Below are 233,911 nucleotides of genomic sequence, written 5' to 3' on the forward strand. Positions count from 1 at the left end.
TAGAGATCAAGCCTTGCTGGAGTAGCAAAAATATAAAAAGAAATATAAGCATACCCACCAGCCCCTGAATGTTTTCCTTCCTCAACTCTTTTCCATCTACACTCAAGGGCTAGCTGTTAATCCCCATGGGAGAATGTTGGAAAAAGAGCAGAGCCTACAGTATAAGTAAAGAATAACTCTCAGCCAAGCTCAAGTCCAAGGATGTTCCCAACCACTATTGCAGCCCTAGTTGTCGTGCCTCTCCCTTTGTGTCACACACACACACACACACACACACACACACACACACACACAGACACACTCCCACAAGACACTCTGTATAGGACAAATATAAAAGGTGGAAGGGAGACTCCAAATGTTTCAGAGAACAAAATGAACAAAACAGAAAAAGTCATACTCTGGAAGATGAAGTGTGGTAATTTTCATAGATGGTATCAAAAATGATGAGGAAATGAAACATATAAGTGAAATATATATTTGGAAAATAAAAGTAGAGTTTCCAACATTTGTGGAAATCCTTCCAGAAGAAAAATATTGAGAGATGGAAATATTTGTATAAGTGATGACTAGGATGTCTCAGAAATAAAGATCAATTAAACATCTCAGACTGAAATGCCCTAGAGAATTCCAAAGCAGAACACAAACTAAGAAACCTACTAAAAAATTCCGGAGAGAAAGAGAAAATCTACTAATGAAGAATAATCAAACTGACATTGGATTTTTCACCAGCATGTCTCAATGCAAGAAAATGACGCAGTAATGTTTTTAAAGTTTTGGAAAAAAACGAAGTTCAAACAAATATTAGCTATTCATCTATCATTTAAATGTAAAAGTGACATTACAGATATTCTTTGCTGTAAGTCCTTAAAGAGTTTACTATCCAAAGGCCGTCTTTTATATCATTCTTAGAGGAAGTACACAAATAAACCCTAGAAAATGAATTCAAGGATATAGAATATGACATTGACAATAACATTGAGTGAATGACTGAAAAGATGATCTTTGTCCACAAAGATAGGGATTAAATGCATCTTATTTATATGTTGATAAATCTGTCTATCCCTTCTTGGCACAACTTGAGTAGAAATGACATATTCACAAACTTTGACATCCACAGCCTTATAAAACCTCACATCTGTCCCATTCCCACAGTGTCTTACTAGATGACTAGATGACAGATACGAATAATAATCATATCCTAGAAGGAAACCACATACTAGAATAAGTGAACTTGTACATTTGTGACTAAATAAGTCTACATGAAATACAATTCTTTAGCATTGTTTCCAATGTATCCACACACATAAATCATTAGAAAAACTCAACAGTATTAAAAAAAATTATTTGTACTGGAGGAATGAAATATTCTGTGGATTTAATTATGGGTTTTCTCTAATCAGGTTTTTCATATTAGTAATAAAATATACACCCACTGTCTTTTTTTTAGAACTCTCCTGTGGTGGTAGAATTATGTTATAAATACTAATGTGAATAAACTTTGGCTTTATACCATAAAATATAGAGTTTCTGCATTAAATATTGATGAAAAAAGGATAATTTTTAGGTATGCATTTTTCAAAGGACAATTGTAACTTTCAATTTGACATTTATTCTCATGTACTAATATCTTTATTGTGAAACAGAACAAGACACCAGATGTCTTAGATTAAGTGTCCTTTTTTTGGGAAAGCAATATTTAATAAAGAACCAGAGCTCTCATTTTCCTGACATTAGAGGGAAAATGACAGGTGTAAACCTATGCCAGAAGGAAAATCTCCCCTATATTCTGTGTGTGCTAAATAAAAAATTCAAGTATGTTGTTGTTAAAAATGGAAGTGCTCTCAAAAGCAAACTTTAAAAGACTTTATGTTTTGAAAGTTCAACTTTAGAAAACTCTTTCCCTTTATGTGAACGACTGAGTTAATTACAAAAAAAATCTATTGCTCTTTAAGATACTAGCTTTAACTTAAAAGATAGTTGAGAGGTAGTTTGAAAGTAATATTGAATGCACACTGTGATATTATATTTGAATCTCTGATAAATTCCATCAAAAAGAAAAGGGAAAAAATTTAAATTATTCCAAAATGTGTGTTATATTTTTATTAAATAAAATAGGTTTTATTTACATAAATTTGAATAGAATGAATAAACTTTGGTATGTTAATGTTGAAAGATCAGAGAGATGAATGACTATTGTTTGCAAATTTTGTTGAGTATGTGGTGGCTTTAGTTCAGAGAATGGTAAGAATATTTATGGATTGCTTACTATTTTACAGGCACTCTTCAATGTGCTTTGATTATATCAGTGAACAAAACAGATAGACTTTCCTTCATGAAGCTGATGCTCTAGATTACTTAAATCTTTTAAAACTTTAATAACTTTAATAAAATGTAAATAAAACTTTCAATATAACTTAAAAATAAATTTTAAAATCTCAAATTGGCTATATTAAAAGCTCAATAAAAATCAACAACTACTTGATCTCCCAAAATGCTGATGTGTGCCTTACAATTAATTGACAAAACAACCAAAATGGCAGTTAATGTTCTAAACTGTTCAGGCAAAGAATATAACATAAAGCTAATATGAAATCTTTAAAGACTATAGTCTAGACCTGTTTTCACTTTAAGTAGATTTATAATGTTGGAGCATAAGTGAATAAAAGTTAGATCTTTTTTATTTCATGACTTAGTGATGAGATTTTTTAGTTGCAAATTACTCTTGTTTTTCTTCTTTTTCCTTAAATCCTTCTCTGGATTGGACACTATGGAAACATACAGTAATAGTAAAGAAGGAAATCTCTCCAAAAAAATAGTTGATGATACAACTCACAAGCAAATTTATTTTATAACCTTGGGGACAATATGCCATACTTGGCATGAGCAGTCTCTTTTCAACGGTATGAGTTCTCAAAAATAAATGAATATTTTAGCTATTAAGTTATTTAAACTTCACAGGATTTGGGGGCTGTTAAATTCTGTATATGAAAATGTATGAAGATGCATTTGTCTTTAAGGTGGACATAAATAATTTTATTTCTATGGCCAATCCAAATTGCAGTGAAAAACTTTGGATAATAATGAAAGATCACTTATGTTGTATGACTTATATGAAGCTTCATAAAAAAATTAAGGAATCTTGACTACTGAAATAATACGGTATAAAAACATAATATGCTTATTTTCTAAAAACTCTTTATCTCAAGTGATACAGATCGTTTAATGACTCAGAATGTCAACATTGTGAACCTTACATGTGAGCTCCATTTTTACAAACAGAACATAAAGGATATTTTTTATGTGGCCGTTCAGATGAGGTAATTGGGCACAAAATACTCCTGTTGAAAAGTTTAATTAGGCACGAATGGGGCTATGTATATATAGATAAAAAGACCTGACTTTGGGGCATTTTTATTTAAATCATCAAACCCATTACCATTCACGTGAGAAATAAGCCTACCGACCCAATCAAAATCAACATTCTTGCAAGAACAGGCATCTGATGGACAGGCACACTTGGGGTAGTTACCACAGACAATTTCTCTCCTAGTGTGCAAGTCCCTCTCCTGATTCCTCATTGGCTGAGTACTACAGAGGTTACAGCCTTATCTGGACTATGACCAAGTAAGGCAAAAAGTAGTCTAATTGGAACAAATGTACATTACCGGAGGAGAGGCAGAGACTTTCAGTCCCTCCTTTGTTCCTTGGCACATGCTCATTGCAAAACCAGGGAAATAAGGCCATGAAACAGAGAGGGGAAGAAAAACAAGGAAGTGAAGTATCTAAGGGTTTGGGACACCATTATAGGGGGGTGAAGGGGTAGCGGGGTTCATATTTCCAAAAGGTTGTAAATCTGTTATTAACTAGACAGCACAGTTTTTATTTGGTATTTCTGAAAATGAATCATTTCCCTTACTCCTCACATTTCAGTCACAGCATTTACATGTTTCTCTCTCTCTCTCTCTCTCTCTCTCTCTCTCTCTCTCTCTCTGTGTGTGTGTGTGTGTGTGTGTGTGTGTGTTTCTATCTCTCTCATATTTGGCCATAGGATTAAGGCTATTAGTAAAATAGTACAATGTTTATTGTTTAGAAGAATTAAAAACAAGTCATTTTCTTCTTCAATATATTTCATTGTCTAACTATTATTAAGTGAATAGCTGTGTTCCACAAATAGAATAAAGCTAAGATGATTTGCTTGAAATTTCCAGAAGAAAGAGTAAGAAAAGGAGACTAAGAAAATTTTTGCTGGTCTCAGTTGTTTTTTGATTGGATCTGAGTTTATTTCATCCTAGCTTGCCAACTTGTTAGATTTCTTAAAGGCTACCAGCCCAGAAGAAAATATCCCTTAAAATATTGTGATACTGTGTTCTCTGAAAAACCACTTTTTTTAAAACATTTTTTGATTCAACATCAATCTAAGTAATATATTCCATCCTTGGTTGCAGAAATCAATTAATTACTTTGGTGTTGGTTTCTCTATTCCTCATGTTTCTTGTAAACTACAGCATGGCATTTTTCCCCCCTCAGGAGAAGATCTGGATTATCTATATGCTAATTATTCCAAGTAGATTAAAATTATTTTCTGAGTTGCACAATTAGGGTAATGGTTTTTATGATAGTCCTTTACTTATTTTATCCTTGTTTTCTAATTAAAACATTCTGCCTGAGAACTTAGAGCTTGTAGGTTCAAAGATGAAAAAATTGATAACTAGGGTGATTATCATTGCTAATTTGAATAGGGTGCTTCTATCAAACCTTTATCTATGTTTCATGATGCACGGCTTCTGCCTGTAGATGCTGCAGCCTAGCATAAAAACTATAGATGTGGACAGATAGAGCGTACATCAGTTTCCTAAATTATAACCCACTCAGCTCATTAACTTAAAAACCACCATCTCTTAATTTCTTACTTGCTCGGTGAGAGACTAAGAGAAAAATTACCAGGTGTACTCACAACTGCAAAGAAAAGCCCCCCCCCCCCCCCCCCCCCCACCGTTCCCGAAACCAGCCAGGGCGTGCCCGGTTGTAGTCTGACATAAAGGCGGGAACCAATCAAGTTCTGCTGAGCGTTCAAATTTAAATGTCAACCAACAACAGCTCTGTAACCTCTAAAAAATATCCCCAACTTGTTTGTGCCTGTCTATAAAAGAAGCTGTAAGATCCTTACTCGGGGCCTCTTAGCGTCACTGGCAACGAGTGCGCGGAGGACCGGGTTCCAACCTGCAATAAACGACCCTTGCCGCTTGGCTTTGATTCTGGACTCTGGTGGTTTGTTTTCGGGGGGTCTCTCGAATCGGGGCATATCACTCGGAAAGAAAAAATAATGATGAGAAAATTGAGTAACTTTCTAGAAGTATATATAATTTTTCTTTTTAGGAAAACAAGCTATTTTCTCACATTTGGGAAGTATCTTTAAACATACATACATAGGTAGTCATAACTGACATTATTTTAAGGAAAACAGCTCAAATTTGACAACTACAAGTTATATTGGGTTGAATGATATGAGTTTAAAACTTTATGCATCAGAAAATTCAGATTTCTCTCTTTTTCAGATAGGTCTTCACCATCTTTTTAGTACTCAGTACTAATATGGAAGGTTTTATAACAAATAATTTAGGTTATTATTAGTAGAAATTACTTGGGGAGCCTGGGTGGCTCAGTAGGTTAAGCATCCAACTCCAGCCCAGGTTGATCTCATGGTTCGTAGGTGCTTCAGAGTCTGTGTCTCCCTCTCTCTGACCCTCCCCCACTTGCTCACACATGCACTCTCTCTCTCTCTCTCAAATAATAAACATTAAAAAAAATCTAACTAAGCAAGTCCTATGTATTAATGTGCCTTTGTTTATTGCCAATTGTGAGCCAAACACTGCAACATGCTTCTGCTTATCACTTAGGAAAGTGCTCTCATATACATTGTCCTGTATGATTCCTCAGCCTCACAAAAGGCGAAATAACTTACCCTAGCACTGAGGTCTTTTGCTTCCAGAGTCTCAAAACTTTCCCTTAGACTATAGGAGAGTGAGCAGAGGTAATTCTGAATATAACTAGTAATACTAATTACTTCCAAAGTCCTCATTCAAATTCCTGCTGCCCAGGGATCCCTTTCTGGCACATCTTGAATAGAAATGACATGTTCACAAACTTTGACATCCACAGCCTTATAAAACCTCACATCTGTCCCATTCCCACAGTGTCTTACTAGATGACTGCCCAAGTCATTGCATTTCAAGGGATTTTTAAATAGATAATAGATTAATTTGCCTCCCTCTCAAAGGGTGTTTAAATAATTATCAGCAACCTCCAATGCCTTAACTCAAGGGAATGAATAATGTGGTAATTTCCAGCTCTCTGACAGGGTTGGTAGGAGAAATGTTTTTGAACCTTGGGGTGTGGGAGTAGCAAGAATTAGGCTTGACATAAGCTGAATCACCCAGTGTAGGCAACTCTGTTCACAATACCCACACAACCGCTTAGCATTCTTTCTGAGTAGTCAACCTAAACTTACAGGTATGTAGAGGATCAAGACTCAACTTCAAAAAATGAAAAATGTCAACACTTTTAGAACCATTGAAAACCAATTGCATTTACACATATATTGCTTATGTTACATATGTTATTTATACAACATACTGCTATGTAACTTAATTATATCCAAGAAGTATTATAAAAGCGTGTCAACGTGTTTTACTCGGTACTATGTACTCACATCACATGAAAAGAATTAGGTCAACTAATCATATCAGCTAAAGTCATAATTTTGAGTTTCTATTTTTTCTTTTTTTTTTTAATTTTTTTTTTCAACGTTTATTTATTTTTGGGACAGAGAGAGACAGAGCATGAACGGGGGAGGGGCAGAGAGAGAGGGAGACACAGAATCGGAAACAGGCTCCAGGCTCTGAGCCATCAGCCCAGAGCCTGACGCGCGGCTTGAACTCCCGGACCGCGAGATCGTGACCTGGCTGAAGTCAGACGCTTAACCGACTGCGCCACCCAGGCGCCCCGAGTTTCTATTTTTTCAAAAAGTTCTTACCATAGCCTAAAATGCCCCTAAGTAATCTATGCCCCAGCTCATTCCCCACATTTCTTTCTTTTTTTTTTCTTTTTTTTTTTTTTTGCTCAGCTCCAGCCCCATTGGCTCCTTGCTGTTCCCTGATCGCATCAATAACACGTTGGCATTTCTGTCCTCTCAACCTGAAATACCCGTGTCCCAGATTTCTTCCAGTGCCAGACCTTCCATCAATACTCTATATACATGGTACCCAGACCATCCTCTCCCTATCTCCACATCCCTATTTATGTTGTACCCATTATCACCATCTGGTATACAACAGACAGAATTTATTCATGTATTTTCTGTCTTTCCCTATTAGAATCTAAGTTCCATGAGACCAAAGACTTTGGTTTATTGAACCACTGTGCCTAGGCAAAAGATTGGAGATTCAATAATTACTTGTTAATGAATAAACCCAAAGAGAATTTAACGGTGTTTATCATAGCATTATTCACAATAAGCATTCACAAATGCCCATCAACAGATGAATGGATAAAAAAGATGTGGTTTATGTACACAATGGGATATGATTTAGCCATGGGAAAAGAGGACATCCTGCCATTTGCAACAGCATGGATGGACCCTGAGCACATTCTGCTAAGTGAGGTAAGTCAGTCAGAGAAAGACATGAGAAGTATGATATCACTTATTTGTGGAATCTAAAAAAGTCAATCCTTAAAAAAAAAAATACATAGAGTAAAACAGTGTTTACCAGAGGATGGGGAAGAGTGGATAAGATTGATGGTGTTTAATGGTACAAACTTATACTAAGTACTAAATAAGTCATAGAGATCTAGTGTATGAGATATTGAATATAGACAATAATATTGTACATCAAGAATATAATTTGATAAATATCATCACAACAAAACCATATTACAATATATGAATGTATCAAAGTAACACACTGTATATCTCAAATTTACATAATGTTACATGTCAAATTTATCCAGTTTAAAAAAAAAAAAACAAAAAAGAACTTCAGAGATCCTAGACACTGCAAAAGTTTGGGAAGATATGAAATAAAAATGAATTCTAATCCATAAAATAAAAAAAATTTTAAAGAAAACTTAAGTGCATGTTGCAGTAAGAATCATATAATTCTGAAGTAATGCCATATCAAAGAAACCAGTGTAGTGTTTCTGCAAATGCTTTAAAGTGAATAATTTATACAAAATAAAAGACATTATGAAATTTTGTCTGGCTTTTGACACTTTGTATAATTCCTAATTACTGCTTTTAATAATCAAATGAAAATGGAGGTTTTAATCATCTGAATCTTGTTTAGTTGAAAATATTTGGAGCTAAAAGCATACCAATAAAATCAACAAACATTTAAGTACCTATATGCAAGTTTTTAGGGATTTCTTTATTTCTGCATTACCAGTGGAAAGATCAGTAATTGGGTATGCTTTGAGACTGAGATTTTAACTTATCAGAATCATTTCTAATAGTGATAAAGCTTGATGGCAGATTTAGTTTAATTCTATCACATAAATCAGGCACAAGAAATATTATATAACTCTATCAGGTTAAATCTATCTCCATGCCTTTGTTACTGTGGCAAAAAAATTCAACTATAGTCATTATTGAGGAATTTCTTCCTCTTTGTCTCTAAGATTCAATGAAGATCGGTGAGTTTTATGCTGTCCAGAAAATGAAGCATCCCTGGTCTTTCATTCTCACTAATGGTTGAAGGCATGCTTATATTTCAAGTTGGCATTTCTCTTGGGGAAAGTAACACTGCCGAGTGCAACAGAAGCTATGGGCTGCCTGACTCATCCTCCACTTGAACCTATCCTTTTTTGCCTTCCTTGAACGTAAGAAACCACAAGCACCAATGACTCAATTTACCAAGCTCTATGGCAGCTTGGAAGCCTTGGTGTACTATCTGAGAAATGAACTAAAAGCAGAAGCTCATTGAATTGCTTTTTGCCATGGCTACTTCCCCATTCTGCTTCCTGAATCAATGACATGAGGCTGCCAGTACAGATGCCATATGAAAAGCAAAAGGATAAGAGCCAACATACTGAAGTTGGCAGGATAGGGAGACAGCAAGAGCCTAATGACATTGCTGAACAGCTGAGATAATGCCAAGAACCAACTACCTATGAATTAAATTTTACCTCTAAAGAATACACACTGTCTTAAGATCTGTAAAATTTTTCTTTCTGGTAGTTGAAAACATCTCTACTTGAAATGGAAACTTTGGTGCAAAGAGTCACTGTCTATCACAGTAGCCATGCAGCCTAGCATCCCACATCTCTAGGTATATCAGTTTCCACAGTTGGTGCTGTCGCTCCAGGCTATTGTAAGAAAGTGGATACAGTTAGCTGTTATTTTGGTAACACTTCAGAAGGCTGCCTCCTTCTCATTCTTATGGAATTTTACCTTTCCCCAGAGTGGGCAGTTCCAGTCTTTTCCCTACTAGCACTGTATGTATTTTCCTTTTCTTTAGAAAGATCAAGTATATTCACTGAGAATGGAACTTTACACCCATATATTAAGAGCTCTTCTTAAAGGTGAAATAGAGGAAGGAATTGAATAGGGAAAGAAGATACTGATGCCAGATAGTTTTTTTCCTATTAATTTTCCCAGTTACACTATTATAACCTACTATCTCTTGGGGTGTACATACTTAATTTAGTAATGCAAAAGATCACTTTTTAAAAAGTTTATTTATTTTGTGTGTGATAGAGATAGTGAGAAAGAGTGAGCACGCCAGCAGGGGAGGAGCACAGAGAGAAGGAGAGAGAAAATCCCAAGCAGGCTCTGCACTGTCAGCTCAGAGCCCAATGAGGGGCCCAAACCCACAAACCATGAGATCATGATGTGAGCCGAAATCAAGAGTCACTCAACCGACTGAGCCACCCAGATGCCTCCAAAGATTGCTTTTAAATTCCAGGGTTTGTCTCAGCTACCAATAATCAATCAACTGCATGATGGACATACCCAATACATTGTTGGTTAAGATACCAAAGAACAGACTTCCACATCTCAGTCTTAAGCGCTCCTATGAAAAACAGTTAAAAACACAACCAGAGTTTAACTTGAAAGCAGATTTTGTTACTAGGAATAAAAGAAAATAAAACTCCCATTTCAGCTCTTTCTTAGCCACCTAAAATCACCTTCAATCCAGAACCCATGTGTTAAGTTCGTGTAAAGTACTATTTAAATACATTTGTCCTTGTCTAGAAATAAGCAGAACTTGTTGGCAAAATAGTTAAAAGTATTGCCTTATTTTTTTCTGGTTATAAAGAAATATGCTGTTATTCCTTCCATCTTAGGAAAAAAAATCATTCAACTCCACTTTTCCCATCTGCGGTTGCCCTATATCTTTGTTCCTTTTTGCAACAAATCTCCTCAAAAGAGTTTCTACATACATTTGCTATCTCCAGTTCTTCTCCTCCATAACCTTAAACCTATTCTAATCAGGTTTTTACCTCCACAGCATCAACAAAGCTGATGCCATCAAGATTGCCAATGGCCTTGTGGTTAAATCCAACAGTCAGTTCTCACAGTTGATTATCCGCTTCTCCATCATGCTCTTTATTTCTAAGATTTCTCTTAGTTTTCCTTCTAACTCACTGTTTTCTCATTCTCAATATCCTTTGTTGGTCCTGACAATCTCTCCTTACCTATTAATGTGGAAGTGTCCTAAGAATCAGTCCTTAGATCTCTTCTCTGTTCTTCTCCGCTCACCCATTACAATGGCTTTAAATGCTGTTTTTTTATACTAACAACTTTATACCAACAACTCCCAAATATAAATCTCTAGCCCAGACCTCTTACCTAATCACCAGTCTTATATATCCACCTGCCAACTTGAAATATCCCCTTGGGTGTTCAATGGAAATCTTGTATTTAACATACATAGAACTAAAGAAATTAAAATTTCTTTTGGCCTAGGAATAAAAAAGAGTGTGCCAATTTATTTTCTAAGAAAGAAAACTACAAATACATAAATATAATATCTCTTTTTTGTGACTGATCAGCTTTTTCAATAATTTAATCTTTCACAGATTAATATACAGATTTTAGAAACAATTTCATAAATCATCCGAATGTAATTTCTGAACTAGGAAATAATGCCTTTCAGAAGCAGCAAATAAGGTTTTCTCTTTTCCCAACTCTATTCTCGTCAATTCAAAGAAAAATATGCCTAGTTATTCCCTAAAGAAGAGTTATCCTATCTTTGTTCATTTTTATCTCAAAAAAGAGCAGTCCCAAAGTGTCATGTTACTCCTATTGTTAACATTAATGATGACTGCATCCTCCTTGTCATGCTAAAGGCAGCCATGTTTCCCATTTTCATAAGATTGTGAGAACAGGTAAGCAAACAATCATGTGATCATAACCACTATTTTTTACCAGTTTAGAGTAGAATCTACTCCTAATGTGAAAGAACTAGATGAGGCACTTTTGTGATTTGGTAATTTTCTGAAGAATCCTCAATAGACAAGGGATATGCCAATACTACACCGAAGATTGTGCTTAATGTTGGGTAATAGTAATGTGACCCTGGGGTAATCTGGGAATCTGTTTAGCCTATTCTGCAGGATAGAATAGAAATAATCTACATTATGTTTTTATATACTTCAGGAGTTTTGTTAAAAATTTACAGTCATATTGAACCTTTATATTACCAAAGATAGTCTGATAATTTCTATTTGTTGTTATAAAATGTAAATACCTTGATCTCTGGAGACAGTCTGTAAATAAGAAAATCCTTTGAAAGTCTGTTTGTGTTGATGCTAGGATAAATATGAAAGGAAGATTTCATTACCTTTAAAGGCAATTGGAAATGGGTTTAGAAACTGTTGCCAACATTTTGTGCAATAAGATCTACTACAAAGAAAATCAATACTAAAGAACAAAAATCACAAGTTGCTGTACTCTTTGTAAAAAACAAAAATCAATGAAAATATAGTAATAATTATAATCATAATGGCAGTTCATATTTACCCAGGAGAATCTTTGTACACAATACTGTACTAAGCATATTTCATACACCTTCTCATTCTGAACTCATGACAAAATTATGATGTAGATGTTATTTTTCTCAGCAGTTGACAAGTTTCTATAAAACTTAGTGTTTAAAGTACTTGCTGGAAAACATATAGCTAGAAAAGGATAAGAATAAGATTCCAACTCAAATTGACTTTGAGTCAATTATTTTCTTTACCATAGGTCAAGTAGATCTACCTTAACTAGGTTTATCATAGCACAATAGGACCTAATTACTTGTGCTAATTATGGGAATGGGGTCCCAGAGGAGATCTGTAAAGTGAATTTCTAGTCCTGGGAATTAAGTCTGGCATTTGCTGTTGAAAAAGTTTAAACAAATGTATATGGGGTTCAAAATACTGTAACTACAGTGTCTGTGGCAAGTTGAAGTTTTAACTAGACTGGTATCGGTGTCCGAGAAGGTCCAGTCCAATGGGTGAGGCAGGGTAGCAAGGGATCCAGGGACAGTGATAAATATGGTGTCCACTATATCCCAGATACCTTATGAGGCCCTGGAGATACTGAACAAAGGAACCAAATAAAAAGAATGAATAGTTGACCCTAAACAGGTAAAAGGAGCCAAATGACAAAATGTCTTGGATGGCAAGCTTAAAATTTTGTATTTTATTCTGACACTGATAGATAAACAACTGGGGGAAACACAGTAAGATATGGATTTCAGAAAAATCAGTCTAAGTAACAGTTCGATTTTAAAAAAAATGTGTTAAAATTCTGTAAGTCCGGTAATGTGCTTGGCAGTAGAAATAAGGTGATGAATGCCTGCTGGAGGACCCTAAGGGTCAATTTCCAGAAAAAGAGCAGGCCTAGCTAACTCATTTTATTATGTTCCTTGACCATAAAATGAGAAGAGATGAATGGCAGCAACTTATCAGCTTACTTACAGTCCCCTGTCAATTTAACCATCCAAGAAAGAGGGGACTTAACTGCTTCAAAAAAGGAAAGCAAGCACTTGAGTTTTAATAATTTTAAAATAATATTTATAATATTATGAATAGCTTCTTAAGATCTACTTCAAAATTAAAGTAAGTTACAGAGTGGTTGGAATTCCTCCCCACCCCTACTCATTCCTTGTAAGTCCTCAAAGTTGTTTTATTGCGGTGTTTTATTGATTCACAATTTGTGATACCTATTAAGGAAACGTCAAAAACAAATTGCATCATACCGGTTAAACAGACAAGGAAGACTAAGATTACTGCAATAGGACTTAAGACTGCAATAGGGAAGGGAGATTGAACTCAACTCTGCTAAAACAAAAGCAGCAGAGCTTTTAAACACTGGGGTGAGTGAGAGGAAAAGTACTGGAAGACATTTGGGAAGATGTTGGTTAGTGTGGTTGGGCCATCTGTGTTTGCTAACTGGCATTTTAGGCTCCTATCCTCCCACAGGCACTGGTGAGTAGGGGCACTTTCATAATTATTATATTTTAAAGGAATGGCTCCCAGACCCTTGAGAAAGACACTCTTGGGTTGTAACTGGCAAGAGCTGGGAGAAAAATTATATTTCCAAGGGATGGAGAAAGAATATGCAACATCAAGTTTTCTAAAGTAAATGCTCTAAGAAAACGGAGGTCAGGGTCCTCGAGTCAAGGAAAAATAAATCTAAAGTTTAGTCAAATGAGGAGAATATTAAGATATCTTGTCATAATTACCAGTTGGTAATTCAATGCTTTATTTTTAAGTAATATGTAACCTGATATTTAACATATGAGAAACAATCTCATATTTAAGGTGGTATGCTTGCATAAAGGATTTTTTGATGGTGTGAGGCAACAGAAATGTCTGCTTCTGGCTCTCTAGTGGACTACATATGTCAGAGAATGCTAAGTATTAATTCTGTGTCATTTTTCCATGGGTCTAACAAACCACATGTCAATACGTGGATATTTGGGACCAAGAAAAGCTGTTGCTAAAGGCAAACAGTCTTCTTCCACATTAATAGTTTGACACTTAACATTACGATTTTTCATCATAGAGTTATCGGTTCTAAAAAACATATGTAGATCTACATCTCAACAATTTTAATTTTGGAAAATAAACCTTGTAATGATAGTTGCCTTAGGAATCTCATTTGTGTCGTTAAGAAGTTGCACATTAAAAAGCAACCTGTTCTCAGTAGTATTTTGTCATTATATTTTGCTCTTGTAATAAATCAGACCAAAAGCTTGTGCAAAGACCTTTTATACAAATAAAAACAAAAGAAAGCCAGTAATATTTTATATTTTGACAGTCATTAGTTGATTCTGAAAGCATTTAACCTTAATATTAAAGAATTATTATTATTATTTGGTCAACACTGAAAGAAGAAAATAAAAACAAGGAATCTAAAAGAAAGTTGCTAACTTCATTCTTTGCTAGGGAATGTGAACATTGGTGATCTCTTCTCCTGACTCCTTGTTATGCGATGCAAACCTTTCAAGGTCTCCAGTGAAAAGAATGTCTGGCTCTTTTGTGCAGAACTTACCCAACATGGTTTATGAAGATGAATTATTGAATTTTTTCTTTATCTTTGGCTTGTCTTTTTGCTTATTTCACACTAAATGCCCTTGCTTCAGTCAATATTCAGTATTTGCTACTTTACCTTATGCCTTTTCTTTGTCTCTATATATCCAGCTGTGTGTATGAGTATGTTTTTTAATCATTATTATCTTAGATTCTGGATATTTCTACCAACCATCCCTCCAGAATTCCTATAATTTTTTAATGCTTCTCACCAGCAGCCAAGGTGAGAAGGTGCAGTAACTGCAACAGGAGGGAATACCATGTAGAGCATTTAAATTAATCCCTTTTGTTTCCAGAGAAACCAAGTTACTGGCAAGTGTGAGCTCTGGAGGAAAAAAAAATACATACAGTAATTCCTTGGGTACTAACTTCATCCTTAATCCTTTGCAATGAGGTTACAGGTTTTGTTTTTGGTTTGGGTTGGTTTTGGTTGGCAAATTAAGCATGTCTTAATACAGCTTCTTTAGACCATTAAGAAATAATTGATTAAACATATCTTTTTAGTTATGTAACACTGAGACCATTTATTCATTCAAGAAAGATTTCAAGAACTGCCACATTCAAATTATGTGAAGAATCCTTTCCATATGGTGGCATTTTTAGCCATTTCATGTCATTATTTAGTACTCTTAATAGAAATTAAATTTCACTTAATGCCAAAGTATTTAAATAATTTTGCTGTAATAATTTTGCTTTTCCTGGCTTATAAGAAAATTTATTCCCCCCCTAAAATAGTTACTTGATACTGAGTTATATGGAATGCCCTTATCTCATTTTTTTACTATGAGAAATATACTGAAAAATGAAAATATAAGTTCTATGGGTCTACAATACGTGCACACTATTTTACAAACAATAATACATCATATTTGATTCCAAATTTGAAATTTGGCTCCAAAATGAAAAAAAGAATTTCCAGAGAAAAGATATGTGGCTGGTGTGCTAATAAATGAGTAGCTAAACTATAAGGTAAGTGGACACATGACATTTATAAAATCTAAAATGATTTGATTCATGTTAGTGTAATCATTTACAGAAAATAACTCTAAGCAAAAGAATATTTTTTCACATTGTAATGCAGCTAAGAAAATTGTCCTGATAATGTCAATTTGATTTGTTGCTGATGAAATATAACATTATATGACTATGGGGAAGTAGTTTTTAAGGTATGCTCATAAAATTTTTCATACTCTTTAAGCCAATAATTCCATTTGGGGAATATTTTTTAAAATATATTAAGGTTTATTTATTCTTTTTTTAAATTTTTTAACATTTATTTGTTATTAAAAGACAGAGAGAGACAGAACATGAGCAGGTGAGAGGCAGAGAGAGAGGGAGACACAGAATCTGAAGCAGGCTCCAGGCTCTGAGCTGACAGCACAGAGCCCAATATGGGGCTCAAACTCACAAACCATGAGATCATGACCTCAGCTGAAGCCGGATGCTTAACCAACTGAGCCACCCAGGCGCCCCTAAGGTTTATTTATTCTTAAGAAAAAGACAGAGAGAGAGTGAGTGGTGGAGAGGCAGAGAGAAGGAGACACAGAATCCAAAGAAGGCTCCAGACTCCAAGTTGTCAGCACAGAGCCCAAAGCTGGGTTCAAACCCACAAACTGTGAGATCATGACCTGAGCTGAAGTCAGATGCTTAAACTACTGAGCCACCCAGTCACCCTGGGGAATAACCTTCAAGAAAAAAGAAAAAACCTCCTTGCCACAAAATAAAATATACAAAAATATACAAAGAGCATTGACAAAATGGTCAATGCTTTGTGATTTATAATAGAAAACAGGAAAAAGAAATAGAAATCGTGAATAGCTGAGGGCAATGAATATATATAGAACATTAACCTAATGGGATATTATGCATCCTTTTTACATTTTAATTGCTAAAACAATACACCTATGTGCAAAATGTTTAGAAAAAATGCTATTCTATTAAGTTCAAGTATCTATCTTACATTAGGCCATGTTAGACAGGAGAAAGACCTGTGGGGTGTTTGTTCTTTGTTTTATTTAATAATACATACACATGAGACTTTACTTTTTAAAGCTAATATATATGTCCAGGCCTCATCCTAAGAGATCATTTCAAAAGATTTAGAGCTGAGCACAGAGGTGTGTGTGTGTGTGTGTGTGTGTGTGTGTGTGTGTGTGTGTGTGTTTATTTAGTTAGTTATTTTAAATTGTTAATGTTTATTTTTTATTGTATCTTTGAGAGAGAGAGCATGAGCAGGGGAAGGAAGAGCAGAGAGAGGGAGACACAGAATCTGAAGCAGGTTCCAGGCTCTGAGCTGTCAGCCCAGAGCCCAATGAGGGGCTCGAACTCACCAACTGCTAGATCATAACCTAAGCCGAACTGGGACGCTTAGCTGACTGAGACACTCAGGCACCCCACAGGCATGTGTATTTTTAAAGGGCCCCAACAATTTTTTCTGATGCAGAGCCAGAAAAGGACCAACATACTAGATGGACTTCTTCCATGGCAGGGATGATGTGATCATTGTGTGGCCCTGCAGTGCTTCCCTGAGACCGCACAGAGTGGGAATACAGTGCCTGAGCAAGAATGAACTGAGGCTAGAGGGGTAAAAGGCCAAACTGAAGCATGACTGAAATGAAAGGTAAAATACACACACATACCCACACTCACACATTTTATTAATATTACAAAATGAGAATAACAAAAGGAAAAAAGGCAAACCAACAAAATGAAACCATTTGGTTTGTGGAGTAGAACATTATGGAATTATATTTAACTTTATTTTTGTAGAAGCTTTGCTTATATTTTGTAAAAAAAAAAGCTATTTTTAAGGAGAAAGAATCTGCTGGTAGATAATCAACTAATCTATTTACTTCTTGAAATGAAACAGCAGATTTATCAATAATTTGTGTGTAGTCCACATTATTGGCATTGAGAAAATGAAGAGAACCAAATTTTAAAAATGAGTGTAAACTAACATACTCAGCATATTACCCAGCAATTGTGCTCTTGGTATTTAGCCAATGGATCACAACCTTGTATCTACGCAAAAACCTAATACAGATGTTTACAGCAGCTTTATTCATGATTGTCAAAATTTGGAGACAACCAAGATGTCTTTCAGTAGGTGACTGGATAAACTGGGATACATTCAAAAACTGGAATATTATTCAGCACTAAAAGGGAATGAGCTATCAGGCCATGAAAAGGCAAGAAGAAATTTTAAATGCATATTCCTAGATGAAACAAGTCAATCTGAAAAGACTACATACTGTATGAGCCCAAGTATATGACATTCTGGAAAAGCAAAACTATGGAGACAGTAAAAATATCAGTGGGTGCCAAGGGTTAAGGGGAAAGAAGGGACGAGCACAGAGGATTTTTAGGGCAGTGAAACTATTCCGTATGATATTACAATTGTGGACACATGTCATTACACACTTAACAAAATCCATAGAATGTACAACACCAAGAGTGAACCCTTATGTAAACTATGGGCTTTGGGTGATAATGATATGTCTTTATAGGTCCATAGAGTGTGACAAATATATGACCATGGTGTGGGACGCAGACAGTAGGAAGATTGTGCATGTGTCGGGTGGGGGTAAATGGGAACTCTCTCTACTTTCTGTTCAATTTTGTATAGACCTAATACTGCTCTAAAAAATAGTCTATTTAAAAAAATAGCATTAGGTTATGTGGGATTCTAACTGGAAATCACCAAAGTCTTTGAAGATCTTGCTGTTCAAAATGCATATTCAGCGGTCCTTCACTTTGCCATGACAATATGATAAAGAAAAATATCAAGATGCATAGGGGCACTTGTACCCCAAAGTTTATAGCAGCACTCTCAACAATAGCCAAATTGTGGAAAAAGCCTAAATGTCCATCAGCTGATGAATGGATAAAGAAATTGTGGTTTATATACACAATGGAGTACTACATGGCAATGAGAAAGAATGAAATATGGCCCTTTGTAGCAACGTGGTTGGAACTGGAGTGTGATGCTAAGTGAAATAAGCCATACAGAGAAAAACAGATACCATATGTTTTCACTCTTATGTGGATCCTGAGAAACTTAACAGAAACCCATGGGGGAGGGGAAGGAAAAAAAAAGAAAAAAAAGAGGTTAGAGTGGGAGAGAGAGCCAAAGTATAAGAGACTCTTAAAAACTGAGAACAAACTTAGGATTGATGGGGAGTGGGAGGGAGCGGAGGGTAGGTGATGGGCATTGAAGAGGGTATCTTTTGGGATGAGCACTGGGTGTTGTATGGAAACTAATTTGACAATAAATTTCATATAATAAAACATAAAAAAATTAAAGAAAAACATCAAGAAATACTAATTCAATACAATTATTTAATTTTTAGACAATGATGAAAAATATCATATCTTTGAAGTAGAGTTAGTTTAGGGGAGAACAGGAAATTATTAAATTTAGTATCAATATGAATGATACTGAATCCATGTTAGAGAAAATTAATATATATCTATAATTTAATAATATTCAAGAATTTAAACAATTAACTGAATTTTGGCAGGGGAAATTGGAAGAGAGACAATTTTTGTCAGTAAGAAAAAATTTTAAGCTGCATATTTTAATCATCATAAACTGCTCGGGATTTCAATATTTTAATAGATTCATTTAGCTCTAAATGTCTTCAAGCATGGTATAAATCCTCCAGAGTCCCTGCTTTGTAACATAGCCTTTTAACATATTCATTGTCTCTTTCCAAGAAAGTTCACTATTGCTATTCCATTAGTCTGTTTTGTGATTTATTTCAAAGATAAAATGAATATCTTCACTTTTCATTCATGACTATTTAATCTTGATTTTTTAATAAAAATTTGATGGTAATTATCATCTATTAAAACACATTCTTTCCCTCTTCTTGTGAATTTTTCCTCTTTACAGTAAATCCTACATTCTGACACCACAGTTAAAAACATTTTATCAGTAATTACATCTAGACATATTCCTTTTATGAACTCAGTCTTAATAGACTCTTAATCAACTCGGAACATTTTTAGACATGGCAAAGATTCTATTGATGCATAATAGGAGAGTGTTGGATTTGCCAACCTCGTTTCCCTTTTTCACTTTACCCTTCCCTTAATCCCGATAGCTTCATAGCTTTTATAGGGTAAACTTACACAAAACCTCACCATATACTGGAATGTTAGCTATGTGTGGTGTGCTGTCAAAACAGAAGTCCATTACCCATAAGTGAGACAGAAGCCATCCTTAGATGGAGGAGGCATTCACAAGAGGTTCAGTAAATATTAGAAGATAAGGCATTTACAAGAGGCTCAGTAAATATTAAAACCATGAGAAACTATGGCAGAGAAGATCATCTGCAGCAAAAATAAAAGTAAACTGTTCTGCCTCTCTGATCCTTAACTTTACCATCATCAAAATGAAAACAAAATATATTTACCTCCAGAATCGCTGTGATGATTAAGTCAGAACATATAAATGAAAATTCAGTACTAGTCATAAAATGCCATATAAATATTGGGTAGTATCACAATTAATAATAATTCCATCTCAGAATTATAAGAAACTTAGGCAGGCAAAGCATTTAGAAGAGGAAAACACAGGCTACATGCCCAAGACTTGAATGAAAGTGAGAGTTCTGTATGTTCATAAATCCCTGCATCCCAAATTCCTTGTATTATGTGTGAGCGTCTGCTGTGGTACCATGAAGCATAAAAATAGTAAAGCCTGTTGAAAATTCCAAAACAAAGAGAGGAGCCAAGAAAAGAATATGAATAATTTAATCAGATAGGATTCAAGTTTATCCCCAGCTTATTTGCCTTTTATTCTTCATTTCAGTTAGTTACATATCCATCAGTTATCACCAAGGTTGTGCATGCACCTTGAAATGTTCACAAAAGGTCCACAATACAGGGGTTCATAATTAGGTTATATGTTATATTCAGAATCCCAGGGGAACTAATCGATTCTGGAAATATTGATTAAGCAAGATGAAGAATTCTTACACAGTTTCAACTACAACAATTTTAAACAAGTACAAGCTTCGGTTGCCACAAAACTCACAAAAAGTAATTGATTGAAGAATATCTCTTTTATGCAAAATATACATTTTAGGATATAATTTGATTAATACTCTACTATATACTGACATTACTCCTTGATAATTTAATAAAAAAATACTCTCGTTGCCAGAATTTTATTTTCTGTAATATTTATAATTGAGGTAACAATGACAAAACACTTAAACCATGAATAACATTGGTGAGTTTTTTTTTAAAGTCATAATGATTCTCCAGAACTAAACAAATATGTGACTAAACACAGGTTAGTTTTGATAAATAGGCACTGAAAATTTCACAAAAAGACAAGCAGATAACATAAATGGTTTATAAAAAAATGATACCATCGATGTTCATGGATTCAAACAACAAAGAAGAAATAAGGGAAATTAAGACACATCTATACTACGCCATTATCACTGCCTTGTATGATTCACAGCACAATCTACTGCAGGCCCAAGAGGGGCAATTCACAGAGGTATGGGCCTTACTTGAAGCTTCAGAGATATTGATCATGAATTTGGCTTCCTTGGGTGTGAGATGGCTGAAGCTGTTGACCCATGCACACGTGTTGGTATTTACAATTGTCTCATGGATCCCGGCAGGTCCACAAGCAGACCACTCATATGGGGAGCACCAAATGAGTTCCAGCCACAGTTCTTTTCTAAGCTTTAGATGCCTCATGAAGACGCAGGGACTTCTTCCGAGTGCGACCTGGTCACATCAGGGCACATTCAGCAGCAGAAGTCTGTTTCCAGTACAGTCCTTGGCATGGCTAAATTCCATTGTCCCTTTTTCAGCAGTCAAAAATCCATGATAAATTCTGTACAACACTGCAGTCAATAACAGCAGCACCAGACAGTATATTAATTCCTTTACCATAAAGCTATATGGAATTATAACTTTCTAAGGGTGGTGTTATTAAAAGGATCACAGAATCTCTAAATATCAGATGTGTACGTCTGGGTAAATACATTGCCGTACAAAATCTCAGACATGCAGTTCATGCTTTAGGACTTAGAGAATAATAGACGTTATGTGATCAATAATAAAAATGACATTTGTTTCCTCACAAAAAATAAACATGAGAATTAAGGATTAATCAACAGTCTCAAGGATCCTGAATGCCTTAGAAATAATAATGTTTATCCCTCAATTTATAGTATGGCATTTTTCCTCCCTCACATGCCCAATACACTGGACACACTATTGCTATTGCATTCATCGGGACGCTGTAAACAGAATTTCTTCCACTTGGGCTGAATAAAACTCCCTAGGGGTTTTGCTGGAGTGTAGTGATGAATGCTGGTTGCTAGGTAGTAGACACTGACACTGCAGCCAGCAACCAAATGTAATGGTGATACTGCTGCTTAAATCCTGCTTATCAAAAAGGTTCACAGTACTGATTAACGTAGGTAGTCTACAGGGCATCATCCATTTACACACAAAGCAGAGAGGCTGTTCCAAATAGCAGAGAAGGCGGGGGGCAGGGGAGAGGACCCGGTACTAAAATCATGAACATCTTATCAAGGCATTTCTGTGCTTCATGAAGACAGATGGCATATACATTGAAGACAGGGAGCTAAGACAGACAGACAAAACGCCATACAGGACAAAGCACCTGATTCAACACTGCCTGAAAATCTGATTAATCCCGTGAGTCAGAAATTTAAGGCTGGTCAAGAAAGCCTCCAGTGAAAACAATCATCTTTGATGTTTGCACAAAAATCAATAAATAAAAATAAAGGAAGGGGATAAAAAAAGACACGAGAGCTTTGGGTGATATTTGGCACTTTGCCTCTGAAAATGATGACAAATCCTGGGATTGGAAAAATATATATATGACTCTAATACCAAGCAGCAATTCCTGGCTAAACAATGCAAGCCTGGCTGGCAGTTACCTTTCTCTCATGTTTTGTGCCTTCCCCAAGTCATTAAGTAAGAGCTCTGGCCTCAGCTCGCGTGTAACCAGTAATGACAACCTCTTTGCAGTTATCTGTGTGCAAACAACCAGAGACATTCAGAACTCCAATACAGCATTTTTGAAGAAAAGTAAATCAACCAAGAAATTAAACTGTTTAAAACAAATATTTCTTTCAAAGAATAAGGAAAAAAAATGTCAAGGAGAAACTCGCCCTCCCTGCCCCACAATTCAACATGCAGAACAGTCAACCAGTGCTTTCATATCAGCAGGTACACATATCCTGAGCCATCCACGGTCCCCGAACTCTGCGACATTGCTTTCAGGTGATAGAGACAAGATGGTCCATGCAAATGAGCTGACCAAAGTCATGTTGTGTGCAATCAAGATAGGATCCCAAACATCTTCAAAATGGTTTAGAGTCACGAGAAATGAAGGTCCAATGAAGTGACCGGTGTTTGGAAGCACACTGTTTTAATTATATCTCCCTGAAGATATGTTTACGTATTAGCATACTGGCCAATATCTGACACTACCTGTCATTTTATTGCAAAAGGAGAGCAGGGTAATTAATATGGAGAAGTAGCACTACTTTAGATAATCTTTAAAGCCAGGAGAAGATTTGTGAGCTACCCAAGTAGCATTTCTGACTTCAAAAAGTAGTATCATGCAGGATTGAAACTGTATTTAATGGAACCTGGAGTAACTCTACATTTACTTATTTCCATTTTGGGGTAAACAGTACTCGAATTCATACAATTTAGCCGACTGATGCAGTTTGGTTTACAAAATAGATGGGATGGGAGATCGAGGGCGCCTCAGAGGACAAGGAGAGTTGTAGGGTGATGTTACTGGAGACAGCCTCAGAGCATTGCCTGCCAAGCCCGCTATGTTGTTTAAGCTTCGGGATTTTTCATATCCTTTTATGAAAAAATGCACAGACATCAGTTGAATTCAACCAGAAAATAGACACAGACAAATAATACCATGCAGGATAATCAAAAGTGCTATTTTGAGTTCAAGGGAAAAAAAATTTTTTTACAAAGAATTCAATATTGAGACCATTTATAACTTAAAAAAATAAAGCTCACTATAGCTGTCATTCCCAAGAAATTAAATCAATCAAAACTTATAGTTGTAATGCTTCAAAATTCATTCTTTCCCACTGTAATATGTATTGATGTAATTTTGGTATATAAAATACTACAGATCTTTTAAGAGTTAGGCAAAGCAACTTAAGTAAGATATAAACTTGGCTAATATTTTTAAATTTCAGAATCTGTTTCTAAAAAAAAAAAAAACCAAATGGGCTATTTTTTCTTTTCATTTTGTATTGTTTACTAATCTAATAAGCATGATCAACTTTAAGTGGGCAACTCTTTTTCCAGCATATTCAATTTTTCAGCTTTATAGTGTTAAAAGGATGATTCTTAAATAATGGCATTTGATGCCATTATCTAGGTGATGTAGAATGCCCATTTCTATATCTTTGGATAAAAAAAATATAAAGAAAAAAAGGAAGGAAATGAAATATAAATTGAGTCATAATTTCAGTGAATTACAGTCTGAACTTTATGATGTGATGTTTTCAGTTAGCTCTCCACTGCCAAGAACTGAGAACCATTTGATCATAATTCACTTTTTCTATTATCTTGCGTTCTAATCAACTGTACGTGATTATCATGGACTTACGGAATAAAAGATCCTCCTCACAAGCTTTAACCCAGTGGTTTTCCTTAGTCACTCAAGCAACATTCCCATCAAAGTCACCTTTGGGAAGATTCATATATTGTAGCATTATTTATTAGAAAAAGAGTAGAGGCAGTTCAATGGGGTGGTTAGCACCATGTAAAGTTAGAAGTGAACTGTCTTAAAAGCAGGACAACTATTGATTGAAAAAGTAGTCAAGAACCAAATGTAGGAGTCAGTCATAAGAAAAACTAGTCAGGAAATAAATGTTCTGACAAGTCCACTGAAAAAAAGTGTTGTCGAACAGGAAAATGAAATTCCCTCAGCCAAAGCTGAGCAAGTGGATACAACTTCACTAAACTTCATGGATTCCTTAGTCTCAGGACATATTCCTTGGGCTCTGATTAGCCCTCGGTGTGCATGATTAGTATATGAGAAAGAAAATGGGCCTTTTGTGTTTCCCTGTGTTCCTCTCAGGTACTTTTTTAAATTTTCATGGAACTTCTGGGGAAGAAGCTAATACTATCTCTCCTCCTTTCACTAGAAAAGAAGAAACATTTTCAGTGAGTTAGTGATTATTTGATTTTCAAGCAGCCAGTACAAGAATGGACACAGACTGTAATAACTGCTCTACTGTGGGAGAAGCTGGACTGGACAGAAACGTCCTTCCCCATACACACACACAGAAACTTTCAGCGGTCTTCCTTGAGATTTTGTAGATGGAAATTTATGCCATCCATAACCTATTGTAAAATTCTCTAGGACATCCTTTCTGCTAATGAGAGGATTATATGCCAATAAGCTTTGTTAGCATTTAGAGATGTAAAACATGGGAGGCAACATGTATTTCATTCTATTCCAGAGGATGATGGAATACTTAATAAGAGGATGTCTTAAATAATTAAAAAAGAATTGCAGATAATTTATCCTTACACAGGGACCTCCATGCTCCTGAAGAGCTAGTCATTACTGCTCTTCTGTAAAGACATTGGAAGTATAACTTTGGGAATTATATGAAGAATAATTTATCCTAGTTGACCATGTAATCTCCCTACAGGACCTCCAAAAAGGTAAAAATTTACTTGATCGTTTTATGTTAATCACCCTAGTTATATGTAAATCTTGGTTCCCATTCTTAATGATCAATTATTATTCTGAATTACAGTTTTTAACATAAATATTATCTATTCTAAGTCCTTTTACTTCAATAACTATAATTTCAGTGTTAATTTGAAAAGACTTCCCTTCTAATTTAATAACAAGTATTTAGTAAAATTATACGTTATTCATTGAATATATATATTTTTTATTCTGCAGGTTCATTTCTGATACAAAATTTGATAAGGTTTTGCTTAAGCAAACTTTTTATTGAGTGGAATGGTTAAAAATATAATTCATGAGAATAAACAATATTGAACCTACTTGGAATTGGCATCTAAATACAAGGTGTGCCTATTATATGGTCCTTTTTTTTTTAGTTTTTTTATTTTTTTAACATTTATTTACTTTTGAGACAGAGAGAGACAGAGCATGAACAGAGGAGGGTCAGAGAGAGAGGGAGACACAGAATCTGAAACAGGCTCCAGGCTCTGAGCTGTCAGCACAGAGCCTGACGTGGGGCTCGAACTCAGGGACTGCAACATCATGACCTGAGCCGAAGTCGGACGCTTAACCGACTGAACCACCCAGGCGTCCCAATTATATGGTTGTCAAAAGCATGTGCTTATATGGGGAAATATTGAAACTGCCTAGCAATGTACTATAAATGGGTATGTTTTTGTGTATGTAATATGATTTCCTAAAAACTACTGAATAAATAAAAACACAGGTTCTAAGTATTGGGAGTTCATTCTTACAGGGAATCCATAAATTTTCTTAATGTATGTCCAACTATATTCATACTTGTTGGTAGAAAAAGAATTCAGTGGGAATCTGGTAATTTCTTTTCATCTGTACAGGGGAGAATTTTCAGCACACTAAAATCAAATCAGTTGAAAGACCAACTTGAAAGATAAAAAAGGGATCATTTAGGAAATAAATGCCTGAATAAGAGTAATAGCAGAATTCTATAATCTACATAAAAGGAAACAAGAGAAGAATAGATTCCTGATAAACATGACAAGACAACACACTAAAAAAATAAGCAAAGTTAGCCAAAATGTTACAAGGACTGGGAGGAAAAACACAGTAGTGTAAAAAAAACCAAGCAAGAATGAAAAAAGAAGTTGATTATGATGAGAAATGACAAAGAATAAAAGCCCATAGATGAATTTTCAAAGATGTGCTCATTGATAAAGAGAATTTTGTATTTGTGAAATAGAATTTTATGTATAATTTTTCCATACAAACTAAATATCTTATTAATTGCTTTGCTCATGAAACTTTGCAATTTTACAGAAAAATTCTATATTTGCATAATGTTTTATAATTTGCAAAGTATTTTTTCATATGTGATCTCCTTTGATAGTTTAAAATTCAAATATTGTCTGACAGTGGAAGGAAAAAAATTTAGCTAAGTTCTTAACCATGTAACCTTAGTATAAGCATTGGATGTGATACTTTATTATGTGATGTTCAAAAATGTATAAAAATATAGCCACACATTACATATAAATACATATATACATATATATACATATATACATATATATATACACATATATAGTGGGTTAAGATATGTAATGTACTTAAAATATAATGTTCTATACAATAAGTTATTATACGTTATTATCATCAGTTAATGTATGTATACATATTTTGCTTAAGTACAATGATAGGATATTAACTATCATAAAATATTTAAAAAATTGTTCTAGCACTTAATATTTAAATGTAAATTAGCAAACAATCAAATAAACATATTCAAATAATTGAAATATATTTTGGTATAAAGAATAGATGCAGAGGAATGGAAGTAGCTGAAATGAAGAAGTATTTGAAATATTACATACTAAAGAAATAAAAGAAGAGTCTGACTTCTCTTTTGAGATCAAAGGCATGGAGACAGGACAATAAAAAGTGTTCAGAAGCAATGAAAGAGAAGTACAATATGGGTAATGAGACATTTCAAAGAAGACATCACAAAATAAATATTGAAGGCTTAAAAGGTTAAAGTATTCAATTGGGAGAAACTGCAATGAATAGCAAAAAGTGAAGTATTTTTAAAACACAGTTGCACTAATATGAAAGTTGTGGATTGGTTTTCATTCAAATTCAGTACATTGCATAAGAAATAATTATAGTTCTTTCTCTATTCTGTCAATAAACAGAAAAAGAGAACCATGGCAATAAAGCAAGCAGAATTATCAAAGTAGGAGTAATCAAAGAGCATATCAGCCCTTGGACCAGTGTAGGTAATGTCACAAAATTATTTCTTAAGGAGTGGGTAAAAGGGCCCAATTGTCCTGAGATCCATAAAGTTTACTCAAAACAAAAACAAAAAACAGCACCTAGGGAATGGTCAGAGACAGTGGAATAATCTAGAAAATTGGAAGCACATGGTGGAGTGGTGCTTCAATACTGTTATATTCCTTGACCAAGATGCCTAACCAACAAAATATACTCATTCAACAAGTGTTATTGAGTATCTTCTGTGTGCAAGTCACAGTTCAATGTGGGTTGAAAATAGTAATAAAATTATTAGTATTGCCTTGAAGAGAAATTCTGTATCATATTATATAAGTATACAAGTAGCCTTTTAAGTGATTGGATATACTGTTTTATATGGCCAGGGATGTTATATCTTTTTAACCTTGTGACATTCAGATAAATCATGGCAAAGACTGCCCAAATACTGGATAAGAGATTTAATTAGAGAATGTTTAAAGCTTTTCTTTGAAAAAAGCCTTATTGTTCTATCAATTACTTATCAAATATATGCATAGAGCCAATTACTGAGTTTTATTACTTGTAGTTTAAAAGATAACTTTTAAAGACTGCTGAGTATATTATATTAAGATAATTAGATGAGCAACTTAATTTTTAAATACCCCATTACAATTCTTCCCATAGACAAATGGAAAACCAAAAACAAGAATGAATGAATGAATGAAGACCGAAATGAATGAATGAAGAAAGAAAGACAGAAATGAATGAAGAAAGAAAGAAAGAAAGAAAGAAAGAAAGAAAGAAAGGAAGAAAAGAAAGACAAGAAAGAAAGAAAAAGAAAGATGAAATACCTTTCAGCTATGACAGTCAAGTGTACTGTTATGATATGTACTTTAAATGTTTATAATGAGAAAAGACATGATGAGAAATGTGAAACAACACTGTGTGCAGTTTTTCCTAGAAAATGATGAAAGAGCATTTATATCACTCCATATATTAGTAGCACTTAATTTCTAAGTCACCTGTTAGGATCTGATTAAATGCATGCCTACCTTTCCTGATCCCTCCATCAGAAGCACACGTGTAATCACCTGTTGTCAGTAGGAAACATGTTTCCCCTCTTCTGTTTTTGTCTCTGGTACTAGAGCGTCTGATGGGGAGCCTTTCTGGGGGTGATAATGGCGGCTCACTTCCTGTACTGTCGTCACCTGATAACACTGGTCACAGCACCATGCCCATTGACAGACAGTGATGGATGAGGAAATGAGACAGTACAAAGAGTTTACACTGAATGTCCATAGTACAGTCACTCCATATACAAAACACAGTAATCACATCACGATAAGAAAAAGGATTTTCATCACTCATTACAAAAATCTACATGGAGCAAAATGGAAATGTATTGAAAAGGAGAGAAATGTTCTTGGGAAATTTCAATTCCATTTTGGATCCCATTTAGTAGGAAACTGACTTTCACAGAACTAATATGAATTCAAAACAAGTGTGATAATGAACTAGCACACACATTAATATCTTAAGATTTTTGACATGCTTTCTAGTTACTGTGAAAAGGAATCTTTAAAAGTGGAGCCTACTTAAGGAAAAACTCCGAGGTACATATTTGTCTTTGGAGTTCTTTAAGACACAGGCTTTTAATATTTGCTGAAAGTAATTTCCCCCAAAATATTAATAAAATAAATCCAAAATCTCACTTTATGTCCAGGTTCTCCTTTTTGAAATGAAAAATATTTTTTGAGCATAACGAAGGAATAAGATTAACTTCTCCAAATGCCCTTGAAACAACTGTTTACTTCTATATGCTTGCCAAAGACATTTACATCCTATTGGCCTAGATGCTAGCTTGTTATAACAATATTTACCCAGGTTGAGAGTTTGTCCTCTTTTTCCATGCCCTTCATAAGGAATCTGCACAGGTATACTGAGAACAGTCTGATGAGACCAACATCAACTAAACTCCACTATTCATAAAGACATTCTTGGCCTAATAGTTTTTAGATATATTGACAGAATCTGCAGAACAATGTACTAAATGAACAAAAAGATCTTTATGAATAATATATTTAAGAAAGTATTTTAGTTCCAGCCACATTTTTTTCCCCACTTACTTCACAAAAACTTCTGGAAACTAATGAAGGGACCTATGGAAATGTTACTTGCCTTTTTTGTTTGTTTGCTTGCTTGCTCTGTGTAATTGGTGTCATTTCTGAATTATGCAAAAGTATTCACATAGGATTATCATAAATCTTTTTTTACAAGAAAAATATTAAATATATCTAAGTTACAGGGAATGCACATATCTTAAATTTTCATAGTGGGCTCAAAGCTAATTAAATTGTTTAATCTACAAAATATTTCATCTGTATCCATACACGATAGAGAGGACACTACTGCCTATAACTTTGGCAAAATGAACATCAATTATCAGTTGATGTTCTCTAGATTATTTATGGCAATGGAGAGGAGAAGGGATTCAGCAATATATCACCCAAAATTCATTTTGGGAGGGAACAGAGCACCCAATGCGTAGTGTAGAAAAAAGGAAATCCACAGGGAAATTCAACTTTGCCATTGATTAGACAAAGCAGATCATCTATCTCCAGAATAATGGTGAGTCTATTATATCACATAGCATTTTACCCAATCTAAAGGGATTATACTGAAGATCCTACCTAAGTTAACAATCATGAAAATTTAATCAACCCTCCAGAATATTACTAGCAACAACTTGTATTATCAAAAGGGCTATCTTCCATATCACCTTTTTGGTGTTCAGGCTTTTCAAATATAAGCATCCATTCTTTTTAAGTAACTGCTTCTTGTGAATTAGGTTGAGATGCATGGCCCCATGTGGCAGAGATAAAACTGAGACAAACACGCCAAGCCAAATGATATGGAAAGCAACATTTTGAGAATGAAAGATGGAAAATGGCCAATATCATACCATCACATCGTGCAGGGGAACAAAGAAACATTGGCACAAGAGCAACAAACAGGCAAAAGAAAATATTGGCACCATCAGCAGAGGGCATTCCCACTAAAGCAGGAAAACTCTATAGACCAGCTACGCAGGCTTCTACTTGGAATCTACTGAGAAAAGCTACAGGCTACAGTCTAGCTATCTACAAGCCTGATACAAACACATGTTTTGCGAAGGGGTAGAACTGAAAACTCATGAAAGTTTACAGAGAATGAAAATGGTTGCCTTCTACCTAAGGGACATACTGGTCTATAAAGTATTTAATGGCATGCATTTGAAATTGTGCCTTACCTGATCTGTTATGTTCCAGAAGCCGATTGTCTTTGCCCAGACACGTGTCACCCTGTGTGCTATTACAGGCCATATTTAATTCTGTCTTGCAAAAAGTAGGTGAGCTTGCCTGAGGGGCAGGAGGGATGTGCTTCTTTCTTTTCCTTGGAAGTTTCTGCTTCGCCATTGCCAAGGAGTAGTACATCCCAAAGTTGTTGACAATGACAGGCACTGGCATGGCTATTGTCAGCACTCCAGCCAGAGCACACAGGGCTCCCACCAGCATCCCTGACCATGTTTGGGGGTACATATCCCCATAGCCCAAGGTAGTCATGGTCACTACAGCCCACCAGAAGCCAATTGGAATGTTTTTAAACTGCGTGTGCTCACTAGCGGAAGGGTCGTTAGGTTGAGCTCCTACTCTCTCGGCATAGTAGATCATAGTAGCAAATATCAAAACTCCTAGAGCCAGGAAGATTATCAGCAGCAAAAATTCATTAGTGCTAGCTCGAAGAGTGTGTCCAAGCACCCTCAGACCTACAAAATGGCGGGTGAGCTTGAAGATTCTCAGGATCCTCACAAATCTTACCACCCTGAGGAAGCCAAGTACATCTTTAGCAGCTTTGGACGACAGCCCACTGAGTCCCACCTCTAAGTAGAAGGGTAGGATGGCCACAAAGTCAATGATATTCAAGAGATTTTTGATGAATTCAAGTTTATTAGGGGAAAAAATGATACGGACTAAAAATTCAAAAGTAAACCACACCACACACACTCCTTCTACATACGTCAAGGCAGGATCCGTTTCGATTTCATATTGCAGAACAACGCTTGTGCCATTGATGACTGGTTCTGTCTTGTTTTTAACAATATTGAAAGCTTCATGTGTCTCCAGGCAAAAGGTTGTGATCGAAACCAGGATGAAGAATAAAGAAGCAAAAGCAATAAACTGTAGGGGGCAGGGGGAGGGAAAGAAATAAAAAAAGAAACAAAGAGTGATCTGAACTATAATATACTTTGATCCAAATCTAAGAGCATTGATCCCCGCAGATGAAAAAGAGCAAAAGCATATTTGGAGATTTTGGAGGTTTTGCTTGGGATGTTATTTAAGTGAAAGAAGAGATGTGTAGGTATCATTAATTAGAGTTGCACATGTAATTTGTTTCAAGTTCTGTTTTCTGTTATACAGGCAAAAACTTTTGCTTATGTTGGAAAATAATTTCTTGACTCTTTTGTATAAGAAAATATACCTGTTAAGAAAGCATAAAAATCAATCCAAAACAACGTTAAAGGGCAACAGACTAAAGAAAAAAATGTAGACAGTGGCTCCAGATATTGGTTCTGATCCTAGAAACCTTCATGTATTAGATCAAGTTTTACATCTATAAATATAAGGTACAGTTCATACTGATGGAAATTTGGAAGCTACCCAAATTTTACTGTAGGTTTTTAGCTATAAATAAAATGCTCCAAGTTGTCGTAGGTATGGACATGGAAAAAAAAAAAAAAAAAACAACCTTTTGAGCTATGTTAAAGTTAAATTGTATCAGCTTAAGGTGGAGACTTGTCCAAAAGAACAAATCTAGGGAAGAGGAATAGTCAACAAGACTGAAGAGAGAGAAACAGTTAAGGAACAAATTAAAAGACAATTTTCTTTCTCACCTGAAAAAGAACTCCAAGTGTTATTAGAGTAGCATGCTATAAAATTGCAGGTTTTTTTTTTTGTAATTCAACTTTTTAGTTCATTTCATCAGTCCCCTATGTGAATACACACACCCGCTAATACAGAATAATAATAAAATCTCTCTTTATATAGTTCCTATTACTGCCAGACATTCATAAAAACAAATTATGTAATTAACTCATATCCATACTCATAACACTACTATTACCATATTTTACAGTTCTACAATATCAGCACAGAGTTTAAGCTACTTTTGCAAGATGTAAGATAACAAAAGGATAGACGAAACACCCTAACCTGATAAGTTTTGCTCCCAATTGTTCTGTTAACTACCAAATGCTCGCATGTTGAATACAAATATGTTAAACCATTTACTTATCTTGGGATCACATACATCTTAATATTCAAGCTCTGAAAACTTAACACCCAGTTGTCTAAGTGAATGGTACTGTGACAGTCAGTACCAGAGGCTTTCAAAGAAACCTGCAGAGTTCTAGTGCTCTCTGATAATGCCCTTAGACTTAGCATGTGTAGTGAGCACCAAGGGATTGCCCCTTGAATATCCAAATTAATTAATTATGTAAGAACAAGAGGTCATCAGTCAAGTGGAGGGTAGCCCTTACTTGGAAATATTAGGGTATATCCAAATCCCAAAACTGTCCCCTAATACCTGTTCTTCACCCATACCATTGAAAAGATCTAAGTTTCAAGAAAAGATTGAAACTACCTCCTTTTTTTCCTGGTTGAGTTTCAGTGTAAGAGAGATACAAAAGGACTAAAAGAAAACATCTTAGGATGGTAACTATCTGCCTTAAAGAACCACCTCAAATTCTGAAATTGTATCGCAGGGTAACAGTTGGTACACTGTTCATATAGAATTACAAAGCATGCCATTTTCATGGTTTTGCCTTACTCCCCCATGCATGTCTTCCAATCTCCCTTGGTTTTGACATTATGGTTTCACTATCTTTTCCCAGACATAATGCAAGACATTAACATGTTTTCACTCAGCTTTCCCTTTGTCCAAATAAATAGAGTTCATTTTTTAATAACTACTTGTTGTAACAGTATCACTAAGACCCTCTAGATGCTTTAGAAGATAGTATCTTCTAGAGGAAGAATCAATCATCCTTGATGCATGCATTACTTCTTAATGTAATCACAATTTTATCTATAGATTTGTTTCTGATTCCCCCTGAAATTTTTTGTCATCAGAGCCCTGCTGGTGGGTATATGTTGATGCCCCCACCAAGCCCCCCCACCCCCGCCACATGCTCCCCCATCCACATCCAGTCTCCAGCATTTCAGATGAAATGTCAAAAGTTTTAGTGCACACATTCTATCTACAAGGCAGGTAGACAATATAAGGCAGTTAAAGCAAACTGTAATTTTATTTTATGCGTCTAGTATTCCTCAGTCAGCATTTGTTCAGTTAACTTTGCCAAACTCTCTCCACCTACATTCAGGTGAATTGAATGGGACTTCCCAACACTGCTGTTTCAAAATCTGTCCTCACTTCCCAGCCTATCTCCCAAACAACAAAGACAGTTTTCTAGGGTACTTTGATGCTTGTAAATACGAAACACTGGGACCTTTTATGAGGGAACATTTTCTTACTCTTCATTCATTCATTCAAGTATGAATTAGGTGCCTCTCTGTGCCAGGCCACAGTGTTAGGGCTTCAGTTTAACAGTAGTTAACAAAACACAATCTCTGCATTTGAGGAATTCCCAATCCATTAGGGACACAGACATTAAATAATGAACCATGCAAAAATTATATAATTACAATTGTGATAAATGCAATGAAGGATAGAAAGGCTCAAAAACGGGGCTTTATTTAGACTGAGGGGTCACAGACACCTCTGACAAAATATCAATAGACTGGAATTTGAGGGATAAATGAAGGCTAACTGATGGAAACGGGAGACCCGTATATAACACAGTAGGAAATTTTAACAAAACGTCTGGACTTTTTCAATCTGGCTTTCTCAAGTGATGCCTTTACTGTAACACTGCAGGAGCAGAAGGTTTTCCAAGTCTGCCTCTTTTGCACAAATTACGATGATTAAAGCCCAAGCTAGCACAGAGGCTCTGACATTTTAAAGGTTAACCTCTTTTCCTAAAGAGCTTTAAGTAAACTAGAAATATTACCTAGGTTTTAAAATGAGGCTGTAAGGAGACTTTAAAGCAGTTTGATTGCTTATGGTCCTCCCTTGGACTTGCTGGCTTATTGGGAAAGCTTTAGAATTCACTTGTCTTAAATTATTGTAACAGCCCATTGTTTGGGATGAAGTAAAAACACAAGATATATAGGTTAAAGTGGTTTTTAACTTAAAGTCCTATGCAAATACTATAAATCATTATTATTTATACTTTAAAAATATATAATTATTACCTCAATAAGTACTACCAGAACCTGAGGCTTATGTTCATTAAATGAGTTATTATGTTGCCAGAAAAAGGTCAGCAGAGTCATAAGGTACTACACTTGGTGGCTGGAGTTTAAGTAACATGAATCATCTTGTTAAATTACCCATTTTAGGGGCGCCTGGGTGGCTCAGTCGGTTAAGCGCCGACTTCGGCTCAGGTCATGATCTCACGGTCCGTGGGTTCGAGCCCCGCGTCAGGCTCTGTGCTGACAGCTCAGAGCCTGGAGCCTGTTTCGGATTCTGTGTCTCCCTCTCTCTCACCCTCCCCCGTTCATGCTCTGTCTCTCTCTGTCTCAAAAATAAATAAATGTTAAAAAAAAATTTGAAAAAAATTACCCATTTTAATTATCCACCCACAGAAGACATGAATAGACAGACACTTTTCTAAAGAAGACATCCGGGTGGCTAAGAGACACACATAAACATGGTCAACGTCACTCATCATCAGGGAAATACAAATCAAAACCATGATGAGATACTGATCTCACACCTATCAGAATAGTTAAAATTAACACCACAAGAAACAACAGGTGTTGGCAAGGATGTGGAGACAGGGGAACCCTCTTGCACTGTTTGTGGGAATGTAGACTGGTGCAGCCATTCTGGAGAACCATATGAAGGGTCCTCAAAGAAGTAAAACTAGAACTACCTTATGACCCAACAATTGCAATAGTAGGTTATTTACCCAAAGGATACAAAAATACAGATTTTGGGGGGTTCATGCACCCCAATGTTTATAGCAGCATTACCAACAATAGCCAAACTATGGAGAGAGCCCAAATGTCCATCAACTGATGAATGTATAAGAAGATGTGCTATATATATATATATATATATATATATATATATATATATATAATGGAATATTACTCAGCCATCAAAAAGAATGAAATCTTGTCATTTGCAATGACATGGATGGAGCTAGAATATATTATGCTAAGAGAAATAAGCCAATTGGAGAAAGACAAATATCATATGATTTCACTCATATGTGGAATTTAAGAAACAAAACAGATGAACATATGGGAAGTGAGGGAAAGAGAAAAGAGGGAAACAAACTACAAGAGACTCTTAAAGATAGAGAACAAACTGAGGGTTGATGGAGGGAGGTGGGAGGAGGATGGGTTAGATGGGTGATAGCTATTAGGGAGGGCACTTGTTGGGGCACCTAAGTGGCTCAGTTGGCTAAGCGTCCAACTCTTGATTTTGGCTCAGGTCATGATCTCAAGATTTGGTGAGATCAAGCCCAATGTTGGACTCAGCACTGACAGTGCAGAGCCTGCTTGGGATTCTCTCTCTCTCCCACTCTTTCTTCCTCTCCCCCCTCAAAATGAATAAATAAATATTTTTAAAAAGGAGGGCACTTGTTCTGATGAGCACTGGGTGTTGTATGTAGGTGATGAATCACTGAATTCTACTCCTGAAACCAATATTGCACTGTACGTCAACTAACTAAAATATTAATTAATTAATTAATTAATTAATACTTGCCCATCCATATTCCTAGAAAAGAAATTTAGTCACATTCATTAGAATATACCTGGGGAGCTTACACAAATGTGAATTCCTTACCCTCCACATGACACATCAGACACAGATTCTCTTGTTTAGGGAAAGGGAATTTGCATTCAACAAGCTTTTGTAGTGATTGCTATGCATATCAAAGTTTGAAAAACACTGTTTCAGTGTATTTTCAACTTGATAATACAAAGTTGATAATTCATTACTAAATGAATTGGAGAAGTTTCTAAATTATAAGCATTTGTAGACTCTTAAAAGAATCTTCCTAAACCTGTGTGTGTGTGTGTGTGTGTGTGTGTGTGTCTTCGCATGTGAGTTGTGACATAATTCTGGCTTCTACACAAATATTGGTGAAGAAACAAAGCAAATGAACAGGCTCTAAATATACACAACTCTAAGACACAAAAACTTTGAAAGCCAAAAGTTGTCTGTGTTTTTACAAGTCGCTTGGAACTTGAATTTATCAATATTTTCATTAGCATTATTTAAAGAACCACGTGATTTTGTATTTTTATTATTCTTCATTGTAATTTTTATAGCTGTGTATATCTTTAGTTTTTAAGGACTTTGTAATTCTGCCAGAGTGTGATAATAGTATAATAGGGAAATAAAAAAGAGTATAAAAAAAGATACAAACTGTCATTATGGGAAAGAGACATTCATTCCAGAAGTAGATGACTGTTTTGCTTTAAAAAAACAAGCTAGATAGGCATTTTTTATTTATAAAGTCTAAAGACACTAGAAATGGTCTAGAATGGGAAGGTCATAACAGAGAACTAAAGTATTCTTCATAATAACATGGTAGAAAATTGAATGTTGTCTTCTGACAACTTAAAAGTGGGGAAGTTGGAAGGAAATTGAAATCCAGAGAGAAAGAAACGGGATAGTTCTTTGAGGATGAGGAAAGTCCCATAATGGGAAGGAGCAAGCAAATGAGAGATCCCTGAGCGGTACAGCAGCAGAACTTTGGGACACCAATGGGGAATACCAAACTTTAAGGTGCTGCTTGCTCTGCTATGCCTTCAGCAAAAGGTGGTTGTACAAAAGAACCTGGTGTTGATTGATGGTGCTTCGAGTGATGAAGGTATTGGGCCATGCAAAGACAAAAGGAGGGGAGCAGTCAACCATGGAGGCGAGATACAGTGAGGTTCAGAAACTTAGAAGAGTACTAAATAAGAGTAAAAGATAATCAGGAGAAATGTAGCCCTTGTGAGAGTATTAGAGTTATTGAGTTATTAAGAGAGAAAGATCTCCCCATAGAATGAAAAATAAGAGCTCAGTTTATTGGGAACTTAGTTTGAGTATCAGATGAAAAGGTGACCCCAGAAGCCTTGAAGACCTAGAATCATCTGGAGGCAACACTTGGAATCCATTATCAAGGAATTTGTACACTTCATTTGAACTTAATTTTAAGAGACTTGGATACAGAAAATATCTTGTTTTGTTTTGTTTTTCTGACTCTCTGAGTTAAGCCCAAATGGGTAAATATGAAGTTAGTTTGAATAATATTAAGTAAAAGAAATTAAAAAGGAAAGAAATGGTGGGAGGGAAGAGGTTTTATTTGTTTTTCTCCTTCACAAACTGGAAAGTGCTTAAGGACCAGAATGATTTCATATCCATTTTTGTAGCTCCTGCTTTTGGCACAGTGGTTAGTATTTAGGATGGCTGGCTGGCTGGATAGAAGGATGAAAGAATTAATGAAAGAATAAATAAATGAACAAAATAATAAGGTAGATCACATTCTAGTGAGAAGAAAAATGATGTGAGGAAAAGGAACTAACAGAAATGAAATAATAAAATATGCATATTGAAAAGAAAGAAAGAAAGAAAGAAAGAAAGAAAGAAAGAAAGAAAGAAAGAAAAGACAGAAAGAAAGAGCCAAATTTATAGCAGGAGCAAATTGAACTGGTCTGTAGGTCCAAACATTGCCCTCAGTAGCTTCCATTCATTCTGTTAATGGAATCTTATCAAGGAGTTGAGGAAGAAAATCACATTGTCATTTCTCTCTTCCTTTTCCCCTGTGATAAGACCACAAACTCTTACAGGCATTAAATGAAAATAAGATAAAGCATGCTAAATAATTAAAATTTTAGAAAGCTCTCTAGGTGTTATGTTGACTGAATTCACAGAACTCATGTATCATCTCAGGGACATTTAGAAGGGAGATGCCCTGCTACAATATTGACTTGTGGATGTAATAAGTAGCCAGTTTTTCTCCCTAAGCCCAGTGTCCATGAGTAGCTTGATGAGTGTCTAATACTCTGTTTTTGTTTTGTTTTGTTTTCTAATTAGCGACCATGAAGAGAAAGCCCTCAAAGTGCCGTTCTACATAGAAGATAGTATGTACCTACCTCAGTGCAAAAATTCAAGTAGATCTCTAAGTATGTATAATAGGCTGACAGAAAGAGGAGGAAAGAGGAGGAAAGCAGGCTATATTTTTGTTTCATCATTTTCTCTTTCCTGTTAGCATTAAAGTGAATAAAACTGAACTCTATAAGAACCTCAAAAGTGCCAAACATAATGAGGACCAGACTCATTAAATGGCCTTTTTCTGTGCTCCCCTAGCCCGGGATCACTGATGTAGCAATTTTCACACACTTTTGTTACTGATTCTACAAGTCCACAAATTGTTCAAAGAGAAGAACTTAATATCTATCTTTAGAGCCAAACACAGGCTTGACTGATGGCAAGAAGTAGGTGATCAGTTCTTGGGAAATTAGAAAAGGAAAGTGTTTTTGAAGTATGTTTAACTTGGTATGTAAAAATTCCACTGGCTCCAACACAGAATCTCCTTTAAAAGTCACCTTACCCATTAATTCACAATTAGAAACCTCAACCTATATTATAAACCTTTAAGGGGGAAAAGAACTTGAAGAAAAATTAAACTTACCTCTATTTGAAAATAAAAGTCAATGACATAATTTAATAGTTGGAAATTAACATTACAGGGAGATTTTTTAAGACAAATCCTAAAATATATACTTTGCCATGGCCCAAAAATTCCATTCCTTAAAGGAGATTCCCATTCATGGGCCATGGCAAAAAAAAAAAAGCCTGAAAGCTCTTCTTGACCTTGACAATCACCTTGAAAACAGACTCCTCGAATCAGGAAATTGAGGTCACTGGAGTTCATCAATTAAGGTTGTGAAAATAGTCATCAATTGGATGAGGAGTTTAGGAAGGAGGAGTTTTCTTTCCTCCTTGATTTCCTCTCACTTGTGAAAGATGATGAACCATCACTCTGCTTTGAGACGATTTCTCACTTGCTCTGGCATCTTGCAGGAACTTTATGTACTAAAACTGATTTCAGGGCGCCTGGGTGGCTCAGTTGGTTGGGCGTCCGACTTGGGCTCAGGTCATGTTCTCAGTCAGTGGTTGGAGCTCCGTGTCGGGCTCTGTGCTGACATGCTGACAGTTCAGAGCCTGGAGCCTGCTTCTGATTCCGTGCCTCCCTCTCTCTGGCCCTCCCCGCTCATGCTCTGTCTCACTCTCTCTCTCAAAAATAAATAAGCACTAAAAAAAAAAGAATTTTTAAACTGAATGATTTCTTGGGATTATGGTTGCAATACTTGGTCTGGGATCAGCTTTAAATATCCTTTGTATGTAAATACTGATAAAGTTGTCAGATGCTCAGGGTTGCCTGACCTTGTCAGTTTTGCTGCAAAAAAACATTAGGTACATTGTACTGGGGTTATTCATGGAAACAATTGGTTAGGATCTATTTTCTCTCATGGAGCTAATGCTCTGAAAAGGGATCCCACCACAACAGTTTTAATCAACGCTTGGGAGTACGATTTTATTTTTATATAACTGTTAAGATTGCTGGTGGACTGAGTTAGCCAAAAGGAAGACAGTTGCCTGCTTCAAGAAGAGGCGTCATATTTCAGGTTAAGATGTGAAAGCGTGAAGAATGTTACAGTAAACGCCGATTTCAGAACTCTTAGTGTAGTGTAGGAATTAAGATCCTTGGGAATTAAGTAACTATGGAGGAACATCCTAAATTGCAAAGATTTGCTACTGCCAGCTTTCAACCCAAGTCAATTAAGCCAACCTGCATTATCATAAAACTGCCAAAATGCTGCATCTGTTTAAATGGGAGTTGAGTTTGCTTTATTTGCCTTGTGTACCCTGCCCCTGCTCTATAATGTCTGTAATCATGAAGATGGAAAAAATTGTAACATTAGTTTCAAATATGTGTGTTTGTGTGTATGTGTGTATACTAAGGAATTTCAGTTTTTGCAATTCCACATGAGGTATATCTATTTTTAGTTTGCATTTTAAGGACATTATACATTTTCCAAACAGAAATGCTTCATTCTTATTATACACATTCTTCTTTTCACTCTTAAATAATTAAATAAAGACATGAGCAAGGACTTCCAACAATGAGGAATCAGAGCTCATAGTACTTCTTGATCCAAAATTTCCACTTTTAGAAATTTACTCTGGTAAAATGTGGATACAAAAGTACAAGGATATATGTGGAAGGACATTCACTGAAGCATTATTTGTCAAAAAAAAAAAGTGTAAGTCAATGGTATATAGCATTACAAAGAATGAGGCAGCTAAATATGGAATGATATCCAATGAAATCTATTAAACAAAAAGATGACTGTGGTACAACAATATGTAGAGTCTAATACAACTTCTATGTACAACTCTATGTACAATATCTATTTACAACTAATGCATGCTTATAAATAAATAGCAACATTACATTCTTAGCAATAGTTATAAGAGTGTCATCATGTGAATGTGTTGCTAATGGAGAATTGTAACTGATTCTATAAATATCTTCAAAGTTTATTTTTTTATAAAAAATTTAATCATGTATTATATATTTTATTTTAAAAGAAAATTCAAAGAAATTAATAACCAAGAGAGGATTAAGCTTGGATCTTCATTCTCAATGACCATTATGCTGATTTTATTATGCCACAGAAATTATACATTGGCAGATTGCCATTTGCCTTCTTTTGCCCAGCACCTTAAATTTAGCAGATGCTCTTAATTATGTATGTATTCAAGTCTCATATGCTAGCTTTGCCGTAATTAACAAGAATGTGGTGTTGTTCACAGAGCTGTGGTCTCTAGAGAAAGAAAATGGTCTCTTTCATTAGTAAGAATATCCTCAAGGGCCAACCACATAGGGACAACTACAGCCCTGCGTCTGCTGGTTCCATGCAGAGTTGACAATTACTTCAGCCTCTTTTGAGGCTGGTAAAATCAACTTCTCTTCATTCAAGTTTTACTGTTTAAAAGCAGTTCCACAAACTTTATTGGATTTATAACATTGAATTAGATCTTTCCTCAGTGGGGATGCCAAAAACATATATGATTACTAAATTCAGAAATTAGTAAAGAAGGCGAAGAAGATTAACCTACATGTAACTGTATATAATCATGTGAGTGTTTATAACACATATATGTTTTATATCAATGTATCAAATGTGTTTATATGTATAGATAGATATGTATACTATATACAGATATGATATGATATACAGATACAGGTATGAATATATTATGTAGATAGGTATAAAATTGATATAAAACAATATAAGATTTAGATTTCTCAAGTCAAGATACCCAAATATTTTTTGATCACTGAGACTTATGTGACTCCTGATAAAGATATTCCACCATGTTGATACCTTTATCCAATATAGATACACATCATTCTCTCTACATTTTTTTTCCTATGCAACAGGAATTTCACTGAAATTTTTACTTGGCTTATCCACTCACACCTGAGTGTAATTTTCTAGGATACAGGCAAGGGAGGCCTATACATGACATTAGTATTATCACAATGAATTATGGTGTTCAAAGTTTAACTACAATTAAAAGTCATCAAATATGGATACACAGGATCATTTTAGTTCTCTAAGTCTTATGATGAAATTTAAAGTGTTTGTAATTGATATATTGCATGAAAATAATTTTTATAATTGCTTTATTAGATAAGAATTTTACAATTTTTAGTCATAAGAATAACAGCTTATAGTCACTTCATAGCATAAACATGAATTGTAATTCTTAAATTCCAACTATTGAAAACTCCCTCCAAAACTTCCACATTCATTATATATTGTCTTAAATTCATTTTTAAATGATTTAGTTTGTCTTGTAATGATATGACCTACACCATCATGATCTAGGAATACCTAGGAGGTCACATTTTTAAACCCTATCTACTCTTAAGTCCTAGGATATCTTTCTTGAGGCCAACACTTTCCAAATTAAATTATGCAAGAATCCTGTTTAACTTAGTTGAAAGTGAGGGAGGTAAATAGAATGTTAGTGGAAGGCAAAGGGAGGTGACTAGCTTACAAATGCCTGCCAAAGATTTGTTGACTCTGATAAGTCTGTTTCTTTCAACACTCTATACACTTTCAACACATCTGTCTAGCCTACTAGAGCACCTCTGCTGGTCTAGTCCCTATACAACATAGGGAATCCCAAGCTTTAGTCTCAAATGTTAGCATTCTTTTTCCATACCTGCTTGCTCAGTAATCCTTTCTAAAACATAACCATATGCACAGATAGCCAAGTCCTGAGAGTCTCCCATGGTTTATGTGTGCATTCCTTTTTCTTCAAGATCTTTTGTTTGGTGGATATTTGTTCTTTCTTACTACTAAGCTGGGTCAGGACCCCTCCAATCCACCCTAGTCTACTTCAGCAAGTATGCCTACCTGGAGAAAGAATACTAGAGTCTCAGTTCCTGATCTGCCTGGAAATCTTGGATACTCTTGCAAATAGATGCAGATTCTTCCCAGGGGCAAATTTCCTATATGCCGCAAAACAAAAGCTCCTGGGTTAACTACTTTCAATACAAGAAGCAGAAAAGTCATATTTAAAATAGGGAGGAATTGATTGGCTATGTAATTGGAAATCCTATAAGGTGAACCTTAATGTTGTTTGCCTAAGCAATTTAACTATCAACAGCTGTCAGAATGTGGCCTGGAATTACTAGCAGTCCAGAGACCCTTTTCTTGGGTCTATAAAATCAAAATTAGTTTGAAATAATATTATAATACTTTTTGCTTTTTTCATTCTCATTGTCTTACCAGTTTATAGAGGAGTTTTCCAGGGGCAACATGATGTGGTATATTACAATGAATGTGCCAAGAAGATAGGAGAATCCAGCCACTTTCTATTAAGTCAGACATGAAACAGATCTACAAAAATGTAAAATAATGTCACCCTTCTCACTTTACTCTTCCTCTTTCAGAAATTTTATTCTTTTTAAAAAATTATTTTTCTAAGTCATGGAGATGTAATGTAGAGCATTGGGAATATAGTCAATACTACTGTAATAACATTATATGGTGACAGATGGCAACTAGACTTATTATGGGGATCATTTCATAACGTATAAAAATATCAAATCACTATGACGTACAGCTAAAACTAACAGGATATTGTATGCCAATTACACTTCAGTGTAATTTTTTTCATTAAAAATATGTTTGCTCACATCACTGGATTACATCCTAATCATGGAAAATAAGTATCTCCTAACCTTTCTATAAATATTAATATGGCCTACCAGTGACTCCATACAAGATCATAAAGTCTCCAAGGCAATGTTCAATACAATCAGCTCCTTTACTAGATTATAAAGTAAATAAAAAACATGCATTTGTTATGTTAACAATTTTAAAACTGTCATGAATGAAGTGAGAGCTAAACTAAGTAATTCTCTGGAGTCACAGAAATCTATCCACATCTGCTTAAATACCGGAATCTTTTGAAATTTAGTAATCTCTTCTACTTCCATGATTCCAAATGCCATCAATGCACCAGTGATAGCTCACATGTCAATCTTCAGCTTATACCTTTCTGTGTGCGATTTATCATAATTCGCCAAATCCACAAGGTTCTTCAGGCTCAATTAAATAACAAATGATATAATGGCAATCAAAATAATAACTCTACTAGTCTGGATTCTCCAGAGAAACAGAACCAATAGGATATACCTAAGTACATAGAAAGAGATTTATTATGAGGAATTGGCTTACATGATTACCAAGGTTAAGAAGTGTCACCATCTGCTGTCTACCAGATGAAGGCTTGGGAAAGCTGGTGGGGTAGTCCTGGTCCAAGTTTGAAGACCTCAGAACCAGGGTAACCAATGGTGTAAGTCCCAGTCTGAGTCTGGTGACCCAAGAACCAGGAGCTCCAATTTTCAAAGTCAGGAGAAGATGGAATCCCCACTGAAGCAGAGAGAGAAAATTCACCACCCTCTGCCTTTCTGTCCTATTTGGATCCTCAACATGTTGGATGATGCTCACCCACACTGGGGAGGGGTTCTTCTTCACTCAGTATACTGACTCAAATGCTAATGTCTTCTAGAAATATCCAGAAATGTTTACCAAATTGACACATAAAACTAACCATCACATTGACTATCATGCATTTTAATAGTGAAGGTTTAAAAGGAACTTCAAACTCTACTTGCCCAATATATTACTGAAATCTATTCTGCCTGTTCTATTCTGTTCTGTTCTATTCTATTCTATTCTATTCTATTCTATTCCATTCTATATATTTCTTTTATTCTGAACCATCATTTACCAATTAACTAATTTACTACTTAGATTTCTTTTTTTCTTCCCCAGCATCTTCATCTGTCATATTCCTAAATCCTGTAGATTCTCAGACTTGAAATATCTCTAGTATTTTTCTCCCTTCTCTACATTCCCAGTGCTAATGGCTTAGCTTTTAATTTGCCTTTAATTAGCTGTTTCTGGATTACTAGAAATAAGCACTCCTTCAAGGGAACAAATATGATTATGTCACTCATCCGCTTAAAATCATTTAATGGCTCCCATTATAGGATACACAATGTTCCTGATATATTATTCAAGGAATTTCTTTATGTGCACCTTACATACCTTTCTACTGTGAATATCACCATCTTGCCTAATATACCAGGAACTCCAATCCTCATGCCTTTGTACATAGAGTTCCTTTGTCCAATATGCTTTTTTGCTTTGAATGACTGGCAAAGAACTACCTAGTATTTAAGACTTGACTCAGAAATCCTTTGGTCTTTGAAATTCCTGAAATCTGAGGCAAAATTAAGCACTTTCTCATTAGTTTCTTGCTCATATCTCTACTATAGCACTTATCTCATTTCTGCAATATTTTATTTTCCGCTTCTTTCGTAAAACACAATCTTGTGACATAAGTACACATTTAAAAAAAAATTTTTTTCAGTGTTTACTTATTTTTGAGAGACAGAGAGAGACAGCGCATGAGTAGGGAAGGGGCAGAGAGATAGAGAGACACAGAATCCAAAGCAAGTAGCAGGCTCTGAGCTGTCAGCACAGCTGGCCTCGAACCCACAAACCATGACATCATGACCTGAGCCGAAGTCAGATGCTTAACTGACTGAACCACCGAGGGGCCCCCATAAGCAAGGATTTTTATTTGCATTTTATGTCAATGGCATTAAGCTAGAGCTTAATAAATATTGACAAGAAGTAATAAACACTATGGCCAGACCAAAAATAAAGTTTAACTCAACTTTGTTTCACTTATTTACACTCAACCACTTCTTCCAAATGGATTTTTAAGAAGGCCTAGGAAAACAACAAATAGAATAAGAAGAAAAGTATAAACTAAAACTAATAAGCGAATAGACTGTCAATTTGAGTGACAAGAGCAGGGCAATGTCAGAGATAAAAAAAGAAAGCAAGGCTTTAAGCAAGAAGGATTAACAATGTCAATTTCTGTAGCGTTCAAAGAAGATAAAAATGGAGAAAGGCCTTTTGGATGAGATAATTACACCAACATTAGTTTCCCTTGATGAAGCATTTTCAGTAAAGAAATAGGAAAGAATCCAGATTTCATGGGATTAACAGACCAGTTGGTGCTGAGAAGTATAAGTGGCAAGTAAACACACACACTCACACACACACACATACACACATTACTGCATTTTCAAGGGCTTAAGTCACTTTTGTTCACAGAGATCATTACAAATTAAAAAAAATTGTTCTGCTTTAAGAATAAGAAAAATGGGGGGCACCAGGGTGGCTCAGTTGGTTAAGCATTCAACTTTGGCTCGGGTCATGACCTCGTGTTTTCATGAGTTCAAGCCCTGCGTCGGGCTCTGTGCTGATAGCTCAGAGCCTGGAGCCTGCTTCAGATTCTGTGTCTCCTTCTCTCTCTGCTTCAGATTCTGTGGAGCCTGCTTCAGATTCTGTGTCTCCTTCTCTCTCTGCCCCTCTCCTGCTCAGACTCTGTCTCTGTCTCTCTCAAAAATAAATAAACATTAAAATTTTTTTAAGGGGCTAATTTTACAAAATATAAAAAGCTACTCAGCTAATACAGCACCAAACCATATTTTTGAAATTGTGAAGATGAGAGTTTAGCAAACAAACTAGTACCAAATGTTCTTGAATACTATTATCAAAATTATTTAAATTGTAGACATTTTTTAATCTATAACCAATGAACTATGTGATTATTTTGTATTGTTTTTAACTAACTTTACCCTCAAAATCTAACACAGTATCTGTTGTCCTAAGAGGCATCAGGAAAGTAAGAAATTCATGACCATGCCACTGATAACAGTTCCAAGGGAGTATTAAGTGATAATAAAAATTATCAATAGCTTTAAGATGACAGGGGAAATACTGCCTTTGTCATTCAAAAAGTAGCAACTATTTTGGGATGAGCACTGGGTGTTGTATGGAAACCAATTTGACAATAAATTTCATATATTGAAAAAAAAAAGTAGCAACTAAAAATAATAAAAATAAAAATAAAAATAATCTAAAAATAACCATAATAATATTAATAGGTAATGTTCAACAAGCATATCTGTCCTAAAAATATTAATTTTCATCTCATTTAATCCTGAAAACATTTTGCACAGTAGATTCTATTAACCCATTTTATAGAAAAGCAAATTGAGGTATAAAGACTAAGGTCAAAGCTCTCTGTTTTATGGCATATATTGCTCTCTAAATTCATTTTTTAACAAGAATCTTCAACTCTATTGAGCAGAAATATTAAGAAAATAATTATTACAATATTCCTATAAATAGTGTTTTATACACCTATATACATGCAAATATGCATACATGAATGCTAAACTTTGGTCATCAATAGTACAAAAGCAATAAAACTAGGAAAATAAAATTTCTGAGCTTTATTCCTGATATTTATATACAGTACTTTTTCAAGGTCCTTATAAAATAAATAGTATAATAACCGAACGCTGATTCTACATAGGCAAAGATAAGGCTAGAAAGCAATTGTGTGTTCATTTTTTTGGACAGTTAACTATACATGCTGGGCCTAAAGTATCTAAAAAAAATTCTGAAATTTGCATGAATGGACAAGTGTGAGCTGAGTCCTTTTTCCTCCTGTATATATTTTTTAATCTCCATTTTCTAGCCAAAGAAAGAAATGGTTGTTTTCATAGATTATTTAGCTCATTTCAGAGCTTTCAGAGCAAGGTTTACAGGACTTGTCCTTGATATAGAGACAACAGAAGGAAAGCTTCTGAATATTTAATAGAGCTAGAAAATACTACATTTAATATTCTCTTGAGCTTGCACAGTGCTGACTTAGAAGGAAACCTAAAAGAGAAGGTGTCTCTTTTCCACTTGCAGAATCTTAAAAATACAGTCAGGAAAGCAGTCTCTGAAATGACACCCACAACTTGAACAGTTCCATTCTTAAAGGTAAAACACGTCTTTTAAAATATGTGCTGAAAGCTCTTAGTTACCTGGTGGGGAAAAATAACTAAACTGTGCTTTATAGTTTCATGCATGTTCTATTTTTTATCATCTTGTTTCCTCTTTTTAAAATTTCAAGTATTTGGGAATAGCTAGATTTTTAAGCTTTGTTTTATTTTTCTTCTGCTTTGCCATTTTTGGGTTTTATTTATTTGTTTGAATAAAGCATAGATTTTAGGAATACTAAGCAAATCAGCCACCTAATACTATTTAAGAGTTTTTGCACGTCCAATATGCCTTGATTTTGATTTTACAAATACGAAAATTCCTTTAGATAGGGTAAAATTTTAAAGAACTAGTATTGGAAAAGGAACTTCCTTACCTCAAAGGTACTTTTAAAATGGCTATTATCCTTCACGGGACTTTTGAAAAATGCCCTAGAGTTTGGTTTCTTCTCTGTTCTGCAGTTTCTTTATACGTCGTTCAAGAGTCTAATTCAATTCAATAAATATTTATTGTCCAACTATTAAGTTGAAAGCCCTGTGGTGTGAAATTCTGGAGAAACCAAAACAAGTTCTTGTGTACAAGGAGCATCTATTCCATATTTCTGTAGGAAAATAAATGCCTCAAAAAAGGGTAAAATATAGTCCATTCAATAAGAAGGAAACAAAATGCTTAAAAGTCAGTGGTCAACCCACTCTGGTCAGTCTTCTATGCATATTTCTCCAGTAAGAGCAGCTAGCTCTTGGGGTGGTCATCATTTGCAAACCTGTTGTCCATTCCAATGGATACATTTATGTTCATGCTCTCAAAAAGCAGGAAACCCTGAAGGTTGCTAAAGGCTGTATCCCTTTGAGACACTCTCACTAAACCACTTCCAGAATACCATGTTCTTATTTTCTTCCCACTTGTCTGGCCAATGCTTTTTAGTTTTCTTTGCTAGGTCTTCTCTTCCACCTGACCTCCAAATGTTCGAGTGGCATATGACTTGACTTCAGTCCCTTTCTATTTCTAGGTGACCTGATATGGTCCAATTATTAAAAACCTACATGCATTTGCTTATGATTCCAAATTTGTATCTCCAGCCCTAACCTCACCGAATTCTTGATCATTTGTTTTCTTATATTTGTAACAGGACATGATGTCAAATAAGTTTACTTATTGTTTTTTATTTCTTTCCTTTCAAATCTGTTCTTTCTCTCAATTTCTTTACCTCAGTAAATACAAAAATTGTTACTCAAGTCAAAACTGAGAGGTCATCTTGGTGCTTCCCTCTCCCTCCTCACTTCTGTGTCTAATTCACAAACTCACCAGAAGCCAAGTAAGTATCATCTTCTTGAGAAACTGCCATAGTCTTCTAATTAATTTACTTGTCCCCATGCTTGTGGACATTGCTGGAGTTACCTATTGCTGTGTAAATACTACCTCAAAACTTAGGAACTTAAAACAACAAATGCTCATTATCCCAATTTCATACAGGGTGGATCTGGGTAGGCCTGGCTCAGGGCCTTTCATGAGATTTCAGTTCAGATTCTGGCCAGCAACTATGGTCACCACTGGGACTGGTGGATCTGCATTCAAGGTAACTCACTCACAGGCCATTGGTAGGAGACCTCAATTCTTTGGTGTCTGTTGAAAGAAGGCCTCAGTTTCTTACCTATGGGCCTCTCATCGGGCTCGGTGAGTGTTTTCACATCATAACATGTCAGTTGCCCTTCCTAGAGTGAGGGATTCAAGAAAGTGAGAGAGAACAAGGAGGAAAATGTCATGCCTTTTATGACATTAGTCTCAGAAGTTTATGTACTATCATTTTCTTCATATTCTATTTGTTAGAAACAAATCACTAAGGCCAGCCCACATTCAAAAGTGGGAAGTTAAACTTTCTTTTCTTTGCTGAGAAAGCAGGGACTTTACATAGAACAACTCCACGACCATTGTGACATGTGGTAAAGTGGAATGAAAGGATTGAACAAATGAGCAAATTCAAGAATTGTGAGTTTGTGTGGATATTGACAGAATAGCATCGAAAAGAAGTCTAGGTGACAAAATCTAATTAGAAAGATTGGAGGAGATTCCAAAATTCCATGAGTAATTCTTTCTTTCTTTTCTTTTTTGTTTTTGAAAGAAAGGGAGAGAGAAAACATGCAAATGGGGTAGGGGCAGAAGGAGAGGGAGAGAGAATCCCAAGCAGGATCCATGCCCAGCAAAGAGCCTGACATGGGGTTCGATCCCACAACCATGAGATCATGACCTGACCCCAAATCAAGAATTGGATGTTCACCCTACCGAGCCACCCAAGTGCCCCTGTGGGTAACTTCAATGAGAAGAAATGATCTAAGAGCACAGACGACAGAGACAAACTACTTCCAGTGGGGAAAGCTTCAGAACAGTGGTATGAACGTGGCAGCAGAGAGGAAAATGAAAAAGTACCTCTTTTCAAGAAATGGCAAAAGAAGGGGCGCCTGGGTGGCGCAGTCGGTTAAGCGTCCGACTTCAGCCAGGTCACGATCTCACGGTCCGTGAGTTCGAGCCCCGCGTCGGGCTCTGGGCTGATGGCTCAGAGCCTGGAGCCTGTTTCCGATTCTGTGTCTCCCTCTCTCTCTGCCCCTCCCCCGTTCATGCTCTGTCTCTCTCTCTGTCCCAAAAATAAATAAACGTTGAAAAAAAAAATTAAAAAAAAAAAAAAAAAGAAATGGCAAAAGAAGGTGCCGCAGATTGAAAGCAATCTCGAGAAAAGTTAGGTTTCACTTAGGCGAGGAGGTGGAGGAATGAAAGGAATCCAGACACAATCTGGTTGTGTTGGTCTGCTCAAACTGTTGTAACAGAGTATCAGAGGCTAGGTGACTTAAACAAAACAACACATTTATTTTCTCACAGTCCTGCAGGCTGGAAGTCCAAGAGCAAGGTGGCAGCAGGATTGCTTTCTGGTACAACCTGTCTTCCTGGCTTGCAAATGGCTTCCTTCCTTCCAGGATCTCACATGGCATTTCTTCTATGTGTGTTCATTCCTAATATTTCTCCCTCTTCTTAGAAGGACACCAATCCTATTGGATCAGGGAGAACCCACCATTATGGCTTTATTTAACCTTAATTACCTCCATGAAGGCTCTTTCTCCCAATGCAGTCACACTGGCAGTTAGGAACATCAATATGTGAATTTGGGAGGTGAAGGGGAGACACCATTCAGTCCATAGCACTGAATTAATTACTTCATAGTAAAAATGGACTGTGGGTTTCATGGCACCAGGTGAAAGAAGAGAAGAGCATCAGAGCCCAGGTTGTTGTAGGCAAAAGAAAGAGTTAGGATAGGTATTTGGAGGGTGGGAACACAGAGTAGGGAAGGAGATCTGAAAGGAAAGACACAGTGTCAGATTCAGAATGGAGTAGCTGAGGAATACTGCAGTCTTGGTCTATAAGCAAGAATGGGATCAGAGCTGAATAAGCAGTGGGTTGTCATTTCATGAACCAAATCACCTGAAATGCTTCATTCAATCATTGGGGTGCCTGGGTGGCTCAGTCAGTTAAGCATCTGACTCTTGGCTTCAGCTCAGGTCATGATTTCACGGTTCATGAGTTTGAGCCCTATATTGGGGGGCTCCTTGCTGATGGCACAGAGCAAGCATGGGATTCTCTCTCTCTTTCTCTCCCTGCCCCTCCCCTGTTTGTGCTCTCTCTCTCTCTCAAAATAAATAAATAAACTTACAAAAAAAATACATAATCATTGACAATGTTGGTGGTAAATTCAATAGAATGGTTCATATCTTTAAATTTCTTACTATACATTTTGGCAACAGAACATGCATATGAACCAGAGACAGGACGTATCCTTTCACAGCTTAGGATGAACATGTTTAGGCAGGTAGAAAGCAGATGAGAAAATAAAATGCAGAGGCAAGACCCATCAAGTATGCCTGTACTTCCTTAGCTTGCCAATGTGCTAATTATCACAATCAATTATTATTTTCCCCCAACAAATGATTCATGATGATTTGGATGAATGTTCAAACTTTACAACAAGAGATTAGATAATTTTCACTTTCTTGGTGCTACAAAAATGATTTTTTAAACTATGAATGCCTAAAATGGTAATAGAATTTAAAAAAACTTTCCATCCTGTTTGAAACTTGCATTGTTTCTAAAACTAGACTGTTCTCCAGATAGAAAAAATATTAATAAGCAAAACTGATACATATGTTGCTTAATCTCTATTAAATTCTATTTCAAAATACCATTCATTAACTCCTTTGTGCCTTTATTCCATTATTACACTACTGTAAGATGCTATAAAATGCAATATCTTATTAGATCTAAAAGATTCCAAAGCCAGAAAAAAGCCAAATGTTGGATGGACAACATTACCTCCCCATAATACCTTTTATCTTTCATGATGCAGCTTCATGTTATGGATATGACTATTTTAATAAGATATCCCAGGTTTTTTTTTTTTTTTTGAAATAATGGTAACTTTTCACTTCCAGGGGGAAAAAGCTGTAGTACACTAAATTCTGCTGCTAAAGACAAATTTAAAGGCACCTGGGTGGTTCAGTGGGTTGAGGATCCCACTCTTGATTTCAGCTCAAATTGAGTCCTGTATTGTGCTCTGCCTGACAGTGTGGAGTCCGCTTGGGATTCTCTCTCTCCCCTCTCTCTCTTTTTCTCTTTCTCTTCCCCCCACCTCCATCTCAAAATAAATAAACATCTGAAAAATGTATTTTAGTATTCCCCGTAATTGTAGGAAGACTGAATAAATTTTTCTCTAAGTCATATGTATTACAGAAATGATATAGAAATGACATTTTTTTGATTTTTCATTACTGCTGTTATTAGGAGATACTTTAAAATTTCTTCCCATTGAATTTTTGCTCTGCTATTGGAAGGAATGGCAATTGTTTTCAACAAGATGAATGTTTTCAAAAGTGGACTTTGGAATGACAAAAGAAATTATGCTCAAAGTGTCATTTTCAAGTTAATTCTTGTGACAGGGTATACTGCCTTTTAATTTTGAGTTTGATCAGAAAATGTTCTCTCTCTCTCTCTCTTTTTGAAGTTTCATGCTTGAATGTTGTGGACTTAACTCTCCATTAAAATATGTCACTTTACAAATTTACTCAAAGTGAAAATATTTTGTGTAATTTGGGTTGTGTATGCACTCTACTGAATATACATGGTATGTGGTGCAGCAACAACAAATACTACACAAAAATTATATAAAATTTATAAAACTGTGACTGTATTTGCCCAAATGACATAGACAAGTAGATAGGTGGAAAAGAGAAACCAATATCACTGAAATTCTTGATTATCTGAGCATCTAATAATCCTTATTTATTAATTTGGTTTTCATATATACTAACATTTAAATGACAAAAACAGAAATACAAAATTAAATGTAATTATTAGTCCCTGAAAAATAACTTCAATGGTAACAAAAGATTGAACCACAGGAATTCAATGACTCCCTAGTGGGATTCAAACAGTAACAGTCCACAGCCATTTGTCAGTTTTTTCAAAAGACCCCAACAGCAGTGAGAATGTAGTAATTCAACACATTGGGATACCTCAGGTGAAGTCCCAGTTTGATCTAATTCTAACATTTTTGAAATTTATGAACATGTGGTTTTAAATATTTATAGTGTTTTAATAACTATTATAATTATAATATAAATATTTATATTACCAATTATTAGTCTTCTGTAAAATTTTAATTTTTTAAATGCTCAAAGAAACGTTTGACATGATCAGGCTTTCCTTTACTTTCTTAAATAAAATTACATTTGTATTTTCAATTTGCTATAATCCCACTTTCACCAACAAAGAAAAATGTGACATATATCAAAATTTTATAAATACTTAATATCAAATATCTGTCTATTAAAAGTAAAACATTATTCTTCACTTATAGAAATATAAGAATAATTAAAAAGATGTAACTTTATGATAGTAATATTTTCATTTCAGCCTTCCTTATTATTTTTTATTTCTTCAACATTTGCACTATTTTTAATAATTAGCCAATGTATGAAAGGTCACAATAAAATTTCTTCTCTGCATCATTAGGTTCAGCTACAAATTTTGTTGCTATATAAATTCTAATACACTTAAGATTAATTATTTTCCTACAAAAACAACAAAGCTTGAACTAAAATGTGCTCCTAATGTCATTGGAAGTACTGGTAAGTGTTTTTTGTTTTGTTTTTTTCCAATGGAGCAAATCACATAAATTTGGATTATATGTATGTTACAACCTATGAATAAATTAGTTTCTTAGATAATTTAAGCCTTTGGGCTATAATTGCTACTCAGTTGAAACAGTTCATTTGCATTTAAAAATGAAAGATTTGGATAATAACCAAATCAAGTAATTCACTTCATTGCAATTAATTTTACTAAAATTAATAACACTTTATTACTATTAAAATGATATAGTTATAGTTATATTACATGGACCTGACTTTAAGCCATGTGTTCTTTCTCCTTACATAATCATTCATAATTTAATAAATAAATTAAAACATTAATTTTAATAAATCCAATATATTTTGAACCTGGAATTGTCTGTGTATTTCTGTTTTTACTAGTTAACTACAAATAGACAAAGATTTTCAAATTTAACAGGGTATGGTTAAAAGATATTGTTATCTTAAATATACCAAATAAATATATTCTAATTGTTCTTTTATCTATTACAAATTAATAGAAAAATAAGTTTAGACCTGGAAAAATCTTTAACATCATGTTGTCTAATATCTTCAATTTATGGGCGACAAAAATGCTTAACAAGTTGTATCACATATCTGTAGTCACCTAGATAGTTTGTGGCAAAGTCTCTAATCCACTATGGTATTTATATGCAGTTCTATTTAAACTTTTACAACAAGCAAGCAGATAAATTACAAAACATTATAATATATTAAATCCATACATTCAACAAACACTTATTGAACACCCACAATATGTAACACCCATGACAGACAGGCAAACATGACAGATATAAACAGAATCCTATGGGAATGGAGGGACAGAAAAGATGAATTCTTCCCAGAGGATATGGAGAGTCCTCACTGAGGAGGAGTTATTGACCTCAGCTTGTCCCTTTAGAAAGCCTCATATGACTCTCTTCTGCATGGCTAGTTGTGTTAGAAGAATCATATCCAAAACCTACTAAGGAAGCACTGAAAATAGATTCTACCCTTTAACTACGTGTTCTTAATATATAAAGATCTAAACAATCATCAATATGGAGAATGTGTTCAGGAGCAGTAGTTGCCCCCTTCCTGGATTCCCATACTATCTCACCAATTTGTCAGTGTCCCTCACATCCTCCGTGCCCCCACTTCTGGCAGACTGTAAGCTCTTTAACAGCAGAGAAAATAATTTATTCTTTATGCTCTCAGTCTTATGCATACAGAGGGCACTCAAACACTTCTACTGAACTAAAATAAACTGGATCTAATGGAATTATCATGGATTTACCTCTTTATTAATTATTTTATTTTATTTTATTTTATTTTATTTTATTTTATTTTATTTTATTTTATTTTATGTTAGAGAGCGTGTGCTAGTGGGGGAGGGGGCAGAGGACAAGAGAGAGGGAAAGAATATATCAAGCAGGCTCCATGCTTAGCATGGAGCCCCATGAGGAGCTCAATCCCATGACCCTGGGATCATGACCCAAACCAAAATCAAATGTCAGATGCTCAACTGACTGAGCCACCCAGGTGCCTCAGATTTACCTCTTCAGCAAAGGAAGTGGGAAAAAGACGTCCCAAGGAAGGAAAAAAAAGCACAAGGTTTTAAAAGACTGTAGTGAGTCCGGAGTAGAGTTTGGCAAAGCCTGCACACCTGGAGGGTAGACATGGTCATGGAAAGCAAGGGCATGTTGCTTATAGAGTAATTGATGGGTGATGAGTTGGATCTAAATTGAGAATGACTTCAGATGCCATAGTAATCATTGTGTCCTTCTCTGTTCACCACAGGTATCCCAGGGATGTTTTAAGCATGGTAATGACATAACTAGTCTTTATTTTTAAATTTTATTAAGTTTAATTAATGCAAAGGAAGAACTTTTGGGAGAAATAACTAAATAAGAATATATTCCAATCAAGAAAATGAAAGCATAGGTTAAAGCCATCAGAATGGAGAAAGGAAATACGTTCCAGATATGTTTCCAAGGTAAAACAGAATTTGTGGATATATTTTGTTAAGAATTATTTAATAAGGTTAATAATTTGTAGAAAAAGATTTGAGAAGTAGAGTGTGATTAACAGTTACAAAGGTCAGGGGGAAATAAAAAAGAACTTAAAATTGATGTTTGGACTTGGATAATGGGAAGTAATTGAAGACCAGAATGAGAATTCTTTCATGGGAGCGCTTACCTCAGAAGCAAACTCTAAGTTCAGGAGTGACTGGTAGAGGAAAGAAAGGCTAAAATGTTCTTCACACAATTCCCCATACCGTGAAAGAGATTTGAGGCAAAGCCTTAAAGGAGAGGACCAGTTAAAGGAAGGTCTATTTGTCTTTGCTTGGTTTTGCTCTTTTTTAGAAGATATTTTGAGTACGCTCACAGGCAAAAAGAAAGACATTAGTGAAAAGAAAGGGCTTGAATATACAGGAGGAAACATACTTACCTGGGAAAGTTTCTTAACAGAGAATTAAAATTAAAGAACTACTGAAACATGTCAAAAGAATTAAACATAGCTTCACTTTTATACAGCCTGTAAATCAAAATAATTGTCATCACACGCTTAGTATATATTTTTTCCATTGAATGACTCCAGTGACCTAAGATTTCATTACACAGTGTGGGTGTTGCACAGTGACTACTGTGCTCACACAGATCTTATTTCAGTTCTTCCAATCTAAGCATAACTGGGCTCAATTAATCATTCTTTATTACCAAATGCTTAAAAGAAGTCCCTCTACTGGGTATATCAAGAAAAGGAAAGCATTCCCTCCCACACCTCCAGCCTCTGGGTAGAAGCTTCTTGTAGATCTAAATTACAGACCTTGGGGATAAATACAACTTCAAGCCAATAAGGAGTTAATATCTCCTCTGTGCATCATCTACACTGTCTACACATTTCTTATTCAGAGAGACCAGAGAGCAAGGTTGAGTCTCAGGGGGTCAATTTCTGAAGCTGTAAAGTCAAGTTCAGTAGCCCCATCTTTACACCAAGAAGACGGTAAGCAAGATCTAACTGACTGCCTTGCAACAAAATTCATGAGACGTAGATTTCTCTCTCTGGCTCCTTCACTCATGCACAGAAATGTAGCTTTTAACAATCCTTAGCTAAACTGTATGAACTAACTTAAGAAAATACACTGAATCAATAAAACATAGGAATATTCTGCTTAGTGAAAAAATATTTTATGACATATTTTAGGCAAAAACGAATCACTTTTTAACTCTTATAATGTTAAAAATTGTAAAGGCAAATTCTTTCAAGGAGAATTAAATATTTTCAGAGGAAAATTCCCATAGTCTGAAACATACATTGCCATTTCATCTCAATCCTTAAGGTGAAACACTCACAAATAGACCTTTTAAAAGGATCTTTACATATTCTTAAGTACATCCTATAAAATGATAATATATCAATATGTAAATGCATTTATAATATGTTCAATTTACAGGCACCTTTATCAGAGTTATATGTATTAATTTAATTTAAAAAATAACTTTATAAATTGTAAATGGTGATTAAAATAGCATTTGTGGGAATATTTTGAAAAATTAATTTTTTCAGACAAAGGAGCTAAAATATACCCATAGGACATACACATGCAGAGGCAGAAAATTACATATTAAAAATACATGCTTTAAAATTAATTGTCCATTTTCTTAGCATATTTTTCACATTATTTCTTACATTTATTTTGCTAAGTTTTAAATATTCATCTTCCTCATTGTTTTCCTGTAGCTATTTACATTATCATGGTATAGTAGAAAGCAAATTTTACAGGACTAGAATTGAATCATTTCTTCACCATTTACTATCTTTGCGACTCCTGGCAATTTACTCGGGCTGTATTTGCGTCCCACCCTAATGATAGAGATAATAAAACTCTTTATGTAGTTACTATTTGATCCTCCAAATGATGTGACCTATGTAAAAGGCAGTGTATAATGCCAGCATCTCTTCTAGTGTAAGAGGTGTCTTAGAAGCAATTTAAATAGACATTTGCTCTGGGTAGACTAATTTATGAAAATGCTCCCATGCCTCACCAGGTGTCCTGGTTTAGGGAACTGAGAAAGGAGATTTAGACCCCTACTTCCTTCCACCTCATGACAGGAGGTAGAACCTGCAAAGCCTACATCCTGCAAAGCCTACATTACAGCCCTGCACACTTAATGAGAAGGAACTCAATAAGTATTATGTGATATCTCCCCTTCTTAGACATACCAGGCTTCTAAATAAAGAAGTCCCCTAGGCGCCTGGGTGGCTCAGTCAGTTAAGACTCCGACTCTTGATTTCGGTGCAGATCATCATCTCATGGTTCAGGGGGGTTGAGCCCCATGTCAGGCTCTGTGCTGACAGAGCCAAACTCGCCTGAGATACTTTCTCTCACCTTCTTCTCACCTTCTCTCACCTCCCCTGCTCATGCACACGCATGCACTTTCTCTCAAAATCAATAAACTTTTAAAAAAGTATCCTAACAATACTGGTAGACAATTTTTCATAATTTTTTTTTCCATATAAGAAGGAAACCCAACACATTTTTTTTGTCTTAAAAGGTTTGGTTCAGGGGTCCCTGGATGGTTCGGCTGGTTGGTTGTCCGACTTCGGCTTAGGTCATGATCTGGTTTGTGGGTTCGAGCCCCATGTCAGGCTCTGTGCTTACAGCTCAGAGCCTGGAGCCTGCTTCCGATTCTGTGTGTCCCTCTCTCTCTGCCCCTCCCCTGCTCATGCTCTCTCTCTCTCTCTCTCTCAAAAATAAATAAACATTAAAAATTTTTTTAAAAAAAGGTTTGGTTCCTCACTCATTCCTACTGAGAATTATCATATATATGTTATACATATTATTTAAGTTTTCAAAGAAGCAGAAAAAAAAATGAACTATCCTTAGTAAAACTGTGCCCTCCCCCCCCTCCAATACAACTCTTTTATGATTCAGCAAACACCTCAGAATAATTCCTCAGGGCTATCATCATGAAGAACAATTAACTCTCCAAACACATGTGAGTTAGTTAAGGTGTTGAATAATAGAACACCAAATACAGAGATTCTGTTTATATAAATGCCTTGATAGGAAAGTTCAAATAGCTGTATTCTTTAATACAATGTTAATTTGATATATGTAACTTTGCTGACATAGAATTAACAGATCATGGACCTTGTTGTGAACTTGCATACAGCTCTGTCTTTCTGTTGATGCCTTTGTTGCCTAGCTGTTCATAGCTGTTACTAAACATCATGTAATCAAAAGGGAGAAGAATTAAAGTGACCTTGACATTTGTGAGCACTGTTGCAAGACAAACTTGATATCTAATTTGATTCCATTTAAAATGTTTTGGATGATTCTAATCACTGATAAGTAGATCCACCATAGGTGATTCAAACTGATGTTTAAAGAATATAAAAAAAAAGATGGTAAAAGGAAAGAAATGTATTCTTTGTAATAAGATCCTTCAGGAATGTCTGTTATTTAAATATGTGCATTACAGATGCTTAATCTATCTATGTATCTCAAGTCTTGATGACAAATAACATCTGGAAAACTCAAAGGTATGAAACGTTAGGATATTTTGAAGGGAAAACCAATAAAAAAATCAATTCCTATATATAAAAAGTCCTTTTATAGTTAGCTTTGCAGGAATTCTTCCATAGATCTCAAAAATTTCTCTAGAATTTGCCTAGGAGTGCCTGGGAATGACAACCTTAACTTGCAATTGTCTTTCTCTTGTCAGTTTAAATCAGACCTTGAATACTATACCAGTTAGGTTTTTGAACTAAAGATCTTGAAATGGCTTTGATCTGACACAATTTTAAGACACAAGTCTGTCAAAATTGCCAAGTAAATATGACTTGCAGACTATTATGGGATTTCAGATCTCTCAATAAGACAGTTTCCAATGAAGTGCGCAGAACAATGCCCATTCAAAGGCATAGGAATACATCCCTCATTACAAAAATGTGTATTTATGTCATAGAAAAACGAATATCATATAAATTGTAGGAACTGAACTGAGAATTGTAAAGCTCATTCCCTGGCTTCATCATACTGCACAGGTTGTTTATCTGTGCAGACCTGATATTCTATCATCAAAAAAGAGCTACTGCCATTTCTTTGATTATTCAGTATAAACATATAATAAGTCTGCACGACTCTCTAAGCTTCTCTGAAACAAATGTTACCATGCAGCAATAACAACAATAATATTGTTATTTTAAAACCAAACATAATTCTAAAATAGGTTCTTGGCTAGCTAAATTCTGCTGACAAGAACTTTTGATTATAAGTAAGAAATACATTTAAAAAGCTGTTAAAGTCAAAGCAATATCTCTGTACCAATTTCTGCAACTCATTTTCTTTGTAATTTTGCATGACTTCTCACTTCTTTGGGTTGGTAAGGTTTTCAGAAAATTCAACTTAAGAAAGAACTCAACAGAGGGGCCTCAACATGTTTAGTAAAAACCTTCCCTTGGGGCACCTGGGTGGCTCAGTCAGTTAAGCATCTGACTCGGTTTCAGTTCAGGTCATGATCCTGGGTTCATGAGTTCAAGCCCCACATGGGGCTCTGCACTGTCAGTGCAGAGCCTGCTTGGGATTCTCTGTCTCCCTCTCTCCCTCTGCTCCTCACCTTATCATGGTCTTTCTCTCTCAAAATAAATAAATTAATTATAAAAAAAAAAAAAACAAAAAAAAAAAACAGGAGCGCCTGGGTGGCTCACTCGGTTAAACAACCTATTTCGGCTCAGGTCATGATCTCACAGTTTGTGGTTTAGAGCCCCACGACAGGCTCTGTGCTGACAGCTCAGAGCCTGGAGCCTGCTACTGATTCTGTGTCTTCCTCTCTCTCTGCTCCTCTCCCTGCTTACAGTCCGCCTCTCTCTCTCTCAAAAATAAACAAACATTTAAAAAAATTAAAAAACAAAAACAAAATTTTCTTTCAACACTTTCAATATTACATTTTTTCAGGTAGATACAGATGATCTAATTTTAAGTATTTTCTTTGTTTTCTTGCTTAAAATACTCTGCACAATTATAAAGCTGCACCTAAATTTGGACAGTGTGAATTATTCATCTAAACTATGTACAATTAAGATACAGTTTCGAAGAGAAAGGATATAAAACTCTCAAAGTATGGAGATAGCTGATTTTCTAACACCGTTATTGAATAAACCATGCAAATGATTTAAAATTCCAGAGAGCATATAAATTTATGGACTACCTAGATCTAGGTAGTAATTATTCTTAAGTTATTGTTATGTCTCTAAATTTATGATTTTTTAACTCAATGAATCCAAATAAACTAGATTTACTCAGCCTAGGTAAAGTTGTTGCTTTGTGCTGAAGTTCTTCTGAAATATTCTGGATAATCGATCTTTCCCTATGTCAGTTTCACATATAGTAGCAATATATCATCCATTCTCTGTTATAACTCTTCAGGTTGTCTATCTCTGAAATTGTAAGCATTTTGAAAGGGAAAGATTGTGTCAGAAAAAAATTGTCAACAAAAAACAGATTTAGAGTTTAAAATGATGGTTTGGCTTTATGATTATTGTAATATTCTATTGAAATAAGAAAGAAAATGATTCATTACAATATTAGTTATAAAAGAAATTAGGTAGGAAATCAGCAAGCTGGGGAAGAAAATCTAACCAAGGCTGATTCATTTGCTGTTTGAGTAAACTGCTGCTGTTGAAATTCTATAAAACTCATCAGTAGACTGTTTCCAAGGTAGAAAGTATAGAAGAGGGGCACCTGGGTGGCTCAGTCCGTTAAAGCATCCAACTCTTGATTTCGGCCCAGGACACGATCTCACAGTTCATGAGTTCATGAGTTTGAGTCCCATGTCATGTTCTGTACTGCTTGGGATTCTCTCTTCCTCTCTCTCTGCCCCTCCCCTGCTCTCTTTCTCTCTCACTCTCAAAATAAATGAATAAACTTAAAAAAATGAATAAACTTAAAAGAATCCCTAAGCAGTTTTGAAGCCAACACAGGGAAGAGAGGAGGCAATGAGGGTCTGCTATCCAAATCTTTATGAAGTCTCTGCTACTTGATCGATTCCACTTTCCTTGCCCTTCTGAAAATTTAGCATCAAATTAAGTTACCTCAAGGCACTAGTTTCAATAGTGACAGCCTTATTTACAATTCTGGTCTTGGTCTGTCACTGAAGTTGTAGTCTCTAGGGTCCTATGTAATTCTAGATTTGGCTACGATCTCGGATACCACTTTCAAGTTTAAAGGCAGAAGCCTGGCCTAAGAACTGAGCTCTGCTCTGTTTTTATTCATTTCATAAACATTAATTATATGCCTATTATGTTCCCAACATTAGGCATGACACACTGACACCACAAAGATGTATTGTATATATCCCCTGCCCGCAAAGAGATTGAAGTGCTAAATAATTGCTGAACAAGAGAGATGAGTAAATTAATACTTAGTATAATGGTGTAATAAGTGTTGTGTTAGAGAAACAGTGTGCCTTTGGAAGCACAGAAAGAGGCATATCCAACTCAGAAGGACAGTGAAGGTCTCAGTTGAATCAAAATCCAGATTACTAAAGGAAGGAAAGGCATTCCTGGATCAAAGTAAGGAAGAAATTAAATAGCAAAATGTGTTCTATTGCTGAATGAAAGTTTCACCTGGAAGAGTGGAAGCATGTGAGTCTAGAAAGATTAGACGAAAAGAAATCATTTAAGGAATCTGAATCTGAATGTCAATCTATGAACTTTGAACTTTAATCCCAAAGCAACATTGAAGATCCATGCAAGAGAAAAACAGACTCAGATCTATACTTTAGAACCCTATTAAAATATGATATAACCATATGTCATGATTTTTTTTGTGTGTGTTTTTAGTCTTGTTTTCTTCATTTATTCCAACATCCACCCCACTAAGCCAATGGTGGTGGTTAAACGTTGCCCCAGTCAAGAGATGTTATGATTCTTTATCCCATTATTCCTTCAAAAGAAAACACAACTTCACATCTGAATAATCTCCTTAATCTCTTTGGAGAAAAGTTGAATGTCTTCAAACACTAATCTACCTCCCAGGAGAGCAAAACACAGAAGTGCTACAGTATGTAAACTTTCTAATCTGAAAACTAAAAGGTATTAGGGGAAGACTCTGTAAAAGAAAATCATATAACCAGTCTTGAATCTGTTGGGGTTGCATGGAAGGCGGATGACAGCTATGAATGTTTTGTTAATTTTTACAATGTTAGAGTCTTTGACCTAAATGTTGAAATTTCTGACTTTAGTTTTAGAAAGTAAATGCAATTATACCTATATTCATGCTCCAAGTAAAAGAATATGCATACCAATATTCATGTTAGCTCCTCAATAAGGCAAGTATGAGATCTTTTTAAAATATCCTTCTAAAGCCTTTTTTCGAATGGACTTGAATTAATTACTTCCTATATAACAAACATAATTTTTCTATTTAACATTTGTAAATGACCTACTCTAACTATAAAAGCAAAGGAATTTTATAATGATCAAATTACTGCTTTAAAAAGCTTTTAGATGGACATGCTATTCTAAGACCTGATATGCAGTTAAACAATATAGCTCCTATGCACCTAGAACAGACTTAAGAATATGAAAATGTATAAACCAATGCCAGAATCTTTTCTTGATAGAAAGCTCTAGAATAGTGCCAAAGCCTCTTTATATGGTCAGAGTTTTCAATCAATTTATCCATCTGTATAATAAATAGTAATATTATTAGGCATTGTCAATAAGATGTTTTACTTATGATTAACCTCCAGAATGTGAGGCCCTTGATACTCATTTTAATAACCCCAAAATACATTAGTGTATTTTCAGCAGTGAAGTCGTTGACTTGCTTTATTTTACTATCTTATTTTCCAGTTAAAGGTACCTATTTGTCTCTACCAACAGAAATATCTTACAAGCATTATTAGTTGTTAATAAATCTTAAGAATAAGGATTTTGGGGCCGCCTAGGTGGCTCAGTTACGCATCTGACTCTTGATTTCAGTTGAGGTCATGAACTCACAGTTTGTGAGTTTGTCACAGAGCCTGCTTGGGATTCTTGTCTCCCTCTCTGTCTGTCTGTCTCTCTCTCTCTCAAAAATAAATAAATAAACTTTAAAAAAAAAAAAGGGTTTTTTTGTGGTTGGAAATATTTTCTAACTTACTATAGTCAATGGGAAGAGCACACATCAGTTTATAAAAAAATTTTAGTTTCACCAACCTTTAATAGATCAATAGATTTATTACATTGGGTCAATAGGTCATTGATTGTACATTGGGTACAATAGGTCAATAGATTTATTACATTGTTAATATACCATGTTATTGCCAGAGCTAGTTTCATTATTATTTACTGGGAAAAAATCACTTTTGGCATCATTCCTTAAATAACAATGTAACCATATATTTTCTATATGGTAAACCCTATTAAAATCAGTAATTTTCTAAGACTTATAAATGCTTGTTTTTATGGATATGAATGATTCATACAATAATTACTTTCCACACATGGTCATTTTGGTAATATCTTATCAGATCCACTCTGAGTAAATTTAAGTTTGTTTCCTAATGGGATATTCCATGGTTCCTAGTAACTATAATTGAGAAAACAAGGTAAGGTTTCTGATGCAAAGCAACTTCTTGGCATTACTCATTTATTCTTTTTTTGTTTAGTTCATGATAACTTTAAAGAACAAAAATTTCCTCTCTTCTAAAGGATTCCAAGATATACCTTAATATGTAACTATGCATCTGTCAACAGTCTTAGAAATAACCATTAGAATCTTAGAAGGGAGCTTATGTAATTTAGAACCCATTCAATGGGTAATGTCCTTTGTTAGGATATCTAAGTAATGACAGGATAAAACCACAAAAATACAAATAAAGCGGCAAATAAGCTGAACCCCTATTTCCTTTGGTAATCCTGATGGAAAAGGACAAGAGACAGTAGCACGTTTAGAAGTAGATGTACATAATATACACACATCCCAGTAGAAGACCGCTGTTGGAAATAGACTAAGCATTACATATTCAGTTACTATCTGAGTTGTAAGAGGAGAGCCTTAATTATAATTATTAGGATATCCCCCTTTCTACTTCAGGACTCAAGCTCTCTCTGCATTGTTTCTATTACTTGTTTTCATGCTGTGTGGTTACTCTTATACTTCCATTTTTTTGTGTGTGAATCGCTTTAATAAAAGGTAATACATTCAGCCCATCTTCGGTATCTTGTATATAGTATACATTAAGAAGACTGGTCAAGAGTAAGAAACCATTAACTATGAGTAAGTGTTGGATAAAGTGGTCTGAATGAAGACTGGAGAACGTTGAGTGTGTTCCTTTGAGGAGACAGAAGACCAGTAGTAATGGGAGACCAGCCCTGGTAGAAGGGCATTATAACGCAGGTTTTCAGGATACATCAGTATAAAGAAATTTAATTCCCGCCTTTGCTCAAACTTAAGTATTTGAACATTCAATTCAATATTTTCACATAAACCTATCTTCTGTAATTATAATGACTTTCAAAACAATGTCCTACCAGAGTAGAGAATACAGAAAGAGCTGTTGAATGGTAATAGCAATTTCCTTCAGTATCGTCATTCTTCACTATCAAAGAGTCAACACTCGGGGCGCCTGGGTGGCGCAGTCGGTTGAGCGTCCGACTTCAGCCAGGTCACGATCTCGCGGTCCGGGAGTTCGAGCCCCGCGTCGGGCTCTGGGCTGATGGCTCAGAGCCTGGAGCCTGTTTCCGATTCTGTGTCTCCCTCTCTCTCTGCCCCTCCCCCGTTCATGCTCTGTCTCGCTCGGTCCCAAAAATGAATAAACGTTGAAAAAAAAATTTAAAAAAAAAAAAAAAAAAAAAAGAGTCAACACTTAGACAATAAGGGGTAAGGCTGAGATTCCAATCCAGTCAGTCAGCTTCTCTACTAACCAGGAGTGATTATGGTAAGCAAAACGAATGACTTGAAGGTATTGTGAGGATACTTTTAACATAATTTATATTCTTTCCATAATAAAATTGCAATGTTCTTCACTTAAGATGGTCTTTGAACACCATAAGTAAATTAACATGGGTATGGCTAGAGAATACCTAAGTAATGGTAGGAAAAATGCCTCTGGATTCTTCTTATATCTGAGCTTAATGTAAGGGCTTCAGAATTTTCTTATTGTATTTTCCTACTTCACTGAGATAAAAATGTATGAAACCACAAGAGCTACATATTTTATCATAAGAAGTTGAAATTAGACTAGGAGGTCAGAGAAAATAGAATTACTTGTTTTAATATAGATCCTGTAATATAATGTCAAAAGGTGTTTGTAACTCAGAGAAATTTTTTGTGATGTTGTGAATAAAAGGACATGGGATTATGTTAAAACCATATTTACGGTTTTGCCTCTTCCACTGAGGAGAAATGATAAACATGAAGAAAGATCAAACCTTTGATATTTCATATGAACACATTACAGTGTCCACTTTTCCACTGTTCCCCAGGAATTCTCTAGCAACCTACCATGGGGATGAAATTCCATTCCTGAAGGGAGAGGCTATACATAAAATTTCAATTTCAAAAGAAAAAAAATCTAAGTTCTCATGACTTTAAGGATATTATTTTTATTGTAATTGGCACATAATATATACTAAGAAATACTTTAGTAACTAAATAAATGAGTAAAAGAATAAATGCATATTGAGCCCTTTTGCTATTATATTTGTGTGTTTAAAATATGTATATGTTTGTTTGTGTGTATATACTGCATATATATGTTTGATCATCATAAGCACTTGCAAGTTAAATCTTATAATACACTGTAAAAGAAAGAAGTCTCTACACAAGGCTGGAATTCTAACCAGAAGTAAAACAAAAACTGTTACCAGATACCAAATTTTTTGATAAATCTAAGCATCTAATTGGCTAGCTGGAGTTCATAGCTCTTAATTAGAGTTTCTCTATATAAAATAACCAAATAATCAAGAGTTAAGATAATTCTTTAAGATATATTTTTTAAACCCAAAAATGAACCCATAACCATATGGTCAATTAATCTCCAACAAAGCAGGAGAGAATATCCAATGGGAAAAAAGAATGACCCTTCAACAAATGGTGTTGGGAAAACTGGACAGCAATATTGAAAAGAATGAAACTGGGCCACTTTCTTACACCAAACACAAAAATAAATTCAAACTGGATTAGAGACATAAATGTGAGATCTGAAACCATAAAAGTTCTAGAGGAGAACACAGGCAGTAATCTCTTTGACATCAGCCATAGTTACTTATTTCTAGATATGTCTCCTGAGGCAAGGGAAACAAAAACAAAAACAAACTATCGGGACTACATCAAAATAAAACTTTGGAAGGGGAGAAGATATTTGTAAATGATATATCTGATAAAGGGTTAATATCCAAAATATATGAAGACCTTATAAAACTCAACACCCAAAAAATGAATAATCCAATTAAAAATGGGCAGAAGACATGAATAGACATTTTTCCAAAGAAGACAACAGACACATGAAAAGATGCTCAATATCACTGATCATCAGGGAAATGCAAATCAAAACTACAATGAGATATCACCTCACACCTGTCAGAATGGCTAAAATCAACAACACAAGAAACAACAGGTGTTGGTGAAGATATGGATAAAGGGTCTCTTGCACTGTTGGTCGGAATGCAAACTGGTGCAGCTATTCTGGAAAACAGCATGAAGTTTCCTCAAAAAACTAAAAATAGAACTACCCCATGATCCAGCAATTGCACTACTAGGTATTTACCCAAAGAATACAAAAATACTAATTCAAAGGGATACATGCACCCAAAGTTTATAGCAGCATTATCTACAACAGCCAAATTAAGGAAACAGCCCAAGTGACCATCAACTGATGAATGGATAAAGAAGATGTGGTTTATACATACAATGGAATATTATTCAGCTATAAAAAAGAAAGAAATCTTGCCATATACAATGACATGGTTGGACCTACAGACTGTAATGCTAAATGAAATAAGTCAGTAAGAGAAAGACAAATACCATATGATTTCTCTCATATGTGGAATTGAAAAAACAAAACAAACTAGCAAAGAGGAAAAAAAGAGAGACAAACCAAGAAACAGATTCTTAACTATAGAGAACAAACTGATGGTTACCCAGAGGGGAGGTGGGGGAGGATGGGTGAAATAGGTGATGGGGATTAAGGAGTGCAGTTGTGATGAGCACTGGGTGATGTATGGAACTGTTGAATCACTATGTTGTACACCTGAAAGTAATGTTACACTGTATGTTAACTAAATGAAATTTAAATAAAAACTTTTAAAAACAGATACTTTTTTTAGCATTTTAGAGATAGAAAGAGAAAAAATATATAGCATCTGTTTTTGGTACATACCATTCCTTTATGAATTCAATTCAAGAGGGTAGGTAGAGATAACGTGTTTCCTGTTCTTGTATCTGAAGCTTTCCACATTTCATCAGCAATGAGAATAAGGAAGAATAAAAGAGATCCTAGAATTGGCAGTGACTGCAGGATAAGGGGCCCAGATACATGATGGGACAGTCCTTCAGTGAAGATATTCTTCCACCTGGTTTAATTTTACAGGATTTTTTTTTTCTTTTTTAACTTTAAAATATGTTGTTTTTTCTTCCTATTTTCTTGCTCAGTCTCATGATCAGTTCTGTTGGCAATGAATTATTCTTCCAAAATAACCCAAGAATTTCATTGAAAATAAGTTTTGAAATCACAAATGCATTTTAAAAAATCATTAAATAACTAGCAAAGGCTGAAGCAGATGCACTGTGCAAACAATCCTTTCTCTGGTGCATTTGTACACTAAGAGTGAGGTTTAGAAACTGTTTTGTTTTGAATATGTGAAAGAGTGAATTGTATATTCACAATCATACATAAGCCCCATTTGGAGTGGTACTATAGAAGAAAAAACAAACCTAAGAAAGTATTCAAGTTGTCTTTTGGTATAAACCAACTAGCCATGCATAAAGAGAACACAGAATTCAATCTAACACTAGTGATTTAGCTTCACAACAAAAATAAGGCCTCCTTGAACATATGTGACATCTCTATCCTGGAAATATTGTCGCATCGTTCTGTATCTTCAAGCAGTGTACCAGTCACTTAGTGCTCCCTCCCACTCTGGTGCCCACTCACAGCACTGTTATGCCTATACCAGAATTTCATTCTTAGACAGTTGTTGCAGTTTTTATTTGACCACCCCATGATGGCATAACCCTCAGTACACAGCGGAGTGCTGAGCATAGATCAGAAATTATATATATTAATTGACAGAGATTGATGGATCTGACTATGGTTTCCTAATCTTTTCATGGCAAATTCCTTCTGGAAATAGTATACACTAGCTAGCATAAGGTAAAATTGGTGATTTTCTGAATGTCCTTCTATTTTCTGTAATTATAATCTATAGCCTCTACACATAGTGCAGAATGATGCAGGGCTCGATCTCATGAACTGAGATTATGAGCTGAATGGAAATTAAGAGTTGGACACTTAACTGAATCATCCAGGCACCCCAGAAGTATATCTTTGACAAGTTTTTCCCAGTAATCTTTAAACCTCTTGGAAGAAGATTCAAACCAAATGAAATCCCATCCTAGAGAATTTTTTTTTTTTAATATCAGGGCCCTGGTATATCAATACATTTTATCCATGCATTTTTTTCACATTCAATTCCTGGGCAATTTATATTTTGTTTTAATATCAATATGTTCCAGTTAAAATAATGAAGAAGCACAATCAAACACTGTCTATTCTTTTTTCTTTTCCAAACTGCTACTTTTTAAACATTCATTTTGACCTTAGAAGCACCTTTGGCTGAAGACTAGCTTTATACAGACAATAAAGTATAATAACAAGACCTAAGACTGACATGACCAACCTCAGAATACCTTTGTTCTACAGATTTACAGCTCCTTCTTAACATAATAGTTTGGTTGCTGGGGATAGTTTGCTAAATATTTTATCCACCAACAGGCTGATTCACTTCTGGTAATAAATTTTCCCAGCTACTCTGGAAAATGCTAGCAATAAAAATTTCCACTGCAGGTAATGGAGTCATGCCTAGATAATAGTTTGAAAATATAAGAAGAATATAATACCTATTCATACCTCAGAAAAGAGAAGCAAAAATGTTGCCATGAAAACACACAGAAACTGAAAATCATGATGCACACTTGCTGTGCTTAGAAAAGAAACATAACCCATATTATTAAACATTTTTTCACACAACTGATTGGTACCTAGAATCCTGTGCTTAACCCAAAGCCAATCCTATATGGACCTTTCTACTGATTTCTACTCATAACAAACATCTTCAGAATGATTGTGTTTTTAAAACTAAAAGAGGAGCGCCTGGGTGGCTCAGTCGGTTGAGCATCTGACTTTGGCTCAGGTCATGATCTCGCAGCTTGTGAGTTTGAGCCCCACGTCGGGCTCTGTGCTGACAGCTCAGAGCCTGGAGCCTGTTTCAGATTCTGTGTCTCCCTCTCTCTCTGTCCCAACCCACTCGCATTCTGTCTCTGTCTCTCTCAAAAACAAATAAACATTAAAAAATTTTTTAAAAATAAAATAAAATAAAATAAAATAAAATAAATAAAACTAAAAGATATTTCCTGTATCCTAGATGTGCACATTTTCATTGAATCTCTTGAGAACCACTTAGTTTCAGTTTAAGCTTGAACAAGTTGCTTTTCTGCTAAGTATTTTCAAAATGTGTAAAAGAGTCACAATGATATTATTTCTTACTATTACCTCACAGGAATGCTGTGAAGATCAATTAAAGCACTGTTTGCTGACAGCTTTGAAAAGTGCTATATAAACACAAGGTATTACAATTTTGCGGAATAAAGGTTATCTCAGGAAGTTTTAAATCTTGGAAATGAACGATGCATCAGAAGGCATTGGAATCATCTATAAAATCCATGTAATAATAATAATAATAATATATTTAAAATTATAAAATGGCAATGGAAGTGAGATTTCTAAACCTGATGCTGTTTCCTCCACCACCAACAACCTTTTGTAGTAAAAGGCAAATCTTTGGTAGATAACGACCACTAGAGTAATACACCAATGACAGTGCTTTTGATACACATATGAAGAAAGGGCAGGCAGCATTATTTATCAAGTGCTATACTGTATGCCAGATCCTTTGCCAGTTGGTTTTAGGCAATGATCTCATGTAAGTCTTACAACAATATTTTTGGTATATGGGTATAATTTTAACTATTGTAGAAGTGAGGAAACAGTGTCAGACATATTTAATAATGTGCTCAAACCAAACAATTGTTCACTACCAGAGCTAAGTTTTCCATTCTGGTCATCTGCTCTTTGCACTTCAACAGGTTGTAAATATTTATTTTAATGGTCATTGACCAAAATAGAATTCATATGTCTCCTATATAATGAGAATTTAAATTTCCTAAAATGAGAGAGATTGCTGTGTATAAGAGTAAATACTTCCCTGTGTGCAAGTGAATATTACCTTGTGTGCAGGTAGAATGTGTACACTGTCCAAGGTGTAGGTACATAACTGATATTTAGTTGTAAATGCCACTGTGCAGAAGGACAATTCAGAGTGTTAACACAACAAGTAAAATGAAAACAATCTTGGAAGAAAATGACATTTGCAATGTGTGTGACCTGAATTAGTATCCTTAGTATGTAAAGAATTCTATTTTTTAAAAAACAATTATATAATTTTTTTAAAGGTGAGATACAAGTCAAAGAAGACAAGCAGTGATTTTACAGAGAAGAAATACAAATGTCCATTATGTGTTTTTAACATTTAGTTTCCCTAGTAACAAAAAATTCAATTCCAAACAATAAGATATTTGTTGTCAATCAAATGCATATTTGAACCAGTGTTAATAAAATTAAGGGATGTTTATTTCTGGTTAGAGTGTAAATTGGTACAATATTCCAAAAGATGAAATTATAAATATGAACCCCAAATCTCGAAAATTTAAATTCCATTTGATCCAGAAATTCTTAAAGAAAATCACCTGAGGGAATTAAGCATCACTGTGTTAAGAATTTAGCAATGAGAGTGAATGTTCCTTGTAGTGCTGTTTTTCATGGTAAAAATATGGAAGTAAACTCAATAGCCATCTAATAAAGAATAGTTTTGGTAAATTTTAGTGCATTCATATACTGAACTGCTTTATAACTAATTAAAATAATATTGTGGAAAAATACATTATGATATTGAAAGATATTCACAAATTAACCAAAAAAATCAGATTACAAAAGAATACTGAGAATCATTATACTTTTGTTTATATACAGACAGCATGCATTTCATTTTTTCATCCAGGGAGGGAGATACGTATATAGAGAGATAGAAACAGATCTGTCCAGATAGCGATAGAACTAGAGACACGTTGCGAGAGACACAGACAGATCCCACAGAGATAGACTTGGAGATAAAAATAGAGATAGAGATATCTACATAGGGCAATAGAAATATATCTATAAATACAGAGTTACAGATTTGGATATATTCAGATATAAATATACATATACATATATATATACATACATACATATATATATACATATATATATATATATATATATATATACACACACATATATATCCAGCAAAAGTTTAGAAGTGGTTATCTCTAGGGAGTGAGGATTAGAGGTTTTCTATTTTGTTTATTTATATTATTTTGTTTAGAAATTTTCTAAGGTAAATATGTAATAATTTTTAAAAAGATAACCTGTAAAGACAAAAACTAACAAACAAAGGTCAACGCTGTCTTACCAAGAACAGTGTCACTGCTGTTTTCTGTCAGCTGTTTCAATTCATAGCAAGAAGAAAGAATCAAGACCCTTTTAGTCTTCTCCAATCATAATCTAATTTTGGTTTGTTAACTGTACTGGTAATTAATTGGCATCATATTTGAAATTTCCCAGGTTTAAAGAAAAATCCTTAGAGACAATCACCTTTGGTGCATTTTTCTGGTTGGAGTATAAATTGGTACACATTTCAGAAGATTAATTTACAAATATGAAAGTGTGGAGAATGTAGTTATTTAGTTAATTTGATAAAATCAGTGCAGGTACATGTTAAAGCCAAAAGAGGTTAATAAATTAGAAGTCATGAAAATAAGAGCTCCAATTCAAAATTCTGCTATTTACTAGGTATGAAACCTTGAAATGTTTCCAAAAACTTCTTCCATCTCATTTTTTTTCATTTATAAAATTGGGTTAAAAATATACCTGAACAGAGATATGTGAATACTGACTCTGATAATATGCATAAAATCTATAAAGATTTATATAAGAATTACAATCAGTGTGATTATTATTATTCTAAAAATAAATCAGGAAATTAACAAGTTGAGTTAATTATCATGTTTATATATCAGTACAAAATATTTAAACCTAACATTTTTAAGCCTTTAGGAAGGTATTTTACTATAGTAAACACAGATTTTTCCAATATTTTCCTACTCTTTCTTTAATAGACTAGAAACACTGCACTGTAATTAGTAAAACTTCAAAGATATCAAGTTATATAAAATAAAATGGCATTTAGTTAAACTCAAAGAATAAATATATTCATTTCTAAAGAGTAAATATATTCATTTCTATTCCCTGCATACTACATTCTTGAACCAAGCTGGATATGTGTAAGAAGTGAGGTTCCTAAATTGGATGCTTCTCTTTAATTAGAATCCTCTGTTTAATTTTTGATTTGAGAACCCCATACTTCTATTGAAGTATCCAAGAATTAAACCACTTCAAGTGTATTCACAAAGAAAATTGAAAAATGTGGATGTCAAGAGTATCTAAGGGGCATCTCCTCTACCACGGATAATATATAATGGAAACTGCTCTCAAGGGGCTCATAATCATGTTGATTATATGTATATACACATATATATAAAATATATATACATTATTATTTACATATAAAACATACATGTATAAATATATATGTGTATATATAATGCACACAGGTTAATATATATGTGTATATGTATATTATATATATAATGCAAAACAGTAAAAGATTTTTAAAAATGCCATAGGAATTTACAAACATAAGATGTCATCCCAATCCTACTATTTTTAAATGATTAAGTACCACTCTTAGGCTCCTAGAATTAGGAAGTGGCATATTCAAATCTCTGCCATTTGATTTCAGAGCCTATGCTCTTAACCACTACAGAAGGGCTAACATCTGAAAACTCCATGAACTCTCTTAGGTCATGTATATATCAGTATGCTTAAGTAGTCATTTCTCAAATGGTATAGAAGTATCCCCAGGGAGTTTGCTGGTCTGATGTAAGGTCTTTATCACCAGTCTCTCACAGTAGTACTCCCAATGACAGGTTCCACTTAACTGATTATGATCACTTATCTAGTAACTTTGCAAATAAAGATTCATGTCTCCAAATATAAAGAACAAGAAAATTAGAAAATTAAATATGACTTCTAGCTGTGTCATTAATGCAATGGTTGTGAGGAAAGAACATTACATTAAGATCCAAAACACCTGATTTCCCAACCTCTGAACATTCTCAGGGAAATTTCTTTCTGCTGAGGGTAGAAGCCTGGCCCAAGCCCATACCAGTTCTAAAATTAATAATTTTAATATAATTCAGCTCTTATAGATAAATATATACCCCACCCCCATAGTTTGGTCCATTTATATTCTAGGGAAGATTTAGGATCAGGAAGTATCGATAATGACTCTGAAATTTCTCTACCCCCAAACTGAAGAAGCCACCACTGTGCTTTAAAACCACTTGGGAAGACTTTTCTTGGTGTGTGTATTGGGTCGGATGGAGGGAAGACTGGAAAGGGCAATGGATGAGAAATCTGGCCATTAGAAGGCAAGACCTTTGTGCCAAATGTGTGGCTGTTGAGCCACCTGCCATCGCTGTCATATGTCAGTTGTGCAGTTTAGGTAAATTGGAAGAACATGTGTAACAAAATAATAATAAAAAGAATTTAGCTGAGATCAGAAATAAGATGCATTTTTCTACTTCAATTTGCTTGGTATATTTTACCTCCTTGGTGATCTCTTAAAGTACTAAAATGCATATGAGTAAGTGAGATCTCTCCAATTTGTTTTCAACCTACATTTGTTCGTATAGTAGAAAAGAAGCTCAGTGAGTCAGCACGAGTCTTCAGGGCCAAGAGGTATTTTTAGTTCACCTTGAAACAAGTAGAATATAGTCCCTTAAAAAGCAGATTCATTTAGCAAAATGATACAATTTAAGATAAATGACAAAGTTCAAGAAATGAAGGAAAAGTGAACATCTGAAATTTCTCACATTAGATATGGCATTAATATAGAAATCATCTACATTGCATTCTAAGTGGAGTGGGCTTATTTGGTGATTGGCTCAACTAGTAAATTGGAATTGAAAAACTATAAAATATTTTTACAAGGTTTTTTAATGTTAAAAAGCACTTGAACTCATTGTATTTCATTCATGTAGTCATTCAACAATACCAACAAAATTGTCAAAATGCTTTCTACGTACCAGGTACTTTGCTGTGTACTAGAGATGTGAAGATGAATAACCCTTTGTTAGTTCTTGTGCTTATGGAACTTGGAACTTCAGAAGGAAGACATATCACTCTACGAGTACACTTATGGCCCCATCCCTGCCTGAAGATATATGTTTACCAAGTATCCCCTCTATTAATTTCCAAAGCCGTCTCTGCAGGTTTTATTATCACTATTTTTGTGCGTTTTATTTACTACTGTAACTTAGTAACTCGGTTAAAATTTACAGGAACTGATTTAAATGCTATAGAATTACATATAATTTAACTAAAAATCTACATCAACGAATGCAAAATTGTATAGTATGTGTGAAAGAAAACTTTAAAAGAGAAGGAGGCTAGAATAGGAGAAGGGGTTAGAGAGATCTTGAAAATGTAAAAGTTGGGGCGCCTGGGTGGCTCAGTCGGTTAAGCGTCCGACTTCAGCCCGGGTCACGATCTCGCGGTCTGTGAGTTCGAGCCCCGCGTCGGGCTCTGGGCTGATGGCTCAGAGCCTGGAGCCTGCTTCTGATTCTGTGTCTCCCTCTCTCTCTGCCCCTCCCCCGTTCATGCTCTGTCTCTCTCTGTCTTAAAAATAAATAAACGTTAAAAAAAAAAATTTTTAAAAAAAAAGAAAGAAAATGTAAAAGTTTCTGTACACATTACTTCCCAAATTTAAGTTCTTGCTTTAATTCAGAAAAACCCAAAGCAAAAATTGTTGAGAAAGCAAAAATAAAATGTGAAATGTCAGTAGATGCGTACTCACATACATACACTACCGTTAAACCTCAAAGTAAGTAACCTTGCAAGGAAATAATTTGTCCAAGCCCCATCTGATAAACAACTATACTGAAGCACAAACCCAAACGTGTCTGTAACAGAACTCCTTGTTCTCAGTTACCACATAACAGGCTCCCCATACCCATAATGAAAAGATAATACGTAAAGGACAGATTAAACAAGAAAATATAATATCACCATTAGAATGTAAGCCCCAAAATCTTAATTGGTTAATTCCGGAAGACTGATTACAAAGTTTTGTAACAAAACAGCATCACAAATTAAAGTTAAATCACTACGCTCTATGTCAGCATTCCATTGATATATCAAATATTCATATATATATATGTATATATATATTTTAATTACTCAAGAAAACAGTGAACAGAAGTGGGGTACATCCTGATTTGTCTGTTAACATTCTACTGAAAATTAAGTGCCTATATAGTTCTGCTATAACACACTGAAGAAATATACTCTTTAGTCAGTCAATGCATAGGTTTTATGTTAAGTAAGAAACTGTCACACATTCTCAGCATTCACTATGTAATACTCTTAAATTGATACCGTCTGTTAGAATGCTGTGTAATATAACTATAAAACAGACTCCAGCTGGCTCCCTTGGCTCAGAGTTCTGGAAAGCATGTAGACTTTCGGGAGTAGGAAAGCTCTAGATTCAAATCCTTGTGTGACTTTGGGCAAGTTTCAGCTTCTGAGTCTGCAAAATAGGATTGATAAAACCTACCAGCAGAACTATTTTGAGGATAAAATTATATGACTAAATAAAATGCTAATATATAGGAGGTTATCAATAAAATAGACTCCAGTTCCATCAGTAATTGAGTTAGGCTCTTCTTTAGAAGATTATCTTAATTACAGTGAAACCAGGAAAATAAAAATCCAACCTAGTAAGATTTAAAATATGACCTATGAATTTTTAAATATTGAATGTGGTTTTTACCTGTGTTTCATTTATATCAATGGGAGATGTGAAGTAAAGAGAACATGCAACATTTAACAATTTTACACTTAATTGGACATTTACTTTCCACACTCTTTATCAGTGATGAAGTTGGTAGGATTATTACAAATGAAATTGTCATCTCCAAATGGTTAATAATGTTTTGGATTTCAGATTAAGATATCTAAACCTGTGCTATCTTGGTAGCCACTGGCTATATCTGATTATTTAATTTTAAAGTAATCAAAATTAAATAAAATTTAAAATTCAGTTCCTCAGTTTCACTAGCCACATTTCAAGTGCTTAATAAACACATGTGGCTAATTGCTACCATACTGGGTACTGCAAATATGGAACAGTTTCATCATTCCAGAATGTTCCATTGGACAACCCTGAAACAGGCTTTAATAGCAACTATTTTTAGCTTTGATTTTTTCCCCATACAAAATGGTCCAGTTTAAGACTTTCCAATAAGCTGAAATGGGATGTTTTTAAATAATATGTTACTATTATTATTAAACCAGTTGAGTCTTGGATGCCATCTTGTAAAGAGCGCCAATCACATTTCAACTGTCTAACATTTCTACCAGAAGTTTCTATATACGTTCAAACTCACTGCCTTTGGAATTACCTCTAAATTGTCACCATGCTGTTTCTTCTAATTCTTTTTTTGTCTTGTCCCTCTCTCCACTCTCACTGCCACTCTTATCAACCCTTTTCTCACTTCAATCTATCTTCCTAAGAAAAGCCATAGCAGCCTTCCAAAACACAGACAAGATGACACATCCAAGTACAAAATAAAGTGCAAACTCCTTAGCATAGCATTAAGAGACTTCATAAATCCTCACACATGCCACCAATGCCCTCATAATGCTTTGATAACTAACTACTCCTGAGTTTTTTTAAGGCTATTCCAAACACCTAAAAATAAGTTTGAGATCTTAATTTTCATGACCTTCAGTTCCTCCACTATAAAGGAAAAAATATTTACTTTCAGAGATAACTTAGAGATTAAAGTTAAAGCATGTAATAAACCACTGCTGTTAATAACATTATCATCACCTTCTTCAACATTATCATTAATTTGGCTCTAGCCTCAGTCTTTAGTTGCATTCTCAAAGTGTTCTGCACAGACAAATTGGTAAAGACCCTTAAATTTCATTTCACTAGTGAAGGAAAATGGGTCAGGCAAGGCACCATCCACTTGCCATGACAAATCATATCACTGAGGAGTAGCCGCAGGACACCAATGACTTTCTCATTACCACTAAAGGTTACTCAAAGGCTGTTGAGTCCAATGCTATAAATGACCGTAAATTGTTTTTATAAGATTTCTGAATTTAGTGGAAAGATTTTTATCATACCTCTTCTATCTCCTGATGCAACAGCTCCCATCTGTAGTCTGCATGACTTATTGCCCAGGCACACTACAATAACAAACTTATCCAGTTGGCAATGTTATTCTATTACCACTAAATGAAAATTACTGGTGTATTATTACTCTAAAACTTATCTCAGTTTTCATTCTCAACTTTCATTTAAGCTTTTTAATCCTTCAAATTCATTTTTTTTTCAGCTTTTCATGCAGCAACAATTTAGAAGCAGTCTTGAATGAAAATAGCTGCCTTTTGATAAAATAAAAGCACTTATTATTAGCAAACGCAAGGAATTTGCTGAATGACCGTAACAGGTTAATCTACTGGAATCTCAGCTTTCCTCACACATGGTTGTCTTTTGGGAAACAGTAAAATAATGCCAGAAAAACAATTTATAAAATGAAAGGTCTTAAAAAGTAGTGATTTTATACTCATGGAAAATAGGTAGAAAGTCAGGTACTAAGTTGCTCTAATTAGAAAATCCTCAGTTTATATGGGAGGAGCCAAGATGGCAGAACAGCATGGAAATTTTTTGTGTGTCTTACATCCATGAAATACAGCCAGACCAACACTAAACCATCCTACACACATAGAAAACTGATTAAAGCATTAACACAACAATCTGCACAACCTGAACCACAGAATTCAGCAGGTACGTGGCGCAGAGTGGTGAACTTGGGGAGAGAGAATCCAGCGGCAGGAGGGGAGCCGCCTTTGCAGGCAGAGAGGTCAGAGACTGGGGAAGGCAGGAGAATACGGGAAAAGCACCCCTCCCCAAAAGCAGCTGGAGAGAAAGTGGAAAAATTGGAAACAGCCGCAGGGCCTAAACTAAAAAAGGAGAAAGGAGAAAGGAAAGGGTTTAAATTCCATTAAGACTGTAAACAAGGGGAGCACAAAGGCTGCAACTCCACAGCTCAATACCTGGCGGTGCTCTGGTGGGAAGGGCGAATCCCCAGGAGCAGAGTGGGGTCCAGGAGGATCTCGGGCCACACGGGGAAAAGCGGTTCCACTGCTGGAAGGACATTTGGTAGAGACTGTTGAAGCCACCTAGTCCCAGCAGACCCCAGAAAACGGCCACATTCACTGCTGCTGGAACAAGGTCGTTAAGGGTGAAGCCTGGTGCCAGATGTGTGTTGTGATTTTCCATAATCCCTGAAAAGCTGCTGCTACACTATCTTGCGAACTTTTTCTGGGGTGGGCTGGCACCTAGCCTCAGTCTCAGGGCACCAGCAGCAGCAGGGTCCAGCAGGCGTTCCTGGTGCAGCTGGCATTTGGCTATTGCTCAGTGAGACCCTCCCGCAGAGGGGCGGAACGGGTCAAAGCTGCAGTCCTTCAGAAGTAAGGGGCCGGGGAAAACAGCTGCATCTGAGACAAAACTCCGGAAAGAGGTACTGCCTGGGGCTTGGTCATGGACAGTGAAGAAGCAGGGAGTGGACAAAAGCTGAAAACAATGGACGGGTGCGTGACAGCTGATCGGAGAGAACAAAGTTCCCTTACTAGAGACTGGATAGCTGGGTTACGCCATTTTCACCCCTCCGGTGCATGCGCATACACACCTACGAACGCTGCAACAATCTACCCCAGTAGGCAGGCAGTGCCATCTAGTGGAGAACAGAGCTGTTACACAGAGCCCCACCCAACTGGGCCATCCTCACTCTTTAAGAACACAAGTCTCACCGCCTACTTAGTTTATGGACTGTAAAGCACTACAGTCTGACTTCTAGGGGAAAATGAAGTAATTTCAGTCCTATTTCAATCTGTTAGCAGGTCCATCTATTCAATTTTCTTTCCTTTTTTCTTTTTTTTCTCTTTTATACTTTTCTTTTTCTTGAATACAGAAAGAAAAAATTCATTTTTTTTCAATTTTTATTAAAAATATTTTTCTTTAATTTTTTATTGTATTTTTTAATTTTGTGTAAGTTTTTTCAAATTCTATCTTACTTCCATCATTCTATTTTAGTCTACTTCAGTGTATTCACCTTTTCAAATTTTTGAATGATTTCCTGGTTTTCTTTTTTCTTTTTTTCTCTTTTTTTGCTTCTTTTCTTTTTCTTGAATGCAAAAAGTGAAAAACTTTATTTTTACTTTCAATTTATATTAAAAATATATTTCTTTAATTTTTTTACTATTCTTTTTGCTTTTATGTAAATTTTTTCAAATTCTATTTTACTTCCATCATTTTATTTTAGTCTACTACAGTGTATTCACTTTTTCACATTTTCAAATGATTTCTTTTTTTCTCTTTTTTCTCTTTTTCATTCCTTTTCTTTTTCTTGAATACAGAAAGAGAAAAAAATCATTTTTATTTTTAATTTTTATTGAAAATATTTTTCTTTAATTTACTTACTAATATTTTCTTTACTTTTGTGTAAATTTTTTTCAAATTCTATTTTACTCCCATCATCTCATTTTAGTCTACTTCAGTGATTTCATTTTTTCAAATTCTCAAACGATTTCCTTTCCCACCCCCCTTTTTTTTTCTCTAATCTGTCAAAACAATTTCAACACCCAGACCAAAAGATACCTAGGATCTGGCATCATTTATTAGATTTGTATGTGTGTTTTTAACTTTTTAATTTTAATATGTTTTTAATTTTAATTTTTTAATTTTAATTTTTCTACCTCATTAATTCTTTTTCTTCATTCCAAATTACAAAATGAAGGAATTCACCCCCAAAAAAAGAGCACGAAGAAATGACAGCCAGGGATTTAACCAACACAGATACAAGCGAGATGTCTGAACCAGAATTTAGAATCACGATAATAAGAATACTACTAGCTGGAGTCGAAAATAGATTAGAATCCCTTTCTGCAGAGATAAAAGAAGTAAAAACTAGAAAGAATGAAATTAATAATGCTATAACTGGGTTCCAATAACAGATGGATGCAGCGGTGGCAAGGATGGATGAGGCAGAACAGAGAATCAGCGATATAGAGGACAAACTTATAGAGAATAACAAAGCAGAAAAAAAAAGAGGGAGATTAAGGCAAATGAGCATGATTTAAGAATTAGAGAAATCAGTGACTCATTAAAAAGGAACAACATCAGAATCATAGGGGTCCCAGAAGAGGAAGAGAGAGAAATAGGGGGTAGAAGGGTTATGTGAGCAAATTGTAGCGGAAAACTTTCCTAACCTGGGGAAAGACACAGACATCAAAATCCAGGAAGCACAAAGGACCCCCATTAGATTCAACAAAAACCGACCAGCAACAAGGCATATCATAGTCAAATTCACAAAACACTCAGGCAGTGAGAGAATCATGAAAGCAGCAAGGGAAAAAAAGTCCCTAACATATAAGTGAAGACAGATCAGGTTTGCAACAGACCTATCCACAGAAACTTGGCAGGCCAGAAAGGAGTGGCAGGATATATTCAATGTGCTGAATCAGAAAAATATGCAGCCAACAATTCTTTAGCCAGCAAGGCTGTCATTCAAAATAGGAGAGGTAAAAAGGTTCCCAGACAAACAAAAATTAAAGGAGTTTATGACCACTAAACCAGCCCTGCAAGAAATTTTAAGGGGGGCTCTCTGTGGGGAGAAAAGATGAAAAAATACACACACACACACACACACACACACACACACACCAAAAGCAACAAAGATTAGAAAAGACCAGAGAACACCACCAGAAACTCCAACTCTACAAGCATCATAATGGCAATAAACTCATATCTTTCAGTACTCACTCTAAATGTCAATGGACTCAATGCTCCAATCAAAAGACATAGGGTAACAGAATGGATAACAAAACAAGATCGATCTATATGCTATTTACAAGAGACCCGCTTTAGACCTAAATACATCTTCAGATTGAAAATATGAGGATGGAGGAACATCTATCATGCTAATGAACAACAAAAGAAAGCCAGAGTAGCCATACTTATATCAGACAATCTAGACTTTAAAATAAAGACTGTTGGGGCGCCTGGGTGGCGCAGTTGGTTAAGCGTCTGACTTCAGCCAGGTCACGATCTCGCGGTCCGGGAGTTCGAGCCCTGCGTCGGGCTCTGGGCTGATGGCTCAGAGCCTAGAGCCTGGAGCCTGTTTCTGATTCTGTGTTTCCCTCTCTCTCTGCCCCTCCCCCGTTCATGCTCTGTCTCTCTCTGTCCCAAAAATAAATAAACGTTGAAAAAAAAATTTAAAATAAAGACTGTATCAAGAGATGCAGAAGGGCATTATATCATAATCAAGGGGTCTATCCACCAAGAAGACCTAACAATTGGAAACATTTATGCGCCAAATGTGAAAGCACCCAAATATATAAATCAATTAATCACAAACATAAAGAAACTCATCGATAGTAATACCATAATGGTAGGAGACTTCAACACCCCACTCACAACAATGGACAGCTCATCCCATCAAAAAATCAACAAGGAAACAATGGCTTTGAATGACACACTGGACCAGATTGACTTAACAGATATATTCAGAACATTTCATTCTAAAGCAGAATATACATTCTTCTCCAGTGCACATGGAACGTTCTCCAGAACAGACCATATACTGGGACACATATCAGCCCTAAGTAAGTACAAAAAGATTGAGATAATACCGTGCATATTTTCAGACCACAATGTTATAAAACACGAAATCAACCACAAGAAAAAATTTGGAAAGGTAACAAATACTTGGAGACTAAAGAACATCCTACTAAGGAATGAATGGGCTAACCAAGCAGTTAAGGAGGAAATTAAAAAATATATCGAAGTCAATGAAACTGATAACACCACAACCTAAAACCTCTGGGACGCAGCAAAGGCAGTCATAAGAGGAAAGTATATAGCAATCCAGGCCTTCCTAAAGAAGGAAGAAATATCTCAGATACACAACCTAACCTTGCACCTTAAGGAGCTGAAAAAAGAACAGCAAATAAAACCCAAAACTAGCAGAAGACAAGAAATAATAAAGATTAAAGCAGAAATTAACGCTATTGAAACCCAAAAAGACAGTAGAACAGGTCACTGAAACCAGAAGCTGGTTCTTTGAAAGAATTAACAAAATTGATAACCACTAGCCAGTTTGAAGAAAAAGGAAAGGACCCAAATACAATCAAGAATGAAAGAGGAGAGATAAAAACCAACACAGCAGAAATAAAAACAATAATAAGAGAATATTATGAACAATTATATGCCAATAAAACGGGCAATCTGGAACAAATGGACAAATTCCTAGAAACATATACACTACCAAAACTGAAACAGGAAGAAATAGAAAATTTGAACAGACCCATATTCAGTAAGGAAATCAAGTTAGTAACCAAAAATCTGCCAAAAAACAAGAGTCCAGGGCCAGATGACTTTCCAGGGGAATTCTACCAAACATTTAAGGAAGAGTTAACAATTATTCTCTTGAAGCTGTTCCAAAAAATAGAAATGGAAGGAAAACTGCTAAACTCTTTCTATGAAGCCAGCATTACCTTGATTCCAAAACCAGACAGAGGCCCCACAAAAAAGGAGAACTATAGACCAATTTCCCTGATGAACATGGATGCAAAAATCCTCAACAAGATATTAGCCGACCGGATCCAACAATACATTAAAAAAATTATTTACCACGACCAAGCAGGATTTATACCCGGGATGCAGGGCTGGTTCAATATCCGCAAAACAATTAACATAATTCATCACATCAATAAAAGAAAGGAAAAGAAGCATATGATCCTGACAACAGATGCAGAGAAAGCAGTTGACAAAATACAGCATCCTTTCTTGATAAAAACACTCAAGAAAGTCGGGATAGAAGGAGCATATCTCAAGATCATAAAAGCCATATACAAATGACCCAAAGCTAATATCATCCTCAATGTGGAAAAACTGAGAGCTTTCCCCCTAAAGTCAGAAACAAGACAGGGATGTCCACTCTCACCACTGTTATTCAACATAGTATTGGAAGTCTTAGTCTCTGCAATCAGACAACACAAAGAAATAAAAGGCATCCAAATCGGCCAGGAGGAGGTCAAATTTTCCTCTTCGCAGATGACATGATACTCTATATGGAAAACCCAAAAGAGTCCACCAAAAAACTGCTAGAATTGATTCATGAATTCAGCAAAGTTGCAGGATATAAAATCAACGCACAAAAATCAGTTGCATTCCTATACACCAACAATAAAGCAACAGAAAGAGAAATCAAGGAATCGATCCCATTTACAGTGGCACAAAAAAAAAAAAAACATAAAATACCTAGGAATAAATCTAACCAAAGAGGTGAAAAATCTATACACAGAAAACTATAGAAAGCTTATGAAAGAAATTGAAGAAGACACAAAAAAATGGAAAAAGATTCCATGCTCCTGGATAGGAAGAACAAGTATTGTTAAAATGTCAATACTACTCAAAGCAATCTACATATTCAATGCAATCCCTATCAAAATAACACCAGCATTCTTCAGAGAGCTAGAACAAATAATCCTAAAATTTGTATGGAACCAGAAAAGACCCCAAATAGCCAAAGCAATCTTGAAAAAGAAAACCAAAGCAGGAGGCATCACAATCCCATACTTCAAGCTATACTACAAAGCTGTAATCATCAAGATAGTATGGTACCGGCACAAGAACAGACACTCAGAACAAGGGAACAGAATAGAGAACCCAGAAATGGACCTACAAACATATGGCCAACTAATCTTTGACAAAGCAGGAAAGAATACCCAATGGAATAAAGACAGTCTCTTCAGCAAGTGGTGCTGGGAAAACTGGACAGCAACATGCAGAAGAATGAACCTGGACCACTTTCTTACACCATACACAAAAATAAACTCAAAATGGATGAAAGACCTCAATGTAAGACAGAAATCCATCAAAACCCTCAAGGAGAAAGCAGGCAACAACCTCTTTGATCTTGGCCGCAGCAACTTCTTACTCAACACGATTCTGGAGGCAAGGGAAACAAAAGCAAAAATGAACTACTGGGACCTCATCAAAATAAAATGCTTCTGCACAGTGAAGGAAATAATCAGAAAAACTAAAAGGCAACTGACAGAATGGGAGAAGATATTTCCAAACGACATATCAGATAAAGGGTTAGTGTCTAAAATCTATAAAGAACTTATCTAACTCAACATCCAAAAAACAAATAATCCAGTGAAGAAATGGGCAAAAGACATGAATAGACACTTCTCCAAGGAAGACATCCAGACGGCCAACCGACACATGAAAAAATGTTCAACATCACTCATAATCAGGGAAATACAAATCAAAACCACAATGAGATACCACCTTACACCTGTCAGAATGGCTAACATTAACAACTCAGGCAACAACAGATGTTGGCAGGGATGTGGAGAAAGAGGATCTCTTTTGCATTGTTGGTGGTAATGCAAGCTGGTACAGCCACTCTGGAAAAGAGTATGGAGGTTCCTCAAAAAACTAAAAATAGAACAACCCTACAACCCAGTAATTGCACTATAGGCATTTATCCACAGGATACAGGGGTGCTGTTTCAAAGGGACACATGCACCCCTATGTTTATAGCAGCACTAACAACAACAGCCAAAGTATGGAAAGAGCCCAAATGTCCAACAATGGATGAATGGATAAAGAAGATGTGATAAATATATACAATGGAGTATTACTTGGCAATCAAAAAGAATGAAATCTTGCCATTTGCAACTACGTGGATGGAACTGGAGGGTATTATGCTAAGTGAAATTAGTCAGAGAAAGACAAAAATCATATGAATTCACTCATATAAGGACTTTAATAGACAAAACAGATGAACATAAGGGAAAGGAAACAAAAATAATATAAAAACAGGAAGGGGGACAAAACAGAAGAGACTCATAAATATGGAGAACAAACTGAGGGTTACTGGAGGGTTGTGGGAGGGGGGATGGGCTAAATGGGTAAGGGGCACTAAGGAATCTACTCCTGAAATCATTGTTGCACTATATGCTAACTAATTTGGATATAAATTTAAAAAAATAAAAAATAAAACAAGTTAAAAAAAGAAAATCCTCAGTTTATATGATGCAAACTATGTTTCTGTTGTGTTTTATTATATTTTCTAAACATAGTTTAAATTTTTTTAATGTTTATTTTTGAGACAGAGACAGAGAGACAGAGAGACACAGCGTGAGCAGGGGAAGGGCAGAGAGAGAGGGAGACACAGAATACAAAGCAGGCCCCAGGCTCTGAGCTGTCAGCACAGAGCCAGACGCAGGGCTGGAACTCACAAACCAAACCGTGAGATCGTGACCTGAGCCGAAGTTGGACGCTTAATCGACTGGAGCCACCCAGGTGCCCCTCTAAACACAGTTTAGAAGTTGTTGGAATATGTGGATAACTCTCTCTCACTGGTGGAAAAAATATTTATGGTCCTTAAAAATAACCTACAAGTGAGTAGTTCCCTATATAGTGCTCAAATATAAAAAATATGTTGTATTCAGAAAACAGAATGCCATAAGGATTGCAAGCAAATTTAAAACTAGGTCTTTTAATATATATGCAAATCCTATCCATTTTGGTTGTAAGCCAGAATTTATAGGATCTCAGTTATTTTATCACTTATGGCAAATGTTCAACCACTCAACTGTGCTTACTGGTTGATTAAAAGGAATAGTATATATGCTGTATTTCTATACGATTTCCTTCAATTACTAGCATTCATTCTGTTACCATCATGTGTCTCAGAATGTGCTCCCTGGATCAACAGTATCACATCCACCTAAAAAGCTTGTTTGCCTGAAAAAATCTGAATTTTGGAGGTGGGGCCTGATCTGCATTTTAACAATCTCCCCAGATAAGTCAAATTTGAAAACACTGCACTATATTATTTAGAATTAAAGCAACTGAATGACAAAGCCAAAGGCAGATGAATGGCAAATGAATGTGGAACTTCATCTCTTTCCCCAATACTTATTTTAGATATAGAATGTAGTCAGTCTACATAATTACTCTTTAGAATAACAGACGTGGTTTTCAAATTTTCTTGACAAAGTTTCAGTAGTTTAAATAGTAAAATAGATTAATGCTTATATAGCCAACATAAATTTATTTGTAAAAATATCTTAATCAATGTAACAGTTCTCTGGGGGGGGGAGCTTATTTTTCATTGCCTTGCAAATATATTCAAATATATTTTACTCAAGTTTGCATTAAAATTCATTGATGACAAGTTATATAAATATCTTCAAGGCAAATTAAATAAAGACATCTATTCCTGAAGAATGGGATTTTTCCCTTGGGTAAGCTATGATTATGGTAATTTTATTGTATAAAACTCTAAACAACAATGATAAAAAAATTAAAATTTTATACTTAAGGAAAATACATGAATAATTGTCAATCTTCCCTTCCCCACCTCTTCATATTTGTCACAATCTCTAAATGAAACACACATTAAATATTACAATTTAGTCCTAAAAGAAACATTCTTTGAGTAAGAGGCACAAGTTAATAGCTTTGTTTGAAATTAAATCTAATATGGACATAGGCTTATTATATTCCAGTAGAAGTCATTCTTCTCTGTACAGTTCAATCAGTTCATCACCAATTTTTATCACAAGATATGCCTATGACTTTAAAAGGTCAGGAATCCTACTTGTGATTGTAATTTGACCTTCAGATTTTATTAAATTGGTTGAATAGCTATCTGTTTCTTCCTCTTCTATTTAAAACCTTTCAGGGAAATGAAAGTGGACACTGGAGAGAAACCAGTGCAGTAATTGAAATTGTACCTTTTTATCATTTCATTAATACATAGAACCAAAATACTCTGTCAACCATAAACATAACAAGAAGAGTGCATATTCAGATAGAATGGTAGCAATTCATAATGAAATAAAATTCAGGAAAGTCTTCTTTGAAATCTGTTCTCTTTTTTCACAATGTCAATTGTCTCAGCAGTGTTAATTCTGTATATTTTACAAGATTAGTTTATATCCATAAAAGGGAAAAAAATATGTCAAGACATGCTCCTACCCTCATGCGATTGTGGAAAATCAATCTCTGAGAGAAGCTAATGGCCCAGAGGCCTGATTTCTTCAGATGCAACATCCACTCCCATGGAAAATCAGACTGACTATTCACCACAGATTGTTCACTCGTGGATCAGCGGGATACGAAAAGACTTGAAGCCTTTTCCAGTTTATTCAGGGATAGAAGCACTCATTTCATCTAGAAGTATGGATAGCAACACATTACAAACTAAATTATTCTTAAACTGGAGACTGAATGAAGTTGTCAACAATGTTTACACTACAGCTGGGGCTGTTATTTGGGTAGGGAAATCCTAGCACAGCCCGACATTGACTAGAGCTTATTGCACTAATTTTGCTTCCACGCAAATGGCCAATGGCAACTAAAACCCATGGTTACCCACAAAATATTCAAGATTTTCAGAAAAAATTAAGTTTAGCATCCTTATTACCTCCAATAGTAAATATAGATCTACTGACCAGCAAGAAAACTGAAGTAATGTAAAAGATGAAAGAAAGAAAGAAAGAAAGAAAGAAAGAAAGAAAGAAAGAAAGAAAAATGAAGGAAGGAAAGAATGAAGGAAGGAAGGAGAAAACTGAGGTAATGTGAGACTGCTTTGCTAAAAGGTTCTACCTAAAGAGCTTCATTTAATGTATTTGGAGTTATAACAATGCATACGCTCAGTGTAGTGCTTTACTAGATATTTCTTTTAAATTTTTGATTATTTTCCAGTTACTGAAAAAAATACTCTTATCTCTCTTTTGGGTTCAGAATATCAGTGTTGCACATTTGGTTACTGTTCACAATTTGGGTGGGTACAGTTTTCTGTTTGTTAAAAGTAACATTAGGGATGCTTGAGTGTCGGCAGGGATGGTTGAGTGCTGGACTTTGGCTCAAGTCATGATCTTGTGGTTCCGGTTCCTGAGTTCCAGCTCCATGTCAGGCTCATTGCTGTCACCCCGGAGCCCCCTTTGGATCCTCTGTCCCTCTGTCCCCCTATCTCTGCCCCTCCCCAGCTCACACTCTCTCTCTCAAAAATAAACATTTTTTTAAAGTAACGTTAAATATGATTTCTTTTTCAAAGTTGTCTTTCAGTTTTTCAATTACACGAAATTTAAAAACATGAAGTACACATTAAAAATTAAAAGTTAGCTGCTCCTCCTACACCAATTGCAAGTAGTCCATCAACTATTATATAAATGGACCAGCATAAAACATTGCTCTACCAAGAAAATACACAGTTAATGAGTTGTTATGTTCAAGCAGAGCAAACTAATAGCCTGATTTGTTAAAGGTGTTATAGCAATATAGCAAAAAATACTCTGCTCTTGTACACTTATAAATAAATGCACTTATTCTCATACTCTCCTAGCTTAAAAATTGAACCTGAATAGCAAATTCTCCCCCAACCCTTCAAAATTATATGCAGTAGTATTTTGTCTTCTCATTTCTTCTTTTTTAAATGTTTATTTTGAGAGACAGAGAGAGCAGAGGAGGAGCAGAGAGGGGGACCAAGGGAGAGAATCCCAAGCAGGCTCGGCACTGTCCATAGGTGTTCAATCTCAGGAACCATGAGATCATGACCTGAGCTAAAATCAAGAGTATGACACTTAACTGGCTGAGCCACCCAGGCACTCCCTCTCTTTTTTTTTGAATCTCATTTCAATCAGTTGTAAACATAACCCCTCCCCAACTCAGGGAAATGTCTGGCTTACAAAGTCCTTCTTTTCATTTAACAAGAACTTTCACCTAACAGCAAGGTTTCCATAAGGACAATTCAAGAAGACATTGAGAAGTTTCCAGGAATTTTTGAACTGAATCAGAGCTGATAAGGATTAATTAGCTACATCTGTCCTCATGACAGTCCTGATTTGAGAACAATAACCAAATGAAAACTCTAGCAACAGAAATAGGCAGTGATAAAGACTTACTGCATCTCTCTCTTTCAAAGGTAAATCCCCACTGCAAAGACTCTAGAGAAACCAATGTTACAGTGGGATAGAGGATACATGACCCACTGTGCTTGGAAACACACCAATGAAGTCTAGGAACACCCAGCTCTTTTTAAACGTTTAACGATTGGTGGGGCGCTTGGGTAGCTCACTCAGGTGTAAGTGTCCCACTTCAGCTCAGGTCATGATTTCAAGGTGGTGGGTTGGAGCCAGGGTCGGGCTCTGTGCTGACAACCTGGAGCCTGCTCTGGATTCTGTGACTCCCTCTCTCACTCTGTTCTTCCCCCACTCATGCTCTCTCTCTCTCAAAAACTTAATAAACATTAAAAAAATCTTTTTTAAAGTTTAACAATAGGTAAAAACAGAAATTAACAACATCTCCTGTCCCCTTGATAGAAAAAAAAAAAAAGGCTTAAAGTCATCATGCTTTACATAGAGTGGACTATATATTGTCAGCTTTCCAGTACTGACAGAGGGTGACCTGTGTTTACTCATCTATATTTTACAGATAACAGAAGTATAACGATGGAAAAGTGTAAGAATGGGGAATGGTTTATAGCTAATCATCAGTCAAGAAAATTACACAATCATACTGACTGCTATCATTTCCAATTTATGATCTTAATCCTTAAGTGGCCCCTTAGTGTTGTCAGGCAATTCTATTATATAGCATTATAATATATATTATGTTCCTTAATCAGGTAAAGATGCATGAGTGTAGCCGCACAGGGCCCTCACTTAGAAGGTCCCATGCTTGGTGTAATGTTCAGCTGTCACTGTCTTGAATTTTTAACAATTTATTAACAAAACTCTCACATTTTGCATTTTTCTTCAGGCGCTGAAATTTATGTTGCCAGTGCTATTCCTAATCAAATCACTTTTATACTCTTCCACTCCCCCAAATGACTATTCCACACATTATTTTCTTTTATTTCTCCAGTGTTCTCTCCCTCTTTCTTGCTCTCAGTTTGATGGTTTGGGTGTCTTATTTTATTACGAAGAAGATGAAAACAATCAAAAGACAATTTTTACCTTTTCCTACAACAATGTTCGACAACCTACCTATATCTGTACCAATATAAACTTGGGTTTTCTCCTGTTAAATTGGGCAAATATTTCTTCCTTTTATCTAAAGCCACTTCTAACACCCAGGGAGCATGAGTTCTACCCAATCCAATGTTTGGTTTACTCCATCGTGTGACAGGCCAGTAAACCTGCCTAATTCTGGAAGACAGTATTAAGAAACCAATTTTGCCCTTACACCCGAACCACACTCTTCATTCCTACATTTATTAGTACTAAAGATAATATTTTTGGATCTCCATATATTCATTCTTTGTCTTATTTTTCAGAAAAAAAAATTGAGTTTTAGGAGTCTCTCAAAGATTTCAACAGAAATCTGTTAATAAATATTTGTTGAGTGAATGAACAAATGAATGAATGAGGTTAAGCATGTTTTTAAATATTTGATTACTTAATCTACCAAGTAACTTTATATTAAAAAATATAATCCTGAATTCCTTACATAATTATGATATTTTATTCTTATCCCATTAGACAGGAATATGGATGGGTACTTTTCCTGTGATTTCACCAACTGTAGGAATCCACTTCACATAAGACGGTGGTGGTCAAAGACTCAATTTACTTGAGAAAGTAATTTAGAATGAATGGCTTTCGGTAAAATGGTAAAGTCATGTATGACTCCATACAGCTTTACCCTCTCCCTCCCACAAGACATCTACTGCTTGAAGTCCCTAATTTTTTTCACAAATACCATGATGGATAAATCCCACAATTTGTACTTCCGTTACACCACTTTGAACCAAGTCAAATGCAAACAGCTCAGCTCAATCTTATTTCCCGTTAGAAATAAATATACAGTTCAAGTTCCCCATGCCTGTAGGAGATTCAATTTACACATGAAAACTGAGAAGAATAAACTAGATGAATACTTTCTAATAGTGTTGGTTTCATGATAATATTTTAGGAACAGTGTGGGCGAAGTGGGGAAAGTAGTAAGTAATCCCAGTGGATTACATTCTATCAGAACAAAACTGCATTTACTTTCCTTATCCATTGAGTTTTCTCATAACACTTGTTTAAGATATTCTTCTGCTAAAAATTATATAAGCTCCTTTACAGTTCTAAATGCTTAAAATATTTTTGTTGAGTATAGGAAAAATTATATGGCCAATTTGTTACTCAAAGGATCTATACCAGAGAAAGAAATGGTATTGTTCTTCAGAAGAGGGAGTAACAGCAAAAAACAAGTGATTATATGGAAGAACAAGAGCAAAGAAGTGACTAATGAACAATGGAAGGAGGGGAATGAGAGCATATATGGAACTCTCTACACTTTCTGCTAAATTTTTCTATTAACCTAAACTCCTCAAAAACAAACAAACAAAACCTCGGTTTGTCCAGGGCTCAAAAACAAAACAAAAGAAAACAAAAGAAGACAAAATGATACTAGCAAAGTAACTCTACCTTATTAAAAAAAATGCATTAGAAGCCATATAACATGATTTTTAACAAAGACTTTGAATACAGTAAGACTAGCCTTGCTCTTTACCATCTGCCTGACCTTGAAAATAAAATTTTTTAACTTCTCAAAACCTGTTTCATTATTTAAAAATAAAGACAAAAAAAAATAAAGACAATATTTGTACCTATGTCCTTGTGCTTGTTTTTCTTAATATGAAGTACTAAAAAATTAATGGTATCCTTCTATTTGTTCTTATAGAAATAAGAGCAGCATCAAGTTATGAAAGGGTTCCGTTTGAACCATGGTACAAATTTACTACCTTCTACCTACTAGAGTTCTGAAATAATTTTTATTTTATTATTTTCTTATTATGAGTATGTATAATTAAGAAGTTTTGCTCATTTTCAAGCCTTAAAGAGGTGGTGAATTAAGAGCAATGAGACTCCAACCTGAAGTTCGTAAGCAGATGCTGTTCTTATCTAGATAAGAGCAATTTAAGAATATGGTTTGCTTGCTGAATATTTTATGTTAAAACACATTACCAACATTTAATGAAGAGAAGTTTGCTTCTGCTCTTCCTAATGAGAAGCATGAGAAGCTCTTTTAGTACCTACAAGTTTCACTGGGCACTTATGTTACTGTGCAATCTGTTGCTATTTGTAAAATATTTATTTCACATTACTCTGGTTGGTTGATTCAGGTTTTATTTCCACTGAGAACTACAGAGAAGCTTCTCAAAGACATTCTAAACCTATCTAAAATCCCTCTTCTCTGTGGAATTCTTAAATTGTGTTGATCTGCTATGAGGAATTATTTCTCAGCAATCATACTGGAGGAATTCTGAAGTTATATGAAAGCATAAGCCAAGTGTGGTCTGAGAAAGGCTCACAAAGCTGCTGATACACGGAGTGGGGCTGTGACCTCAAGGAACTTAGGAAGGTTCTCTTCTCTCTGTCCAGCTGATTCACTGTTTGACCTTGCACAAGGACTCTTTCTTATTGGATATAGCAAATGAGCAAAAGATGTCAATATCTTCTACATTCTTTAATAACATCTTAGGAGTTGATAACCTTAAGATACAAATCTTAGAAAAGGAACTGCTGAAAAATGCAAAGCATCACTATTATTTATGCAAAGCAAGATGTGAAAACTGGAATGTATTAATTTGAAAAAAATGTGAGTAGTATCTACAAGGCTGGCACAAATGCAAGGTGCCATCTTTCTGAAATAAATTTACTTTCTATTTCTAAGGCTCAAATGAGAGAAGGAAATTAAATATTGCACATACAAAGCCACAACTGTACAAGGAATTCAGAGATTCTGGACTTCAATCTAGTTCACATTCAAATAAAGTTCAGTTGCTCACACAGTTTTGCTTTGTTTTGTCCCTGAAAGGCCCAGCAGCTTGCCCAGCTGTGTATTGGTCATTCTTGATCATAGCTTTATTAGAGGAATTCTGTACTCCTGATATTTCCTTTGGGACTAAAAATGGTTACACATTTATATTGCTTCTGATCCTATGAACATGAACATTACAAAGGAGACATTACTTAGAAATTCTTATAGAAACACATGGCATTTATAAGAATTCAACCTTGACTGAGTTATTATGGCTTCATTAGATAGCTGCTGAATGATTAACCATTTCAAGATAAAGGATTTAACTTTTGCTCAAGTACTAGATTACTATCACTCCCATCTCAATCTCAAGTCCCTATGGAATAACTTCAAATTAATAAACAAACAAAACATATCACAGGAAAAAAAACTTCCATATTTTGGACTTATAGCATTTGTCAGGATGAACAGAATAACTGTGAGCTGTGGGCTATTAGAGCAGTAGTCCAGAGTCAGAAGAGAGTTCTGACACCAATTGGTGGACTCACCTTGGGAAAATATCTGAGCTTCCATTTACACATAAAAATTGAAAGTGTTCGCTTCCCTTCCTGTTAGAACCACTTTGCACATAACTTTCTTATTCCTGAGGTTCATCAGAAGATTTAATTTAATAAAAATATTTCTTTTTCTACATACTGTAAATAATCATGCGATTTCTAATAGTCTTTTGCATAACTAAGAGCTAAAATAGGAAAAATTACCAGTGAATTGAAGATAAAACATGGTCAATCTGTTCCTCAAAGAGATCTACATCAGCAGCTTGCTCTTCCTTTGGTTTGTTTTTATCACTATTATATACTTATTTTACAAATTTCAGAGTGTTCATATAGCAAAACATACTCTAAGAGTCCAAACCAATTGACAAAGTCCATAAGAAAAAGTGAAAATATATAAGTAAATAAAGTTTCCTAAAGACATTACAAGTTGGATATATAATTTCACATATTGAATATGAAATCGAATTTGATGTGGAAATAATGTTTCTATAAAACAACACACATATTTTAGATGTCATTAAGTACTCATGGATCATATTGCTATTATCACGTCAGTGTTCTCCCTTCGTAACTGAATAGTGTTAACATACATTTAGAAAGTCTTAATGTAGTACAATGACAATGATTAGAACAAATCCAGAATTATAGCACATTTTTATACATTTTTTTGTCTTAAGAATAAACCTGAAAAATTTCAATATAAACACAATTTTTAGATTATAAATTATAAGCTCTGTTACTGATCAAAGGGAAATTTGAAACTTAGTAATCAGATATTAAAAGAAATATAACAGAGAAAATAGGGGGAATTATGAAGCAGTAAAGGTGTTTAAATAAAGCAGAATCCCAAATTTCATATACAAATATCAACTCAATTTGGATAATAGACCTGAATGTAAGAGCAAAGCTATACAACTTCTAGAAGAAATATGGGGGAAAAAAATCTTTGGGAAATTGGATAGACATTTTTTCTTATATAGGACACAAAACCCAGGAGTCACAAAAGCAATATATAATATATATATTATATATATTAGTATATATACTAATATATATAATTAGTGTATATATATATTATGTATGAGCATATATACTAATATATATGACATTATTTATAAACTAATTTATTTATATATCTGATAATGAATTTGTATCCACAATATGTAAAGAAATCATAACTCAATAGTATGAATCAACAACCCAATTTTAAAAAAGGACAAAATATTTAAACAGACAATTCATCTAATAAGAGATGATGATAATGAATAGGCACTAAAAATATTCAGTATTATTAGTCATTTGGAATATGCAAATTAAACCACAATGAGATATTACTATAAAACTACTAGAATGCCTAAAATTAAGGGAGGGAAAGCAGACAATAAAAACTGCTGACAAGGATGCATTGAAACTGGAACTCTTATACATTTCCTAATGAGAATGCAAAATGGTACAACTACTTTGGAAATGAGTTTGACAGTTTCTTACAAACTTATAAACATATCTACCATATGAACCAATAATTCTATTCACAGGGTAATTACCCAAGAGAATTGGAAATTTGGGTCAAAGGCCTATACACAAATTCTTCATTCACAATTTCCCAAAACTGGAAGCAACCCAAATGTCCATCAACAGATGAATAATTAAACAGATTGTGACAGATCCATACAGTAAAAACCTATACAGCAACAAAAAGCAACAACATTCATGAATCAGAAGCATCATCCTAATTGAAAGAAACTAGACACAAAAAGGTAGACATTGTATAATGCCATTTATATGACATCTGGAAGAGACAGATCAGTGATTTCTAAGGGCTGAGATGGATGGGCAGGGGCAAGGCTGAATATAATGGGGCATCACATTTTGGAATGATAGCAATCTTCTATCTTGAATCAGGTGTTGCTTCCAACTGTATACATTCATCAAAACTCACCAAATTCTGACCTAAAACGGGTTCTTTTTCTTTTTTGAAAGGAAAATTATACATCAATAAACATTTATTTTTAAAAAATAGGTCTATGGTTCAATCATAGAGGGCTAGTTTTTTAAAAAGTCATTGTAGAAAGATATGCATAGGTACAAAATTCCTGGAATAATTCAGTTAATCAGACCTTTTCAGTATTACTTTAGAGAACCATGTGTGACTTCGACTTGGGAAAACTTATAGGGAAAAAGAAAGAGAATATTGCCAAACAACAACCAAAAAAATCTGGTAGGGAAGACATGTAGAAACCATAAAACAAATGTTGGAACATAAAATGCATATTAAAAGAGAAATATGGCTTTAGACAGCATTAATTCTCAGGACTCTTATCTTGATTAACTCTAGGGTGTCTCTAACCACACTTCTCTTCCTGCTGCCCTTCCTGGTGGCTGAGAATCAGTTATCTTCTCATGGGAATTGTTAATCCCTCTCTCCCCACAGTTTTTAAGGATTGGCACAGGGGTCCTTCCAGGTCAGACCAGAATTTCAAGAATAAGCAATGAAAATTGGCCTGATTAGAAAGTCATAGATTTGGTGGACTGTTCCACAAATTTATGTGCTTATTTCCTTATTGGTTGACTTGGGGAGGGAGAGGCACATATCATACAGTTTGGTCCATAAAATTACTGCTGATATGGTGCTTTGAGAAGTCCTTGGAAAGACAGGATTGGGTGAAACATAATGAAAATCTTATGAAGAAGCTTCTATTCCTGCCCTTTGGTGCACAGTCCAAGATGCCTAGAGTGGCAAAAGAAATGTCTCCATTAAAAATATAAGAAAAAAAGGGGGGGGGGCATAGCTTTTCAGTTTCCCTTGGCATTAACTCACATATAAACATGATACTGTATTTTTTGGGTGGGATCATATGGACAATTTGATATTGGTCATGAAAATACATTCTTTCCAGATGACTTGAACAAAAGGGGAGTGTTTGTTCTAGAGGTTATGAATCAAGATCACTCTGAAACTGCAGGATCATACCCCCGTGTAACCACAAAAAGATCAATGCTTAAGTGGCAATTGACAAAGATTGGATTAATTGGATTTAACTCACATATCACATATTTGTCCATCTGCATTAAGAATTTTTTCTGAAGCTTTACATGTTTTAACACATTGCATCAAATTCCTATCCTTCTCCTTTTTATGAGATTTCTAACCTTGGGTCTGGTCACAAGTGAAAATTATATGGAAATATTGCTAAATGGGGGTCAGGAGACTTAAGTCCTTATCACCTCTGCAAATCTGAGCAAATCAATTAACCTCAATGGCACTCAGTTTCTTTTTAAGGGTTCTTTAAATGTTAAAATACCTAACTCTATTGGATGATAAATGAAAAGGAAGAAAATTTAGCTTTCTAAGCCTCTATGACATGACATTGAATTCAGATTATATTATTTATAAAATCTTAAAGTCATAAAAATCTTTAACTTTTCAAAGTAATTTCACCTACATTACTTCATTCTTAGTTCACAAAGTTATTGTTTTTATATATTTTGAAAAAATTGTTTTTGCTTTCAAATGTTAATCATTGTATTAGTGAGAACTAGTAAATATTATATAAATGATATAGAAATATTTAGAACTACATATATTTATTATATATAAAAATATATTTACCATATATTTATCAATATAACTTACTAGTGAGAACTCACTACCTAATAGCTTAGAGAAAAATAAACATATCCTGTATGTTGTCAATATAGCATCACTTATGATGATTCCTAATTCTTCTGGACAATAGTAGTTGTATCTCTGCGTTGGAAGAATATTAGCCAGTTTCACCGACATATATGCTACATATTTTTCTATGGTATTGAACAAGGAAGTCAGCCTTACCCTCCTGAGGAGAGCTGGCTGAAAGACATCCTCAATCACATTCTGGCATGTTAGTAAATTATAACACTGAATTATGTATGATAATTCTCTTTTAGGGAAAGAAACCACAAATAAAAGGAGAATGTTTCCTCTTCTCCATTACAAGACTATTGATAATTTTAAATCAATATTTTAACTGTGAATTGTTATTTTGGTGGCAGACTCATTTGGCATTTTGTACACGAGACTTTTCCACCTACTTTTAGGTCCTTTGTGTTGGGACTGCAAACCTTACACATACACAAAATTGGTAAGATAAGCTTTCTAATTAAGGAGATTTATAACCCATGTGCCATATACCTACTCAAAAATTCAATCCAACACAGATAGGAGGGCAGTTTTATCATGTTTTACTTGATAAAATATGGCTATTTTAATTACATTTTTCACTTTGATGAGATTGGTTAAATTTCAGGTCACACAGTGTGCACAGACTTACTATTTCATTCTGGGGCAGTATCACAGGTTGGAATTATTGTGGGAATACCTAAAGGAAGTTTTGATGTGATTTGCCAAGAAGCCGCATCTTGGTTCAGAGTTGGCCATTTGGTCTGTTACATCCTTTGAGAGTGCAGCTCTGAATTTAACAGAACAATAAATAAGAACTAGTTGATGCAGTGTGTGAGCCTAAAGAAACCGTGACCTCCACAAAAAGAACATCTCTAAAACAGAGGAAACTTAGCTAATCCCTAAGACAACCTTTTCTTCCTAAGAGCTAACTAATGTAAACATACTTCTTCCTTAGGAAACCAAAAAGACCCAAACTAAAGTTTCCTTGTTATCCACTTTAATACAAATTTTTCAAAGCTTTGGGTGTGCTACTGGTAATGCTATGGAGTTTTTCCTTATTCTCGGCACCAGGAGAAAACGATGAGAGTATGAGCAGAAAAGGAAAATAAAAATTGCATACATATTCCTCTGTGGCCAAATTTAACAAGCCTTGAAATTGCTAGAAAATGAGATTTCATTTAAGAGGAAGAGATGGCATTTAAAACACCAAATCATCAAGTTCAAACTGCTTATCCCAGCAATGCAAACTGACAGCATATGCACACACGTAATCAAATGGGAAATAATAATAGTACATCTCGATGGACTGCCCAGCACAAGAAAGTCAATGGCCCAAAAGATATGTCAAGAATAATTTCTTCACGTGCAGTGCTCTCATGCTGTGCTTTCACAGCATGATTTCATCAATGGAGAGTATATGAAACTCTTAGGCAATGAGACCGGATCTTTATTCTCACCCAGCCTCTTTATAAGGGAAGAAGAAATCAGGTTATTTTCCTAAAACAAGCAGCTCTTTTCTAAGAGGTAGTGGTGGCAGCTTTTTCTAAACAGCCATATTTCTGTGTATTCACACGAATCAAGAGTGAAGGAAAATAAGCTATTTTCCCAAAGAGAGTAGGGAAAAAAAGAGAGAATTATACAGTGGGGCAGATTTGACTCTTTTCTTTTCCAGAGGAAAATTCCATCACTTGGAATAGTTTTTCAAATATAATCATTACATGCTAATTAGATGACTAAGGTGACATCTGCACTAGTTACATACCTCTAATTTTGGAGAGCCCCAGTTGCTACCCCAGGAAGAAAACACGCCAGCGGCCAAAATGGCCTTTAGTAAAAACTATATGTTGCCTGGACATTTCCTCAGAACTACCCCCATAATATTTTTTGCTAGTGGCCAAAGAAAAGTAGGGTTTCTTTTTTTAGAACTACCTCCATAATATTTACTACCAGTGGCCAAAGAAAAGTAGGATTTCTAATTATAGATGCTTATGTATATGTACAAACACATTTCTAATTATATGTGTGTGTATGTGTGTGTGTGTGTGTGTGTGTGTGTATATATATATATATATATACACACACACACATACACATTCATTTTGTTTTTGTGTTTTGGGGGTTTTTTGTTTTTCTTTTAATTTTTAGAATCAAAGAGCTTATCTTAATGGAAGTAATTAGGGGTAGTGTAAAAAAAATTAAGTTCTCACCTACATGGTGAGTTTCAGAAGTTTTTAGAAAGTGCCCACTGCCTATGGAATACATCCCTTTCCTATACATGGTTACTGACAAATAGATTTTTTAACAGAGGGCAATGCCTTCAATTTTACAAGATAATTTGTTCCAAATAGCAATATATGAAAGGGAATGTTTTGGTTTGAACCTCACATATAATATAAAAAACTGTGACTAGTACTTTCCTCAAGGCAGGTCTTCATAGTTGGGAGAAGAGCACTGGGACATGAGATGCATCAGCGAGTGCCAGCAGGACAGTCAGGATGCCAGGACAGGAGATTGAGAATGTTGAAGACATGTTCCAGCTTTTCCTAAGAGGGTACTGAATTGCTTGAAAAATAATCTCCAAGGACAAATAGAGGCTCTCCAAATAAAGACAATCAAAAGGGTTAAATACAATTCCATGGAAAAGAAACAAGCCAATGAATGTTACTGGAAATTTCCAACTGTGAGTCAGAATGAATGTATGGACTCTATATCCACTATTATTGTTCCCAAATGTATGAGGTTTCTTTCTTTCCTTATTGTTATTGAGGTAGAATTGTTAAATAAAGGCTATGATTTGTCCTTATTCACTGTCTTGAAACCTGAAAATATAGCCATTCATAAAATTCCACCAGTTGAGCAACTTTCTGTAACATATTGAAGGAATAGTTATACGCTCTGGGGACTGATCCTTATACTTCACTGCCAGAGTTATTGAGTTCTTGATTTACTTAATATCAACAATCCTGCAGAGCACTCTATATCTGTTGTCTCATTTGCTTATTATACCAGAGCTTTACAATGCATAAATACTCCATTTTAAAATGAGGTGCATGAAGTTTAATGTTAGTAACCTAAAGCCACACAGCTAGTATGAGAACTAGGACCAAAAATCTGATTCCAAAACCCCACATTTATTGAACAATGTAACACTTATATGCAGGGATTGGTACAGTGTGTTCTCTTCCAAAACATGGCCTGAGAGAATCAACATTAATGGTTGAATATAATCAAACTATCAAAATATATGTAATATAATCGAATATAGCAATATTTAAAATGTAATCAAATATAACAATATATTTTATTTCTGAGCATAGTTTTGAAATGTCTAGTTCATATATGAATTTAGTAATAATAAACTTTTACTTTGGGTTTATATTACCAGGTCCTGTTTTAAATGCTCTCCAAATATCCAAATGCTTTCAAAATATCAGCTTGTTTATCTTTATAACAGCCCCGTGCAGTATATATACATAAAGAAATTGACATACAGAATAGGTAAATAACTTGCCCAAAGTGAAACAAAATAAAAGATAGAGACAGGTACAGCTAACCAAGAAGGTACAGCTCCAAACTCAAGAATCTTACCACTAGGTTGTATTGCCCTTTAAGTAATAAAAGCATGTTCTCAAAATTAATGACAATTATTACAATCAATTTATTCAACAAATATTTTTTGAGCACCTACTTTACATCAGGCCCTAATCTAGGTGCTTGAGATGAAGCTAGGATCAAAACATAATAGGGGCGCCTGGGTGGCGCAGTCGGTTAAGTGTCCGACTTCAGCCAGGTCACGATCTCGCAGTCCGTGAGTTCGAGCCCCGCGTCAGGCTCTGGGCTGATGGCTTGGAGCCTGGAGCCTGTTTCCGATTCTGTGTCTCCCTCTCTCTCTGCCCCTCCCCCGTTCATGCTCTGTCTCTCTCTGTCCCAAAAATAAATAAAAACGTTGAAAAAAATAATAATAACAAAGCCTGCCTAGGGAAGTTGTATTCTAGTGAGGAAGTCTGAAAACAGGCATTATCAACAAGTGAAATGTATAGTATGTTAGTCTTTGGAGAAAAAGAAAGGAAATCAGTGGAGTAGGAAAGTCTAGGTGTACAGGGAGTGAAGATTTACTATTTTAAATCTCCCTGCTGCAAAGATGACATTTAAAGAGAGGACTGAAGGAGGTGAGTGTGTGAAACATGCAGATATCTGGGGGAAGATCATTCTACCAAAGGGATCAGCAAGTGCAAGGACCCTGAAGCTAAAGAATGCTTAACCTCTATGAGTAGCATCAAGAAGACCAGCATGAGGGGCATCTGGTTGGCTCAGTCAGTTAAGCGTCTGACTTTAGCTCAGGCCATATCTCATGGCTCATGAGTTCGAGCCCTGCTGAGCTGTGCTGACAGCTCAGAGCCTGGAGCCTGCTTTGGATTCTACGTCTCCCACCCTCTCTGCCCATCTCCCACTGTCACTCTGTCTCTCTCTCTCAAAAAATAAATAAACATTTAAAAAAAACTTTTAAAAGAAGACCAGTGTAACAGAAGCAGAATAAACCAAGGGATAGATTAATAGAAGTGAAATCAGTGATAAATGGAAACCAAGGTCCATAGAGCCTTGGAAGGACTTGGCTTTTACTTTGAGAATAATGAGATGCCATTGTTGGATTTTGAGCTGAAGGGTATTCTGTTCAAGAATGGACCAGGAAGAAAGATGTCAAGGTGGGGAGGCCTGGTAGAAGGCTATTGTACAAATAAAAGTGAGATGATATTGACTTGGACTTGGGTAGTGGTGGTGGAGATAGAAGTAAGTATCAAATTCTAGATAAATTTTGAAGGTGCAGCAAATAGAATTTCCTAAAGAATAGGTTATAGGGAGTAAAAAGAGAGAGAGGATGGGGCATCTGGGTGGCTCAGTCGGTTAAGCGTCCGACTTCGGCTCAGGTCATGATCTTACGGTTCGTGGGTTTGAGTCCTGCGTTGGGCTCTATGATGACAGCTCAGAGCCTGGAACCTGTTTCATATCCTTTGTCTCCCTCTCTCTCTGCTCCTCTCCTGCTCATGCTTTCTCTCTCTCTCTCTCTCTCTCTCTCTCTCTCTCTCTCAGAAATAAATAAATATTTTTTAAAATATTAAGAGAGAGAGGGAGAGAGGCTAAACTTGACTCCAGTGTTTTTGGCCCACACAAATCACAGGATTAAGTTGCCATATTTTGAGATGGGGAAGACTTTTTAGAGAAGCAGGTGTAGAGATCACCAGAATTTCTTTTGGGGACATGTTAAGTCTGTCATGGAAGCTAAAAGGCAACTGGGAAGAGATGTCAATTAAAGCAATTGAATACAGGAATCTAGAGTTTAGAGACAAGGCCTATCTGCATCAGCCTATTGGTAGAATACAAATATCTTGGACTGGAAGAGATCACTACAGAGAGAAATAGAGTGACCTATTTGAGGACTGAGCTGCTAGAGAACTCAATCATTAGGACATTGGGCAGAAGAGAAACCAGCAGGAGAGACTGAAAAGAAGCAGGCAGAAGGTGGAAGGGAAACTAGATGACCTGTAGAACAAATGCTTTGAGCAGGATGGAATGATCAATTGTACCAAATGCTGTTGACAAATGTTGGTGTTGTCAGGGATTGATGACGTCACATTCGTTTTAGCAACGGGAGGTCATTAGTGACCTTAAAAATAGTAGTCTCTGTGAAACTGAGGGCTGAAAGCCTGAGAGTAGTAGGTTCAAGCAAGACTCGTAGGGTAGGGAAGATGAGAGGAAATAAGGACAGCTCTTAGGAAATGTTACTATAAAAGAGAGCAGAGAAATAAGGTTGTGGCTGAAACAAATTGTAGTATGTTTCATGCTGAAGAGAATATTCCAACTGTAAGAGACAAAACAGTGAGAGAAGAGAGCAAGAGAGAAAGGAAAATTGTTGGAGAGGTGTCACCAAGGAGATGAGATAAATGCATGTACTTAACACAAGGAGAGAATGTTATCAGATAGAAGGAAAATTCATTCTTAGGAATAGGAGGGAAAGCAAAGAATGAGGCTATGGGCACTCCAGGCAGATACATGTACACACAGGTTTCTTTCAGATGGTGCTATTTTCACAGTGAAAAAAAAGCAATTAAAAAAACATCACCACCACCACCACTAGTACTGATTGAGTATCAACTATGTAGTAGGAACAGGGCTGAGTCCATTATTTATGTCATGATCCTGACATTACTATGGAGAAAACTGATATCAGCAATAAAACAATTCATATATTCAATTTCAAAAATACATTTTTAATTCATCACATGTTAATATTTAGGGAAAGCCAATATATGCAAGCACCAGTACATAGTAATGAATAGTAGTTTTTAGAATCAAGTCCATTTTCTGTCCGCAAATTTTTTTCATTTATGTTAGCAAGATAAACCAAAAAAAGAATATAACACAAGGATATAATAAGAGTTGAAAGATTGGGGATAATTAAAAGAGCTTTTAATATGAAATTTATTATTAAGCCAAATACACATGGAAATAAAATATTTTCCATCTTTTACGTATTATACAAAGTATTTAGTCTATTTTACTAATCTGTCAGAAACAGAAAGGTTTCTCTAAAACTAATCTCTGATTAATGGCATGGCCAGTCAATCTTCTCAAATCTCTTTTAGATTTATGGTTTCAACTGAAGAGTGGAAGGAAAACAAAATGCATCTGTTTATTCAAATATGTTTGTCGCAAATAACTTCATGTAACATTTCTATAATTTTTAAGTGTAAAAATCAGAAGAGTAAAAGGAATATGATGATGGCAACCATAAAGAATAAAAATTTTTAAGTAAGCAGAAGAGCAAACAGAGAAAAATAGGCCGAAGTCATTGATTTCTAAAATATTCAGGAAAAGCTACAAGAGAATTACTTTTACCCAATGCATATTAAAACATAGAGCTTTCCAGACACTTTTATTTTCTGAAAGCAGCAAGCAGAATCCTGCATATGAACCTAATTTACTTTGAAATCATGTATTCACTTCAAAAAAGAAAAAAAAAGATAAAAAGAACAGAAAAAAGAAAGAAAACAATTGCAGAATAAAAAAAAATAAAGTCACTTGAACCGTCCTTCGGCCCATGACCTCTGCGAGCTGACACCTTATTTTAATCAATAGTAAGAATGTTCGCTGAATAAATTAATAAATAAATGTCAAGCAGATATCTGGTACAGTGTTTTGGGTTATTTTCCACCCACCTCTTTGTACAATGACCTCTCCACAGCTACCTGAATATATCCAAGAAAATTAATTTACAGTCTGGATTATGACTCAGAATTACTAGTGTTTAAAAAAGAAAAAAACAGATATGCAATAGACTGTGTGACCTTGGGCAAGCTACTTAACTTTTCTGATCTTTACTTTCCATATCTACTAAATAGGAAAAATCTGTTTTAAATTTAATGAATCACTATAGGATATCATAGGATAATAATAATATTACAGGATAACAAGATAATACAAACAAAGTATTTAGAAAGGGGTCTGGAACAACACAAAATGAGATATCTGCTGTCATGATCATACCATTGTTTGCCTCATCTTTCCTAACCTCATTGTAATGATGCATTTCTCTCTCCTGCTTCATAAGTTTTAATAAGCTCAGAAACAACCATGTCCATTCTTAAGCAATTCTACCTCCCCAACTACTTTGTTCCTTAATACCTTATATTATGGCAGTGATTTTGAGAGCAATTTTTAATGAAAAATCAGAGGAAGAAAGAATAGAGGGATTAAAATTGTTTCTGATTATAGCTATGTAAAATAATTATATTTTATAATTGTATTTGCATATTCGTGTTTACCCTGTCTTTTTCATGTTTATGAGCTGAAGACTGTTTAGGAGCAGGAAAAGGAGACCCTGCCATCGTTTGCCCTCCAAAGCCTCTAGAACAATTTCTCCAATATTGTTTAACCACTCATCTTACAAGCAATTATTTGAAAAATAAGCTCAGAATTGGGACTACTATTTACCGTGACTAAGCCCTTAACTCCACTTTCCATTCCAAAACAGATGCTGAATTTCACAAACCCAGCAATTACAACTTGCCCCCACAAGCCCTCACAGCTCTTATAAGTGGATTCTTGGCTTAAATCTATTCTAAACCAAATAGGAAGCAGTGTGTTCATGAATCCAATGAGACAGTTTCAAGGCTGAGATAGTTTTCTTGGGCATGAACATTCAAGCAGTTCAGGGGAAATTCAAACTATTAGATTTAGCCATTAAACTTGACAGTAAATATCACTCCAAAGTAATATTTTCATATATATGCTAGAAAGAAGAGATGGACTTTCACAATTTGTCTGCAATCAGGTTTAGGGTAACTTGGATAAAGAGTTATCTATCGGAAAGAGTACAAAGTTTAGAATCCAGACAAATTGGAGTTGAAATCTTAGGCACTTCCTAATGCAACTGTGGGCAAATAACTTATTTACTTATACCTCAGCTTCTTCCCTTAAAATGGAGCAATTATTATAGATAGATAGATAGAGATATTGATGTGAAGATTTAAAAGCAAACCTAACATAATAAACCTCATAAATGGTATTTACATTTTATGTATAACTAATCAGTCTTAAAGAAAGACCTCAGAGATTCTGGAGAGACAGCATCTCCTGAACTTAAACCTTAATTGCCACTATTCTGCTTGTGTTCTATGGTTCAAGACAACAGCCACTGAAGACAAATTGTTTACTCTCCTGTGTCTTATTGGAGTCCAGAAACCAATGGCCTCGTTCACCCAAAGATAACTTCTGAGAAGACCTGAGTTATTTTAGGGACGTCATGTTCATGTGGGGTCTGAGAACTTATAGGGGAGCCATAATTAAGGCCATGTTGCTGGCCATCTTTGACGTTAAGTGGGTATTAAGGCTTGCATTGCCTCCCAGCAGGTCTGGGAGCATCTGAGAAGATCCTTCATGGTGCTTCATCAGATTTCAAGTCCATGTCTATTCACTGAAGACCCAAAGGAACGAAAGTCTATTGGGCTTATATCCTTCCCTTGGTTGGCCAAGCACTTATGAGCCCTCATAACCTGACTTGATGGCCACCAACAGGCAATGAAACCTAAACACCTGTGGGAGGAATTTCAAGCAGGACATCCAAACTGAAAGCTTTTATTTTCAATAGTTCACTAAGAAGAATCTGATAATAACTTGAAGCTAATAAAAAGCAGTAAGACCATATACGGGTATTCCTTAGGTCTTAAAAAGTAATCTGGAATTTTTAAAAAAATCAGTATAGGAAACAAAAGTGAACATGACAACATTTAAGAATTGGCAAAGATGAATGAACAAGAATATCTCAAACAGAAAAAAAATACAAGAATATAAAACATCACGGGAGAAGAGTTAAGAGTCTGAAGGAAAAATACAGGAGATTTGATATGCAAATAATAAGAGTTTCAGATGAAAGAAAAGGAACAGATGGAAGAGAGAGAATAATCAAGCCAACAATAGACAAAATGTTTTTTGAGCTACAGACCGAAAAATTCACCACATCCCAGAAAGGACTAATGGAAAAGAAAAATCTTATTTTTATATGTATTCCTGTAAGTTATTCTGAATTTCTAAAATGAGGTAAACTCTTTTAAGTTTTCATACAAAGTAACTAACTTTTGCAATAAAAAAGCATCAGACTAGCCTTCGAACTTACCTGGCATCCCAAAAGGGAGAAGAAGCTAATACAGACCTGTGAGAAAAGGACTGTGATCAAGAACTCACCCAGACAAGACACCTATCACCTGGGAAAATAAAAATGTATCTCTGGATAGGCAGAGATGTCACCCATGTAATCCCATCTGAGGAAAATACATGCGAAGGTGCCAAAACTCAAGTGAGCAAGAACGGAGACTATGGGATAGGGGCAGAGGAGAGGAAAGAATGGAGAGCCATAGCCTTGTAAAGCACAAAGATAAATCTACATGGATGATCTCCTTGAAGAGGCTGACAATTAATATGCTATGTAATAAATATACCTTCCTTTTCTTAGATCTTTTAATATAGTGTGTTTACCTAAAAAATGTTACATGTATAAAAATAAAGCACAATAAGAAAACGAATACTCGTGAACCAACCACGTGACTGTCCCCACACCTTGACTAGGCTACAATTCCTTTGGCTGACTCTACCAGCAGTGACCACCATCACTTTCTTGCTCTTTCTAAATTTATGGTTTTTTTAAAACATAGGTATCTCTATGTGATATACTCTTTGCTTTTCTTGTTTTTTAAGATTTATAAAAACTAGTATTAGATTATATGCAATTTTCTGGAACTTATTTTGACGCAATAATATGCTCCTTAAATTCATGCATGTTTTTCTGTGGATGATCTGCTTTCACAGCAGGATAACAACCCATTGCATGAACCCACTGCAAAGTTTGTCCATTTTCTTTTTGGAGAATTCTGGTGGTTAGCAGTTACAAACTGTATTGCTATGAAAACTTTCATTCATACTTCCTGGTGTAATAGTTTCTCTAAGGAATATGTTTAGATAAGTATATCAATTTATTGTATATTAATAGATATTCTACCAGGTAATGCCAATTTTCATTGGGGCTTTCATTGGGGCAAATCTAGGGCTTTTAGCTCATTCTTTCTATTCTGCTGGTGCTTACTTTCCTATTTGCATTGTTACTTTTCAAATTCATATTTTGTGATTATTTTAAAAAAGAAACAAGTACAATGTTTCTTGGATTAAGTAGGACACTTGCCATGATGAGCACTGGGTGTTGTATGGAAGTGTTGAATCACTATACTGCACACCTGAAACTAATATTATACTCTGTGTTAACTAAGTGGGATTGAAAGAAAAAGCTTAAAAAAAAGAACTTCCTTACTTACTGACAATACCAAATTTTGACAACTTTCAAATAAAGCTTATATACTATTGCCGTCCAAGTATTAAATAGGCACAACATGTAATCATAAAAATCATAATTTACAAAGATCTTCTATAAGCTTTGCTTATATTTATATTTAGCTTATATTTATAAGTTAAATATAAAAAGTTAAATTTGATAAAAGTACCATAAGCCTTGATAATTCTACAACTACAGTATGAGAGGTTAATTTACGTCTTTCTGAGTAGGACAGAATACAGAGCAAAACGATTTTTTAAGGAATGAGGGGTCTGAAAAATACAACTAAAAAACTCAGTTATGTTAACCTATACTTTCTATCCATCTTTGAATCTATCTAATAATGTTTTATACTATTAGTACTGAATTTCTATTCATGTCTCAGGACCAAGTAATATTTATACAAATGCACCATGTACTTGGCAATAAAAAATTTACTATATATTTTAAATTTTTTAAATTAAGAAATTTTACAGGCTATCAACAAATAAGTTTAGAAATGATGAAAAGATAACTGACAAGCTTACTAAAAGGACATTTTCTAAATGTTTTTCTTAACCCCTGCCATAAAAACTAATCAAAACTAAATGTACAAAATGTTTTTTAAAAATAGAAAAAAGGGGCGCCTGGGTGGCACAGTCGGTTAAGCGTCCGACTTCAGCCAGGTCACGATCTCGCGGTCTGTGAGTTCGAGCCCCGCGTCAGGCTCTGGGCTGATGGCTCAGAGCCTGGAGCCTGTTTCCGATTCTGTGTCTCCCTCTCTCTCTGCCCCTCCCCCGTTCATGCTCTGTCTCTCTCTGTCCCAAAAATAAATAAACATTGAAAAAAAAATTTTTTTAATAAAAAAATTAAAAAAAATAAAAAATAAATAGAAAGAAAATGTATTTTAGAAATAATTGGAGATCTACTCAGAGGGAATCTTACAGATCTGAGTATCATAATTATTAATAAATAAGAACTGAAAAAACAGCTTGGTACTTGTCTTAAGAAAGAGGAAGATAAAAAAATAAACAAATAGACTAAGGAAGATGTAATTAATAAAGATAAATACTAAAATAAAAGAAGTACAAAATAAAAAGGGAACTTCTACTTTCCAAAATATCTTTTGATATTCTCTTCTAGCTGCCTTTATTTTCCAAGTGTCCATTAATTACATTTTATAATTAACAATGATAACACATTCATAATACTGAAGGGTTTTGAGTTTTTAGAAAGATGGTCATAATTAATTTATCATTGTTACTTTAGCTTATTACAGGTCACAAACTCAAATGTCTGAAGAGATCAGGTAAGGTACATAATTAGGTGCAGGAAGACAGGTGGAGGGTACATTAGGAAAGGCTGTGCACTCCCTATGTGGGGGAATATACTGGCTGATCTTAAAGGCTGCTGCCACCAGCATCAGGCAAACACTGCCACCTGGGAGTGTGGGCCCAAGACAGCCACAGCTTTCAACTTTTCAAAAGATGCCCACTAAGTCACTTTTGTTTTATTTTGTTTTGCTTTTACGTGAAATTACTTGGCAACTAAACTTAAAATTTTTTAAATAGAGTAAGACACTATACTGTATTACCTAAAACTCATGAGCCAAATAAAGCAAACCTACAGCTAAACTTGGTCCATGGGCAACTTATTTTCACTTTCTGCCTTTAAACCTAAAATTTAGTGCTCCAAAAAGTGTTATAACAAACAGAAAGAGCAAACGGTGATTTCATTTTTAAAGTTCCCTCAACAAGTTATCCCATACATTTTGTTTGGAAAATTAGACAACTTTTACACACTCCTGTTGTTTAAAAGAAAGTAGACTTTCTATAGATAAAATTAAAAAATTATGAAAATATTGAATATCCAAATCACATTAGATTTTGTATCTTTAAGTAATTTTTAGAAAGTTTTTCTATTAAAACAGAAAATGTTATAATTTCTTTTTGGTTAAATTTATCACTTTATGTAATGTGAAAAAAATTATCATAAAAGATACTAATATCTAATCTAATATTAGATTACTAATATCTAAGAGTATCTAATTCTACTCTATGTTTATGAAACATTATTCATAATTCACAAATTATTCTCCAATGACCAAATACTAAGAAAAGAAAAATATTTCAATTGAAGGAAAGTTCTCTGAATTAAGCATAAAGATAATTCCTCCTTGATAGCGAAGAAAATTACATTTAGTTTTAATAGGACTTCTAAGAACCAGAAGATTTTTTCAATATTAAATATTGAAAAATTGTTTTGTTTTGTTTTCTCAATCCTTTCTACAATTGCCCTGTCCCTGTCTGTGCTCTATTACTATCTCAAATTTGGTCATGTCTACTCTATCTCACCTAAAAATTCTATTATGTCCTTCCTTTCTTCATTTTCTCCTTTTTGTTTATCTTTGATCCAGTGTTCAGCATAAAGAAACCAAGAGTCTAATAGAAATCATAAGTACATTACTTTTGAATAACTGTAACCATATGAAGGACAAATACTGATAAAAGGCATCATACCAAAACTAACAATTTGAAAATGTCAGACATACTGTTAGCAAAGGTGACCTAGAGTACACAAATATCACACAAATATCAAGTCTTTTCTTGACAATCAGCATTGCCTTGATAGTCTAATGACAGAAATATCATATGATATTAGATACCATTCTTTTATAGAATTCCATAAAAGAATTCCCAAGTCTAAACAAAGCAGAATCAATGTAGTTTAACTAGAAAACCTGAATTCAATTTATCATTTATATTAAAGGATAAGCAATAAGCAACCAAGTGTAGTTCAGAAGACACCACAAGCAAGAAGCACTTTATATGATAGAAAATCATGCTTGTAATTATATATCTCCCAACATTTGAACATCTAGAGTGTTCAAGGTGAATATATACACATAATGGTGCACGATTTGACAAATTTAAATGCTTTAAAATTAATGCACTGACATTAATCACAATTTTCATACCAAGAAATTTGGACCGGTAAGGTAAATGTACTTAATTTTTATAATAAAAGAGATTAATCTCTTGAATGTTGAATTCCCAACCTCGATGTGTTTGTCATTTGGATATGCAGACTCTGACCATCCAGACATTAAAACCACTATTTCCCCTGTAGTTTTCCAAAGAAAAAAAAAGATGGAGAATTTAGTTCAGTGTAATCTCCCCAAATACGCTTGAATTTAGGGTTTGTACTTATAAAAGAATCACACCATCCTATGCCAGAAATCCTGGCCTGTTAACTTCCTCATGCCACCCCCTAACCTCTTTGCCTCCAGCTCCAAATGTCATACCCACCTTCTCTTCCAATGGAATTTAGCATAAGAAAGAGTACATGGGCTGCTCATTATTTATAAGAAACTGTCACCTAAATCTCAGAAACTTGTCTACGGCCATACCACCCTGAACGCACCCGATCTCGTCTAAATCTCAGAAACTTATTGTTGTACATTCACAATATAGTTGTATTTTGATCCTGAAGTTAGTCTTGTCCATGATTCAGCACATGGCATATGGTGCTTCTGTCTTGGGTCATAAGACATGGGGCATCTGGCCAGATGACTCCTGTAGTCAATATCTCCAGGAAAGAGATCTTTTCTTTTTTTAATCAACAGAATCCAACTTAATTATGGCTTATTAATTTATAAATCTACTTTGGCCTTACCCAAAGTAACTCCCCATAAACACACACACGCACACACGCACACACACACACACACACACACATACACACACACACACACACTTTATGAAAGTTTAATTCAATAGACCATGGCTTAAGATAAAAGAGAATTCAGAAAATTTAGTTAATCTAATTTACATTTGAAATTCACTCAACTTAGTTTTTAGTTCGAACCTGAATGAAAAACTCAAAATCTGATGGAGTAGTATATAAAATATTCAACCAAAATGATAGTTCTTTTGACATTTTGGCTTAGGGGCTCAAAACCAGTTACGGGTAGATATGTTTTAATAAAAGATAGTCCTAAACAAAAAAATTCAAAAGCAAAAAATAAAATTGTGGATGGTTGCCAAATTGACCCCTTCTTCTTTTTGTCAGCAAATATCATAGATTCTTATACCCAAATACTCTATCTTACAGGCATCATTCATTTATTCAAAGAATATACAGGGAATATTTAATAACTACCAGACACTGCTCTGGCAGCAGGAATATAGCAGGGAGCAAAATAGACTAAAACTCACCCTCTTGAGCCTGTGTTCTATAATGTACTGCTGTGTAAGTGCTTTCAGGAAAAGTAAATCAGGCCAAGGAAATGTTAGAAAACAAGATTTCAGTTAGGGGATTACATCCCAAAGAGGTAACATTTGATCAAAGCCTAAGTGATGTGAGGAACTAAGCCTGCTTCCAGTTTTGGGCAAAGGATCTGGATCTTCTAGTCTTGTGCAAAGGATCTGGAATCCTCTCTGTTCCAAGAGTTACTCACATCATATTACTTCCTTTATCTACACTTTTACTTGTATCATTCTGTCCCCCAAATGCCCTCTAATTTACTTCCGCCTTTTGGAATCCAATCAGTTCTTTTCATGCTTCCATGACCCCTTCTCTAAAAACCCTTGTCAACACTCCATTCCTGCCTTTCACTGCCACTTACTGTGATCTGTGCCAAATGTCATCATACTTAGAATCTAAAAGAGAAGAGAACTGATACTTATAGAATTTCTACTATGAACCACAATCTCTGCCAGAAGTCTTTTATATATTATCTCATTTAATATTTATGAGATTTCTATGAGGTTAGGTATTACTATTCAATTTCACAGGTGAGAGAACGGAGCTTCTGAGAAATTCTGACCACACAGCTAGTAAGTGGCAAAGACAAAATTCATACCCAGTTTCATATAACTTCATACATTTCATTCATTGTACTTATTCACTTATGCTTCTATATCAAAAACACAGTGTGTCTTATGTCTTTTTCCAAGTTTAGGATGTAGATGATTTTCAATGCTTTTGTCTGAAATTCTATTCACTTTCCCCTCTGCATATCAGATTTTCAGGGCCCAGCATGCTATAATGCTTTTCTAAATTAGTGAAAGCCACACTGATGTCTCTTCTCTAATGCCTGGTACACTTGGAATCCCAATTGAACAGATTGGCATCTATTGATTTCTCTATTTGTGTCATTCCTAATTTGTTTTCTACAAATAATTATTTATGAATCTAATGAGACCCCTAGATGGCCTCCCCAGAAAAATAATGAATATAATGACAATACTGTGCATTCCTGAAACTCATCCCTGGATCCAATTCTTTGAATACTTTTATTTAAACTACCCAAGAAAATTACGTGCTCCTTGAGAACAGAAACTATAATTTATTTTCTCTTGAGCTCCCTGCAGTGCCTGGCACAGTGCTGAACAAATATTAAGTGACTAGCTTGTCAAAGAACCTGTGCTTTAGATTATGCAAAGTGATAGGTTTTTATCATAAACCCATCTAATTCCATTTGCTGGAATAAAAACAGGTTGTTTGCATTTTGCAGAACCCAAAGGTTGGGGGATTATAACTTTAAAAAGGGAGCATAATATAGTTCAGTCCCACTGTCTTGGGGTTACTGAGCTGTGAATTCTGAAGCTGGCTAAAGAATCTGGATTCACATGTTTAAGAGGCATGTCTGAAAGGAACCATAGAAACAGTGGAGCTCAACTAGGACTTCATGCTCCCTGCCTGTTCTCTCAAAGAGAACATCCAAAGAATATTTTCTCCCAGTGATATTATTGGAATTTCTCATTATAAAATAATAATCGTAATCATGATTGTAAAGTGAAAGTAAATATTATTAGATTTTAAAAAGACTATAAAAGCAGCTACTAAAAATCACTGTGATGAATTCTTCCAACTCACGTAATATCATTTTTTAATTTAGATTCAAATAAAATGAATATTCTGAGAGAATTGGCTGAATATACACATTGCAATAGAGGAAAATCCTGTAAAAGCAAACCTACATTTTAAAACAACCAAATAGAAACAGTAGGAATTAAAGACGAAACACGATATTTCATCCTGAAATTTAGATCACTAGGTAACAAACAAACAAAAAAAGGAACAAAACAGTAATGTCGGAAGGGTTAGACTGCAAGATGCCCCATTCCTAACATTGTCTGTCCTGGAAATCTCATCCTGGACCCTCCCTCAGTGGATTCCACATGCAGGGTCCATGTACACACACCTGCAACTCATGGTTGGTACAACTTATTTCCTGAAGCCCACCCACCTCCAAAGAAACAGCCTTCCCTTAATTTTCTAAATCTAAAGGATGGCATCTCACTTGCTCTCGCTATAATTTCCAGCCCAGCATAAAAAAACTTTCCTCTACAATTGTCTCCCTAAGATTCCATTCACATAGCAACACATTTTTTCTTCTGTTTTGGATACAGTTACTCCCTGACTCTCATTATCACTGGTAATTGGGCTTTTTTTTTTTTTTTTTGTAGTTAAAAAGAAAAAAAGAAAGAAAGAAAGAAAGAAAGAAAGAAAGAAAGAAAGAAAGAAAGACAAAAAGAAAGAATATCCAGATTTAATTACACATTTGTCACCATACTTTAAGAACTTTCTGGGTTTAAAGGTTTAATGTTTCTTGCTCTTTTGATAGTTTGAGAATGTTTTGTTTTGAATTCATTTTGCCTGCTCCTTTCAAAATATACAAAGGAGGAAAAAATGGGGAAGATACAAGCTGCACTGTCAACAGGCTGGTCCTGCGTTGCTTTTATTATCTTGACTACAGCCACCAATAAAAAAACAGACAATGTACATAAATTACCTATAAACACTGTCCCAAAAAAGACTGCAATGTTGACTTTCTTGTTGACTTGTAATGTTGACTTGTCTTGGGAATTGTTAGGACCATGGGTAGTCTTGGAAACTCCAAATGACTTTTATAGCCAAATGTTATTTTTTGACATCTCCAGCCACTTTACTACAATTTTCATCATTGCTCCTTAACAATGGTAATACTGAAGAATATTCAAAGAATATAAAAAAGAAAAGGAAGAAATCAGAAATATATAAGAACAAACTAAAAATCAGAACTAGGTTTGGAAGGATTAAGATAGAGAGGGCAATGATTACAGTTCATATTCATAAAATACGCAAATAATAATAATAATAGCATATAGAGTAAAATATATAGGTATAATATATTCCATAGTATAATGAACTAAATATATGGAAATTATAGTATCTTTGTCATTTTTTATGAAGGGCATATGAATGAACTTTAGGGCAATGAAGTTTGTAGGCACTCCATACTACAAATTGAATGGCACCCTGGAAAGAAAGGTGCAACTCGGTGTTTCTGCATAGTAATTAGTGTGGGCCAGTTATTTCTCTATGTACTTGCCTACATCACTACACCGTAACTTCCTCACAACAGGACCTATTGTTATCTTTGTAACTTCAGTCCCAACACAAGGCTTTAAAATGTCAATACTAATATTTGTAGAGAGCTTCACAAAATCCCTGCGAATAAATGGAAGAGATGTTATTATCTACTTTAGACACATAAAGCAAAACAAATCTCAGGCAGTATAAGTGACTAGACCAAGAACTCTCAGTTAAATGATCATTGGTCATTTACTAACAACCATTACTGAATGACTAGTATGTACCAAACTCCAAGAGTACAACCAAGGACGAGGCATAATCGTTATTGTGGAGTGGCTAACAATCTAATGGGGAGAAAGACATAATGCCCATGTAAACAAATAAGTAAAATAACTTCAGATACTACTGATAAGCAAAATGAAAGCAACATGGTGGGACAGTAGGGTCTCAATTGCTTTAGGTGGCAGGCTTACAGAACGTACTTTGGGAAGGCCTCTCTGAAGAGATGACCTTTGAATGTCAACCTCAAAGCAGAGAAAGCTGCCTGTAAGAATCAGGAGAAAGAGCATCCCAAATAGAAGAAAATGAAAGATCAAGTCTTGAAACAAGCTGGTGAAGAGCAGAAGGACCAGAGTGGCTGAAATGCTATGAGTAAGCAGGAGCTTTTAAGTCAGAAGGAAAGGCTGGGCATTACAAGTAAAGAGGATAGGTTTTATACTGGCTACATCGGAAATTGGCCTTAAGCAGGGAAGCAGGGGGATATGGTTTAAACTTTAGAAAGCTTACTTTAGCCAATATGTAGAAAATAAGGTAAGAAAGGGGCAGAAGTTACATTCAGGGCCCAGTGCAATCATTCAGGAAGGAGACTGTGTTGTGCATTACATCCCTTTCAAACACTGTCAGAGAGAGAACATCTAACTGGAAGAAATGAATATGATCTCCCTGAATTTTATGCTTTAACAATGTCCAAGCACAGGAAAGAGCCCAGGAGAAGGGAATTAGCTTATAAGCCAAATTTAGTATTTGCACCTTACTTCTGATTAACTTTACTGTAAGTTACCAGGCCTGGTGAGAGTCCACCTAATCTTGGTGAGACACCAAAATTACAAAGAATAAAACAACATTGAAATGTTACATGGAACGTGTCTGCTTGACATCCCCTCTCACTGTATCCTTTCAGGCATTTCCTTTTCACTCAATGGCCCTGTTGAACAGATTAATATATTCAATGCACAACATGATAACTGCAATTCTGAGATATGAGGCTGCCCACAGTTGTTTCCAGGAATACAACAAAAATGCCATGGAGAGACTGCCAAAGAGCCATTTCACACGTAACTTCAAATTTTAAGTTTTCTTTGAAAAGTGGCTTTTGCCAAATGTAAGCACAGCAAGAAGGTGTGAGATATCTCTAGTGGAGATAAGGAAAAGAGTTTGGTTAAAAATAACTAGCATTATATATTATTTTATTATTTGTAAAGTACTTTCCTGTACAATGCCTCATATGATTCTCAAACTAACATTATGAAGTAGGATAAGAATAATAATAATCTCCAATATGGAGATGAATAAACAAGTTCAGGGAAGTTAGTGACTTAACCAAGAAAACTCAACCAGTAACTAGCCAACTGGGCCAGAACTTGAAACCAGTTCTTCTGACATTCAAGGTCATGCTGGTTCCATCACTCTCTACTGTTTGCATTGAGCGAAGGCTCTCTTGTCCAAGAAATCTGCATAGTACTCAAGTTAAGAGCATAAACTTTGAGGTCAGGAACAGCTCCATCAATTGATCTGTGCCCCAATTCTGCTACTTGATTGGCATCTCTCTGTGACACAACAAATTTCACCTCAGTCTTTTTTTGAGGATTAACACAATGTATGGAAAGAGTTCATCATGCTTTCTTAAGCAACAGCAATAACTCTATAAATGACAGTTTTAGAAATGGATGACCATCACAACTAAATGAAAAATATACTCTAATTGGCTTTAAAATACCACTGTAAAACCAAATTAGGGATCAGGTGACTCAGACAGGTACTACACCCTGCATAAAGCTTTCAAGGAAGATTTCCAGTCCATCCGCTATATCTCACTTATAATTAATAGAAGGCTGGGGATTTAAATGTAATGTATTAAATATAAAACAAGAAAAACAAAAAGTTAGGTCTCTTAGGAGCTTCAGTTTAATATTTCTATCCATCTGCATGTAAATGGGTGTTCAAAAAAACTCACTTCCAATTAATCCCAAATACTTTATCATTTCAATAGTTGCAGAGATTCCACAATATGGCAGCAGTGTCTCATTGATATTTAGGATTGATTTATGTTGGAGGACAGACCACAGATTCCTGGGCATCCTGGCAAAGAGGCTTGTCATACTCAGCATCCTGTCCTGGCTTTCCCCCAGGAGCTGTGGCCTCCCCCTGCTAGCATCCTTCAACCCCATATTCTAAATCAAGCAGGACATACAGCTGGGATTGCATGTAGCAGCACTTCTTTATGATGTCATTCCTTGAGCCCAGCCAGCTCTGCTTGCAGCTGTAACAAATCTGTATGCTATCTCCTAAGTCCTAGGGAATGGCACCCTTTTGAGGTTCTAAAGCTCTGCTTGGACTGAGGCCACAAATGAGGCCAAAGCCATCAAAGAATTGTTCTTAGCCCAACACAAAAGTGCTAAATTTGATGAAAGATTCTGGCAACAAAGAAAGTCTCTTACAAAGCATTTTTGGCACATGGCTATTAATTATCCTGCCAGGAAAAGCAGTTGCTGGTCCTGGGAAAGGATGTCTTTGAGAGACATGGGAATGACTAGAGGGCTCCACTGTTTTTCAGAGGCTCTGAGATTATGCTACTATTTCTTAGCTGCATATGTCTTTTCATTTGCTTTTAATCATTGCAACATTTTCTAAAAACTAGATCTAACTATGAATCCAAAAAAATACTTTATGTATTTTTTTAACAATAGGAGATGCTGGATTCTATTTCCTTCTACTCATCTCTGCAACTGATATAAGCAATTTCCCAACAGCAGCCTCTCTACAGAGTCTGCCTTCTATCTATTCTAGACATCTGTGTACATTTCTCTGTGAGCCACATGATCCACCATTCCAAGATTGGCCTTGATGCCTTCTGTTGTTCCAATCCTAGTCCTTACAATGTTTCTAGTTCTTAATTCATCTCACCCCTACTTCCCAAAACTATAGACCTCTATGACCAGTACTATTAACTTCCCTATTTGGCTCTTAAATATATATCTGATTTTGATGGATTTCCTATTCATTGCACTTGCTTTGTTTCCAAAATTCTCCATTTTGGGAGTCTTAGAGGAGCCAAGAATTGTCTCTACCAAGTCAGCTGATTTAGGAAAATTTGCTAACAACTCTCCTTTTTCATTCTGCAATTAGTTACTTAGCAGAGGGCCAGGCATAGGGAGAGATACTAAGGACATGGCGGTGAAAAAATAGACACGTTCCATACCCTTGGGAAGGAGCAGATGCTAAACAAGTAATCACACATATAACTAGAAAATGAAAGCTGTGATAAGTGCTAGGAAAAAAATATGGGGGTGGGAGGGAGTCAAGGAAGGTCCCTGAGGAAGCGATTGCCTTTGTCACAGGACCATAATCACTCTGTGTTTAATTGTGCTTTTTGATTAGTTATTGAAAGCAGAATGTTGTATTACTTTGGTTAATATTCAGCATGTGATCCAGATACTCTCTGCAGCTGTGCCCAGAGAGCTTGGTCTTATTTCTTTTGGAATTTCCTGTGGAGTAGAAGCATTCATTTCCCATGGCCATATTTGATGGATTAAAATAAGTGCTACTCATTTGTCAGCTCAGCTGTAATGTCAGAGGAAAATTCTCCATTCCATTTCTGGTATTCCCTGTGATCCTTGGCTATATCTACTTCATAGAGGAGAAAGGTGAGATCCTTTGTGTTTAAGTGATCTCACCCAAGGCCTCTGCAGGTTCATGATAGAGAAAGTTTCAGAAGACAGAGCTCGGGGTTATTAGTTCTTGAACACTGACTCAGTGTCTATAGTGAATGACCTGAATTCTCACATGCAGCCTGCTGACACTGGTAGAGGCTTATATCCTGCAGTGACCCATCCAAAGTACTTAAGAGGATGATGCATGAAAGAGAGAAACCATTTGGGGAAATCAAAAGCCAAGTTCCACCACCACCACTAAGGCAAGAACATTAGTCATTTCACCCAGAAGAATGAAGCCATTTCTGCCCTCCTAGACTCAGGGATAGAGTTCAATAAAGTTCACTGTTAGTGTGAAGGAAGAAGAGAAATAAGACCCATTTCATACAATCATGACCAGGGGCACCCTACAAGATTTGTCATCCAAATCTTACAACAATCCTATAGGACGGGCATAGGATCTTGCCATGATGCAGAATTGGAGTCCCAGAGCCATTTATATGGTGGAAAGAGATATGGCCCATTCTATAGTCCATCTAGGTGAGAACCCAAAGCCCTTAAGCTTCCCACTACACCTAACCATGTTGAAAAAAATAGAGTATGAATTAAGAGTTAAGTTTGTTGTAAGATATGTAACATTTTCCAGTAAATTTCCTTGATGAGTGTCTTTTTTATATATAATGATTTATCAACAGAAAGTTTTATTTTTAAAAAATCTGAATAATAGTTCAGAAAATATAATTCAGAGAATAGTTCAAAGTTGAGGGCTCTGAAGTCCAATATACTTGGGTTTTCATTCTGTTGCTTCTGTTCACTGGCTTTACTATCTTCTTGACTTTATCTCACCTGTAAAGTCAGGCTAATAACAGTACACTCTGGGGCACCTGGGTGATTCAATCAGTTTAACATCTGACACTTGATGTTAGTAAGATCTAGCCCCATGTTGGGCTCTGCACTGAGCATGGAGCCTATCTGAGATTTTCTCTCTCTCTCTCTCTCTCTCTCTCTCTCTCTCTCTCTCTCTCTCTCATTCTCTCCCTCTGCCCTGTCTGCCTCACAATAAATAAACTTAAAAAAAAAAAACATTACACCCCATTAGAAATTTTTCGAGTGTTGTATTGAATAATGCAGGCATATTGCTTAATGTCTGACACATACTCAAAAAATGGTAGCTATCTTTTTATAATCTATATTCACATGAATGAAATTGTTTCCTGAAGCTGTGTTAAGTGACTGAAAAAAATAAGCCAAATAAGCACACACCATTACATAATTTCAATAAAAGCTCAGATCTGCAGTACATATCCTATATTCCATTGTTTAAGTCTCAACCTTCTAGAAAACCTAGCTCACACATCTTTGAAGCAAAACATAGAATGACCATGTAATAAAAAGATCACAGAATTCATGATCCAAAGAGCAAGGTTCTAGTCCCAACTCCCCACCTGTGATTATATGATCTTAGACTTAATTCTTATGAACTGATGAATAATCCCATGTTTAACATAAAGAAAAGAGAATACCCCTCCTCTACATAGCTTCAGTATCAAAGTAGGTCATGTCAAAGCATATAAAAGTCTAGTAAGTATGTTTTTTTAGTAAGTAAAACAAAAATTCAAGAATTGTCTTAGTTGATCTGTTAGGACAAATAGGACTAATACAATTAAAAGACATCAAAGCAAGGCAGTAAGTACAAAATTTTTTTGTTCATCTATGGACTATTCATTATCATCCAATGTTTGCTTAGATTATATAATGAACCATCAGATACCAGTTGAAATCAGAAAGCTGGGAAAATATCAGGTAGTGTTGTAGGTCATAGCTTCGCCAAAAGAAATTTATTGTTGGGAACTTGGATTTATTTTAATCCGAGGATATTTTAATTCAGGTCTTAGGCCAATCTGCCTCGATAATTTATAAGTATATTTTATCAAGTAGTATATTTAAAAAATTGAGTGGTTAACAAATTCTAGATGCAAAAATGCCTAACAAGATCAATTATATTAAATTAAATAAATTCCTTCAAAGAGTAAATACAAATTTTGTAGAGAAATAATTGAAGTTTGGCATATAAACCTTGCTCATTATTTTAAAGGATAAATGTTTCTCTAACATCATTATATGAATTTAAGGTACTACTTAAGGACAACAGTGAAAGCAGTTTCATAAGATTTCAGCTTCAAATTTGGGTATAAAGAGACATGCATGACAAAACATTCAGTTTTTTAAGTCAATTTTTACTGAATGGATTAAAGCTAAACACTAAGATTATTTTAATTAACAGAATCAATGATATGCAAATCTTGGTAGACTATCACTTGAAACCAGTTCTATTCTTAATAGGACAAAAATAGATACAATGAAATACTTTTCTTCTAATTAAATGTTTTAAAAATACACTTAAGGAGAAGAGCAAAACAAACAGCTTAGTATCTATCCACCATCTTAAGCAAGTACCTTTCCCAAATGCCTCCTTTAGGGTTAAATAGGCAGTATGTTTGTAATCCTTAGTCCTGCCTAAAGTTCTCTTCCCAAACTCTTTATTCTGCAAAGGAAACCATTATAGCAGCATCCATCTTTCCTTTCATATGGGAAGATTCCAGTTACATTTGAGGACAAGCTTTAAGGTCTTGATTCTAGACCAATAGATTCCAGGGATAAATAGACCAATAGTGTCCAGCTGCCTGTCAGCCCAACACAGCCTGACTGTAGCTCTGTCTCTGGGATGTACTCCGCTCCACCTCCTTTCTCTCCTTCAGTTCTTTTCTACCCTGGCAGAACCCTTAGGGGTTTAATTCTCAGGGACCTTGGGGTCAATGAAAATCTCTCAAAATCACATAGAAATCAGGAGAAAGTTCAAAATCAGCCAGCAGTAGACACATTGGTTACAAAGTGGAGGTTCCAAAGGTTATTTGTCAAAACCCAAAATTGAAAACCACTTTTGGAACACAATGGAACCATTCTTCAATAAACACTACACTTTCTAAAGCCTTATATATTTCTCCTTTATCTAGTCTAGAAAATAAAATTTCACCTACAAATGCTAAAAAAAGATAATACAAAAAATTCCATAGAAGAGCCCAAACCTTTCAAATCTTGCCACGTGAAATTGGTTTTATGTATAGCAGGTTTAGTTCCATATGAACTTAAATCATGTTCATTCTCCCAAATCAGTTTTCACATTGTACATAAGGACAGAGAAAAAAACAATCTCTCCCCTATTGATCAATTATTATGCTTCAAAAACAACAACAACAAAACACACAAAAACCCCACAGATATGATTATTCCCACCTCACAAAACATATCTAGGGGATTTTTACACCCCAAAATGCCTTGACACCATATTTTTTAAGTTAAAAGGCTATGGGTTTTACTTGATCATAATCTTCAGCTTTACGAAGATTTATTTTATAGGAAGAAACCAGCTGTTTTATACCTTCACCGAGGCCTGATAAAGAATTCAGGTTGAGATGAGAGGAATTGTATGAGCTGTAAATACAAATTGTTGGTAGAGGGGGCTTTTAAGATACTTTAACAGATTATTAAGGATTAGCTGTCTGAGATGGTTTAAATATCTAATCATACACAGAGACAAAAAAATGAGCTTTGGGGATTGCTTGCAGACCTATGATTCTGTAGAAATAGGCCATGACACAGGTGTCTTTCAAGATAAATATGTCTTCTATGTATTGGAGAAGGATTTAAAATGTTGAATTTGCATATATTGTGATTAAATCTCTACCTCCTAGCAGGCTCATACAACTTTAAAAATATAAAATATTTTGTGTTCTCGTTAGTGATTACAATCTTCAGCAAAAATGTTTATAATCCTCTCACTGAAACTTACCATCTTTGATATCTTTATTATGATTCCTATTGAGTGGACCTTAATCAAAATGCATCAAAAGTTGTAGGCAAAAATGATAACCAAGCTGGCAAAGAACATCAAATATGTTCATGTGATTGGTGCATATTCCCCCACAATGGGGAATAATTATGCCAATTGTCAGACTCATGAGGCTACACTTTCCTGCAGCAATTTGTACCTAGAGTGGGTGATATGGATGAACAAAGCACACAAAAGTACACATCTAAATTGAGTATTCTGGAAAATAATCTCTGTGTTTGACTTGAGCCAAAATCAGACCAACTTACCTTAGCCAATGTACCAAGAACTTAGGGCCACATGATTATATTGTTATTCATCTAGATAGAAACTTTTTAATATGTTTATAATAAAATGTAAGCGACTGTGTTTCTGAACAGAAGAGTCAACCCAAGTGAAGAATCAAAGGAGCAGATGGGCTTCTTAACTGCACTATTTGCATATCCTTATGGAATGGCAGAATCTTTCATGTTTGGTTCTTTCTACTTTAGAAAGTGATCATTCTGAACATGAGTCACAGCTCTATGACTTCTATTTTAGTATTACCTTGTGTAAGGCACTTGGCCAAGACCATTAGAATGTTTGGGGTCAGTCATGGAGAGAATTGTGAAGTAGGTTTATGTCATTGCCATTTTATGTGTCAAATGCTCTTTTTGTATTCCTTTTACTCTTTTACAAGATGTGCTGCGATCAAACTCACACATACTCAGTCTACTGGCCTGAACCTTCAAACGAAATTCATTTCTTTTTCTCATTCCTTATCAGAATTCTGGGCTTTCCTGTTCCTAGACTCATCCATCAAGTTTTCAAACATAAATTTCATCTTGAATATTATTGAATATTATTATTTAGATATATAGAACAGCTAGATACATAGATACATAGATAGATGCATGGATAGATCTCATTTTACTCCTTAAAATAACCTCATAGATATTATTTTCTAAGTGATAAGGGAATTAAGGCCAAGATGGTTATCTAGTAGATTGTGGAGCCAAGAATAAAAGACAACTCCCTCTTGTCTCAACCTCATGGCCTTACTACTCTTATAAAGTAAAGCATCTTTATAGACTAGTCCAGTGCTACAGGAACTAGTTTTAAGTGGAAATTTACTGCACTGAAGGGTATAAAACTAATAGTGAGTTAATGTGTTATCTCACTTATAATATGCGCACTTACAATAATTTGGTAAATTAGACCTTTAAAACAAAGAAAAAAGAATCTCCAATTTTGAAATATCAAGCATTAATGTATACATTCATACATTCACTCAACAAACCTTCACTAAACACCTACAATGTGCCAGGCACTGTAGAAGGTACTAAAATTACACCCTGTATAAAGACGTTTCTACATCTCGAAAAATTTTGGTCAGGGGAGTTAGGCAATTAGACATCATTGATTACAGTGAAGTGGCAAATCATAAAAGACAGGTTTACACTGGCCACTAGGAACACAAAAGGAGTTTGGAAAAAACACTCTGTAAGGTTTCACATGTAATGTGACAAGTGGGTTGAGTTTTGTAGAATGAGGACGTTGATATTGCTGACTTTCAGGACTACGTGAAGAAATCCTATACGCATGAAGAAGTGTGAAACAACATGAGATGAGGCAAGAACTCATCTCATTGTCAGAATGGCCCTGGACAATGTGCAAGGCACAAAGAGAAGGCTGAAAATAAAGGGACATAAGCTGAGCTTAAGAGTCTGCCCTTTATCTTGAATCCTACAAGAAGCCATCAAAGGATTATTAGCAAAAAAGTTCAGGTTAAGATTTTTGTTAGCAAAAGTTTAGTCTAGCAGTAAGAAGAATTAGAAACAGGCCTTTGAAGAAGCACTCGGGGCAGGAAGGACTTGCCAGTGTTCCTACATCACATGGTAGAGGGCCAAGGCTTCCAAATGACCCTGACATATTAAAAGAAAAACTCATGTATAGTAACCAACCTTTTCAAAAAGTTTTCCATCATGTCTACTTAAACAGTGCTGTGTTAAGCATTTCCTACTCTAGTTAATGTACTGTATATTGTTTAAGGACTCTGCTTTCTAGTTTGTCTCAGTTAATGTTTTAGGTTTGGCACTTGTCTCAAAGGTTTATGAATGAGAACTTACTGTGGAAATTACGGAAAACAGGTAGTAACAATCTCTGTATTTTGGTGAAAGCCTCATTTTCACAAAGGGAGAATTAGTAGCTACATGACAGCACTAGTTGAAAATGTAGCTCAAATTAAATTCAAGCAATATTGAAAATTATAGGATCCCTCACTTGCTTTTAGAGAAAAAGGTCAGTTCTCCAACTGTTGACAGGAAGAGAGAAAGAAGCTTGATATTTAAGGAAAATTGCCTACAGCTTTAAGGAACTATGGAGAAAACGACAGTCTCAATGGTCTGTTTTATTTAATTCTAGCAACGGTTAGAAACTAATAGTTGAACATGTCTGTTGGAAAATATAAAGAAAAAAGATGGGAAAGAAGCTAATCCTTTACAAAGTAATCAAAACACATAAATTCTCATCCCCAAATTGGAAAGCATCAGAGGATGATGAGGCAAATAAACACATTGTCCTTAAAAATGAAAGTAACAGAAACTAGAAATGATGGAAAAGTAAAAAGGGGGGGGGGCACAAAGAGTATTTGTCTAAAAAGAGGAGGTAAGTGGAAAAATAGAATTTAACATTTAAAATAAAGATGATTATGTAAACATGTTTGGAAGACAAATGCAATGAGAAGATGACTGAACCCATTAAAAAAATCACAAGAAAATATTTCTATCTTACAATTCAATGTAGCTTTTCAAATAAGTTATAAATTATGGAATTGCTAATGGAATTCCCCTGTCATCTTTGAATAAAATGTTAAAGATTTTTCATAGTCTTTACCTGTAGAGGAACAGACTATAATCATAAAAATATATGGATATGACATTCTCCAAACTAAGAAGAAAACATATCAAGCCAAAACCATTAATAAAGGTCATAGTGATGAACATCCTTCTAATATTAAAGTGGGTTACAAGGAAAATTCTAGTAATGCAATAGGATGTCCCTGATTCAAACACCATATTGTAGAAGATTCTTATTACAGATTACCCTCTGCAATCTATTTTCTATTACTTTTTCTCCTAATTAGACTACTTTTCTTATTAAATATTTTTAACCTGAAAATATTTACAATATAGATTTTTTAATGAGCATTGGAATGCTAAAAGAAAATCTTTGGTATAATAATCACAAAATTAACTAATAAAGAAAGTAACTCAGAGTATGTTTCATTCTCTGTGGCCAACATTGGAAATCTTTTCCCTTTATTATACTCATTCTGAAGTAGGAATATATTTAACATAAAAAAGATATGCATGTAAGTTTCTAATAGCCTTATTTCTGCAGAACACTGTCAATGACTGAAGCAGTGTGAGGATTGAAAGGTGTAAATAAATTCTTACAACTTCATACTCAGTGTGCTTTAAAACATGTCAGGGGAAGGCAAGATTAGACTGGTGTATGTGGACCTCTTCAAGTTCCTCATAATTCCATGATTCCAACACCTAACTTACAAATTGAGTTAAAACAGCAAATCAACAAACTCCACTAGTAAATAGGTATTGTTAAAAACAACTGAATACTTAATGTAAGCTCCCTGTAGTTTTAAGTGTAGAAAGCTACTTTCCCCATTTGGAGACTCAGAGAAATAAACTGTTATGGAAAAAAGTAGCTCATATTTACATGTCAGGAATTCTAGACTTTTACATTTATGTATACCCAATATCAATCTCCTTTGTTCATAACAGGAAGAGAAAATCACATCTAGGATTTTGTCCATCAAGTCCTACAAGAAGAAAAAATAAAACAATATTCAAGCCTCAAGAGGATTTTCAGTGCCTGGTTATGTTATTCAAAAAGAAAGTTAAGCTTTAAAATCATTAATTTCATATAGGAGGTAGAGAAATGCATACAATCAGATGTTCACCAGTTGTGAGTCCCATTAGCTATTGATTCATGCTTTATTTATTTCCATGTTTTCTTGAGAGAAGATGCAATTAGCCTCTCACCTGCTAATCAGATTCATAGCTTCATACCCCTTAGCATTTCGATGGATATTGATTTATGAAACTCAGGTCAAATTGTCACCAAATATGAAAGTCTTCACTGACTTTTATAAGCCAAGTTATTTTCAAGTAAGAAAAGCAGGCTGAATAGTCATTTAAAGCATGGATCATACTAAGGTTGCCAAGGTACCAACTTAAAATATTCCTAAGCTATTTATGCTTGCTCTTTCCTATGGTTATATGCTTCATCCCAAAGTACTATCTTATAAAAGCAAGCCATGGGTCAATGGACATGGTGGAAGATCCTACTCCTGATTTTGGCTGAGGTCATGATCTCTCAGTTTGTGAGATCGAGGCCCGAGTTGGGCTCCATGCTGATAGCACGGAGCCTGCTTGGGATTCTCTCACTCCTTCTCTCTCTGTCCCTCCCCTGCTCTCTCGCTCTCTCTCTCTCTCTCTCTCTCTCTCTCTCAACATAAATAAATAAACTTAAAAAAATAAAAATAGGGACACCTGGGTGGCTCAGTGGGTTAAGCATCTCACTTCGACTCAGGTCATGATCTCGCAGTCCATGGGTTCGAGACCCACATCAGGCTCTGTGCTGACAGCTCAGAGCCTGGAGCCTGCTTTGGATGCTGTGTCTCCCTTTCTCTCTGCCCCTCCCCTGCTCTCATTCTCTCTCTCTCTCTGTCTCTCTCTCTGTGTCTGTCTCAAAAATAAATAAACATTAAAAAATTAAAAAAAATAAAAATAAAACCATATATGGTTTTTATATCTTATAAAAGATCCCATAGTAATAAAAGAACAATGCATATGCTCAGCATGGTAAAAGTAAGGCAGGATAGCCAGATAGGGAAGTTCGGATTTAGTCCACAGTAAAATCCATATCAGCTCACTGGAAATTCTGAATGAATGACCAACATCTACCATTCACAGATAAAATCAATCCCATCTGTTGTGCCTTCTGAGTTATAACTGTTTGGATGCACCAATGCAATGATGTGTAGAATACTCTTCAGCATATAACTGGAATACATATGTTGAGCAAAGACCTAATGAAGGCTTGAGAGTAGTTGTGGTACTTTGTATATGCTCCACCAAAATAAACAAGATGAGATCATTATAAATTTTCAGACATGTGATGGAACAAAGCCAGCTAGAATGCCTCAAATAAATACAAAATGACTCACAGGATAAAGAAAGGAATATTTCAAAGGAAAGATGACCACAATTTTTACTGATATCTTAATACGTTTGGCTTTCAAAATCTACCCAGAAATTGAAAGGTGAATATAAACTTTACAGTAATTTCTTATGGATCTTATCCTCAAATATTAATTATATTCTTTATGCTTTAGTATGTAGTAGCCTTAGTAAAGTATGTTTTTAAAAAACTGTTGGATGATCAAGAACCCTTTTTAAAAATAGAGGATTACTGGGATGACTGGGTGGCTCAGTCCTCTAAGCATCCATCTCTTAATTTCTGCTCAAGTCATGATCTTGTGATTCGTAAATTCAAGCCCCATGTCTGGCTCTGTGCTGTCCGATTCTCTCTCTCCCTCTCTGCCACTCCCCTTCTCTCTCTCTGTCTCTCTTAATTAATTAATTAATTAATTAAATCTCAAAATAAATAAATAAACTTAAAACAAATAAAATAGGGGTGCCTGGGTGGCTCAGTCAGTTGAGCATCCAGCTCTTGACTTTGGTTCAGGTCATGATCTTAGGGTTGGTGAGTTCAAGCCCTGCATTGGGCTCTCTGCTGACAGTGCAGAGCCTGCTTGGGATTCTCTCTCTCTCCTTCTCTCTGCCCCTCCTCTGCTCATGCTCTGTCTCTCTCAAAATCAATAAAATAAACATTTTTTAAAAATATTTAAAAAAAAATAAAACAGAGCACTACTGAAAGCAGTGGCATATTATTGTGGTTATAGTAGGCAGAATGACAACCCTCTCCCCGCAATGTCTTCAGACTTGTGCGTATGTTATGCTGCCTGGCAACAGGGGCTTTGCAAATGTAATTAAGTTTACTAAGCTTCAATTAGGGAAAATATCCTGCATTATCTTGCGAGTCTAATCTAATCACATGAGCCCTTACAGGCAAAGAGCTTTCTCTGGCTCAAGGTAAAGAGATGAAGCAGAAGAAAAAGTTAGATTCAAAGTGTGAGAGAAACACCTTCTCATTGTTAGAGTGGGGGTAGATGGCAAGCAGAGAAGGAAACCAGGCATCCTCTCAAAACAAAGATGGTCTCTGACTGATAGGAAAGTCAAGATCTCTGTTCTACAACCACATGGAATTGAATATAGCTAACTCCTGAGTGAGGCAGATTCTTCCACAGAACCTGTAGAAGAGTGCTCAGCCCAGATGATACTTTGATTTCCAGTCTTGTGACATCCTGAACAAAGGACCCAACTGAGCCATGCTCTGCATGGAGTTCTGACCCATGCATGGGGTCATGAGGTAATAAATTAATGCTGTTTCAAGTCACCAAAATTGTGATCATTTATTACAACAGCAATAGAAAACTAATTCAGAAGCTCTGGCTCTGGACTCAGACCCTCTACATTCAAATCCCAGCCCGACCACAAAGACATAATTTCAGAGAAAGTTTACTAATTGACCTGTACAAGTTTTCCAATCAGTTTTGCAAGTGATCAACCACTATAGCTAAGCGTAATCTTAAGAAAGTTATGTCTTCATTCCAAGGCTCTGTATTTTGACTTGGAAAGTTGATTTAATAAAAACAATACCTTCTGCATAACTTTGTTGGGGGATATCAGGCAGATACTGCAAGTAACATATTTAGCTTAGTGGTTGGTATATAGTATGGGCTCAACAAATATTAGCTATTGCTATTTAAATATCAAATACATTTGCTGACATATTTAGCTAGATGTGTATTTGTCTATAATTTACATTGAAATATATCAACAATAAGTGGACTGATGGATAGAGCGTTGGATAAATGGATAGATACATACATGACAGAGCATGTATAAAATGGAGTTGGTGGATATATGGATGCTCATAGTGAAATCCCTTTCAAGTTTTTGATAATTTTTATTATGAAAATATCGGAACAGGGGTTCCTGGGTGGCTCATTCTCTCTCTCCCTCTCTCTCTGCCCCTCCCCCCCACTCATGCACTCTCTTTCTCTCTCTCTCTCTCTCTCTCTCTCTCAAAATAAGTAAATAAACATTTAAAAAATATATTGGAAAAAAACAAAATTCGTGCCAGCAGGCTTTCACTAAGAAAACACCTTATGTTAGGGTAAAACAGTTATTATTAGCAAATTACAAATTTTGAAAATAAATCTTGCTTTTAGCCCTTGCTATTTCTCTCTGGCCTGTCACTGAGATGTTAAGGGAATCAAATTATATAAGGAATGAAAATTCTCAGTGCAAAATGAAACTATTATATGGTATATTTTTATTATACAATTAATAATTCTTCACAAAGTGGTACATTGGTATGTTTTAAAATAGACTCATTCAATCAAATTAAAGGATTCCACCACACTGCTGAAGAAATGTAACATAAATTTAATGACAGCTCCCTTGCTAATCCATGCTCCCTACCTGTCACTGCATTATCACTGCTGCTCAGTATTGCTTTCATTAATTCCTCGCTGACTCCCTCCTACATCCACATTGACATCCACATCCTCTAGTTGATTAATTAGCATATGAGGTTGCTTTGAATCTTGGATCACTGTAAATGCTGAATTATTAAAGAAAGATTAATACAGTTACTACACAGATTGACTTTAAACTTCACCAAATGTATTATATACCTCATTTTTATCCAGATACCAAAATGTTTAGTAATCCTTCTTTTAATAATTAGCTATTTGTAACCAAGGATTTTAATCTATACTTATTATAGATGGTTGAGTCAAGGATTCTGAATTTACAAATATCTTACCATGACCTCCACCCCTCAAGTCTAGAATACATGTAAAATTTCTATGATTTAGCAGTTGCATTTCATATGAGTATTCTTAGATAAACTGTCAAAATTTTACTTTCATATTTTACTAAATCTGAAGTAATTTTGAAATTTAGTACCTAAAAATTTGGAGTCTAGCTCTTATATGCAGGTTCAAAGCATACTAAAAATGGAAGTTAGGAAAATGTTTATAGGTCTTAATAATCAAATGATAATTACAAAATTCCATCTTTATAATGCATGTTCTGTATGCTATAAGAATTAATAAACAAATGAGTAGAATATCAAGACTGCACAAGCAAGTCAATATGAAGAGGTGTAAGCACTGGTTTTGATTTGCACCTGGTTCCCATCAATAACCCTTAGAATAATACTCAACAGACCTAGTTCTAGCAAGAAAAAAAGTCTGTGTACTCTTTTCAAACTACATGGGGAGAAAGCTAATTTAAATTGACATTTTTCTAACTCATTTATAATAAATTACTTGCTCTCCCAGATGAGTGGGAAAATGATATTTCTGGTGTTTATATTACAGTGATTATGACTGATTATTCATTAGATTTTCTTTAAAATATGCATTCCCACAATCAGCTAAAATGTAAAGAAAAAATTTTAACCCCAAGGACAATATATTTCATCATAATTAAAGAAGTGCTGAGGAAACCCATTGAATCTACAAGGTTCAAGTTGATCATAATGCACAGAAATAGCCTAGCTACTAAAACTGAATGTGGATGCTCCAAAATGTTTCAAATTGTTCCCAGTAACAACTACATTTCACTTGCACAGAGATCATTAAGACCAAGTCAGTAATCATTCTGTATGTTGAAAGATGGCACATACAAGCCAAGTGAATCAGCTGTATTTCCTGGCTCAGCAGTGCTAACTAGGTGAGTAGGAAATAAGTAAGGAGGGGAGGGGGCGAAGTAGAGTCCAAAGAGGGTATTGACCCCAGCAACACCTTTAGCCAGTGAGTTAGGAAAAGGCTCATGGAATAAACATACCAGTGACCTCTTGGACTCTTCAGTCACATTTTCACATGAACAATATCAAAATTAACATCAGAGCCAGATGTATTTGAATTTTAATTCATCTTTCTGCATTTGAACTAGATGATATCTTAATTCCTCTCTGTATCAGTGCAGTGGCCCAATCAAAATGGATAAATGAGGATCCTTTAATGAAGGAATGAGGGGCTATTTATAAAGGTGTGGGAAAAGTTAAGGAAATGCACAAGGGATGGTGAATCAACCCAGAGATGGCAATAGCAGAAAGTGTACCATCCCTAGTCGTGAAAAGACAAATGAAGGCACAGTATCAGGGAAAGCTGCCCCTTTAGGGGAGAAGCAGTTGGTGAAGAAGCACAGCTATTGCCAATTTAAGGTCCAGCAGGGAGGCAGGGACTTCTGGTCTTCTCCTTCTGGACTCGTGCTAGCTCCTCCAATTGACTGAACCCTACAGGAATACAGAGGGCAAGGAATGTAGCCCATTGAATACACCTCTAGAGCACAAAGAAGGTGGGGGGGAAGGATCTGGAAAGGCAAAGAATATCCTATATGTTCTACACAACCCAACACAATTCATTATTTTAAACAGTAGAAAAAAGAGAGATGAGCAAAACTAGTGAGCAGGAATAAAAACATGACAGAACTGTCTACAGCTCTCCACCAGTGGCTGAGTCAAGTGGCTCAATAATTCCACAAATGTAAACTAAGCCAAGTCAGCCCTCTTTCAAAGTGGTAAAATATTGAAGTGATAAAAGCTACTGTTCCTCATCTGAGTGGAAAGCACTCAGGTTTTTCCCATTAAGTGCGATACTAGCTATAAGATTTTCTTATAGGCACTTTAACTGATTGAGGGTATTCCTTTTGTTCCTAACTTGTTAAAACTTTTTATCATGAATTCTCATTCCTTTTTTTTTTTGCATCTGTTGAAAACATTAGATCATTTTCCTCTGTTAATGTATTGATATGGTGAGTTACATTGCTTTCTTTTCAAATAATAAACCCACCTTGCATTCCAGGGAAAAAAACAGTTGGTCAGGATATATTATCTTTTTTACATTTTGTTAAATTCTATTTGTCAATATTTGATAATGATTTTTTTAGTCTATACTCATGAAAGATATTGATCTATGGCTTTCTTATAATGTATTTTGTTTTGAATACATTCTTTGAATTTGCTTTGAATAATACTGGTCTCATACAGTGATTTGGGAAACATTCCATCCTCTTCTATTTTTCATTAGAATTTTTTGTAGAAGTGATATTATTTCTTCCCAAATGTTTTATAGCATCTACCAATGAAGGTATTTGGATCTGAAATTTTTTGATAGGAAGATTGTTTTAGATATAAGTTCAATTTCTTTAATAAATTGCAGGCTATTCATATTATCAATTTATTTTAATTCTTTTTAAAAAATCACATACAATTCACCATTTTGAAGTGTACAATTCAATAGTTTTTAGTATACTTACAGAATGTAAAATTGTACCTACTATTCTAATTTTAGGATGTTCTATCACACCAAAAAGTAATTCCATACAATAGCTGTCACTTCCTATTTCTCCTTCCCCTCAGTCCATGGCAACTGCTTATCTACTTTTGTCTCTATAGAATTACATATTCTGCACCTTTTTTTATAAATGGAATCATATAATATATGACCTTCTTGGGCTTGGCTTCTTTCAATTAGCATAATGTGTTCATGGTTTATTCACATTGTAGCATGTATCAGTATTTCATTTTTATTAACAAATCATATATTATATGGATATGCCACATTTAATTTATCCATGCATCAGTTGATGACCTTTTGAGTTGATTCCACTTTTTGCTTAATATAAATAATGCTGGGGCACCTGGGTAGCCCAGTCAGTTGGGCATCCAACTCTTGATTTGGGCTCAGGTCATGATCTGTTTGTAGGATTGAGTGCTGACAGCACAGAGTCTGCTTGGGATTCTCTCTCTCCCTCTCTCTCTCTCTGCCCCTCCCCTGCCTATGTGCACACACACACTCGCTATCTCTATCTCAAAATCAATAAACATTTTAAAAATATAATGCTGCTATGAACATTCGTGTACAAGTTTTTGTATGGACATATGTTTTCAAATCCTCTTGGGTATACAGCTAGGACTGGAATTGTTAGGTTATATGGTAACTCTGTGTTTAACCAGCTGAGGAAGTCCCACACTCTTTTCCAAAGTTGCTACATTTTATATTTTCACCCAGAACGAATGAGGGTTCTGATTTCTCCACATCCTTGTCAATACATGCTACTGTCCATCTTCTTTATTATAGCCATCCTTCTAGATGTTTGGTGATTATCTCACTGTGGTTTTGATTTGCATTTCCCTAATGACTAACAATGTTGAGCATCTTTTGATGTGCCTTATTGGCTACTTGCATGTCTTTTTTTGGAGAAATGTCTATTCAGATTCTTGGCCCATTTTTTAAATTGAGTTCCTTTTTATTATTGAGTTTACGAGTTCTTTATGTATCATGAATGAATACCAGTCCCTTATCAGATATACAATTTGAAAATATTTATTTCAATATGTAGGCTGTCCTTTCATCTTTCTTATTACTGTTATAACTTAGTTTTTACTATATTTATTTTATTTTGTGTCATTGATTTTTCTGCTTCTTTGCATGACTTTTGATGATTTGACTGAATTCCCTGAGTCTTAGGTCTTTCTACAGTTCCCTGTTGGAGCAGGAGCTATCCCCAGTTCTATATGACCTCTGGGATTATTTCACAATCCACTTTCCAGTAGTTCTTTCCCCACATATGCACAGTGTATTCGACCAAAAATTGAAAAATTCTAGTTTTCATATATCCAAAACAATATGGGAAGTTCCATCCTCTTTCATATTTTGCTCTGCAAATTACAGCATCCCTGGCCTCCCCACACACTAGACTCTTGTCTCCTCTAATAAAAGAGATTATTGGATTCTTTTAGATTTTCTCTCCCTGCCCACTAGCCTGGAAACTATCTCCAGGGAGTCATCTGGGACAGTGGCAGAACTCACCTTACTTGTTTTCCTTCTCTCAAGGACCATTACCCTGTGGCCTGGATATAGTTAAGATAAAAGAAAATCAAGAGTTTGGAAAATGAGTTTAGAAAGTCAGAAATCATAAATTCCCTTCTAAGGAATTTATCGCTGTTGTTTTTAAATTGTTTTTGTGCTGTTTTTTTTTCCAAAAAGGGATACAATCAGTTAGTTATGTAATTAAAAGAATCACCAAATAACAGTGTGAAAGAAGGTTTACAGGACAAAAATTATAATGGAGACCTGAAATGGGGTGGAAATTTTTGACAAGGTGGAAAACTGCATTTATAAATCACTCTAGAGGGGCGCCTGGGTGGCTCAGTCGGTTAAGCGTCTGACTTCGGCTCAGGTCACGATCTCACGCTCCGTGAGTTCGAGCCCCGCGTCAGGCTCTGGGCTGATGGCTCAGAGCCTAGAGCCTGCTTCCGATTCTGTGTCTCCCTCTCTCTCTGCCCCTCCCCCATTCATGCTCTGTCTCTCTCTGTCTCAAAAATAAATAAAAAACATTTTAAAAAAAATTTTTTTTAAAAATAAATCACTCTAGAAATAAATTGCTCTGATGGGTATACCATTAAATCTGAAGAATGGCACAAAGGAAAGATTCCATGATGATGTTAGATTTATAACCTAAGAAAGTCAGTGATAATGATTCTAGGGAAAAGATTAAAGAATGCAAAAGAAGAAGTTATTTTTTTTAATGGGGGAGGAAGCTAAATAGTTAAAATCTAGATTATATACATTACATGTGATATACAACTAAATGTATTAAGACCTCAAAATATTTCTCTTTCTTTTTAATGTTTAGAGAGAGAGAGGAGGTGTGTGTTCACATGAGTATGGGAGGGGCAGAGAGAGAGAGGGAGAGAGAGAATCCCAAGCAGGCTCCACTCTCAGCCCCTGGAGCCTGACGTTGGGCTTGATCTCACAATCACAAGATCACGACCAGAGCTGAAATCAAGAGTCAGTCACACAACTGACTGAGCCACCCAGGCGCCCCAAGACCTCAAAATATTTCTTGTTGATATTTGTAGGCATTATATTTTACTTGATAATCCTGTATTAATAAGTGGAAAGATATTAGAAATTGGTAAACAAGTGATTTTTTTCATCCTTTATAAACTTTATCCAAATCCTCATTCATTAGTAATTCCCTTATCATAATAATTACCCAATTTTTGGACATCCTGTCTAAATTGCAACACAATTCAACTTTGGATACAGCAAATGTCTGCTTTGAAACCAGTGTGGATGAACTTTGATCTACCTTGAGTTCATCTGTGAGGTTTTGGCAGAAGAGTCAAGATGCCTAAAGACAGTGTTAGAATCTTTAAACAAACTAAATTAAAAGATGACTCTCACTTAAGCATATATTTAGAGCAATGTTGAGACAATTTTAAAATAAAATCTTCTTTTCTGTACTTTTCAAAAGTACATCTTTTTCCAAAGATGTTTTGGACAAAAACAAAATAAGAAAAGAAAGAGCATGTGCTAGGGGATGGATAATTCCCCACACTGCAATATCTTTTTTTCTCCAAATGCAACTAGCATGGTAAGTTAGTTCCTGTTTCAGAAGAAGACTGTAATTCATCAAAATTGCCCTAATCTAAGTTTTTGTCCCTTATCAAAAGAAAGTGAGTTCAACTTACACTGAGACCAGAGTGCCAAAACTTTTTCCTAATTAATCAACTGCTCATTTCTGGCTGCAAGACTCCTTTAGAGATTTTTACCATGTCTAAGGCCCATGGAGGCATCATCTACAGATCATGATCTTTTAAACAAATGATAAGAATTTCAGCAACACTGCATTACAGACTTCCAACAGTGAATTTTCTATTTCACTGGATTTTATTCCCCCAAGAATTCCTACTAGCTGGTGAAATATGAACATTTGTTCAAAGTTATAAATGACTTCCTGACTTCATTCATTACTGTAGAAATATCTATCCAGATTTGCCTTCAGGAATAAAAATTATTAAATAGATATTTTCTGTTTTAAAATATGTATAAAATTCAATAACTTAAGATCAAATAACCTATACAAATTTATCTTTTGGTCTATTATCTTCCATGTTAAAAAAAAAACTTCAAGATCTGGCTATCAGGTATCATACAAATTAAGAAAAGTGTAATGGAATGATTTGTAAACCAGCATTTCATATTGATCGATCTTTGTTTAAGAAGGATTTGTAGCTAAACTCAGAGGTTCAAGTGTCCCTTAATTTTCAATTAGTTGAGATGACTAATAATATTATTTTCTCTGTGAAAGTTCTTCAACAATTGAATGTCAGTCACTAAGCACCACATGTAAATTTGGTTACCATTTTGGGCACTCTAATGGAAGGCTAAAAAGTATGAAATGGCCCAGTGGGGGAGGGGAGAAATGAGACCCACAAATAAAAGAAATAGATTCTGGTTCTGCTTCTAGACAGACATAAGCAAACATTTTAACTTCTTTGTAATTCATTTTTTGATAAAATGGGAATTCATTCATCCAACAATGTGCCTCGTGCAAGTAATTGGGCTAGACAGCCGTGACACAGTGATGAACCAATCAGACATAGTTCTTGCCTTAAACAGAATAGTAGGGATGAATAACTAAAGCAAACAATCATAATAAAATTTTTAAAACAGGAAGAAAATAAAAATGAAAAAAAAAGTGTCAGAGGTGAAAGGAGATGAGTATTACAAAAGTGTGAAACAGTGAGTATTGAGTCATATTTATCCTGCTTTTCTCAAAAGTGTGTTGTGATGTGCAATATGTTTAAACAAAACTCGTCATACAAATGGAAAGCTGCCTATTATTATCTCCAAAGGTGATTAAAATGTACCTGGGCAATTGTTAGAGTCACCTGACAGGTTTAGTCATTATCCACTTAAATTGATAAAATTAAAGCATAATGAATGGCCTGTAATAGATATTAAGTGATTACTTGTTGATAAAGTATTGTGATTTTCCAAAGATATAGTTATATTGTGTTTCTACTTATACCATGAAAGCACATGATTAATACAGACACACATATACAGGAAGGTACAATATCTGTGTTGTCTGAAACAAGAATAATACAGTTCTACTGAACATAAGTTATTTCAAATATGATGCTGGAATTCCAGAAAAATAGACATAAGGTTATCTTTGTGATGACCTGAGAGTGATCAAATGTCTAAGTTCAGTGTTGGAAGATGTCCTGATGTAACACTGCACATATTTACAATAATGTTGCCAGCCCTATTCTATTCATAGACCTAGCAAGGAAGAGAGAACATTGTTACTCTCCATTAATAGATCAATCAAACATATTGATGGAGTTATATATTATACACACTCAGTAGATTTTTCAAAGCACTAAGATTTTAAACTCTTTTAAAGCAGTATCAGTCTTTCTAGAAACATCTATTCACAGATAATTAATTGATATAATTATAATCATCTTACAATAGAGTAAGTTTCTCAATGCCTACTCTTAATATTAAATGTGATATGCATTTGTAAGTAATAAAAATCACATTTGCTTTAAATGTTCTACAATTCAGATTCGGGGCGCCTGGGTGGCTCAAGTCTCTAAAATGAAAACCTCTCAAGATGATTCTACTAAAACAGAGTTGGAAACATACAGACAACTCTACCTAGAAGAATTAAAAGCTAGAAAGTCATTGAGAAATAAGCTGAACAGGAGTAATGAGAGACTGTCAGAGAGCAATATTAAACTTCTGGTGGAGAGACAGCAGAACCAAACTTTTCTCAGCACTCTTACTATGAGGTCAGGCCTGGAATCACTTATGTTGGACATTTTGAAAATAATTTAGTGCTCAATAGAAATCTTACTCCAAGAGGAAACTTAGTGATTCCTACTTCAAACCCACGGCCTTCAAATGACTACAGGAAGACTTACTTGATGAAGCTGCTACTGAATTTGAATAAGGATCCTGTAGAACTCCTTTAGTATCTACTGATAATTCAATTCTAAATCAAGATCTAGTATGGAAAGCGTCATATTCCAGCACCTAAAATTCAGATTTGGGCCACCTGCGTGGCTCAGTTGGGTAAGCCTCCGACTTCAGCTCAGGTCATGATCTTACGGTTCGTGGGTTCAAGCCCCATGTCGGGCTCTGTGCTGACGGCTCAGAGCCTCAAGCCTGCTTCAGATTCTGTGCCTTCCTCTCTCTCTCTGCCCCTCCCCTGCTCACACTCTGTCAATCTCTCTCTTGAAAAATAAGTAAGCATTAAAAAAATGTTTTTAAATAAATAAATAAATAAATAAATAAATAAATAAATAAATAAAATTCAGTTTCATACTAGAGTTCTCCTCAGTCTGATCAACCAGGTTTCATGTGATTATCACATGAATCACAAAAAGGAATGACTTTTAGTAAACTCATTCATACCAATACCAATAAATACAAAATAAATACAAAATATTTTCCTTGAAATAAATACAAAATATTTTCCTATTCACAATCTTAAATGTTATATAGCCCAAGTCACTAAGCCAAGATTTTACTGATTCTTGTGACCTAGGGTTACAAATACCTGTTCTCCTTAGATTCCTTATCCACAGTTACAAAGCAAATGGGAATAAATCCAGGACCAAACAGATGGAGAATAGCTGGGTTCATTAGGCAAGACTCCAAGTGTTTGTTTCTGGCAAAAAATGTAAGATAAAAAAATATGCCACTGAATTTCTAACCATTATGCACTCACCACTATGTGTGAATGTGATAATGATGGTAGTTAAATTAATGTGTCCCTCTTTGCTATAGGGAAGGTCTGTGTTATTTCAATCATACATTCAAACATTTACTGTTTGTAGACTCAGTGTCTAACTTTCTTAATATTAATGTCCTACGTCCTTTCTAGGGAAAATAAGAGAGGTTTAAAAAATAGCTAGATAGGGGTGCATGGGTGGCTTAGCCAGTTAAGCGTCTTACTCTTGGTTTCAGCTCAGGTCATGATCTCACTGTTCATAAATTCAAACCCCACATGGGGCTCTGCACTGACAGTGCAGAGTCTGCTTGGGATTCTCTCTCTCTGCCTTTCTCTCCGCCCTTCCCCTGCTCACACTGTCTCTGTCTCTCTCAAAATAAATAAATAAACCTAAAAAAATAAATTAAATTTAAAAAATTAAAAATAGCTAGATAAAAATAAATGATAATTACATACATCATACATACATATACACAAACTTCAGACACTGTTTTGAAAATAAATATTTTTAGTCTAAGAAGGAATTTACAAGCTAGGATATAATACTGATGTTACAGAACAGTCTTGTAATTGCAGAACTCTACATTGGTTTTGTGACAAATGGCTTCCACACCTCATAGATTTATGGCTCTCACAGTGCACATGATCTCTGCCCACTCATTTCTTCATACCAGTGACTTATCTTAGCTCTTTGGAATGATGCAGGTTCCTTCTAAGTCCACCTTTTCTATCATTAATTGTGTCCTACAGATAATAGCACCCTACCAGCACCTGGAGCATGATGACATTCTAATTTAATATGGTTTCTTCCTCTGACAAGTCTGTAATCATTTGAGAAAGATGTAAGCATTTTTCATTATATACATTAAATTTACGTTCAACTCCTTTTCTCTACTCTCAGAGGAAAGGTGCCCTTCCAGTGAAAACTAATTTGTCAGTTTAAACACTCAGGTCTTGGGGCGCCTGGGTGGCGCAGTCGGTTAAGCGTCCGGCTTCAGCCAGGTCACGATCTTGTGGTCCGTGAGTTCGAGCCCCGCGTCAGGCTCTAGGCTGATGGCTCAGAGCCTGGAGGCTGTTTCCAATTCTGTGTCTCCCTCTCTCTCTGCCCCTCCCCCATTCATGCTCTGTCTCTCTCTGTCCCAAAAATAAATAAACGTTAAAAAAAAAAAATTTAAACACTCAGGTCTCTCCATAACAACCGGGCCTCAGTTTCATCTATTATCCTTTCTCTCCTTTGTATATGTGACCTTTCTCTTCACTATCACCTTCTCTGAAATACCTACAATGAACGTAAATTCCTCATACTCTTTAATAATAATTCTTATGCTTTCACTCAGTATGCTCCCACTACAACTCTCCCAATCCACTGCAATTTTCTCTCCTCTTCCCTCCTCAATCAAATTTGCAGTAATAGCCTACTCTAGCTGTCTTCCTTTTTGGTCGTTGTTGCGCATTTCATTGCATTCAGTTTCTTCTGCAAATGCCTTTGTGAAGGCCACCAGTGACCACCTAATTGCTAAATCTAACAGATACTTTTAAGGCTTTTCTTTTTTTAATTTTAAATATTTTTTAAATATTATTTATTTATTTTGAGGTGGGAGAGGCAAACAGAGAGAGACAGAGAGAGAGAGAGAGAGAGAAAGAGAAAGAGAAAGAGAGAGAGAGAGAGAGAGAGAGAGAGAGAGAGAGAGTTCCAAGTAGGTTCTGCGTTGATAGCAGACAGCTGCACACGGGGCTCAATCCCATGAACTGTGAGATCATGACCTGAGCAGAGATCAAGAGTCGGATGCTTAACTGACTGGCAAGGGCTTTTCTTTTCTTTTTTCTTTAGCCCTCAAGATGCTGTTTCACTTAGCTCTATCCTACTTCACTGACCATTCCTTTTAAGTTTCCAGCAGTAGGTGTTTTCCCTTTTTGTCTTATAAATACTAATTCCTCAAGGATTCTATCCTTGATTCTTTTTACATTCTGTGCACACCTACTGGGAAGTCTTATGTAATCTTCCAGTTTTATCTACCACCTATATAATAAATACTTTTTTACAACTGCATCTGTGTTCCTGGCTTCTTCCCCAAGTCCCAGGATCCTATGTGCAGCTACACATGATCTATAGAATATACTTTATTTGTCATAACCAAATTCTTCATCAGAAAAAGAAATATGGACTAATCATATTTCTGAAAAAAAAAGATGGCTTAAGAAATTATGTCATAATCACATCCATTAAAAATAGCAGGATTATAATTAATGTTTTGTCCCAATGCACTGTTTGCACATGCATCTCTACACTAAAACATTGCTGTACAGATCATTTCCATTTCTGAATGAAGAAAGCTTTACAGTCATTATGACCTTTGGGAGGAAAATAAGACATAAAGAAGACATAAAGCCAACTTAAATCCTCCTGCTCAGTTCACATTTCCATAAACAAATATTCATCACCATGGAATATTTTCAACTCCAGCCTAGCAAGGAGCAGGACACCAATACCTCTGATTTAACCTCGACATTAGCAGTTCACATTTATTTTAATAGCACCAAAATGAAAATACAGGGTTAAGTTCATTTCCTGAAGAGAAAAATCTAATTCATCAAGATTCTGAGCACTACTAGAAGCCCACTATGGATATGTAGTGGCTTCTTAGAATGTGTTGTCCTTAATCAACAGTCATCCATGCTATGCCCTCACAGGGACTTACTTATTACTGGTATGGACATAAACAGAATCCTGCTAATTCCATTTTCAAAAGCAATGTTTATTTTAGAAGGACTGCATATCTGGAATATTTCTTGACATGAGAGCACAGCAACCATTTGAATTCTTTGCTGTTGCATTTTGGCTTTGCCAAGGGAAATAATCCACTGTTCAATCATTTACCTGTCTTACAAAACACTGCAAAAACTCTACCACTGCTTATTCTCACTCTCATTATCATAAGTCTAAAATATCTCTTTATACATAAGTGCGAATTACCAATACCAATTGGAAGAAGAGGATGACAATATCTATACACATGAAGTTATGAAATTACATTTTAAGGGCACTTGTTTCAGAATTATTTGGGTGCCTGTTTAAAAACAAAACAAAATAAACAAACCAAAAACAGATTTCTGGACCCCCCAGAAAATCCACTGAATCAGATATTTTCAGTAGAGCAAGTTTAATAGACTTCCAACGTGATCCTTATAAACATTAAAACTTGACAACACACATTCTTATTGCTTTTACTGAGTTGACCAATACTTTGAACTTTGAACAAGAAATCAGAAACAGGGATTGAAAACAGAGGAGGTTGTCAAAGATACTTTTTTTTTAAAGGGGGGATCTTATTTAGAAAATGTTCAAGGAGATGCATGCCAGGGCTACTCACCTGAGAAAATGCCAAAGCAATGAAGGCATTCTAGCATGACGTTTTAGAGACCTCAGGGACCTAATAAATCACATTATTTACTGTCTACATCTTTAATATCAGCTTGACTACCTTTGCTCTCTTTAGAGTTAAAATAACCAACTCACTTCACTTATTTCTGCCATACAAAAAGCCGTCGCTCCAAGCATCCAAGTTGGCCCAGATATAATAATAAGGCCAAGCCTTGGAAAGGAAATGAAAAAGAATAAAACATGAACCAAAATTTTACCTCTTTCTCAAAGGAAACTGTGAATTATGGTTAGAAATAAGCTGATGAAACTGTAAGTGATGCTCTGCTTTAAAAACAGCAGCAAGCGAAATACAATTTGGCAACCAGGAGGAAGAACACAAAATTCTCTTAAAAAAGAGATCACGATTGAGGGTGAAATTGTCGTATGTGGACAAGAATTTTTGTGTGAATTTAGTTCAGCTCTAGCTGCTATTCCACATCCATAAATACTACCCTTATTCAGGCTTTCTATCTTTTTCTCTAAATGCGTTTTCTGGTAGCAGCTAATATAACTCTTCTCCAGCACCAAGGAGGAGATGTCTAAGCAGAAATATGGTAAAGCTATCTTTTAAACTATCAAAATGATTTTGACTTTGGAAATAGGACTATTTTGCCTTAGAATTTTTTTTGTAATTTCAGAAGAAACCCATGACTCTTCAGTTGTTAGGCTTTATTTTTCTTTTAAACCTGCTAAAGAATTAATAAAGTATCATAGAAGAAAAACTAATAGCAACCCATATTTGAGCCATAGGTTCCCCATAATGAAAACTAAGCCAATATCTTCCCTAACTACTTCACAGGGTTGACATCTCTGTATGTTCTGAATGGCAATATGTGTATCAGTTACCTACTGTTGTATAACAAGCCACCCTACTACAATTTAGTATCTAAACCAAAACCATTTTTAGCCTAGTATTCTGCCTCGACTGGGTTTAGCTGAGGGGTCTTCTAATGGTGTCTGGTACGGTCATTCTTGAGAAGGATATTTTGTACCTGGCTAGTTTACAATGGTCTCACTCACAGGCTGGTGTTTTGCTGAGACTTTTGTTCTGGGCACTTTTGTTCTTCCTATGTGACTTCTCCAGCATATCCCAAGAGAGTAAGGCACCATGTGCACGCATCTATCAAGCCTATGCCTGCATTACCCATAATAAACTGGGTTTATTAAAACCCAGTTGGCCAAAATAAGTCACATGGTCAAGCCTAGCATCACTGTGGGAGGACACTGAACAGGATGTAGATGCCAGGGACATGAATCATCAGGGACCATTATTATCACAATCTATCAAAAGTGTATTATAATTATTTTGTAAACTGTAAAGAATCATACAAATATAAAAACTATAATATTAAAAGCAGTGAAATAGTAAAATGGATAATAAAAATAGTAAAATTTAACTACACTAGTAAATTTAAAATAAGCCTATCAATGCCTTCCCCCCATCTTTGACCATTGACCTTGTTTGCTACCATTCAGTAAATGTGATTGATTTAAATTTCACTTTTAAAAAATGTCCTTTCAAGTACATGTCAGTGGAGATACATTTGGTATACACATCTGCTCAAGAGTAAATGGGACAACCAAAAGGCAGGCAGATAGAAAAGAATACCTGACACTTAGTTGGCAAAAAAAAAGGGGGGGGGGGTTAGACAAATGAATAATCATAAACTCAGTGAAATAAAGATTAGAAGTAGAGATATATAATTTACCATTTTTTAAATGATTGTCTTGGACTCAGAAAGATGGGGGGATGGGGGGTGGAATGAGAGATTGTCTGTCTCCTCCAGAACACTATTTAATGTCATTCCAAAAAATAAAAAACTATACTTATGCTTTAAAAGAAGTGAAAGGGAAAAAATAATTTGTTTCTTCTGTTAGCTCCCCTCAGTAGTTAGTAATTGTCACTGAGGGAAAGACCTTTCTTGTGTCTAACCTAGGCTTTTCATGCTAAAATTTGAGCTTATTACCTTTGTTTCTGTCCTTGGGCAACCTGCATGAATAACACCAGTTACCTCCTTTCCACAATCACATAACCTCTCTACACTTGAGGGCTGTTCTTATGGCCTCTCTTACTTTTCTCTTCCTTGCAGTTTTCTAAACTGTTTCTCAAAATGTTTTATTTTCAAGCCTTTGAACCATTTTCACTACACTTCGAGATCCTCTCAAAAATGTCAACACTCATCTCTAGGGAGTAAGGCTCCTTAATCTTAGGTTTTGATTAACCAGAGACAGCTATAATGCAGTTAAACTTTCCAACATTAGATTGTCTTGAGGATTTAAAAAGTTGATAAATTTACTTAGAATGAGCTTAAAATAACTAGTATAAAATATGGTTAGCAAGTACCACTTACAGTAGCAGTAACAGTAGTCATTAGGCACATTAGTTTTAAACATCCTCATGCACTGGCATTTTACTAACTGTTCTATACTCTTGACTAATGTTAGCTTCTCAGACATTATGACTACTAAATCTTCATCTTTACTCAAGCAGAGTCAATGATTTTCATTTAAGGATTCCATTTCTTAAAATTTATTCAACTTTCAAGGTTATTCAGACTTTGAATCTATCCTCTCACTTTCAAAGCAATGTTTCCATGTTTGGGTAAGGTTGTAACGAGTACTTATTTATTATAGTGGATTGAATGACCCGTGATGTCTTTAGAAGGGGCTGGAAGAAGGGCAATACTCCTTAGGGAGTATTACTAGGTACCAGAGTAGGAAATAGTTGTGTGCTTTCAAGGATTATCTGATGGAATTCCAAAAATAATAATAATAATTCACAAATAATGCTATCATGTATTAAATATTTACTATGTACCATACTGTGCAACATAATTTACGTGGATTATTTCTTTTATCCTCACGAAAATGTAATGCTGTAGTAGGTACTTATAACTGTTCTCATTTACAAATGAGGAAGTTCAGTCCTAGAGAGGCTGAGTGACTTGCTTTAGGCTGCACATCTTATAAGTGTCAATGTCTGAATTCAAATCCAGGTCAGACTGAAGAACCTAAATACCTAATCCTTAAAAAAACTTCCTGCACAACTGCTACAAAATAATCCTGTGGGAGTTACTGGCTATATTTTGTAGGTGAAGAAATTGAGGCAGGGAAGTTTAAGTAATTTGTCCAAGACTCCACCATAATTGGCATACCTAACATTTGAACCCAAACCAGTATGACTTCATGATAAAACAAACAAACAAAAAATTCATAAGACACTTGTGGCCCTGGAAAGTACGACTCTGCAAATGTGAATTTCTTGTTAAACTATTTAGATAGACTTCTCATTTCACAAAGGTTTCAGGTTTGTGAAAAGAAAAATAAGGGGCACATAGGTGGCCCAGTTGGTTAAGCCTCGAACTCTTGAACAGCTTGGGTAATGATCTCACAGTTTGTGAGTTTGAGCCCCGTGCTGGGCTCTGTGCTGTGAAATTCTTTCTCTCTCTGCCCCTCTCCTACTCATTCTCTCTCTCTCTCTCTCTCTCTCTCTCTCTCTCTCTCTCTCTCAAAAATAAATAAACTTTTTTTTTACATTTTTTAATTTTTTTTTATTTTTGAGAGACAGAGACAGAGTGCAAGTGAGGGAGGACAGAGACAGAGGGAGACACAGAATCTAAAGCAGGCTCCAGGCTCTGAACTGTCAGCACAGAGCCCTTTGCAGGGCTCAGACTCATGAACCGTGAGATCATGACCTGAGCTGAAGCTAAATACTTAACTGACTGAGCCACCCAGGTGCCCCAATAAATAAACATTTAAAAAAAGAAAAATGATAGAAACAGTGAAATCTGTACCATAAATCGTCTTTAAAGCTCTCTTGAATATATGATCTCAACTGATCACTACTACTCAAGCAAGCAAGGACACTGTACCTGACATGACAAACTACCCCACAACACCTAGTGTCTTAGAACCGTCATTTATTCTGCTCATGGATCTGCAGTTTTGAGATGAACAGGCTATTCCTGCCTCACATGAAATCATCTGTTGGAGGTTCAAATAAGGACTGGAGAGTCCGCTTTCAAGATGGTCATATAGATTGAAGATAGGTGCAGACTGTCAGCTGGACAGTCATGGATGTGAAGCCCCTCCATGGACTGCTTGGGCCTTTTCATGGTGTGGTAGCTTGATTCCAAAAGTGAGAAACCCAACAACTACACAGAAGCTTGGGAAGTCACAGAGTGACACTTCGCTGTAGGCACAAGTCAGCCCGCCCATATTCAAAGGAAGAGAACACAGACACCTATCCCTTTTTTAAAAAATTTTTTTGTATGTTTATTTATTTTTGAGAGAGAGGGAGAAACAGAGCATGAGCAGGGGAGGGGCAGAGAGAGAGGGAGACACAGAATCCAAAGCAGGCTCCAGGCTCTGAGCTGTCAGCACAGAGCCCGACGCAGGGATCGAACTCACGAACCATGAGATCATGACCTGAGCTGAAGCCGGACGCTCAGCTGACTGAGCCACCCAGGCACCCCGACAGACACCTATCTCTTGATGGGAGAAGTGGTGAAGCAATGAAGTCATTACACCCTTGCATTCCTTTTACTTTAAAAGCCACTCTCCTTTAGCCCATTAATAGCCTCATCCCACTCCCAGTTCTGAAATCAACTCTATTTCTAACAGAGAGGAGGTACAAATCCCTGTTCAAGCAGTTCAGTAGCTTCATGATGAGTCAGTCTTGCAAGGTCTAAAGAAATAATGATGTTGATCAAAGAACACTCCCTCTGGGGGTTATAGCTCAGTGGTAGAGCATCTGACTGCAAAGAACACACCCTCTGGAAGTTAGATCTAAGATCCAATTCCAGGAGGTTCTACCAACTAAGATATGTGTTTAGAGCCTGAACAGGCCTCAGTTCTCTCACCTGTAAACTGAGGGGGTTGGTCTAGATGACCTCCAAGGCCTCTGAAATTTATAATCAAAGCAACTCTTTACCCACTTATTTTCCCATAACTGCATCTCATAACTCATACACTAGTGCCCATCCAGATGCAGCATTTTTCTGTCTCTAAAAATCCACGCTGTGACAAAGCACCAAGGACCTGCTCCTACAACCTTCTCAGAGGACAATGAGCACCTATCACAAGCACCTCTGTCACTCAGCTGCCTCACTTGGCTAGGAAGATAGATGAGTTTGGTAAGTAATCTGGATGAAGTGCTAGTAACCTGTCCCTCTTTGGAAATTGACTTGTTAGATTTACCTACAGACTCAAGTTCTGCATACATTTTCCTAAAATAACAATCCCTGTCTTTGATCCCCTATTCTCCTTGACCTTCACCTGATCAAAAAGTTCTAGTAGACTCTCTGATTTTCTGGCTTAGAATCCCCACTGCCATCTGATCCTGGGTTCTCAAGTTTATTCTGCATGCCTTTCTCTTTCTATAACTGCCTTTAACAAAGCACACTGTGAGCTCTTATATATTTCACCTTGATCTTTGCTTCTTCCTGCAAAATAATAGCAAAACCTTTCTACAAAATCTTCTGTAAGTCAGCCTGAAAACTCCTATTATGTATGATATGTTTTGATGGGAGTGTTCATTACACATATAAAACTAATTTAAGTGTCAGCAATATTTGTTCTAATATGCATGTAGACATACTCTTCATCTGATAATAAAAATGACACACAGAAGGTAAAGAATTATTGCGTAGGAGTAAAGTTTGCCTAAGAAAATATCGCAATTCATGGTGAATACCCATTTTTATATGACTGACATTGTGTTAATAATTATAATAGTTTTACTTGTCACCAGAAGGGGAAAAAGGAGAATACTAGCTTTAGTGTAAAAAGATAGATTCATAAAATGTACTGTCTGATGAATTTAACCATGATTTCTTTTTTAATTATCATCTTTAAATTAGTTCTTTAAATTAGTAAGTCATAATATCCACAACATATTTTGAAATACAAGTTATTGAAAGACATAGATATTATCCTTAAATATCCTTAAAATGCAACATGGTAGGTGCATCATGCATTCATATGTGATAGAGCAGATATAATCAGTGAATTGGTAGAGTGTCCATTAGTATCTTAATGTTTTGTTTATTAGAACTTCTCTATGTTCTCTTTAGGATGTGCACACTTCCCAGTTTAAAAGGTCTGGGCAACGATTTCTAACATACTATGCATAGGCATAGATTCTATAATACACGTTAGCTACCGCTTATTTACGAAGTGGGTCCAAGCCAGTGGCACCAAGTACATAACCTATTTTCTTCACACATATAGAAAATCAAAATGACAAATATCTTTTTAAGAGTTGTATAAGATATTGACCACATCCTGTCTTTCCTAAATCATTAATCTTATGTCATATGACCAAATTAATATATAGTTTTAATATTTCCTTGATGAGCATATTTTTTAGTTGTGAAATGTGAGACCAAAATTGAATATAATGACTTAAAAAGATTTCATCACTGTCCAAGATAGTAGAAAAATAATTTTCAGAGTCCTGCTTACCATATATTTTATAAGTAGTGTAATATATGTGTTCTAAGTCTTTTTGTAACTGTAAAATATTTCAAAATATAAGAAAATACTGAATATAGTATAATGAACACTTACATGCCCACCCAGCATTAAAGTGTACTTATATCATATCATATTTGCTTCAGGTCTTTTGTTGTTGTTGCTTATTTTTATTTAGGAGATAAAATGTTTGGCCACAGCTAAAGTCCCACAACCTCATTCTTTTTTCCTTGCTCACCAGAATTAATTACTTTGGCATAGCCATTGCATTACCAAGACTCAGGAAACAGAGAATCCTGTAATGGCCTTTTTTCACGGGAAAGAAGACAATCCTTACTCTATCATTTAATCCTTAAGCTACCATTAATTCATTAATCTATCATTTCCATGCTGCTTGGATCTCTATCTAAATGGGGTCTTCATAAAATTTTACAATCTCTTCATCATATTCATGTGGAAGATGAAGGCCTTACACTAAATCAACCCATGATTCTAATTTATTTGAAGTCATTTGCACATGAAAATGAAATGATAACAATTAAAGAAGTGATCAGCTTTAAAAGAATAGTACAAAAAATGAAAGCAATGGTCATCCTAGGAAAGAACTTGCATCTAAAGTGGTCACAAAAGATGTTTATATTGATTAAAGTAGGGCCTAGAATTTGGATAAAATTTGAATGGATGAGAAAGGGGAAAAGAACCCTTCCTAAAAGGTGAAGTTGCCTGAATGCAGCACAGACATGATACTTGTCTTGGTGGCCAAGACCACAAACCTGGGACTTCAAGAAAAGGCAGGGATAGGGTCCATATTCCAGTTTCCAAGCTCCATCCTTGAAAAGACCAAAGCAACCTAGATTTCAGATAAGCAAGGTGCACAACAATTTGGGAAGTAAAAGGTCTTTCTGGGGCCAAAAGCCAAGGTTTACAGTTTAAGGGATAGAAACTAAATATGAAAAATATTTCGCCCAAACTATAAGAGCTCTTAAATACCATACTTAGGAATTTAAACTTCTAGCAAAATTTAGTGAAATTGTATCTGTTGCATAAAACTTCAGTAAAGAATGTAGCATCCTAATTGTAAATGAAAGCACAAAATGCTCCAAAGGATACAAATCTATGATTCGTTGTCACATGCACTTTTAATAAAATCCCAACTTTATCCTTTACTTGGCTATAAAAGAGTAAATGAGATAATCTCCATTGAAACTGACAAAATTTTATAGGTCTTCCATGACATCCCATCTGTAACAACTATTCATTGAAAATGAGTTCTTAGGAGACATTCCCACTTTGACTAGATTTTAAACTATGCGTGTTTAGCTCAGAAGGTCTACCTGGTCCTATTTATATAGATAAAATAGAGAAACCAGGGTTTTTATCTGTTTTTTGTTTTCTTCTAGATGTGTCCTCTTATCGCGAAAAACAACTTGTCATTTAATTAAAAAAAAACTAATTCGGTGACTATAACTGCAATATTTTCACTTGACAGATTAAAAGAAACAGACTTTTGGGGTGCCTAGGTGGCTCAGTTGGTTAAGCATCTGAATCCTGGTTTCAGCTCAGGTCATGATCTCATGGTTCATGGGTTCAAGCCCCACATCAGGCTCTGTGCTGATGGCACGGAGCCTGCTTGGGATTCTGTCTCCCTCTCTCTCTGCTTCTCCCCTGCTTTCACTTTGTCTCTCTCAAAAGTAAATAAATAAACATTTAAAAAAAATTTTTTTAAAGAATAAAAAGACTTCTTATGTTTATTTTATATTTTATTTTATAGGTGAAATAAAATTGTATCATTTAATTGCTTTTACCAAAAATATAATGCAAGATCATTGGCAAGCATTGCTGTGGATTTATAGTTTCTCACCAAATTTTGGACCAATTCTTCAAAGAATAGCAAAAAAAAAAAAAAATTGGCTCAATTCTCCCTTAATATCTATCTAGGGAACAAAGAATGAGTCAGCATTTCTAATTCAGGTTTTTGCCTCAATTCCAACTCAACAGTTTGAGGATTTTTCTTGTCTGCCAACACAAACATTTTTTAAGATGGTTTTATTTCTTACAACACTTTTTACATCATATTGCACTTCATGATGTAAATGAGTGTGAGTATCTTTTTGAGCACCAAAGTACTAAAAAAAAATCTTGGTTGAAAATTGAAAATTGATATCATCTTAATCACTGTCTACCAAAATATTAGAATGTGATATACACGTGATGAATGGCCAATTCCCAGTAACTCAATGAATCAAGTAAGCAATTTAAGGAAGCCTTTATCCATTCATTTAAAAATGCAGTGGTGTGGGAGCACCTGGGTGGCTCAGTTGCTTTAGCACCCAACTCTTGATTTCAGCTCAGGTTATGATCTCACGATTCCTGAGATCAAGCCCCATATCAGAGGGGTTTGTGTAGAGGAAGATCTCCGTGGAGATGAAACACAGGGCCTACCTACTTGGGATTTTTCTCACTCTCACACTGTTCCTCCCCTACCCTCTCAAAATAAATAAATATGTTTTTAAATGCAATGGTGTGGAAAAGTTGGAGGAACTGTGTGTGTGTTTGTGTGTGTGTGGGGGGGGGTAAAGTATGCATTTTATTTTATGGTTTTCCGCTTACTCTACTCCTTGTATTACTAATATTAATTTGAAAAATTAAGTGAGTCCTGGGTCCACAAATTTCCATTCACAAATTAAGACTGTGTATTATTTATTTTTCATTATCTTTTGGTCTTCTGAAGACCACATATTCACCTCTCCTTCAAAAAACATTCAGTAACATAGGGCAAGCCAAGAAAATGCACACCATTGAAAATGAGAATAGTTTCCAGTTCAACTGGAACCTTCATCAGCAGAAGACAGTTTTCTTTGCCAGTCTTCTAAGAAGCTATACTAATGAAATAAACAATCACTAGGTATGGCAAATATTTCCATATACATTCTAGTTCAAATCTCATATTAGGCAACTTATTCTTCATTAGTGCTTCATATTTATAAATTAAACAGCTAAATGTTTGTTTTCATTTAGGTTTTGACCTGTGTCCCAGAATTTAAAGTATTCATTGGAAGGCATTTTAATTATCTGCCTAGAAATAAGAAGTCTAGTATAATTATCTAATAATATAAAAAGGAGAATAATAAGTCAAAATATATATGTGATTATCAAAATTGGACAGAAAAAAACTCAACATCTTCTTGCTCAAATTTTGGGCATCTTAACTATAAGCTGTTACCAAGGATTACTGCAACAAATTCAGTAAGAATTCCTGTTTGATTCAACTAAAAGTTTTAGTGCTTTTAAAACACTAAATTTGGACACCTTTAGGTTGGGATAAACATTATAATTTGCCACAGTGCCCAACACTCCTTGGTATCTTAATATAAACCACTGTCTGTTACCTGTCTGACTCCTGAAGGCATTTGATTGCATACCTCAAATCTAAAGCAATATTCTGCACCTCTATCCAGAATCTACTAGAGATTGTTTCTGCTAAATATATATTGATATATTTAGGCTTTATGTTATTACGTATATTACTTCAAAATTTTCAGAAAACCACTCAACCTCATTAATTTGGGTGATTGAGAAAAATAAACAACTTTAATTACCTCTACTTAATAGTTTATTTTTCACTACACTCTCATCATTCACACTAACACACGCTATACTCACTAGTAATGGTGAGCTTATGGTTTTATGAAATATAACATACTGCCTTTACAATGTCTAGTCTCCAGGCTAGAACCATCATCACCACCATCTCCAATTTATTCATTTGGCAGATACCTACTAATATACAAATGTCAAAGCCACTTTTAAGAATGCTTTAACTCTCACAGGCAGACTGAGTTGATCTTTCCTCTAAGCACCATTAAAATACACATATCTTTTCATGGTTATAGTGTGATTATTTGATTGCATGGCCATCCACTTATTAAACTGTGACCTCCAGCAAGTGCCTTGGGCAATAGTTTAGACATAGTATTCATTAAATACTTTTCAAAAGAAAAAATAAATTGTTGCATAAATAATATCCTCAGTTTTCCAAGTCACTTAGAGAATCATTGTAATAATGCATTTAAGAAAATTGGATTCTAGGGAGACAAAGCATAAGAGACTCTTAAATACAGAGAACAAACTGAGGATTGCTGGCAGGGTGTTGGATTAGGGGAAGGGCTAAAGAGGTGAGGGGCATTAAGGAGGTAACTTGTTGGGATCAGCACTGGGTGTTATATGTAAGTGATAAATCACTAAATTCTGTTCCTGAAATTATTATTACACTATATGTTAACTAACTTGGATTTAAATTTAAAAAAATAAAGAAAAAAGAAAAAAAGAAAAAGAAATATATTTCTAAAAGAATGAAAGAAAATTGGATTATGTGGGTGCCCAGGTGGCTTAGTGGGTTAGGCGACCAACTCTTGATTTTGGCTCAGGTCATGATCTCATGGGTCATGAGTTTGAACCCTGCACTGGGTTCCACACTGACAGTGTGAAGCCTGCTTGGGATTCTTTCTCTCCCTCTCTCTCTGCCCCTCCCCCACTCATTCTCTCTCTCTCTCTCTCTCTCTCTCTCTCTCTCTCTCTCCCCCTCTCTCCCCCCCCTCAAAATATATAAATAAACTTAAAAACAAAGAAAAAAAGGAAGAAAAGAAAAAAAAGAAAAGAAAATTGGACTCTGAAACCAGACTGTCTGTGCGCTAATTCGGGCTTGGCTACCACTAGCTGTGTTAACATAGGTGAATTACATAGACTCTCTGACCTCATTTTCTTATCTGTAACACAGGTATAAAAAAGGTAACTTCTTTAGGGCACCTGCGTGGCTCGGCTGGTTAAGCATCTTACTCTTGATTTCAGTTCAGGTCATGATCTCAGGGTCATGGGATGGAGCCCCGCGTGGAGCCCCATATCCAGCTCCATGCTAAGCATGGAGCATGTGTAAGTTTCCCTCTCTCTCTCTCTCTCTCTCTCTCTCTCTCTCCTGCCCCCTCCCCAGCTTGCACTTTCACCCTTTCTCTCTCTTAAAATAAATAAATAAACACTTTTTAAAAAGCAATTTCTTTAAAGGATCATGATGAGAACTAATCTAGTAAATACATTTTGCAAACTTATAATAGCCCTAGCACATAAAAGTGCTAAAAAAATGTTAACTATTTTTATTACTGAATCTAAGCACAGAAATAATGACTTTTTATGGGCACCATAAACATCATTTATAAAGGAAAACAAAAGAAGTGTGTAATCCTCACAACTCTTTGGTTTTAAATGGAAGTTGTTGGGCTTTTTTAATCTTGGAAACGCTCACTGGCCAAGTGTATCTTTGCATATACATATGAAATACAGTCTCCAGGAAGAAAATGTTGTATCAGCACATTATTCTAATCAAGATTTTACAGTTGTGCTTAATATACATAAGACATCACCATTCTGTACATTCACTTTTAATAAATAATGCCCTCTTGAATATCAACAATGTTTCATTCACTAAATTTGTCTTTATGTGGCCACAAGAATTAAATGTATGTTAAAATGGAAACTGAGCTATGTAAAGCATAAGCTAAAAACCCCTACAGTAAAATGTAGAGGTAGATTCAGTCTTCTATGCACTTGCAGTTCTTAAATTAACACTCAGGATATTTTTTTCTATCAGTACATTGGATTATATACCCTGCATGTACCTTTTTGCTGAAGAATTAAAATTATTATATACATATACACATTACTTTGAACACATCGTTAATCTTATATGAAAAAGGAATCAAGAACTCTGGGAGGTGAACAATTACCAAAGATATTTTTACCTTGACAGTTTTGCCTAAAACCAGAAGACTTTGTCCATTTTGATAACTGGATAGAAGGACAAGATTGGTAAAACCCAAGATCCTCACAATGCAGGGACACTAATAGAAGATTAAATATAGAAGGAATAAACCCTTCTATCTCAAAGGAACATCAGACAAACATGACTATCTAGATCCTGGATGTGGGTGAAGAGAAAAAGAAATCTCCCCTGAGAAGCTATAACCATAGACTAGTTTTCACACAGGTTTGCAAATGGTATTCATTCCATATGTTCAGCCCCAACGTCCACAAATTGAGAATTTAAAGGTGTCCCAGATTGGTGAAATGCCAGATAGCTGGCAGAAACAAATGTAAACCCTCTCTGGAAGAGCTCAACTTCAAACTACACATCAAAGAATTCCCACAGATAAAATTCCAAGATAAATGAATATCTCACAGTCAAAATTCACAACCCATACGAAAGCTAAGCCACAATCAATAAGAACCAGCTGAGTGTAATACATAGGTAAGCAAATAACAGAGGAAGGAAAGGAGGAAGAGAGTGAATAAAGATAGATGATAGATAGATAGATCTATAGATAGATAGATAGATAGATAGATATAGATATCTATCTATAGATAGATGATAGAACAAAACTTAAAACAGACAACTGGCTCTGGCATTATTGTCTACTTATGTAACACATTTAAAGCAATTCAATCCTTAAGAAAGCAAGGTTTGATAACATGACCAGAAATCAAACAGATTTGGAAAACAGAACAAATAAGACATATAGACAGAAATGAAAAATATAATAATGAAATAAAACTTATTTGACAGATCATCAACTAAAGGCATTAGTTAAAGAGAAAGTTAGTGAATGGAAATAAATGTCAAGATGTTACCCAGAATATGGTGCAAACAGTCAAAGAGAAAGAAAATGAAAAAGAGAATACGACTTGAAGGTAATGGAAGAAAAGCTAATGTGGGTACAATGGTAGGTCAAAAAAAGCAGCCAATAAAAGGAAAGTGAGGTAACACTGAAGACAATTTTAAGACAATGGTTGAAAGACTCAATCCTCATATCCAGGAAGCTGTATGAATCCTAAACAGAAAAACGAAAAGAAATATACTCTTGAACACATCACAGTAAAATAAAAATTACCAAAATGAATGGGAGGATCTTAATATCTGCCAGGGAGAAAAACACAGATAATCTTCAAAAGAATGATTATTAAAATAATTGCCGGTTTCTGAACAATAATAGAAGCCAAAAAAGAATGGCTCCCCTAGGTTACTGAGAGCAAATAGTTGTCAACACAATTCTATTTCCAGTATTGTACATTTCAAGTCATTTTCAAACAAGCAATAATTGAGAAAATATATTGCCAAAAGACTCTCACTAAAGCCAATTTTCATTTATATCTTTTAGGCCAAGGAAAATTATTCCAGATGTAAGATTTGAGATGTAAAAAGAGAATGGTAAGATAACATACTGGTAAATATGTGAGCAAATCTGGATAAACTGATTGTATAAATTAGCAACAGAAACCTCTGATTGTATGCTTGTGCAGGGCCAGGGAATGAATAAGCTAGAGTTCTTAAAACACTGCACCATAATACAATAATACACAAGTATTATTACATAAAACATAATAATAATACATAAGTTGATGTAAGAGTGACCAAGTTAAGGAATTCTAAGGCATTTGATTTGTTGCAGAGAATAAAAACATAGCCTAATAATAGACTCCTCAAGTAAAGTATGCATGTTAAGTGTGCTGAGGTAATCACTAGAAAAAAATGGTCATAAAGCACATAGCTCCCTAAAATTATAGAAGAATATATATCATAAGAAAGAAACATTTGAAAATTCAATTTATCCCAAAAGACTGGAGAGAGAGAATGGGAAAAATAGCAACAATAAGTACAAATGAATTTCAAAATACTATGTTGAAATAAAGTAAAAAGTAAATAAATATAGTATGATTTCATACCTTTGAAGTCCACAAAAGGTCAACACTCAACCATTTGCTAGTTAGGGATGCATATAAAAGAACTATTATTTGGAATAATAGCTATTTGGTGGGTGAGGTGGTGACATGTGATGGGAAACATGGAAGTTTCCTAACAGACAAGTGATCTCCTTTTCTTAGTCTCAGTGAGGTAGCAATGATGTTTACTTTATCATTTTTCTTAAAGTATGCATGCAATGTTATGTACTCTCATATACATACTATGGTATAGCTCACTATAAAATTTTAATTTTACTATCAGGACTCTTTATAAAGGAAACTTACTTTAATTCCATTGAGTAGTCTCATGACAGAACTGGCTGGAGCATATTGGAAGTGGATGAGTCCCTGATATTTAATTATTTGGCAAACATACAACTACTACATTTGTTGTATCAGGAGAAATAACTTGTGGAAGATTTAGATAGGAGCATCTGAAAGACTGGCACCTCAGACAAGCCATATTCTTTAGACAAAACTGGCTATTAGAGAAGGAGCAGCTGAGATTTGGGACATCTTGGTTGAGATCTCCTTTCCAGGGATTGTCACACCTGTCCTCATCATCGTCTATTTCCAGACTCCCAGCCAGATGTTCTCATGAAGGGTCAGTGGTTTTCAATTTATGCAGCCTTTACACCTTGGCAAATGTGAGGCATGTAGGACTCTTCCTCTCTGGTGTGTGGAAGATAAGCTACAATAAATCAGACTGACTAAATTTCCTAAGCCCATCTGGTGCTGCTGCTGCATAGATAGATGCCATCGTGTTTTTAAAAAGAAATCCGACTGGCAATGGTGTGTCTTGAGTCATGAAATGTGTGAGCTGGTCACCCAAATAAGTAGGAGAGGAAAAATCACTTCAAGCTTCTATAATTCTGAGCTATTTTCATTTGATGTCATTTCATAAATCATATGGTACTGGTGCTATAAAACTAAATACACAGTATATAAATAGATAATGGAAATGCCTGTGGCTTTCTGCAATAGTTACAACATGGCAACTGCTCTATGAGATTTCTTTCACATTTTAAGCATTTTGAAAAACTAAAATTTGTTTCTGTCAGTTTTCCTGTCTTTATTGACTCTATCAAGAAGTACCTTTCAAGTTTCAACACACTTTTTTACTCATATACTGAGCTGTATGCTAAGTATAAAGAGAGTTCCATAACTACCACCAAACAGTGTGAAGCCCACACAAGTTCAGGAATATTGAAAGATGCTACTAGAGGGGCGCCTGGGTGGCGCAGTCGGTTAAGCGTCCGACTTCAGCCAGGTCACGATCTCGCGGTCCGTGAGTTCGAGCCCCGCGTCAGGCTCTGGGCTGATGGCTCAGAGCCTGGAGCCTGTTTCCGAGTCTGTGTCTCCCTCTCTCTCTGCCCCTCCCCCGTTCATGCTCTGTCTCTCTCTGTCCCAAAAATAAATAAACGTTGAAAAAAAAAAAAAAATTTAAAAAAAAAGAAAGATGCTACTAGATTCAATCCTGTCTTCTAACTCTCTGTCCCAAGAAAACTGCCCCTCTTCATGATGTCTGCAAAAATCTTTGGCTCAGATATTGTAGTAACAACTATCAATACAGAAATTGAATTAGAGCTTGATTATGTAAACTGAGGAAATTATGTTCTATGGTGCCTATAATGAAGTGAGTTTCTCTCAGGCATTCTACTATTTAACAGATGATTTGGAGGCAGTAGAACAAAATAGAAACATAGAAAACTAATAGTAGCAATATCCCCCCCCCCAAAAAAAAAGCTGGACTCGAATCTAGCTTTAAACAAATGTCAGGGACAAGTAACACAAAGAAGAGTAGACTCACAATCATTCAAGAGAATGAAGGTAGTACCATCATGATTGCACAAAGATGGAGTCCCAACCAATTATATGTAGATTTCCATCAAAGTCAGAGTTCGTGGCTGAGATAGGGCAAAATGAAGATGAATTGTCTTTATGATGGCAAGGCTTTATATAGCCCTGATGTGTGAGTTCATGTGCTATATATTTAGCCAAGGATGAGAGAAAATGAGAAGGCTTGTTAAGTCTTCCAGTGACTCTAACTTGAGAGGGTGCTTAGCTGGGGAAAGGATGAGAGAAGAATGACTGTTAGACATTGCCTGAGCAGTCAAAGAGAAGCAGAGCATGGTTCCATAATGATGACATTAGGGAGGTTCAAGTCACTGGGCTAAGTGCTTTAGATACAGTTTATCATTTTCTCTCACAATAAGGTTTTGAGGCAGGTATCATTTACAGATGAGGACAATGGGAAATCCCAAAGAAATGGGACCACTTACATCCAAAAAAGGAGAAGATGTTGTCATCAGGGAACATAAACAAGAAATAAGTACCTGCAATGCAGCACTATTTATTTAAAGGAGGCAGGGTTGGGCTTCAGTGTTTAGAAAGGATGTTCTAATAGTCTGATCTCAAGTCACCAAAGGAGATGGTTATATATTTCTTCCTTATAGTTGTGAGGATGGAGATATCACAGATATTGAAAATATCTGAAGTAATCAGATTTAGATAATGCACCAGGATCAAATGTGTTAAGGTTTAGAGCAGTGGTCAGCAAACTATGATCCATGGGCCAAATCTGACTCCTGCCCATTTTTTTGTGCAATCCATAAGCTAAGAATGATTTATACATTTTTAAATGGTTGAAAAATATGAAAAGAAAAATAATAATTCATACATACAAAAGTTATAGAAAGCCCAACTTTCAGTGTCCATAAATAAAGTTTTATTGGAACACAGCCACACTTATTCTTCTACATAATGCCCACGGCTGCTAACATGCTAAATGTTGAGTATGGTCACCACAGACTAAAATATTATCTGATCCTTTATAGAAAAGGTTTGCAATACTGCTCTAAAGTCAGCAAATCTTGATTCAAACCCTAATTTTTTGTAGCTATGTTATCTTAAGAAAGTCATTTAATTTCTTTAAACCTCAGTGTCCTCATCTTAAATGATACCAACCTTGAAAGTTTATTGTGAAACAAAATGATAACCTATCCAAACACTTAACCTAGTGTCTTGCACATAATAAAAACTCAAAAGAAATTATAGCTACAGATACTATGTCCAGGTAACTCTAACACCCTATTGAACTTTCCAGCTTACAATGTTTATATATCATGGGTTCCATAAGCCCATTTAGAATTTTTCAATATTATTATCACACCCAAATAGGTCCCTCATGTTTTCATTTTCCAGTAAAGTGGCTAATGTGTTTATGAGCCAGAGGGTGGCTTAGCCAAAACTAAAACTGTGTAAGTTATCAACTATGCCATATAAATCACCTTAGTTCAAGAAATACTTATTGAGAGTCCGCCATGGTCTAGGGACAATCATAGGTGCTGCCATGGTTCCTCCCTGTGCAGAACCTGATGGTTGTATCGTCCCTCTTCCTCACTGACAGAAGTTCAGTTTTGTTAGGAGTAGCATTGTGCCCAACTAAAAGAAAACACTACATTTTCCTACTTACCTTGAAGGTAGGAATGATAGTGATAATGAGAAGTAAGTGGGAGTCACTGGGTGACAGTCTTTCATTTTGGCTGGGTTGCCCCTCCCACTCTTTGTCCTTAGTCCATGCCCTTCCTCCTCTCTGAACTGTGTACATGATGGCTAGAGCTCTAACCGTCATTTTCTGGTTATGAGGGAAAGGCAAAAATTGCAGAAACCTATGCTTTAACATCTGGGAGCTGCTACACCAGCAACTATCTACTCCAAGACTTCTTGATAAATCAGAAAAATTAAGTCTTTAATTTGTCTCTTAGATTTTTCTGTTTCTTGTAGCCAAATCCAACCTTAACCAGTATATCCACCCTCAAGGAGTTCTTTGACCCATATCCAGTACTTCTTTGGTCTCAGGCACCCAAACATCAAGACTACAGTTTAGCGATCTTGTTCAGCTTCTTATCATTTGTGCCTGAGTGACATTATATAATCAACCAGCACCTTCAAAATGACAGCAAAAGAGAACTTTTCTAAAATGATAGAAAAAGAAGAAAGAAAGAAAGAAAGAAAGAAAGAAAGAAAGAAAGAAAGAAAAAGAAAAGAAGGCAGGAAGGCAGGCAGGCAGGCAGGAAGGAAGGAAGGAAGGAAGGAAGGAAGGAAGGAGGTGTGTCATTCCCTGGAGAAAAGGAATTTGAGCGGCTGAGCTCTGAATGAGATATCCTGCCTGCTGACTACTGACAGTGGTGGTATTGACAGCAGCTCTGACTTGAGAGCTTGAACTCTGTGCTGTGAATCAGCAATGCAATTACATTATCACTTAAAGACATTAAATGGAAACTTCAAACTTCATAGACCTGTGGTTCACCCACTCCTCTAGAAACTTTTTCTCTTACAAAGATTAGATTAAATGGCAGGGAGGCTTTAATAATGTCAGGACCATTTAAGTCATAACTTGCTCAGACAGGTCACTTATTTAAGTAGCATTTGTATTTGGCCAATCTTTGTCATTAACTGAATCCTCTGGACCTTATTTACACAGTTTACATTTGAAGTCAATAGAAGTCGGTAGGAGACTTATTGACATTTTCTCAGTGTTCAGTAATGGATTCATAAACTTTACCAATTTTTTAGTTTATTAATCTATCCTCTGAATAAGTCTGTCATCCACCAAACCTCAAGCTGTGAAATAGAACAGTTATAAAATCAATAATGCTGCTTTGTAAACCAAAAAATGCCATTCCAATTTTCCGAACTAACAGAATCTAACTTTGTCTTACTCGAAAATGGGAAAAAGTTATCTGAGCAACTTTACTGACCACCTTTGAAAAGAATGAAACCATACGTGTATTTGGAAATCATTCACTAAATCGCTGAAGATTAAGAGAGTCTCACGTGCTTTGCCGAAGATTACATATATGGTTTGAGTAAAGGGTTGGACTGAAGATTATATTTTTAGATATGAAAAAAAAAGTAGCCACACACTTTTAATTAATAGCAAAAACAAAGTATCAATCTATATCCCTTAACTTCACACTGGGTGTAATCTTGGTTTTTCCCTACCATGAAGGCCTGGTGCTTTGAAATCTAAAACAAGGTTTCTTCATGGTTATGACATTTCCCATGGCATTTACTCAAAAAAATCAATCTGGCTTCACAAGCACTGGAAACAGAGTCTTATGAAATGAGAAAACCATAACAAGGCATCAGCCAAAAAAGTTACTTTGATTTTTTTTTTCTGCCCAAAAACCTTCTGAGAAGCTTTATCTGAAAATGGATCTAGTAACACTTCAAAGGCAAAGGCCATAAGAAGCTTTTTTTTAACAGCAGGATTACCTTCTTCTACAGATTTAATTTCAGTCCCCTGAGACTTTGAATATAATCAAGATATAGAGTCAATACTGAGCAAAATTTAATTTGGTCTTGTCCTAATCAGACCCAAGGGATGCAACAGAAATGACAAAAGTTCCTGTTTAAAAGGCTTGGAGGTAAGGGGTGGAAATGTTATTTGTATAACTGAACTCTAAGTTGCAAAACAGTATGGGTCTTGCTTTGGTTTTTGTTTCTCTCCCAATAAAAAAATTCCTTAAATTCCAGTAAAGCATAAGAAATATTCCACTGATTGCTTTGGGAATATTAGCATGACAGGCAGTTGAATACAGAACCCTAATGGACTCAAGTCATGTGGTTTAAGATTATCTCATGAAATAATTCAAGATTTATTTGTATTGGGAAAATGCAGTGAGAAGAACCAGTCCAACCCCCTACTCAAACCGGATGTGTAATCTTAGGCAAAGCACGTGAGACTCTCTTAAGCTCAATTTCTAACCTCATTGAACAATTATTAGAACTAGAAGGCATAATGATCACAAAAGGGCTCAACCAACTACAAAGCAGCTTATCTATATAATTTCCATTTTCTATAGTGGCCCAAACCCTATATCTACCAGAGAGTTTTTTTCTAACTACATATTTAAAGCTCACTCCTGGAGATCCCCACATACTCAGGAATCTACATATTTAAAGTCCTTTGGGTTATTCTAATGCAGTCAAGTCTGCAAATCACTGTAACTATACTGTGAATTAACTGAAGGCAGAGAAAGTGTTAGACCACCTTTAATCTCCTGCACCTACCACAGGTGTCTGCCCCAGAATACATTCTTTATAAGTGAGGGCTAAATTAAAAATATATAAATGAATGAACACATGATAAAAAAAAAATTCTTAGTTACTGTTATGAGATGAATTGTTTCCCCCCATATACATAAATTCATATATTGAGGTCCTAACCCCCCAGCACTTCAGAAAGTGATGATATTTGGAGATAGAGCCCTTTTAAAAAGTAATATACCATTTAAGTTTAAATGGAATTGTTAGAGTGGGCTCTAGTCCAATATTACTGATGTCCATATAAGAAGAGGAAATTTGGACAGAGAGAGAGATACCAGGGGTGTGCCTGGTGTAAGGACACAACAAGAAAGTGGCTCTCGGGACACCTGAGTGGCTCAGTCTGTAAGCGTCTGACTTCTGTAAACTCAGGCCATGATCTCGCGGTTTATGAGTTTGAGCCCCATGTCAGGCTCTGTGCTGACAGCTCAGAGCTTGGAGCCTGCTTCACATTCTGTGTCTCCCTCTCTCTCTCTCTGCCCCTCCCCTCTTTGTGCTCTCTCTCTGTCTCAAAAATGAATAAACATTAAAATTAAAAAAAAAGAAGGAAAGAAAATACAAGCAAACCTGGGTTTATACTTTAGGATATCTAAGTGTTCATTAATCTCAAAAAAAGCCATGATGGCAACAATAATAAACATATGTACAACTATGTATTTTCAGAATTAAATAAGATTATTAAATCTAAAATATTTTTGTAAATATTTATGGATTTATTCTTACAAACACACTTTCAAAATATAAATAACATCTACTCAAGTATAAACTAATTTTACCCAAGCTACATGGGAAACTATTTTCAAATAGTGGTGCAGAAACAAAGAGTTTTCAAACACATGAAAATAGTCTGTCAAATGGAGGACCCTGATGACTGTTAAATGCAAAGTTCACTTCATCCAGAATCAGAGACTTTTACAGAATGAAGTTCTGCAAATTTTAACATCATGAAGTTGAGGTATCTCAATTTCTGCTTAGTAGAAAACTTGATTGCCATCTTCTCCTCCAGTGTTATAAAGAAAGAAAAATTATTACTCTGATCACCTTGGTAAAATGTATGGTTTGGCAAGTTTTATAATCTAGAACTGCCACATACAGTCACACAGATTGACCACTGCCCAATTCTAGAGAGTGTCATTTACATGAACTTGAATGTGACTTGCACTGTCTTGGAGTCATGCAATATTGTTTCTGAGTGGGGAATATATTTTTACTCTAAATTTTCTTACAAGAAAAAAACAGCCTTATTCCCCTATCCAGAGTATATTTCCATGGGGCAGGTGAAGCAGTAGCAATTAAGAAGCAATATGCAGGTAGAAATATGAAAAACCTGCTAAAGAGAGAGTTGATACATTAAAAGCACTGAAACGGTAACTTAAATTCCTTCAAAGTTATAAATTCTGTGCTTATAATATCCCCAACATGTACACCATTCATGCAATCAACAGTGATTGGACCCACCTTGAACAGAATGCTATATGAGGTACTATTTGGTATTATAAAAACAAACAAACACATTACAATCATGTTCTCACTCTCTACTACAGACTGAATGTCTGTGTTCCTGCAAAACTCATACAGTGAAACCTAATCCCCAACATAATGGTATTTAGAGGTATGGCCTTTGGGAAGTGCTTACATCATGAAGGTGGAACCATCATGGCTGGGAATAGCGTCCTTATAAAAGAAACCCCAGAGAGCTCCCTCACATGTGATGACACAGCAAGAAGATGGCCAGCTATGAACTGGGAAACAGGCTCTCCCCAGACACCTCTATCTGTCGGCACCTTAATCTTAGACTTACCAGCCTCCAGAGCTGAGAAATAAATTGCTGTCATTTGTAAGCCACCAAGTGTATGATATTTTTGTTATAGCAGCCTGAACAGACTAAAACATTCTCTCTCTCTCTCTCTCTCTCTCTGCCCATCTATTTATCTCTCTCTCATTTTTTCTCTTTCCATGACGGTGAGCCTTTCTGTATGGCTAAGTTTTCCATGTCTCAAAAATAAGCTTTTTTGTTAAAAAAAAATTAATGTCATATAAACCTCTTTCTAAGATGTATTAAATGCCCTTCTCATCTTTTTTGACAGAATACTTAACCTCAATTTCTTCATTTATAAAGCATTTGGCTATATGGAATCTGAGTTTTGCTAAATAATCGAGGTTATTGCTTTCAACCTAAATGGTGACTTTTTTTCATGACATACTGGGGCCATCAGCAAAGAGTCTGCTCAAATTTATGGAACTCTTTAAACACACAAAATGGCACTTAATGGCTATGGCTTTGGAATTATTGATTACTTATATATTTTTGTTCTTTTCCCTTGCTCTTACACTGTCAGAGGCTATGTCTTGCTATGATGAACATCATTGCATCCATTTGTTCTGACTGATTTTCCACCTTAAGTGACATCCTTAAAATCAGATAACCAAGACTGCTAAAACCCTATAGAAAGAGGCTTGCCTGTGAAATGTTAGATTTTGACTACAGAGAACAGACTTAATGACATCTGTGTTGCCTACTCATCATCAGAAAACCTCTCTTTCTCCTTTGTTTTGGATTCATTTTTTGGAAGAGGTCACTTCACCCCCTTTCCCTATTTGCAGATTAGCGTAAGGGAACATTTTCAGCTTCCTTGAGAAATCCCAATCTGGGACATTCACATGGGGGACATATTTTAGCAGAGATTAAAAAGGCTAAGGGCATGACTTACTTCCTCTTTATTTCCTGTACTGAAGAGTAGAAGGATCTTTCCTACTGTAATTTGTCCTCACAAAGCAGACTTATTTGACTGGTTGTAAAAGTGGGTCTACAGATCCAGACCCATCTTTCTTTCTTCATGCGGGTAAGCTTGAGCATGTGAATTACTGTTCAGTGAGAGGAGGGTGGCATGTTCCTTTTGCCCCAAAGCCCAAGACTGGCACGACAGCTTCTTGGAGAGGCCCATCAAGGGGAAAGAGACGAGAGAAGAAAAGTGGGTGTTGCTGTTTTCATGTGCTTTTCATCAATTAGTTATTAAAGCTGATGTTTTATTTCCTTTTGTCTGTTGTTCCTTTATATATATATAGCTCCCTTGACAAAACTTCAAAGGGAAAGGATTGATAGGTCATATCCAGAAAGATATTACTATAAAATTGTTATGGGGAATAAACAAAAGTTCTTGGGAGAAATCTATTTTTTCAAATGGGATTCCTAAGCTTAAAGTCAACCAGATGGTGAAAAAGAACACTTCTCATTTGGAACAAACACATTTAAGTTTCTGCAAATTAATAATTTGTTTTAATACCAGCCACTTACAGCTGGAGAATAAATGAGCAGTAAATATAGCATTTAAGTACACACATATTTCTATGGATGGTTAAACTTCAAAAATATGAGATAGATACATTGTCCATTTAAAAAATATCTATTGCTACTTACTCATTCCAACCATTTTTGTTCCGTTTGTTTTTAAAGAAGCTGGTTATGTCATCTTGAGTGCAATTTTGACAATCTCACCACCACACTTGGAGACTATAACTTCAACAACTTGAAAAACACAGATTAAATTATGTAAAGTGAAAGATGAGTTCTTTTGCTGAAACCTAAAAATTTAAAATGCTAAGTGTTTATTTTAAAACACTTATAATTTTGCTAGACTTTCTGTTAAGTAAGCTTTTCCGATGAGCCTATTTCAAAATTGCCAGGAGACTTGCTGTAAAGATTGTTGCTGCTACTGTGAGACAGGCCCCAGGTGGAGAAAAGGTAGTTTCTCTTTATTAGAATTTTTAAGAACAATATGAAACAAGAATAACAGAATGGTACCTGGATTCAGGAATTCTCAAAACTGCCTCTTTAAAGAGTTACCTTTTAGGACCGCCTGATGGCTCAGTTGCTTAAGTGTCCGACTTCAGCTCAGGTCATGATCTCCCGGCTCGTGAGTTCAAGCCCTGCGCCAGACTCTGCTGACAGCTCAGGGCCTGGAGCCTGCTTCAGATTCTGTGTCTCCGTCTCTCTCTGCACCTTCCCCACTCACACTCTGACTCTTTCTCTCTCAAAAATAAATAAACATTTAAAAATTTTTTATTATTTATTTTTTAGAGAATGAGAGCATGAGCAGTAGACAGAGGGAAGGAGACGGAGAGAGAGAAAGAGAGAATCTCAAGCAGGTTCCATGCCCAGCACAAAGCCTAACTCGGGGCTCAATCCCATGACCCTGACATCATGACCTGAGCAGAAATCAAGAGCCAGATGCTTAACTAACTGAGCCACCCAGGAGCCCTAAAGGGTTACCTTTAACACGTGACTTAAGCTCCCTGTTACATGGCTGGTTTCTCATTGGTCGCTTGCGAATACAGATTCAGCATCTGAACATTATTAGCCGGACATTTTGTTGTTGTTGTATTTTTCCCTATATATTTTCAGTGAGGAAATTGGTCTGGACTTATGTGATACTCAAGTATACGCATTGGCCCTGCCTAGGTATATTCAGCCCAGTCCCACACACTACCACCTAAAACTGAATTTGAGTCACTTCCCTTTGTTCACAATAAATCAGCATCCATTGTGAGGAGTACTCCGGTTATAGTATATAAGTATCTGAAGTATCACAGGCCAAATTTTACCCTAAGCCCCACACATATTTGAATATTTTTCACAGTGTGCACTAACTAGGAAATACCAGTTCCTAGAAACCATTTGGATTTCTGATCCTTTGCTTGTAGCCACCATCCCTGCAAGCTTTCACTAAATACATTTGGGCATAACTATTGATCCTTAACTGGAACGCATTCCTCTGGATTAAACTGCTGCCAGGGAGAATTTTGGTAACAGGCTCACTAAGTATCTGCAAGAAAGACATGAATGTTCTCTGAGTAAGTAGATTACAGTCCTTTAAACACTAGCCTATAGCAATGGCAGTTTTATTTCCCCTCAAAATCTATTCTTGATCTATGAAAATAGTCAATATTATGGTGCCTGGAGTTTTCTATGTATTACTCATAGGTCAAAAATGGTTGAAATAAAAATATACTCATTTGCATGCACTATTTAAAATAGAATTTATATTTGTTGGGTATTTATTAATACTTCAAAAGCTCATTTAACAAATTCTGTCAGTTTTTCAATTTTGTCCTTCCCTAAATTTACCACCAAAGGATCTACCAACCTACTGCAGTTATAACAATTGTACTTAGGCCAAGCCATGACTGCTATACATGTTTCCATTTCTATTTCATTTCTCAGTGATTCTAACTTGTTGAGATCAAGACAGTCATCTTAAGACAGTTCCGTAGTAATATTTCACAAATCCATGGGGCTTATTCACTAAAAATTCTAAGGAAAACTGATACAAGGAGGTCTATATTGTTATTTTTGAGTCTGACTAGAAGTATTTAGAATATCTATCCTTTAATGATTTTGTTTCTGTATGCTATCAATGGCCTGAGTAGAAAAATCTCAAAAACCTCTAACAAGTGAAGAGATTGAAGCAGTAATTTTTAAAACTATCTTCCCCCACCAAAAAAAACTCAACCTACATAGTTTCACAAGTGAATTCTACCAAGCATTTAAAGTATACCAATTCTTCACAAACTATCCAAAATAGAAGAAGAGGGAACAGTTTCCAATTCATTCTGTGAGACCATTATTACCCTGATACCAAAACCAGAAAGACATCACAAAAAATAATCTACAGAATATTCCTTATGAACACACACACACACACACACACACAAATCAACAAAATACTAGTAAACTAAATTGAACAAAATATAAAAAGGATTATATATCATGACTGAGAAGATTTAGCTCAGCAACAGAAGGCTAAATTAAATCTAAAAATTAATCATTGTAATATACTCTATAGAATATAGGACAAAAACCACATTATCATTTTAACTAATGCATAAAAGGCATTTGACAAAATCAAACATTCCTTCATAATAAAAACACTGAAATATCTAGGAATAGAAGGAAACTTTCTCATCTTGTTAAAGGGCATGTGCAAAAAACCCATAGCTAACATCATACTTAATGGCAGAAGCCTAAGATCAGGAACAAAGTCTAATCCCAGGAACAAGACAAGGATGTCCACTCTTGCCACTTCTATTCAACTGGAATTTCTAACCAGGAAAACTATGCAAGAAAAAGAAATAAAAAGCATCCAAATTAGAAAGGACGAAGTAAGGTATCTCTATTTGCAGATGACATGATCGTGATGATAAGGAATCCACTTCAAAACATTGTAACTCATAAACAAGTTTAGCAAGTTTGCAGGATACAAAATAAATATGCAACTATCAACTGTATTTCTATACACTAGCAATGAACAATTCAAAAATGAAATTAAAGAAATCATTCCATTTAAAATGGCATCTAAAATATTTAAGAATGAATTTATTAAAAGGAGAGCAAGATTTGTACATTGATAATTACAAATATTTTTAAGCTTAAACATCTCTAACTAAATAAATAAGTAAATCCATGTTCATGAATTAGAAGACTTAATATTAAGATGGCAATGCTTCCCAGTCGATTTACAGACTCAACATCGCTATCAAAATGCCAATTGACTTTTTTGCAAACATTGACAAGCTGATACTACAATTCACTTGGAAATTCAAGGGACCTAGGATAGCCAAAACAATTTTAAGAAAAAGCAAAGTTGGAGGATTCACACTTCTCAATGACAAAACTATAGTAATCAAGACAGTGTAGTAGTAGCATAAGAATAGATATGTCGATCACAATGAATAGGATTACGATTCCAGAAATAAACCCTAAAATTTATGGTCAGTTGATTCTGACAAGGGTGCTAAGACAATGCAGTGTAGGAAATAATTGTCTTTTTATGTGGTGCTGAGATAACCACATGCAAAAGAAGGATGTTGGTCCTTTAACTTGGGATATACGTATCACAATTGACTCCAAATGAATAATAGTCCCAAATGTAAGAGTTAAACTATAAAACTCTTAAAATAAAACAGGAGTAAATCTTTGTGATCTTGGGTTATGTAATGGCTTCTTAGCTGCTATACAAGTGCACAGAACAGGGCCATCTGGGTGGCTCAGTTAGTTAAGCATCCTACTCTTGATTTTGGCTCAGGTCATGATCTCATGGTTTCATGGGTTCAAGCCCCACATCAGGCTCTGAGTTGACAGTGCAGAGCCTGAGATTCTCTCTCTCTCCCTCACTCTCTGCCCCTCATTCACTCACTCTATCTCTTTCTCTCTCAAAATAAGGAAGTTTAAAAAAAAAGTACAGAGAACAATGCCTGGCATATAGTTAGGTCTTGTTTATTTTTGAAATCTAGTTAAATAATATTTTATTTTATTTTATTTTATTTATTTTATTTTATGTTTATTTATTTATTTTGAGAGAGAGAATGAGTGCCTGGGGGAGGGGCAGAGAGAGAGAGAGAATCCCAAGCAAGCTTCCCACTGTCATCACAGATCCCAACCTAGGGCTCGATCCCACAAACACTGAGATCATGACCTGATCTGAAATCAAGAGTTGGATGCTTAACTGACTGAGCCACCCAGGCCTCCCCAGTGAAATAATATTTTAATTTCAGTATATTTAGTTATATGAATAATGTGTCTATTGATATATTTTGTTTTATATTACCTTCTTGCTATTTTCTTTCTCTTTTTCTTATCACTTGTCTCTTAATTCTTTCCTGCCCACTTTTTGGATTAATCAAGTATTTTTTAAAATTAGTCTGTATGTAGTTATTAATGTTTTAGTTAGGCATCTTTGTATGTATTAATGGTAACCTTTGAGATTACACTATGCCTCAAGAGAACTTTTTAAAGTTCTCTTAAATTATTACTTTTGCCTCTTTGCAAATAATTCAAAAGTCTTAAATTGAATAGCACCATTTTCCTCCTTCTGCCCTTTGTAGTATCATTGTGTTATATTTTACTTTTACATAGGTTAGAGCCCTAAAATACATACATATTATTATGGCTTCAGTCAATATTCTTTTATATTTACCGATTTCCAGTTCTCATTCCTTCCTGCAGCTCAATGCTTTCTTTCTGGAATATAGTAAAACCTTTCTTTGGGAGCATAATTCGTTCCGAAGCATGCTTGCAATCGAGAGCACTTGTATATCAAAGCGAATTTCAAGAACCATTGGCTCAGCTGTGATCATATGACATTCAGTGTCATGTACTATTCATATTGCAAGACATCGCTCCTTTAGCAAGTTAAAATTTATCAGAAATGTTTGCTCCTCTTGTGGGACACTCCCAGAACAAGTTACTTGCAATCCAAGGTTTTATTGTATCTTCCTTCAGCATAGAGAACTTTCTTTAGTATGCTGATAGTGATGGGGCGCCTGGGGGGCTCAGTCCTTGAGCTTCCAACTTCAGTTCAGGTCGTGATCACAGGGTTCCTGAGTTCCAGCTCTGCATGGGACTCACTGCAGTCAGCACAGAGCCCACTTCGGATCCTCTGTCCCCCTCTCTCTGCCCCTCCCCTGCTTATGTTTTTGCTCTCAAACATTTTTAAAAAATAGTATGCTGATAGTGAATGTGTTCAGCTTTTGTTTACCTAGAAATGTATTTATTTCTTGTATTTTTGAAGAAAAGTTTCACTGAAAATGGAATCCTAAGTCAGTGGGTTTTTGTTTTCCATCATTCTCTGAAAATGCTATTTTATTGTGTTCTATCTTCCATAATCTGTTATAATATGAACAATTCCTGTTACTCCATCAAGGCAATGTCTCTTTTCCCTGGATGCTTTTAAGAGTTTCTCTTGTGTGCTTAGGTGTGTTTCATGTTCTCATCTAGGGTTCTCTAATCTTGAACCTGAATTTTATCAGTTATGGAAAATCCTCAACCACTATCATTTTAAATATTGTTTCATTCATTCCCCTCATTCTATTACTATAGCTTCCCAATATTTACATCATTTGATCATGCCATAAATATCTCAGGGTTTTTTCCTATTCATATTCTTTTTTTCCCCATGTGTTTTTTGTTTGTATTTTCTACTGATCTCTCATTTGATTTCACTAAATCTGTGTTCTGATACTTCTAGTCTACTGTTAATCCAACCTAACAAATTCTTAATTTAGCATTGAGTAGAGTATCCATTTGAATCTCTCTTATAGTTTGAGAGTCTATATGAAATTCTCCATGTTTTTTATTTATTAAATTCATATTTTCTTTATTAACTTTAATATATCAGTTGTAGTTAGTTCTTGTCTGCTAACACTACCATCTGGATTATCTGATCCAATTGTCTATTTTTCCCTTGATTTTCTTGTCTCCTCCCTAGTCTTTTAAGTTTTCATTTATATACCAAATATTGTATATTTAGAAAAAAAAAACATATAGACTGAATTTGAACATCTTTTCCCCAGAGCAGATTCATCCTTTCCACTGTTAGGTAGATAGTTTGAGAGGCTAATTACTTAATCCAATAAGGACATGAAATGGATCAGGGATACTTTGCATTTTCTGTATGATTCAATGCATCTGTAGATTTCAATGTCTAAGGGTAAGATTTGTAGAATGTGTTTTTAGGCTTCTTCCACTAGCAGGATTTTGCTGCATCAGAATGAGAGTGTATGAGATTTCACTCTGCTTTGACAGACCAAGATTAATCTTAACTTCACAAGTGTTACACTTTTTACCATTAATTCATTAAACTCTCACAGCAACCCTAAGATCACTACTATTATAATATGTGTTTTGCCTGTGAGGAAACCAAGCAATAGAGTGATTAAGAAACTTTCCCAAGATCATTCAATAATTAGTCACAGAGCTCACATTTAAACCAAGAAGTCTAGAGCTAGGAACCATGCTCTTAACCACTACACATTCATTATTGCCTTTCATAGATATTGTAAATGTTCAAAATGGGAATTGGTTGAATAAATGATGCAGCTGTCTATAGAATATAATGTAACCATTAAAATTACCACATAGATCTATATATATTCAGGCACATGAAATGACAGTATATGTATATTCTTAGGTAAAAAAGAGAGAGAGAGAGAAGAAAGGTGTATTATAACATGATTTCATTTTTGTGAAATAAAATAGTAAGGTATGCATTGCTGTAGACATATGGTAAAAATGTGCAAATGTGTGAAAAATATAAAACAATATACATCCACATAGTAGTGATGATTATCAGCCAGCATGGGGCTCTGAGTGAATTTTTACTCTATTTTCTGTATTTTTATTTTTCCCTTTTGTTTCCATTTAACAAGCATGGAATACTTCATTAATTTTTCCATTTATAAGATAAAAATTCATTTAGTAAATACTACAAAGAGTACACTTGAAGGATTAAAAATAATCTAGGGCCCCTAGCTGGCTCAGTCAGTAGAGCATGAGATCCTTGATCTTAGGGCTGTAAGTTCAAGCCCTATGATGAGTGTAGAGATTACTTAAAAATAAAATCTGTTTTAAAAATCTAGAATTTTTCCCCAAAATATAAAGTAAAAGCTCTTCATGGGTCACATTTTTCTCTTCAGAAATTGTGATAATTACAAGCTGAAAATCATTCATAAATGTAATGCATGTGAAGAAAATCATAGGTCAATAGTGGAATGACATAATGAGGAAACTGAACAAAGAAAATAACCTTGAGGTTAACATATGTAAAGATGCATGAAATTAAAAATAAATAAATAAAGGTTGACAATTAGACTTGTCTTAGCAGAGAGGTCTTTGACCAATCTGAGTTGTAACTGATAAATTGTGTTTATAGTTCTATGCTTTTGGCTCTTCTGTTTTCTCAAAAGTACCATTGAGAAAGATTGAGTTATTAAATCATACATTCTACTGGATAAATTTTTTATTATTTTCATTTTTAAAATCTTCTCCCTTTTCACACAATTCCTATTTTATAATAGAAGTTAATCATAGTTGTATATGTGATAGTATCCTAAGACTTTCTGACACCTTGATGGCCTTTAATCTATAATGCATAAAAAAGTTATGTTAAATCCTCAATCATAATTTCTAATTTTCCTTTAATCTCTGCATTTTATCTTCCGTATTCGAATGACAACTCTTTGTTAAAAATGTATGATATGAGATTGCCAAAGACCAAAATGAGCTCCATTTTGGAGGAGTCCCTCTCTCCAAAAACCTAATCTCTTCTTGCTATTCATCATTGACTCTCCCTTAACTGACAACATGACCGCTGGTCTCTTTTTTTTTTTTTTTTAAATGAATGATTTGAGAAAAAATGAAAGGCATGGCTATGCTGGGAAAACCAATCAACCATTTAAAAAACCTTATCATGACTTTTAGGTATCTTTTCTGAGTATCTAATATGTGTCAAACTAGTAGGTGTACATAGTAAATATATACTATAGATTAAAACAATAATGGATTATTTATTAAGCACTTGTCTACTGCTGAGTATTGTGTTTAGTCTTTTACTAAAGCAGAATAACAGCAAACATGTATAACCAGTCCTGTTTTGCAAAATAGAGAACTGAGTCAGAAAAGCTGATTGCCCAATGTCATAAAGGAGCTGAAAAGTGGGGGTGCCAGCTGCAGACCCAGAGACTTGGTCTAATTGCTGTGCTATATAATTATCGATTGCATAGCTTCCATACCCAGTAAGTTTCATATAAATTTACTAGGAAAATTATAATTAACTAAAAATCAAACAGAACACAATTGTTTTGAGACTCACAAATGAAAAATATAATGTTTTGATTTTCTTTTATTTTGACAACTGCATTTTCTGTTTCTGACTAAAACCAAATTGACAGAAGAAGGAAAATTGCTCAAATATATCATACACATACACACACACACACACACACACACACACACACACACACCCCTCATCCAACTAATCCCTAAATAATTTTGTAATCAGTCATTGTAAATAATGTATCAGTCTATAATTGGCTAGAATCTGCTCAAATGTATTTAATCAGCCAAAATAAATATTAAAAATATGTTTCAGTATTTTTGGAAGCCAAGTTTACACAATCTTCATTTAAAGTTTCTCTTATTTTGTTTAGGCCATAGCTGTAACTATCTGTAAAGTTTTCCTTCTAAATATAATCCAAATAATGACTAACAGAAAGACTTCCCTTTGCAGAAGTCAGGTCGATGTTGTTTTTAATCATCAATATTCCATCGAGAAAGATGCCAAAAGAGAAACAGCAAACATTTTTTGTCAAAGTCAGCTCTCCACCAGGCAATTAATTTACTACATGTAGCCTCCCTTTCTGAAACCTAGAACGCAATCCAATCATAAATAAATCATAATAATTAATCTCTTCCAAGCATAAAGCTGTTTAGGATTGTCTTGATCTGAGGCCCTGATGTTCTTTGCCAACAAATTTCTATTCTAGCACCCAGCACAGTACCTAGCACATAGTGAGCACAGATCAAAAGTATTTTTTTAAAAATGCATAAATCATTGACTAGCACAAAACAAATATAAAACTAAACGACTCTGAAAAACACTTGAATTAATAATAATGAACTAGTATAAATTATTTAAGATTTATAATGAGGGGCACCTTCAGTTGGTTAAGCGTTGGACTTCAGCTCAGGTCATGATCTGGAGATCCGTGGATTAGAGCCCCAGGGTGGTCTCCGTACTGACAGTTCAGAGCCTGCAGCCTGGACCCTGCTTTGGATTCTGTGTCTCCCTGTCTCTCTGTCCCTCCCCCGCTCCTGCTCTCTCTCTCAAAAATAAATACACATTAAAAAATATATTTACAAGATCTTCAATGATGTTTCATTTCTTTTTTTTTTTAATTTTTTTTAATGTGTATTTATTTTTGAGACAGAGAGAGACAGAGCATGAACAGGGGAGGGTCAGAGAGAGGGAGACACAGAATCTGAAACAGGCTCCAGGCTCTGAGCTGTCAGCACAGAGCCCGACGCGGGGCTCGAACTCACAGACCGCGAGATCACGACCTGAGCCGAAGTCGGCCGCTTAACCGACTGAGCCACCCAGGCGCCCCAATGATGTTTCATTTCTAGTGATAATGATGATCTCATTTAGAATGCAAAATAAAGGGGCGCCTGGGTGGCTCAGGCGGTTGGGTGTCTGACTTCAGCTCAGGTCATGATCTCAAAGTTTGTGAGTTCGAGCCCCACGTTGGGCTCCGTACGGACATCTCGGAGCCTGGAGCCTGCCTCAGATTCTGTCTCCCTCTTTCTCTGATCCTACCCCACTCATGCTCTGTCTCTGTCTCAAAAATAAATAAGCATTTTTAAAAAATTTTTTTAAAAGAATGCAAAATAAAAATTCTCTTTTAAAATTTATAAAATCAACGGGCTCTGGTCTGATGGCTCAGAGCCTGGAGCCTGTTTCCGATTCTGTGTCTCCCTCTCTCTCTGCCCCTCTCCCGTTCATGCTCTGTCTCTCTCTGTCCCAAAAATAAATAAACATTGACAAAAAAAATTTTTTTTAATTTATAAAATCAAAAGATACAGATATATAATTTTCTTAACTAACCAAACTTCATTTGTACTTTCTCTTCACTGAGCATTAAGGCAAAAAAGTTTGGAAGTAATTTTAACCAATATAATCAACTTCAGAGTACCTTCATTTCTTCATTTTCTGAGTTTCATTTCTTCAATCATTAGTATATATTTATTTCCTTCCTGATGATAACAATAGCAAAGTCATTTTTATTTTTTATTTTTTATTTGTTTTTTTAGAGAGAATGCAATCAGGGAAAGGGCAAAGGGAAAGAAAGAGACAATCTTCAAAAGGCTCCATACCTACCACAGAGCCCAACGAGAGGCTCAGTCTCACAAACCACGAGATCATGACCTGAGCCAAAATCAAGAGTCAGAGGCTTAATCGACTCAGCCACCCAGGTGCCCCCAAAATCATTTTACAGACAGTAATTTCTTTAATAAAATTTTTGATTGAGTTTGGATTGAATACTCTTCTTCCTCATAGTTCTAACATTTTTCCAAACTGGTCCTTTAATTTAATCAAGTTATTGAAACAATAGCAAACTTAAATATTCTAGATCATTAATTAAACTTGATCAGGATTCTTAAATATTATTAATACATGGCAAATTTTTCAAATGTTGCAGAATATAATAATTACAGAATAATAATCGTAAACACTTTCGATGCTATGCATGGATTCCCTAGTAAATAGAAAATGGCAAAAACATATCTTTTCTTGCCTCATTCTCACCAAAAGAGAGATGGAAACTTTGCAACACTGCTGTACAGTCTAAAATTGACACAAATAGATTTTCGTTGACATAGTACAGATCAGCGGTCCTAATCCATTCCTTTTACCATATAAAGGTGGTCATTCAAAGCCAGCCTTCAACTGAAGCTTGAATCCCTCAAATTCCTTCCATTCCCCACTTCTTGGCAGTTCTTAGAATGTGCCTTCTTGGTTGTTGAAAAATGAAGCCTATTCCTGGCAGGAACCCACCAAAATTTGATTATTTATTTCAAATAGATTCAAAAAGAAGTTTTCATTTGAGTAGTCAATATATTTCCCTGTATGAATTATCTACAGTTTTGTACACTTATCTGTATGAACATTTATTTTTCTGGTCTGGTTGGAAGGATGGCAGAGAAGAAGAAGTTTAAGAAAAAGAAATTAATGCCAGATTAACTCTTCTCAGCTAGCGGTGATAAAGAGGTCCAAAAAGCAAAGAAGTTATTCTGTCCAGGGGCAGAGGAATTTACTTTTTGCTTGCCATGCAGAACTTCCAGGAAAACAGCAAGAGGAAACAGTCAGACCAATGAGAAGAGAAGAACCTGTGTACCAATGATGAACACAACAATGGACGTCTCAGCTTAAGATGAAATCATACCTTCACACAGGGCTGGGACAAGAGTAAGGTAAATGAGGCACAGACCTTGAGCACAAAACACTAAGATCAATTTAACATACGTGTATTAAAGTTCTACTCTCTACCAATATAATTCTGGGATCTGCCTTTCATAAAATATCTTAGCTCAAAAGAATTAAATAAGTCAAAGATGGGTAAGCTGTAAGTTAAAATAAGTATCATTAGAGAATTACAAATAAATTCCCATCAGGTTCAACAAAAGGTAGCTTACACCTATGGGCAATTGTATCTAGGAATTACATCATGGCCGCTATGCTCTACATAACTCCATCCCTGCTCCTTTCCCAGGACTTAGTAGTTTCCTCTTTGGTTGAAAGGCCTAAGGGACTATTTCTGGCCAATGAGTTGCAAGTGGCAGTGGTGTTGGTTACTCCCAGCCCAGAGCATCTAATTTCTAATGTAAGGCTCTGCAGAGTTCTTTTTTTTTCCCTTCTGGCATTGTAAGGAACAACTTTGAAATGGTAGTCTCTGAAGAGCTACAATTAGTAGGATTTCCATGCTGCCCCATAAAGTACACGTAGCATGAGCAGGAAAAAAAGACTTTGCTGTCTAAAGTCTCTAAGACTTTGGAGTTCCATTTTACTGTGGAATAACACAACCTATCCTCATCAAAATGACATCTAACCTCAGTGTTCAAGAACAGTTTATGAATAGGTTTGCCAGATAAAATTCAGGGTGCCCAGCTGAATTTGAATTTCAATAAACAATGGAAAAAAATAGTATAACTATGTTCCATGCATTGTTTGGGACATACTTGTACTAAAAAAATTATTCATTGTTAATCTGAAATTCAAATATAATTGGACCTTCCATATTTTTACTTGCTCAATCTGACAACCTTATTTATGAAGGCAGTAGTACCTGAGATGGACTTTAAATAATTAATAGATTTTGACATATAGAAAAGATAAGCAAATGCTCAGGCAAGGGTCCAAAGGCCAAAAGTACAGAATGTTCCAAGATCAGGAAGTTTAATTTAACTGAAACACCGTGTACTTGGAATGGAAGACATCCTTACATGTTGTTATTTCCTAGGATTTCATCCATGACCCTACTCTCATTATTCTATGTTTGTCCTAAGCAGTATCATCCACTCCAGTCCTTCCTCTCATGAGCTGGAAGTGGACTAGATAGGCAGTCTGGGCTATAACTCACTTCTATAACCTCCCCCTGGTGACAGCCACCATCTCTTGCCTAGATTCTTACAATAGCCACCTAACCCTCATTCAGCCCTTGCTCCCACTCCTATATGTTTCAATATAGTGACCACAGTAATCATTTTAAAACAGAAGCCAGATCATGTCACTCTTCTACTCAAAATGTTTCAATGGCTTCCATTTGACTCAGAGTAAAAGTTGAAGTCCTTACAATTGGCCTACAGGCCCTATAAGATCTTGTGCTCTGCAAACTCTCTGACTTCATTTACTATTGTTCTTATCTTGCCCCACACCAGCCAAATGGCCTCCTCGATGTAGCTCAGAAGCAGCAGGCACACTCTCAGTATGGAACCTTTGCACTCCCTCTTGACTCTACTGGAAAACACTTTTCCCTTATTCTTTGGCACAGCTTGCTATCTTCCTTCCTTCAGGTCTCCGCTCTAATATTACCTTCCCAATGAAGCCTTTCCTTATGGCTAGGACATTGCAATCCTCATCTCTTATCAGATATTTTCTTTCATCACCATGTAATACACAATGTATTTAACCATTTATACTGTCTGCTCCCCCAATGAGATATAAACACCACAAGGATAAAGGCTTTTGTTTTATTCATTGTTGCGTCTCTAGTGCCTAAAAGAGCAACACGCACATAGAAAGTTTTCAATGAATATTTTTAAATGAATTGATGCATAAATATTGTGGAAGACAAGAAGAGTCTTTAATGGTTTGAAGTCAGTAAGCATATCATTTGAGTTCTTCTTTTTTTTTTTTAATATTTATTTTCAAGAGACAGAGTGCGAGTGGGGAAGGGGCAGAGAGAGAGGGAGACACAGAATCCGAAGCAGGCTCCAGGCTCTGAGCTGTTAGCACAGAGCCCAACGCAGGGCTCACACTCACCAGCTGTGAGATCATGACCCAAGCCAAAATCAGACACTTAACTAACTGAGCCACTCAGGAGCCCCATCTGAGTTCTACTTTAGCAAGATTACTTTAGCAACCAAGTGTAAAAGGAATTGTGATACTCTTAATTAAAAAAAAAAAAAGCTAAACCAAAACATCAATGTAGGGAAGCCCAATAAAGTTATGATTTTTTTCTAAAATGTCTCCATGTATTTTTGAATATCTAATACCAAACTTTTTAAGAAAATATATGCTCCTATTTTCCAATGCCATAATCTTCTCATGAATAATCCCATAAATAACACAGGAGAGATAAGAGTTCATTGAGGAAGCTATTTCTACAACAATAAAAGAGCAATAGTTGGGCAAATGGGAAAAACATGTATGTGAGAGATAATATAGTATGACAATTTTAGAGTTATGCAATCAATTGGATAAGGAAAAATGTAGAAATTTTTTCAAGATATCTCTGGAGTTCAAGACCCATGTGATAGTGCTGTAAATAGCAACAAAACATTTTACAGAGACTTGGAATTTAATCCTTATGGGTTATTCCTATATTATTTTAATCACCTTTTAAATTCTTTTATCTACTCTCTGTTAGCACACCATGTTTCCATCAGCTTTGCTCATCCCTATCCCATATCAATGTTTAGCAAACTATTTGCATTCTTTCAAGAATATAAGAGCAGTTGTAGTTTATCTTGAATTTTAATAACTAATAAAGCTCTTTCATGAAATAGATTTTCATTTTTTAATAGTTTAATTTTTCAATAGCTAGTGATTATAGGTTCATTTTAGGCACTACATTTTCTTACCCATAGTATTAAAAAGGAACCCATGTGATAGTTTATCATTAAAACAGATAAAAATACAATGCAAGTCTTAGAAGAAAATATAGGAGAAAAGCTTCATGATGTTGGATATGGCAATCGTTTCTTGGATATGATACCAAAAGCACAGAAAACAAAAGAAAACATAGATAGGTTGGACTTCATCAAAACAGAAAACCCCTATGCCTCAAAGGACACTGTCCACAGAGTAGAAAAGCAGCATACAGAATGAAATAAAGTATTTTCAAGTCATATATCTGATATGGACATGATATCAAGAATATATAAAGAGGGGCGCCTGGGTGGCGCAGTCGGTTAAGCGTCCGACTTCAGCCAGGTCACGATCTCGCGGCCCGTGAGTTCGAGCCCCGCGTCAGGCTCTGGGTTGATGGCTCGGAGCCTGGAGCCTGGTTCCGATTCTGTGTCTCCCTCTCTCTGCCCCTCCCCCGTTCATGCTCTGTCTCTCTCTGTCCCAAAAATAAATAAACGTTGAAAAAAAAAAAGAATATATAAAGAATTTTTACAAGTGAATGACAAAAAACACACACAACCTGACAAAAAAATCAGCAAGGGACTTGAACAGACATTTCTCCAAAGAAGATATACAATGACCAAGAAGCACATGGAAAGATGTTCAACATCACTAGTCATTAGAAAAATGCAAATCAGAACCACAATGAGATACTACTTCATACTCATTTTAAATTGTTATTATTAAAAAAAGAAATTAACAAGTTTTGGCAAAAATGTGGAGAAAATGGAAATCCTGTACATTGCTGGTGGGAATGTAAAATGATACAGCCACTGTGGAAAAATGTTAAGATGATTCCTCAAAAACTTAAACATAGAATTACCGTATGATCCAGAACTTCTACATCCAGGTACAGATCCAAAAAAAAAAAAAAAAGAAAGAAAGAAAGCAAGGACTTGAACAGATACTTGTATACACACATTCATAGCAGCATTATTCACAGTGGCCAATTATAGAAGTAATCCAAGGTCCCATCAACCAATGAATGGATAAACATGGGGCACCTGGGTGGCTCAGTAGGTTGAGCATCCAACACTTGATTTCTGCTCAGGTCACGATCTCAAAGTTTTTCTCCCTCTCTCTTTGCCCCTCCCCCACTTACACTCTCTGTCTTTCTCAAAATAAGTAAATAAAGTTAAAAAAAAAAGCCAGATGAATTGATAAACAAAATGTGGTACATACATGCAATGAACTATTATATTGCCTTTTTTAAAAAGGGAAGAAAACTTTTACATATGCTATAACATGAATGAAATTTCAGGATATTATGCTAAATGAAATAAGCCATTCATAAAAGGGCATATATTGAGATTTCTAGAATAGCCAAATTCATAGAGACAGAAAGTAGAATGGTGGTTTCCAGGGGCTGGAGAAAGAGGGGAAAGGGGGTTAGTATTTAATGGGTACAAATTTCCAACTGGGAAAGATTAAAATGCTCTGGAGATGGATGGTTGTGATGGTTGCACAACAATATGAATGTAGTTGATGCCATTGACTTTACATTTAAAAATTATTAAGATAGCAAATTCTATAGTATGTATATTTTACCACCAAAAACAAAAAAAAAGATAAATTGATTCACATTCTTGCAGCTTCCAATTAAAATCCCTTCATAAAAAGAACAATGAAGAAAAAGAATACAACATATCATGTTCCATGGCACTGTGCAATAGTTCTGATTCTGGTGAGAAAGATGAGAATCAAGATATTTGTCCAACTCTCCCCCTCCACCCCTGCCCACATGTCTGTTCATTGAGAAACCTCACCAAGCCCAGACAGTATTATAATAACTGTCTGACAATTTTTCTTCCTGATAAGTTCTCTTTTTCTCGGTAATTTAATATTAGTAAATATAATTTAATATGATATAATTTAATAATTTAGGTTAAATATAAGTTAATTTAATATGTTACAAGCTTTTACTATCCTCTCAAATGTCCTCTGCCACTTCTCGCCTCCTACTTTATCATAAAAATCAAGGCCTCAGACATGAACCAGTTCATCTCCTGGCCCATTTAGAATTTTATCTACATTAAACTTAATACTATTTAATTATCTTTATTCTCAGAGAATATATGATTCTTGAGCCATCCATTAATCCTTTCACCCATATCCATTTATTCATTCATTTAGGAAATATTAACTGAGCATCTGCTATGAATCATTTCATTGTCTACCTTTTCTATAACTCATTTCAAAAATTATTTATTTTCCTTTTTTTCTATTTCTTGATTTCTCCCGGCTCTGAGTACATTCAAGTCATATCCAAACTCAAACAATATCCTCTCTTGAATCCAAACGGACAGTTCTTTGAATCTGCAAGTCTTTCTTACTAAAACCCTTTCACTTTCCCTTAGGCAATTGCCTTGAAAGAGTATTTTAGACTAAAATTTTCTATTTTTCTCTCTTCACACTGATACTTCCGTTCACAGAAATACGGAATCTTCCCACATAGAAACTGCACATCCAAAAGTTATTGATCACTATGTTGATAAATTGAATAAGTACTTTTCAGGCCTTTTATTATTGGATTTCCAGACTATCTATGGCATGTTGGCCTTTGCTTGGATCCTTTATAAATGTTTTATACCCATAGGTTGATGATTGGCCATATCTTGTCTGACCATACCTTTTCTCCATGGCCATTATTTCTCAAGATACTTTGTGAATCCTCTTCTGCACACTCTTTATAGTTTGCCATGTCAGAGGGTTCTATACTTGGGGTATTAGTCTCATTACTCTACATACTTGCATTTAGGTTTTTTAATCCACTCCAGCCCTTCCTCTGATCTAAGCTTCAGGCATATAGTCAAATGACTGACAAATGCATGCATCTGAATGTCCCACAAACACCCCAACATTCCTACGTTGTATTTATCATCTTTGTCTTATAACCTTAATCTCAGTTAATGACACTAGTCACTCACCAAAACCTAGGAATCATTTGACTCTCTCACTTTCTACAAATAATTACTTCAACACTATGTTGCAATTACATCCCAAACACATTTCAAATACAGAAGAGTGCCTTTTCCATATTTACTAGCATTGCCTTAATTGAAATCATCATAGCCCCATAAATCACTGGCGGAGCTTCCTAACTCCCGACTGCTATTCGTGCCCAAATTTATATAAACCCATTCTCCTTGCTAGAGTAGGTATGATCTATCTGATTGAACTGTGCCTTCAGTTAACAATGAATCCTTAATACTTCAACTTTAGAAACAGAATGGTTCATTTCAAATGATACAGTAAATTTATACAATCTCTTTGAAGATAAATTTAGCAATTCTTATTAAAGGCCATTATAACATTTGTGACCTCTGAAACAGCAATCCAAGTCCTGAGACTGTGTCCAACAAAAAAGTTCAAAAGAAAAAATGTGTACTTGCAAATATATTCTTGTCACTAAGACCTCAATAATAATTTATAATAGCAAATAAAGAAATATATTGATTGAACATTGTGTCTCATTAAAAAGTGTGAAGAGGAAGACTGTAGCAACATGAATGTGTTAAGAAGTTAAGACAATGCTCCAAATTATTATACACTGTGCTTCAACTTTGTATATTAGAAAATAGAAAGAAATGAAAGCAATTGTTTTAGAGTGTATTAGTTTGCTAGGGCTGCCACAACAAAATGTCCAAGACTGGACGATTTAAACAGAAATTTATTGTCTCAGTTCTGGAGGCTAGAAGTCCAAGATCAAGATTACAGCAGATTTAGTTTTCCCTAAAGCCTCTCTCCTTGGCTTGTAGATGGCTGTCTTCTCCCTATTTTCACATGGTCACCCCTCATTCTGTGTTGTCTGTGTCCTAATCTCTTCATATAAGGACACCAATCATGTTGGTTGGTGAAGACCCACCCTAATGATCCTATTTTAACTTAATTAACTCTTCACTGGTCCTATCTCCAATACAATCACATTCTGAGGTGCTGGGCCTAGGTCTTCAATATATTAATTTAGGGATGATACAATTCAACTTATAGCATAGGGTAACAATTATAAGTGAAACTTTTTTTTATCATTTTATCAAGTCTTATTAATATTATAATAGAGCTTTAACATGAAAATTTAAAAATATAAGAGCTACTTTCCAAGCAAAGCTGCTATAAAATGAAGTGAGAATTAAAGGGAAGATTTAATAAACTTACATTAAGAAAGTGAATAAAGTCTGATCCATCCCCCCACTTCCTGGCAAAAAGAAAAGTGAAGAAACATCATGAAGAGGTAATGCTATTCCATGAATACACACAGGGTTCAGGAAATGTGCCTAGAACCCTATAACCTTATTGTTGAAATCTCAAATATTTTATATATATATATATATATATATATATATATATATATAATACATAATATAATTACATTATATAATACATATTTTTAAAGAATTGTTGAATTGAAAGGAAATTTGGGAATTATATAAATTAAGATGCTTTCAGTTGCAACCATCAAGGAATTAAGCTGACTAAAAATACAGGGAACTTAGATCTCAAATTTATGAAAACCAGAAAAAGGAGAGGCTTCAAGTTTGGCTGTCTCACCAGCTCAGCTAGGTCATCAAGTGGTCAGGTTCATTCAAATGGTCTGCTCTAACATCCTTTGTCATTGCATCCTTCGTCAAACAAAAGTTTTAGTCATCACATCCAGATATAATGTCATACAAAGAGAGAAAACTTAGTTCTCATCTTGAAATGCACTATTTGGAAGGAGGGTGCTCTCTGCAAATGTTTCCTTGGGAATGTGACCTAAAATTTCACTGCTTTGGTGAATTATTTACTTATAAAATGAGTAACATTGTTCTCAGGCCAGTCAGTCCCACCATTGTACCTAGGTTGGGGTCAGTATCATCAGAGACATACAGCTATCCACAGAGAATGGTGGCTGACTGAACAAAATTGGGATTCTCTTATGAGGAAAGGATGTGGGAGACAGAGGTAAATAATAATGTCATTGTCGTATATATTAACACTCTAAAGGTGAAAAGCAGACAGATTAAATACCTTGTCCAAGAATTGAGTGATGAGCCCTACCCTTGATGCTCATGTCTTTTTGAAACTGGAGTATCCAGTGAGAACACTGGTATTCCTCTCGCTTTTGTAATATAACTTATCCCCAAGAACACATTGAAGGCATGGCTCAAACACGAACTACCAAATGGACTCTTCCACTTTCATCACAATCTATATCTATGCATAATGATGTAGTTCTATGAACCACATGAATTAGCACAGATGCATACATAGGCCTACTACATGCCTGTAGAAACTAGGCCTTTTCAAAAAGAAATCAAATGGTAGGTAAGAATTACACCAGAATATTGATCTACAGAGATGGCAAAATGATTCTTGAAGTTCTTAATGTAATGGACATCAAATTTTTCAGCAGTCACTGTTGGTGAAGGCAGTGTGAAAAGTTTCCTTCTTGAAATTATGTTTTGTTGACTACCAAAAATCTTTTCAAAGACCTCATTGCAGAGTAAAAAGCATCCTAGATTTGGAGTAAAAAATCCCAAGTTTGGAATTAGCTTTGCAGCCTACAAACTTTGCAAACATGGAATTATTTACAGCCCTGTAACCTCAAATGGGAATTTAATCAAGTAAAACAAAAACAATAACAATAACACAAATACACCACCCTCAAAAAAACATCGCAGAACTGCAGTGAAGTAAAGTGAGATAATATATATGAAAGCATGTAGAATACAGCTTTGCACAAAGAAGACACTTCTGCCTTTGACACAGAAGGATCCAAACAGCCAGCATGAAGCAAGGAATACACATTAAGACTGCCATTTCGGGACACCTGGCTGGCTCAGTCGGTTAAGCATCCAACTTCAGCTCAGGTCATGATCTTATGGTTCATAATTTCGAGCCCCACATCAGGATATGTGTTGCCAACGTGGAGCCTGGGGTCTGCTTCAGATTCTGTGTCTCCCTCTCTCTCTGTCCCTCCCCTGCTCTCTGTCTCTTTCTCTCTCTCAAAAATAAATAAACGTTAAAAAAAATTTTAATAAAATAAAAATAAAAAGACTGTCATTTCATAACGGTACAAGCATTTCAGCCCTCTTTATTCAGATAAGAGAAAAAAAAACAAATCATGCATAGAAAACTTCTATGAGCAATGAGCTTGTAGATCAGGCAATGGCTACCCAGTACATTGCTATTCTATCTCAGGGTGTGAATGTTTCATCTCTATAGAAATCAAACAAGCCAGACAGAAATCTCACTTCACAATTAAGTATGAAAAACAGAAATATACTAAAGAAGACAATGAAGGAATAAGAATTAAATCTTATCATTCTAAAAAGTTTCATCCATATGTTCCAATAATATGTGATGTATATACTACTACATAATTAAACAGTCTGATTCTGAGGTTGAATCAGAGTACAATTAAAAATTAGGATTTCTGTTGGAAATGATACAATATTTTACTTGTCTATAAACATTCAGAGGACAAAAAATGTTTTTAATCTTTATTTATTTTGAGAGAGAGAGCATGAGGGGGGAGAGAGAATTGCAAGCAAGCTCTGCACTGTCAGCACAGAGCCCAATGTGAGGCTCGATCCAATAAGTGTATATTTGGTGACCTCATATACAGATTCAAACCCTTCTCAATGACTTTCCAGCTATGTGAACACGGACAAGTTATTTGACCTCATCAGATCTCAATTTCTTCATCTATCAAATGGGGATCATTGCGCGATATCACAGTTTTATCAAAATGATTAACAATAATAATTCTGTGAAAACATAGCTGAAGTCTCTTAAATCATTTAATCCCCATTACAAGTCTATTAAGGAAATGTTATTATCTGGATTTTCAGATAAGAAAATGGAGGTAAAAGGAGGAACAGGACCATACCCAAAGTCATACAGGTGGGTAAGTGACAGACTTGGAATTATAACTCAGGCAGCCTGCTTTCAAATTCCTGCTCTTTCCAGTGTGCCTGTAAGGCACGTGTTAACAACGTGGTGTGTGTAAATGCACAATGCCTGCCTGACTTCTGAGAAGTACTGAATGTGTGAAATTTTCTAAGATCTTCAGTCCCTTACTCCAAACCCTGAAGGCTGGATCTTTTTCAGAATTCCAAATTTTTTAGGTTTTAGAAAGACAATATGGTACCTTTAACACATGTTATGTGAAACTTTCAGCAGAGTCTGGGGCAGCGCCCCATAATCAAGCACATTAATATTTCTGCAGCAATCAGAACATTCACACTAAGTGGGATAAATAAACTATAAATAGTGTCACCCCACTTCAGGACAAGTTTTACTGCAAATCAGGTACTAAAAAATGTTCTGTTTCCAGAGATTGGGGAGTTGAGAATTGAGGGCAAGAAATTGTTGGCTATTTTATGCTTGGCACTCTACTGTATGCTAGGGACTCAAGATGTCTAACAGCACAGCAGTAGAGACAGAATTAATATATTATCATCCCAACCTTCTATCCCAAAATATATTGTTCTGTGATCTCTACTTCTAGACTCCTAATGATGGCATCGTGAGCAATCTGATTGTTAATTCATGTTACTGTTTGTGGCTGAGAAGAGCCCAAGGGTTACCCCTCTCAGGAAACATATTTACATGTTAACAGAGTCATTCAAAAATCACAGGGCATGAATTAAAAGGACTGACCCTACTACTGGAAGTTTTTTTTACATTATATAAAGTAACATGGTACAAAGAGTTTGGTGTCCCTCAACTCAAAATCGTCCACTAACAGACTACCTACAGAGACCTCAAGCCTCAATTTGACAAATCCTTTGTGCTAAACAAGTAGAAGCTTCCATAACTATGATCATTTCTAAAACAAATTCTAGTCTATTACAGGAGATACTCACCAGAATAAAAATATTAAGCTTTCTCAATGTCCAATCCAAAAAATGAAAAATACAAAAACCGCTGTGCCTAATGCATCAAAATTATCAGACATATTCCGAAATAAAATAATCAGTTACTGGAAAGACCTGGAAATAACAAGACCCCAGAGATAAGAGCAAAATACATTTGAATTTCTGTAAAGCTTTGATGTGCTTTGAAATATCATCTACATATGTTAGGAATTTTAACATAATCACTATGCTACTTTTCAAGTCCAACTGAATGAGATCTGTCTTTTCACCATAATGGGGATGTAAGAAAATGGAATGTCTGTCAGCTCCCCTTAGGGAAGCTTCACAACTTTAATAACAGAAATCTGTTTTACCCTGGAATTAGAAACTAAATTAAATAACATTTTTGTCTTAAAATATTTGATTGATCAAAGAAAAGTGAAGCTGTTACTATTTTTCCCAGTTAAAAAAAAAAATCTAGATTGTCCAGTAAAAATGTAAATACTTGTTTGGTTTTTTTTTAAGGAACCTGTAATTATTCGAGTTTGTATACATTTGTATGCAGGCAAAAACTGACAATCAGGTGTATGACAATAAGATGTTCAAACAGAAAAATCTTGCCTAGATTAGTGTAATGCTTCTTTAACCGGTAGCTCTCCTTCCATTCTTGATCTTCTCCTATCCATTCTCCAAATGGTAACAATGATATTTCTAAAATTTAAAATGGATTTCGCCACTCATCTTCCGATCAATTAATCCCTCACTAAATTCTCATCGCTCTTAGGATAAAGCCCAATATCCTTTACATGGCTTACCAGGCTCTCCAAAGTCCCCATCTGCCTCTGCATCTCTGTCCATCTCTCCCTCAGATGCTCAGAGTTCCAATCTTACTCAACTTCATTCTCTTCCTCATCACTGGTGCACCTGATACTCTTCATGCCACAGTTGACACACATCCTTGTTCATACCCACTTCTATCCACAATTTCGTTCAAGATTCTATATAAACTTCAATCCCTATAGGCTTTCTCTGATCACCTTGGCTTGGTTAGATCCACTTTCTAGATGTTTCCTATATATCCCCTATTAAAACACTTATCATATTTGATTGTAATGATTGGTTCTGGTTTTCCAGGCACAAATTCTATAAAGATTTGTGTGTTATTTCATTAATACTCATTAACAGAGTATTTCACTTTTGTAGACACACAAAGAATGAATAATTTTTAAAAATACATATGTCTTGTAGGATCTGGACATTTGTTGTTCTATTCAAGAACATATACCTATTATGTAGAGTCTTCATAGATGTTGATTGGCTAAGCTAAGGAAACCTGGATTAATAGCACTGAATTTAATCATTAATAATAACATCCACCATTGGATGAGTACCTTCTTCATGAAGGCAATTTACATATTTTTCTCACTTAACTCTTACTACATCTTTTTTTTTATTTTTTTTTTAATTGTTTTTTTCAACGTTTATTTATTTTTGGGACAGAGAGAGACAGAGCATGAATGGGGGAGGGGCAGAGAGAGAGGGAGACACAGAATGGGAAACAGGCTCCAGGCTCTGAGCCATCAGCCCAGAGCCTGACGTGGGGCTCGAAGTCACGGACCGCGAGATCGTGACCTGGCTGAAGTCGGACGCTTAACCGACTGCGCCACCCAGGCGCCCCTCTACATCTTAATATTCAGCAAAGAAAGGGAGGTAATTTCCTGGAAGTGAATAACTGAATTGGCAGAGCTGGAATGTGAGCCCCAGTCAAATTCCACCAGGCACTTCTTTTCACTACCTTACATTGTTTGATATTATGTGCTGCCACACAGTATCACAGTATTTCTTTCTTGAATTAAGGAAATGTAAGGGTCACCAGGCACAATGATCTCTTTTAATTATCTATAGCACATGGGAAAGATTATATTCAAAATATTCATCAAGTCCTGTATGATGCATTGATTGAAGAGCCACTCATGCACCTAAGTGCTTGCTTGTGAAATGATCTGTGAATCCACAGAGATAGAACAGAGTTGAAATGCTTGTGGTGGTTACATGCTCAGTTCTCACTATTTAGAACCACGGCTGAGCAATGGTTGAGACCGATGATATCCTCATGGGAAATTTTTAGTATGTAGGCATTCATAAATGGACAAGTGAATGCAGTGAAGGGAGCAGAGGTGTAGAGCTCGAAAGATGCAGAGAACAAATGTGGAGAGGTGAGAATAGATTCCACATCTGAAATGATTTAAAATCTTTTAAATTTTCTCACAGGAGTTATAGAATCAAGAGTTTCAAGAAGGACTTTATATTTAATTCTTTAAAGGAATGGTAACAGGGGTGCCTGGGTGGCTCAGTCAGTTGGGCGTCTGACTTCAGCTCAGGTCATGATCTCACACTCTGCAAGTTCGAGCCCGGCGTCAGGCTCCGTGCTGACAGCTCAGAGCTTGGAGCCTGCTTCGGATTCTGTGTCTCCCTCTCTCTCTGCCCCTCCCCTGCTCATGCTCTATGTCTCAAAAATAAATAAATAATAATAATAATAATAAGCATTAAAGGAATGGTAACAGATAACATATTCGATCAGATACTAAGGGATAGAATTATGAAAGACATCCTTGGGCACAATGGTAACATTTGCAATTACATGCAATTTATTAGTTCACACACTTACTCAATTTCTATATACTTCTGAAAAGAGAATAGTGTGAAATCTGTAGTCTACTAAATATAAGTATTATCACAGTCACCTATAAATGCTACTTTGGTTATTGATCCCAATGTCATTGTAATTCCAGTAAAGAAAATAGAGGTATACTTTCAGTGGAGTCTCACAGAACAAAGGAGTCTACAAATCCTGCATTTTCGGAAATTTTCTTTAGGTTTCTTTGAGTTCTAGAACACTCTAGTGCATAGTGCATTTTGAAGAAAAACATTGCACTCTCCCTCACCATTCCTTCTGTGCCTCTGCACACTACTCGAGCCAAAATGATTAACTTGTGGGGTGCCCTCAAACTCGAAGCATTCACAGTGTTGCTCCCTTTACTGGCAACATAGTTTTTCTTAGTCCTCTGCCTAAGTTGGTTCTGTCATTTAAGACTCAGCTCAGCTGTTGCCCTCCTCAAGGAAATCTATCCTGATTCCTAGGTGTGGTCTGGGTCAGTTGCTCGCTCCAAGGGTTCTTAAGACATTCTGTGTATGCCTCCCATGAATTTATCAAACTGTGTAATTGCCTGCTTACCCGTCTGCTGCACCCCCAAACCCCAGTTACACTGTATGTTCTTCAGGCTAGAGGCAAGTTCAGCACCAATAGCACTTAGTAGGCATGAAACTCAATAAATATCTAATCCGTGAATAATGAAAATTGATTTGGGTACTGAATTTTTCTGATAATTTCTCTCTGTGGTGTGCATTAGAGTTGATATTAGAGGTGATATTTTTTGTAAGTTCACTAAATCCTTTAAAGAAGAAAGACTATGGAATTCTCAACATGTTACATTTTCAGCGCCAGGAGCTCCATTTGCACACACTGCTGCATCTTAGGAACATGCTTTTTTAAAGCTGTTACATTCATATTTTTTATGAAATTCATAAATGACCAATGGAAACAAAATTAGAAATAAATAATATTTTAGGATGAAAAAATAAATGATGGGAACCAACAAGTGAAGGTAGAGTGCGACTCATTTCTCAAACAGAATTTGTTTTTTATGATGCAGCATCTCAAAGGACTTGTGTATTGAAGAACACACTTCTGTTTGGGAAGATTATGCCCTTAGTATGACATTGACATTGTTTAAAACATTTTTAGAAGTCCTCTGTTGGAACTGACTCAAGAGACAATTTACCAACACTAGAAAATCAGTCTTACTGAATAATAGTTATAGGATATGCTCTTTTGTTCCAACCTCCTTCTTTGTCCTTATTTTCTTAGCTGCTTTCCTTCACCTGTTTGTTCCTCGGTTACTGAATCATAGGGAGCTCACAGTGTGGCATGCTGGCACGGCTTACGAAGACAGCTATTTGCAGAAGAGACACAGTGAAGGCCAAAGGGAATGACTGTGGAACCAAATTGAAGGCAGAGACAAGAAACAGTCTTGCTCAGAGTATATCACGGAGCAGACTGCTTAATTTAAGTTTAATTATGCACTGACTGTTACCTGTCTGAAAATGCCACAAGCAATAACATAAATATAACAGTCTAAGGAATATAAATGAAAATTATGAGAAATCACATTATCAGAAGGTAAGAATTCATATACCCATATATTTAAAAACATGCCTATAGTAAAAACATGGATCTCTATATAGCACATTAACATTAACAGTTCCCCCTTTGTGTGCAATTCTTTAGTAATGATTAAAATCCCTATTTATTCAATAGTCAGACCTCTTTTGAGTAAAATGTATGGGAAGAGGCCATCAACAGGCAAATGGAAGTCATATAAAAGTCAACAATATGTAAAAAATACAGAGTCACTTAAAGTATGTTGGTTCAATACCATCTGAATGAAAGTTGACATTAAATTTTACCCTTCCTCCAGTTCTGGGACAGATACCACCTCTGGCAAGGACTCAACCATCTCTGCTGTTGTTCTGGCAGTAGTGTCACTGGATGGGTTGAGAAGTTATCTCTATTTGAGCACTGACTGCTTCAAAAATTAGAGCTAGAGATACAGCAGGCCCTGTACAGCACCGTGAAGATGTAGAGTCAGAAAATTTGGGTAGAGACTAATGCTAAAATAGTGAGAAACACCTCAAAATGAGAGAACCATGAGTCCCGCGTTGGGCTCTGTGCTGACCGCTCAGAGCCTGGAGCCTGTTTCGGATTCTGTGTCTCCCTCTCTCTCTGACCCTCCCCCGTTCATGCTCTGTCTCTCTCTGTCTCAAAAATAAATAAACGTTAAAAAAAAAAATGAGAGAACCAAAAATTTCATTCTAAATTCTCTTTAAAACACCATGGGAGTGAGGTGCCTGAGTGTCTCAATTGGTTAACTGTCCAACTCTTGACTTCGGCTCAGGTCAAGATCTCACAGTTTGTGAGACAGAGCCCCATGTTGGGCTCCGCACTGGGCATGGAGCCTGCTTAAGATTCTCTTCTCCCTCTCCCTCTGCCTCTCTCTCTCTCTTTCTCTCTGTCTCTCTCTCTGTCTCTCTATTTCTTGAAAAGGAAAGGAAAGGAAAGGAAAGGAAAGGAAAGGAAAGGAAAGGAAAGGAAAGGAAAACAAAGGAAAACAAAAGAAAACAAAAGAAAAGAAGCCACAGTGTAGGGTTGCCACTGTAAGGTAGCAAATCAACTACCTTTACACGTCAGATAAGAAACAAATATTTTTAGTATAAGAATGACCCATAATTTGGTACACATATTTATACTAAAAACACTTATTTATTGTTTATGTGTAGTTCAAAGCTAGCTAAATGTTGTATTTTATGGCAACACTATATCCATAAAGACATACTATAGCCCAGAAGGTTAAGAACAAAAATTAACAACATGCCAGAATCCAGGAAGAGTTTACACTAATAAAATACCTATTGATGAGAATAGTTAAGAATTAATGTTCATAGCAATATTGTGCAAACTTTTGAAGTGGGAGTTGAGAAGGAGTAAATGTTGACCGGGATTAGGGAAATCTGAAAAACCCCTTGAACTTAAAAGTTATAGTTGGTGCAGTTCTTATGTCTGACTAGGAAAACCACATCATACAAGAATCATTCCAAGAATAATCTTTCAAAGAATGGGAAGTACTTAATAAGAAGGAAGAACTCTACTTCTGCAACAATATTTTTCCTTAGTTGTTACTCTTTTGATTGCCCAACAAGTGGAGAGAGTTGCCAGTGTAGTCATGTTCTCCGATATCAGCAGTGTAACAATGAGCCATGGGAACTCCTGCTCCTTGTTCCTTATTGTCTAAAAACCATTTCAGGGAGCCACAGAGCTGAAGGAAGAAAGAGGCTTACAATTGTTTCCCTCAGAGATACATTTGCAGGTTGCCTTTGGAGTGCTGCATGCGGCGATATATATATTAAATAATCCACTTGTGAAATAATCAGTCAACCAGCCTGTCAGGAAACACTTCTTTGAGTACCTACTATGTACCAGTATATCCTAGGCATTGATAATTCATTAAACAAAAGTGATCTCAGTCTCCCCTGTGCCTCTTGATCATTCACTCCTTGTGCCTCATTCAAAGAAGCAGGCAATGGTATTAGGAATACTATCTTACTTTATTTCACAGTCCAAACCTAGTGCAATTATACTCAAGGCAATGATGGAAAGTTGTCAGCTTTGCTCCCCACAATCTATTAACAAAAATGCAAATATTCTTCAAAACTCTCTACCACAGCCTCTGGGATTTTCTACCTGTGATCCAATGGAAAAAAAGCTCTCCTGTCCCCTGATCTAGATATACAACAAGCACTTGAGAGATACCACCAATCATTAGACTAAAGATTTGCACATCAGCCTGCCCTTAAGCTTCATATAATAGTAATTACCATTTATAGAAGGCTTATATTATATTAGACATTCTGCTATACTTATTAAATGCATTATCTTATTTAGTTCTCATATCATTTAATCCCCATATACCCACTTCATGATTAGGTTCTTTCACAAATAATGAAACAGAAATTTAAAGAAGTTAATTTTTTTATCCAAGGTCATGCAACTAATGTGTCATACAACCATATCTAAATCCAGGCCTGCCTGATGCCAAGATCTATGCTCTTAGCCATCACAACACACTAGAACATACATGGATTATAAGGAAAGGGAGACTGTGCTAGAACATAAGTGGACTATGAGGAAATTCAGGACAATTCTGAGTCTTGGATGCATTCCAATGGTAGGTATAGAACCATCTCTATAGGTGGGATGGAGAAACTGAGGGGTGGGGCCGGGTGGTGTGGTGTGGTGTGTGTGAAAATACCAAGAGAACTGCAGGATAAGTGTAGAAGTACTAGAAGTGCAATCTGCAGCGAGAGATAAATGAAAAGCATCTTGATATTGGAAAGTGAAGTTGTCCCTGTAAAACTATCTGCTCCAAGTTCATGGTGAGACACAGTTATTGATTCAACAAAAACAAAAGCAAGGAGATTGAAAAAGAAAAATGAAAAAATGAGAACTGATCTAAATGAGAAAAGAACCAAGCAATCCAATAAAAAGAATGTACCAAGAATGAGAAATGTGTTAGAAAATTAAAGTTTCTGTTGATTACAGAAAAGAAGAAACCTGATATTGCAAAAAAGAATGAGATAATTAGAAATGTAGAAGACTATTTAGTAATTTTTGCAAGAACGCACAACAAGAAGGAAAAACACAACAGTGATAAAAGGTGACAAAGAAAATAGAAAAAAGAAGCGTGAACATATACAAATAGGTAGATTTGTTTTTAAAAATGATGTGAAAACAAGGGAGCTTCATATGGCTCATGAGGCCTCCGTGATTGTCCTCTGCCTTTCTTTCCCCTTGGCTCCTGACCCCCTAGTCACACCCACCTCCTTTCAGTTCTTCCATCCCACCCAACCCCCTTATGACTAGGCCTTCTATCCCGTTAGCTCCCATTTATTAAACACTTTTTTCCTTCCTAAGTCCCACTTGATGTTTTAGCTCATGTCCTGTTTGGGGCCAAGGTTTGTTTAGGGTTCCTGCCTGTGTTGACAACGTGTGGGAACTTCCCTGTCCTCTCTTTTGTGTACACTTTATTGTTTCTAAATCTCAGACAGAACCTACAGACTTAAGGAAACGGAATCCAAAACTTCTCTATTTAGTCAAGGTCAAGGTCACTTTTGTATGTGAATGCAAGTCATCCCTGAAAAATAAATTTGAAAGTATACGGTGGCGATATCACAAGAAGTATTTTCAAATTGACTCAAAAAGGAGGAAATAATGAGAAGAAAGCAGAAGTGGTAATTTGTTAAACACTTACAAATATGTCTGAAAATTATGGCTGAAAATATATAGTTACAAATTATATACCTATAACAATAATAAAAAGAGATAAAGTATAAGTTATAACTATTAAAACTCTTAAAATAAATTATCACTTACATACGTGGCACATACTTAAAATCAAAAGCAATGAACTGAAATACTATTTCAATCAATAAGGACTCAGTAAAAGACATATACCCATGATTAATATACTAAAAGTAGTAGCTTACTTACATGACATCAATAACTAGTTAAAATGTAATGGGGAGCAATATCATTCACAATACCAACTAAACATAAAATATATAGTAATAACATTGAAACAAACTTATAAGACATATATGAAATAATCAATGACAATCTTTTTTTGAGATCTAAAACCAGATTTGAATAAAATTAAAAAGGTACTGTGTTCCAGATAACAAAGGTTAAACTCTCTATAAGATTAAACTCTCTATACCCCAATGGTTAGAAAATAAAAATAAAATAATTATACTAAATCTATAATAGTCTTTAGTGGATAAGAGGGCTATTTGCTTCTTCAGTATATTCTATACTTCCCCAACTGTCTATAATAAGAACACATTACTTGCACATCATTCATCATCAGGGAAATACAAATCAAAACCACAATGAGATACCACCTCACACCTGTCAGAATAGCTAAAATTAACAACTCAGGAAACAACAGATGTTGGCGACGATGTGGAGAAAGGGGAGCCCTTTTGCACTGTTGGTAGGAATGCAAACTGGTACAGCCACTCTGGAAATAGTATGGAGGTTCCTCAAAAAATTAAAAATAGAGCTACTCTATAACCCAGAAATTGCACTACTAGCTATTTAGCCAAAAGAAACAAAAATGCTGATTTGAAGGGGCACATACACCCCAATGTTTATAGCAGCACTAGGGACAATAGCCAAATTATAGAAAGAGCCCAAATGTCCATCAAATGATGAATGTATATATATACAATGGAATATAACTTAGCAATCAAAAAGAATGAGATCTTGCCATTTGCAACACTGTGGATGGAACTAGAGGGTACTATGTTAAGTGAAATTAGTCAGTCAGAGAAAGACAAATACCATATCATCTCACTCATATGTGGAATTTAAGAAACAAAACAGAAGAACATAGGAGAAGGGAAGGAAAAATAAGTTAAAAACAAAGAGGGAGACAAACCATAAGAGACTCTTGAATAGAAAGAACAAACTGAGGGTCACTGGAGGGGTATTGGGTGGAGGGATGGGCTAAATGAGTGATGGTTATTAAGGAGGACACTTGTTGCGATGAGCACAGGGTGTTATATTTAAGTGATGAATCACTAAATTCTATTCCTGAAATCATTATTACACTATATGTTAACTAACTTGGATTTAAATTAAAAAATAAATAAAAACACTGGTGCAGCCACTCTAGAAAACAATATGGATGTTCCTCAAAAAGTTAAAAAAAAAAATGCCCTATGATCCAGCAACTGCATGACTAGATATTTTCCCAAAGGATACAAGAATACTGATTCAAAGGGATACATGCACTACAATGTTTATAGCAGCATTATAAACAATAGGCAAATTATGGAAAGAGCCCAAGGGTCTTTGATGAATGCATAAAGAAAATGTGTGTGTGTGTGTGTGTGTGTGTGTGTGTGTGTGTATGTGTATATATATATATATATATATATATACATATATATATATGTATATATATATACACACACACATATATATGTATATATATATCACATATATAATATATACATAGATAGATAGATAGATAGATAGATGGACAATGGAATATTACTAGCCATAAAAAAGAATGAAGTCTTGCCATTTGCAATGACATGGATAGAGCTAGAGAGTATTATGCTAAACAAAATTAGTCCAAGAAAGACAAATACCATATGATTTCACTTATATATGGAATTTAAGAAACAGAACAAATGAGCACAGGGGGCAAAAAAGAGAGAGAGGCAAAGCAAGAAACAGACTCTTAGCTATAGAGAACAAACTAATGGTTACCAGAGAGGAGGTGCATGGGGATGGGTTAAATAGGTGATGGGGATTAAGCAGGGCACTTATTGTGATGAGCACTGGGTGTTGTACTAAGTGTGGAAACACTAAATTCTATACATGAAATTAAAATTAGTTTAACATTGACTAACTAGTTTAAAATTAGTTAACTGTATGCTAACTAACTGGAATTTAAATAAAAACTTGAAAGGAAAAGAAAGGGAAAAATAGTAGTAAACAAACTGTAATGACCCTTAATCTTAAAAACATAAATTTGATTTAATATTGCTGTGTTTTGAATATTATCAATGTATAAGTTTTACTTTATTATCTCTCAATGGTTTTTCCTAAAAACAATACAGTTTTACCTTATCTCTATAATGTAGAGAGTATATTTGTATAAATGAAGGCTTTTCTATCCATTTGCATAACCATTAGTGTGCACATATGTTTCTTCAAATGTCTTTCTCAGTCCTTTTATTTGCCACAGCTCAGAGGAAATATCCAGACAAAATTAGGTTTTAATATAACGGTCTTCATTACTGCATTAGTTTGATAAAGTGTATTCTAGATACAATGGGGAAAATTCACCTTTGGATATTTCTATTTTATTAAATGAAATGAGATAACAGTACTGTGAAGAATAGGAATCTTTTTTTCTGCTCTCCTTGGCTAATTTCTTTGCTGCCACAACATCCATTCTTTAGTATCTTTTCTTAGGACACAGCATCCTTCAGTGAAGGCCCGATTTCCATGTAATTAGTGAGACAATCAGTGCCATCTATTATCATCAGTCAGATGCTTCTCTACATAATAGGGACTAGGCATTTGGTCCCACTGGCAACGGTTCTGTGTGAAAAATTAAAGTGCCCCAATATGTAAACATTATTTCAGCTTAATGCTATTACTTTATTTGGGGACTTTAAGTACCAAAAAACATCTGTTAAACTACCAAAGTTCACATTCTTACGAATGTATTCTCAAGGGGCAGATGACAAATTAAAGTTTCACTGTTCTCCAAGTGAGAATTTTCTAGGATTTTGTAATAATGGTAGTCTAATAATCTCCTTTACAGCAATACTAAAGTCATACACCACTGTTAGGCTTTGAATTCCTTCATTAGATTAAATATTTAGGTTCCACAAGAGATAAAAGTAGATATAGTAGGTGGGCTCAAAGAAAATAAGAAGAAACAATGACTTTGTAGGGAAGAATCAGAGAGAAGTGATCCTTGTAGAAACTTATGAATTATTTAAATGGTGGTAAAAACTCACTGAGAAAACTACCAGATGCTGTTTATAACTCAGGACAATGACACCAACAAGAAGAACAAATGGCACAAGTTCATAACAAGTATGGACCAGAAGCTTATACACATATCATTAAATTCTAGTGCAAGATAGTAAACTTCATCTCCTTGGCTAAGTTCTCATTTAAAATGATGAAAAAAAAATCACAGAGATGGAAAGCAGGAAACATTGCTATTCTTGAACCAGAAATACTATGACATAGAGCAAACAGCACTGGAATAATGGAAATGCAGGTTGAGGAGAAAAGCAGAATGGAATTCAATATAAATGCAAGAGAGAGCATTTCCTGGGATTGGTCCAATCCTTGACAAGGAAATCCAGAGGAAACCCAAACTCAAAGGCAAGAGGTACTAGGACAAGAAACTGGCTGTGGAGCAACCTGGAGGTCCCCCACTTCCTTTAGTGGCTGACTACAGATTTTTCCCTCAAAATATAGTCCACAAGAACAGCTCTCTAAATTAAGTCGAGAATCAACTGAGGGAAGACAGATCCTGATTAGGTGTGTTGATTTGATAGAGGAAAGTGAAGCAAATTTCTAAATGCCTCAGATTTCCTCAAAGTGCATGGAGAAAAACAGAAGGAAAGGTCACTCCACATTAACTGAAATACAGTAAAGTCCTGTCTCCAAATAGAGCATCCTTTCTTAGACCTTGAGAGGGTTCCTAGTTTGGCCACCCACTCTGAAGAAGGGAATCCTAGGTTTCTACCTGATCCTGCCTATATACCCACATAACACTATAATCAACCCCTACCCTCTTTCAAAGGGAAAGATATATGAAGAAAATCAGTGGCATAAAAAAGAAAACAAATTAAATAATAGAAAAAAATATCCATAGAAGAATCAGAGTTAATACCAGAAATGTAAGAGAACTTTAAAAAACTGTCTAACTAGTATCTTCAGAAAGATTCATAAAGATATTCTATATATAGTATCCATTAAATGAGAGCACACTGATATGGAAAAGGAGAAATCAGAAAATAAAAGATGTATTGAACAAAACAAATGTGTTGTCAAAATAGTGAAGTTCATGTACCAGTTTGAACAGTATCTCCCCAAAATTCATGTGCACCTCAAACCTCAAAACATGACCTTATTTTGAAATACCATCTTTGTAGAGATAATTAGCTAAGCTAAGATGTGGTAATATTGGATTATTATGGGCTATAATACAATAATTGGCATCTTTATAAGAACTAAATGAAACACAGAAATGCAAAGGGAAGACCAGCATGTGAAAACAGAAACAGAGATTGGAGTGATGCATCTACAAGCCTAGGAACTCCCAAATTACCAGCAACCACCAGAAGCTAGGAGAGAGCCATGGAACAGTATTTCCCTCAGAACCTCCAGAAGAAACCAATCCTGCTGAAACCTGAATTTCAGATTTCTACCCTCCAGAACTGTGAGAGAATAAATTTCTGTTGCTTCAAGACATCAAGCTTGTAGTAATTTGCTACCGTAGCTTTGGGAAAATAATCTAGTCAGTTAAGCGCTATAATACTGCATTTGCAAAGTGATATGGACATTCAGGAAGAAACTAACTACTTTTGAGAGAGTTTAGAAGGTATCAAGTAAGACTTGATAATTACACAGGATACTAAAAGATGATTGAGTAAACCTATTACAGCCAGGAGGAGAAAGTATTCCAAGCAGTAGAAAACTGTATGCAAATGCAGAGCAATGTGAACACATACCTGAAATTCAGAAATGGCAAAACATGTGGTCTGACTTCAGTCAGTATTTTACTGGTGGATTATGAGACGTATTATTAGAAACATAGGTAGTGGACAGATTCTGAAGAGTCAGGCAAAACAGAGTATGCCTCAATATGCCAGCCATAAAGGGATTTTAAACAAGAAAATGGCATGGTATATTTATGCTTTAGAAGGAATTACTCTGCCTTGGACCTGAGGTCACCATCTTCTTCCTTGCTTTCATTTTGTTTTGCTTCCTCACTACAATTGCTCCTTCCTGGACGTTTTTCTAAAGGAAATATTTATTTGAAGTAAGTTTCTAAGGAGAATTTAGAGCCACAGAATCTCATTAGAATTTTTTGGATCCTCAGTTCAGTGTAAGCTTCTAGCTTTGGAGTCTACATTAGATAGTCAACTTAGAAATTATGCAAAAGTTAATATTTTCTTGGGCCTCAAACCAAAATAATAACAATGCAAAGCTAACATTTCTTCTAGAGAGGACTTCTTAGTCCTCACCACCTTTTTATGGTGGGGAATTATTGTAACCAAAAATTTTAAGGGACATACTTGCATCTAATTTCACCACCATAAAATCTATGAAATGGCTGTCTATAATTGGGTAATTGGTATTGAAATATAAAATAAAACTTACAAAACATAATACAAAATATTATAGTGTTAAATCCCTTGAAAGAAGAACTACTGATAAACCAGACTCTTAAATCATGTAATCACAGAATCTTGGATTAGAAAAAAGTCGGAAGGTTTTGCTTGTCTCACTGTGCGACAAAAACTAGAAAGACATTCTTGATTTCTCTCTCTGCCTCATTCACTGCACCTAATCAATCAACAATTCCACTTTAACTATGTTCATTTTACTTCATCCGTCTGGCCACTGTCTTAATTCATGTCACCAGTATTTCTTACCTGGATTACTACTGCAATAACATGCTAAACTACAGTCCTCCTGACAAATTTGCACTCCTCGGCACCAGTCCAATCCCCTCTTCAGGTACAAAGGTTTCAGAACGATATTCCCAATTACAAATCTGTATGCCATTGCTCCATTAAAAATTCTTCAAGAGCTCCCCCATTACCACCAGAGGAAGACCAGACCCTCTCAACAGAGCTTACCAAAATTTTGATCCAATCTCAGCTTCTGTCTCCTGCTACATCTCACGATCCCTTACACAGTGCTGCAGCTGTCCTGAGTTACTTACAGTATCATGCACAGACCATGCCTTCTTTCCCTTTTAGAATTTCGTGCAGGCTTTCTCTCCATCTGAAAAGTCCAGCTACCTCCTCTCCATCCTCTGGTACCAAGAGAGACATTTCCTCCAGGAGGTTTTTTCCAAACTTACCAAGACTATGTTAACTTCCAAAATACACTACGCCTGCTTCTCCTGGAGATCTCATGTCATTGCACTGTCACTTCCCTTTTGTTTTTCTCTTCCAGGAGACCACGAACTTCTTAAAGGCAGGAAATATGCCTTCACCTTGCCAGTTGCAAAATGCCTAGCATATAATACATACATGTTAGATATTGTCCTAATTAATCACTACTTATTCTTGGGGGATAAAATTGAGTACCTACAATTTCCCAGACAGTTATCCAGTATCCACATGAGAAATCTCAGGAACAAACAACTTATATTTTCATGAACTTTCTAAATTCCAGAAAGCTTCCTCAAATTGTGCTATTGCAACCACACCATAATAAATGATGATGATGATGATGATGATGATGATGATGATAGAACTGACATTTACGGAAACAGGCACTATGCTGAATTCTTTTTTTTTTATGTTGGTTTTTTTTTTTTTTTTGAGACAGAGTGTGAGCGGGGTAGGTGCAGAAAGAGAGGGGGACAGAGGATCTGAAGTGGGCTCCAGCTGACAGCAGAGAGCCTGATGCTGGGCTCGAATTCATGAACTATGAGATCATGAACTGAGCCGAAGTCAGATCTCAACCAACTGAACCACCCAGCTGCCCAAAGGATTCTTAACGTGAATATACTCAGTCTACTTTCATAACAATCCTTTAAGTCAGATACTATTATTTCCAGTCCAGATGAAAAGTAAAAGGGTTAGAGAAGCAAATTTATGAAAGTTACACAGCAAGCAAATGGTGGAGTCAGGATTCAAACTCAGCCAACTGAGTCTAGCCCTTAGCATTAATTCACTCCCACCTCAAAACCAAATGTCGGAGAGCCCGTCTTTCAACTCTTTGGCCTTAAAAAGATCTGTAATAAAATAATAATAATAATAATAATAATAATAATAATAATAAATACAATTAAAAAATAAAAATCTAGTGAAATTTGTTTTAAACTGGCTTCCAAATTCATCTGTCAATGACACTCTTTTGAGGAACAACCCTTGTTAATATCCTGGAGAACTGCAGATCTATAAAATGCACTTTGGGAAATAATGGTCTAAGCATGATTATTGTCCTAATTCACTGTTAAATTGCGTTTGCTCTTGCAACGGTCACATCAGAGTACTGGCATGTACTGGGCTAGGAGCCAACTGCAGCCCCAAAGATGCTCACTTGATCTGAATCTTATCCAAATCTGACTACTGAATTTGAATCTCTGGAGTGAAACCCAAGGAACAAAATTCAGTCATCATCTTACATTATTTCTAGGCACATCTAAGATTCAGAACCACTGTTCTGGAATACACTGTGTTTTCCAAATAATAGTGTTCAGTCTTGCCCTGGACTGGGTATCTCACACCTTATCAGGAAATCTCCTTTCTAAGCCTTTCACTTCCAGATCCTTTCACTTCCAGTTTCAATCTTTCTTACCTCTCAAGCCTCTTCTCTGGCCCTCTGGTCTTTCTAGTACCATGGCATGGCATTCCTCCATGTTTGCACACTACTCAGTTGACCTTCCTCTTGATTGCTGGAAAACACTTATCTTTTGGAAGTTAACTAAAATGTCATCTCCTCTGTAAAGTGGGTCCCTCCTCAGTCTGTGTGTTCATACTATACTAATGTCTCTATTGTGGCGTTTAATGTATTGTATCGTAACTATGGATGTACAAGTCTTCTTTTTCAACAGAATACGAGTGTCTTAAAAGGAAATGTCAAACTTTAGCCCTTCTTGCTTACTCAATACAAACTAGTCCTGGCCAATAGTTGAAGCTCAATAATTGTCAGCTAAGAGATTCGAAAGCATGTTAAAGCTTTTGTCTTTGGTGCTTGGTTCTTGTCCAGTTTGTTTAGCTAGAGAGAAATGTAATAACACCCGATGACAACACGTTATTTCATAAGCCAATCAATACAAGCAAAGGGACAGGAAACACAAAAGGTTGTTGGTAAAGAAACCAAACGCTGAACTGAAAGTCAACTACTCAGAAATAATGTTACCAAGAAACTAAGATAGAGAAGTCAGATGAATTAAATCAATGATTGATAAATAAATAGAAGAATGAACAGATTTTGAAAACCAATACTCAGTACAGTAAAAAAAAAAAAAAAAAAACTAAAGAACTCAGACTGCACATTACAAATTGAATTGAACAGCACACTCAGTCACTCAGTTAAACAACCCTGTTTTTGCATTGAAACTAATCAATTTTGAATGTCGTTGAAGACTATTAGTGAATTAAAATATGCTTGATTTCATTAACTTTCTTGAATTTTATACCTCTGGCAGTGTACTCTAAATATCAAAGCACCATCAACACCTTATGAACCCGGAAATTAAGCATAAGCTCAAAATATTTCTCAATCATGATAAAGATATAATAGTCCTTCAACTTCTATATGACTGTGATAGGTTCACCAGGCCCAATCATAAAATTCCAATAGCTTAAAAAAAATACTTGCAGCTTACATTCTGTTTGCACAAAAAAAGGGCCAGCTAAGGCTCTATTCTCTCCACTTCCTACTCAATTTATATGAAAGAAATTTTATTAAAGATATTTTAGAAACCTTCATAATGGCCTTCTCATTGCTTACCTCAAGAGAGAAGCAAGGCAATTCAGATGATAAATCAAACTATAATAGTAAGGAAGTTTATTCTTGCTATGATTACTTTGTTATTGTTTCCAATACAATTATTACACAATATTCACTTTTAGCAAATAGCATTTTACCGTAAGTCAATAAACATAAAAATATCAAATTAAGTAACCCTATATTTGAATTTCTGTTGTATAATTTGCAAACACAGACACAAATTTTACATAAATTCTGAATAATTTCTGCTGTTTTCATTGAACCCAATCTCACAAACCACTCAACAAATAACTTTATTCTGGTTCAAACAGTTTTTGCTTAAACATGTTGTCTTAAATTTAGAATTAACAATATTATTTGGATATATCGACAAAATTACTTATAATCACTATTTTAAAAATGTATTTGTATTTTATCATTTAGTGAACAACTTAACAATTCTGGACAAAGTATTGGTGTAAAGTAAGACCAAAAGGTGGCTTATTTTCATCTCTGGAACTCTCCATAGAGACATCTCAAACGAGAGAACACCTTCCATTGCTGAGGCGAAATCACAGAACACCAGCCAAGAAAGGCTATATTGACCTTTGCTTCAATTTTCAAAGATGTCAGCAATGTTGTAAGATATGTAAAGAATAGCAAAACTCTAGGATCTGATAGCAAATCACCTGGGTCTTCAAACAGAAAGTAAAGAAGACATTATTGAGGCGTCTACATAGAATTTTCTTGATACATGGAACGCTAAGGAAATGTCAGATTACAAAGATGTCCTTAGTATTATGAACTTTCAAAGGAAAAGGTCAGTCAAGTGACTGCATAAATTATTTAGAGTGTCTTTTTCCCAATACCACCAGCGACACTTTGGCCCAACTTCTTCTGTTTTGGTTCCTGTAAAATTCATTCTCTCAAACACCCCCAAATTTTAATGCTGTTATACATTTCATCACAGTCTGGTAAGCACCACCTTTGACAAACTGTCCACTGAAGAAAGGCTAAAGGAAAAGTTTTTCTGCCCCTATTTACTGACCTGACAACAACATCCAATCTCATTTGCAGATCTTAACAAGAGCTCCAAACCTTTCACTTTCACTCCACTGACTCACCCGTTATCTTGTGTAAAACCACTATAATCTGGTTAATTACATGTGAGAACACAATGCTCTATAAAATATATTAACCATTACTAACAGAGTGAACTAGGTTCACACTGATAGATTCCCAAGGCAATAAATCAAGTAAGAGTAGAGAAACATATTATAAAAGGCACACACACACAATGGGATAAAGGGAAATAATAGGAGGTAAATGCATAAGCAGGTTAGTTTTGAGGCCTTAAAGGTAGTAGAGCAGTAAGATACAGAACTGGTAGAGAAGGCAGCAATGGAAGGCTGTACCTGGAGGGGAGTCTGGAAATAAAGTGAATACATAAAATAGTAACAATTTCCCCGCTATGACTAAGCAACAGAATAGGGAAAGGGCAGACCCTACCCATGCTATTCTTAACATGCTTGCTGCTTCCTAAGAGCTAAAGATTGCACATCTAATGTTAAACACAGTGCAGACTAAGCAACTGAGATTGAATGGGATAAATCAGAAGGTCTAAATTCTAGCCTTGCTACTGTCACAAGCTAGCCATAGCTATGAACAAGTGAGCTCCCTCTTCTATGAATTGAGGCAATTGTGCCAAGTGATCACCAGTGTCCTTCCAATTCTATGTCTAATGAACACCAGAAGTCTGTCATATATAACAGTAATCAATCTCACTTAAAAAGCATATATTTTGGATATATGTACATATAATACATACACACACGCACACACACACTAATATTCTCAAATCAAAACTTCAAGCCATATTCCTACAAAATTCTTTCATTGCTTAAACATATAAAAATTTTATAAACCTATCCCCTGAGTACGCATCTATGTTAACGACAATGAATGTATCCTCTTTTTATGTAAATATTTATATCTTTTTTTTTATTAAATTTTTTTTTCAACGTTTATTTATTTTTGGGACAGAGAGAGACAGAGCATGAACGGGGGAGGGGCAGAGAGAGAGGGAGACACAGAATCCGAAACAGGCTCCAGGCTCTGAGCCATCAGCCCAGAGCCTGACGCGGGGCTTGAACTCACGGACCACGAGATGGTGACCTGGCTGAAGTCGGACGCTTAACCGACTGCACCACCCAGGCGCCCCAACATGTATATCTTGAAATAGAAAAACTATTTCCCCAAAAGAGAAATATAGAACACAATATAATACATATATATTTACCTTTAAATATTCTTCATTAGTGGGTACATTAAAATATAAATTTATTTTAAGTATGTTAGACAGCATTCTATTCTCTGTTTATTCTAATAAAAGGAGTTATGAAAGATATTAGAACTCAATAATTTGACATTATTTTGTAAACACTTAAATGTGTGTTAGGCATATCTGTAAATCCTCAAGTGAATAAGACTTTTCCTTCCGTATAAGATACAGGAAAGGGAAAAGGATGGTGTCTTTGACAAGACACTTTTCAAATGGAAATAAAACGGAGATTATCTAATCAGTTATCCTTGTGGTGGATGGATATACACCTGCACTGAATCTCAGATTTAGGAAATGACGGAGCCAATCATCTTTATGGGTTTCATGACTGAGCCACAGCAAAATGATTTCCTGAGATCAATATGTGGTTGAGGGAAAGCTGTTTTCAATGGGAACAGGAAGCTAAGAGCTAACCTGTTTCTATGGTAACCAGAGCAGCAGCTACCCAACAGCTGTAGGGAAAAAAAAAGGGCAGAAAGTTATAAGTGTGAAAAAAACAAACAAGAAAAAAATCAATACTGGTTTACCTCATTAGTGTAATGGTCCTTAGAGTACAATCACAATGAGGGCAGACATTTTGTTTCTCCCCCACCCTCTCCCCAGGGTTTTTAGCAATCAGTACCTTATTTTTCCTCCAAACCTCAAAATCTAAAAGCTGGAAAGAAGTTTGGACACTAGCTAGCCCAATGTGTCATTTTCTTTTTTCCAGAATAAGTCAAAGGAAAGCAAGACTCAAGAAGATGAAGTAAATTCTCCAAGGTCACACCACTGATTGTGAAATCTAGTTTAGTGTGTGGGTCTCATATATCCCACCCAGGCAGTTTTCCAATATTGCTTCCATATATTCTCTCCTCCTGCTCTCTCCTCCACCTAAATACCCACATTTTAGTCACTTTCTGTGAAAACATTGACTATATGATATTAAAATTAATGACCACCCTTCAACCTATAAGTAAAAGCAGTGCTATCTATTCATATATATTTATATGAGAGAGATTGCTTTTTGAAAAAGAGTCTGAAATTATGTCCTTCATACTGAAAAAGAGTCCTTCATATTTCAAAAAGAAGTGGATTAAGTTTGTATAATATATTGATGGTTATTGTTTACACTACGTTGCCGCTACATATTTCCTTCTGGAGATCTGTGCTTCTCTTTCATCAGTCCTTTAGTGCCCTTTACTATTTCATTTAGACATGTTTTTAAAGGTTGCCATAATAAAAGGATATGACTCGGAAGTTCAAAAAATATGAGGCCTGAAAGTGCATTTTTTGTAGTAGTAAAAATAAATGATAATGATATACATTGTCAAATGGGAAAGGTTGACCTGCATGTTTCTATATAAGGCTACACATTCCTTGTGTTCAGCTGCTTTGAAAATAAGGCTCTCAATAGAGAAGAAGAATTTCTTTGACTTGCATTAGTTTTGTCAACTCAAGTCTACAAATGAGCTTTTAGCAAAATATCACAGAATAAAGTCATACCTAATCTTTCCAACTACATTCACCTTTGGCATGCCTAATACTCAGCAGTGAATTAAATCACCTAGTTTGTGATCAAATACACAACTGAATATATAATTTTCTATTGAACTTACTTGATTCTTTTTTTTTAATTCACATCCAGGTTAGTTAGCATATAGTGCAACAATGATTTCAAGAAGGAAGAACTTATTTGATTGTTTTAATGATGTATTGAATTAGTTACTCTCTGAACCTATCCAATACTCAGAATAGAAGTATAAAGTTAATTACTTTGTGAACTCTACAGTTAGCGGCCTGGAAAGAGTCAAAGGACACTTACATGTTTATATGGGCAAATGCAAAAACACCAGACATTACAGCACACTTTTTTCAGGGGTCTGAAGTTTGGATTAGTATTGTCATATAGTTGGCCATGACTTTTAATTAAAATGGAAAGGAGATGAGGACCCTAAATAATTTGGTTGTTTTGTATAAGTACAGCCTTCATCACACTGTCCAATAATATTACAAAGACAGAGCCTATAAATCATTGTAAAAACAGAAAAACCAAGATAACACTTTCATCATAAAATAAAGACTAACAATACCTTAACACCACCATTTCTAAATAGAATGTCTTCCTGAATGTGTCAGGCAACATTTCCACTTTTTTTTTGAAGAAAATTTATCTATAATATCCCTGGAATTTTTTTTGCATTTCTTAATTTAATAGATAATGTTTTTAGAAAATGTTTTATTATAAATAGAGTGGTGAGCTTATTGAGGGCAAAAGACTATATCTTCTCCATGTATTCTGATAACTGACATAGTTGAGTGACTGCATAACCAATACTCACTGATTAAATATTCTAAAAATTCTAATAATAGACAATAATTTTTTATGAACAAGCTATATTTGGCCAATAATACTTTAAACTTCAGCAATACTTACAAAAGAAATATTAATACTTTTTTCTTTAATCTTAATATGTGACTCAAATAGTCCATTCCTTATTATAATTTTTTAACTTAAGCGTTACACTCAAATCTGGCACACAGTTATTTAGATCACTTCTTTCCTATTTTATCTGTGGTTTGAGGAAGAGGAAAAAATAATCCACAAAAAGTAAATTAAATATGTACAATTCTGAATCCAATTCTACATATTGAAATTTAAATTTTAATAGTTTCAAGGAGTATATTTTAATAATTCTGTGGAAATAAACTAATTTAAAATTACTAATAAAATGAGTATTTTCAAAATCTAACAAATGATTGATTCCCTATCATAGCCCATGGATGATTCAGGATGATCTGCACATAATGATAGAGGCTGGAGAACACACATAAAATGATCTGGACCCAAAGACCAAAAAGCCAATATCTTAAATGTGGTTCCATGGCAGTTATTCTTTCTATGCTCTTTAAAGGTAAAAGAAAAACAAAATGCCCTCACCTAACCAAAGATAAACAAGTGACCGAGGAAGAGCGAGGAGAAACATAACTGCTTTCAGCTCCTTAATATTGGGAACAAATTACTTAAAATATTTTGATTCTGGTATGTTGACCTTATCTTATTTTTTTTTCACTTCTAAAAAATCCAGAAGTTCAATCAAAGAATTTCGGCCTGGTACCTGTCCACTTACCTACGATATAATGTTTTCAGAAGAAAGCACATACAACCTTCATTTCTCTTAAACTTAGATATTAAATTGGGAAATATACAATGCAAAACATTTTCACAAATACATCTATGCATCCTTGATTTTTGCTATTTGTAAATTTCACCCAATGGCATCAACAGAATAATTTCTCCTTTTATTTCCTGATCTCATTTTTTTTCAGAACAGGTTTCCATGACCACTTATATTTGATTTCTTATAAATTTCTATTTGGAATACTATTCTTACAAATTCATTTAAGTATAAAATATAAACTTTTTTACCAAGTTAACCTGAACAATTTTGACCTTTTGAATATGTATTTACATCATAAATTTAAAGCAATAGAGGAGGGAGAAATGCCAACCAAAACAAAAAGCAAGAATACAATGTTACAAAATTCAGCTAATTATCTATCCAGTTCCTATCACTGTGGTTTCATTCTGGCACTTTAGTTCATAAAAGTTAGAAATAAAACATATCTGTTATATAATTGAGCCAATCTCCTCAATATTGGGAAAAGATAAAGACATTGATGACAGGTATAACAAATTGAAATAGGAATTCAGCCAGTTAAAATTGTTCATCTCAAGTATATCAATAAAAGATGAACTAATGTAAAAAAAGTAAAGAGGGTTTATAAAAGTTAAATACTTAACTTCTACTAAGAATGAGACTTGTGGAAGTAAGACCACAGCTGAAGCAATCCACTTGATAATTGACTTATGTCTCCTAGAATCATGTCCATGCAAAATATTAATTTCATCCTGTTGACCTCCCAATGTAATATTATTTATCAAACTAGTCAGATAACATTAAGTCAGGCCATAATCTGAACTAAAAATGTTCATATAAAAATATTAAATCACATTTCAGTAAAATGGTGACTTCTGATTACTCTTTTTAGGCAACCCCCAATAACTTGAAAAGGGATTTCCCTGAAGACAAGCCCCACAAATGTTAGCCAATCTGAAAGATAGCAAAACATCACATATCAAACGGTCAATAAAAATGCGAAGTTCAAACAGGTTCAAGAAGTTAATTCAAATCCTGTATTTTGACTCTAATGGTGGGTGGTGCAGGGTAAAACCTCTACCAAAGACCTCTACCGAAGGTCATAGATGACCTTTCAAAGTTAGAATTCTAGTAAGCGTCTTATCCTGCATTAAATCTCAAGAGCAACATGATCTGCAGATTTCATTAACCAGTCAGTTATAATCAGTGGTTATGGTAAAAAGGGCCTGGGGAAGACGTCATGAGACCTCCAGCATAATTTTGGATCTGCTATTAACTTGCTGTATGACCTTGGCCATCACTTAGCATCTCCAGTCTTCATTTTCCTCATCTATAAAATAAAGGGTCTTCATGAAGTGACCTCAAGGAAACTTTCCAGATCTGTGATTCTCACCTGATTCTACTTCTAATGGCTCTTTGACCTTGTGTTAATCTCGAATACATCTGTGTTCTTTCCTCACCTAAAATGGCTACATGTCAAACCCTACTACTGTTAAAATGAAATCTTAGGAACATTTTTTTTAAAACTATTTTCAAGTTAATAGTCTACCCTTTGATCAATAATCAATAAAATCAATTTCCATAGCAATAATAAAAATGAAACACCATCTTAAAGTTTTTGCTATGTAATCTAGGCCACAATGAAATCTATTATATTATCATGAGGAAAGATAATAAGACATTCTGTCTTTTTTTATAGTGTGCAATCTGGAAAAAAAAAATCACATGATGAGCCTGAAAACAAATTCAGATTATCTTTTTAGCCACCAAGTGGAAAGAGTACTGTGGCACTCAGCTGGAATAAAAAACAAAAAAACAAAAAAAAAACAACAAAAAAACCCAACCACAGATGTAATGGTCATGAGTCTTTGATTTAATTTAAGTAAATATGCACTTGTTTTTGTTTTTGTTTTGAAATCCAACTCTTGTTGAATTTATAGAATGGTCTTAACAGGAAGAGCTCAGAGTTGACGTTATTAATTCCATATTCAAACACTAAAATTTATGTATGCATTTAAATGCCAGATCCAACAGAGGAGCAATGCTTAAAATTGTCTCATTCATATTCTATTTCAAACTGAAAACAAAACATATCCTCAGACTTCTACAGTGGTATCAGAAGCACATCTTCTGACAAGTTATCAGATAGACAGCTGCACAATATCTCAGATGCAGAGACTTCTGACATACAGAAAAAGACAATAATGAGGATGGAGCCATAGTGAAGCTGCCTTGGGGGTATTTTTTCCCAGTGTCAGAAGCAAACCAGACACACGCAGTTGCAAAGATTTAACTAAATACAGTACTCTGTGCTCATGTATAATTAAAAAACATTCACATACTGTATAATTTTTTGGTTATTTATATTTCTTTTATTCCCTTTAAACTGGAGAAACCAGTATTGGTTACTTTTATAGTCCCTTCATGGGATTCTGAAAAATTAATTGGGAGTCTCAAGGACTAAATTTAAACTGTCATTCAAGCTAGAAACTGAAAAGAAAAAAATTGAAGATGGACTCACAATCTGAAGAGTAAAATAAAGTTTGCCACAATCTAAATTACCCAGATTTAGACCATCGGACTAACCTAGCTTCACCAAGTGACCAATTCAGAGTCAACCTGTAAGAAACACAGATACAGCCCAAGGGGAAAACGACCAGCTCCCAATTTCAACGTGCAGGTGGGGTCCCTGCTCAACTCACTGGGACAAACAATTCAGCTTTCTTCCCCCTTGGAAGGAGACAGGCCCAAATAGCACTCAGGAGAGTCTCTTCACAAAGTGACCCCGCTGGCCCACCCTCTCCCCACCCAGCCACACAGGTATATTCCATTTTCCCTTCTCTGTCTTCAGATTAGATCCCTAATTGGAGCCACTGCTCTGAGTGGGTCAGATGTGGAGTGTCAGGCCTTCCTTACTGAAAATGTCAAATCGTGATGACCAGAAGGCCTAAAGAAACATCCAAACTAACGAAAAAGTTGGAGCAAAAGAGTCAGGAAAAACAAAACAAAACAAAAAAACCCTCAAGGTGAAGCGCGACACCAGTTTCAGGACAAGGTTCCGGACAGACTTGCACCGAGAGGTCGACCTTTGCCCTTCAGTTCCCATCTGCTAGAGTAAATCTGTTTGAGTTGAGGACAGGTGGAGGATGGAGGGGGCGGGGAGGATGGCGGGCAGGGTCCCGGAGTTTACCTTGCACCAGACGGGCTGCTAATCTCATCCTTAGGGAGCCCAGGTTCCCTTCTCCCTCCCACCCCCTCCCGCACCCCAGAGGCCCTTGGTGGAAGAGAACCGAGAGTTGGGAAGGAGCTGGAGCAGAGGGAAGGGGGCGGTTCTGGCCTTACCCTGGCGGCTCTGGACGAGTAGGGGTCCTCGAAAAGGGCCCACATGCGGGGCTGCAGCCTCCTCCAGCGGCCAGACTTGCCGTCGGGGCCCCCCAGGCCCGCGGCGTCCTCGATGCCCAGCCTCTTGGCCGCCAGGTCTTCGTCGTCGCCGGGGTCGCCGCCGATGAGGTCGGGGGTCTCGAAGATGTCGAGCGCCTCCTCGGCGTCGCGGTGCTGCCGGTAGGTCATCCAGCAGCAGGGCTCCACGTCCGTCTCGTCGATGCCCCAGAAGGCCAGCTCCTCCTCGAAGAGCGGCCCGCACACGTCGGCGGGGCAGTGCAGCTTGCCCGTGCGGTAGTAGTTGAGCACGTAGGCAAAGACGCCCGGGTGCCGGTCGAAGAAGAACTCGCGGCCGCCGCCGCGGGGGCTGCAGTTGCCCGCGCCGCCCTCAAAGCAGCCGCCCGGCCCGGGAGACAGTGGGGGCGGTCGCGGCGGCGGCGACAGCGAAGGGGGCGACGGCTGCAGCTTGTCGCCCGCCGCCGTCAGGCAGTCGCCCGGGGGCTCGGAGGCGGCGAGCAGGGCCAGGCGCGTCCCAGGCAGGGTCTTGAGGGTGCTGCGGTAGGTCTCGTGTCGGGTGCCCCCGACATTGAGGATCACCCTCTCGTTGTTCTCGATCTTGCCCATCTCTGTGGCTCAGACATGACTGGGGGGGAGGCGAACACAGCGCCAAGTTAAAGATCTCGGCCGTCAGAGCCGCGCCGTGACCCCCACCCCCACTCCCAGAGCGAGTCCCAGGAGGCAGGGCTGGAGACGGGCGAGGGGCAAAGGACCCTCCCAGGAGGAAACGCGCGCCCAGCTCTGTCCCCGCCTCTAGCAGCACACGTTCCCCGGGCTTCCAGAAAACTGGGGTGGTCTAAGCTTCCCTGACCTTCCAGGACACCTTCTTCCTGGCCTCCCACCTTTCTCCCCTTGCTCTGATCTCTCCTACTTCGTCTTTTCACCCTTCACTTCCCTCCCCTCTCACAAATAACCGGCTCCTAGGTCCTAACCCCCACCCCTCCTCTCTCTCCAGACCCCTCCTCCCTTGCCCCCTTTCTCTCCCCCTGCCCTGGCCCCTCACTTCCGCTTTCCTAGACCCTCTCTGCGCCCCCCCTGGCCTGGAGGCAGTTCTCTTAGGCAACGAGTTTCCTCCACGGAGACAACTTGGTGGTGCTGGGTGAGAGCCCCCGGACGGGGCGGGGAGCCCCCCACTGCGCGCGTACCCTCGGGACTCTGGACGGCTCGCAGCGCCCCGGCACTCAGGGCACCCTTTGCGTGCCCTGTTCCCGGTTCACCTCCACTCTCCCTCACGGACCAGGCACAAAGACTGAACGCAGAAGTCAAAGCACAAAAATCTCCCTGCTGTTGCCTTTCACCAAGGAGACCTGTGACTAATTTCCTGATCCAATTTCCTTTTCACATTGTTGTTGTTGTTGTTGTTGTTGTTAATATTATTATTACTTGGGAAAGGAAACCACTAACTAGGATACATTTTTTGAGAATACGAGTGATCAACGCATCCCACCCCATCCCCCCTTCCCAAGAAAAACAAACGCCTGGGGGATGGAGGGTGGGGGCTTGCTTTCTAGGAGGGGCGAGGCCCTGGGAAAAGCCGCTGGAGGCACACCCCCTGGATCCCTGAGCTGATAGCGTCCCGGTTTCCAGTCTCCCAGCCACCTCTCCCCAGGGCTTCACCTCCACATTCCTATTGCGGAATGTGGGGGGATGCCTGCCTGCAGGGTCAGCATGCCCTTCCCGGCAGATCACCCCCTTCCCCTCCCGCCCCCAGATACCTTAACGAGACCGACAGAAAAGTGGTTCTGCTTTGGTTTCCGAGTGGACGAGCTTCTCCGGGCAGCCGGACTGAGTCCTGACACCCAGCCGAGCAGCCCTGCTCCAACGAGAAACTACTTGTTGGCGTTTTCCGGGTTCAGGTGGTTGGGCCGCTCCTCCGGGCGCTGGGGTCGCGGAGCCAGCCCCCGCCGGCCGCCGGGCGCGCTCCCTGCCTTCATTCTGCGAGCTGCGGGCTCGCCCCGCGCCAGCCTCGGCGCCCAGAGTCACCATCGCGCAGGGCTGGGCAAACCATGGAGCTCGGGGCGGGTCCAGCCGGCGCTCCGCGACCCCGCCGGGAGCGGGCACCGCGGCTGGCCGTGGCCGCGGCGGAGCTGACCGCAGGTCGGGAGAGCTCGCCCACTTGCTGGGGAAGTCCCCCGGCTCCGACCTGGACCTGCAGGTTTTGTTTCTCCCCCGCAAGCAGCCGCCGCCAGAGCGGTCCCTTCCGCACCACTCGCCGTCAACCACCAGCGCCAGAGCACAGAGCTCGGGAAAGGGTGGGTGGGTGGGTGGGTGGGTCTGGGGAAGCTCTCTTGTACCAACCAGGTTCATATATTTTTCTTCCGTGAAGCTCTATCCCCACCCTCTCTGGAGCTTCTGCCTGCCTTATTTACACCCCACGCTCCACACCCTTTCTCTTCCCACTGCCCCACCCCTCCCAACAAGTGACAGAGCATCTCTAAGACCAATTCCATTTTTTTTTTTTTTTTCCTTAATGACAGCTGAGAGGAGAGAGAGGTCTACTTACAGGTGACAAGTGAGTCTTGTTTCTCGAGTCTTACACATGGCTCTGGCTTGCTCTTTCCAGTCAAATGTAGGTCTCCAGTCACCACATCATGGTTACATAAAACAAAACAAGTTTAAAAAGTTTATTCCAGGAACATAATGCTCTAGCAAGTGAAAATTCAGGGTTCTCTATCAGAAGCTACAGAGGCGAGCTACAGATATCCAAGTACCAAAGAAATTATCTAATTGCTCAATTCCTCTCTCAAATTTTATTGGGCCTTGTATAGTTTGCTAGGGCTGCCATAACAAAGTACCACAAACTGGACTGTTTAAACAGTAGAAATATTACCTCCAAGCGCTGGAGGTAGAAGGTAGAAATTAAGGTGTGGCCTAGGTTGGTTCTTTCTGAGGGCTCTGAAGATTGGACTTATTCCAGGCCTCTCTCTTTGGTTTGCAGATGGCCATCTTATCCCTGTGTCTCTTCACATCATTCTCCCTTTTATGCAAGTCTGAGTCTGTCCAAATATCCCTTGTATATAATAACACTTGTCATAATGCAATAGGGCCCACCTTAATGGCTTCATCATTAAAGACCTATCTCTAAAATAAGATCACATTCTCAAGTACTGGAAACTAGGACTCCAACATCTATCTTTCTTTCTTTCCCTTTTTCTTTCTTTCCTTCCTTCTTTCTTTTTCTTTCTTTCTTTCTTTCTTTCTTTCTTTCTTTCTTTCTTTCTGAAGGGGTAGTGCTGGGATACAATTCAACACATATCAGTTCATACCACCAGAGTGTGTGTTTCTGTGTCGGTGTGTATATTAAGAGAGAGAGACTCTATTCCACTGGTATAGCTTAAAAGTATTGAAGGCCATGGAGTAGGTAAAACACTGGGTTGTACGTAGGAGGAAGTCTCTCTCAAAAAACAGATACTGATATTGACACTGTGATTTGGAAAGTATAAGAGTTACGAGTTACTAATAAAAAAGTTTTCACAATATACAGGACTGCAAGATAGGAAGTTAAATATAAATAGTTCCTTAAGAAAACACCTATCTTTTATGATAGTAGATGACTAAACAAAGTAAAGAATTAAAAGAAGTCTGAAAGGTCATCAATGTCTAAACTAATATAAGAAAATATGGCATGGATACATTTGTAAGAAATTTACTAACAGTATGACAGTAAAAGTGTAGTAATAACCTAAGGAATAGCTATATGGACCCAGCCTTGTGACAACTTAAATTTGCTTTACTAACACACACTCACACTCAAAAGTATAAAGCTTAAATGCTGAAGAAGTGATTGTAGTTTAGCACCATTATCAATGATTGAGGCATTTCTTAAAATAACAGTGATAGTAAATTTCAGTTGCCAGGAAATTTCCAAAGAAAAATTATATTCTAATTATAACATGTGTTCTCATATTGTCTAGATGGTTCCTTATATAGTTTAATGTAAATTCAATAGGGAGAAAAAGGCATATGGTTTGCTTTAAAATAAATTAGCAATAGTAAGTGTAGTAGCAGAAGCATTTATAATAGATAACATTTACTGAGATCTTACTATGTGAAAAATGTTTTACAAAAATTACTCCTCCTAATTAAAATGGAGGAAATATTCACATTAAATTACAAGACTTCCAGAAAGTAACTCATATAGATGGCAGAAATCAATAATGAAAACCTTCAGCTTGATAATATTAAATTTGTATTTTGAGGGATCTATAGAGAAACCAAAGGAAAGGGGGGGGGGATGATGCAAAGGAATCGTGGAGGGGAAATGAGAAAACAAAGGTCTAATGAATCAATTTGAGTCTAAGTTTATATAAGCTATCTAGAAATAATCACATTGACAAGAAGATCATCTTTTAGAAGAATTCACACTTTTCTTGTGATTCATAAAGGATTAGATGTGAAATTCAAGAACAGTTCAGATAAGTTTGAAAATAAGAAATACGGAAAGATAAAAGGATGAGATATGCATATCAATGAAAAATTGATAGAAAAAGCAGTGAATGAAATACAGTCTCTTTTATTTTTTTTTTTCTGGTCAATATAAGAGGCAAAGATCCTAAAACAAATATTCCATCTTTATTATGTAAGACAGGAGAGAACAGAAAACCCCTCCAGCTAACTAACTCCCTGATGCTTCTGTAAAAGACAGATAAAAGTGAAAAGAAAGCAAATCTTTGAAAGATGGCAATGGAAAACTGAGGTGGAAAAAACAGTTGTGGTTTCCTTTGTTGGTCTGTGTGGAGCAAGGATTTAAAAGACCATATGGACATTACCCCTGGCGGAGAAGCAACTGAAATGCTGCTTTCTTTATATCCTTGAGTCAGCATCACAGAAGGCTATGGAAACTGAGCGCTGCATCACCACCAGAAATGTGGCTTGATCTCATTAAGCCACACTGTGACTGTCACAATGACATACTTGTAAAAGTTTAACTCTTGAACAAATTAACTCTTATAAAGTTCACTGTAAGAATTTTAAAAATATTAGTCACCTTCAAAAAGCAGTATATTCATGAGCAAAATGCCTCTGCAGATTAAGAAACGGCCACAATTTCCCACCCCGCCCTGTAGATATGCCCCCTTGTAATGTGGCTTTGCATCTGCTCCCATCAAGTCTGTTTCTCCAGCCCCTGAATCTGTACTGGCTTTGTAGCTTGCCTTGGCCAACAGAATGAAGTGGGAGTGATGTACCAGTTTAAACCCTTGGTTTCAAAAGGTCTTGCATACTTCTGCCCTCTCTCTTTTTTGGAACCTGACCCTAGTGCTATGAGAATAAACCTTAGCTGGCCTGCTTGATGATGAGAGGCATAAATACCAGTCTCTCTCTCTGTCTCTCTGTCTCTCTCTCTGTCTCTCTCTCTGTCTCTCTCTCTCTCTCTCTCTCTCTCTCTCTCTCACACACACACACACACACACACACACACACACACACACGTGAGCACGCAAGCACACACCTTTGATACAAAGAGAACCACCATTAGGAAACAAGTCAGAAGATATAATAGAGGAAGGATTTAAAAGAAACGAATACCTAAAAGAAATAAAATGCCCTCGACAGCTAAAACTCCTTATCTCTGCCCCTAGATGATTCACAGCTAATTCCTAGAAGCAGAACTGCCTTGCTCTTATGCATGTGTCCAGAAGAACTGTCCAGCTGAACTTAGCCCAAAGGCACTGACCCACAAACTTATGAGCTTCAAAAACACTGTTGCTAGGCTATTAGGTTTTGGCATTGTTTATTTACCAAACTGATTCATCCTCCTCTAAGCTCCTTTTATCTGAAAAGTAAAATATATACATATATATGAGCTTACTTACCTGCCCTCTTAACAATAACATTTATATCATATATTGTGAATTCTAAAAGAAAATCAATATATGATATATATTTTCCTCATTTCATACATTTTTGGGAGGCAGTATTTCGCAGTGGTTAATTCCACAAGCCATGGAGGCAGGTAAAATGGAGTTCATCTTCTGAGTGTTACTCACCAGATAAAATCGCACAGCTCCTTGAACCTCAATTTGTTCTTCTATAGAATGGGGAGGATGACACTATAGTTAATATGAGGATTAAATGATATAAGGCCAATAAATACTTAAGAAAGTTGCACATTTTAGGCATCTATGTATAGTAACTTTTATTGCCAAATAAAGAAATTTCACACCAAATAACATAGTTAATGACTGACAGAAGCAGGACAATAACCAAATTCTCTGACGGCAATCCTAACCCCTATATGTTGTACCATCCTGCTTTGTACCGAAGTCAAAACTAGCTCAAATACCAGATAATTCCATAGAGATGTAATGAAACCAAAATGCTAGAATTTTTGCAATAAGTCTGCATCCTCCTCAAATTATTTTAACTTAAAAATATATGTACTGGAGTGCCTGGGAGGCTCAGTCAGTTAAGCATCTGACTCTTGATTTTGGCTCCAGTCATGATCTCACAGTTCGTGAGTTCAAGCCCCAGGTCAGGCTCTGTGCTGACAGCATGGAACCTGCTTGGGATTCTTTGTCTCCCTTTCTCTCTGTCCCTCCCCTGCTTTTGCTCTCTCTCGCAAAATAAATAAATAAACAAAAAAATATATATAGACCACCTTTTAATGACCTATTTTATGCAACACACAATTTTTTTTTAAATATCCAGAATAGTTATTTGTGACAATTATGATAAGATGGATGTACATTTGAAGAATTCATGGACTACTAATTTTACAACTTGGTCATTTGATTTGCAAGAAATATTTATATATTTTTGCATTGCTTGTCAAGAGCCAGAATCTTTGCATAAATAACCAGCATAACAACATAGACAGTTAGCCAATTTGGGCTTACTGTATACTTAGAAAATTAATGTGCAAGAGTGCTGAGAAAAGGCATTTTACATTGAAGGAAGGGAAAATTTTTCCACGAATATAGGATGATGTTGACTGATGAACATTAAAAGCAAGAGTTGAAAATAGCCTTCTTGTTGCAAAAAATTCTGGGCCATAGTCCTCTTCACCAGCCATTAATTTTAATAGATTATGATAATAGATAGATGATAATGATAGGTTAGATAGATAAATGATAGATAGGTAGATGGACAGATAAATGATAATAGATAGATAGATAGATAGATAGATAGATATAGATAGATAACCTTAGTAAATGGAGCAGCCCATTATTCACACCACACTACTTGAAGTCATTGTAACTTACATAGGGGGTAAGATGCAGTAGTTTTTTCCTAGGATGACTGCTCCACCACTAAGTGTCAAATTTTTGGCAGATATCAATAAAGTGCACTTTACTTTCTAATGTTCCTATTCCTCAATAGGTCACGGATGCTAGATAAGACATTTCATTAAAATTTTATAATCTGTATTTTTAGTACTTTCCTGCCTTCTATTGCTAATTATTTCTTACTTGTATGACTTACTCTACAACATTATATACATTTATAGATTCACTCTCTAAATTTTCTTTGTAACTCCCCAGCCTTAGGAGAGCTCTATGCTTTGAAGTGCATCAGACTCCCCTGAGAAGCTTTTTAAAATGCAAAAGTCTCCACCCTGAGATTCTGATTCAGTTCATTTGTTCTGCACCAATTTCTGCAATTGGAAATCTATGTTTTTTAAAAGCATTCTATGCTTCAGGAAATGTCCATGGGAAGCTATATTGAAGTGAATGTTTATAAAAAATATGACAAGACATTAGCTGAACATTGCATCTGCAGAATATATCAAGGAGGGATGGGACAGGAAGAGAGCTAACATTTATTAAAAGATAAGCTATAGATACATATTATTTTATTATTCATTACAGTAAGTTTAACAAGCAAGTGTTGAAATACTCATGTTCTTCATATCAGGCAAGAGATTGTTAGAGTGATTCGGGAAAAAGAATTATTAGTAATTGCAATAGTCAAAACTTTCTTAAGTACCCAAGTACAAAATAAAATGCCAACAGTTTTAGATATAACTCATTTGATCCTCAGCCTCTGATTTTACCAGAATTATACTAATGAGACTAAGACTCTGAAATTTTACAATAACTTGCCCAATATCACACAGCTAATAAGAGACAGCTGGTAACATTCAAACCCACAGGTGTTTAATTCCAATGGCTGTGTCCCAGAGAGTAAATGGCAGAGCCATGATTTGAATATATGTAGAACCATGATTTGAATAGGAAATAGAATTTAGACATGACCAAAAAAATAAATAAACTTGAAAGATACCAATTGTTTAGTGAATTGAAAACTCATTATCAAAAGATCGCAGAGCGGTATCTCCTCCTTCTGTTAAATAAACAGTGTATGATAAAAACGTAATCAAAACAGTAGATATTTGAAGAGGACTCTGTTTGTATTTCTTTGATACAAAAGGAGAAGAATGGAAACCAGGAGTCACAAATATTGTACTGTGAAAGATTGGAAATAATCAGGTTGATCTCCCCAGGAAATAAATTAAGCTGAAAGAGACTAGCAATAAAACTAAAGCTGGTATAGGCACACCACAGTTTAGCTTCATTATTAGGAAAACATCTAGACAGGTAGAAGAGCAGGCTTCTGAAAAGCTACTGTTTGCAGGTTTCAAACGGAATTGAGGGAAGTAAAAATAACAGTCAGGGCAAAGGAGCAGTTCTAAAGAGGATACAGACAGAGGAAAACATTATTGAAATTCATCTCCTTTAACCAGACCACGGAAACCTACTTTTCAATTTTATTTTTATTTACTTCTTAAAGAAATAGAGCTATGGGATGGCACAGAATATCATGCAAATGTGGGGACAGAAATAAAAAAATAATATAAAACTACAATATGGATTACCTTGATAAAATCAACCTCTTAAAATGTTAAACCACACACCAAATGTTAAACCACACACCAAAACACACAATTAATTGTTTTCAAGAGATATAAAACACTTTTTGAATTTCTGTTAGGAGAAAACGTCTATTTCAATGCTATATTTAAATACATAATCTCTTTTAAAAATCCAGTATCCTCTGAGTGTCTTGAACCCTTTTATTGCCAGAATTAAATTTGAACATTTAGCTAAATTGATTTAAGAGCAGCATTGGTTGATTTCATTTCATTACTCTGATGGGTGATACAATTTATTAATGAAATGTAAGCCAAAGGAAAACTCACAATACACATTCCTCCCTAATCCTAAACACAATACTCCCTGCTTTTACTACTAATCATTTCAATAGGTTGTTTTAACCCCTTTTAGGCAAAGACCAAATGTATATATTGGGTAGTAGAAGCAAGTTAACAGCGTATGTGAAGACTCTTAACTAAACTGTTCCAAAGGCAGAGCAAACAGAATGCCTAGAACTAAACTCATCACCCACCACTTCAATCCCCAATTGAGCCTTCTCCAACTCTTCCTGAAATCTTTGAGTGACAACAATATGCGCAAGCTAAACATTTGGAAAACATTTGTGACTCACTCCTTTTTCTATCTCATATCCAAAGTCAACTCTGTTACCAAGTTCAGAAAGTTCCTTCTCCTAAGCATCTTTCAAGTTTGTTCACCTTCTTCCATTCTTAATTGTCCAAGCAGTCAACGTCTCTTACCCTGCAAGGTATCCACAGCTCTGTAACAGAGCTCCCTGTCGTCAGTATGATGTCACAAAATCTATTCTGCATGCTGCAGTCCAAATGGTCTTCCGGAGAATAAAGATATTTAAGATGTCCGTGCTGTTTTGATTGATTACCTCTCAATGGCTATCTCTTGCCCTTACAGTGAATCCAAATTCCTTCAAATGTCCCTGTTCATCTCACCTGGGGCTTTTCTTCCCAATGCTTTCTCTTCCTTAACCTGGCTGGGGACATTCCCACATGCTGTTTTTGTTGTTTTGTTTTGTTTTGTTTGTTTTGTTTTGTTTTGTTTGTTTTGTTTTCTGGAACCCTCTGAGCCCTCCTTACATGTTAACTGCTACTCAACCTTCAAATCTCAGTTTAAACATGATTACTTTCTCAAGGGTTTCCTTGATGCACTAGGATACATGGTACTGTATGCACTCAGTATTCTGTGTGTGCACATAGCGCTCTTTATTTCCACCATCAGAACACTAAGAAACCAGAATTATAATCACTTGTTCAACTGTTTTTCTCCCATTCTAGACCATAAGAATTGGAATCAAGTCTGTTTTGGCCATAGTTTTATCCCCCAATGTCCAATTTAGTGTCTGGCTTCCAATGCTCAATGACGATAATAATGAAGATGGTGATGATGATAAAATAATTGCAGTGGAGATTATACTGCAACTGGTGATCCTGGTTATCATTATTTGTACCTACCATCTTCCAGGTTCTGTGCTAAATGATTTCCCTGTATTCTTCCATTTAATTCTCACAACAGTGCTTTAGTATATGTACTATGATCATTTGCATTTTATAGATAAGGGCATGCACATAGAGAGAAGTTACTTTAATTGCCTGAAATCATGCTCCTAGTTATTGGAGTAATATTGAAACAAGGTGTGTTGCCCGCAAAAATTGTCTTTTTCAATAATATTTGTGTTGAATTTTGTTGAATATGACGGGCAATGTGGAAGAAATTGTTCTTTATGACTCCAAGTTCCTATAACTAGAATTTTAGGTATTGGATTCTTATTTTATTGGATTCCAGAGGTTTCAATCTCATTCATTCACAATGTAATTCTAATGCTTTCATCTCTGCTTCCTTCTCTTAAGAATTCTAAAGGTGGTATTTCCTTGGATAATTACAAAACCCGTGATATCCAATAAGTTTGCAAAGCTAAAAGGTTTTTGATGGGTATTAGGGGGTTTATAGATCAATGTCCTCTTAATTTCTAAATTAACTTAGTGAAATATTTTTCAGTTAATACCCTGTTCTAATATTAGTCATCTATAGTTTAAAAATAAGAAGAAAAAGTCTTCCTAAATAGAAGGAATCTTCTCAGCCTGGTTCTTATCTGAAGTAGGTTAGAGTCCAAAAGCCTTGCTTCATTTTGAACCTTCTCTGCCCCTTTCAGTCCAAGATAATTTTATTCCTTTAGTTTCTTCGTGTATCAAATGATATACTCCATTAAACAAAAGATAAATTCCGAAATCTTTTCTCAGAGTCCATCTAAACCGTGGGTCCTCTGTAAGGCTGCTGTGATACAAAACCCACAGAAGACTTCAGAGTTTCCTTGTTTTAACAGAGAAGGTCTATGAGGCATGCCCTTACACTTGTTAGATGCCTTTTATCCACGTGAAAGTGTCTGTAAGGCACACCAACTATACCTTTTTGAGATTTTAACAAAGAATCTTATAGGCCCATCTGAATTTGATTTCTTACTTTGATATTCTTTTGCTAGGAGGGATTGAGAAAAGAGAGTTTTATTTTCAAATTTATAAAATTTCCCTAAACTATGCTAAAAAAACTCAGAGATTTCTTCTTTGGTTCATCTCTTCTTCTCATATTTTATTACAGGCAGCAAAAAGAAGCTAGTTGTTACTTTGTACATTCTGCCTAAAATCTCCTCTGCCAGATTCATGACTTCATTGGGTTCCCTTTGTATTTTTCATGCAACAATAGACAACAATATTGTCAAACTTTCTGCCACTGCATAACAAGATTCTCTTTTTTTCCTGCAATAATAGTTTCCTCACTTTCCTCCAAGCACTTGCCAACAGTTCCCCCAAGGTATTTCCAGCTTCTTACTAACAGTCTATTTGAGATTCTTTCAGCTCTAGTCTACCGCTATGTCCCAAAGCCAATGGCAGATACTCTGGGTTTTTATTATAGCGGTCCTCTACTTCTAGAACCAAATTCTGTTCTAATCATTGCTGTCTCATAAACTGTTCCAAAACTTTGTGGCTTAAAACCAGAGCCGTATTATTATTATTACTATCTCTTAACAGTTCTGTCGGTCAGGTATTTAGGCAGAGTATGGCAAAGATGGCTCATCCTTAGTTCCATCATATCTGTGGCATCAGATGGAAAGACTCAAATGGCTATGGGCTGGATCAGCTGAGGCTGACTGAGAATTTGCCACTTACATAGTTTTAGGATCTTTCTATGGGATATCTCCTCTTAGTTTCCTCATTACAGCAGGCCAGGGGAGTTAGACACTTGCTTCTTGAAGCTCAGTGCTTCTTCAAAACCAATAGATCCAATAGATCTTGGTAGAAACCACAAGGAATCCTATGATGCTGCAAATATTACCCTAAGCTCCAATGAGCAGTTTTATTTCTAGTCCCTAATGTATTAAGCTAGTTCCTGCCTTGGAACCATTGCACTTACTGTTTCCTTTGCCTGAGTTGCTATTCTCATGGATCTTTTCCTGGATTGCTCTTTATGTCATTCAAGTCTCTGCTGACTCATCATTGCATAGTGACTGTCCTGACTTGGTTATTTCCTGCATCAGTCACCAGAATCCAGGAGGCATGCCACTTTTCTTAATGAAATGGGGGGGGGGGGGGGGTTGCAGTGGAGACATCAAAAGGAAGCAAAGAACTCTCCTTTACATATGCTAAGATACTGCAACTACTTATGGCTCATTTTTTTTTTTCCGGATATTTTCTCTCTCCTAAATCTTAGAATTCTATGGAAAGCGAAGTTATTCACAATCTTATTTTTATGTATCTTTTTTCTTGTTTCTCACCTAGGAGTCTAGAGAATGTATAGTTTTAAACAGAAGAAATAAGTTAGAATCCAGGCTTTAAAAAGTTAAGACCAGAAAGCAGAATTGCCAGCCTTAAAATACCCTCAACCCTTCTACGAACCGTGTCAATCATCACCAAGCCATCATCTTATGTTTTACTTCCATGCCCTGAGTAACAGTAGCAATAGATGGAGGACAGAGGAAAAATGTCCAGTAAAAACAAAAGCTTCTGCATTTTTTATTCATTCAAAAAATATCCTAAGCTCTCATTTCTCATCTGAACAACAGAATACCAAATGAAATTGTAAACTTGGGAATTTTTGTTAGACATAGGATGAAAGTTCTGACTTCAATGAGAGTAAAATGTGTTGTGTTGTCATAGTGGATGCAAAAGAAATTATTAGAAAGCAATGCCTGGATTGGCTCGGATGAACTCTCCCTCTGGGCAGTAAGGGAAACTAGGAACTTAATTGTAGTCTTGTCCCAGTCTTAGAAATGTGCAGTCCAAATCGCAAGGGAACATCATTAAACATCAAGTTTCATCACTTCCAGTAGGATTTAGAAGCAAGTTAATTTCACATGCATTTTTTCTTAGTAAGGAAAATGTTTCCACAGAATCTAACTCATGGGAATCTTACTAGAATCTATTACACCGTGAAAAAAAGCAATACAGAAATATCTTTGTGCCATTGCTGAACTAAAAAAGCATAGACAAGGCTGGTAACTTGCATAACCCATTAAGAAAGAGTACCCAGAAGCTCCATTCTCAGGATAGCAAAATAAAAATCTTGAATCTCTTCCTGTGAAGATAAAATTACTATATTGGAGCAAAAATACTTGTAATGAAAATAGAATAAAGAAACTCTGGCCATAAAGGACAACTGGAAATACAATTTGCTGAATGATACCATAACATGTCCACTACCCATTTGCTACCCTACAAGAGATAAGAGACCTCAAAGGTTGAACATTTTACTTCTAGAAAAAAGAAGCAACTCTCATTTAGCATATAAGAACATTAAGATTTTTTCTAATATCTAGGAGAGCTGGTGTATGTTCCACATTTTCAAGATATGGAGCAGTCATTTTTTTATTTTTCAAATATTTATTTTTCAATATTTTATGAAAGGCTGTCTAGAATGTATTTCACATTTTTAGCCTTAGAATGTGGTATGTAAGAAGCATAATTTATCCTCTCTATGAAGATAGAAGTAAAATACTTTATTATTGCTGTATTACCTTATATTCATTTTATTATTGATGAATTTAACTCACTAATTAAATATTTATTTAATTTCATTTATACATATACACATTCACTACACACACACACACACACACACACCTTGGCACATCAGAGTAAAACTGCCAAAGAGTAGAGACAAAGAAAATATTTAGTTGTAGCCAAAAAGAGGCACAATATCATCAAATGAGTCACAATAAGACCAAAACCTGAGTTATAAATAGAAACAATGAATATTATAAAAAATAAAATATAACAATTTCAGAGTATTGAAAGAAAATTACTTCCAACCTAGCATTCTATAGCAAAAATATTCTCAAAAATGAAACAACTATATTTTCACACACAGATACATACACACGTGAGAGAATTTGTCAATAGCAGATTCACCTGAAAGAAATAATAAAGAAAGTCATTTGGGTGAAAGTAAATTGATCCCAGATGGAAACATGAGAAGAGGGAAGTAAATACAGAGCAATGAGAAAGATAAATATGTGACGAAACCCAAGTGAATATTGACTTTATAAGCTAATAATATCATGTGCTGTCTAAACTGCATATAAAATTTAAAACAAAATAAAAATACCTTAAAACATAGAAATATATAGAATTTACATGTTCTAATGTCTTTTAATGTTGTTTGCTTTATGGTTAAAAAGTTACTAATTTACATTATACTTAAACACATCAAAGATGTATATTATAATCTCCTAGGTAACCACTAAATAACAGTAAAGTGATTTTTTAACTAGAAGTTAATAGAAGGAAAAATACGAAAAATATTTTTTTAAGTTTATTTATTTATTTTGAGAGGTGGGGGAGGGCAGGAAGAGAAGGGGAGAGAGAGAGAATTCCAAGCAGGTCATGATCTCATGGTTTGTGAATTTGAGCCCTGGACACTTAACTGACTGAGCCATCCAGGTGCTTCTGTTCTTCTTGGTTTTACATCCTGGTGATTGCTTTCATGAACTACTCCATTTTTTACTGGAATCATATATGTAAACATCATATATGAAATGTTATGGAAATAATCTGAAGCCTATGGTGACATTAACTTCCCCAAGAGTGGAATTACTTTTGCTACCTTTTCTGTTACTGCTCTTTGATCTTTTGCTAAGTTTACACATATTTTTGAGTAACTTAAAAATTTTACAAAGAAATGTTCAGCTATTTTATTTAGCTCATTTTGAAAACAAAAGCAAATATTTTACAATACTCTTAATGCATCTATTAAACAATTACGTATTGTTAAATAAATTATTGTGAGACCTATGCAGTCAGAAAAGCTAATTATCATGGATTACTTAGATCCCTTGGTAGGAATTTTAAAAAGTTGATTTCTTGAAGGGCTTTTCTACTTCTGGTTCAACCTTATTCTAGGATGTAGCCTTTCAAATTCTAACCTAAAGGTAGGAGATTTGCCAGTGCTATTCCTTCCATTAAATTCTGATACCAAATTTTCCTATAGTCCTACAAGGCTAAAGCCTTGTTCAGCTCTCCCTCTCTGAGACCCTTGTCTTAGAACTGGCAGATGTTTCCCCACTGTGAACTGTTGCCCAAATGTCAGGCTCACTTCTCTGAGTTTCTCTTTATTCCTGAATCTTTGCTTCATAATTCTTCACCACCTTGTTAATTTCCTGTTTCTTCTAGCAATTTTGTCTGCTTTTCTAGATGATCTAGGTGGTCTCTGTTACTTTGCCTGCCATTACCGAAATCACTTCTCTATGACCTTTTGCTAAAAATTATTCAAAAGAAGTATGAATTGCTTGTTCTGATTCAGTAATTAAGTACAACAAAGAACTGCTCAACAATTTTATGTAATTCATTTTTGCAAAGAACTTAACATTTCAGGATATCTTTTATTTGCCTTTTCTAACAATTACTTATTGAGGATTTATACATATGTATACATATACGTGAGCACATGTATACATGAGTATATCATAATGAAAGACACAAAAGTTTCCTACCTCTTAGCATTTACTTTTTCACTGGTATAATACAGTAAACACACATAAATAAGTGTTACAATTTTAGGTTATAATAAAAGGTGTGAGGAAATAAACAATAGATTGTTATAGAAATGAAAATGGTAAGCTGAAACTTAAAAGATTCAGAAGGAAATCCTTGTGCAGAGTATTGGGAAAACAGTGCACAGGCGGAGGGAAGTAAATAAACAAACATCCCAAGGAAAAAAAAATCTTGCTGTGTTATTAGATCATGTCTGAAGGTGTGTGAGCAGGGTATCAATATGAGTTGAAGTTGAAGAGGAAAACAGAATCATGTAGAACCTTGTGGACTGTAGTATAAACAACTCATTTTTGTTCCAGAACTTTTTTTCATAGAATACAATATGAGTTATGGTGCTGAACTATAGCTAAGTTAACAGCCATAATACTTCTACCCAAGTGGCTACAAAAAGAAAATGCTCTCAGGCTACTAAACTAAGAGGAGAGCCTGGACTATCAATATAGTTAGTGACTAGATTGTTTCTACTGACAGTTTTACCTCTTAAACTGTTGTGGGAGCAACATGGGAAATTGCTACTCTGAACTTAATAATGACCAAGAAGGAAAGACTGGTTAGTAAAGTAAAAGTGACAAGAACCTTGAAGACAGGAAACAATGCTACCTTTAAAATAACAACAAAAGAAAATTCCAGGACATTCAACCAACATTCTTCATGTTTTTAGATGGAAGTATTTTTTATTACTTTGAGAACAAAGTGAAAATGGATTTAGGCAGTCGGAACCTAAGAAGAAAGACCTCAAAAGTTTTCAAAATGCTCCCAAAAATGTAATTCTGCTGACATCATTATGGAAGAGATTCTGATGAGGAAGAATATGGGGGCAGAAACAATAAAATTGATATTTCCACAAAGGAAGCTTTCTGGTACACTTGATTTAAAGAGACAAATTTGTGAAACTGACAAAATAGTTGTACTTAAGAATGTTTTCAGGAGGGGCACCTGGGTGGCTCAGTCCGTTGAGTGCCCTACTTCGGCTCAGGTCATGATTTCACAGTTCCTGAGTTTGAGTCCCACATCGGGTTTTCTGCTGTCGGCCTGTCAGCACTGAGCCTGCTTCGGATCTTCTGCCCCCCTCTCTCTGCCCCTCTGCTTGCACTCTCCCAAAAATAAATAAACATTTTTCTAAAAAAGAATTTTCTGAGAAATTCTTGTACACAATGCATTTAAAGTTATAAAG

At 35.7% G+C, this 233,911-nt stretch overlaps 1 protein-coding gene across 2 annotated transcripts; it reads right to left on the reverse strand.

The window, feature by feature from the left end:
- Window positions 1-21,371: 21,371 nt before the first annotated feature.
- Window positions 21,372-218,739, reverse strand: KCNC2 (potassium voltage-gated channel subfamily C member 2). Of its 2 annotated transcripts, none has more exons than XM_047866845.1 (5): window positions 218,567-218,739; window positions 216,756-217,437; window positions 30,843-31,770; window positions 28,606-28,770; window positions 21,372-22,612 (listed from the first exon to the last, which is right to left on the reverse strand). In XM_047866845.1, the coding sequence occupies exons 2-5, from the start codon at window positions 217,416-217,418 to the stop codon at window positions 22,551-22,553; spliced, it is 1,818 nt and encodes a 605-aa protein (XP_047722801.1). In that variant the 5' UTR covers window positions 217,419-217,437; window positions 218,567-218,739; the 3' UTR covers window positions 21,372-22,550. The 2 variants fall into 2 exon arrangements, with proteins under 2 accessions (XP_047722801.1, XP_047722800.1); XM_047866844.1 differs by lacking the exon at window positions 21,372-22,612 and adding an exon at window positions 22,768-23,457.
- Window positions 218,740-233,911: the final 15,172 nt, after the last annotated feature.

The sequence above is a fragment of the Prionailurus viverrinus genome, chromosome B4 (genome assembly GCF_022837055.1).
Source record: "Prionailurus viverrinus isolate Anna chromosome B4, UM_Priviv_1.0, whole genome shotgun sequence".
Classification (NCBI taxonomy): domain Eukaryota; kingdom Metazoa; phylum Chordata; class Mammalia; order Carnivora; family Felidae; genus Prionailurus; species Prionailurus viverrinus.

Excerpts from the sequence above, each read along its gene's own strand:
- KCNC2 (XM_047866844.1), bottom strand. The coding sequence starts at position 217,418 with ATGGGCAAGATCGAGAACAACGAGAGGGTGATCCTCAATGTCGGGGGC. Across the intron at positions 31,771-216,755 it reads ACTCGTCCAGAGCCGCCAGG|TTTATTGCTTTTGCTTCTTT; the intron begins GTAAGGCCAGAA and ends TGCCCCCTACAG. Across the intron at positions 28,771-30,842 it reads TCTGGAACATAACAGATCAG|TGTTATCAGGTGACGACAGT; the intron begins GTAAGGCACAAT and ends TGCTGTGACCAG.